A 266,184-nucleotide genomic window follows, 5' to 3' on the forward strand; every position below is an offset into this window, starting at 1 on the left:
GTAATTAAAGATTTCAATATTCCTCTCTCAATAATTGATACATCGAGTATGCAGAAGTTAGCAAAAATACGGACGACACAAACCGTTTTGTCAACCAATTTGACCTAATTGACATTTATGTTACAGCAGCAGAATACCCATCTTCTCAAAAGCATACAGAATGCGAGCTATAATTATGGGCTATAAAACAAGCTTCAGGGGGTGTCTGGGTGGCTCAGTCGGTTAAGCGTCTGACTCTTGACTTCCGCTCCGGTCATGATTTAAGGGTGATGGGATTAAGCCCCCCATGGGGCTCTGTGCTCAGTGAAGAGTCTGCTTGGGATCCTCTTTCTCCCTCTCCTTCTGCCTCTCCCCCTGCTTCTGGACTGGCATGTACTAGCTTTCTCTCTCTCTCCCCCTAAATAAATAAATAAAATCTTAAAAAAAAAAAAAAAAGGCAGGGGAGGGGGGCCTGGGTGGCTCAGTCGGTTAAGCATGCAACTCTTGGTTTTGGCTCAGGTCATGACCTGCAAATGGGGAGATCGAGCCTCGTGCTGTGCCGGGCTCTCTGCTCAGTGGGAAGCCTGCTTCTCCCTCTCCCACTCCCCCTGCTTGTGTTCCCTCTCTTGCTGTGTCTCTGTCAAATAAAAAATAAAAAAAATCAAAAAAAATCAAAAACAGAAAACCCCCACAAGTTTTTAGTTCTTAGTGAAACCCCATTTCTATTTTTTCTTTTGTTGCCTGTACTTTTGGCAAATGCCAGAAATTACTGTCAAATCAAGTTATGAAGCTTTCCTAATTTTCTTCTAAGGGTTTTTATATTTTTAGCTTTCAATGTTTAGGTCTTAGATCAATTTTGAGTTAATTTGTGTATGTGGTATAGGGTAAGGGTCCGATTTCATTCTCTTGCATGTGGATATCAAATTTTGCCAACAATATTTATCGGAAAGACTGCCCTTTTCTCATTGACTGGTCTTGGCACCCTTGTCAAGAATCACTTGGTCATATAGGTGAAGGCTTATTTCTGAACTCTCTATTCTACCTCTTTGGTCTGTATGTCTGTCTTCATGCCATTACCACCCTGCTGGGATTACCGTGACTTTATAGTAGTATAGGTCTCCTTGTTATCCTTAAAATGCACGACACTTTCTTTTTGGCTCTTCGAGTGTTGCTTAGAGACTGGCACTTTCTGTCGGACCCAAATTTAGCCAGGCCCCGGGGACGATTGTGCGATCAGGTGCGAGCAGAGGAGCAACGGACAAGGTCATTCAACATGGTACCTGGTGTCTTTGGAAAAGAGAAGGCACGGTCGCCAGAGTAAAACTGTATGCCTTTATTCAACTTCTGAGTCATTAAGAGAAAATACAATTTGCCCATGTGCAGAAACATTATACATTCAATTCTGAGGAAGGTAGTTTTATACAACCAGGACAAGGAACAGTCTGGAAGTGAGAGGAGTAAAGACGAGAGCGAGAGGGAGCTAAAAGGCAGAGTTCTGTCTGTCAAAGTGCTAAGGCCTGTGTGCACAGATTTTAAAGTGAACAAGACCAGCCTAAGGTCATGTCTTCCATTGTGATTTCTCTTGGTGCTGGTGGAAGTTTTGGGGTGTGATGCAGTGAGTCACAGGATTAAGATGGTTAAAAAAAATAGGTCATAGCACTTAGGACTAGGAGAAAGGCTTTTAATGTCTAGAGTTTCATTAATCATGTACTCGAGATCTTTCACGGGTTCTGTGAATTTTGTGAATTTAATAAGAACTTGTCCTTCACTCAGTAGTTTATTATCAAAGAACAAATTATCAGCTTCTTCCCAGCCCAGAGTCTATCGCCTTACGCAACAAAGGGGAAACAAAATATGAGACTCTGCAGGAGTTTCATTAATTTGAAATTGGTGTTAAGTGATTAATGCAGGTTCAGTTGGGGTCCCTACCCGTGTCTTCAAATTGCTATTGCTGGAAAACCTAAAAGGAGAATCGCTGACTTGGGGCCAAAGTCCAACTCTATCATTTCCAAGCTCTAGCTATCTGAAAACATCAGACGCTGGCTTTTGGAAAGAAAGTAACAAAGTAAAACTTTTTTGTACCACACTTTCCAAAGAAAGGAAACAGGCTGTGTGTAAAATAATAGTTCTAAAGTATCTTCAAATATTTTGATAAAATTTAATGCATTTCTTATTGGATTAAATTTTAAATATTTAAGAAGAGGATCCATGATTGAAATTATTAAGTGTTGACTCAAGTTGGCTTCATAGTGTTTATGAGCAATGTCAGCATTATTTAATGGACACCCGTGCCCAACCCTAAATCCTGATCAGCAGCAAAAGCTGCCGCCGGATAATTCAATAGAAAAACATCACTTAACCCATAAAAGTCTCAAATCAATGTTCTAGTCATGGCAATTTAACATTATGTGAACCTAAAACCTTACAAAATTGTCATAAAAGAGTAAGTTAATAATCGAAAGTTTACTTAAACCTATTTTAAATCCAATCTTGGGTTTACCTTTCTTCTCCCCTAGGCATTTTCTGGGTTTTGTAATCAAGATGGGAATCAGCAGGTTTTTAAATTTCCCTTTAGCCTCTTTTGAGTTAGAAGAACCGGAACACTGAGTGGAAGTTATTCTTCAGGAGAACTAGCTGTCTGGTCATAGCCCATCTCCACGGCCTGGTCATCTCTGGCTCCCCCTTCGGGGCCCAGTCCCTCCTTCCTGTTGCAAGGAAATCTTTCTAGGGATGCCCTTTATCAGGTAAGACTGAAAGCTCCATGGAGGTATAGAGATTCCTTAGTTTAAACAGTCTCTATAGAAGAAACCCAATGTTCTGTTTAAGGTCAACAGGTATTAGGAAAATACAGGATACCCACTGTCCTACTTCCTGGACAAAGCTGAGGCATTTCACGGTGGACTTCGCCAAATACCTCTGACTGAAAGGTGAAAATGGCTATTTTGGCACGCAGAATTTGACTTACAAATCCAACAACCTAAGTTAACAATAAATGGTAAGGAAAATCAAGAATAAGCACTAAGAAAATACAACAATTTATTCTTTAAAAACTTTTTTTCTTTAAACCAGAAATTCTCAAAGGAAGAATTCGGAATTTAGGCCACTAAAAAAGGGGTAGGGTCCTGCTGAAGTTTTTTGTAATTCAAGTTCTGTGACTTAGAGATGGGGTTGGGGAGCCAATTCTACAGTATTAGAATAAAAACTTTGTACAGGGGCACCTGGGTGGCTCAGTGGGTTAAAGCCTCTGCCTTCAGCTCAGGTCATGATCCCAGGGTACTTGGATCGAGCCCCACATCAGGCTCCATGCTCAGCAGGGAGCCTGCTTCCCCCTCTCTCTCTGCCTGCCTCTTTGCCTGCTCGTCATCTCTGTCTGTCAAATAAATAAATTAAAAAAAACAAAAACAAAAACAAAAAAAAAAAACAAAACTTTGTACACAATTTTATCCATTATGGAGAAAAAACAAGGATGCAACATCTCTTTAACAATATAAAATAAAGGGATACACTTCTCACCAGAGTACAAGATAAAAATCAAGGTTAAGTTTCAATTCCCTTTAGTTTCCTTTTGGTTTGAACATCAGTGACAAGCAGGCTGCATTATTTACCTACCAGTTATTAGAAAGGGATAGTTATTAGCATCTTTATTATCTTCCCGGACGCACAGACAAGAATTAATTGAAAGGGATTCTCTTCAACTGAGACGTTACTAAAAAATTTCTTGAAGTTTCTATTAAGAATTCTGTATCTTCCAGGGGCGCCAGGGTAGCTCAATGGGTTAAAGCCTCTGCCTTGGGCTGGAGTCATGATCCCAGGGTCCTCGGATCGAGACCCGCATCGGGCTCTTGGCTCTGCGGGGAGCCTGCTTCCTCCTCTCTCTCTCTCTCTCTCTCTCTCTCTCTCTCTCTCTCTCTCGGCCTGCCTCTCTGCCTACTTGTGACGTCTGTCTGTCAAACTAATAAATAAAAAATCTTAAAAAAAAAATTCTACATCTTCCAGTGATTGTTTTCAGAAAAGGTAAATTTTACTAACATGGCTCTTCACTTCCACATTGTTATTTCACTAGGGGCAATGCCTTTCCTTAACTTGCTTCATGTTTTGTGTTTCAGCCACTGCCTCAAACGCTTCCCTTCCAGAACTCATTTACACTTCAATTTCCATCATGCTTGGGAAAACAGGCAGCACACAGTACCCCTTGAGCCCCAAACATGCTGTATGGCCTCTACCATGTTAGGAATAGCTTTTACAATTGACACGGCTGCTTGTTTACCCCTGCAGAACCCGAACCTTAGTACGGTGCTTACCACATAGTAGGTGCTCCAAGAAATATGTGAGCTAGTGAGTAACATGATTTCTACACAAAACTAGCCAGAACACATTATGCAAAATCCTATTTCTTAAGACCACTTGTGGTCAAGTAGTGTCAAATCACTGAACATAGCTTTCTGGACTGTGATGTAAATAAAGGATGGTTGGGGAGTCCAGCTGAAGTTGTGTTCTAGTGTATCATTCTTTCATTCAACTGCAGATCAACTAACTATACATTTAGGCCCCTAGGTCATTAACCTGAATATGAATTTCACTTATGGTGAGGTAGGAGGCCCATTTAAATAATTACAAATATCTACAAGAAAAGGCAAGCTGGGGGTGGGTGGGGGACGGGTCTTGAAACGGCCATAATGGGCTGGTTCACACACATTTAAATATTTCGCTTTCACTCCTATTACATATGGGAATTACATGGATGCAGATGTTCCCTGAGACGTAAGAATTTTCCTTTAGAAAAAGCATATTTTCAGCAAAGATTTAGAATGCTGTTCCCTTGGACTGGTAAATGATCTTCAATGTCTTTGGGCAACAATGTTTGAAATTTCAATTTTTGAAAAATAACAAGGCGATCTTTTAAACAGTATTCTTGTATCCTTATCAGTTTCCAAACTATGCTCTTTTTATCAGTGAAAATCACAGCTGAGCGATTATGGGAGAACCAGGGAACTAGAACAAAAAGTCCGTTTCATGGGTCACTAAGATACATTCGTGAAGTTCTGACATTTTTTATTTTATCCAGTCTACATTCATTTTTAAAGAATGGGCTAGATACCTTTATTACCAAAGACTATCTTGGTACCATTCCGCCCCTTCAATCATATCCTAAAACCAAGTTTTTGCAACCACAAAATTCTCTTCAACAGCAGGATCCAGGCTATCTGTAGGTATGGGGACTGAGAATTAAGCCGTCCTAGTATCTGGCTCAGTCTTCGTTTGCATAAATTCCCTTTCTGACACTAGTGAGATCAAAATCCAAGTTCTCCTAGCTCTTCCAGCTCTCCGGATCAATCAGGAAGGATACAGGCCTAGTTAGGAAACTCACTTCTTAGAGAAGAACTGGTAAACAGAAAACAAGTTTTCGATTATCTTCATGACATTGTTTCTTCACATACTCCTACACCTGGAAACTGGTGGCCGGGAGTGTTTGCTAATGAATTATTAACCACTGTTGAGAAAGAACAACCTATTTTTACCCCTGAGATATTTTAACCATTCTTTGTTTTAGAAGCAAATAGTGGGCACATTAAAAAAAAAAAAAAAATGCATGCACCATGTTTTTGTGTTTGTTTTTGAAGTTCCCAGTAACATCCCATGGTTAAGAGACGGAACAGTTAAGGGTGAAAACAGAGACAGACAGATCAGGCAAATTTAATATTTTTACTAGAGGTCTGAAAGCAATGTGCTACCCTGATCTGTTCATCACCGAATTTCTCATTTTACTCTTCTATACAATCTGTAGTAATCTCCCAATGGTAATATAAGGCAACAGCTGAGGGCCCTTCCCACACCGCTCTCAGATGGATGTCAGACCTCAAGATTCACCAAAAACTCCAAGGTTTTTATTTTCACTTTATCTTTTACTTAATAATAAAATGAAAAATAAGAATATATGAATACATACAATCTATATACATATATTTATTGCAAATACTTAAAATTCTTATGTAAAATGATTTTTTCTATATCTGTGAAAAAATATGACTTTTTAAATGGTGTTGACACCAACTTCTCTGTACATACCCTCAATTCCAATGTTAACAATTCCTTTAAAAAGGCAAAAGACACAAAAGTTTAGCATTTACCAAACCAGTCTGTACAAACCTTATAAAGCCAGAAGGAAAAAAAATAGCTCGTGGTAAATAAGTCGATTTTCTTTTGAAATAAAAAATAAACTCCAAAACTATTCCCCTTATTGCATTTTTTTTTTTTTTTTGGAAATAATCTGAGTGTCTTTAGAGTAACTTCCTTTGCAATAATTTGTGCCTTAACAGTGAGGTCCTACATAAACATACCACACATGAGAAATCCCAAGTCGTCCAGTCACTTTTTACATAGATATTAAAATATATATTACTTAAAATATATTACTGGAAAGCTATTTTTAAAATTGATCTTTAATAGTTGTATCAAATGTAAAGCATTAAAAAAAATAAAGTAACCAAGAATCTATGAAGCTCTTACTTCAACTTTAGGAAATGTTTTACCTATTGTTCCCTTTCAATAGGTACGTAGGTATTGAAACATGGTAGGAAAGATCCCTGCCCATCATCATGTTTCTCAGTCTCTTTGGACTATTCTCTAAATTGAGCTGAAAACTACCGTTGGCCAAGTTTTTTGTACTTAGCACGTTGCTGCAATGCAACGGGGACTTCTCCCTCCTTGCTATGAAAAGCAACCTCTAGGTCACAGAGAAACCCTGGCATTGCTCACTGATAAGTGTTCTAGAAATAAATAGTGGTGTAATGACCAGAGAAGACCCCCTCATTGTAACAAATCATTTCACCCAAGAGTTTTTTAAGGGCTCTAAGGTGGAGAAAGGCAATAATAAACGATTAGGATGGTAACTGTCAAGTCATCAATATGTATGAATTTACACCCTCCCCGGGAAGGCAATGAGGTCTTCCTTTGGCTGTTTGAATGAGATAATTCCTAAAACCCCGACAGCTGGGTGCCTTCCCAGCCCATGCAAATATACTTCCCCTTCTCCAAGAAAAATGTCCCATTTACCGGATCTTATTCTTAGAAACGTTACATGGGATATCACAGATAGTTTCAGTATCTTGAGCACAGGGGTTAAGGAATAGTAGGGCGAACCACCCCAGGTTGTTTAACAGGATGGAGAATTTTTATCAAAAATTTTTTTCAGATTCAGGGAGCCTTCTCTACTAGTAGACAACTCAAAACAGTCATTAAGACTGAGATGACATATTTATTGTTAATGCTATCTCCCCAGGGTGACCTACAATGGAAGGTATCCGAAGGCTCAGGCTCGAGAAGCATACCCTGGAGGCATAAGCATCAGGCATAATGCCTGACTAGTCACTGGAAATAGTGCAACTAAATGCCATTAAAAAAAAAAAAAAAAAAAAAAAAACCTTAGCATTTATTAGCAACCTTTCAGATTGAGCTGAAAGGTAAAGCAACTCCGAAAACCTAAGACAAAAAAACTGCTTTAAAGATACCGGTGTACCATGCTCTCAATAATATGAAGATTTTTCTTGTTCCTACTGCTTCATTTCCAAAAGGGCCAGACTGTTAACGTGTTTGGATTGCTGCTGTTGTTTTTCTGCTCAGCTCTAAAAATGAATGACTTTCTACCTGAAACCATTGTGATACAAACAGGTTGTATTCAATTTACTCCCAACCAGAGAGAACCTAGTCTCTCATTCGGTCAAGATTGAGGCAGTGTTAACTAGTTGACAAATCCTATTTTAGGGACATTCAGAAATGCAAGTATTTTATTAGCTAAGTATTAGTTGCTAAGAGAATCTGGGGAATAATAATGCTTAGGACCGATCTGCAAGAGCCTGGTCAAGAAGAAGAGGCACGATACGGTTTGCTCTCCCAATGGACTTGAAAATCCCTGATCCCTCTCCTCCTCTCCTGGTTCATCTGTCCAACCTCAGATTAGGGGAACTGCGGAGGAGAGGCTTCCTATGACAGGAAAGGTGCAAAGAAAGTTCACTTTGTTCAATCCGAATCGGTAATTCACGTTTAGCGGCGTCGGTTCTGAAATACTCAGGCACTTCCAGCACAAAGACCAGCCCTCAGGCCTGGCACTGACGTGGGGAGTGAAGAAGCTGAGCGTGGAGAGTTTTAACCAGCAATAATAGGTCCTTTTTGCCCCTGCCCTTGGATCTACCCAAAGTACTGAAAGTTTGGGGAATAGAACCATGTTTCTCTCTTACTGGATTGTGGCTAGAGAATTTACATCCTTATTCCAGGATCCTTGTAGCCTTTGTATTTTTTAGCTATGTGTGGCTGGAAGAAAAAGGGAAGTTAGGAGGACATCCTATTGTCTTGGCTGAAACTAGAACAAATAATCTTGTATTTGCCTTGAGCCACAAAAAAATAACAGAAGCAAAAACTGAAAACAGTGAAGTAGTAGGTTTCTTATGGGGTTCAAAAGTATTAAAAGTATTAAAAGCATACAGGGGAAGAATGGGGAATGGAACGGGGAAGAGCAAAGAGTATTACTGTCTACTTTCTCCTAATCTGGAATGTGATTTAGTAAATTGACACTGTTCTGCATTTGGTAAGTATCACATCCTGAACACTAAGCACACCTGTAAGTGTACTAGGCTGCAGTAATATTCTTACTTTACACACCTGAAATCGGGAAACTTGAAATCAATATGCAAATGATGCACATTGACAATGTCCAATTCTTTAATACCGAATTGTGGTAAACTGTAGATTCATTTTAATGTTCTTTAACCAGGACCTAAATGTATGTTCTCAAAAACTCTTCAGTCACTGGTGACAAGATTTAAAAAACAACAAAGGAAAACCAAAAAGAACCAACAAAAACAAGCAACAAAACTTTGGAGTTAATTTCTCTTCCTTTCTAGATATTCCCTTAACCATTTACTGAAGCCCTTTACATTAGAGATTCCTAGTGCACAGACAGCAGTAATCTAAAACAGAGGATATGTTTTTTTAAACAGGAGTCTAACTTTTACTCTGTGTGTGTGTGTGTACGTGCACACGTTGTGTTCAAAGTAGTATCTAGTAAGATTACTCCATACTCCTCAGATGCCTGGGAGGTCAGAACAGGCAAATGTGGCAACAAGGAGCTTTCCCTCCTGCACAACAGTGGACTACAGACCGTGAGGGAACAGGGTTGGGCAAGAAGAGGAAAAGAGAGGCTACCTTGCTTCTAGTGTTAAAATCGTTTTCTGAAATTCTTTATGTTCAGTTTCTGCACTTTTTGAGTCCCTGCCCAACAAGACACACAGTTCAAATCACCCCGTCACTCACGCTCTTTGTTCCTGCTCTACCCCCCCCCCCGCCCCGCCCGTAAGCGCCCATGACTGACGGAGTACCCGGATGTTACTGCTGGAACTGCGGCCCCCAGAGGCCCCGCTAACAGCAGGGGGCGGGGCCTACCCATCGTGGGCCACATTCCCGTTCTCAGGGCAAGGCAGGGAGCCTTCAGGGCAGGGGGAGCACGAATTGCAAGCAGAGAGCTTGGCAACAGTACTGGTTTGTGGAAGCCAAGAACCAGGTCAAGAGCTTTCAGAGTCTGAATTACTACCTGTAAAATTAAAACGGTATCAAAAATTTGAACTTAAGAGGGTTCTGTTTAAGGTAAAGGGACTGAGTAAACCCTGAATCCAAATCCCGCCAAGGCTGAATAATCTTATGTAAAGCCTGCAGTCAGACCGTCATGACATAATCAGCTTGAATGGCCATTTCTCCAGACCATTCCTTCCTTTCTTCCTTTCCCTGGCCTCTTAGGAAAGGGAGAGAAGACAGACCACTTCCTTTCACCATGCATGGCATTAAACTTTTCTCAGAGTCACGTGAAGTGGAACATAAATCTGAATTCAAATACATCATTACCTAAACAATGTTAAAACAAAATGTGACATATTTACATGATTTTGTAAGTGCAAACTTGTCACAAATTCACGAAGTCTTGCTTGACCTAGACTTACTATACAAGGTGCTCTTCCTCTACGATGTAAGATCTGTACTCTGTATTCCTGATTAAGTAACATTTGTCTCTTCAGACAACTGAAACCTACTTATTTATTTCTGTGATTCCGAAAGGACGCAAAAAACCCACATCTCATCAATCCTTCCCTCCCTGCCTCCTTCACAGGTATCCTCTTTCTAGTCTTGTTACCGAACGACAAGGCAGGAGACACAAAGTTTCGAGGGGCCAATGCAATCGTCGTGGCAGAACGCTCCACACCCCTTGCACATGATCATGGCTTTCAATCGGCAGTAACATTTCGAAGGTGTGTCCTCTATGCTGTTCTCTTCTGAAAAGGCCTGAACGGGAATGGTCTGGCCATGGCTGCTGGGATTCATCGCTTGACTAGCAGGGATGGTAGTGACAGTCACCGAAAAGGACATGACATCGCCTACGTTGCTGGCCACCTGGCTACAGTCAGGCATCCCCGGGACAGCAGAGTTGTGGTCCATGTCGGACGAGGTGGAGACATTGATCATGCCTCTGTAGCTTGGCCCGATCTGGGTGGGGCTTCCATACAGCTTCGGGGTCTGCAGTGGTGGGAGGAGGAGAGGCTGATGGGTGGGACTGTCTGCGGTCAGAGGAAGGGCAGTCGAACTGAACAGCTCAGGGCTGCTCCGCATCGTCTTGCCTCTCACCGCATGAGCCATCTGTTTCTGGGCTGCCTGAATAAAATCTCTGGCTAGGGTCTTTTCATCAAATGTTTGGCCTCTCGCGAACAGGTAACTCTCCTTGCTTAACGTGGTCTGCTCGTGCACAGGCGTCTCCGCCTTCACATTCTTTTTTGCTAAACAATCACTGGCGGACAGGGCTTCTCTACTGTGGGTTCCCGAACTTGCTTCAGACTTGCCAGGACCCTGGGCAGCCTGGGGCTCCTCCTTCACCATGATGGCTTCTTGCTCGTCACCGGAACTTTCCTCGTCGGTGTCTTCTTTGCCGCTGCTGCTATCTCCGGCTGCATTTTTACAGTCTGTGTATCCCATTTTCAAGGCCTCTGTGGGGCTGCTTAGACACAAACGGTCTTCGGGGTTTACAGAATGGGTCCTCCTAAAGCTGTCTGAACCCCGGCCATAGGTGGAAATGTTAAGTAAGTAGTGACCTGCCATTGCAGGCTTCGATGTCCTTCTGCCAGCAAAACCCAGCATGAACCTCTGGCTTGTGGAGATGTCTTCTAACGGGAAACCTGAGTGACTGAAGCTGAACTGGGAGGGCTGCACAAACGGGAGAACGTTCTGCCTCCGCACCCTCTGGATGAGAGTCTGAAGGATCTGATCGTGGGTGGCTTTGCTGAGTCCTTCCTGGTACTGGTGAGCATCGATGCTGGAGTCCCTCAGGTCCTTACCTGGAAAGAGCTGAAGGGGTCTTGGAACCTGGTGGAGCTGCGTACTTGGCAAGGCTTTACCCAGCTGCTGCAGAGCCGGGAGGCACTGCCTCTCACTACCCTCCTCTCTGCTGCTGTTTTCAGCCGCGCCGCTGCCTGTGAACACTGCTGCCCCCGGCTCCTCTTTCGTGGCCAGTGGAACAGTTTTCATTTCAACTTTGGTGAGAGGTTTAGGCAGAATTTGCTCCATGGGAACATCCTTGCCCTGAAGCAGCTGAGTGACCAAAGGGTTATTCGCAGGGATACTAGAGCTTGGCCTTGACAGGGGTCCATTCAAATTTGAAGACGTTCCTGGAGTTTTAAGGCTAGAAGCTACTGGCAAAGTGCTCGAGGATGGAGTCGATCCCGTCGGTGCTACACTTACACTGACCTGGGCTACAGGAAGCTTTTCTAAAGTGGCTGCGGCCAACAAAGATGTTAAAGGAGAGGGAGGCACAGCTGCTGAAGCGCCAGCAGATGTCTCTGCCGAGGCCGAAGGGTCTGGCACATTCCTACCGGAACCTGCGCTGGGCTCGACGGTGCCATCGGCTGCAAAACGAACAGGTGAGGCACCTGAGCGGAGAGCAGGCTCTGTGGGAACAGAGGGCGCGTTCTCCTGCCGGCAGGTCCCGGGAGCTTGCAGGTGGGTGAGAGAGGCCACCGCGGCTGCTGCCCCCGGGGGATTCAGCTGTTCGTTCGCCAGCTGCCCTACAGCTGCTGGGGGGGCGTCAGTGCGGGCTGGAGAGGGGACGCTTGCGCGCGCTCCCCCGCTGGCAGCTGCTGGAGGCCCTGAGGGGGCTTGCTGTAGTTGTGCTCCAGAGACACGAGGAGGCTGTGCCTGGTCTGGGCTCTTGGTCTCAGACTGGGGCTGAGTCTCTGGAGCACAGGGTAAAAGCTCTCTCGTACCTCCCCTGCTTCCAGTTCCTGCCAATTCCAGTGTGGGGCCCTTTCCAGGTTCGCGGCCTCTGTCTGAGTCTGGAGTCCCTCCTCCAGCAGTCTTCCTGTCACCTCCCTCTCCTGGACCTTGTCCGCCCCCGGGGCCAGGTCCCGGAATGGTCCCTCCAACGGCGGCGGCGGCAGCGGCGGCTGCGGCGGCGGCGGCGGCAGCGGCCCTCTGTGCTTTGACCAGCTGGGCTTTTGCTTTGATGTCTGCGAGAGTTCTGGCTCCTGTTCTGCTAGGACTAGTGATGGAGACTGGAAAACGAGCCCTGGGAGAGACCTGCGATGTAGGAAAAGGCATGGGGGAGATTCTGGAGACCGGGATCTGAAAGGAGGAGAAAGAAAAAAACCCAGAGGTTAGTTTTCCTCGACAAGAAAAACACAACTTCCAGAACACTTAAATTGTTCCAGTAACCACTGCACGCCAGTGACACAAATGGGAGGTCCATGGCTGAGAGACCTAAGCGTGGAGACAGCAACGCAACTGTGCCTCTAGGGTCCTTCCACCTCCTCTCCTGGGGCCAAAGCCTCTCCTCCCCCGACACCCTCCCCACCCCGACACCCTATGCCTCTTTTCTCAACACAACTCCCTCCTCCTGGCATTACTGCTCACGACAGCGCATTACTTAAGGTTCAGACCTCGCAGGGTATTTGCACTTTCACATGCGTGCGTGAGAGACGCAGCGTACCACTGAACCGCTGTCTTTGTCCTCTTAGCTCTCCGTCTGAGCCACGAGGAAATTCTTGCTCTCTTCTGCTCTAGGCACATACGCACACGCACACTTGGGCAGACAGGCTGGGTCAGCTCAAAGACAGAGGTGTCTAGACAGCACTGGAAGGGAGACCATGTGGGATCCACAGATGCACCCCACTCCATCCATCGAAGGGACGTACACGAAGGGAGTACAGACAGAATGTAGATAATGTTCGCCACAGTCATTTTCACCCGCGGCTGTCTTTATGCTTACTTGGGGAGCTGTTTAAAAATAAATGCGCTCTGGGTCTCTCCCAAAACTGACAAATGAGAACTCTACAGAAAATAGGCGTTTCTGAAACACTTCCTGGGAAACTCTGCTACATCACCAAGTTTGAAACCACTGATTTTCACAGCATAAAAGACTGCAGCTGAAAGGAATCTGACTCCTGTCTGAAACAATACTCTGGAAGCTATCAGACTTAAATGAGAATGCATCAAAGCCTGGACTCTTCTAGTAAGTTGCCGGAATTTAAAGGATCAAATAACTGTGACAGATGTTATAGGGCATTTAATTAAAAAAAAAAAAAAAAATTAAGCCAAAGGGCTCTAAGAAAATGCATGTCATCCTTCTGGAAGTCCTTAAATTAAGAATAATAAAGTCACTAAAAATTTTTCATTATTTGCAATATCCATTTTTCAAAAGGTCAGTAGTCCTGAGAAACGGATTCTCTGTCATGCAGAAGTCGGAGCTATGAGGTCATGTCACAGCCCACACATCTCACATCAGGACATGTACCTAATCTCTTAACACTGAATCTCTTTCACATCTAACTGCACAGTATTTCAGAAGCTAGCAACAGAGGGAAAGAAGCAACTGTTGCCCCTTGGTAATGTCACCTAGAAGAGACCACTAGGAAGGGGAAGAAGTAGGTAAACCAGAAAATTAAATCCAAGAAAGTAAAAGCACAGTTGTTCAGGGGAACTGTAGATAGGGACAAACAACCTTACATCAGGATAATCTTGAGAATAACAAGATAACTAGCAGAATAAACACTCTCTAGTGTAATGACTGAAAATCATTCCTAACATGTTGATTAAATTCATTAAAAGTGGTTCAAAGAGAAAGTTTTAATACATAAAAATAGTAAGTTTCAGTTATTTGTGTAAACAGCTCTATAACCTGTTTATGTTGTCTGGGCATTGGTAACAAATTAACAAGAAGGCCTACCCTGGTAAAGCAAGGTCGATTTTCTTCATGTATCCTGAAAAGATGGGGCGCCTGGCTGGCTCAGTTGGTTAAGCCCCTGCCTTCAGCCCGGGTCATGCTCTCAGGGTTATGGGATGGATCCCCATGTTGGGTTCCCTGCTCCCTGGAGAACCGGCTTCTCCCTCTCCCCCACCACCCCCCAGCCAGACTCCCAATCCCACTTGTTAGCTCTCCCTCACTCTTTCTCTCAAATAAATAAACAAAATCTTAATAGAACAGATGCATACCAAATAGGAAACACCGTTTTCCATCTCTCTCTGTACGTATTATGTCACAGACATCCATGTTATAACATGTAAATGCATACATACACATGTATATAAAACATATACACACGTATAACATTTGTAAAACGATTTTATTTTTCTACTTAAGTTTTGGTTAAAAGATTTTGCTCTGCTATAAATTACATTAAGTTTTGTCTAAGAAAGTAGGATTTGATGGGGCGCCTGGGTGGCTCAGATGGCTAAGCATCTGCCTTCGCCTCAGGTCATGATCCCAGGGTCCTGGGATTGAGCCCTGCATCAAGATCCCTGCTCCGCAGGAAGCCTGCTTCTCCCTCTCCCACTCCCCCTGCTTTTCCCTCTCCCACTCCCCCTGCTTGTGTTCTCTCTTTTGCTGTGTCTCTCTTTGTCTAATAAATAAAATCTTAAAAAAAAAAAAAAAAACAAACCAAAGAAAGTGGAATTTGAGATACTAAGGTAAGAGTTATTAAAGCAACTTCTGGTAGAAAGTATTCTGCGGGGGGGGGGGGGGGTAAGGAAGAAGAAGAAAGCAAAAGAAAAGGAAAAAATTGAGTAACAATAACACGTCATGGTGGACTTGAATTTTCAGTATGGGGCCTCTCTGGATTAGAGAAGCAGACCAAGCAGGATGTAAGTCAGCCTCTATAAAGATGAGGAAATAGAAATGATACATTTCACAGTATCATCTGTATTAAGTAAAACCTAAAATGTAACTCAGCTCTCAGGTCTGCACAGAAGTTCTGACTGACATTCATTACAGAAAGGTTTCTAATATTTTTGTAACAGTAAGAGTGGGGGATAAAAGAATTGTAAAGTGATTTTCATAAAAAATCACAATCTCGGGGCACCTGGGTGGCTCAGGGGGTTAAAGCCGCTGCCTTCGGCTCAGGTCGTGATCCTGGGGTCCTGGGATCAAGCCCCGCATCGGGCTCTCTACTCGGCAGGGAACCTGCTTCCCCTCCTCTCTCTGCCTGCCTCTCTGCCTAATTGTAATCTCTGTCTGTCAAATAAATAGATAAAATCTTTAAAAAAAATCACAATCTCTGGCAAAGCATGCAAAGTATGTTAATAGTGGAAAAGTGGCAAACATTTTTTTTTTAAAAGGGAGATTCCTAAGTGCATAAATCTTAAAATTAAAAAGTAATGAGAACGTCATACAGTTAGTAATTAAGAAGCAACACGAGGAAAAAAAAAAAAAGAAGCAACCCGAGAGAAAAATACGTAGTAAATTAAATGGGTCAAGTACTAGCAACTAAATGTCTCTAAGGGATATTATCTGATGAAACTAGCTTTGGCTCGTCTCAGTTAAATAAAAAAGAGGGAAAAGGTATTTCTATGTGGCTTCTTTTTCTATTTGTATTTCTAACGTGAATGAATACTACCCAATGCCTGGGCTGACAGCAGACACCACAGGATTAATAAACACCACTAGTAAAAATATATTAACATACACTATTTACTAAATGAAAAAATGAGCTGCGAACTGATATTAAGCACAAGCCCAAGTATTAGTAAACCTTTACCTTAGAAGTAGAAATGTGTTTGGGCTTTAAAGGGCTCCCTACTGCTTAGATGCACTCTTGTGTACTCAGATAAGGATACCGCTTTATGAATGTGAAATATTTGCTAAGTATCCACAGAATGCGAGCACGAAAGTCGGGGACAAAGCCTTAGCAGCAGAGCTTAGCAAGGCTAGTCTACCTTACCGATGTCCCTCAAGTAACCAGCAGTGACTCACAGCAGAAGGGGGAACTAAAGGTAGTTCTAGAGCCACAGAACATCCAATCAGTTATGGCAGTAAGAAAAGGACCAAGGTACACTTAAAATGTCATGGCTCTTGTCACAAAGATCTCTTGATCACACCAAGGGCTTCCTTCTGTTTATTATTATATTTCTTGTTTTGTCACATGAGACAGAATAATGCCCACAGCTATCTCAAGAGCGGCCAGCCAGGAGGCTGCACGGAGGTGGTCTACATTAGTTAGATATCCAGGCACCTTCCTTACTACCAAAACACTAACCCAGATCTGTATGAATGCAGTTCTAAATGCCTGTTTAGTCATAATTTTGTTCATGTAAGAAGGCAGTTACGTGCTTATCAAATACATACAACTGCTTCTGTGTTAAAAATACCACGAATTGGGGCGCCTGGGTGGCTCAGTGGATTAAGCCGCTGCCTTCGGCTCAGGTCATGATCTCAGGGTCCTGGGATCGAGTCCCGCATCGGGCTCTCTGCTCCGCAGGGAGCCTGCTTCCTCCTCTCTCTCTGCCTGCCTCTCTGCCTACTTGTGACCTCTCTCTCTGTCAAATAAATAAATAAAATCTTTAAAAAAAAAAAAAAAATACCACGAATGACTTGGTATTTAATAAGACCAGAAACCCAGTGTTCGGACATTTTCTCTTTTTTAATCCTTCCCACTCTCTTACCTTGAGAGGTGGTACTTTTCGCACCTGGATCCTGTCCCCTCTACTGAGAAAGGGCTGTGGCGAGACTTGAAATGGCTGCTGGTGCTGGCGATTCTCTGTGACACGTGGCCTTTTCTCCCAGCTCACGGGGCCCTCTTCTTGGATGAGACAAGATTTCCTCTTGAGGCTTTCTGGGCTGTGATCAACCGGGGCCGATGGAGGGTCTTTTGCAGCAATCTCCTGTGGACCGGTTTCTGCCATGGGCTTCATGACTGGTTTTTCCACCCCAGGACTCTTGGGTTTGTTTGGGGACGTAATTAAAGCTTCTTGGCCTTCATCTTTGTTATAACTAGAAACTGTGGTGAGATGATTCTCTTTCTCAGACTCCTGTTCAGCAGAGGCAACTGGCTTCTGCTCCAAGAAATCGTCATCCTTTGGGCACTTGATGGGAAGAACGCTGCTAAGCTCTTGCGTATTGCTTGCTGAGGGAAGCAGGGGCTCTGTGGATTTGGGGTTTGGCTGCACCGTATCTTGGCTTTCATGCTCTTCTTTTCTTACTGGGGATGGCATCTGCACCACTTCTTCTTTTGACCCTAACTGGGGAATTCCTGGGATGACACTGACAGGCGAGGCCTCTGAAGGAAGCATGGATTTTGGTTGCTCAGCTGCGGTTTTCTTTACTTTGAGATCGCTGGGCGAGGCTGTCAATTTCTTTGAATCCTCAAGGCTCAAACCAGAACTAAAAGGTGGAAGAAAAAAATATCCTAGTTGAGAAATGGCCCATGTTACTAAACGTATTAGGAGATAATAGTATATGGCAATGCCTGGAAGAAACCCTAACATAGAGTAGCTTTTCCTCATGTATCATCACCATTATTATGATTGTGATTAGTGAAGTTCCGGAACTCAAGTGTCTGGAGGCAATTCCTGGCTCTGATACACCCATGTGACATTAAGTCAGTCACTAGTCTTTTGTATCTCAGTTTCCTCATCATATACTGAGGTTCATTATTTATATTATTGGTGTGCTTAAATTAATGCATATAAAGTACTTAGAACAGCACCTAGCACATATTAAAGCTCGATACTGTTAATTATCATTATTATTTATGCTTATAAAAGGGGCTACCACGTCTAGAGGCAAGCATCACAGACTACCCACAAAGAACGTGAAGAAGGCCAAGACCCACGCACCCCGATCAACTCTGCTCTGTAGCACCGGCAGAGAGGATGGCCCAAGAAGTCTCCGGGCCCCTGAGGAGACAGGAGGAGGTGGCTGTCCATGTTCTCCAGAGGCTGAAAATTAGAACTCTGGAATTTCTGGAAAGCCCATTTATACTTCACTTAGTATAGTTCCATGATGCTGAGACCAATGCCTCTGAGCTATCCCAGGAGTGACGGTAAACTGGGACTTCCACAGTGTGGCCTCATTAGAACTAGGCTACCCAGCAGGAGTCACCAGAGACCCCTCATAGTCTTTTAGCACATTGTTTAAACAGGCAAAGGCAGGAGACCCTCTTTGGAGACTTCAAATGATCAGTACTGCACCTCTGAGATAGAGTGGCTAAAAACAAAACTAGACAATAAAAATAGTCCTCCTGTAAATGCTGGCCAAAAAAAAGTAACAGATGAAAACCGAAAAGACCCAAAAACTGCTACAATGCTCTATCTGCCTACGGAGGGAATGTACAATATGTACGGAGTGACAGCTCCCTGTGAGTCTAATGGAAATACCATCATTTCTGTAGAAGGGCTCAAAGCTCATATAAAGAGTGTAGAAATATCAATATATGAGACTCCTTTTTAAGACCAACATGGGGCTCAAACACACAATCCCAACATTAAGAGTTGCACACTCAGGGGTGTCCAAGTGGCTCAGTCGTTAAGCGTCTGCCTTTGGGTAAGGTCATGATCCCAGAATCCTGGGGTTGGGCTCCCTGCTCAGCAGGAGGCCTGCTTTCTCCCTCTCCCACTCCCCTTGTTTGTGTTGCCCCTCTTACTATGCCTCTGTCAAATAAATACAATCTTAAAAAAAAAGGAGTTGTACACTCTACCAACTTAGACAGCAGGCGAGCCCATATGTGAGACACTTAACCACAAAAGGAATCACTTCCTACGTGACCATAAAGGGGATCGATGAACTACTGGGAGATAAGAAAAAGAGTCAGTAGTTGTCAAACTGTGGTTACGGAGTGTCCTTGAGGTCCGCCATTAGGTATGCAGAAGACAAGGGAGACAAACCAGTAACTCGGGATGCTCAATTCTACGTCAAACAGCTCCACTGCCTTCTACTTAATGTCCCCACTAACGTCTCATTCAGATTTTTTAATATTTTATTTATTTGACAGAGAGAGAAATCACAACTAGGCAGAGAGGCAGGCAGAGAGAGAGGAGGAAGCAGACTCCCTGCGGAGCAGAGAGCCGGATGCGGGGCTCGATCTCAGGACCCTGAGATCATGACCTGAGCCGAAGGCAGAGGCTTAACCCACTGAGCCACCCAGGCGCCCCATATTTAGATTTTTTTTTTTTTATTTTAAAGATTTTATTTATTTATTTGACAGAGAGAGATCACAAGTAGGTAGAGACGCAGGCAGAGAGAGAGGAGGAAGCAGGCTCCCCGCGGAGCAGAGAGCCCGATGCGGGGCTCGATCCCAGGACCTTGAGATCATGACCTGAGCCGAAGGCAGCGGCTTAATCCACTGAGCCACCCAGGCGCCCCTAGATTTTTTTTTTAAAAAAGATTTTATTTATTTATTTGTCAGACAAAGATCACAAGTAGGCAGAGAGGCAGGCAGAGAGAGGGGGACACAGGCTCCCCGCCGAGCAGAGAGCCCGATGTGGGGCTCGATCCCAGGACCTGAAGATCATGACCCGAGCCAAAGGCAGTGGCTTAACCGACTGAGTTGCCCAGGCGTCCCTATTTAGATTTTTTATTAGGAAAATAAATCCCCCTGAGATTTTATTAGAAAAATTATCCCCTTGAGAACAGGGTTTGTATCTTCATGCAGCTATGAAGACCTGCCAGAGTGCCTTCTAGAGAGAAGAGGCTGTTTAATGATGGCCTGGGTGTAATGGTTCATATTACGGGATTCCTAGAACTCCTTGGTGATTCTGGATGAACTACCATCTTGTGGGATAATTAACTGTTAGAAAAAAGCTTCAGTATTCTTCTAACTTATAAAACTACTGGAAGAACAATTCAGACTATTCAAACAAAGGGACTCCAATTCAAGATAATAATTTTTTTTATTTTTTTAAGATTTTATTTATTTATTAGTCAGAGAGAGAGAGAGAGCACAGGCAGACAGAGTGGCAGGCAGAGGCAGAGGGCGAAGCAGGCTCCCTGCCGAGCAAGGAGCCCAATGTGGGACTTGATCCCAGGACGCTAGGATCATGACCTGAGCCGAAGGCAGCCGCTTAACCAACTGAGCCACCCAGGCATCCCAACGATAATAATTTTTTTTTAAATGAAACCATCCCACCCACAATGGTAACGTGTCAAGAGTCAAGTAACCCAATTTTGTATACCCGTGATTCATAAAAAGAAAATATACCTTGGTTAAGAAGAACTGGTGAGGGCGCCTGCATTGCTCACTGTGTTGCTCGCGTTAAGCATCTGCCTTTGGCTTGGGTCACGATCCCAGGGGATCCTTGGTCCTGGGATCAAGCCCTGTGGCAGGCTCCCTGCTCAGTGTGGACTGTGCTTCTCCCTCTCCCTCTGCCTCCTCCTCCCTGCTCATGCTCTGTCTCTGTCTCTCACTCTCTTTGTAAGATAAATACATAAAATCTTTTACAAAAAAGAAAAAAACCCAGTAAAATAATAGAAGGAAATTGAGGGCTAGAATTTCTGCAAAGGTAGTTAAGATGAAACACTGTGTGAAACATATGTAGGAATTCACATCTGGTTGATAGAACCTGTCTTGGTATTACCTCTGACCATAGTAGCTTTCAAAGAATTGTTCTTTCCATGGCTCTACTTTTTTCTCCTTCTCAATCTCTTGGCGAATTCTCACCTGCATCTCAGGTGTAAACTCACCTGTAATGTAAAAAAGGGAAAAAAAAGGATATTCAACAGAAATATGCTGTTTTTAACTTTTAAATATTTATAAACAGGTGCAGGAGTCAGAATATTGTCATGTGGAAGTAAGAGAAATTTCCCCCAATTCCTCACTGGAAAGGAGCCCCTAGAGGCCACTGGGGGACATACAGTGCTCACACACCACCGTGTGCAGTTTCCAGTACTCAGCTGAGGCCACCTGTGCCTTTCCTCTGGGTTGTCTCATAGCACCTCCCTCCTGCTCCAAACATCATACTCCCTACAGATTTATCACTAACCTTGAATTTGTCATTTTTTTTTCTACTGGAAAAAGAGTCACATGGTTTCAGTAAATAATGCCATTGGGCATTCTGTTATTTTCAAGTTCTGCTTCCCTTAAGCAAGTTGTATTTTGTGCCTTTTGTCTCTTACTGCATCATGAACAGCTGTGACCTGGGACCCAGCTTCCAGGCAGCCGAGGTTCCACTAAAACGGCAGGGAGTTATCTGGGAGTGGTCAGTTTTCTAACTGCTCCAGAAACTGTACCGCTCTACTGCCCTGGCATAAGGCACTAAACATGCCAATGACCCCGCCGCTCTGAATACGACGTTTACTTGCATATACCACGACCTACCTCCATCCCTCCCACTCCGACAGCAGAGGACACCTGAATCTGTTGGGTAGGCCATCTTCAAACTGCGGCTCAGAAAGCCTGCTCTTTTTTATACTCTAATACCCAGGACATCAAGGAAAAATAGAAACGGTAGTGTTCAAGTTTAGGTTTCTTCAGGGTAAAAGGATAGAGAGGAAAAGTGTTGAAGGACACAGTCCTGGGCACGGGAGTAGAAAAGAGGACTTTGCCTGTCAGAATCCAACCCAGAACTCCTTTTTCAGGGAGCCTACTGTATACGAGAGAATGAGGAATAAAACATACTGACATGGGTACAAAGTTCAAAGTTTTTGCTGCTCGTGAAATACGATCACATGACTAGGAATAGCAGTGACTGCTCATAAGCAAAAAAAGAAAGAAAAGAAACACTGGTAAAAATCAAAATACCACTGATGACAGGACCTATTTTAAAAAACTGGGTGGTGGGGGAGCCAGGGGGGTGAGCGCCTGGGTGACTCACTCAGTTGCTTAAGTCCTGATTTTGGCTCAGGTCGTGATCTCAGCGGCCAGAGATCAAGTCTTGCTTCCAGCTCTGCACTGAGCCTAGAGCCTGCTTAAGATTCTTTCTGCCCCTCTGCCTCCCTCCCTCTTGCTACAGTTTGGTCTCTCTTTCTCTCAAAAACAAAACAAATGAAACAAACAAACAAACAAACAAAAAAATGGGGAGTTAGGCAGGGCCAAAATCCTTCATCAAGTTATTCTTAAAGAAAGGTAATGGTAATGCATATGTTTTGAAGTGTTTATGTGACTGCAGTTCAGAAAAAAAAAAAGTGGTCTTTGCTCAAGGAAATCTTTAAGAGATAGGACCAGAGTAATCAGTGAGAAAGCATCTCTACACAGAATTGCTTCCCCCCACCCTGCCCAAAAACAACAGGAAGGCAAATGCCAACATTGCAGTCAACAATACAGATATTAATTAGTTGGTCAAGTAACTCTAAATGCTACTGATCTGACAAAATGTCAGCAAGGAGTAGCATTCCTAATGCTCTCCTTACAAGTGTATTCATTTTAAAGCTTCTCACAGTTGTTTTAGGCTATGTCTTGGTACACCTTCATGTGACCTTCCAAATGTTAGTTTGTATTCCACGTGTACTGAAAAACAAACACAAGAGAACACTGTAACTCTAATTCTGTACTCTGCTTATAATTTTCAATTCCTAGGCATTCACCTAGAATTACTGAATCAAAATCTTTAGGAAGAGGGGCTAAAAAATCTATTTTTTTAGTTTCCCTAAATTCAAAGGTGATTTTGAATTCTTGAAGAAACACTGCTCGACTCCACCTGGGGCCAGACATGGTTACACAGGATCCAGACGAAAGTCAGTATAGGGTTTCACACAGGACAGCGCGTTCTGTGCTACGGAAACACCCTGTCCTTAGCCTACTAAAATTGCTCAAAAACTCACTGAGGCACAGAGGTGCCAACATGCCCTCACAGTAGCTCCAAGTACATACACAATCTAGGAGGCACATAAGTTTGAACATTTACCTTCTGAGAGTCTTTCCTTCCAGCCTTGGGCTGCTGAAGTGAAGAACTCATTGTTAAGGGCTGAGCCATTTAACTTCATCAGACCATCTGGACCAACCTGGGTCAAAGAACAAGCCAAGAGAAGCTTACAAAGAAAGCCAAATGTGGAATTGTACTTTCTTCCATTTTAGAGAAGAATGCATATATTTAATTTTATAGAAACCTGACTGTATCATCCTGGATACTTCTATTTTATAATGTATCACTTTTTCTAATAAATTTCTTTCCTGTTTACCTCTCCTCCCTTCTTTCAATTCCATTCCCCATTAAGTATACTCAAAGAATTATCCGCAAACACATAAATCTACATGTAAGAAGGTTTCTCCCTGGGAGGTTTATTATTTCTCTTAAAAAACTGTGACCAAGCTTTGAATCTTCTTTTTCTCACGTAATACACTGGGGAAGTCTCTCCAATCGACTGGCAGAGGGTTCGCTCCTTCCTAACAGCTGCACAGTTTCATCGTAGGCATGCAGCTCAACTCATCCCCCAGTTTCGTAATCATAGACACACACCTTGTTTCCAGCACTTTCCCATAGCCAACCGAGCCGCAGTAAGCATCTGGCAAAGATGAATACACTAGAGCTTTTACTTCTGTGGAACAAATTCTAAAAGCAACGAAATATCTGTGTCTGTGACTAGGTATTGTTAGATTACTTTCCAAAAAGGCTACAACAATTCATATTTCTACCTGAAATAGATGAGTGTACTCTGTCTGGTGAACAATATATGTTAATGAGACTATTTAATTTCTGCTAGTCTAATGGGTCTGAAATGGTAAAAATTTCCTTTATCATGACTACTGGAGTTTCGATCACCTTTTTGCATATTTATCAAATATTTAGATTTGCCATCTTGTGAAATGCTTATCATTATGCATGTTTTTCCAAAAGGCTACTTATTTTTATTATCAATTTGTGAGGATCCCTTACATACTATTCATAGTAAAACAGTCACATCCACAAAAAATATTTCCTCTCATTTATCTGCCTAGGGACTTGATTTGTACTATCTTGTCAAAAGGTTTTAAGATTCTTTCTATTAGAGATTTTAGATTTCCTATCACGGTTTAGAACCATAAATCTTATTTAAGGACATAAAACACAAGATCTGAAAAAGATTTAGACAGAAAAGTTGAATAAAATTGCCATTCTCCCCACAGTTAATATCTACATTCCAATCAGAACCCTTATGCCGAGTTGTCGTTAACAAAATGATTTTCAAGTTCATAAGGAAAAAACAAGAAAAACCGCTTTTCCAATTATTAAACATACCACATACAAAGCCACTGCAGTCGAAAGTATTATTACTAACACTCGAAGGAACGAAGAAACAAGTGGAAGATGAGAGAGTATGCATAAACACACACTGCTTATAACTGAATAGAATACATAATGAAGATGGGATTTCAAACTGTGAGAAAAAGGTGGCTGTATCAAATACGTAGTGGCGAAACAAGAGGCTATTAATAAGTAGAAAATACAGTTGAACCCCAATTTCAGAGCAATACAAAAAAAAAATCCTAGGTAGATTAAACATTAAAATGTAACCCTTAAGACAAAAGCAACTTTTTTCGGAGAAAATTTAAGTAACTATTGGGACATTCTAGTGATTGACTCTTCCCCACCAGCCTCACTTTCTATACCTATCAGGGCCCACATTATCTCCCCCCACACCCCCACCCCCATCCAGCTCTAGAGCGGAAACTGGTGAACTTTTCCTGTCAAAGGAGCGACTGCAAGTATTCGAGGCTCTGAAAAGCCATAGGCCCTCTGCTGCCACTACTTAACATCTGCCGCTGCTGCACGAACACAGCTCTATGCCACATGTAAACTAACGCAAGTGACCATATGTCAATAAAACGTTATTTACAAAAACGGGCAGCGGGCCGAAACCGGCCCAAGTTTGCTGACTGCTGACTTGTACTCTAGACAGTGAGCAGAGGGGTGATGGTATCCCCTGTAAGAACAGGTCATCTGACCTCTGCGTGAATGGTCCAGGAACGAGCAAGTTACTCCATCATAAGTCAGTCCATTTTAACAGCTACAACTGTTCAAAAAATGTTACTTTAACTTCACATCTGCTTTCTGGAGAAACAAGTTTACCTGTTTCCTATGACAGATCTTTAAATATAACTAGAGAGGTGCTTTAATCCATTCCCCTCCTGTATTCTTTTCTCTGGGCTATATTATGTCTTTTTACTTCATGACTGGGCACTCAGACAATGAAATATGGTTTTCGATGTTCCGTCCTAGTAATAACCAGGATTCTATGAGCACCCTATATTGCATCGGACAGTGAAGTTGACTGGAGCTCCATACTTCTAGACATAAGGACGTTATTTCTCAAATTACCATGTGTTCTCACCATACTCAAAAAAGGCCAAGTAATGTCCTATTAAGAACTTCCCACAGGACTGCACTCCATGGGAAATTGAATAAAAAAATTATAAAGCCCCTTTTCATTCTAGAATTTTATGTGGCAATCCTCCCTCTGAGAGAGGATAAGGGCCATTAGTCAAAAGACCACTCTAAGGAACCTGCACTAGAGTTCATAAGCCTTTAGTTAGGTCCGAGCATATTCCCAACCTAATAACCTGAGCCTTTAAAAAAAGATGAGAGCAAACCCCAATGAGAAGTTCTTTAAAAACTCTGCAGAAACATCAGCCTCCTAATTTGTTCGAACCAAACGGTGGGCATCCCCAAAGCTGTAATTTCCCCCAAGAAGTTTTAAGGAGGGAGAAGCAGTAGCTGGGAAGGATCAGCTCTACTTACTTCTTTACCCCATTGCTGGTAGTGTAGCTGACTTACCTGGTGTCCCTGGAAATGGACTCTAACCTGCTTTCCAATGTGCTGACTCACATCATTATGCCACTGAAACTAACATCAGTACAGTTTAATAGAAAGATGATATTCTGAGTTAGAAATATTTTATTTTAGACATAGTCAATTAGCTAAGATGAGGTGTATACCTTACTCTTCCTTAATCTCTTACCACAAACCAGGGTATATATTTACTTTTCTTACTGTAAACTAGGGAAAATGCCTCTCTTTCATCTTGTTTTTATCATGATTAGGAAATGAGGGGAGAGCCCATCAGGTGACTTCAAATAGAGTATGTGTTTGGAAATAATGAATAAAAAACCTTTAGAATTGAATAAACCTTAGAAAAATGATCATAATGATTCTGTCTTCCTTTTGTAGAGGAGGAAACAGATGATCCGAAGGGGGAGAGACTTGCTAGTCCCTCTTTCCTTGATAAAAGCCTAAATCTCAGATCTTTTTTTTTTTCTTTTTTTTTTTTTATTTATTTGACAGAGAGAGAGATCACAAGTAGGCAGAGAGGTAGGCAGAGAGAGAGGAGGAAGCAGGCTCCTGCAGAGCAGAGAGCCCGACGCGGGGCTCGATCCCAGGACCCCGAGATCATGACCTGAGCCGAAGGCAGCGGCTTAATCCACTGAGCCACCCAGGCGCCCCATAAATCTCAGATCTTGACCTTATTACTAACCACTCTTAATCTCTTTGGACCCTACCCAGACTTTCCCAAACCTTTGGTATTTCTTCTAGCTATCTTTTTAAAAAGAGTATAAACTATATTGGGTTTTGAAAGTTCTCAATTATGAAAGCAATAAATGTTTTTGTTTTTAAAAAATCTAACAAAAGAAAGAAAATAATTAACATTCTTGCCCTCTTAAAAAAAATCCATTCAAAAATCCTTGTTAAACGTCTTAGGCAAGACAACTCTTCCTCTTCGACTGTATTCACTGAATACCTTACTTCCTAATATGATAGCTACATAAAGTTTATTCCATGATCTTGACATTCTGATAAGAGTTTTTTTCCTAAGACTTATAGGGCAAAAGTATTACGAATACTCACATAAAAATATTCTTATTTCTTGTTTTGGCACCTTTGATACCACTTCTTTATAAGTATATATAAAAAGCTATTTTAAAAGTTTTAAGAAGTGTTAAAGGGGATGAGTGAAGAAAGCTTCGGAAGGGTTTTTGAGAACTGCTTATGTGTGAAAACAACACACCTGTCGATCCACCTCTGGAAGCAGTAGAAGAAGTCGCTGCTGGCAGTCTCCAGGAAGGACGGAAAACGTGTGCTTGTTGATCAGCGCTCGCAGGTTTGTATTCACCAGAATGGAGTCTGGGGTCTCAACATCAATTTCAGCACATTTAGTCCTTTTCATTTGCCCTACAAAATAGGGAGAAAGAATCATTTGGGCCTCCTTTACATTCTTGTTTCTATTTTAGTATAGCTTACTCTGCGGTGCAAAAAAATCACAGTTGTAACTACTTTAAATATCACACTGAAGAAGGAACACTGAAAAGAGTTACAGAAATTTCTTCTAAGATGAACAAAAGCAAGGCATAACACATACACAAAATTATCAAAAAAAAATTCAGGGGCGCCTGGGTAGCTCAGTGGGTTAGGGCCTCTGCCTTCGACTCAGGTCATGATCTCGGGGTCCTGGGATCCAGCCTCACATCAGGCTCTCTGCTCAGCGCGGAGCCTGCTTCCTCCTCTCTCTCTCTGCCTGCCTCTCTGCCTACTTGTGATCTCTATCTGTCAAATAAGTAAATAAAAATCGTTAAAAAAAGAAATCCAGAAAAATTCAAATCTATATATAATATATCATACTGAGATCCTTTTTCCTTTGCCATCGGAATTTTTTCATCAATTTTAATTCTGATTACCTAAAATCGTTGTAACTGAAGAGCTTAGTGGTTTTAAGAAACTTGGTCACTATCAAAAGGTTATAGTCATGACAAAAAATATTATAAACAAAAGACTAACTTGCCAAAAACATTTGCAAATCCTGACAAAACTTTACCATTCTTCATATTAAAAGTGCAACTAGGGGCACCTGGGTGGCTCAGTGGGTTAAGTCATGATCTCAAAGTCCTGGGACAGAGCCCCACGTGCACTCCCTGCTCAGTGGGGAGTCTGCTTCTCCCTCTCCATCTGTGCTTCCCCCACCCCACCATGGCTTGTGCACTCTCTCTTTCTGCCTCTCTCTCAAATAAATAAATTCTTTTAAAATACATAAATAATGTGCATCCACATGGGGTGCCTGGCTGACTCAGTTGGTAGAACATGCGACTCTTCATCTCTGGGTTGTTGAGTTCAAGACCCACATTGAGCATAGAGCTTACATTAAATTAATAAAGACTGATAGATATTTTTTAGAAAGTTTAAGGGCATCTATAAATCAACATGAAAAAGAAATATTACCATGAGAAAAATGAGCACAGGTACTTACAGGTAATTCATAGTTGACTAACCATAAACAAATCTTATGGTATTAGTATTTTATTTTTAAAGATTTTATTTATTTATTTAACAGACAGAGATCACAAGTACACAGAAAGGCAGGCGGGGGGTGGGGGGGAGCAGGCTCCCCACTGTGCAGAGAGCCCAACGTGGGGCTCGATCCCAGGACCCTAAGATCATGACCTGAGTCGAAGGCAGAGGCTTTAACCCACTGAGCCACCCAAGCCCCCAATATTTTTTTAAATGCCCATTAAACCAATGAACATTTCTTCTATCAAAATGGCAGATACTGCAATATAGTGATGAAACTACACATGGAAAAAGCAAAGACAACTGTCAAATACTGCTGATGGGTCCTAAATTAATATAATCTTACTGGAAGAAAATTTATAATAGATGGCAAAATTTAATGTGCAAGGAATCTAATTCTAGAAATTTTACATTTAGAAATACATGCACAAAGCTACACAATCCTGAATGTGGAAAACCTCCGCTTCTGGTTGAAGGTGAAGCAAAAGTAATCTCTCCTAAGAGGAAAGGATTTCCCTTAAGTTAGGCCCATAGGATCCTACAAATTAAAATCCAGCACTATCTCACACAGAGACTGCCCTGACAAACCACCAGACATGCTTCTATGACAGAGTCAACAGAAACCAAAAATAAAAGGTTTAGACCTAAAAGTCCTGCTACCACTGAAACTGTCAGACATAACATACCGAACAGAGCTGCATGAAATGATTAAAGAAATGAAGCACGTGACTGTAAAGATGGAGAGAAAATAATCAGGAATGAAAACAATCAGGTCTCAGTAAATTCCACATAATAATCAGTAACGGCAGCAGCAAACACTTCTAGAAGCTTCACTAGTGCCGGGCACTATTCTAAACGCTGATGTGTGTTCATTCACTTATTTTTCACATAACCCTAGGAAGTGAGACACTATTACTGTACATTTCACAGATCAAGAAAATGAGGCTCAGGGCGCCTGGGTGGCTCAGTGGGTTAAGCCGCTGCCTTCGGCTCAGGTCATGATCTCAGGGTCATGGGATCGAGTCCCACATTGGGCTCTCTGCTCAGCAGGGAGCCTGCTTCCCTCTCTCTCTCTGCCTGCCTCTCTGCCAACTTGTGATCTCTCTCTGCCAAATAAATAAATAAAAATCTTTAAAAAAGAAAAAAAAGAAAGTGAGGCTCAGACCTGGTAACTTGCCCAAGATTGTGCTGTTAAGTTAGAGTGCAGAAATTCGAACCCAGCACTGGGCTTCAGACTCTGTTTTCATCACTGTATAGAGGCAGAGCCATCATAAAGGGCATGAACTCTGACTACTAAGTACTTAAGTTAAAAGTTCTTAAGAGAAACATAAAATACATACATATTTTCTAAAGACCTTATTTTTTTCTTAAAGATTTTATTTATTTATTTGACAGAGATCACAAGTAGGCAGAGAGGCAGGCAGACAGAGAGGAGAAAACAAGCTCCCCACAGAGCAGAGAGCCTGACACGGGGCTCAATCCCAGGACCCTGGGATCATACCTGAGCCGAAGGCAGAGGCTTTAACCCACTGAGCCACCCAGGTGCCCCAAAGACCTTATTTTTAAGTAATCTCTACACCCACTGTGAGGCTTAAACCCACAGGCTGAGACTAAGAATCACATGCTCCATACACCAAACCAGCCAGTGCCCCCAAATCCCAATATGTATCTTTAAATTTCTTATCTAAATTCAATTTAATTAATATACCTGATTATCAGTTTCAGAGGTAGAATTTAGTGATTCATCAATTGCATACAACACCCAGTGCTCATAACATCAAGTGCCCTCTTTAATAGGCAGAGAGGCAGGCAGAGAGAGAGAAGGGGAAACAGGTTCCCGCTGAGCAGAGAGCCCGATGCCGGGCTCAATCCCAGTATCCTGGGATCATGACGTGAACTGAAGGCAGAGGCTCTAACCCAGTGAGCCACCCAGGCGCCCTATCTCTTTCGTTTTAAAAAGCTACACTACATTCCAACATATGTAGCATGATTCATTTAATTACACATGCACCCACAGGTGGTTACCATTTTTTGGTTTGCATAAACAATTCTACAAAGGCTCCGGGGAATGAGAACAGCACCCTAGTTCTACTCTTCCATATGACTGATGAAATGATAGTGTCAGCATTCCTTCGAGAGTTTTTGCCATTTGTGCATTCATTTTGTACCTTCACATCGGAGTTAAACTTTAATTTAAAAAAAAATGAATTTCTTTTTTAAGATTTTATTTATTTGACACAGAGAGAGAGAGAGAGAGAGCACAGAGCAGAGAGGTGAGCAGGAGAAGCAGACTCCCTGCCGAGCAGGGAGCCCGATGTGGGACTTGATCCAGGGACTCCAAGATCATGACCTGAGCCAAAGGCAGTCGCCAAAGGAGCCACCCAGGCGCCTCAAGAATTTTTTAAAGAAAGCAATATAGTGAGTGTGGGGCTTGAACTCATGACCCACAGATCAAGAGTTGCATGTTCCACTGATGAGCCAGCCAGGTGGCCCCTTAAAATTTTAACTGAACTCCTTAAGTGAGAAGTAGTAGTTGTAAATTATTCTGATCAATTATTGATCAAATAATGCCCAAGGATATTTTTATATGCCTCACACAAACCGGCTCATTTCTAAAATTTAAAGTTTAAGTCCTCTAATTCTGATAAAGTTGACCTTGTTTTTACTTATTTATCTATTTATTTATTTTTAATTTTCCCCACTTTAGGTTGCTGTATTCTATCATATTATACTTGAAATCTAAGCTATGTTTTTTTTCCCCCTGACTGAATCTCGGATGTAAAAATACATGATATACACTATTTTATTGAAGTTAAAACAAATTATACCAATGTACACTAAAAAAGGTTTCATGTGAATTATCTAATTTATTTTTATTATTTGTTTTACACAAAATGTACAGCTTCTTCCATACACTTAAAAAATACTCATCATGAGGGCACCTAGGTGGTCCAGTTACCTGTCCAAGTCATGATTTTCACTTAGGTCATGATCTCAGGATTCAGGGGATCAAGCCCTGAGTTGGGCTCTGAGCTCAGTGGGGAGTCTGCTTGAGATTCTCTTCCTCTTCCTCTGCCCTGCCTTCTTATGCAGGTGTTCGCTCACTTGCTTACTCCGTCCACCTTCCCTCCCTCTTCCCCCACGACCCTCTGAAATAAATAAATAAATACTTTTAAAAAAATATAGGAGCGCCTGAGTGGCTCAGGGGGTTGGGCCTTTGCCTTCCACTCAGACCATGATCTCAGGGTCCTGGGATAGAGTCCCGCATAGGGCTCCCTGCCTCTCTGCCTACTTGTGATATCTGTCAGCCAAATAAATAAATAAAATATTAAAATAAATAAATAAGTAAAATAAAAAATAAGAAAGAATTCTTGAAATCTGGGAGCGCCTGGCTGGCTCAGTAAGTGGAGCATGCGACTCTAATTCTCAAGGTTGTGAGTTCAAGACCAAATTGGGTACAGAGATTGGTTAAAAATAATAAAATCTTAAAAAAAAAAAGAAAAGAAGAGGAGAAATAATTTTTTTATTTGACAGAGAAAGACAGCGAGAGAGGGGACACAAGCAGGGGGAGCGGGAGAGGGAGGAGACTTCCCACAGAGCGGGGAGCCCAACACAGGGCTCGATCCCAGGACTCTGGGAATCATGACCCGAGCCAAAGGCACATGCCTGACGACTGGGCCACCCAGGCATCCCAAAGAATTCTTGAAATCCAAACTTGCCTTTCTGGGACTGATTTAAATTTTAAGTATAGTGCTTTTGGAAAATTACGCTACATTAGGGGATGTAGAGGCATTTCCGGTCCTGCAGAAGCTGTGGCTCAGGTGCCCTGCACCTGCAGAGAGCAGAACCTACTGAATTTGTTCCTGCTCCCTAGAACACGCTTAAGTGACAGGTAAGGCAGGAAGGGAAATAATTTAAAGATTACCAGGCACAATGTAAGAACCTAGTCTACAACTTGCGGGAGGTGCCAGCTTCTTTGCCTTACTGTCCTCCTTCCAGCAGCCAGACAACTTCCTTGTGAAGGCTGGTTCGCTTCTGGGTGGATTATAAAATGGTGCATTTTTGCTAGAGGCAGTATCTGCCATAAACTAAGCATACCCTTTGGTCATCAATTCCACTACCAAAGATTAAAGATATTCATAAATTACATACTTATAGAAGGTATCTAATATGTCAAACCCAGAGTTGGATCTCATGGCCCTGAGATCATGACCTGAACTGAAATCAAGAGTCAGATGCTTAACTTGACTGAGCCACCAGGCGGCTTTTTTTTTTTTTTTAAAGATTTTATTTATTTATTTGACAGAGAGAGATCACAAGTAGGCAGAGAGACAAGCAGAGAGAGAGGAGGAAGCTGGCTCCCTGCTGAACAGAGAGCCTGATGCAGGGCTCGATTCCAGGACCCCGAGACCATGATCTGAGCCGAAGGCGGAGGCTTTAACCCACTGAGCCACCCAGGCACCCTCTTATTTTTTAATAAATAATTTCATAAAAACAAAAAAAAGCACAGTCTGAAAATATTATTAATTCTGTTGGCACACTTAATAGCTTGGAAGGGGCTGGAACCTATAAATGGGTCTGGTATAAACTAATCCTATGAATTTTGTCAGCATTGCTACACATCTTTTAGCATCTATTCTGCTAGTGAGATGTTTACCATCCCAATTCTTACATCTCTGTATATGAAGTATTTCCTTTCTCTTTGATTGCTTTTTTGGAATCTTCTCATTATCCTGGGCGTTTTAAAATTTGAAAGAATTTGCCTTGGAACAGGTTTCCTTTTATTCATGTTTCTTTCTTTTTTTTTTTTTTAAGATTTTATTTATTTATTTGACAGAGAGAAAGAGATCACAGGTAGGCAGAGAGAGAGAGGGGAAACAGGCTCCCCGCTGAGCAGAGAGCCCGATGCGGGGCTTGATCCCAGGACCCTGAGATCATGACCTGAGCATAAGACAGAGGCTTAACCCACTGAGCCACCCAGGTGCCCTTTATTCATATTTCTTGACACCAATTATGAACTTTCATCTTTGGAATCTATGGCTTTCAATTCTCTGGAATTTTATTATTTCTCTTATTATCTTAACCCCCCTTTCAATTTCTGTTCTTTCTAATGGTCCTACTATTTTTTTAAAAAATTTTTAAAGATTTTATTTGTCAGAGAGAGAGAGCATGAGCGGGGGGAGAAGCAGGCTCCCTATGGGCTTGATCCCAGGACCCTGGGATCATGACCTGAGCTGAAGACAGACGCTTAACTGACTTAGCCACCCAGGTGCTCCATCTATTATTACTTTTTATTTCGGTTACCTTCTTATTAATACCCTGGAACTCTTTGCTTATTTTTCGGTTTTTAAAACCACAGTCTGTTCTTTCATGGATGCGATATCATCTTTTATATCTTTCTATGGGTATTACTGTTTTTGAAGTTACTTGTTTTAAATTATCCTGAATTGCCTGTTTCTTCTGAATCTAGATTTCAGAATCTGTGTCTCACGATGGAGGTCTTCTTCAAAGGTAATCATAAATAATTACAATGGAAAGGCATTAAAAAGACTGACTCAAAATTTTGGGTGGATAGGTGGGTCTTACAGAATTGTGTCCTTTCCAGAAGTGTGACCAAGATGACTTCTATTTAGTTGGGAATCTATAAATTTGCCTGCAGATGTTTTTCCGTAGGCTATTCAATTTTTTTTTAAAAAGATCGTATTTATTTATTTGGCAGAGAGAGAGAGCACAAGTAGGGGGAGAAGCAGGCTCCTTGCTGAATGGGGAGTCCAATGTGGGGCTCAATTCTAGGACCCTGGGATCATGACCTGAGCCACCCAGGTGCCCTAAGGCTATTCAATTTCTTTAGGCACCAATCCACCCGTCTGCTGCTGGAACGTAGTTGGGGCTGGAAGGAAGCTGTAGTGACAGAAATATGCCTTGCTACTAGCATTCTGGAAGCCAAACAGAAAGATCACTACTGGTATTTTATTTTTCTTGATTTCCCTGATTTCAGTACACTGTCTCATTATCTGCCATTAGCCATAAGTGGTATCTCTGAGCTTGAAGTCTGTATGGTTGAATTTCACCTCAAAAATAAACCACTTATCTCCTGCCAGGGTGAGGCATCAAACTGATTCTTATTAACCTTCAATTCAAACCTGGGCTTCACCCTTCCCCACTACGATACACGATGTCTCCTATTCTTGACTCTTTCTGGTGTTCTGCAGCCTTGGCTAGCTTGCTTGTTATTGACATCAACTGCTCGGCATCCAGTTCTCATCAGAGTTTCTTGACACTGTTTGCTGCTGATCTGTTTTCTCCTTGTTTTCTTCACTCTCATGAATCTAATCTTTTATATTTCCATATTCCCATCTTAGTGGGATTTCAAAGGGAGCAGGAAAAAAGGGACAGTTTACCATGTTTCATTACGAGTCCTTCTCCTTTTCTGTGCACGGAAGGCAGGCATAAGTAATGCCGGACAAAACAACCTACTGCCAGAAAAAGAACCAAACCACAAAAGAGCTGATGAATTTCAAACACAGAGTTGACAAATTAAGATGCAGAGTTTGTATATTAACTTACTTGTGTGGAGCCTGTCAGACCTCTGGAATGACTTCTTCCCCAAGCCTAGCAAGGGATTTTCCACTTGAACGGAACACGAATAGCTGGAGTTGGAGTTTTGAGGGCTGCCTGACTGCCCATCAGACGGCTTTCCTTCCCATATTGCTAAGAGAAAAGATACATCAAAGACTGGTGACACTGAGGTTACAGATAGAAACCAACTGAACAAATCATTCAACACGAACTGAAAGGAGCTATGTGTGATGCAATGTGACCCTGCAAATTCAGAGTTAAAAAGTAAAATAAAATCACTTCCCTCTCCCAAAACATTATTTGCTTCCGGTGGTAAACTTCCCTCCTAACAAAAATGCAAAGTTCTGCAAGATGCCGCTTAAATTTGGCAGGCCCATATAACCAGCTAGGATCAAAATGAATGGATAATAAAATACAAAGTCTGTATCTAATCTGGGGGTTAGATGAAAAACAAAACAAAACAAACAACAACAAAAATCCAAAGGCCTGTGTTTATATCTAATGGAAACGCAAATGTACCCTATGTTCTTAGGAAAGCTTTTTATCCTTTTTTTTTTTTGAGCTTTATTTATTTATTTTTAGCGATTACTTGTCTCTTTTTTTTTGTTTTAAAGATTTTATTTATTTATTTGACAGAAAGAGAGATCACAAGTAGGCAGGGAGGCAGGCAGAGAGAGAGGAGGAAGCAGGCTCTCCGCAGAGCAGAGAGCCCGATTTGGGGCTCGATCCCAGGACCCTGGGATCATGACCTGAGCCGAAGGCAGAGGCTTTAACCCACTGAGCTACTCAGGAGCCCTGAAAGCTTTTTATCTTTAAAGGAGAGAGCTGGTGAAGAGTTTAGTCTGAGTTTGGTCTTGGCAACATCACTTTGTAAGGTCACTGATTAGAGGCATCCAGTATTACTGGGTTAGGCATCTTGGAAGTCAGTCATTTATTTCATTCTAATGTGCCTATTTTGCCAATTTATTTTTTCATAACTGCATGATGATTCTGCATAAAATTTTCCCATTTATCCTGAAAGGATTTATATTGATAATCTGACAGTAATAGACTACGTAAAGAAACCCAGTAACTTGAAAATAAATGATAAGGTATACAAACTAGAAAAATAGCCTAGAAACACTGGAAAAAGACAGACACCCATGTCTGCCTACCAGGTTTGGTGGGTGCAGAGTCACTGGATGCTTTGACAGTCTTCAGAGAGAGAGGCTGGTTGGAGGAGATGGACATGCTCGCCCTGCATTGCTGTTGCTGCTGCTTCTTTTGCTGTTGCTGTTTCAGAGCCTGTAAGAGAAAACTAATTAGAAGCAATAAAACACAATCATTTTTTAGTAATAACAGAAACGGAACGACTGCTGTTTACGTGGTGAGGAGCATGATGATCATCCAATTTCTCTGAAAGCTATCAAAGTAAACAAGAACCTAAATGAAACCAATTAAATACAAGCCCAAAATGATATTTAAGAGTCGGAATATTTTTTGGCAGTATTACTCTTGTGTATAAATATGAGAATTACTCACATTTTTAGAACTTAAAATCACCAGTAAAGCATGGACTTTCCATACTTGTAGCAGCAAAAAATTAGAGGTTTCCAATCTTCTCTGAAAATAAAATTCTAAGCCCTTTACCAAAAAGAGTACCATTTCCATTAGCTCTATGTAGAAATATAAATATTCAGCTTACATCTATTTCAGAGATGATACACTTGAACAATAGGTGTTAAATAATTACTTGATTCTGATCTCCTGTAAGAGCGGTAAGATCTGGCACAATGACCAAATCCTCAGCAATTTACCGCAACACAGTAAAGAGAAGGGAAGGGAAGTCAGAAAATACTAGTTCCAGGAACAGTATAGTTTCTTCTGGCTATTTCAGCATAGTTTCATTTCTATAATATTTCTAGTTTATATCAAACACTACACTAAACTATTCAGAATGATTAAGAAGACAGCTTCCTAGAGTTTAGTCATGAAAATATACAAAGACAACTTTTTAACACAAGGTTTAAAAAAAGAAAAAAAAGACACAGAAACTAAGAAAGTAAAGCCACATTTAGGAAAAAGATTGGAAATCTATGACCTTGCTAAATTGCCAGTTTAAGCTTTAACCTTCAAGACAATCATGCAAAAGAAACAGTGTGGAGTAACTGCCTACTCAGTTCCCACTGCCTCTTCATACTCATCTCCTGCTATGTTCTACAGGCATGGTGGAACAATGGATCTTGACCTAAGCTGCCAAAGGAAAAAAATTAACTGAGTGAATCAGGGGTCTGGTTCACACTCACCTACAATATTTATAACAACCAAGGCAGGAGCACAATGTATAAAAAATTGTCAGTGCTGTCTGATCACTGATTATAGCTTCTCTCTCACTCTGCAATCAGCACAGGAAACGTTCACAGGCTTCCTGGGTGGCAAACACTGGGTCTTTCCCTGTCACTCACAATATCCAGATTTTCTAGGATAATGCAAAATTTAACAGAACCATTTGATCTCATCTATTCCTATTGCGATTGTGTATATCAGATACATGATGGAAAAAGAGTAACTTACAGCCTCTCTAAGAACTGTACTACTTAGATATTTCCTCCCTCAGTAGTTTACAAACTCTGTTTCTAATTCTATTTTAAAAACAACAACAACAAAAATCTTCATTGTGGTAAAGGATAACTTATATTGAAGTTTTTCTCACCTAACACTATAAAAAACATACAATGGAGGCAAGATCTTTACATGCCAATGACCTAATTTACAAACTTTTCCATACTGATACTCTTTAAAGAAAACACATTTGACTCTTAGGATTACAGGAATAGTATACATGTCATGCATTATCTAACAAGGTTTAGGAAAATACAGGACTTTTTCCTGTGGAAGCATCTTATACTTCCTAAAATATATCAAAGAACTTATAAAAATACAACTGCTGTGAAATTATCCAGGCAGACAGCAATTAATCCTATCAAATTTCTGAAACTCTTTAATAAAAGTGCTTTTGCTTTAAATACGCCTTTTAATACTTAAAGGACCACATAATTTTTAAAACTTCAATTACATAGATAATACATGATTACATCTTTACCATTTAATTCAAACATAAAACTAAACTCTCCTGACCACCAGTCTTATCCCTTAATCTTCAGAGATAACTAAAGTCAATTTATTTTTCCTCATTTAGCTTTTTAAAAATACTGACGTGTGTATGTTTCTATTAAAAATAAAATATTGGGATGCCTGGGTGGCTTAGTGGATTAAGCCACTGCCTTCAGCTCAGGTCAAGATGGCAGGGTCCTGGGATGGAGCCCGGCCATCAGGCTCTCTCCTTAGCAGGGAGCCTGCTCCCCCCCCCCCACCTCCCCGCCCTCTGCCTGCCTCTCTGCCTACTTGTAATTTCTCTTTCTATCAAATAAATAAATAAAATCTTTAAAAAAAAATAAATAAAACTAAAATATTATTTTGTGGGTATGTGTTTATTTTTATCAATGGTATCATGTTCTGCATGATGGAATACAACTTAATTTTAGTGATTCAACATTCTAGTGTGGTGATGCTTCCATTTCTATACATATAAAACAATCACATTACAAACTCTTAATCTTGCACAATTATCCAGCATATAGAAATGGCATAATTTACGAAGAATTCCCTAATATATAATTGGTTGCAAGGTTTTTTTAAATTTTTAAAATTTTTAATAAACATATAATGTATTTTTATCCCTAGGTCTGTGAATCATCAGGCTTACACATTTCACAGCACTCACCATAGCACACACCCTCCCCCATGTCCATAACTCCACCCCCCTCTCCCGAACCCCCTCTCCCAAGCAACCCTCAGCCTGTTTTGTGAGATTGAGTCTTTTATGGTTTGTCTCACTCCCGATCCCATCTTCTTTCATTTTTTCTTTTCCTACCCCCAAACCCCCACGTTGCATTTCCACTTCCTCATATCAGGGAGATCATAAGATAGTTGTGCAAGTTTTTGCTAATATAAACTTGAATGCAATTATTTTTCTGTGTGTAATTGGAATGTATATTTGTATTTTTCTTTTTCTTTTTTTTTCTAAAGATTATTTATTTATTTATTTGACAGACAGAGATCACAAGTAGGTAGAGAGGCAGGCAGGGAGAGAGGAGGAAGCAGGCTACCTGCTGAGCAGAGAGCCCAATGTGGGGCTCGATCCCAGGACCCCGAGATCATGACCTGAGCTGAAGGCAGAGGCTTTAATCCACTGAGCCACCCAGGCGCCCCTATTTGTATTTTTCTAATCTACGTTCCAAAACGTTCAAATGCTTAGTTGTAGGGGATGTGCATTTACAATTTTAGCAGATGATCACAAGATTTCTTTCCAAAGTACAATAACTTATATTGCACCAGCAAACTACCAGTAGCCATTTTTCTATACACTTGCCACTGCCTGATAACTAACCTCTTTAGTTTATACCAATCTGAGGATAAAAGTAATCTGTCGGGGCACCCAGGTGACTCAGTGGGTTAAAGCCTCTGCCATCGGCTCAGGTCATGATCCCAGGGTCCTGGGATGAAGCCCCACATTGGGCACTCTGCTCAGCGGGGAGCCTGCTTCCCCCTATCTCTCTGCCTACTTGTGATCTCTGTCAAATAAATAAATAAAATCTTTAAAAAACTAAAAAATTAAAAAATAAAAGTAATCTGTCAATATTCAGTTAATTATTAGTGATTTGTATTGATCATTTGCATTTCAAAAAAACAAATTCTTTGAAAAGCCCTATAACAGAGACCAATGACAAGTAGCGCTGGAGGGAAGATACATTATAAATGTGCAACAAAAAAGAAAACGTAGGGGCGCCTGGGTGACTCAGTGGGTTAAATCCTCTGCCTTCAGCTCAGGTCATGATCCCGAGGTCCTGCCACACATCCAGCTCTCTGCTCAGCAGGGAGCCTGCTTCCTCCTCTCTCTCTGCCTGCCTCTCTGCCTACTTGTGATCTTTGTCTGTCAAATAAATAAACAAAATCTTAAAAAAAAAAAAAAAGAAAACGTAAAGGAATACTGCTATAACTCTATGCAAGTATTTTAAAAAGTCAGATGAAAGAAACTATTTTTTAAGAGAAATATACAAAATTAAGAAAAAATTTTTCCAAAATTAGTTCAAAAAGCAGGAATCAAATGAGTGACAGATGAAACTGAAATGCTAAGAAAACAATTCTTAATTGTTTTCCAAAATCTAGAAAAATAAGCGAGCTACCCAACTTATTTTATTAACGCTAGAACCACCCTGATTCCAAAATTGTACAAGTATTTATACAAGAAAACAGCAAAATCCAAGCAAAAATCTTAAAAAAGAAAAATTCAGGGGCGCCTGGGTGGCTCAGTGGGTTAAGCCGCTGCCTTCGGCTCAGGTCATGATCTCAGGGTCCTGGGATTGAGCCCCGCATCAGGCTCTCTGCTCAGCGGGAAGCCTGCTTCCTCCTCTCTCTCTCTGCCTGCCTCTCTGCCTACTTGTGATCTCTCTCTGTCAAATAAATAAATACAATCTTTAAAAAAAAAGAAAAGAAAAATTCATAACATATTAAAAAATACATAACGAACATGTAGTTTATTCCTGAAACCTAAGTATATGTTAACATTAGAAAATTCTAGCCATGGAAGTCTGTATATTAGCAAATTTAAAGAGAAAAGCTACCTGATCATCCCAATAAATGAAGAAACAAACCTGAAAAGTTCAACACCTATTCATAATTTTAAAACCACAAACATGCACGCAAACCTCTTAGCAAATTAGGAACAAATAAAGAGCTTTTAAAACGCGATAAAAAGACGAGCTACCACAAACCTAAAACACACAAGTACATAAATTACTAAATCCAAATCGGGAAACTGCATGAAATTTCTCCTTAAAAGGACCCAATGCCCTTTCAAGAAGTGGCTTCTAGGGCGCCTGGGTGGCTCAGTGGTTTAAGCCGCTGCCTTCGGCTCGGGTCATGGTCTCAGGGTCCTGGGATCGAGTCCCGCATCGGGCTCTCTGCTCGGCAGGGAGCCTGCTTCCCTCTCACTCTCTCTGCCTGCCTCTCTGCCTACTTGTATCTCTCTCTGTCAAATAAATAAATAAAATCTTAAAAAAAAAAAAAGTGGCTTCTAGAATCCTCAATTTGTAATAAGACTTGATACACACAGATCAGCATGATTACCTGCTTTAGTGCCTTCTTGCTGTGCTTCTGTGACGGAGAAATGACTTTACCTGCTGGAATGGTAGGTGATGGGCAGCCTGACTGGGGAGAGGATGGCTGTGACAGTCTAGACGATACTAATGGAGAGAAAAATGACAATAAATAATGTGGTTATCACAGTTGCTATCAAGCACCATTCCTTCCCCAATCATATGCTGCTACCTGTATTAAGAACTGTGACCAAACACTTTTGGGAAGGATCTTCTTTTTGGAGTTCTACTGCAAACAGCCTCCCTTTTCAGATTATTTCCTCAGAAAGCTCTAGTGAAGGATGATAGGATGGGGAAGGGATGGGTGTTAGTATTCATTACTTTTCATTCTTTGATTTTTTTTCAATAGACTGACTGAAACAGGAAGCAGAATATAAACCATGAGTCATCAAATTAGATAAAACCTGAGAAGATTCTAGAGCCTGCTGGATAGTATGTAGGTTCTTAACGTAAATCCAAAGACAACATGATACAGTGAAAGAGCCCTGGGCTGACAGAATGGCTCCCTGTCTTCCCTATCTTTAAAATGAAGGCAGTAAGGCCATTCTACCTCAAAAACTCTATTACAACTTTAATTCCTACTATTCCTTCATCTCTTAAACCAACAGTTTCCGGCCCACCAATGGGGGGAGAGGGTGCTTCGGGACTTCTCTCATTGAAGCAATGCACGTTTGCACGGGTGTAATTCCTCTCTCCTTCATCACTACTTGTCTCAGACCTCATCAGAGCTTGCCCAAACCTTAGCCTTATGTGAGTAAGTTTTCCCTTCAGGAGCCTATACCCTACCATACTAAAATAGCGATTCGATTTTTATGTTCTTTAAAGTTCAGCAGTGCGTTACTCATGGTAAGAGGTGACACATAAAATGCTGATTCAGGCCCCTTAAAAACAGAAATAATACAACAGTAAGCCCTACTGCCAGTGATGACTCTGGAAGACGAGATGCTTCCTAACACCTTCTCCGTTCCACAGTAACTGCACTGAAACCGGAGAGGAAAATGGCATCTCATGGCATGACTACAGAGCTTAATGACACCATATAAAGTTTGTTGGTGGTAGCTACCTGACACAACAATGCAGAAGCATGGTTCACTGGACTATACAAGTTTGGGAAAACAGCTTTTCAACAGATTCTTGTAAGTCCTAAGAAAGAAATACATAGCAGATAACATTTAAAGAGGATGCAACGGCAGACGATACGAAGAAGGTGACTTATCACACTCGGCATTCCTGCCTTTGCACTCCCACCCTGACCATCGGGTTTATATATGGGAAAGAACTGACATAAAGTACAACATCAAGAAAAAATTCAGTGTGATATATCGTACAAAATACAAAAATAAAGACGGATAATTCTTGAGATAACTGAGCAGCAAAAAGAAACCACATCCTTGGTCTACTTATGTTGACCAATTTTTAAAAAACAACAGCTTTACTGATATAAGATTTATGTAAGATACAACTCACCTAAAGTGTAAAATTTCAATGGCTTTGGTTAAAAGTTGTGCAACCATCACCAGAATCAATATTCACCACCCACAAAAATCCTGTACTGGTTGGCTATCACCCCTCTTTTCCCTAACTATGCCCCTAGTGCTATGCAATCACTAATCTACTTTATGTCCCTATACATTTGCCTATTTTAGACCTTTCATATAAATGGAATCAGACAATATGAGCTCTTTCGTGACTGGCTTTTTTCACTGAGCATGTTTTGAAGTTTGATCCATATTGAAGCATGGATCAATACTTCCTTTTTATCATCGAATAACAGACCACTGTATGCAAATCCATATTGAAGCATGGATCAAATACTTCCTTTTTATCATCGAATAACAGACCACTGTATGCAAATGGTGCATTTTGTTCATTCATTAGCTGATGGGACAATTTGGGTTGTTTCCCCTTTTGGCCATTCTGAAATATGATATGAAGAACACTAATTAGCATGATTTTGTGTTGGACATAAATTTTCAATTCTTCTGGATTCAGATCTTAAAGTAGAACTGCTGGGTGACTTACATCAACTTAATGTTTAACTTTCTGAGGCACCGTCAAAATGTTCTCCAAAATGGCTATACCATTTTTACAATTCCACAGCAATGTATGAGGGTTCTAATCCTTCTCAACACTTGTTACTGCCTGTCTTTGATTTGACCAATGTTCTTAAAGGGACATAATAAAACTAAAGACTATTAATATTTGACTATGTTCCTTTTAATGGTTTGCAGAAAACTGAAAATATACATCTCCTAACCTGCCTTAAATACTGCCCAAGAATAAACAGAAAACAAACAAAATAATTCTATTAAAGTATCTAAGAAGTCCACTTTGCAGCCTGTAAAGGAGGCAGTAAAGCTATCTGGAAGTACCAGGGCAAACTATTTGGACCTTCCCCCTTAAGGCAAAAGCCCTTTCTAACAAATGAACCATAAACATATCTCAAGCCAGCTGAACTAAGTAATGAAAATTTCAGGACCCACCAGTAAGGAACATCTCCCAGAACTAACTTAATGCCAAGTACAGGTCTCATAACGTCTATGAAACTTAAACTTTGTCCTAACTTTTAAATATTAAAGGCTTAAACACATGGTGAGAAACTTCTGTCTCATAATTACTTCCAGTGGCTACACTGTCTTCAAACATAATTTATTAGTAAGAAAACCAAAAGTAACTATCTCGTATGCCTCTAACAGCATGCTAGGTTCGTCTGAACAGAATTTCACAGAACTACCCTCTAAGACGGTCGGTACAAGTGGGGCGCTTGGGTGGCCCAGTCATCAAGCGTCTGCCTTCAGCTAAGGTCATGACCCCAAGGTCTTGAGATCCAGTCCCATATAGGGCTCCCTGCTCAGGGCTCTCCCTCTCCCATTCATCCTGCTTGTGTTCCCTCTCTCACTGTGTCTCTCTCTGTTAAATAAGGATGATCTTAAAAAAAAAAAAAAGTAAGATGGGTACAAGTCCTTTCTACTCCCATCCAAACTCTTCCAATTCTACCCGCAGAAATAACTAAATGATGGATTTGGCTTAGCATCCTTACTGACATTTTTCTTTTTCTTTTTTTTAATATTTTATTTATTTATTTGACAGACAGAGATCACAAGGAAGTAGAGAGGCAGTCAGAGAGAGAGAGGAGGAAGCAGGCTCCCCGCTGAGCAGAGAGCCCGACGCGGGGCTCGATCCCAGGACCCCGGGACCACGACCCGAGCCGAAGGCAGAGGCTTTAACCCACTGAGCCACCCAGGCGCCCCATCCTTACTGACATTTTTCTACACAAATAAAAATATGAAAAGATTTTTAAAGACATATATTTATTTTTTAAAACGTTTTATTTATAGATTTGAGACAGAAAGAAAAAGCAGCACAAGCAGGGGGACCGGAGGAGAGGGAGAAGCGGACTTTCCACTGAGCAGGGAGCCTGACACAAGGCTCAATCCAAGGACATATATTCATACATAAATTTCAATATACACATTCTATGTATATTGTAATATCATCTAAATTTTACATATCAGGAAATTTAATTAATTTACCGGAAGACTCAGGCAGGGGCACAGCCAAGATTCAAACTCAGTATATTTTCAACATGAGTGGGTACTTGTTGTGGGCTCAATGGTGGCCACCAAAAAATTACGTCCTAATCCCCAGAATCTGTGCATGTTACATTATTTGGAAAAAGAGTCTTGGTAGATGTAATTAAGTTAAGGATCTTGAGATCATCCTGGATTACCTCAGTGTCCTAAATCCAGTGACACAGAGGGCAGACAGAAAAGAAGGTGAAGACAGGCAGAGACTGCAGTGATGCAGCCACAAGGCAGGGAAGTCAGCAACTACCAGAAACTGAAGAATACAAGAAACAGAGCTCCCCCCCAGAGCCTCCATAACACCCTGATTTCAGATTTCTGGCCTCCAGAAAGTGAGAAAATAAATTTCTGTTGTTTTAAGGCCCGTGGCTTGTGGTAATTTGTTACAGCAGTCTCAGTAAACCAATGGGATGTAAAACTGATTTTGAAGTGTCATGATCAACCCACTGATTTTTATGTATTTGAAATGTTTGAATCAAAAACAATCATTACAAATTCGGCACTCAAACTATAACCTTCTGGTTTTATGGGAGACCCTTCAAGTTGTAAACCACCTCTGGGACATGGCCTCAGCAGTATCCAGCTTCCTCACTATCTGCCACAAGAAGTGTGTCAGGCAACCTTGCATGTTTTTTTGCCCAACTTGGATCAGCCCCTTCTACAAAGACCCTGGTGTCTTTTAATTGGAAATGTTGTTAAAAGACCACGTGGTACATGGTAGGGAGTGCTCACTGCTACGCGGTTACCGCTGGTTCTAGGGCTTTTCAATGGCTGGAACAAGAAAGGCCTTTCTTTTAGAAAGAGAAAAATAAATTCATGGATGGATACCAAACTAAATTTAAGATTACAGGATTGGCACCTAACTTTTCTGATTCTATTATTCTATCACTTCTCTTCTTCCTTGATAATCCTGGTTCCTGATAACATTACTGTAATTATTAATTTACTTTCTACTATAGATCTAATTTCAAAGAAACCATACCTATTCCTGAAAATAAGACAACTGAATGAAGTTTAAGATTTATTGGTGTTTGGTCTCCTGTAACTAAGATATATTCCAAGCAACATACTTATGCCATTATGCCACAAATCTAACATATTCTTGAGCTTGTTTTGTTTCATATTTCTAGAAAGTAAAAACTTATTTTAATGATGTAAAGCGATAAAACAACTTACTTCCATGTAAGTCTAGCTCCCTCCCCTGTATATACCTCTTTATTCTCTCCCCATTTAGGAGGTCATTTATATTAATTTATATCCTTCCACTGTTTTTCTAAAATATTTTTTAAAGATTTTATTTATTTAATTATTTAACAGAGAGAGAGAGACACATCACAAGTAGGCGGGGGGAGGGGGGCAGGCTCCCTGCTAAGCAGAGAGCCTGATGCGGAGCTCGATCCCAGGACCCTGAGATCATAACCCGAGCTGAAGGTAGAGGCTTTGACCCACTGAGCCACCCTGGCGCCCCCCCCCCATTGTTTTTTAACTTGTGTTTTTGTTTTGGTGAAAACAGTAGAGATATTTTAATACTTTAACTCATTTAAGCAAAGCATCAAGTATCATAAGCTGTCCAGAATATTGATTTTTTAAAAACTTAATATATTCAATATATCCTTGGGAACATTCTGGAACAAAAAACACATTCCTTTTCATAGGTACACAGAATTCCACTGTGCAGATGTACTATAATTTCTTCAACCAGAATGATGAGTATATTGGTTCTTTCTGGACTTTTGCTCTTATTACTAAGTCTTAACCAGTGGCTCTTAAGGTGTTACACTAGGGAAAACACAATCAGTATTAAAAAATTTGTTGGAGGGGCACCTGGGTGGCTCAGTTGTTAAGCATCTGCCTTTGGCTCAGGTCCTGATCCTGGGGTCGTAGGATCAAGCCCCGCATCGGGCTCCCTGCTCAGCGGGAAGCCTGCTTCTCCCTCTCCCACTTCCCCTGCTTGTGTTCCTTCTCTTTCTGTGTCTCTCTCCGTCAATAAATAAAATCTTAAAAAAAAAAAACACCTATTGGAGGGGCACCTGGGTGGCTCAGTTAAGCATATGCCCATGATCCCAGGGACCTAGGATAGAGCCTCACATTGGACTCCTTGCTCAGCAGGGAGCCTGCTCCTCCCTCTCCCGCTCTCCCTGTACTCACTTCTCCCTCTCAAATAAGTAAAATCTTTAAAAACTAAAAATCTGTTGGAAATGAAATTACTAGATCCCAGCCCAGGTCCACTGAATTAGAAACTCTGAAGGTAGGGCCCAGGAATCTGTGTCAAAATTAGCTCCATGGGGGCACCTGGGTGGTTCAGTCCTTAAGCGTCTGCCTTTGGTTCATCAGGCTACGTGCTCAACAAGAAGCCTCCTCCCTTTCCCATTCCCCCTGCTTGTGTTCCGTCTTTTGTTGTCTCCCTCTGTCAAATATATAAATAAAATCTTTAAAAAAAAAAAAAGCTCCACGTAAATCTGAGGCATGCTCAAGCTTGAGAAGCATTAGTTTAAGCTATGTTATTTTGTATTGTTGATGGTGTGTCTGTGGATTGATTCTGTGAAGTGGGTTTGCTGAGTCAGGGCATAAAATCACATGCTTCTAGAAACAGTTTAAAGTTTCATTATTCTCACGTTTTAAAAGGAATTCACACATGTTTTCCCTAAGTACTTCGTTTCATGTTTTACATTATATCCCCCATTTTTTGGGAATTTATTCTAGAGTATGGTATGAAAATGGACCCATTTAACATATGGTTGAATTTTCCCTGAAAAACCATTTAAGTATGGTGTTCATTTGAAAGTATCATTGAAACAGTATCACTGTTTGTATGAACATTTATTGTTTAGATTTTTCTACTTCTATTGGGTTCAATTTTTATGCATTCTACTTTCCTAACAAAATCATCCCATTTCATCTAAGTTCTTAAAGTACTGTGAAAAAGTTTTTCTTGTTTTGGGTTTACTTCAACCTGAATTTGTGTATGTAGGTCTTTTCCCTTTTTAAAAAAAGGTAAATCAGTGCTTTCTTCACTGCATACCACAAATTTTGATACGTTGTTTTCATTTTCATTCAGTTCAAAATATTTAAAAATTTCTCAAGATTTCTTCTTTGACCCTTGTTTTTATTCAGTGTGTTGTTTAATCTCCTTGCATTTTGCTATCTTTCTTTTTTAAAGGCTTTTAAAGGCTTTTTTTTTTTAAATTTCTCAAGATTTCTTCTTTGACCCTTGTTTTTATTCAGTGTGTTGTTTAATCTCCTTGTATTTTGCTATCTTTCTTTTTTAAAGGCTTTTTTTTTTTTAAGGCTTTATTTATTAAGGAGGAGAGCATGCACACACATAAACCAGGGGTCCGGCAGCAGACACCGCGCTGAGCAGGGAGCCTGACGTGGGGCTCCATCCCAGAACCCCAGGATTGCAACCCAAGCCGAAGGCAGACACAACCAAGATACCCAGGAGCCCTCCCGTTATCTATTTCTATTCTATCTATATATCTATTTCAGTTATGATTTCTAGTTTAACCATGATCTGAGAGCAGTAGATCATTTCCATTCCTTTAAATTTGTTAAAGCATGTTTTATGGCCCAAAAGAATCTATTTTCATGTCAGTGGGAGAGGCAATTTTCTTAAGGATGTACTGATTATATTAAAAATTGGGAAATTGTATTTATCAAAAGATACTTTTTACAGAGTAAAAAAGACAGGCCATAAAGAGGGAGTAGTTACTTACAAGATATATATTCAATAAGGCAATATATGAAGAACTACAATCATTAAGGAAAGATGACCCATGAAAAATGGAAAAGACTGGAAAAGGCACCCATAAAGAGATATTCAAATGATTCATAATGAAGAGGACTCCAATTCTGTTGGCCATTATGAAAATACAACTTAAAACTACATGGAACACTATTACATATTAACCAAAGTCTAAAATTTAAAAGACCGACAGTGAGTGAGCGTGTGAAAGAGCTGAACTCACACACTGGTGGGAGTATAAAATGGTGCAACTGCTCTGAAGAATGGGCAGTACACACTACAGTTAATTGTGCTCCCAAGTACATACCCAGAAGAATCGAGCACAAAAAGAAAGAGATACAAAAGCATTCACAATACAATAGGCAAAAACTAAAAATAACCTGATGTTTACCAGTGGTAGAATAGATAAGTAGAGCTCCTGGGGAAAATAGTTAATAAAACAGAATACTACACAGTTTTAAGAATCTGATGAATATATACAAAAACATGGATGAAAACTTATAAACATTACTGTGCTCCCCTCCCCAAGAGGCATGATTTGATTTAAGGTCAAGAACAGCTTCTGGTTCTGTCCCAGACATGTCTGATCTACACTATCAGAAATTATTACAGTGGTTACTTGGGGCCGCGGTTATTACCAGAAGGGAGCATAGAGAGGACTACTGGAGCACTGAAAATGTTTTGTTCTTAGATCTGAATGCTGGTTCACAGTGCTGTCCCATTTGTAAAAATCCAGCAAGCTTTATAAAGTGCGTTTTTCTGAATATTATTTGACACAGAGAGAGATCACAAGTAAGCAGAGAGGCAGGCAGAGAGAGGGATAAGCAGGCTCCCTGCTGAGCAGAGGGCCCGACAGGGCTCGATCCCAGGATTTTGAGATCATGACCTGAGCCGAAGGCATTGGCTTAACCCACTGAGCCACCCAGGCGCCCCTCTGAATATAATTTAATAAAAAATTTTAAACAGGCAAAACTAAAACTAATCTATACTGACAGAGGCCACAACAGCAGTTACTTCTGAGGAAGGATGAGCAGTGACTGAGAGCTGGCCTAATGCCTCTGCAGTGCTAGTAAACAATCATTATAGTTCATTATTTGCTTAGGAAGGTGGAGTTATTTTCCACTCTCAATTCAAAGAAGGGGGGGCAAGATCATTTTATGTTTTTCTTCCTTTAAAGAAGAAATACAAGATTTTTCCTCCTTCCCTGTTAAAGAAAAACAGCATTCCCAATAGTTTATAAGACTGACAAATTATTTAAAACCACTGCTGTTTAAATGTGGTCCATCTAGACTATTACTATTCACATGTAGTCCAAAGACTGGTCTGTTATACAATAAATACAAAAAGTAAGAACAAACATTTAGGTACTTTCATAGAAATTTGACATCGCTGGGCCATTTTTACTATATTTTACTTGAGTGTCAGTCTATAATAGACAGAGGAGGGAAGAAAAGAATACTTTATGATAAAAAGTCTGGGAATAAACCAGCTAGCCGGGGAGGGGAGGATGCAGGGTAGGAGGTGTGTGGGAAGGGCATGGAGAGTTACAGAGAGTTACAGAGTTACACAGAGTTACAAAATAAGGAAATAAGGTCTCCTAGAGCTACAATTTAAAAACGATAAAGATTTTAAGAATAGGACGTTTGTTTGAAAAATGAACATTAATGCTGCATTTTAACTTCATCAAGTGGCTATTTGTAATTTTTAAAAACAAATTACATTTATTTCTTGACAGTATGTATGCTGCAGGTAAATTTCAGTGTAAATTCAATTTCAGTGCAAGACACATTATATTTCTTTAGCTCTCAAATCAAGGCAAAGCAGTGGGAAATCATGATTTTTGCTTTCCCTCTATTCCAATGTTTCCTGGGTTTCACAGATCACTGGTTAGTGCTAGGATACCAGTGTGTTGGCCCACAAAGTCCCACAAGGACTGAACACTGTTCATGATCCTATCTTACACAGTGGCACTTGGAGAAAAATTATCATCAGTTTGTTTTTACTCCAAATAAGACCGATTAATGTCACCAATTAACCTCATCATATCAAGGAAATCCACAGAACAAATGATTTTTCAAGAGTGAAATGGAAATGAACTCTTTTAACCCAAATACCAGTGATTAGAAATAAACTGAGCTAACATAAATGTAGAGGTTGCTTTTAGGCAACAGGCTTGAGGAATGGAATGTAGAATCAGGCAAAAGGGCTCCCTCTTCCCGGCCCCCTGGCTTAATAGGGTCCCTAGTGGACTCTAATCTGACCAATATCCACAAGCCCTAACTGTCCAATGGGCTACTTATAATCAGGCACAATTACCAAAAAAGGGAAGATGCCATATATCCCCCATATGTCCTAGCTTTCCCCCTTTAAAAACAGCCCTCACCTACCACCTTGTGCAGAGAGTCTCTCTTTTGCTGTCTTGCCTGCTGCTCCCCTGTGGTGTGTATTCAGTAAACTTCTAGCTCCTTCGTTCTGCCTCAGGTGAATTCTTTGACTGCCAGGGCCACCAGCTAACACCTGATTGTTGACCCACATTTGGGGGCCCCCAACCAACTGGGAGAGACACCACAATCAACAATAATCCGTAGAAAAACAAATCAAAGCTAATGTATTTAATGACCTGGAATTTAAACAAAAACTTGAAAGAAAAAAATAATAAAAATAAATTAAAATTAAAATTTAGAAAAGCTAGTGTAGTAACTCAGATCTTAAATGGACAAGAGGATGAAACCAGCAGCAAAAGGTCTATCAACAAAAATTCTGGTCCTTGGGGCACCTGTGTGGCTCAGCTGGTTAAGCTTCTGCCTTAGGCTCAGGTCATGATCCCAGGGTTCTGGGATCGAATTCTGTATCACGCTCCCTGCCTGTTTCCCTGCCTGCTGATCCCTCTGCTCGTGCATTCTTTCTCTCTCTGTCAAATAAACTCTTTAAATTTTTTTTTTGTTCCTCTTGGTACGTGGCTATGAAAATTTGAAATAGTCAGTGGTGTTGCTATTCTCTGACCCATACATACTACATTTCTTAATTCTCCTAAGAAATCACTTTATGCATAGCAATACCCTATAACTAACGGAGACCAGCACTAAGGATGAACAACAGACTGATCCCTACTTCTTTCCCCTTCTTTCTTTCCACGAATCTCCCCCTCCACCCAAACTTATCTCCATATGGCTTCCTTTCTACCTTCTTGTCTTTATGTATGTTTTGTTTCCATGATACATCCTGTCTTCCTTAGAGGTTATACTCCCAATGGAAGGAAGTATATTAGACTATCCTATAACTCACACAATACTTACTAACCCAGGTAAAGTTAACAACTTCCAACTCTAGTGTTGCCATACCGTGATACGTTGCCATACCGTGATACATAAACACTCGTTACTTATTAAAGCCATTTGCTAACTGTCTGCTTCTTTTTCTGTACCTCTAGATATGGATGGGGCCCATACCTTATTTGTATTTCCCAAATACTTGACAAACAGTACATATGTACCAGAGACGGAATGAGTGCGGTGAGCAGTCTAAATAGAGGTATTTCTTGATTTTGTAAGTAATCTAATGAATGGCCTAAATAATACCTCTCAAGATTATATCCTGATCTACTACTGGTGCTCCAATGTGGACTGCTCTATGCTTAAAAGCTCTCTTATAAGGCAACTATCATATGACCTCACTGATATGAGGTATTTGAGAAACAAGACAGAGGATCATAGGGAAAGGGAGAGGAAAATGAAACTAGATGAAACCAGCGAGGGAGCCAAGGCATAAGACACTCTCAATCTCAGGAAACAAACTGAGGGTTGCCGGAGGGGAGGCGGGTGGGAGGGATGGGGTGTCTGGTGATGGACACTGGGGCAGGTATGTGCTATGGTGAGTGCTATGAATTGTGGCAGGCTGATGATTCACAGACCTGTATCCCTGAAGCAAGTAATACATTATATGTTAATTGTTTTTAAAAACCCTTCTTTAGGAACATATTTAGTATCTGATTAGAAACAAAAATGCTTGCTTTCATATAAATACATAGTCATAAAATATTAGCCACTTTTAAAAAATATTAACAAACTCTGATCAAAGGACCCACAGTTGTTATTTGACTTAAAAATCAACTCCCACCCCAGCAAACTAGCAAAGAAGTGAGTTTTTAAGCTTATTTTCTTATTTTCAGAAAATTATTATTATTTAAATTATTTAAAACAAATTTTAGAACTTGAGGCTTGAACTCACAACTCTTAAGATCAAGACCTGAACCAAAATCAAGAGCTGGACGCTTAACCAACTGAGCCACCCAGGCGCCCCTAGAACCTGAGGCACTTAAAGCCAGTTTTACATAGTTTACTGAAGTAACTTCTGTTACTGAAACTTTAAACTTTTAAACTTCAAACTTTTAAACTTTAGAAGACAGTTTAAAATTGTCTTTTAAACCTGGACAATTACTACTATCCACTGAGTATACATTCAGAAGATAATATTTTTCTGATAATATTTCTGATTATATTATCTCAGAAAATTCTGAGAATTTTCTATTTCAATCAATAATATACTGAACAAGGTCAAAGGGATATAGACTATCCATATTAGATGCCTTTGAATTAAAGGTTTTAGTGAATAATCACTACTTTATTTCTTCCTGAAGATATCTAAGGGGCCCCTCTCAAGTATTAGAAATACTATCAGAAATAATGAAGCAGTAACACAAAACTGAAGCTCATTTTTCTATAGTTGAAAGAATAATAGCTGAAAGACTGATTAACAACTAAAGTATCCAAAACTGTTTTAATCTTCCTAAACCATAATCCTTCTCCTAAGGGAGAGTTTTTACTTTCACCATAGTCTGTCTTTTGAGGAATTTCATTTCCAGAAGTTAACAGACTGTTTTGGTTTTAAGTACCTTCTACCCACACCAAGTAGAGTCTACCTCAAACTCGGCAGGCTGCAGCTACTGATTAATATTCATGCAATCCCCTGATCAAAGATGCAGAGGCCATACCTGGGTACCTTTCCTTGTTTCTAGGTATCCTACCTATCCAAGTCCTAATAGAGTCATGTTTAATACATGACGGAGCTCAATCCTCTCATTCAGCCACCAACCACAAGACATAAAAAAAGAAGATCTCTCTTAAAGACCACTCTCCACCTAAGTTAACTTTGCCCAAAGGAGTTTTTCTCCCGAGTAAAGGAGACATTTCTATGCATAATCATCCCCATTCAGTAAACTTACATATAGAAATGATATTACAGGGCAGGCAGGTCTTTGGTATGGGAAATGACTCCAAACACAGTATTTATCAAATTCCTAATTTAAAGTAGCTTTGAACAAGCAATTAAATTAACATTAGATTATGCCCCTGGAAAGAATTAGTAATTCCTTATAAGTAAAAAGGTGTATTTTACATAATTAACTTGTTTCTTGAGACACTTTAAAAGCAGGCCAAAATTTAATAAACTTTCTCTACCAGAAGATAAAAATAATACTTCTCTCATTGCTTCATGCAGCAATATTTATATTTTATTTTGGGGGAAAAGGCAGAGACTCTGCTTAGCTATGATTCTACCAAAAAAGCAACAGAAAAAGCTGATTTTAATCTTTTTTTCCCTGGATTTAGTCCACCTTACCTTGGCTTGGAATTCCATAAAGCTCTTCTCTGAACATTGTTTCCTGTCTGACAATTAGGAACCAAAACTATGAACTTCTAAGTTCTTCCACTTTACATGGAAATCAATAAACTTCTTTTAATATTGGACTGAATTTCAAAGTTCTGTTCTCTGTCCCTATTTGGCCGAAAGGTATACCTATCATCAAGCCAGTTTCTATCGATTTTCAACTAGAAGTATCAGTTTTGCTGTCAGAGCTCTTTATTTTTGTACATAAAAGGAAGTGGGTTTTGATACTATCTCAATGTTCTTCCTGTCTTACAATGCATTTGAAATAAAGTGATGTCAGATTGAGAGTTAAAGCCCTAAGTAAGACAAAGGAATAGGCACAATTACTTTGCTCTACCTTTATTAATAAATGCAACTGATTTAGAACTGCTCTGTTGCACACTGCTGCTAACACCACTAACTACAAGCTTTGCGCGTTAACCTGCACCGGAGGCCACGAATATACACAGATTATATAATATGTACCTAAAAGTTCACACATCCATGACATATGCCGTACGTATGACCCACGAACAAGAGAAGCACATCCTATGAGAAACGGAATCATTCTTCATTGTTGGTCACTCAACAAAGAGTAAACATGAATTCCGTATGACATCATGTGCACCTCTTACCTTCATCTTCCAAACACCATCTATAGCCCATTCTACCCTCGTTTAACAGACTACCTATAATCAGAAAAGAGCTTTACAGAACATCTCATCTTAATGTAAACTGAAGATAAATATTCAATAATATGATCATTTCTAGAAGAATGAATAACAACGCAGTTCAATAACATTTTATCTGGACCACAATTCTGAATTTGCTATCATTTTGCTATTAAATATCTTCTGTTACAATGCCAAATATAGTGCAAGGTTATGCTATTTAAATCTATTAACCTACTGACAATGGGATTCTGTTGTTATTTCTTAGATCTTCCTATATCACAGTATATACACCTTAATTTCTTAGACATCACCTGTAACAAATATGTTACAGCCACTACTCAGAACAGCTACTGCGGCGTTATGTGGCTATTGAAAGTGGAAAGGGTGGGGCGCCTGGGTGGCTCAGTGGGTTAAAGCTTCTGCCTTCGGCTCAGGTTATGATCTCAGGGTCCTGGGATCGAGCCCCTCATCAGGCTCTCTGTTCAGTGGGAAGCCTACTTCCCCCTCTCTCTTTGCCTGCCTGCCTACTTGTGATTTCTGTCTGTCAAATAAATAAATCTTTTTTTTTTTTCTTTAAAGATTTTATTTATTTATTAGACAGACAGAGATCACAAGTAGGCAGAGAGGCGGACAGAGAGAGAGGGGGAAGCAGGCTCTCTGCTGAGCAGAGAGCCCGATGTGGGGCTCGATCCCAGGACCCTGAGATCATGACCTGAGCTGAAGGCAGACGCTTAACCCACTGAGCCACCCAGGTGCCCCAAATAAATAAATAAAATCTTAAAAAAAAAAAAAAAAGTAAAAAGGAATGACCCTTGAGACCATGATTCTGTTCCCAAAATCTCTAATCTGGCCCACTCAGTTATTGATTTTCCTGTCTTTGGACACATCCAGAAATTATGAATCTTACTGTTTCTCCTGCTTGATGATTTGGCTTGGTTCCTAATCTTAGATCACCAACTTCCAAAATTTAAACTAGATGGGGCGCCTGGGTGCTGTAGTTGGTTCAGTGTCTGGCTCTTGGTTTGGCTCAGGTCGTGATCTCAAGATTATGAGATCAAGCCCTGTGAGACTGCCCCCACACCCAGCATGGAGTCTGCCTGGGAATCCCTCTGCCCTTCTGCTTGTACTTTCTCTAAAACAAGTAAAAATAAATCTTAAAAAAAAAAAAAAAAAGTTTAAACTCAGTACATGCAGGAGAGACAGAGCCCTTAACACTTCGGTTCCACCCTCCCAAAGATCCTTAGTGGACTCTGAGGAATGTAAGGCCCTGGACCATACCTCCTTTCGCCACTGATCTAAAACATATCTCTAGCTCAAGAATACTGGTCATACGAGCTAGCTTTATCTTGACTTTATCGTATTTGCTCCTAACATCTGAGATCTGGGTTACTCTCCAAGTGATCGTGATCTTACAGCTAAAATCCTCTTACTACAAAACGTGCCCGAATTGTATGTGTGGTAGCTTTACCAGAGAACACAAATAATGCCACCAATTATCTCAGTTCTCTCCAGGAGTATCACACATATGAATGCAGGGATAGTAATGAATCAGACTTTTTTTCTGATACAGTTCCAAAGGCACGTAAAATTAATGAATCAAGGAGCGCCTGGGTGGCTCAGTGGGTTAAAGCCTCTGCCTTCAGCTCAGGTCAAGATCCCAGGGTGCTGGGATGGAGCCCCGCATCCGGCTCTCTGCTCAGCAGGGAGCCTGCTTCCCTTCCTCTCTCTCTGCCTGCCTCTCTGCCTAACTGTGATCTCTGTCTGTCAAATAAATAAACGTTAAAAAAAAATTAATGAACCAAGTATTCTCACAAATATAACTCCAGGTTCTAGATCCAAAGACTGCTTACCTGTAACACAAACCCAAGGGGATATCCAAGCTAGGGAAATTCTTGGATGTCATTTTGTTCTAGAATATCACTGTATCAGTCCTTGCAAAGGAACCATCATGAGTTGGCTTAAATCTGACCTGCCATGTACCGCTAAGTTTATAAACACTGAGGCAAAAACAATGTGTCCTCTTCAAGAAGACTCTGCTAAGAAGCTACAGATAATTACCAAGAATAAATAATAAAATGTATCCCTAAGTGGAAATTCCATCCCAGGGAAGCTGCAGCAACAGACATTATTCCCTAAAAAATGTTTTCTTGGGGTAAGCTACGAAGCAGACACCAAGCAGGGGAGAGCGAAGAACGGACGAAATTTAGTCCTTGCTAGTAGAAATGAAAAGCATTCTTTCCCTGGTAAGTAGAGGGTTGTTAGAGCAGTAAGTGCTCAAATTTTAGAAGAGAGGATTAAAGAGGCAAATAAGAGCATCCTTCAAAAAGGCTATGGATGACCAAGAGCTGAATATCCATCCAGGTAAAGCCTAGAGAGCCGTGCTGTCCAATTGATAGCCACTAGCCACGCATGACTATTCAAAGGAAAATTTAAAAAGAAGAACAAATTCAGTCCCTCAGTCAAACTGCCATATTTCAAGTGCTCACAGACATAATGAGCCACTGGCTGCGTTGGGTTGGACATCACAGACACAGGATATTTCCATCATCGCAAGAAATTCTACTGGACGGTACCAATCTCAAGGGAAAGGAAAGAGACGGACTGTCCCAGGGTCTGAATACAGAGGAGCTACTAACAAGGGCATGTGTCCTATAGCATTCAAGACTTTATTGAGAGATCAGGTGGATTTACCTTTCCTTTTCCACCTGCTCTTTTTTCCCTCCTTGTTGCTGCCACCATCACTGCTGCTGCTGCTGTTCTCAGAACTCTGGGAATCTGACTGACCATCACTGCTTTCTTCTGAACCTTCTGATAGCTCTTTCACCCCATCGGGCACGTCTTTCTGAAAATGCAGGCATCCAATTAGGATTAATCATTACCATTTCAGCAAATAGGAATTAAATTTCTGATATGCATTGTTGTAACTTAACTGTGCTGATTAATTTTGAGTATTATAGGGTTCAGTAGCAGAACCAGCAATATTTCCTGAATTCCTGTCATCTCCCTTCTGTGGGTCAAATTAGTTCATGTTTCCATCTACATCCAAGGATAAAAATTATACATGACAATCACATGAAAGCACAACACAGAGGCTTAAATTAGAACAAACTGGGTCTATGGAAGTCCAAGTAAATGAGAGGATATTCAGAATAAAAAAACCTACAATAATAATTTCGTGAAAGGTAGATATACTCATCATCCAGGGATATGTGCTTGTTTGTGTATGTATTTGTAGGTGTTTGTTAAGTATTATGAGTTCGGTTGACTCTGGATAGGAAGAAACTGTACATTATTTGAATCTCACTGATTTCTAAATATTGGTTAGTAAGCAGCAAGAGTCAAATACAAAAGGAATAATTCCAATTCTTTTTTTCTATTTTTAAATAAACTCTTCATGTGGGCCTCACACTTACAACCCCGGGATTAAGAGTTAGTTGCAGGCTCTACTGAATGAGCCAGCAGGGCACCCCGAAAGGAATAAATTCTTTTAAAAAACTCACAGGAATCTTTGGTTTCTACACTGAATAGTGACAATGCTAACCCGAAAAGATACCTGTGTCGGCAGAGTATGTAAGAGATACAGTAGGACAGGTGCAAGATCAAGAACTAGAAAATTAAGATTTCTTGGAGTTGAATTCTGGCTTTATTGTCTCCTAATTATGCAGTCTGGTCAAAATCTTAACCTCTTATGCCTCAGTTTCCCTGTCTAAAACATGGAAATAATAATACCTACCTTACGAGATCATTCTGAAATTAAACGAGTTAAATGTGAAATGCTTAGGATAGTGCCTGGCACGTAATAAATACGAGCTTCTATGTATACATGTAGTATATAAAAATATACACAGGTAAACATATTAATGAATTTCTAAGTTAAGAAACTATGGCTAGTTCTTTTTTCCTCTCAATAATTTTTTTATTTTCCCACATTTTATAATCAGATAAAAAATAATTCTGACCATGTGACTCTCCTTCCTACAATTGACTCACAACATTATAGCCAAGATAATAACCTCTGATCTAGAAAGGAACTGCTCCTTCCCAATTGTATTCATATCCTTGTGCCATTTCTAAGACATTTCTTATATACTTTCTTAAAATACATACCCCATATTTTGCTATCCTTTCCTTCAAAACGTGGAAGAGCTGTTATGCCAGTCAGACCTCCTGCCTATAGACTCGTAAGTATTTTAAGTACAAATATAACTTCTTAAGCTTAGATGAGTAACCCGTCCAGGATCAACTGGTCAACCGCGTGTGCCGCAAATCGCACAAACATTTCACCCCTCCTTTTCCCCACTCCGCAGTATCCATTTTATTTCTCTAATGTCCCTTGCCTCTCTTTTACTGATCTCATAGTTCAGGCCAATTATCTCTTGCAAACAATCCATTTTACCCTGAAATCTATCTGATTTGAATTATCTTCCTAACACAGATTTGATCATACTATTCTGAAAAACCTCTGCCATCTCCTCAGCTCTCTATCTCTCACTCTCAAACTGCTAAGTCAGGTTTTCAAAAAGCCTCCAAAATTTGATCTTCACCTAATGTTTACCCCGCCCCCAAACCCTTACCACACTGCCCCACACACAGAGGACTGTAACCACTTCTAGCTACTCTGGTTTCAAATCCATTCTGAATCATTCTCTGTGTGCCTCTGCTTCCGCTAGTTCCTTATCCTGGAAGGTTCCTCCCCCCATTACTTATCCGCCAACATTCAATGCAAATCTTAGAAGTTAAAACAAAAACAAAAGCCTTCTATATCCTCTTATTCAAAATGCATCTTTGTTTCTCTACACTACAATGATGCCTTATAATATAGTACTTTGTATCACAGTACGTCTGTCAGTGTGCAATTACTTCAGTAATTATATGAGCCTCAAGAGATAAAGGACCACAGTTTATTCTTCTTTAGTCTCTACAGTGTTCAGCACAGAACGGGCATTTAATTAATGTTATTAACAATATGGAAGGTCTAGAACAGCTGAACTTAAAAGCAACGCAAAAAGCTCCCTACGAAGAGTAGAGCATTGTATCACAGGAAGTTTAATAACGTGCGTAAGAAGGAGGTACTATAGGCAAATTAGAACTTTCTAATGTTAGTGGGCTATTCATAACCACTGAGCATAGTGATGACTACAGCTCAAAGCTAAAAAGAGGGGACAGAGGCCCATGTACACATGGATAACAGCCAGTGCATGCCAAGTATTAATTCTCCTTCTACTGATAATTTCTTTGGCAAACAATCTCTTTCCTGAATTCATCTGGCAGAGGGCTTCCCCTCCACCTGACAGCAAGAGTGATCAGGAACCTACAAATCGCCAATCAGAAGACTCAGTGCATTTGGCAATAGTGATTACTCAACAGAGACACATGGACCAAGCCAAACCAGAACTAACTCAAGGGGTCCCACTTCAGCTCCTGAGGCTCTTTTCTCTTCAGACTTACAGCCTGCAGAGTGGAGGTTAACAATGAAGTCATGTATGACAGGACAGAAACTGCCAAGAATAAAGCCAAAAGAAAGCAGAGAGATCAATCCCCGATGACATCATTTGAGCTCCTGGATCCGGGCTGAGTGCTCTTAGAATCTATAGTTACATGAACTATTAAACTCTGTTTTAATCCAGCTCATTTGAGTTGGTTTTCCTATTTGTGACTGAAGGGACACTGATAAGTCAAGGTGTCTTCTCAGCGCCAGAATTAGAAATCAGCAAGACTGTTATGGTAAAAAGAACAGGAGCTCAGGAATTCAGTCAGATGGGTCCACATTCCAGTTCTTACACTATCTGGCAAACACAAAGTAAGAAAATCCAATCTTCTGAACTTGGGTGTTCTCTATTACAAAAAAAGAAGAACTGCCGCTCTGATCTGTAATGGAGAATTAAATAACAAAGTAATAGAAAGCATCAAGGCTCTATTTGCTCCAAGGTAACACTCACTACTCAAATGCTAAGAGGTCTTTTAAAAAGTCACTGGAAGAAGTCATTTTCAGTTCATCCTTTCGAGAAAGCATTACCATACAGAATGAAAAATATAGTTAGTTCTCTGGTCTACCTACAGATGCCCACAGATTAGTATAAAAATGCACAGGATACAGAGTTACACATATTACCTCTTCCTGAAAATAAGCTCTTCCAAGAAAAGAGTTCTGTCTCTATGATGCAAGTATCATTTAGATGTAGTCACTTCCTGTTTTTACCTTATAAATGATGCCCTAACAGAAATATTTACCTTCAAAGTATATACTCCCATTCTACCTGGAACCTTATAGAAGATGCCTTCTTCACCTCGGGAGTTTGTATGCAGCATTGCATTCAGGCACGCAAGAGGGGAAGTCCCACTGCAAAAAAAAAAAAGAAAGAAAGAAAGAATAAGAGGAACCAATGATTAGTTTCTGTCTCGGAGTAACCTATGTTACACTGACAAAGATAAAATTAACTGATCAACATCATTTGACAGAAACATATTTTATAAACTATAAAAAGTCTATCCATTATAGAGAGGCTGCCATGGAGAAAACTGATGTAAAATTCATCCCCATGTATCTAAAGGAAAAAAAAATTCTTTTTCTTAATCCTGATTCAGTATTTCACATGTAAGAAAACATGGACCTCACAAAAATCTTACAAATATATCTTGTAAACATTGTATTTCACTTACGATTTTGTCAATTATACCTCAGTAAGGCTGAAATTACAAGAAACAAAACAAATATTCCCCTTCATTTAACACAAACTTTACAGGTCCAGAAGTAAAACACAGGGAGGAGAGAACACATCTACAGATTCAAATAAACAATACTGGTCTCCCTAAAAAAGTAAAAAAATTAAAAAATATATACATACACACACATACATTTTCTTGCACACTGCTGCAACAGACTGAATCTGAGGTGTGAAATGAACAGATTTCTATTGTTTCTTATAAATTTTTTATTGATCTAACTGACATATATTAGTTTCAACTGTACAACATCGTAATGCCATGTATACACACACGTACACACACACATATAATGCAATGGTCTCTTATACTTAGACCTATCATGGTTTCACTTAAAGAGGTATAAAGTAAGTTCTGGAATATGTATCATCTATGTAGCACCATGGTTAAATGTTTACTAATTCCAATACACATTTACCATATTTCTAGAATTTTAGGCCTGGTAATAAATTATCTGTAAAAAATATATTATTTTCCTTTCTGTTATCACATTACATTTTCCTATCTTTTTGTACTTATCTAACATAACAAACAGCAAAATAACAGAAGATGTGTGGCATCCTTAATTAAAAAAAAAAAAAAATCCCTCCTAATACCTGAGGGATAAGGCAGCTTATGTGCACATTTCGAGCTGTTCTCCCTCTCAGTTCTCTGCTGGTACCACTCAGTATCTCAAATAAGCCTACGAGAAGATGCTGCTAGGTATCTTGGGTATACTTAAAGATAGGAGTTCTCTGTGGGGGAGAGCAGGACCATGGGTCCATTGTCCCCTGGTACTTGTGAGAGTGTTGAGGGTCCAAGAACTGTAAAGAAGACAGAGGACAACCAAGAAGATTTTTCAAAGAATTTTTTGTTTAGGAAGTACTGAGAGTCTCCAGGTTAATTCTCACAGTTATTTTTATATAATTTGGAATTTCCATCTTAAAAATACACATAATGTCATTCTAGTCAGAATTCCAAAGTATGTATCAAATAAATATGTAAGAAATTTCTGGGGAAAAAATGATGGGAGCCTTGAGAAGATATTAAAATGTACTCTAAGCTACTATCATTGAAGCAATATGTTTCTAAGACAGGATAAATAGGCAAATGAACACTCGACTATTGCTAGAATAAAACAAAATACAGAAACAGATCAAAATAAATGTAAAAGGTGCAATCTCTGTACCTTTGTACAATTCTGCACCTTTCTGTTAAGAGTCATGATCTGATCACCTATGGTCTGACTCCCTAGCATCTACCCAAACGCTCTTCTGGAGACAATACCTAAAATTTCCCATAAAATATTATCCCTTTTCCACCTTCATACAGGGCGTTGAGACTGAATTAATACCCTGCACATCAAAGGTGTAAATCCAAACTGCTACAGCACATTTCCTGGCTGAAAAAACCAGGCAGCATCTCTGTGTGCACTCCATTCTTCCCCACTCCCACAGTGACGGATTTAGGACCAGACACAGGACTCAGTCTGGGGCAACAATCTAAGGAGCTATTTTTCTTGGGCATTTAAGAAAAGAAACTTTTTCTGCTGAGAAGCCCCAGAAAGAGACTCTTTCTCTTCCCCTGAGCAGTAAGAGGAAGTAATGCCTAAAACTTTCAATATGTGACCATGAGGAAAACAACACCGGACAGGCAAGGAAAGGGTTGGGTAAGGATTATAGGGAAAAATACAACACCCCAAAAGGCACTGAACTGCAAGAAAACAAAGACAAGGAAAACAGCAATAATTTTAGCAATATTGCTTTTGTCACTGCATCAAGCCTTGCCTTGAGTCACTCCTACCTTTGGTATTGCTGAGGTTTTACATCATACACAACCAAAACAGTCGTAAATAAAATAGTTTATGTTAGGCAGTGCTGGAATAGCATGTTATACATCTGTGGAACATAATTCACACAGAATACCTAAAACACATCTCAAATGTATTTTTTTAAAAAAACTAAGTAAAAAAGGAAAAAGTATAAAGTAGAAGGCATTTAAAGGAAAACAGGGAGTGCCTCAGTGGCTCAGTCGGTTAAGTGTCTGCCTTCTGCTCAGGTCATGATCTCAGAGTCCTGGGATGGAGCCCCAGCTGCTCTGTAGGGAGTCTGTTTCTCCCCTCCCTTTGCTTCTGCTCTCTCTCTCCAATAAATAAAATCTTAAAAAAAGGAAAAGGAAAATAGTATATAGCCTGTCAGATGGATAAACCTTACTAAATAAGAGAGAAAAACCTAAGAATCACAAAAGAGAAACCAACTGACTAAATAAAAATAAAAAGCTCTATGTAGGGGGAAAAAACAACAACAAGATCAACCAAACTATACAAAGTGTAAGAACCTGAAATAAATAACTGCAAAACAAATGGCAGACAAAACATTTATTTGAGGGGCACCTCGGTGGCTCAGTCGCTGGGCCTCTGCCTTCGGCTCAGGTCATGATCCCAGGGTCCTGGGACTGAGCCCCATATCAGGCTCCCTGCTCTGTGGGAGGCCTGCTTCTCCCTCTCCCACTTCCCCAGCTTGGGTTCCCTGTCTGCCAAATAAATAAATAAATCTGTTAAATAAATCTTTAAAAAGAAAAAACAATGGACAGTCCTAAGAGAGCTGCTTTTAGGAAAACACAAATTAAGAAAAAGGATAAAAGGATATGAATAAATGATCATAAAACATGCAACATAAATGGTCACTGGAACACATGAAGAGAAGCCCAAACTTACTAGTGATCAAAGGGAAAAAAAAAAATCAAGATACCACTGATCAGACTGGAAGAAATCAAATGAATCCAAGATTAGTTAACAGTACTGTCCTAACATCAATTGCCTGACTCTGTTATTGTACAACAGTTTTATGATGTTACCACTGGAGCAAGCTGGGTAAACATTTGCATGGGACTATCTTTCCAATTTTATGTAAGTCTATAATAACTTTAAAAAAAAAAAAAAAAAAAAACAACCAGGGGCTCCTGGGTGGTGCCGTCAGTTAAACATCCAATTTGAGCTCAGGTCAAGATTTTGGGGTCTTAGGATAAAGCCCCACATCAGGCTCCCCGCTCAGCAGGAAGTCTGCTTGTCCTTCTCCTTCTGCCCCTCCCCGACCCTGCTCGTGTGTGAGTGTGCACCAATGCTCTCTTTATCAAATAAATAATCTTTAAATATAATCAAGTTAAGTAAATAAAAAACAAAAAAAATGAATTGATAAAATCCATTGCTGTACAGTTATGGGCAAATGAACACTCTTAATAGACTGACAGAACTAAAACTGCTACTTTCCCCACCCCATCTCAATTCTGCCTTAGGGAATAACATGGAAATATCCACTGAAATGAGAAATATTACAGCCCAGTGATCCAACAATCCCACTTCTATCTATCTTACAAAAATAAGGCCACAAGGACTTATGGTCATATATGAAAGGATCACATCCAGCATTGTTAAAAATGTCAAAGCACTGAAAATGACTTCAAAGTCCAATAATAAGGGAATGGTTGACCATATGTTAGTAAAGTGAGCAACAGGATATGCATGAATCAATAACAACTACATTAAAAACTGAATTCTAGGAAGCATTATGTTTGGCCCTCACAACAATCCTTTGAGGCAGGCAAAATTGTTATGCCACTTTTATAAATGAAAAAACTAACAGATAAGGGTGTTAAGTAGTAAGACCATATGATTAGTAAATGGTGAAGCCAAGATTCTAGTAAGGAGAGAGAAAATAGAAGCAGAACAGGAGAAAGATTGCTTAAAAAGAAAATTAAGACCAATGAAAAAACAAGTTATCTGTAGTTCAATAATGCACCTGGTGAAAGTTTGCCGCATCTAATGGTATTCAATTCTAGTATTAAGTAGCCACTCTGCTTAGCCCTATAAACTAGGGTCTGTGGGTAGGTCCAAAGAGGAAATCTTTCTTAGCTCAGAAAAGGGAAGACAGAAGAGAGAACAAAACCACAGCACACCATAATCAGTGCTATCAAAAGAGACACAGGTCCACAATCCCTGACCCAAAACACTTAAGGCCAAATGTTTTAGGTATAGAAATCTTTTGAATTTTATAAAAGTAACATGATATGCCATCTATTATGTAACACCATCAAGACGATTAGGGATAGCATACCATAACCAAACATACTGAAACATAAATGTTTACACTAAATAGGACAAACTAATAATATATATAGTTTTATGTCAGTTTAAGGGAAATGCTATTGTCAAACAAGTTTTGGTATCAAATGTACGAAAAAAATTGAAGCATGTGGGGTGCCTGGGTAGCTCAGTGGGTTAAAGCCTCTGTCTTGGGCTCAGGTTATGATCCCAGGGTCCTGGGATCGAGCCCTACATCGGGCTCTCTGCTCAGCAGGGAGCCTGCTTCCCTTCCTCTCTCTGCCTACTTGTGATCTCTGTCAAATAAATAAATAAAATCTTAAAAAAAAAATGAGGCATGTTAGATTTTAGAATTATAGAATAGAGACTGTAGATCTGTATATTTAAAGTACTTTGGGGTACCTGCCTGACTGCCTTTGGCTCAGGTCATGATCTCAGGGTCCTGGGATCGAGTCCCGCATCGGGCTCTCTGCTCTGCAGGGAGCCTGCTTCCTCGTCTCTCTCTGCCTGCCTCTCTGCCTACTTGTAATCTGTCTGTCTGTCAAATAAATAAATAAAATCTTTAAAAAAAAAAAAAAAAAGAAAAGAAAATCTTAGGGCGCCTGGGTGGCTCAGTTGGTTAGCGGCTGCCTTCGGTTCGGGTCATGATCCCAGGGTCCTGGGATCAAGCCCCACATTGGACTCCCTGCTCGACGGGGAGTCTGCTTCTCCCTCTCCCTCTGTCTGCTGCTCTGCCTGCTGTACTCTCTCTCTGTCAAATAAATAAATAAAATCTTAAAAATATATAAAATAAAAGAAAGAAAGAAAGGAAGAAAGAAAGGAAGAAAGAAAGAAAATCTTTGAGTTGCCTGAGTGGCTCAATAGGTTAAGTTTCTGCCTTTGGCTCAGGTCATGATCCCAGGGTCCTGGGACTGAGTTCCACATCAGGCTTCCTGCTCAGAGGGGAGCCTGCATCTTCCTCTCCTGTCTCTCCCTAACCTGCGCTCGCTCTCTGTCTCTCTCTCCGTAAAATAAATAAAATCTTAAAAAAAAAAAAAGAAAAGAAAATCTTTAAAAATTTTTAAAGAATAATAAAGTACTTTAACTCAAAAAGATACAAATAATGCAATCTAGGATCTAGTAACTAGAACTCCCCCAAAACAAAACAAACCAAAGAAAATCAAAACAACCTAACCCAAAGCAAAAAACTCTTTAAAGTAAAACCCAAGAAATTAAAGTAAATGACACGCACATCTGGTGAAAAGATGTGGTAAGGTCACACAAACACCATCATAATACTTTCCTTGCAAATCTGGGTATAATTTTCCTTTAGAGGAAGTAAGGAAGTCTGGAATAACCCACAAGATATACAGAACACTATACTGTTTTTGTTTTTTTTTTTTTAAGATTTATTTTTTTATTTGAGAGAGCGAGAGAGCTTGCAAGCAGGGAAGGGGCAGAGGGAGAGAAAATCTCAAGCAGAACTCGAGGGCTGGATCTTACAACCTGAGATCATGACCTGAGCCTAAAATCAAGAGTCAGATACTCAACCACCTAAACCACGCAGGCACCCCCAGAACACTACACCATTCAAAACAAAGTTTTAGATTTGGTTTCAGGAAAATACAAAAAGTCAGAATCCTGGCAGAGTTTCTTTTTATGAATAATGAAGCAGTGGCAGAGAAGTACGATAAGCTACAGTTCCCATGATGGCAGGAATAGATCTTCAAGGAAAATACCAGAATTATATAATGAAATAAAAATAACTGGATTAACTCCAAGAAATAGGTACCATCTGAACAGGCAGTAACACCCTGGTACTGAGGAGATCAGCGCCAAGGCAACGTCAAGTACAGTACAGTATGAGGGAAGTCCTGACACCCGAAGCAGCTAAAGCTAGAACGTCTCAAAAGATTACATGATTATCATGAGACAACGCAGCTTCTGATTTTTCTTAAATAAAATCTTAATAGGGGAATTTGCTGCAATTTGAGGGGGAAGCAGGCTCCCCTCTGAGCAGAGAGCCCAACGCGGGACTTGATCCCAGGACCCTGAGATCATGAGCTGAGCCAAAGACAAAGGCTTAACCTACTGAGTCACCCAGGCCCCCATCCCCTTAAAGCTTTTTTATCAGTGCCTTGAAATGGGCATAATAAATACAAGAGGACATTAGGGAATTTTATTTTATTTTAATTAATTAATTGATTTTTTTTTAAAGATTTTATTTATTTGACAGACAGAGATCACAAGTAGGCAAGGAGACAGACAGAGAGAGGAGGAAGCAGGCTCCCCGCTGAGCAGGGAGCCCGATGCGGGGCTCGATCCCAGGACCCCGGGATCATGACCTGAGCCGAAGGTAGAGGCTTAACCCACTGAGCCACCCAGGCGCCCCACTCTTAGTCATTCTTTACCTTGCTCTCAGTTTATGCAGTGCCTACAGATAAGAATCAGACAAATCCACACGTTGACAAGGAGCTTCCCAGGTCATCCAGCCCATTTACTACAGATGCTGATAGCTCCTGCTGAAACATCAGCAGGTCATTGTCCAGTCTTTCACACAAGCATATCAGATGGTGGAGGCTACTATGTCCTCAAGCATTTCCAGGAATTCATAAATTCTTCCTTAAACTAAGCCAAGTGTGTGTCTTCCTGTAACTCCATTTTTAGTCTTGATTTTTGCTGGGAATCAGTGGCTATCATGGTGGAAAAATCTGTGACTTTCTGTATTTTGAATTTTCCAAAATGACCTTCTAACAAGTTATCTTTGTGAGTGGAGAGAAAAAAATTTAACACTGTTTCACTATTCCGTAAGACAATTCTTTAAGTACATTAAGACAAATCATAAAATCCCAAGGCGTATTCCTATTAATATTTTTGGTTCTCTCCTCATTGGCATCCCCTCCTACAACCAATCCAAAGAAATGGAAGAAATTTTACAGTCCATCTGCAAAATTCACCACAGTGGAACGCCTGGGTGGCTCAGTCAGTTAAGCATCTAACTTTGGCTTAGGTTATGATCCCAGGGTCCTGGAATCAAGTCCCACAACAGGGTTCCTGCTCAGCAGGGAGACTGCTTCTCCCTTTGCCTGCAGGTCTCCATGCTTATACTCTCTCTCTCTCTCTGACAAATAAAAATCTTTAAAAAATAAAAATAAATTGAAAAAATGAAAAGCTTTCTTAAAAATAATTAATTAGGGGCGCCTGGGTGGCTCAGTGGGTTAAAGCCTCTGCCTTCGGCTCAGGTCATGATCCCGGGGTCCTCTCTGCCTGCCTCTCTGCCTACTTGTGATATCTCTCTCTGTCAAATAAATAAAATCTTTTAAAAAAAAATAAAAAAAGAATGAGTAAGAGTTACAGGATTTTATTTGGCTCAGCAAGTCTGCTTTTGGGTATATACACAAAGGAAGTGAGAGTAGGGACTTGAATAGATCTTTTTAACCAACACTCCTATAGCGATAGCCACAATAGGCAAAAGACAGAAACAACCCAGTTGGCCACTAATGGGCGAATGGATGAACAAAATGTGACATATATATTCAGCCTTAAAAGGAAGGAAATTCTAACATATGCTACACTATGACCTTTGATGACACTCTACTAAGTGGAATAAACCAGACCTGAGAAGGGAAATACTGTGATTCCATTTACATGAATCATATTTATAGAGGCAGAAAGTAGAAGAGTGGTTGCCAGGGGTTGGATGTAGGGGAGAAATCGAAGGGGGTTTAATGGGAATAGAATTTGAGTTTCTCAAGATAAGAGATCTAGAGCTTGGCTGTATAAACAGTGTGAAGGTACTTAAGTGTGAGTCAAGTGTACACTTAGGTTGAGATGGTCCATTTTAGGTTTATGGTTATGTATATAATTACTTCTGATTATGTTCAGTTCTTAAATTTATAGCAAAATTACAAATACAGCTAAGTTTTTTTTTTGTTACTGCACATTTAAAATTAGCACCAATGTGCCTCATCTCTCTGGTAGGAGGGAAATACCAGTTAATCATCAGCTTAATGACGGTGTATAGTGTGTGTGCACGCACTAGGAAATAAAGATGTATCTGGTTCTGCTCAGTGCAAGTTCCATTACTTTTATTATTTATTATTTGTTTACAGAGTGAATGTGTGAGGGCACAGCAGCATGGGGAGGGGCATAGGGAGAGAGGGAGAGAGAGAATCTGAGCATGGAGCCCTGACTCAGTCCAGAACCAGAGATCATGACCTGAGTGCAGATCAAGAGTTAGATGCTTACTGCACTGAGCCACCCAGGCTCTTATTTTTACATTAAAATGTAAGAATGTGTAGTTACGGAAACCTCTGCTTCCTTTTTTATATCACCAACACTTACTACCTTGTGCTTACGTGATAGCTCCTCTGTAAATGTTTCAGTGAATGAGAAACCAGATTAACTTTTCCACATTGTTTTTTTTGAAAAGCAACTTTATTGGTGTGCCTTGGTGGCTCAGTTGATAAAACGACCAACTCTTGATTCAGCTCAGGTTGTAATCTCAGGGTTATGAGATCAAGCCCTGCCATTAGGCTCTGTGCTCATCATGGAATCTGCTTGAGCTTCTCTCTCTCCCTCTCCCTCTGCCTATACTTCCTCTCATGCTTTCTCTCTCTCTGAAATAAATAGTATCTTTAAAAACAGAAGCAGGGGTGCCTGGGTGGCTCAGTGGGTTAAAGCCTCTGCCTTTGGCTCAGGTCATGATCTCAAGGTCCTGGGATCAAGTCCCACATCGGGCTCTCTGCTTGGCGGGGAGCCTGCTTCCCCCTCTCTCTCTGTCTATAGAATATATAATTATATTGTCTATGGAATAAATTAATAAAAATCTTTTAAAAAAAAAAAGCTTTAACGGACTTCACCAGTCTAATTTATTTATTCTTACTGATATTTCTCCTCCCAATAAATTATCCAGCCTAATCTCTAATCTCAATGTCTTGTTCATCTTTTTGTACTCCCTCCTACAGAATAGGCTCGTCAAAACTAGGCCTCAATTAATCAGCTTCCCTATCTCTGACTAAACTATTATACACTCTGTATTTATCCTTCAAAGTTCAATCCCTTGAATTTCAATAGGATTAAGTAACAGACTCAGACTTCCAAGGTTAAAAGAAATGTAGAGGTCACCCAGTTCCCCAAACAGATGCTTGAATGCCCTATTTCAGGTCAATTTCAAATATGCAAAGAAGATAAATATGTAAGAATCTTTCACTCACATGATATATGTTATCTATACAAACACAGAAATGCATGTACAGTAATTATCCACATATAAACTAAAAATTCAGCACCAATAACTTTAAAACTAAGAACTGATTTTGATGGCATGCCTACCCACACAAAACGAAACTGAACTCAACAGCACCATTATGTTGAAAAATAGGGAGTTTAGGGGCGCCTGGGTGGCTCAGTGGATTACGCCTCTGCCTTCAGCTCAGGTCATGATCTCAGGGTCCCGGGACTGAGCTCTACGTTGGGCTCTCAGCTCAGCAGGGAGCCTGCTTCCCCTCCTCTGTCTCTGCCTGCCTCTCTGCCCACTTGTGATCTGCATGTCAAATAAATAAATAAGATCTTAAAAAAAAAAAAGGGAAAAATAGGGAGTTTAGAAATCACTAAATTAATAAATAATCTTGGTTGGTTTTTAATTCACTGGCAATTGTTGTATTCTTAAAAACCCTTTTATTGCAGTGCCTGGGTGGTTCAGTCGTTAAGCGTCTGCCTTCGGCTTAGTCATGATCCAAGGGTCCTGGGACTAGCCCTCCGCAGGAAGCCTGCTTCTCCGTCTCCCACTCCCTCTGCTGTGTTCCCTCTCTGTCAAATAAATAAATAAAATCTTTGAAAAAAAACAAAAACAAGGGCGCCTGGGTGGCTCAGCAGCTCGGGGTGTGATCCCAGATGGGATCGGGCCCCGCGTGGGGGTTCTCTGCTCGGCAGGGAGCCTGCTTTCCCCTCTCTCTCTGCCTGCCTCTCTGCCTACTTGTGATCTCTGTCAAATAAATAGATTAAATCTTAACAACAAAAACAAAAACCCTTACGTTAAAGTCTTTTGCTTGCTCTGTCCTGGTCATGTCACCAACAATTCTTCCAACACAAAATTCATTTGGGTAACAACTAACCTACTTTTAAAAACAAAGTAACTTAATTGTAAGCTTTTAAATTTAAAAAATAGCATCTGAATCATCCATACTTGAATGAATTCGTTTCTTCAAACTACTTTCGTCCCCAAACATACTATGAAACAAATGGAAAAGAGTTACTGGGGAGGGGAAAGGTGGAAAGGTGTGCACGGAAATTTTTAAACAGACATTTTTGGAGAACCCCAGTTGGAACCCCAAAATGAGAGGTGTGGATAAGGAGAGTAGTGAAAGGGCACAAAATAGAGAGTTATCTAGAGAGAGAGGTCACAGAAATAAATACAGATTCTGAAAAATCTGTCTGTATACTCTATCTTCTCATCTTTATCTTCCCATTATTGTCTTTTCCCCCACTACTGTTTTTTCAAAAGCATGCTTTGTCCAGTACCAGTAAGGTGTGAGCAAAACCATTTCATCAAAGGGGGTAAAAAAAAACAGAAAAAATATGGTCCAATGACTGTTTTATTTGATTGATTGATTCTGTTCTATTTTGAAGTAAATAAATGAATAACAAGGTTCAATGGTATTTAGATTAGAAAATCACAAACTCTCGATAGAGGACTTAGGAGAACACCATAACTTTTCAACTAACGAGTAATACAAGAGTTCTTTAAGAGTTCTTTAAGGGGCTTACTCTGTCTCCTCATCCCACTCAGAAGTGAAGCAACAGAAGCAGGACTTGTATTTCAATCAGACAGATGTAGATTCAAGTTTTATCACTAACTCATTACACAATTTCTCATTGCTTCAATGTCTTTATCTAAGAAATATCTCAGAAAGAATTCTGAGGGTTTATTTAAGATTAAATAGATCATACTCATGAAGTATGTGACTTAGGCCAGTAGCCATTTCCACTACTGATTAACTAAAGCATCTCGCTTTTCAATCATATGAGAAATATATAATAAAAAAAAGTAGAGACTTTAAGAGAAACACAATCCTTCTAAGAAAGGTCATGCTGTAACTACTGCATATAAAACAGTATCATCCACTGCCTTTATTTCAGCTGATCGGGATGCTGACATGTCTTAATTGCCTGGGCCAAGAGGTATAGAGGGTTGTATATAAGGACATACTATTTAGAGTAAAAGAAGTATTAGTGAAAAAAAAAAAGAAACGAAAAATAGAAAACTCTGTAAGCTATGGGCACAGTTCTGAAAGAAATAAGCTAGAGAGAGAATAAAATTGAATGGATTTGATTAAGTACTTCAAAAAATAAGAGTTTGTTAGGGCGCCTGGGAGGCTCTGCCGGTTGAGTGACTGACTCGATCTTGGCTCAGGTTGTGATCTCAACATGAGGCCGAGCTCCCTACTGTACTCCGTGCTCAGCATGGAGTCGGCTTGCACCTCTCCCTCTGCTCTTCCTCCAAGCAGCACTCACTCACGCACTCACTCTCTCAAAATAAATAAATACATAAAATCTTAAAAAAGAAAAACAACCTAAGGACTTTAAAAAAGAAAGAATTTGTTGTAATTTTGTACCTTTGTGCTATCTGGCATTTTTTCATTTAGCAATACAGTTCATATCTAAAGAGCCAAAGCTACTCGTTACAATTACTACCTGCTTTTGAACACAAACTCTTGGTCTTGACATAGCCACCTAGGTCAAGATTCAGAATCTGACTTTCTTTCTTTAAATAACCTCTATCCTCAACGTGACAGCGTGATGCACAACTCACCACCCCAAGATCCAGACGTGCACACTATACCAAGAGAGCCAGTCCGGCACCCCAGGATTCAGAATTTTAAAGGAGCCAGTTGATTCATTAATTTTACCAATTCCTAACATTTTCTAATTCACAGAAGTAACACAGAGTTATGGTAAAGCTTATATAACTGAATAGTTTTTACTACAAATGAGCTTCCCTCAAGCCTCAAAAATAAAGACTGGAGTGCCTCCATGGCTCAGTCGGTTAAGTGTCCGACTCTTGGTTTCAGCTTACATCATGAACTCAGGCTCATCAGACAGAGCCCCACGTCAGGCTCTGTGCTGGGCGTGGGGCCTGCCTATGATTCTCTCTTCCTCTTCCTCTGTCTCCCCATCTAAAAAAATTAAAATAAAGAAAATAAAGACTACAAATGGAAAGGCAAAGTATTACCCACAAGTGTCATCAAACCACAAGGAGCAGCCCAGCCCAGGAAGTCTCTTTATCCTTATGGAACTGGGACTACTACCTCTCTCGCCAGAGATGCTGAGCTGCCCAGTGGCATAAGCAAGAGAGGCCCATCATAAGCAGCTGGTCTGGAAAGCCTCTCTGCCCCCACAGGCTGGAGACTCCCTTTTCCCCACATTTAGTGTCATCAGGAAGCCTGGTCTGTCGAAATTCCTTCTAGCCCCTCAGAAAAAAGCAACAGAGATTACTGGGAGCCTCTGTCACCAGATAAAAGAAGACCAAAATAGCATAGCAAAGGCTCTGAAAATTGTTACTGAACCACAGTCCACCAAAGGAGTCTAGTTCTCACATGGTAAACCCAAACAATATGAATGTCTGCTTAAATAAAAGCTTTGAATTTAATAGGACCCCAAAATCTCCTAATGTAACGAAAATATCCAGGATCCAAATGTAATAATCATTCATCATACCAAGAACCAGGAAAATTGCAACCTAAATGTGAAAAGACAATCAACTGATACCAACACTAAAACTGATGTTGAAATTATGAGAAGGATTCTTTGATAAGCCCTTACAAATTTTCTTGAAACAAATGAAAATATAACAAATATCAGCAAAGAAATTGAAGTTGTAAAAAGAAGTGATGTTATAAATCTGGAAAGCACAATAATGTAAAAATGTGCTAGAAAGGTTCAACAGAAGAGAGATGAGAGAAGATATAATCAATGACCTTAAGGAAAAATCAACAATATTTACCCAATTTGAACAACAGAGAGAAAACCGTGCTGAAAAAAATTAACAGAACCTGAGGGAGTTGTGGGATAATAATAAAAGATTTAAAGTTCATACCATCAGAATCCCAGAAGGAAAAGCAAGACTTAGTATTCAAAGGACTGACTACTGGCTAAAAACTTACTTGGTAAAAAAGAAAAGTATTCAAGAAACTCAGTAAAGCGAAATAAAATAAACTCAAAGAAGTCCACACACAAAGACACACAATGAAAATTTCTGAACATTAAATTAAAAAAAGTCATGAAAGCAAAGAAAAACAACACATTACCTATAGGGAAACACTAACTCAATCAACAGCCGATTTCTCATATGACACCATGGAGACCAGAAGGAAGTGGTATAAAGCCTTACAAATGTTGTCCAAAATGAATGGTCAATTCTATAATATTTCCTTGTGAATTCTATATCTGAATAACTATCCTTTGGAAACAAAGGAGAAATAAAGACAGAAACAGTAAAACTAAAGAACTGAGCTGCTGGGGCACCTGGGTGGCTCAGTGGGTTAAGCCTCTGCCTTTGACTCAGATCATGATCCCAGGGTTCTGGGATCAAGCCCTACATCGGGCTCTCTGTTCAGCGGGAAGCCTGCTTCCTCCCTCTGTCTCTCTGCCTGCCTCTCTGCCTACTTGTGATCTCTGTCAAATAAATAAAATCTTAAAGAAAAAAAAAAAAAAGTGAGCAGCTAGCAGACACACTTTTAAGGAATGGCTAAAGGAAGTTCTTTTAACAGAAAGAAAAAGATAAACGGGATACTAGAGGGCACCTGGCTGGCTCAATCAGTTAACCATCTAACTCTGGCTCAAGTCATGACTCTAGGGTCCTGGGACTGAGTCCCACATTGTGCTCCCTGCTCAGTGGAGGGTCTGCTTCTCCCTCTCCCTCTGTCCCTCCCCCTGCTCTTATGGGTCCCCCCCCCACCCCCGCAAATAAATAATTTAAAATATTTTTAAAAGATTTTTTAAAAAGGGATGCTGGAGGGGCACCTGGGTGGCTCAGTGGGTTGAGCCTCTGCCTTCGGCTCAGATCACGATCCCAGGGTCCTAGGATCGAGCCCCACATCAGACTCTCCAGTCAGCGGGAAGCCTGCTTCTCCCTCTCTCTCTGCCTGCCTCTCTGCATACTTGAGATCTCTCTCTGTCAAATAAATAAATAAAATCTTAAAAAAAAAAAAAAAAGGGATACTGGAGCACCAGAAAAGAAGGAAGAATAACACATTATATGTTTATTTAAAAGTTTAAAAATAAAAACTTAAAAAAAATAAGAAGGAAGAATAGAAATAAGGGTACATGCAAGAGACTACCCTTCTCATGATTTTTAACTAATATTTGATGGCTGAAACAAAAAACTATAACATTAAGTGCTAAGACCCTAAATGGAATGGGTTCCACACTTCAAAGTGGTAAAATGTCCATTCCATCAGACGGATAAATCACATAAGTACACTGTAATACCCAGAGCAAACACTGAGGGAATTATGCAGATACAAAGAAATACACTGTAAATAAACCAATATGGAATCCTAAAAATATAACCCATAAGAAGGCAAGAAAAGAAAAATAGAACAAGGGGGGTGCCTGGGTGGCTTAGTTGGTTAAGCATCTGCCTTTGGCACAGATTATGATCTCGATCCTAGGATAGAGCCCCACATTGGGCTCCCTACTCAGCAGGGAGTCTGCTTCTCTCCCTCTCCAGCTCTCTTGCTCTCAAATAAATAAAATCTTTTAAAAAAACAAAAGAGTATAAGAAACAGAGGAAACAAACACAAAACAAATAATAAAATGGCAGATATAAACTCTATCAATAATTACCTTAAACATATATGATGTAAATATGCAAATTAAAAGGCAAAGATTAGCAGAGTTGGCCTTAACAACCCCCCAACCCAACTACATGCTATTTACAAAGAATCCATTCCAAAGTCAGAGAAACTGGATCTCACATATAATGCTGGTGAGAATATAAAATGGTACAATCACTCTGAAAAACAGTGTGAAAATCTCTTTAAAACTAATATGCACTTACCAGACCATCAAACAACTACACTTCTGGCCATTTATGCCAGAGAAAGGAAATTTATGTTTACACAAAAACATGTACACAAATTTTCATAAAAGCTTTATTTGTAATAGTCAAAAACAGGACAAAGAAAAACTGGAAACAGTTCACATGTCCTACTGTGGGTGAATGATTAAATAACTCCGCTACAGCATGTCACTGAATACCACTCAGCAATAAAATGGAGTGAAATATTGACACATACAACAACCTGGATGTAATCTACAGGGAATGACACTGAATAAAAGCCAAATAATTACATACTTTATAAGACTCCATTAATACAAATTCTTAAAATGGCAAAGTGACAGAAATACGGAACACATTAGTGGTTTTCTGGGGTTAAGGGGAGTGGATGGAACTGGCACTAGGGAGGTGTGGCTGTGAAACGAGCAACACAAGGGACTCTCTTGTTGATGAACCTGTTCTGTATTCTGGAGGGTAGTAGATCCATGAATCTATACATGTGATAAAAATGCAGAGTCTAAATATACATCCATACGTGTGTGCACACACACACACAAGCACAAAGTAGACTGCAGCAAAAGCAATATTCTGATCATGCTACTGTACTAGAGTACAGCATATGTTACCACTGAGACAATCTGTATAAAGGGTTACTTATTACACATGCTTGTAGTTTGCACTTTTCTCTTGTAATTTTCTACCATAAGCAACACACTGGACATCTGTTTTTTCTCTTCTTCTGGAAACAATGTGTGCTTTGCTTTGGGGGAACTATGACCTACCCGGCTGGAAAGTCAAAGTATCTCACCATGCCTAGACAGTGAGCCAGCCAGGTTCACCCTTTCTCAAATTTTAACCTTGAAAAGAACAGACAAAGACTAACTCATGCCAGCTAGGATTGATGAGTCAATCTGTTAGTTCTAGCTACCTGATCTCTGAAGATGCCTTAGTTCTCTCAATTTCAGAGCCTCTTTCTTTCCTCTGAGATTATGAGCTACCCCACATTCTTCCCCACCCCCCCCGCCGCCAAAAAAAAACCCCTCCCATTTTGTTTTAATCATTCACATTTGGTTCCTGTTACTTGTACCTAAAGCATCTAATCAAAATTAAGTCCCCTCAAAACATACACACACAAGTACGCCTGGGTGGTTCAGTCGTTAAGCTCAGGTCATGATCCCAGGATCCTGGGATCAAGCCCCCACCAGGCTCTCTGCTTGGTGGGAAGCCTGCTTCTCCCTCTCCCACTCCCCCTGCTTGTGTTCCCTCTCTCTCTGTGTCTCTCTCTGTCAAATAAATAAATAAAACCTTTAAAAAAAAATACATGAAACTTTTCTTATCTAGTTTTAAATATTTTAATTTATAATTTTAACTGTGCAACCTGCATTAAGCTTTCCTCTATAAACTGATACTCAAAAATGAATAAATTCTTGTAAATGAACTTAATGGAATGCAAATTTAGCTGGAGTTAAAAAGATGTACTTAAAAAAAAAAAAAGAATGTACTAAGCTCTAACTAAATGTCATGCCATGCCTGTTGTGGTTCCTGTTCTCATGTCTCACAGGCAAGGCAGATAATTACAATATGTAACTACAATATAACAGAGGAATTGTTAAAACAGAGGTGTGTCTAAAATGCTATGTCAAGCGCGCCTGGGTGGCTCAGTCAGTTGAACAGCTGCTTTCAGCTCAGGTCATGATCCCAGAGTCCTGGGATCAAGTCTGGCTCCCTGCTTGGTGAGGAGTCTGCTTCTCCCTCTCCCTCTGCCTGCTGCTCTGCCTACTTGTGCTCTCTCTCTCTGTCAAATAAATAAATAAAATCTTTTTTAAAAAATTAAAAAAGTAGGGCGCCTGGGTGGCTCAGTGGGTTAAGCCGCTGCCTTCGGCTCGGGTCATGATCTCGGGGTCCTGGGATCGAGTCCCGCATGGGGCTCTCTGCTCAGCAGGGAGCCTGCTTCCCCCTCTCTCTCTCTCTGCCTGCCTCTCTATCTACTTGTGATCTCTCTCTGTCAAAGAAATAAATAAAAATCTTTAAAAAAAAAATAAAAAAATAAAAAAAATTAAAAATTAAAAAAGTAAAAAACAAAAAATAAAATGCTATGTCAACACAGAAAAAAGCCAATTCAGTAAAGGATCCAAACTATGAATTTTAACCTGTTCTAGCCTGGTTTTAAATAAGTGTCATTCCCACAGAGGATTTGACCAACACTGTCCTAAATCAGAGCATAAACACATATATTTTCAATCCTACAGCCATAAAGCAACTGTTAGCCCACATTATTTTCAATCTGAAATAGTTTCTGCAGAACACTAAGTATCCCAATGATAGTATAAGTCAAATGATAATTTTAAAACTAAATGTTGATTGGTTTCTAAAATTATGACCAAATAAAGATTATTACAAACAGCAAGTACAAAAAAGCACATACAATAAAATATTTACATAGTCATTTCACTCAGTTTCTAGACTAATTGTTTACTTATAAAGTAAAAACCATGCATCCAAAGGTGAGTTCAATTAAACTTGTAGAAGAGACTTTATCATTGTACATACATCCTTAGAATAAAGTAATACTTCTTACCTTCTGGAGTTGGAATGCACCCCAAGAAAATGAAAGAAAGAGAAAAAAACTTTTAATTTTAACAATAAAGTCAAAAAATAAACTCTCCCTTCCCCTCCCAGCAACATCCACAATTCTCCAAATTAGCACCCTCCCCCCACTTTGCTAAATAAAACATTTATTTCTTCTTTAGAATTCACAAGATAGCCCAAAATACAACTTTGTCTAAAAATGCACAGTTAAACTCAGCTAAATAGTCTAAACCATTTCAGAAAGCAGGTGCAGTACCTCAATTATATGGCATACTAAAACTATTAAAGCAGTCTGGAGTTAAATGTGGATGAATGAATATTCTTTAATATTCTTCCCATGCATTTCAATTCCAAGGAGCCATCATAAAGCCATCAGCTATGGACCCCTAAGGTTTACTAGCTTCCCTTTGATCCATAATAAACTCACTACCATGAAGCTTAATACAATGGATTAGAATACTCTTTTCTGTCAATATGCAAGCATTTGGGGGTTATTTTTTCATCATTACTCCTTTTTGACATCCCTACAAAGTCTGTGTGTTTGAAAGCAGACCGTAACAGATAGATAAAGAAAACACAGGCTGAACTCAAAGTCAGCTAATTTTTAGTTAATATGGCATCAATTTAATCAATAACGTTCTTCATTCTGAAACTAAGCTCTTTTCTAGTGAAACACCTTAAGACAAATCAGCTTGGCAAACAGTCCAATGACCTACTCTGCAGGGATAATGATTTTTGCTGAAAAGCTACAGGCAATGTTGACTGTACTTCCCTTGCTACCTATTTTACATAACGACAGACAGAAAAAAAAACAGGTGCTAGGATTAGTTTTTGGTATGAGATGAGCTGAAACATACTCTGATACCATATGAGAGGGATTATTTTGCTCATAAGTAAATGTATTAATACTAATCAAACTCAACCAGGACTCCTCTGAAGAGGTAAAATTTCAATCTGGCAAATTGTTTACTGAGCATGATCCTGGTTCCCAGGATTCTTTACAATTCCAACTCTAAAGGAGCTTGCGTGGGATGATATAACACTGAGACATTAAAAAAACAAAACAAAACAAAAAACACAGAAAAGTAACTCTTGTTAGGGAAGAAACTGGAGCTCTACAAAACAACAATATAAAGATCTATTTAGGGGCACAAGGGTGGCTCAGTGGGTTAAAGCCTCTGCCTTCGGCTCAGGTCATGATCCCGGGGTCCTGGAACTGAGCCCCGAATCTGGCTCTCTGCTCAGCAGGGAGCCTGTTTCCCCCTCTCTCTCTGCCTGTCTCTACCTACAGATGATCTCTGTCAAATAAATAATATCTTTTAAAAAAAAGGTCTATTTAAATGTCCCATTATTAAAAGTTCTTAAACTTGTACTGGCCCTTAGGTGGCTCAGTCGGTTAGGCATCCAACTCCAAATCTCAGCTCAAGTCTTGATCTCAGGGTCATGAGTTCAAGTCCCACACTGGGCCACACACACCCCTCACCCCAAAAATGTACCAGCCCTTTCAGAATCCAAGTTATTTTTTTTTAATTTTTTTTTAATATTTTATTTATTTGACAGACAGAAATCACAAGCAGGCAGACAGGCAGGCAGAGAGAGAGGAGGAAGCAGGCTCCCTGCGGAGCAGAGAGCCCGATGCGGGGCTTGATCCCAGGACCCTGAGATCATGACCTGAGCCGACGGCAGAGGCTTTAACCCACTGAGCCACCCAGGCGCCCCAGAATCCAAGTTATTATAATGGCTGAGGTTTTTGTTTCAAATTCTTCCAGAAAGCCATTTACAGTTAGACAGCAACTATCCTAAAGTTATTATACGTCAGCACATAATATAAGTTTGATTTGAAAAAGAGAGCAAAGGGACTAATCAGAAGAGTAGGGAAAACTAGGGATGTAGAGGCAGTATGATATACTAGTAAGAACAAAACCAGAAGCAGTAAACCTGGGTTTCTAGTTTCATAGAACTTGTTTGACCCTGACCAACCTTCACGGGCCTTAATTCTTTAGTAATAAAATGAAATGTAATGGCAATATCCCAATTATCTCTGCCAGCTGTAATATTTTGTGACTAAAGTGACGTAACTGGCTGAGAAAAGGGGTTCGGGAGGGACAAAAGGGTGAGGAATGCAAGAAATTACTCTTTTAATTGGGGCTATGATGTTGTAAACAACTAGAGAAACTTCATTGCAAGAAACCCACAACCATGTCATCTGCTTGTCCCCAAATTTTCTAATACTACTATATAACTAGCATTTAGTCTTCCTTTGCAGGTCTTTTTCCATAAAGAACCAATGCTTTTAAATACTTCTCGACTTCTTTTATAGATGACAAATAAGTAATGATCAACCTAACTTAAAAGCTAGGTAGTTGGCTACACTCTTACTAGCTACATAACTTATTCTCCCACATCAATTTTATGGAAGATTCAAGCTTCAAATTCATGTCTCACCAAAATTATTATATATCAAGAATCCTTGTGACCACTCATAATTGGCCTAATTCAGAAAACACCTAATCTGTGGATGATAAATTCCTTAAACCAAGAAATCTTCCTAATTTGTCTTTCCTCTTCTACTTATGAATGTAAAGAAAAAACAGAAAGAGGGACACCTGGGTGGCTCAGTTGGTTAAGCAGCTGCCTTCGGCTCAGGTCATGATCCTGGTGTCCTGGGATCGAGTCCCATATCGGGCTCCTTGCGTGGCGGGGAGCCTGCTTCTCCCTCTGCCTCTGCCTGCCTCTCTGCCTACTTGTGATCTTTCTCTCTGTCTCTCTCTCTCTGACAAATAAATAAATAAAATCTTAAAAAAAAAAAAAAAGAAAAATAAAAAACAGAAAGAGAACAGCATCTCAGAAAATTATTATTTTGTTATTTTTCTCTCCTTTCCTAAAAACTCTTTCTCTATTAGCATATATAAGAAGAGTCAAGGTAATAGAGCTAATAGGATGAACAAGGCAGGTTAAGAAAACTTGGGGGTGGGGGACAGGCACCAAAAGCAATGGCTACTTTAGAAGGAAGGCCTGAGTCCCACATTTAATGTTATAAAAGTACCCTGTAAGGGGCGCCTGGGTGGCTCAGTGGGTTAAGCCTCTGCCTTCGGCTCAGGTCATGATCTCAGGATTCTGGGATCGAGTCCCGCATCGGGCTCTCTGCTCAGCGGTGAGCCTGCTTCCCCTTCTCTCTCCGCCTGTCTCTCTGACTACTTGTGATCTCTCTCTGTCAAATAAATAAATGAAATCTTTAAAAAAAAAAAAAGTGCCCTGTAAACATCAATGGTTGCCAAGCCGATGAAGGGGGAAAACCTGTTGGACAGAAGACTAAGGAAAAAAGTACTAATGAGGGATAACAGCAAGGATTAGCAGGAATGGTCTCACAGCATATGTAAGCATTTGACTTACAGACTAGTCTTTGTATTTTTTCTTTGTATATTTTACCCACAGTATGCACACTTAACATCAGTGTTAGCTGCTCTCTTTCTGATAAGCCACAATATCCAGTTTGCACACAGTCTCTTAACTTCTCAGCTGTTAGATATATACTGCAATGCTGAAGTAATAAAATGCCTAAGGCTGACTTCAACACAGTTTGGGTTGGGAAGACCATTTATAGTTTAGCTGGAGGATACATAACTTTGTTTCAATTTGCGATTTTCTAAAAGTAAACATTTATATTTAAATAACTGACTTCAGTACCTACCTTACTAACACAGACTCGTAACATAAGTGAAGTATATTATCATTAAAAAAAAAAAAAAAAGGATAGGGGCGCCTGGGTGGCTCAGTGGATTAAGCCGCTGCCTTCGGCTCAGGTCATGATCTCAGGGTCCTGGGATCGAGCCCCGCATCGGGCTCTCTGCTCCGCGGGGAGCCTGCTTCCTCCTCTCTCTCTGTCTGCCTACTTGTAATCTCTCTCTCTGTCAAATAAATAAATAAAATCTTAAAAAAAAAAAAAAAAAGGATATATTCTTGGATTCTTGGATTCTCTAACACACCAGGAGAACTCCTTACTCACTGATGTCCAAAACAGATATTAGGTATTTATCTCTGACAACAGATACCTACTCTACATCTCCAGATCATTCTACCTTTTCACTGCTATCTTGAGACTTATAACATAACCAGGTCCTGCACCTGAAGACCTCTGCACCCCTCTTGACATTCAGAGCTTTTCTTTTGAACCCACAAGTACATGCTCAGTGAATCCTTTATCAGTTCCTCACGTGACCAGTTTAATTCCTCCGTTCTTTTCTATAGTAAAGGGTAGCTATGTAATACTGAAACCCAGAAATCATTTCTTATCTCCTCCTTCCTTTTCCTTCCCACAACCAATCCAACACCAAGTCTTAAAATATGTATCTCAAATCAGTCTATTGTCTCCAGCACTAGTCAGGTAATCCAAACCACAGCATCTCATCTACTCTAGTAAAACAGCCCCTTTTATTAACCTCCTTAACCCTTAACTCCTTCAGTCCAATTTCATGATTTAAAATTGAGTGGGTGAGACCTGGTGAGGACAGAGTAGACCCACAACAGCCTCTCTCCCTCTGGCTGGGTACAACTAAAACCTGTGGACAAAAATACAAAAAGCAATTTCTCATACAAAAACGTGTACATAGATGTTCACTGTAGCATTATTCCTAATAGCCCAAAAGTGAAAATAACCCCAACGTCCACCAACTGATGAACAGATAAACAAAATGCGGCATGTGCATACGATGGAATACTATTTAGCAATAAAGGAAGGAACAGAGTACTGATAAATATTACAACATGAATGAACCTTCAAATCATCACACTATATAAGAAAGCCAGTCACAAAAAGCCAAGTATTCTATGATTCCATTATATGAAATACCCAAAATTGCAACTCTGTGGAGACAGAAAGCCCATTATTGGTTGCCTAGGGCTGGGATACTGCGGCTAAGGCAAGGAAGAGGAATGACAGCTAATATTGCGGGGTTTCTTTGGGGATAATGGAAATGACCTGGGTGAATACAGTAAATAAAAAAACTGTGGGGCACCTGGGTGGCTCAGCTGATGAAGCATCTGCCTTTGGCTCAGGTCATAATCCCAGAGTCCTGCGATCAAGGCCCACCATCAGGCTCTGTGCTCAGCACAGAGTCTGCTTCTCCCTCAAACCCTCCCCCTGCTTATGCTCTCTCTCTCTCTCTCTCTCATAAATAAAATCTTTTTTTAAAAAAAGGAAACACTGAACTGTATGCTTTAAAATGTTTCTGGGGAATGTTCATTATATGCTAATTTTTTAAAAAGAATTTTTTATTTATTTGACAGACAGAGATCTCAAGTAGGCAGAGGGGCAGGCAGAGAGAGAGGAGGAAGCAGGCTCCCTGCTGAGCAGAGAGCCGGATGCGGGGCTCGATCCCAGGACCCTGGGATCACGACCTGAGCCCAAGGCAGAGGCTTTAACCCACGGAGCCACCCAGGTGCTCCTATGCTAATTTTTAAAAAGCAACTGCCAGGGTGCCTGGATGACTCAGTGGGTTAAGCCTCTGCCTTGGGCTCAGGTCATGGTCTGAGGGTCCTGGGATCGAGCCCCACATCGGCTCTCTGCTCAGCGGGGAGCCTACTTCCCCTTCTCTGCCTGCCTATCTGCCTACTTGTGATCTCTCTCTGTCAAATAAATAAAATCTTAAAAAACAAACAAACAAAAAAAGGAACCACCTTAAACATTAAAAATTAAGAAAACTGGCACATTTGGGAAATCAAAACTTGATTCATATGGGAGCATGTAAAAAGAATTTACCTTTACCCAATGAGAGGTCTGGCCGTTGCTCCTGGAAATAATCACAAGGCCCTATGAGAGACTTGAGCCACCCAGACAGCAACACTGTAATTTTGGGTAGGGTCTTTTATTTTTTTAAGATTTTATTTATTGGGGCACCTGGGTGGCTCAGGTCATGATCTCAGGGTCCTGGGATCGAGCCCCGCATCGGGCTCTCTGCTCGGCGGGGAGCCTGCTTCTTCCTCTCTCTCTGCCTGCCTCTCTGCCTACTTGTGATCTCTGTCTGTCAAATAAATAAATAAATTCTTTAAAAAAAAAAAAAAGATTTTATTTATTTACTTGACAGAGAGAGACAGTGAGAGAGGGAACACAAGCAGGGGTAGTAGGAAGCTACCCGCTGAACAGGGAGGCCGATACAGGACTCGATCCCAGGAACCTGGGATCACGACCCAAGCGAAAGGCAGGCGCTCAGCAACTGAGCCACCCAAGCACCCCATGGGTAGGGGCTTTTAGCCACATCGACAATAAGATTAAGAGTGAGAGCCTGGGCCACACAGTATCAGATTATCTCTAGAGGGGCTAGACACTAGCAACTCAAGATCAGCCACGCAGGTCATAAATCATGCCTAGAGGATGAACCACCAATAAAAACTCTAGACACCAAGGCTGGAGTGATACCTGGCAGTGTTCCAGGCATATTATCACACACTGATATTGATATTTAACACTACCCTAAGTCATAGGGCAAGGATGACTGGAAGGTCTATATTTGGTAATTTACCTTAACTCTGCCCTATACATTTCTTCCCTTGGCTAATCTTCATCTGTATCCCTTCCCTGTATCCTTCCCATAATCATAAGTTTTCAGTGAGTTATACAAGTACTTCAACAAATTATGGAGCCGTGAGAGTAGTCTTGGGGTTCCTTGAACTATGCAGTTGGGACTAATGAGTGAAGTCAATCATGTGAACTGTTCCCTCTAACGTTGCAGTTGGCTAAATTCTCACATCGTGAGTTTTCTGGGGGTTTTCTCACCATTTTATTAAAGAGCAGACCCTGGCTGAGGAGATATACCACTGAAGGCAACAGATAAAATTATGAGAAAAGCTCTATCTTTCTGGCTAAGACAGGGAAAAAGAACACCGAAGGCTGGGGGTAGGGGAGATGGTATTCCTGAGAAAACAGAACAGGAGAAGGAATACCCTGATTCTCGCAGGAGGCATGGGCTCATCCTGGAGCTCTGTATACTTGGGACATTCCCAACCAACACAGGAAAAGCTTTGAGAACTGACCCACAGCTCACATCTCAGACTAATAACCCCGAGTGGCACAAGCATGAAACAAATCTCAAAACACTAGCGCAAAGGCTTTGAAATCGACCTGATTACTGAACCAACACCTACAGAAGAGCAAACATGTAGTCTGACAGCAATGGGATTGAGTAGAAAGAAGGATGAAAGGCACAAAACAAGGAATCACCATTCTCCAGAGGTTTATAATAGTAAAGCAGAGCCTAAAACAATATAATATTCAAAATGTCCAGAATACAACCTTAAATTTCTCAATAAACAATGATCCAGGAAAATGTAAGCAATTCTCAAGGGAAAAGCAATGGACAGCTGCCAACCCTGAGATTATCCAGATGTTAGACTTCTCAGACAAAAATGCATTCAATATTACTATAGTCCATGAGGGAAAAAGAGAAATGAACTAATATATAAGTGAAATAAAATGTATTATACTGCAAAACTCCAATTATTCAAAAGAAGGCTCAGATGGTTAAGTGTCTACCTTCAGCTCAGGTCCTGAATCATGCCCCATGTTAGGTTCCCAGCTCAGCAGGGAGTATACCTCTTTCTCTCCCTCTGCCTCTCCCCCTGCTTGTGCTCTCTCTCTCACGTGAATAACCAAAATCTTTTTTTTTTTTAAGATTTTATTTATTTATTTGAGGGAGAGACAGTGAGAGAGAGCATGAGTGAGGAGAAGGTCAGAGGGAGAAGCAGACTCCTTGTGGAGCTGGGAGCCTGATGCGGGACTCAATCCTGGAACTCCGGGATCATGACCTGAGCCAAAGGCAGTCGTCCAACCAACTGAGCCACCCAGGCATCCCTTTTTTTTTTTTTTAAAGATTTTATTTATTTGACACAGAGAGAGAGAGACACAGTGAGAGAAGAAACACAAGCAGGGGGAATGGGAGAGGGAGAAGCAGTATTCCTGCCAAGCAGGGAGCCCGATGTGGGGCTCAACCCCAGGACCCTGGGATCATGACCTGAGCCAAAGGCAGCCGCTTATTGACTGTGCCACCCAGGTACCCCAAATAAACAACAATAAACAAATAAATCTTTAAAAAAATCCCGAAAATCCACCAGATAAACAGGATAAATAAGAAAAAACATATGAGTTGGTTTTAAAACACTGTCAAGATTTTACATAAAAAAGTGAAGATAAAAGATTGATCGATGTCCTAAGGTGAGTAATCCTAGATCTGTTTCTACAGAAAACAGCCGTGTATCCACTCCGTTAGAGAGCTGATGGAAACAAATCAAGTAAACCAAAGTGGTGTGTGGGGCCAGACAATGATCTCAGTTATTCCACTGAAAAACTACTGAAGGCTGCTGATCTAGTTATCAATTTACTGATTTTTACCTCCAAATTCAACCTTCTTTATCCTTCTCTGTGGTAGTGGAGCTGGACCCTATAAACACTTCTCCTTTGCCAGCTGGCTCGGTGTTAAGTTCTGTCAGCAGAGCGCTGGAAGAACGCTGCAGACTGAAAAGGGGCTTTTCTTCTGGTTTTCCTGTACTCTTGCCTGCCCGCTCTTCCGCAGGCAGCACCCAGCAACATGAGGGACACTCAGTGGCACCAACCTTCAGCAAGGTTCAGCTGACTGTGGGTAGCTTCCCAGAAAATTCTGCTGGTGCCTCAGCTGGCTCTGCAGTGAATGTGGGACAACTGCCCAGCAGGAGGCTTTCCAGCAAATTCTATTAATACCCAGTAGGCAGTTTCCTATTTGCCAGGCCAGGCTACAGCACCAGTGATCTTTGTGTCCAGTGACCAGAGCCCCACCTACTTCATTAAGATAAGAATCACAATCTAGGGACATAGAGGGAGACCTCCAAAGTTACTCTTTCTTAGGGCACACTGCCTCAGCACTTTAGGTACTGGCTGCTCCCCTTAAATAGTTAACTTCTGGTTAACCAATTAATAACTTAACCAGTTAACTGAATAACTTCCCTGTTCACATTACCATGTAGCTTTTGTCTGGTGACCAGACCCGACTTATAAAACTGTATAACTCAAAGACTGCAAAAAACATCTCTGAAAAACCCTTTTAAGTTCTTGAAGAGACTAGTACCATCAGTCTTTCTCAGCCAAGAGCCAATCACTTCATGTCTAATACTTTTTTTGTTGGTTGGTTGGTTGTGGCAAAATACACGTAATGTACAAGTTACCATCTGAACCACTTGTAAGTGTAGATTTCAGTGGCACTGAGTACACTCATAATGTTGCACAACCATTACCACTGTCCATTTCCAGAACTTTCAGACCATCCCAAAAAGAACTCTGTACTAATTTAATCAATAACTCTCCGAACTTCCCTATTCTCAGCCCTGGTAACCTCTATTCTACTCTGTGTCTCTATCAGTTTGCCTGTTCTAAGTATCTCATATAAATGGAACTATATAATATTTGTCCTTTTTTTTCCCCTGTTACCACATCAGTATTTGTCCTGTTGTGTCTGTCTTATTTCACTTAGCATGTTTTTCAGGTTCACCCACATAGCATGTATCAGAATTTCAATTCTTCTTTTTTAAAGGTTTTATTTATTTATTTGTCAGATAGAGAGAGAGCACAAGCAGGGGAGCAGCAGGCAGAGGGAGAAGAAGTCCCTCATGTGGGACTCATCCCAGGATTCTGGCATCATTACCTGAGCTGAAGGCAGCCGCCTAACTGACTGAGCCACCACGGCGCCCCAGAATTTCAATTCTTCTTAAGGCTGAACAATATTCCACTGAATGTGTATACTACACTTTATTTATACAGCCATCTTTTGATGGACATTTGGGCCGTTTCCACTTTAATATATTTTAAAATAAAACAATATAATATGGACTACTCAAAATTAAGTGAGCTTCTTCAGAATGGGGAACACATGGAAAACTACAAAGGGAAAAAAGGATTGAAAGCCATGTACTGAGGACTAAAGACTGAAAATTAACTAAAAAGTAGCATATCTTCAATAAAGAAATTCTCTATTTCATTCTGTCTTAAATGACCTGTCTAAAAACTTTAAAATTTTAAGACGATCACTTAACACATCACTGCAGCAAGAGGATAAGCTGGGACTATATCTGAGTATGCTCTTCCAACGTCTGACACTTCATACACACATACATACAAGTAGGTTTTCAACGTCTGGTATACACCAAGCACAAAAGAGGAGGGGAAAGAAAAGGAGATGCCACTGCCCTCACGGAGCTCCCTTAATACAAGCTGTAGAGAAGCTGTGTGATTTAAGATCACAAAAATATGTAATTTCAAGTCTTATGAAGAAATAAAGAGAACACTATAATACACTAAAAAAGGAAATTTGCTCTAGCTCGTAAACTCAGCCAAAGTTCTCTGAAAAACACATATTCAAACTGACACCTGACGAATAAGATGGAACTGGGAGAAAAGCACATTTCCTGCTATGAAGGCATGATATACAAAGGCTAAGGTGGGAAACAGCTTCCCTACCTATTTGAGAATTGACAACATACAATACTTAAAGCGATGAGAATGGAAAATTGCACTTAAGTTAGAAGGTAAAGAGCAGGGATGCCTGGTGGTTCAGTCCTTAAGCTCTGCCTTTGGCTCAGGTCATGATCCCAGGGTCCTAAGATGGAGCTCCACCTTGGGCTCCCTGCTTGGTGAGCCCGCTTCTCCCTCTCCCACTGCCTGCCGCTCCCCCTGCTGTGCACACATGCACTCACGCCTGTCGAATGAATAAATGAATGAAAGAATGAAAGAAAGAAAGAAAGAAAGAAAGAAAGAAAGAAAGAAAGAAAGAAAGAAAAAGATACTGAGCAAAAAAACTGAGAAGGAAGAAGGAAGAATGCCTGTGGTCCTTCAGGAAGGAAGCAGTCTTCAGCTGTGTTAAAAGTTAAGAAGCAAGAGCCAGGTACTAAAAGTCACATGGAGTTAACAAAATGGAAGTCACTGGTGAGTTAGAACTGCTTGTGGTCCCATAACTGCATCACAACAATATAGTTTAAACAAGAACATCTACTTATAAACTGTTACCACTAAGCAAAGCCAGAAGCTATTTTTGATGACTCTTCCATCTGGTTACTTTTTCTAAATTTCTTTTTATCCTTCTTTGTTTATTCACTATTCTTTATTTATTTACTATTCTTGTCTGCTCCCTAGAAATGATCATGACAAGTATAAAATCATAGAGCCTTAGAAATTTGGAGCTTGATGACCCTGCAACTGGCATTCAGAGCTACGGGACTGATGGGAGTCTGGTCTCTATACACCAGATACCCTGGTCAATTTCCCCAGTGTTTCAAAAATCTAATTTTTAAGGGGAAAAAAAAAACACTCTTGCTCATTCCTATTCTATAAGTCAACACCGTTGTAAAAGAATATTAGAATATCTCAGTAGAATTGTTTCTCAGACCACAAAAATTACTGTTTTTCTCCTACAGCTTTGCAAAAATTGGTGGTATTAAATAGACATAATGCAGGGATGGGGTAACTGGGTGATGGACTTTAAGGAGGGCACATGAGGTAATGAGCACTAGGTATTACATAAGACTGATGAATCACTAAACTCTACCTCTGAAACTAGTAATACACTATATGCTAATTAACTGGGTTTAAATTTTTTTAAAAAGTAAAAAAATTAGGGGCGCCTGGGTGGCTCAGTGGGTTAAAGCCTCCGCCTTCGGCTCAAGTCATGATCCTAGCGTCCTGGGATCAAGTCCCATATCGGGCTCCTTGCTCGGCAGGGAGCCTGCTTCTCCCTCTGCCTCTGCCTACTTGTGATCTTTCTCTCTCTGTCTCTCTCTCTGACAAATAAATAAATAAAATCTTTAAAAAAAAAAAAAAGCTAATTTCTTAAATGCATTTCAATGTTTTAATTTACAAATGTTCACACAAATTCTGAGACGCATTACATAAAATGAAATAATACTAATTTATATTTCATTGTTTCATAGTAATAAAACAAACCTAATTTATTCCCAGCATACTGACATTTGGCCACAAGTCAAAACAAAAATTTTTTAGCTGTGTTAGCAAAGGGCCGAGAACTCAATTTTGTAATAAAGAAAATGAGAATTAAAATCTAGAACACATAATAGCTACGTATCAAAAAACTTATTACTGCCCATTTACAAATATTTCAGCACAGCTCACTATTACTCTGGCATCTGAGCTGAACAATTCTTCAGTGTGAAGGACTGTATAGCACAATATGAGACATTTAGCCTCCCTGTTTCCTGAACATTACATGCCACAGTGCTCCCCTTCTTTCCAGACACTCTGAAAATCACAAATAAGCCCATAAATTCTGGACACCTTCCCTAAGGGCGTTTACACAATGTCACCCCTACTTGAGAACAACCAGCAGCAGCTTTAAAACACTGCAACTTTTTCCACCTTAGCGACATAGCTCAGGCAGACTCCCAGATTTCCACGTTAATAACACCAACTATGCTGACCGTAATTTTAATGTTTCTTGATGGCAGAGAGTCTTGATTATGAAGTGACTATTATGTGCTATTATTAATACAAGGCTCTTAGAAATTAAGTATGTTTTATCTTTGGTCCTGTATTAACTGACCCTAAGCTGTTTTATTTGCTGTACATAAAATCATTACTTGAAATATATACTGCTTTGTTTTTATGTTTTCCACTTTATTCCTCTGGGCCAAGGTTATTTCTTCTTAGACTGTCCACCTCTAGCATCCTCCCTGTACTAGACAGTACTTTTCATCTGCTAATGACAAGCTTATTAAATCAAAAACCTGAACTCATAGATGAAGGCTTGAAGATGGCTCCAGGCCTTCCTAAGAATTAAAGTGCATGGGTTGGACACAGCTAAGAAGTTGTTTTTTTTTTAACTTACTTGTGGTTTTGTGACTGTGCTATGACCAAAAACTTCGAAGATCTGACAACTAAATAAATCAGAAACTAGCACAGCAGTTATTACTAAATAATCAATCTTCAGGAGTAATGTATACTGCTTACACGATGAAATACTCTAATCAAGTATTATAATTAACACTAATGAAATTTAAATAACTCACCTGATTTCTTTTAGTCCTTCTCTCTGTATAACTTGAAGAATTTCTTTATGACTCATGGGTGTATTGGGATATTTTTCTAAGACCTGAGAAACAAGTATATAATAATAAATTATTTTTTCTTATTTTAAGTTACAATAATTATATATATAATTATATTTCTTATTCTTATTAAAACTAAGTATTAACATCATCCAGCACATATATATCCAGAGACTTTCTATCCCTTATATTTTGGGACAACAAGAAAAACAGAAAATTAATGGAATATAAATAGGTTCTTCTCTCTTTTAGCCACAAACCACATGTGAAGTCCTGAAATAGAAATAGATCAAAAGAATAAGATTAATAACTAAATTATTATTGTGTAATATGAAATTGTTTACTTTCTGCCTCCAACCCCCATCACATGCCTACATGTGGATCTATTGCAAGTACTTAAAGATTATCCATCTTTACATTTCTTTTTTTTTTTTTAAAGATTTTATTTATTTATTTGACAGAGAGAGAGATCACAAGCAGAGAGGCAGACAGAGGGGGGGTGGGGGAAGCAGACTCCCCGCTGAGCAGAGAGCCCGATGCGGGACTCGATCCCAGGACCCCGAGATCATGACCCGAGCTGAAGGCAGAGGCCTTAACCCCCTGAGCCACCCAGGCACCCCCATCTTTACATTTCTGGCAAAGATTAGTATGCCATGAGTGCTCAATAAATTCTTAAACAAAACAAATGAATAATACAGTTGTAGGGGGCGCCTGGGTGGCTCAGTGGTTTAGGCCGCTGCCTTCGGCTTAGGTCATGATCTCAGGGTCCTGGGATCGAGTCCCGCATCAGGCTCTCTGCTCGGCAGGGAGCCTGCTTCCCTCTCACTCTCTCTGCCTGCCTCTCTGCCTACTTGTATCTCTCTCTGTCAAATAAATAAAATCTTTAAAAAAAAAAATACAGTTGTAGGAATATTAAAAGGTACCTAAGTTCTGGCTCTGGTAAAAAAAAAAAAAAAAAAAAAAAAAAGGAATAAGCATAGTCTGTCCTGTCTCTCAGGCTGAATATAATTAAAAACCTGGACAGAAGGCATGAAGCAGCTATCTAAAGACCCTGGAAATGGTAGTCAGCCTGGAGCAGGAAACCACAACAATAAGTTATAACCCCAAACCCCAAAGTGAATTTTCTGGTTTTGTTTCCTCTGGGACCACTCAGCCTAGACTCAAAGGCAGTACAAATTCAGAACTGTCAACAAAGTACAGACAGAATTGGCTCCAAAAGAATTCTTTTTGGTCTAAGTATCCATAAAGGGGGCCCCTAAGGAGATGGGGTTTTCTAGGTTTTTCCCTCTTCCCCTTGACCTATGCCCCCAAACAAGCCAAGGGCAGCAGCCCTGGCAGTGATAATATCAACAGTGACCAAACAGGAACCTAAAACTCCAATAAAACAGAATTCTTTTGTTCCCGTAAGTGTGAAGGGAATCCACATGGCTTTCTTTCTCTGCCATCTTGTTTGGCATCAAACTCAAATGTGGTTGTGGAAGTATACAGTAAAACAGAGAAATGAAGCCCCAACTGTCCAGCCATGGGACAAGGAAGAGGGTCTCTAGGAGCCAGAGAGTATCGGGGAACTTGCAAAGAGAAAGGAGCTCGCGAAACTGATACCGTGAAGATCTAGAAACACTCCCAGAACTATGCATATGTGTATTTGACCCTAATTGTACTATCACATCCCCAAATTAGCCACTAGGGGTGCACACACGGAACAGACCCGAAGCCCTCTGCAAAGGCTTTGAAAACTAGACATAGGAATTTTAGTGCAAAGAAAATGGATTGGAAGTTTGTGATCTGAACCTAACAAAGTCAAATGCCTGCTTTTAAAAAATCGCCCTCCCCCCATCACTCTCCACTGAATTTAAACTTGACCTTTTGAAGCATAGTTATAATAGCTGCTTTAAAGTCTTTGTCTGGGGACGCCTGGGTGGCTCAGTCATTAAGTGTCTGCCTTCAGCTCAGGTCATGATCCCAGAGTCCTAGGATAGAGCCCCATGTTGGCCCCCTGCTCAACGGAGAGCCTACTTTTCCCTCTCCCTCAGCCTGCTGCTCTGCCTAATTATGCTCTTAATCAATCTGTCAAATAAATAAATCTTTTTTTAAATATAAATATATAAAAATTAAAGTTGTTTCCATTTCTTAGCTATTGTGAATAATGCTGCAATGAATACAAGGGTGCAGATATCTCTCCAAAGATACTGATTTCATTTTCTTTGGATATATACCTAGAAGTAAAATTGCTGGTAGTTCTCTTTAAAATTTTTTGTGGAACTTCCATATTGTTTTCCATAATGGCAACTTATGCCGCTTATGTAGCAGAGAGAGTTTTTTTTTTTAAGGTTTTATTTATTTATTTGACAGAGAAAGAGATCACAAGTAGGCAGAGAGGCAAGCGGAGACAGAGGGGGAAGCAGGCTCCCTGCCGAGCAGAGCCCGGTGCAGGGCGTGATCCCAGGACTGGAGACCGTGACCCGAGCAGAAGGCAGAGGCCAAACCCACTGAGTGACCCAGACACCCCCAAAAAGAGCTTTTATATAGAGAAATACACACAAAAGATGCTCACATAAGAACACAAAAGACTGATATACTTACTAAAAAAACAAAACCTGAACCCACAAAAAAACGTATCTTCCTATAAAGACTATCTTCCTATTGTGCTGCCCAGATAACACATATAGAATTTTTAAATTTCTCCCTTAAGGGCGCCTGGGTGGCTCAGTGGTTTAAGCCACTGCCTTCGGCTTAGGTCATGGTCTCAGGGTCCTGGGATCGAGTCCCGCGTCGGGCTCTCTGCTCGGCAGGGAGCCTGCTTCCCTCTCACTCTCTCTGCCTGCCTCTCTGCCTACTTGTGATCTCTCTCTGTCAAATAAATAAAATCTTAAAAAAAAATAGTTTTAAATTTCTCCCTTAATTTGTAAATATTTCTCACTGCCTCATGGTTTACAAACATTGCATAGCCATTCTACTTCATCTGAAACTCACAACAATGCAAGAAAGAGCAGAATAAGTTATGTCAATTTCACAGGAAGAAAAGTAATGCTCAGAGAAGTTACAAGCATAGCCTGAACTTAGAAGGTAAATAACGTATATGAAAATAAGAACATCTTAAAAAAAAAAAAAAGAAGAAGAACATCTTTAACTTATGGAATAACCATGAGCATCAAAGGAAATATTTCACTTTGAGCTGCTTTGCTTAAAACTGGAAAAAAAGCAAATTCTCGGTAATTGTGTTACTGATTCTTTTTTCACTGTAACAAATGCCAAATGTTTCAGATTATTTTTAAGTTTTCAAACAAGTGGAATTGCTGCATAAAGTTATTTTAATATTACCAAATTGCTATCTACCAGATGTATAGAAGTTTCACTATACCATTAACCAGCATTTGCATCATTTCAAAAATCCTTGGTGACTATTTTAAACATACAGATATGTAATTTTAAAATTAGTTAGTTTAAAGTTAGTTAGTTACTAATGAGGTTTAATTTTTCACATCATTAGACATTTATATTTCCTCTGTTGAATGACCCTGACATGAGGTCATAAGCTACTTGATCTAAATAATAAAAATCAGATTAAAAAAATAAAATTATTGGGCCGCCTGGGTAGCTCAGTGGGTTAAGCCTCTGCCTTCGGCTCAGGTCATGATCTCAGGGTCCTGGGATCGAGCCCCGCATCAGGTTCTCTGCTCAGCGGGCAGCCTGCTTCCCCCTCTCTCTGCCTGCCTCTCTTCCTACTTGTGATGTCTCTCTCTCTGTGTCAAATAAATAAAATCTTTAAAATTTTTTCTTAAATAAAAAAAATTAAATTATTTAAAAACGTATAAAATTTAACAACCACAGAGGTGCCTGGCTGGTTCAGTCAGTGGAACATGGGACTCCTGGTCTTCATGTAATGAGTTCTGCCCCGTGTTAGGCATAGAGCCTACTTAAAAAACAGGTAACAAAAAACTTAGCAATTATATCACAGAAGTATCAGAGAGTTGTCTTAACACTAGAAATACACTGCTTTGGGGTGCCTGGGTGGCTCAGTGGGTTAAGCCGCTGCCTTCGGCTCAGGTCATGATCTCAGGGTCCTGGGATCGAGTCCCGCATCGGTCTCTCTGCTCAGCAGCGAGCCTGCTTCCCTCTCTCTCTCTCTCTGCCTGCCTGTCTATCTACTTGTGATCTCTCTCTGTCAAATAAATAAATAAAATTTAAAAAAAAAAGAAAGAAAAGAAATACACTGCTTTTATTCCATTACAGAAAGCAGAATAGTCAATGAGTTTACCAAGTCTACCTAAATGTATTTCTTTCAATAAGTTAAAAAAGTAAAACTATACACCTTATTGGCCCAAAGCAGAAAACTACATTAAAAACACTGGTATGGGTACTGCTCCGTATTTAGTTGCTATTCTAGGCAGACTCAGTTTCAACACAGAAATTCTTTCCCTCTCTCTCTGCCCCTCCTTCACCCCAAGACCTGGGCATGCACTCTCTCTCTAAAATAAATAAATACATTTTTAAAAAATTTCTCTGGCATATCAGATTTTTTTTTTTTAAGATTTACTTATTTGACAGGGATCACAAGTAGGCACAGAGGCAGGCAGAGAGAGAGGGGGAAGCAGGCTCTCTGTCAAATAAACAAATGAGATCTTTTTAAAAAATATATAAATATATAAAAATTAAAATAAAGTTGTTTAAAATAAAGTTGATCTCAGGGTCCTGGGATCAAGCCCCGCATCAGGCTCTCTGCTCAGCTCCTGCTTCCCCCTCTCTCTGCCTGCCTCTCTGCCTACTTGTGATCTCTCTCTCTGTTAAATAAATAAATAAAATCTTTTTTAAAAATGCTACTTAAATCTTCAAAAAGTAACTATAATTCTTTAATATCAATTTAGACAATGTCCCCAATTTTCATAGGAAAAAATATTTTTTTCTTTTTTAAAGATTTATTTGAGAGAGTGAACAAGCGCGTGTGTGTGCCTGCTTCCCCCCTCTCTCTGCCTGCCTCTCTGGCTACTTGTGATCTCTGTCAAATAAATAAATAAAATTAAAAAAAGAAAACAACAACAAAACAAAACATAGATGGTTTGCTCAAAACTGTATCCAAAGATCCCTACACATCACATTTGGTTAACACAGGTCTTAAACTCTCTTTGAATTTTTGATTTCTTTTTTTCTTCCAATTTATTTACAAAGAAACCAGGTAGACTACACCACATGGTTTCCCACATTCTTTTTTTTTTTTTTTTTTTTTTTTAGATTTTATTTATTTATTTGACAGAGAGAGAGAGAGAGAGATCACAAGTAGGCAGAGAGGCAGCAGAGAGAGGGGAAGCAGGCTCCCCGCTAAGCAGAGAGCCCCATGCGGGGCTCGATCCCAGGACCCTGAGATCATGACCTGAGCTGAAGGCAGAGGCTTAACCCACTGAGCCACTCAGGCGCCCCGGTTTCCCACATTCTGTATTTCGCTAATCATATAGGTTTTTTTCCCCTCGTATTTCCTAAAAATTAGAATTAACACCTAAAGGCCTGCTCAGATTCAGATTCTCTTTTAGGAAAAACACTTCATAGGCAGTGTATTTCCTGTCACACCACATCAGAACACACAAAATTACCTGTGGTCTCTTTTTCTGAAATGACTATTATAAAGTTTCATATTACAAACTACAAATAATTTTATACTACATTACAAACAACAGTTTTCCACCAGCATTCCAACCTGTTGTCGGAACCCCTGATGATCACCACCTAGACTTGTTATTTAATTTAGGTGTTCGCAAATGGTGATAAAGTCTACCATGCCTCCTTCATTCATCAGCTAGAATCCTTCTAAAAAAACATTTTTCCTCCATCTACTATTTGGTTACCTGAAGGACGCACGGCTCACACACAAAAGGGTAAGTGCTTGTTTCTTTTAATGATTTTGAGAATAATTAGCTGGCTCTCCTAGTATGCTCCAATGGTGACCAGTAAATTTGGGTTGTTTTTTGGGAAGCATCATTAGAAATATTTTATGAATAACATTTTATGGAATATTATTATGAATTTTAATATATTTTTTGTGAATTACTGTATTTCCTCCCTTGCAAACAGGTTATTCGTGACCACTGTCCACTCAGTATATATTACGTTTGTATAAGTTCTATCTTCACATTCAATATAGTAAAACTTTAAAACAAATAATAAAATTTTACTGTCACATTTCCTACAAATATTTTTTCCAGCTTATTATTCATCTTTTCATTATGTTGCTTTTCCATGGAGGTTTTTATTAACTTCACATATCACAACTGACTGGTCTTTTCTTTTGATTTCTTTTTTTTTTAAATTAACATATAATGTATTATTTCTTTGGATTTCTTTTAGTACTTCTAAATTTATCTTCTCTCCCTTCGATAGCTTAATATTTTACCATCTTTTCATTTCCATCTAACTTTGAATTCACTAAATTTTTAAAGGAGAAAATATGCACAGGGGTGCCTAGGTGGCTCAGTGGATTTAAGCCCCTGCCTTCGGCTCCAGTTGTGGTCCCGGGGTCCTGGGATCGAGCCAGACATTGGGCTCTCTGCTCAGCGGGGAGCCTGCCTCCTCCTCTCTCTCTCTGCCTGCCTCTCCGCCTACTTGTGATCTCTGTCAAATAAATAAATAAGATCTTTAAAAAAAAAAGAAAGAAAGAAAGAAAATATGCACAGAGTGAGAAAAAAATGTACACTTAGTAGAGAAACCCAAGAGTGAGAGATGGAGAAACAAAATGGCCACATATATTTCTGAGCAAAAATACTGTATTCCACCAAATCAGTACTACATACTATTATATATTATATTACTATTCCTATTACATTATTTTACTACAAGTTTAATGTAAACAAGACCACAGTACGTTTACAAAACATTTAGCTTACTTTAACCACAGGAGGGCAGTGTTTACCAAATAAAAGTATCATTCCTTTGGAATTGTTCAGGGAACTACTTATAAAATAGTTTCTATTACTACTTCATGACAATTGGAGTAGCTCCTCAAAAGAATTTTTTGTTTTAATGTAAACCCTATGCCCAGAGTGAGGCTAGAACTCACAACCAAAGATCAAGAATCACCAGCCAGGAGACGGTGCTCAGAATAATTAAAATTAACACCACACTGAATTAAAGCATTATAAATTAGGTTTTTGATGTGTACTTAAGGGGTGCCTGGGTGGCTCAGCCAACTAAACATCTGCCTTTGGCTCAGGCCATGATCCCAGGACCCTGGGATCAAGACCCACATCTCTGCCTGCCTGCCACTCCCCCGAGCTTGTGCACGTTCTCTTTCTCTGTCAAATGAAGCATTAAAATCTTTAAAAATAAATAAAATCCACTTAATTCATCTATTTCTTTACTCATAGGTTCTTCCATCCAGCTAATAAAAAAGATATTAAAATTATACTTTCAGTACCAGGAATAATGTAGAGGGCCCCTAAGACTCAAGTTTAACTCTAGAGTAAATAACAGCACTATTTCAATTATTCCTGCACTTTTGAGTTCCTTCCAGATACGCAGAGATATGCAGACCCTAAATTCTACATCACCTAGATGATTTTATTTTACATTTTAAATGTACAGGTAAAAATATTATAATCTTTATAGATTTGTATCGGTGTTATGTAACTTATCCAAAAGTTTCAATTGGTATAACTAATGTCACAGTAATGAAGAGGGTCACCCAGAGCATATGCAGAATGATGAAAGCCTATGCTACAGAACCAAAACACCAATGCCACAGAGTCAGAGAAAAGCCAGCAAATAACTACAGAGTGCCAGAATAGGAAGAAAATCAGAAGATCATGATCCCTCGGAAAAGACAAGATTTCTAAGGCGGCTGGAATGATCAACAATGTCAAAAACCGACTAGGAGTTGAGATAACAACCTCAAAATCCACTGTATTTTGCAACAAGGAGCTTTACAAGTTCAGATTCCACTTAAGAGGGAAGAAATCAGACTTGAGAGGGTCTAAGCACTCCACAGGAGGGCCAGAGGCGGCAACAGGGAGTTAAAAGAACTCTTCCTACAACAGTGAAGGAAATGTGGAGTCGAGGAAAAATCCTGTAGTCAAATGGACCTGATCAAGTTTTACGGAACCAGGATAAAAGGAAACAAAAGTACCCCTAGCTGCCCAATTCCCCCCATCCCAACACGAGTCGGGAATAGATGACCCAGACAAATCCTTCATTATCCAAACTTGTGCTACTTACAGTTTCACCCCTGGGAACAAGATGAATTCCGAGGATGCAGTACCCCCCGCCTACCAAACTATCAAAAACTCTCTAAGTGAGTTTAGAAGCGAAACAGATAACACCACATGGAATTCTGAAGGAATTCAGACAATATTCTGAAGGAACAACAGAGTCAAATATCTGAAAAGGAAAGAGGGAAAAGGACCTTAGCTGGCTGCTTAGTGTATCTGTTGATCACTACCTCTGTCCTGAGATGCACTCCTCTGCTCAGCGCCGAGACACCAGACTCTCCTTTCCCTCCTGCCTCTCCACCTGCGACTTTTCATTCTCCACAATCCTTTAACATTGATCTTCCTCAGGATCTCTCTTAATTTCTAATCTCCTTGCACCTTTTCATCCTCACATGGTTTCAAAAACCAATATGCTTCTACAGTAGCATTCTGTACACACCCCCATAAATACGGCTTATCACACTGTATTTATTATAAATGCATTTTTAAAAGATTTATTTATTTATTTGACAGAGATCATGAGTAGGCAAAGGCAGGCAGAGAGAGAGGTGGAATCAGGCTCCCCGCTGAGCAGAGAGCCCCATGTGGGGCTCGATCCCAGGACCCTGAGACCATGACCTGAGCCGAAGGCAGAGGCTTTAACCCACTGAGCCACCCAGGCGCTCCTATAAACGCATTTTAAATCGTTGGTCTTGCCCAGTGGTATGTAAGCTTCATAAGGGCTGGGCCTTCCTCTCTTGTACACAGCGTATCCCTAGTGCCTATCATATGGCAGATCTAAAACGTGGTCGCTGACTGACCAAATTAAGAACACAGGTGGCAAAACTGGCTTTAGACAATAGGAAAAATATTTGTGTGGTTCTTTTTTTAAACAAGAAAGAAGGATGAAAGGTGAATGCAAATGCAAATAAGTTTGTAGATTCAGGGCAGAAACTGAAATATAGGAAGTGGCTGAAGGTATTTAAATAAGAAGAGACAGCGACAGATACCAGAGAATATTACGACATAGGCTGGCTTCTTCATAAAATCACAGGTATAGGTTTACCTAAAGGTCCCTCAATTCTGAACAGCTCTATCAAGTCATTCTGATCTAGTCCATTCTATTTAGATTCCTTTCATCCGATTATCCAGGAAGTCTGTATGTTATGCACACTCCTTAGTTTAACCAAGAAGAGTTCACAAAACATAATTCTCCCAAGATCCTTGATTTAATACTTATCTAGCAGATAAGTGCCAGCAGTTAAGTGTCTGAAGTGCTTATCATACATCAGATCATTTAATTTTTATAGTAAACCTATAAGGCAGATATTACGATGGCATTTTTTATTAGATGTGAAAACTCTGGCACAGAGAAAATAAGTAACTTGCTCAAGGTCACAACAGCTAGTAAGTGATGGAGGACAAGATTCTTTCCTCCTAAGCATAATGCTGTACTGCTTCTCTCAATCAGTAACACGTCCACACTACTCCTAAAATTAACCATTACTGTAATATGCACAATTACTAAGTGCCAAAACCCGGGGCTGCAAAGATGAAGAACAAACAAGTCCTATAATTCACAACTAGGGTAGAGACAGACTGGTGACACAGAGAGAAAGATAATTTTTAGACAAGAAATACTAAAAAGATATCAAGAACTATGGAAACTTGGGGCGCCTGGGTGGCTCAGTTGTTAACTGTCTGTCTTCAGCTCAGGTCATGATACGGGAGTCCTGGGATCCAGCCCCGCATCAGGCTCCCTGCTCAGCAGGAAGCCTGTTCCTCTCCCACTCCTCTTGCTTGTGTTCCCTCTCTCACTGTGTCGCTCTGTCAAAAACATAAATGAAATCTTAAAAAAAAAAACAAAACTGGGGCACCTGGGTGGCTCAGTGGGTTAAGCCTCTGCATTCGGCTCAGGTCATGATCTCAGGGTCCTGGGATCAAGCCCCGCATCGGGCTCTCTGCTCAGTGGGGAGCCTGCTTCTCTCTCTCTCTCTCTCTCTCTCTCTCTGCCTGTCTCTCTGCCTACTTGTGATCTCTATCTGGTCTGTCTGTCAAATAAATAAATAAAATCTTAAAAAAAAAAAAAAAAACTGGGGCACCTGGGTGGCTCAGTGGGTTAAGCCGCTGCCTTCGGCTCAGGTCATGATCTCAGGGTCCTGGGATCGAGCCCCACATTGGGTTCTCTACTCAGCGGGGAGCCTGCATCCCCCTCTCTCTCTGCCTGCCTCTCTACTTGTGATCTCTCTCTCTCTCTCTCTGTCAAATAAATAAATAAAACCTTTTAAAAAAAAAAACAACTATGGAACCAAAGATAAAGAATATTTAATTGTTCCTATAAAAATTATGCAATATTTCAAATATACAAGAACTATAAAATAAAACTTTTGTATGGATTAGTAAGCTTTGTCTAACCTGCAAAAGAAAATGACAGAATGTTCTATATCTAGATTAGGGTGGTACTACACAGATGCGCACATTTGTCAAAATGAATTTAGCTATACTTTTAAGATGTGTACATTGTACTAAATAAATATTAAACCTCAGCAAAGCTGGCATATAGCTTAATTAGTTGATTTTTAAATAAATTAGGGTGCCTGGAAGGCCTTCAGTTCAGGTCATGATCCCAGGGTTCTGGGATCAAGTCCCACATCGGGCTCTCTGCTCAGCGGGGAAGCTGCTTCTTCCACTCCCTGCTATTGCCCCTGCTTCTGTTCTCTCTCTCTCTTTTCTCTCAAATAAATAAATAAAATCTTTTTAAAAAAATAAGAAATTAAAGCCAAATGAATGAATAGGGGAAAAACATGCACACTCCCTAAAATTCAAGAGTAAGCACAAATTACAGAAAAAAATAAATTTGAAAATGGGCAAGGATGGAAATTATTTATATTATACTCAACTTATTCTTATCTGAAAATCAGACTGTTTTAATGCCTGAAATGACTGTAAAACAGAGGCAGTGAAGGGATATCCAACAGAAAATGTTAGTGAAGGAGTGGATCAAAGCAAAGGATAAAGTTCTCTGGGGGAAAAAATTTTTTTAGGAAAAAAGCTATTTGTATTAAATTGCATGGCCATCGGGGCACCTGGGTGGCTTACTGGATTAAAGCCTCTGCCTTCGGCTCAGGTCACAATCCCAGGGTCCTGAGATCGAGCGCCGCATCAGGCTCCCTGCTTGGCAGGGAGCCTGCTTCCTCACTTCAATCTCTGTCTGCCTCTCTGCCTACTTGTGATCTCTGCCTGTCAAATAAATAAATAAAATCTTTTTAAAAATAAATAATAAATAAATAAATTGCATGGCCATCAATTGTAGCCATGAAGCAAAAATAAACGTAGGATGCCAAGAGACAGCAAACAATATGTAGCAGGCCCCTGCTTTTAGGCAAGTGGGCATTCTAATGGTAGAAAGAGACAACAAATACGTAAGAAAAAAAATTCTTTTTCACCTACTTGTAAGTACAATACACAAAATGAAACAGGATGATAAGGCTGACAGCGAATGGGAAGAGAAATAATTCCAAGTAGTCAGGCCTCAGCGACTACCCAACATGTAGTCATGAGAAGTTTTAGTTTACTTAGTTATATGGAAAATAAAAGTCAAATTCAATAATACATATTTCATTAGGTGGTTTCACTTAAAAAAACAAAGAAACGGGGGTGCCTGGGTGTCTCAGTCGGTTAAGCATCTGCCTTTGGCTCGGGTCATGATCCCGGGGTCCCAGGATCAAGTCCCACATTGGGCTCCTTGCTCCGCGGGGAGCCCTTCTCTCTATGCCTGCTGCTCTCCCTGTGTGTGCGCTTTCTCTCTCCCTGACCAGTAAATAAAATCTTTAAAAAAAGAAAAGAAATGAAACAGGGCGCCTGGTGACACAGTTGGTTAGGCAACTGCCTTCGGCTCAGGTCATAATCCTGGAATCCCGGGATTGAGTCCCACATCCGGCTCCCTGCCCTGCAGGGAGTCTACTTCTCCCTCTGACCTCTCCCCTCTCGAGCTCTCTGTCTCTCTCTCTCTCTCTCTCAAATAAATAAATAAATAAAATCTTAAAAAAAAAAAAAAGGCTTTTAAAACAAAATGGAGCTGGGGCGGGGGGGGGGTGGGGGGTGGGAGGGTGGGCAATGCCTGGGTGGCTCAGTGGGTTGGGAAATCAGCTCTTGGTTTCAGCCCAGGTCATCATCTAGGGGTCCTAGGGTCCAGCAAGGAGTCTGCTTGAGGATTTGATTTCTCTTTCTCGTCTTCTGCCCTTCCCCCCCCATTCCATGTGCACACATATGTACTCTCTCTAAAATACTACACATGTGTAATCTCTATAAAACAAATAAATAAATCTTTTTTTTAAAATAGGGGTGCCTGGGTGGCTCAGTGGGTTAAGCCTCTGCCTTCGGCTCGGGTCATGATCCCAGGGTCCGGGGATCAAGCCCCACATCCAGCTCTCTGCTCACAGGGAGCCTGCTTCCTCCTCTCTCTCTGCCTGCCTCTCTGCCTACCTGTAAGCTCTGTCAAATAAATAAATAAAATCTTTAAATAAATAAATAATAGAAATTAAAAACTGGAGCTGGTACAGTTTCTTTTTTTTTTTTTTTTAGGGAGAGAGGCAGGCAGAGAGAGAGAGAAAGGAGGAAGCAGGCTCCCTGCCAAGCAGAGAGCCCGACGCGGGGCTCGATCCTAGGACCCTGGGATCATGACCTGAGCAAAAGGCAGAGGCTTTAACCCACTGAGCCACCCAGGCGCCCCTGGAGCTGGTACAGCTTCTAATTAAAGTTAGGGTACACCTCTCTCCCAATCCTCCTTCCGTAATTCCCATTTATGATTACAAGACAGAGATATGAGGGGTGCCAGGGTGGCTCGGATGGTTGAGTGTCTGCTTTGGCTCAGGTCATGACCTCAGGGTCCTGGGATCGAGTCCCACATCGGGCTCCCTGCTTGGCAGAGAGCCTGCTTCTCCCTCTCCCTCTGCTGCTCTCCCTGATTGTGGCTCTCTCACGCTTTCCGTCAAATAAATAAGTAAAATCTTAAAAAAAAAGAAGAAGAAGAAGGACAAAGGTGCCTGGGTGGCTCAGTGGGTTAAGCCTCTGCCTTCAGCTCAGGTCATGGTCTCAGGGTCCTGGGATCAAGCCCTGGATCAGGCTCTCTGCTCAGCAGGGAGCCTGCTTCCCCCTTTCTGTCTGCCTGCTGCTCTGCCTACTTGTCATCTATGTCTGTCAAATAAATAAATAAAATCTTTAAAAAAAAAAAAAGGACAGGTAAGAATATATGAATAGTAAAATGAGTAAGGTTAATTTCAAAAATACACCAAACTTCAAACTCTTCAAAAACGCCTACTTTTTCCTCACAATCACTAGTGAAAATGGTTAGAAAAACTGCTTTTTTTTTTAACTGAAAAATTGCTTGTTATTAAGGAAATCACAATAATTACGAAAACCATATAATATTCAGAACTCATTTTTTTAATTTTTATTTTTATTAAAATATAATGTATTATTTGCCCCAGGAGAGGATTTTATTCATTTATATGGCGAGAGGAAACACAAGCAGGGGGAGTGGGAGAGGGAGAGAAGCAGGCTTCCCACTGAGCAAGGAGACCCATGTGGGGCTGGATCCCAGGACCCTGAGATCATGACCTGAGCAGAAAGCAGACACTTAATGACTGAGCCAGCCAGGCGGCCTAATATTCAGACCTCTATTCTGACTGTAATGCAATAAAACCATAAATTGTGAAAAATAAAGTCCTTAAAATTGTTTTTAATCTCTACCCCAAAAAATCTTAAGACCAAAAAAGAAATCACAACTACAATATCTAGACAAAAGAAAAAAAAAGTAAATGAAAGGTGTAATTTTGGGAAAGAGGGAAACAACTTGTTATTTGTAACAGTGTTTCTCTTATTTTCTTAAACTACTTGTTTTGTTGTTTGTTTGTTTGTTTGTTTTTACCATATTTAACTGATTTCAACAAGTATCTCGGCACCTTCTGTACAGGTGACCCTTGAGCAGCAGGGGTTAGAACTGCAGAGTTCCACTTATACACAGATGGGTTTTTTATAAATACAGTGGGGTCCTGTAGATGTATTTTCTCTAATGATTTCCTTAACATGTTCTTTCCTCTAGCTTACTTTATTGTAGGAACACAGTATGTACTACATATAACATACAAAATACACATTAATCAACTGGGTTATCGGCAAGGCTTATTATGTGTAGGCTCTAAGTAGTTACATTTGGGGGATCCGAAGCTATACTCGGGTTTTCAACTGTGTGGGGGGTCAGCAGCCCTATGCCATGTTGTTCAAGGATCAACTATAGTTCCATCACATAACAAGTCATCTAAAATTTCAAATTTATACTCCACTATCCTCAACATACTATCTTCACAGGATTAAGTTAACCCAATTCCACGGTCTCTCAAAAATCATTCTCAAGTACACCTTTGGTAATGAACATACCCTGGGTTAAAATGCCCTTTTCTCTCTAGTCCCCTATCAAAAACTTAACATTTTTTATAGGTGCATACCCCTTTGAGAGTCTGATGAAAGCAATGAAAACTCTTCTTAAAAAAAAATTAATTTTTATAGTTAGTTCCTTTTTTTAAGATTTTTATTTATTTATTTGACAGACAGAGATCACAAGTAGGCAGAGAGTCAGGCAGAAGTGGGGGGGGGGGAGCTCCCTGCTGAGCAGAGAGCCTGATGGAGGGCTTGATCCCAGGACCCCAAGATCACAAGAGCAGAAGGCAGAGGCTAACCCCCTGAGCCACCAAGGCGTCCCTATGGTTAGTTTCTATGGGTCCACAGACCTCATGAAGCTTAAGGTAGATTTGTGATTTTAAGCACTTATGTATGTACCATTCAACATTCCTCTGGTTTAAAGTCCTTGATTTACCTTCCGAGATCCACCTCCCTCCTGCACTTTCTGTCCATATGCTGGGAACCAACACTAGAAATGGCAGGAAACAAATTAGCACCTTCCAACCTCTTGGCACAGTAATTCACTTAAAAATGAGCAGAATTCTCAAACTAAGGCTACAGGAGCAGAATAATAGGTAAAAGACATTTTCTGCCCAGGAACTACTGGACTTAAATGATGGGAGACTGATGCTAACAGCTTTCAAATACTCCAAAGACAAACAAAAAGAGAGATAAAGAGACACAAATAATAAAGCCTTTCTTTAAGCAATGAATCCAACCATACCTGAAGCTCTTCCAGATTTTCCAGTAACAACAAATTCTCTTTTCTTTCTTCCACTGCTTTGGGATACATTTCCTACCATTTTCAAAACAGTCCTAACATAGAGCCCATTCCTAGATCAAGATTAAGAACTCCTGAAGTAGTTGAGAAATCTATATTCTGAATCCACACACATGGGTTCATAACGGGAAAGCTGATGATTATGGTGAATACACGGACAATAATTAGAGCCTACTGGTCACAAAAAGCTTTCAGCCTAGTTTAGCAAAACAAACAAACAAAAAAGAAACCCCCCAAAAACTTAACGTTATTTTTATTTAAGCTCTGTAAATTACTGAACTGTATGAGGAAATATTATGAGAAACCAGTGAAAGCAATTATCTGAAGCTACCAAGAAAAGGCAACTGTCTTAGGACTGCAGAATTTCACAGATGTCAAACAGAATCTGGACTTCTAAATCTTGCTCCTAAAGTCTCACTTCATCCAGGAAGCCTGCTCGCACCCCCAGGGATACCCTTCCTTCTCAGCCTCAGGTACTTCAAACGGGAAATTTCAGCAGCTAACTACACGTTTTGTTTTGTTTTTTTTTTTTTACCATTCCTACTTATTTTATTTTATTTTTAAAATATTTTTATTTATTTTTTTAAGTAGGCTCCACACCCCAGATGGGGCTCAAACTCATGACCTCAAAATCAAGTCACATGCTCTACCAACTGAACCATCCAGGCTCCCCTCATTCCTACTTATTTTGGTCTCTTATTCTTTTTTAGAAGTTTTGTTTTGTTTTTTTTTGGACAGCAAGGATAAGTAGGGGGAGTGGGAGGCAGAGGGAGAGGCAGAAGCAGGTTCCCCACTGAGCAAGAAGCCCGATGAGGGCTCCATCCCAGAACCCCAGAACCAAGACCTGAGCCAAAGGCAGATGCTCAACCAACTGAACCACCCAGGCATGCCTCAGTCTCTTAATCTTATCTCCACATACTGAAATGTACTTATTCACAGAGTGAAAAAGTCCAGGTTTTAATAAAAAGACAACTAGAAAAAAAAATCTCCTGAAGAGGATAGGTAACCAGGTAATCCCAACCTAGAGTTACTGAATTTCGCCTTTCTTTTAGAAGAAAACTCAGTTTTGTTTTGTTTTCTCACTGTGATTAATACCACGACCCCTCTAGTATCCCTCTAGAGGTACAATTTCTATTTAAAAGCTCCATGAAAAAGTGGATTAAAATAACCTTTTTCTGGGCACCTGGGTGGCTCAGTGGGTTAAGCCTCTGCCTTCAGCTCAGGTTGTGATCTCAGGGTCCTGGGATCAAGCCCCACATCGGGCTCTCTGCTCAGTGGGGGGAGTCTGCTTTCCCCCTCTCTCTCTGCCTGCCTCTCTGCCTACATGTGATCTTTATCTGTCAAATGAATAAACAAAAATCTTTTTAAAAAAATACCCTTTTCTGCCTTTGCAAAGTTTAAAAGAAAAAAAACAAAATCGCAGGCACTGTCTAAAGAGAACTTTACTAAATAATGAGGGAAAGTTGCACAATACAAGGAAGGAGAAATAGCATAATTCATACTTTTATATGAACACACTGCTGAATCTCACCATGATAACCTTCTAATACCAATACTCCCTGCTCTAGTTCCTGCCCTTCCACCTCCTTACCAGCAGACAGGAGGTCCAGCCAACTGCTAGAGTTCATGCAAGAAGTAAGAGCCATCATTCCTCCACAATCAGTAAGTCCAGTGTTAGCTCAAGGTCAGTGACCACGCTACATAGTAATAATTCTCCACCAACCAAAACAAGATTAAGTTAGGAGGAGGCAAAAAAAATAAAATAAAATAAAAATTAAGCTGAAATACCAGTGGTGTTTGCCACTGGTGGTATGTTAGCAGGTGATTTTTTTCCTTTTAACCCTCCCCACATGTTCTATCACATCCAAGTATTATTTGACCCACAAAAGTTTTTTCATTTTTATGCAGTCAAATCTTGTCCCTTATGGATTCTGCTTGTTAAGTATGCTTTCCACAGGATGACACAACACCAGGGCAACAGGAAGAAAAACAGTACCAAAGGTGGACTACGTAAAAATGAAAAACTTGGTACCGTACGTATGCATGTGTATGTACATGTACACACACAAACCCATAAACAGAGTCTAAACAAAAACTAGGAAAAAATTTGGAAAATTGGAAAATATATCACACACATGGGCGGCTGGGTAGGCTCAGTTCTTTAAGCAACTGCCTTCAGCTCAGGTCATGATCCTGGAGTCCTGGGATCGAGTCCGTGTCAGGCTTCCTACTCTGCTGGGAGTCTGCTTCTCCCTCCAACCCTCTCCCCCCTCATGCTCCTTCTCTCAAGTAAAGAAATAAAATCTTAAAAAAAAAAAAAAAAAAAAAAGGAAAGGAAAGAAAAGAAGAGATGCCTGGGTGACTCAGTTGGTTACGTGTCTGCCTTCAACTTGGGCCATGATCCCAGGTTCAGAGGGCAGCCTGCTTCTCCCTCTCCCTCTGTTGCTCTCTCCGCCCTCTCTCAGATAAATAAAATCTTAAAAAAGAAAACGTTGTGTAACTAAGTGAGAAAGACAATTTAAAAAAAAAAAAGGACTGGTAAAGGATATAAAAGCGTGGGTCAGAGAAGACAAATACAAGCGTTCAGTAAACATCACAAAGATGTTCAGCCACAGGAATACAACCATAAAGATGGAAATCAAAATCAAAACCAGGGTTGGTTTTTTTTTTTTTTTTTTCACCTATGGAGCTTGCCAAACTCAAAAAAAAAAAAAAAAAGCCTCTGCCTTCAGCTCAGGTCATGATCCCAAGGTCCTGGGATCGAGCCCCGCATCAGGCTCTCTGCTCAGCGGGGAGCCTGCTTCCCTTCCTCTCTCTGCCTGCTGCTCTGCCTACTTGTGATCTCCATCTGTCAAATACATAAATAAAATCTTTAAAAAAATAATAATAAGTAATCAGTAAAACAGATTGATAATTAACCAAATAAAAGAAGACTATACCACCATCAAAAAGAGCCATGAGAACATCAAAAGAACAGGTAACAAAAGTCAAGAGAAAGGGGTGCCTGGGTGGCTCAGTGGGTTGAAGCCTCTGCCTGCTGCTCGGGTCATGAACTCAGGGTCCTGGGATCGAGTCCCGCATCGGGCTCTCTGCTCAGCGGGGAGCCTGCTTCCTCCTATCTCTCTGCCTACTTGTGATCTCTGTCAAATGAATAAATAAAATCTTTAAAAAAAAAAAAGTCAAGAGACAAACCGAACTACATCATAATTGAAAACTTTGGCATGGGCGCCTGGGTGGCTCAGTGGGTTAAAGCCTCCACTTTCGGCTCTGGTCATGATCCCAGGGTCCTGGGATCTAGGCCCACATCGGTCTCTCTGCTCAGCAGGGAGCCTGCTTCCCTTCCTCTCTCTCTGCCTGCCTCTCTGCCTACTTGTAATCTCTGTCTGTCAAATAAATAAAATCTTTAAAAAATATATTAAAAAAAAAGAAAACTTTGGCATCAAGGGACACAATCACCACAGTGAAAAGCCAACTGACAGAATGGGAGAAAATAATTACAGGTCATGTATGTTGAAAAGTTAATATTCAGAATAGTGTTCCCTTCAGCAGCACATATAACAAAACTGCAACGATACAGGCATGACCCACAAATTTGTAAAGCATTCCATATTTTTTTTCTCAAAGAAGACATACAGAGAGATGGTTAACAGACACATGGAGAGATGTTCAACATCGCTCATCGTCAGGGAAATGCAAATCAAAACTACCATGATATCACCTTATAAATGTCAGAATGGCTAAAATTGTAACAACACAGGGAACAACAGATGTTGACAAGGATGTGAAGAAAGAGAAATCCTCTTCCACCATTGGTGGGAATGCAAACTGACACAGCCACTGTGGAAAACAGTATGGAGGTTCCTCATAAAGTTAAAAAAAGAACTACCCTATGATCCAGCAATTACACTACTAGGTATTTACCTAAAGGATACCAGAATACTGATTTGAGAGGCACCTGGGTGGCTCAGTTGGTTAAACGTGAGGCCCTTGATCTCAGGGTAGTGAATTCTAGCCCTGTGCTGGGCTCCACACTGGGTAAGGCACCTACTTAAAACACACACACACACACACACATACACACACACAGATTAGAAGGGACACATGCACGCCAGTGTTTATAAGCAGCATTATCTATAACAGCCAAATTATAGAAACGGCCTAAGTGTCCATCAACTGATGAATGGATAAGGTGTGTATGTGTATGTGTGTACGTGTGTGTACCTACACGTACGGAAGATTACTCAGCCATCGAAAAAATGAAATCCTGTCATTTGCAACAACACAGATGGAGCCAGAATGCATTATACTAGGCGAAATAAGTCAGAGAAAGACAAACACCGTATGGTTTCACTCACATGTAGAATTATAGAAATGAAACATGAACATGGTGGGTGTGGGGCAAAAGGAAATGATAAAACAGACTCTCAACTACAGAGAACAAACTGAGGGTTGCTGGAAGGGAGGTGGACAGTTGGATGGATTATATGGGTTACAGGTATTAAGGAGGGCACTTGTGATGAGTGTTGGGTGTTACATGTAAGTGATGAATCACTGAATTCTACTCCTGAAACTAATACTACACTATATGTTAACTGGAATTTAAATGAAAACTTGAAACTACAAAAACAAAACAAAACAAAAAAAAAAAACACCCCAGTATCCAGAATATATATATAAAGAACTCCTACAACTCAACAAAGAAACCAAACAATTCAATTCAAAACAGGCGAGGGCGTCTGGGTGGCTCAGTGGGTTTGGCCGCTACCTTCGGCTCAGGTCGTGATCTCAGGGTCCTGGGATTGAGTCCCGCATCAAGCTCTCTGCTCAGCAGCGAGCCTGCTTCCCTCTCTCTCTCTCTGCCTGCCTCTCTACTTGTGATCTCTCTCTGTCAAATAAATAAATAAAATCTTTAAAAACAACAACAACAAAAAACCCAAACAAACAAAAAAACACAAAACAGGTGAAAGGGGCGCCAGGGTGGCTCAGTGGGTTAAGCCTCTGCCTTCAGCTCAGGTCATGATCTCAGGGTCCTGGGATGGAGCCCCACATTGGGCTCTCTGCTCAGCAGGGAGCCTACTTCCCCCTCTCTCTCTGCCTGTCTCTGCATACTTGTGATCTCTGTCTGTCAAATAAATAAATAAAATATTTTTTAAAAATAGACAAAGGACTTGAACAGACACTTCCCCAAAAAAGATATGCAAATGGCCAGCAAGCACTTGAAAAGATGTTCAACATCCTAATCATGAGGGAATTGCAAATCAAAATCACAATGCAATTATCACAACATATCCACTAGAATGGCTGCTTTCAAAACAAAACAACAAAAACAGAAAATAACAAGTGCTGTGAGGATTTAGAAAAACTGAAACCTCTGTACACTGTTGATGGAAAAATAGTATACTGGTTCCTCAAAATATTAAAAATAGAATTATAATATGAATCTAGCAATATCACTTCTGGTTATATATCCTCAAGTATCAAAAGCAGGATCTCGAAGAGATATGTGTATACCCATGTTCACAGCAGCGTAATCGTAGCCAAAACGTAGAAGCGTCCATTACAGATGAATAGACAAAATGTGATATACACATACAATGTAATCCTAGTAGGCCTTAGGAAGGAAATTCTGACACATGCTACAGTGTAATGAACCTTGAGGACATTATACTACATAAAAAAGCAAATCATAGGGGCACCTGGGTGGCTCAGTGGGTTAAAGCCTCTGCCTTCGGGTCAGGTCATGATCCCAGGTCCTGGGATGGAGCCCCGCATCAGGCTCTCTGCTCAGCAGGGAGCCTGCTTCCTCCTCTCTCTCCCTCTCTCTCTCTCTCTCTGCCTGCCTCTCTGCCTACTTGTGATCTCTGTCTGTCAAATAAATAAATAAAATCTCTTAAAAATTTTTTTAAAATTATAGATTTTAAAAAACAAACAAACAAAAAAGCAAATCATAGGGGTCCCTGGGTGGCTCAAGTCTGCTAAGCATCTACCTTTGGCTCAGGTCACGGTCCCAGGATCCTGGGATCAAGCCTCGCATAGGGCTCCCTGCTCAGCAGGGAGTCTTGCTTCTCCCTCTCCCTTTCTCTATCTCAAATAAATAAAATCTTTAAGAAAAAAAAAAAGTGAATCATGAAATGACAAACATTTTATCATTTCACTTATACAAACCATCTAGGGTGGTCAAACTGAAAGAAATGGAAAACAGAATGGTGGCTTCCAGGTACTATGGGGGAGGAGGAATGAGGAATTATTTAATGAGTATAGAATATCAGTTTTAGAAGTTGGGAAAGTTTTAGAAATTCATGACACAACAATGTGTATATATTTAACACTACTGAACAGCACCCTTTTTAAAAAGATTTATTTATTTATTTGTTTGTTTGTTTGTTTGTTTATTTTATTTGGGGGGGGTAAGAAGAGGGAGAGAGAATCTCAAGCAGACTCCCTGTTACGCGTGGAGACTGACCTAACTCCGGGCTCGAACTCATGACCCTGAGAACATAACCCAAACCAAAATCAACAGTCAGATGCTCAACTGACTAAGCCACTTACCACAACTTTTTTAAGCGAGCAATGTGGATACATGGATAGATAGTAAACATTAATCACAGAAAATTGGTGGTGGGTATATAGGTATTCTCTGTAAAACTCTCAACTTAGCTGCATTTTTTGACCTTTTTTTAAAAGATTTTATATACTTGACACAGGAGAGAGAGAGTGCGTGCACAAGCAAAGGGAGCATCAGACAGAGAGCGAGCGAGAAGCAGAGAACCCCTGCTCAAGAGCCAGATGCGGGACACGATACCAGGATCCTGGGATCATGACCTGAGTTGAGCACAGACACTTAACCGACTGAGCCAGCCAGGCGCCCATTAGCTGCATTTTAAATTTTTCATAATAAAATACCATGAGGACAAAGAATAGTAATACAGCACTCTTTGAGCTGATATGTGAAAACAGTCACACACTATTAAGTGAAATATCCAAGTTGCAGAATTATATATAGTAGTTTAACTGGTTAAACTGAGCAGGTGTTCCGCCACCAGGTGTCTCCTGCCATCTGATTTAATCACTGTACCTCTGCAATACATTTTAACATCTACTAATATGTTACACCTTTTTTTTTTTTAAAGATTTTATTTATTTATTTGACAGACAGAGATCACAAGTAGACAGAGAGGCAGGTAGAGAGAGAGGGGGAAGCAGGCTCCCCGCTGAGCAGAGAGCCCGATGCGGGGCTTGATCCCAGGACCCTGGAAACATGACCCAAGCCGAAGACAGAGGCTTTAACCCACTGAGCCACTCAGGCACCCCTATGTTACACCTTTTTTAATCTTACACTTCTCTTTTTAAAAATAGTCTTAGGGAAAAAAATAAATATATTCTTAGGGGATTCCTGGGTGGCTCAGTCAGTTAAGTATCTGCCTTCAGCTCAGGTCATGATCCCAGCGTCCTGGGATGAGCCCCAAATCCTCAACAAACAGCCTTCCTACGGCTCAGGGGTCTACTCGTCAGAAACGGTAACTCGGTCCCCCATACCACTCAGGGAAGTGTTCCCAGTCAGTCTAGGTCAGTTCGGGGATCCATCCCTCTTGGCTGTGACTGGTTTAGGGGTGGGCACATGAAGGGAACTCTGCCAGAAAGCTTCTGCAAATGGTTTCTCACTCTAAATAAGAGGTGTTCTTGGGGTGCCTTGGTGGCTCAGTCATTAAGCGTCTACCTTCAGCTCAGGTCATGATCTCAGCGTCCTGGGATGAGCCCCACATCAGGCTCCCTGCTCAGTGGGAAGCCTGCTTCTCCCTCTCCCACTTACCCTGCCTGTGTTCCCTCTCTCCCTGTGTTCCTGTCAAATAAATAAATAAAATCTTACAAATAAATTTATAAGATTACTTGACAATAACTGAAATTTTTCTCATATTGATTCTTTCCATCCAGATACAAATTGGCTCTCTTCAATTCTTCAAGCCTTTCCTTTATCCTTTGCAAGGATCTTACAGTTCTCTTCACCTAGATCCTGCATACTTCTCATTCAACTTTTTTTTTAACATTTTATTTATTTTTTATTTGACACAGAGATCACAAGTAGGCAGAGAGGCAGACAGAGAGAGAGGAAGGGAAACAGGCTCCCCGCCGAGCAGACAGCCTGACTCAGGGCTCAATCCTAGGACCCTGAGATCATGACCTGAGCCGAAGGCAGAGGCTTAACCCACTGAGCCACCCAGGTACCCCTCATTCAACTTATTTCTAAATACTTTATATTTTTCATTATATTCTGTTAAGTACTGGTATACAGGAACTCTTCTGAAAAACTTGTGGGGGCGCCTGGGTGGCTCAGTCTGCTAAGCGACTGCTTTTGGCTCAGGTAATGATACCAGGGTCCTGGGATGGAGCCCCACACTGAGCTCCCCGCTCACAGGGAGTCTGTTTCTCCCTCTGCTGCTCCCCTTACTCTTCCTTGTGCTCTCACTCTTTCTGAGACAAATAAATGAAAAAGTCTTTAAAAAAAATAGTCATGTAGCACCACCTATATATAAAGGGGCCCAGAAAAAAAAATCTTTGGGCAGCTGGGACAAGTACCCACTCTGCATATTGTTTCTCATCTCTGACCTAATGAATTAATAACTCACTAATAACAAAGGAATTTTGCATTTGTAGAATAAACTCGTTAATCATGGTGTGGTGTTCTACTGTATTGTTATATTTTAAATTTACATATATATATACTTAGTAAGTCTGTTTTCCTTTTCTGTGCTATTTTTAAGCAGGTTTTTTGTATGAGTTAGCTAGTATCACTTTTGCTACACACATGGTAGGTGTTCAATAGTAAAAGTAAACCTACTATCCTGTCAGAAAGGAAGCCAGACAGAAGTTCAACAATCACTGATCAACAGACGTACAGATCCTTGCTGCCACAACACAACAGAAGAATCACTACAGGGGCACCTGGGTAGCTCAGAGGGTTAAGCCTCTGCCTTCGGCTCAGGTCACGATCTCAGGGTCCTGGGATCAAGCCCCGCATCGGGCTCTCTGCTCCGCAGGGAGCCTGCTTCCCCACCCTCTCTCTGCCTGCCTCTCTGCCTGCTTATGATCTCTGCCAAATAAATAAATAAAATCTTTGAAAAAAAAAAAAAAGAATCACTACAGAAACACAGCATAAAAATCAGTGAACAAACCAAGAAGCTGATATATTCTCAATAATGGTTGTGTTAAGATTTAAAACTAAGGGGTCCCTGGGTGGTTCAGTCAGTTAAGCATCTGTCTTTGGCTCAGGTCATGATCCCAGGGTCCTGGGACTGAGTCCCCACCGGGCTCCTGCTCAGTGGGGAACCTGCTTCTCCCTCAGCCTGCAGCTCGCCCCGCTCGTGCGTGCACAGGTGTGTTCTCTCTCTCTCGCTGACAAATTAATAAAATCGTGAAAAAAAAACCAAAAAACTTAAAATTAAAATGCCATCATCTTCCTAAACTCCTTAAAGGACTCATAAATTTTTTGGTGAAGCCCTGGACACCACACGCCACAAGGAGGAAGGCTGATACCCTATGTAAACAATCTTCCACAGGCCAGTGCCAATCCAGAATCATTCCAGATCTTGCGTTATCTAGCATCTAGGCAGGACATTCAACATGAGAGGAGTTAGAGTAAATAGAGACAGGAAGGAAGACCTACCAAGAAACCCAGAGAACAACAACAAAAAGAAACACAGAGAACACGGTGCGGTCCTAGTCATGACACATTACCTCCACGACTTTTACTTCTACTGCTCTCATCACCGTACTCCAGCCACACCTGCCTCTTCACCATCACTAGACCAAGACCCGCACATTGTTGCCTCAGTCTTTATGCTGATTGCTCGCTCAGAATAGAACTCTTTCCCTGAATAACTGCAAAGCTTGATCCTTCCACCTCCACCAAATGTTTGGTCAAAAGTCAACTTCTCAGAGAGGGGCTTCCTTGAATACCCAATTAAAATTGGGAACCACTCCAGTCCCAGCCCAGCATTCTCCAGCCAGGGTGCTTTCCTCTTCCCCGCAGCACTTATCAGTAACATAATACGTATACAATTTATGTCTTTACTATGTTGCCTGTCTTCTATTCCACCCACATAATGTAAAGTTTCATGGTGACATGGATTTTTTTTTCCCCTGATTTGTTCACTCCTACCTCACAGAACGGTATCTGACATATGGTAAGTCCTAAATAAATATTTAAATTAAATGTTCTATATACTGAATCTCCAAAGACTTGACAGTGAGATATAGTGTTCGCAAACTGATCCTAACCTAGGCCAACCTAAGATATTCTCCAAAGAACTGATCCTTTCCATTAGCTTACAAATCTAAAGACCTGACGTTTTAAAATTGACAACATTTAGGGGCACCTGGGTGGCTCAGTAGGTTAAGTGTCTATCTTCAGCTCAGGTCATGATCCCACAGTCCTGGGACTGAGCCCCACATGAGGATCCCTGCTCAGAGGGGAGTCACTTCTCCCTCCCCTTTACCCCTCCCCGTCCCTGTGCTCTTCACTCTCTCTCTCTCAAATAAATACATAAAATCTTACAAAAAAAAAAAAAGGGACAATATTTATAATGATACTGTCATCCTTGGTCTCTGCCTCAATCTCTTGCCCTACATGGAGAAACAAGAAAAGGTTTCAGAACAAAGTGTTCTGGCCACCCCACCCCACAGTATGTCAGTTCGCTGCCTTCCTTCACTTCGCAGCAGCCACTATCATCATCTCCATTTTGTCTACTTCAGGGAAAATTTAAAAAACAAAACAAAACTAGTGTTAAGAGGGGAGCTGGTAAAGGAGGAAAGGGGTAACAATAAAAGAATACAGTTTATGGGTGCCTGGGTAGCTCAGTAGGTTGAGTATCTGCCTTCAGCTCAGGTCATGCTGTCAGGGTCCTGGGATCCAGCCTCACTGTGGGCTCCTTGCTCAGCAGAGGTTGCTTCTCCCTCTCTCTCTACCCCTCCCCCCTGCTCCTATGTGCGAGCGAGCTCTCAAATAAATAAAATATTTTTTAAAAACTAAAAAAAAAGAAAAAGGGTACCTGGGTGGCTCAGTCAGTTGAGCATCTGCCTATGGCTCAGGTCATGTGGTCCCAGGGTCCTGGGATCGAGCCCCACATCGGGCTCCCTGCCCATAGGGAAGCCTGCTTCTCCCCCCGTCCCAGTGTTCCCTCTTCTCGCTGTGTCTCTCTCTGTCAAATACATAAAATCTTAAAAATAAAAAAATAAACCCAACATTGAATTTTATAGAAGAAAACTTCAGACTGATATATGTGTTTAATTATATTTTAAGCTTTTCTAGCCATGTCAGGCAATATCATTTATTTTTTTTTTTTTTTTTTTTTATTTTATTTATTTGACAGAGAGAAATCACAAGAGAGGCAGGCAAAGAGAGAGGAAGGGAAGCAGGCTCTCCGCTGAGCAGAGAGCCCGATGCGGGACTCGATCCCAGGACCCCGAGATCATGACCTGAGCCGAAGGCAGCGGCTCAACCCAGCTATCTTATAACGTCCAAGAAGCCACAGTATCCACTATGTGGCAAAACTGGTGATCCATACATTTCTAGGAGTAATCAATAAAAATTGGCACAATCCTTAAAAAAAAAAAGCAGAAAGTCAAAGAGCAAATTATAACCAACCACATTTCTAATCTCCCCAAAGGAAATATTCCAAAAATAGGGATGCGTCCCAATTCCAGGTAAGACGGGGTAAATATATTCCAGCCTGTCACTCCCACTGGAATGTAGCTATAAAACTTGAGCAGAATGAAAGGAGCAGCTGAGGACTCTGCAAAGAAAATGGCTTCTTCTCGTGCTCACATGGAGCGTTCACCAAAATACAGCACGCCGTCAGTCATAAAATACACCTTAATAAATTTAAAAGAACAGAAATCATGCTACATCTGCCCTTGGGCCACAATTAAACTAGAAATCAATAACAGAAAGACAGCTAAAGATACGCCTGGCTGGCACAGTAAGTAAAGCACCCAACTCTTCATCTTGGGGTTGTAAATTTAAGCCCCATGTGGAGTCTAGACCTCACATAAAAAATATAAATAAATAAATATAAAAATAAAAATAATAAGAAAACCTAAAAACACACACACACACACACACACACACACACACACACACAAACACAGCTATTAAGAAAAAAAGACAGCTAGAGAGTATCTAAAATACATGGAGATTAAACAAATTATATATATTTTTAAAGATTAATATTTATATATTTTTTAAAGATTTTATTTATTTGAGAGAGAGAGAGAGAATGAGAGAGAGCATGAGAGGAGACAGGTCAGCAAGAGAAACAGACTTCCTGAGAAGCAGAGAGCCCAATGTGGGACTCGATCCCAGGACTCCAGGATCACGACCTGAGCCAAAGGCAGTCACTTAACCAACTGAGCCACCCAGGCACCCCCAAACAACATAATTTTAAAAACTACGTAGGTTAAAGAAGAAATCTCAAGAAATTTTAAATTATTATGAACTAAATGAAAATGAAAATACAAGTAATCAAAATTTCAAAATGCAGGAAAAGCAGTACTTAGAAATTTACAGCACTGAATGGACACATTCATACATTAGGAAAAAAGTATCTAAAATTAATAATCTAAGCGTCTACCTCAGGAAACCAGGAAAAGAGCAAAGTAAATTCAAACATAACTAGAGGTGTGCCGGGGGGGCTCAGTCGGTTAAGTGTCTGCCTTTAGCTCCCCTGCCTTAGTCCCAGGGATCTGGGACTGAGTCCCACTTCCGGCTCCTTGCTCTCTGGGGAGCCTGCTTCTCCCTCTGACTGCTTGGCCTGCTCTACCTGCCGCTCCCCCTCCTGCCTCTCTCTCTCTGTCTGAAATAAATAAATGTCTTAGAAAATAAACAAATAAAATCTTAAAAAAAAGAGATAAAAAGTAATAAAAATGAGAGCAATAATCTGTGAACCTTAAAACAGGAAATCATAGAGAAAATCAGTAAAACCAAAAGCTGGTCCTCTGAAAAATCAATAAATCAATAAACCTAAGGCTGAGAAAAAAAGAAGACACAAATTATTAGTATCGTAAGTGAAAAAGAGGACATCATTACAGATCCCATGGACACTGAAAGTATAATAAAAGAATGTACTGAACAACTCAATGCCCACAAATTTGATAACCTAGATGATGAAATGGACCTATTCCCTGAAAGGCATAATCTGTCAAAACACAGCAAGAAGAAAAAGACAATCTGAATAGGCCTGTATCTTTTTTTTTTTAAGATTTTATTTATTCATTTGATAGAGATCACAAGCAGACAGAGGCAGGCAGAGAGACAGAGAGAGGGAAGCAGGCCCCCCGCCAAGCAGAGAGCCTGATGCAGGACTCGATCCCAGGACCCCGAGACCACGACCCGAGCCGAAGGCAGCGGCTCAACCCACTGAGCCACCCAGGCGCCCCAGGCCTGTATCTTTTAAAGAAATAGAATAGGCGCGCCTGGGTGGCTCAGTAGGTTAGGTGTCTGCCTTCAGCTGAGGTCATGATCCCAGGGTCCTGGGACAGAGTCCCACGTTGGGCTCCCTGCTCAGCAGGAGCCTGCTTCTCTCTCTCCTCTATGCTCATGCTCTCTTCTCACTATCTCTGTCTCTCCCTCTCAAATAAATAAGTAAAATCCTAAAGAATGAATGAATGAATGACCTTCCAAAACAGAAAACACCAGGCAATTCGAGAGGGCGAGCAGGAAGGGGAGAGGGAGAGCAAGAATCTTAAGCAGACTCTGCACTCACCACTGACCTGTACACAGGGCTCAATCTCACAACACTGAGATCAAGACCTGAATCGAAACCAAGAGTCAGAACTTAACTAACTGTGCCATCCAGACACCCCACCAAACATTTAATACAGAAATTACACCAATTCTCTACAATCCTTTCCAGAAGACAGAAGCAGGAGTACTTCCTAACTCATTCTGAGGCCAGCAATACTCTAATACCAAAACCAGAACCGAAAAAAACTAAAGATCAATATCTCATTAACACAGATGCAAAAAATCCTTAACAAAATATTAACAAATCAAATCCAACAAAGTGAATAGTAGCAGACAGCCTGGAGAAGACCAGACTTCAAAATACCACCAACTGGCAATGAGTTTAGCAAATACTCCCCTCCACTGTCTCTGAATCTGAATTCAATAAAGCTCAACACCTGGATACAGGCATCAATGTAAATGGTTCCATTAGGATGGAGTTTCCTAATGCTCAGCAACAAAGTAAGAATTTCCCCATTTTCTGTCTTTCTTTCATTTTTAATTTTCCTTCTTCTCTCAGACCTCAAACCCCAAGTAATTTTGTGGCAACAACTGCCAGAGTTAAGTAGGTGCCTAAAACTCTGAAAGGAGGAAACCTTTCCCTTCTTAGCAGAGGTGTTATGGTACCAAGAGAATGAGACAAACCCCACTGCTCTTTTAACCTCTCATCTCCTACTGCTTGGCCCAAAGGGGACACACTTGCAGGAAAAACAGAGTGGAATAAAGAAAATTTCTGGCCAAAGATGAGAAACTGGAATCCCAAGGAATCAAACAAAAGAACTCAAGAAAGTGACCCCTTAGAGTTGTGAACGAACTCCTCAACTAACACCTGAGTTACACATGCGTGGACTGGATACTGAAACAGCATAGATAGACTCAGAGAACAGAACTATAGGATAGAATAGGGTCAGCAAAAGTTTTCTATGAAGGGCCAAACAGTAAATATTTTAGGTTCTGTAAGCCCAACATTCTATGTCACAACTGTGACCATTAAAGTATGAAAGCAGCCACAAAAAACACAAACAAGTGGGCATGGCTGTGTTCCAATAAAATCTTATTTATAAATAGGCAATGAACTGGATCTGGCCCACAGGCCATAGTTTCACAACCCCACCACCCAAATCCCAAATGCTATGATGGTTCACACAAAGGACAAATCCAAACAGCAGTTAAAAGTCTTTGAAGACTTAACTGACATTAAAACAACCCAGAGAAGGCTGGTGAAAACTTGAAGCCTAAACACAATTCAGTCAACTATTCGCTAAAACAAAACTATTAACATTCTTGGGGCGCCTGGGTGGCTCAGTGGGTTAAGGCCTCTGCCTTTCGCTCAAGTCATGATCCCAGGGTCCTGGGATCGAGCCCCGCATCGGGCTCTCTGCTTGGCAGGGAGCCTGCTTCCTCCTCTCTCTCTCTCTCTCTCTCTCTCTGCCTGCCTCTCTGCCTACTTGTGATCTCTGTCAAATGTATAAATAAAATCTTAAAAAAAAGAAAGAGAAGGAGCTGACTATATCCCTTTGAAAAAAAAAAAACTATTAACATTCTCCATAAAATTTAAACAAGACACAGAGTATCAATTACAATTTAAATTTACTTGGTATGGGGCATCTGGGTGGCTCAGTGGGTTAAGCCTCTGCCTTCAGCTCAGATCATAATCTCAGTGTCCTGGGATCAAGCCCCACATCGTGGGTCTCAGCTCATCAGGGAGCCTGCTTCCCCCTCTCTCTCTGCCTGCCTGCCTCTCAATAAATAAATAAAATATTTAAAAAAAAAATAAATAAATGTACTTGGTATAGCAAGACCCAGAAAAATTTCAACTTGTTTGAGAAAGAAAATCAAAAGATAGAAGCAAAAAGATAACGCTGATGAGGGACTTAAAAGCAGTTATTATAAAAATGCTCCCAAGTAAAGGTAAAACACTCTTGAAAAGGAAGATACAAAGTACAACATAAAGAAGAACCAAATGGAAATTTTAAAACTGAAAAACAACCAAAACAAACAAACAAAAAAAAAAAACACCTCACTGAATGACTCAACAGCAGAAGAGGAAGTGAACATGAAAATAGAAAAACAGGGGCGCCTGGGTGGCTCAGTGGATTAAGCCGCTGCCTTTGGCTCAGGTCATGATCTCGGGGTCCTAGGATCAAGCCCCTCATCGGGCTCGCTGCTCCGCGGGGAGCCTGCTTCCTCCTCTCTCTGCCTGCCTCTCTGCATACTTGTGATCTCTCTCTCTGTCAAATAAATAAAATCTTTTCAAATAAATAAATAAAATCTTTAAAAAGAGAGAGAGAGAGACTTCTATGCAATATATACAAAGAACTCTTATGAACCAACAAATGACAAATACCCCAATTAAAAAACTAGCAAAGGAAAAAGAAATTGGCAAAGGATATGCATAGACATTTCTCCAAAGAAGATAGGCAGTGGTCAGTAAACAGATGAAAGGATGCTGTGAAAAGCACATGAGAGGAGTGTGGGTGGCTCAGTGGGTTAAAGCCTCTGGCTTCAGCTCAGGTCATGATCCCAGCGTCCTGGGATTGAGACCCACCTCAGGCTCTCTGCCCCTCTCTCTCTCTACCTCTAGGCCTACTTGTGATCTCTGTCAAATAAATAAATGAAATCCTTAAAACACACACACACACACACACACACACGAATAATATTTATTCATTAGGAAAATACAAATCAAAACCACAATGAGATACCAGTTCACATCCACTAGGATGGCTATGATTATTAAAAAAAAAAAAAAAAGGAAAACTACAAGGGTTGGCAAGGATGTGAAGATACTAGAATCCTCCAATAGTGCTGGTAACAATGTAAACAAATAGATGGCAAACAGTTTGGCAAACAGTTTGGAAACTCCCCAAAAGTTAAACATAGAGCTAACAACCTACAATTCCACTCCTAGATATATAACAAAAAGAATTTAAAAACCAAAAAGAAAAAATTTAAAAAGTGTTTTGGTTATTTTTCAATTCTGCTCCCTCTGCACAATGTCCTCTCTTCTGTCTGCATTCTCTAGCACACTCTGCAGGGCAGGAGTGTTGTCTCCAGCAACCACACGCAGCAGGGAAATGTGGGCTAGAACAGGGTCAGCACTGCTGATACAAAAACTTGTACATGAAATGTTCATAGCAGCATTACACACAATAGCCAAATAGTGACAACACCCCAAATGGCTATCAACTAATGAACAGATAAAAGGGAATATATCCATATGATGAAATATTGTTAAGCCATAAAAAGGATACATGCTACAATACAGATGAACTTGGAAAACGTTATCTTAGGGGCACCTGGGTGGCTCAGTGGGTTAAAGCCTCTGCCTTCAGCTCAGGTCATGATCCCAGAGTCCTGGGATCGAGCCCCGCATCCGGCTCTCTGCTCAGCTGGGAGCCTGCTTCTCCCTCTCTCTCTGCCTGCCTCTCTGCCTACTTGTGATCTCTGTCTGTCAAATAAATAAATAAAATCTTAAAAAAAAAAAAAAAAAACGTTATCGGGGGCGCCTGGGTGGCTCAGTGGTTTAAAACCTCTGCCTTCAGCTCAGGTTATGATCTCAGGGTCCTGGGATTGAGTCCCGCACTGGGCTCTCTGCTCAGCAGTAAGCCTGCTTCCTCCTCTCTCTCTCTCTGCCTGCCTCTCTGCCTACTTGTGATCTCTGTCTGTCAAATAAAAAAATAAAATCTTAAAAAAAAAAGTTATCTTACATGAAAGAAGTTAGACACAAAAGGCCACATATTTATTGTATCATTCCATTCAGAAGAATCCAACAGAGGCAAATACTCAGATATAGAAAATAGATTAGTCATTACCAGAGGCTGAGAGGAGAGAATGGAAAGTGTCTGCTAATAACAAAAGTAACAGGTAAATATCAATGAGGCTGAAAACAGAAAAGCAGAAAAATAAAGAAAAAACAAAAGCTGTTCTTTCATAGATCTATAAAACTGATAAACCTCTAATAAAAGAAACAAAGAAAAGACACAAATTACCAGTATCAGGAATAAAGAGGGGTATCACAACAGGCTCCACAAGCAGTAAAGCAATACTACAAAAGACTACAGACAACAACATTCAACAACAAACAACAAATTCAACAACTTAAATGAATGGGGTAATTGGTCAAACTCCTAAAAGCTACTCAAGAGGACAGAGATAAACCTAATAGTCCTATAACTATGTAAGAAATTGAATTCATAGTTACAAAGCTTCTGTAAAGAAATCTCCACACCCAGAAATTTTCACTGGTGAGGGCTAGCAAGTATTTACAGAAGAAATAACACCAGTTCTACAAACTATCGATTCTCACTATTCACAACAGTTATGCTCCATAAAGTCACTGTAAACACTATTTAGCAAATACTGAACCACTCCTCCTGGAGGAAATACAGAGTTAGGTTCCTGAAAGACTCTGCTCACATTTTTGTCAACAATCAGTACAACTTTGATTTTATGTGCTTCTATTTGAAGATATCTTATTTAATACATGTTAATAATGCATTAACAATGAACTCATGGCCAACAGCACTATAAAATTCATGCCTAAATAAAACTTATCTAACACAGGGAATTTTCTTTTTTTTTTTTTTTTTAATAGCTTTCTTCAACTTAAGAATACTAGATAGTGGGGTGCCTGGGTGGCTCAGTGGGTTAAGCCTCTGCCTTTGGCTCAGGTCATGATCTCAGGGTCCTGGGATCAAGCCCTACATCGGGCTCTCTGCTCGGAGGGGAGCCTGCTTCTCCCTCTCTCTCTACCTGCCTCTCTGCCTACTTGTGATCTTTCTCTCGGTGTCAAATAAATAAATAAAATCTTTTAAAAAAATAAATAAATACCAGACAGTACTTCAGCACTACACTTGGGGGCCATTTTAAACAGTGAGAGCGCCAACAAAAATGCAAAAGCCAAGGCACTAAATAGGCCACAAAAAAGGACACATTTTCACTATGAGGGGTGAGACAAGAAAGCAGAGCAGAGACCTCAAGTGGGAACATCCACATCGGGTGAGTCAAATTTTTTGCCACACCGTCCATGTCCATGGATAACCACAAAAATGTCATGAGTATTGTTTCCGGTGTTAGGAGTAAACTTTAGGGGGTGTCTGGGTGGCTTAGTCTGTTAAGCTTCTGACTTTTGACTACAGCTCCGGTCATGATCTTAGGGTCGTGAAATCAAGCCCTACATCACAGCCTACCTAAGACTCGTTCTCCCTCTCCCTCTGTCTCCCTCCCTACCAGGCTGCTACACTCTCTAAAAATAAAAAATAAGGGGCACCTGGGTGGCTCAGTTAGTTAAATGTTTGCCTTTGGTTCTGATCATGATCCCAGGGTTCTAGGATCAAGCCCTGCATCAGGCTCCCTGCTCAGCTGGGAGCTTGCTTCTCCCTCTCCCTCTGATGCTCCCCGTTTCAGTGCTCTCGCTCTCTCTTTCTCTCAAACAAATAAAATAAAATCTTTTTTAAAATAATAAAAATAGGGGCACCTGGGTGGCTCAGTGGGTTAAAGCCTCTGCCTTCGGCTCAGGTCATGATCCCAGCATCCTGGGATCGAGCCCCGCATCGGGCTCCCTGCTCAGTGAAGAGCCTGCTTCCCTTCCTCTCTCTCTCTCTCTCTGCCTGCCTCTCTGCCTACTTGTGATCTCTGTCTGTCAATAAATAAATAAAATCTTTAAAAAATAAATAAATAAAAATAAAAATAAAAATAAAATAAAATAATAAAAATAGGGCACCTGGGTGGCTCCGTAGGTTAAAGCCTCTGCCTTTGGCTCAGATCATGATCCCAGGGTTCTGGGGTTGACCCCCACATGGGGCTCTCTGCTCGGCAGAGAAATACAAATACTGATCTAGGAATGATGATAAAATAGGACAGGAAGACTTCCCAACTGATTTTTATGAGGTCAGGATTATCCTGATATCAAAACCCAGACGCAGATGATAGAAGAAAATTAGAGATTAATATCCCTCATGAACAGAACCATAAATGTCCTCAAAAAAATATTAGCAAATCCAGCTATGTATAAATTATATATAAAAAGCATAATACACCATGACCACCAGGTGAATTATTTTTTGCCCAAGGATTGCAGAACCCACTCAAAATTTGAAAATCAATGTCATCCACCATAATAACAGTCTAAAACTTTAAAACAAATGATTTTGGCAACTGAGTCAGAAAAAGCATCGGACAAAATTCAACATCCACTCATAACAAAAACTCTTGGTAAACTAAAGATAAAAGGGAGCTTCCTGAACCTGACAATAAGTGTTTACAAAAAACCTATAGCTAGTACACTTAACAATCGAAGATGGAATGCTTTCCCCTGTAATTTGAAAAAAAAAATCTGCAAATCATATCCAACGTAGGATTTGTGCCCAGAATACATACAGAATTCTCAAGTACCATCAGCAGAACAATAAGCAACCCACTTAAACAGTGGGCAAAAGACTTAAACAAACACTTCACCAAAGACGATACAGAGCTGGAAAATAAGCACGTGGAAAGATGTTCGGGAGTGACATGGCGCACCGTAAGCAGTGAGGACACAGCACCCTTGTTTCTTCCTCGTTCATGACTCCCTTTTTACAGTAGCAGCTGCCCTGGCCACAGTTCTGTTTCCGACATGCAGCTCTTTGTCTGTACCCAGGAGATACACACCCTCAGGGTGGCTGGGCAGGAGACAGTCGCCCAGATCAAGGCTCAAGTATCCTTGTGGGAGGGCACTGTTCCCACAAGATCAAGTACTGTTCCTGGCAGGCATGCCTTGAGACCATGAGGCTACCCTGGGTCATTGTGGAGTAGAGGCTCTGACCACCCTGGAAGTGACTGGTTGTACACTTGGAGGTAAAGGCCATGGTTCCCTGGCCCGTGCTGGGAAAGTAAGAGGGCAGACTCCCAAGGTGGCCAAACAAGAAAAAAAGAAGAAAGGCCGAGCCAAGTGGCGGATGCAACACAACCGGCGCTTTGTCAACACTGTGCCCATCTTTGGCAAGAAAAAGGGTCCCAATGCCAACTCTTAAGTCGTCCCTTGTAATCCTGGCTTTCCCAATAAAGATACTTAGTTCAGTTAAAAAAAAAAAAAAGAAAAGAAAGAAAAAAAATGCTCTGGTGCGCCTGGGTGGCTCAGTCATTCAGCGGCTGCCTTGGGCTCAAGTCATGATCCTGGGGTCCTGGGATCAAGGCCCGCCTGCTCAGCGGGACGCCTGCTCCTCCCTCTCCCACTCCCCCTGCTTGTGTTCCCTCTCTCGCTGTGTCTCTCTCTGTTAAATAAAAAATAAAAAAATTTTAAAAAAGGATGCTCAACAACATAAGCCATAGTGAAATCAAAATCACTGTGATTTACCATTACACATTTATCAGGATGGCTGAAACAGGGGTGCCAGGGTGGCTCAGTGGGTTAAGTGTCTGCCTTTGGGTCTCAGCATCCTGGGATCATTTGCGGCATCAAGGCTCCCTGCTGGAGGTGGAGGGGCCTGGGGTTTGTTTCTTCCTCTCTCACTGTCCCTCTTCCGCTCATATTCTCTCTCTCTCTCAAATAAATAAAATCTCTTAAAAAGGGGTGCCTGGGTGGCTCAGTGGGTTAAGCTATTGCCTTCGGCTCAGGTCATCATCTCAGGATCCTGGAATCCAGCCCCACATCAGGCTCTTTGCTCAGCTCTCTCTCTCTCTGCCTGCCTCTCTGCCTACTTGTGATCTTTCTCTGTCAAATAAGTAAATAAAATCTTCAAAAAAAAAAAAAAAAAACTCTTGGGGCGCCTGGGTGGCTCAGTGGGTTAAAGCCTCTGCCTTCGGCTCGGGTCATGATCCCAGGGTTCAGGGATCCAGTCTCACATCAGGCTCTCTGCTCAGCGGGGAGCCTGCTTCCTCCTCTCTCTCTCTGCCTGCCTCTCTGCCTCCTTGTGGTCTCTGTCTGTCAAATAAATAAATAAAATCTTAAAAAAAAACTCTTAAAAAAAAAAAGGCTAAAATTAAAAAATACTGACAGGGGCGCCTGGGTAGCTCAGTGAGTTAAAGCCTCTGCCTCAGCTCAGGTCATGATCCCAGTGGGATCGAGCCCCACATCAGGATCTCTGATCAGCAGGGAGCCTGCTTCCCACTCTCCCTCTGTCTGCCTCTCTGCCTACTTGTGATCTCTGTCAAATAATAACATCTTTAAAAAAAAAAAAAAATGCTGACAGTACCAAGCACTGGCAAGGGTGAAGAGCAACTACATTTCAAACAGACTGCTGGTGGGAATGCAGCCACTCTGAAAGCTTCCCAGTTTCTTACAAAGCTGGACATAAACTTACCAATTATGCAGCAATCCCACTTCTGGGTATTTTCCCTGGAAAAATGAATACTTAACATTCAAAGGAGAATCTGCCCACAAATATTTATTGCAACTCCATTCTTATTTGCCAAAAGCAGAAACAACCAAACCATTCCTCAACAGTGAATGGGCTAAACCATTATACATTAGGACAATGAAATACCACTCAGCAATAAAAAGGAATGAACTATTAATACACAAAACAACACAGATGAATCTCAAAGGCATTAGAGTGAATTAAACAAACCAGTCTCAAATGGTCATATGTTATATGATACCATTTATATAACATTCCCAGGAAAACAAAACTAGTGATGAAGAACATATCACTGGTTGCCAAGGGTCAGGGGCAAATGGAGGGTAATTACATCAGAACAGCAAGAGAAGAGTTTCCTGGCTTGTACCTGACTATAGTGGTGGTAGTTACATATGCTAAATTCACACAACTGTGTAACAGAAAGGTCTATTTTTTTACTGCATGGGAATTTTTAAAATAAACTTCTAAATGAAAATACTGGAGTGAGGTATCAGGGCTATGTGTAAGTAGAAAATAAAAAGATAGTCACTACAGGGGCGCCTGGGTGGCACAGTGGGTTAAGCCGCTGCCTTCGGCTCAGGTCATGATCTCAGGGTTCTGGGATCGAGTCCCACGTCGGGCTCTCTGCTCAGCAGGGAGCCTGCTTCCCTCTCTCTCTCTCTGCCTGCCTCTCTGTCTACTTGTGATCTCCCTCTGTCAAATAAATAAATAAAATCTTAAAAAAAAAAAAAAGATAGTCACTACAGCATTAGTGGCCATTTTAAGTTTCTCATTTTAATACTGTTGAGCATTTACGACATAACCACATAATGGAATATTCTTCAGCCATAAAAAAGGGTTACTATTAGCAACACCACAAAATGACACATACAAGTATTTTTTAACATGAAAAACCAGAATAGAAACTAAGAGACTAATTACAACCACGGAGAAGAAAACGTAACAAAGACTTAAACCTATGTCTAGGGGCGCCTGGATGGCTCAGTGGGTTAAAGCCTCTGTCTTGGGCCTGGGATAGAGCCTAGCACCGGGCTGTCTGCTCAGCAGGGAGCCTGCTTCCCTTCCTCTCTCTCTGCCAGCCTCTCTGCCTGCTTGTGATCTCTGTCCATCAAATAAATAATAAATAAAATCGTTAAAAAAAAAAAAAAGACTAGAGGGAAATATCCCAAAATGTTTACATTGTGTCAAACAGTAGAGTAAGTGAGGGGCACCTGGGCGGCTGGGCAGCTCAGTGGTTTAAAGCCTCTGCCTTCGGCTCAGGTCATGATCCCAGGGTTGTGGGATCGAGCCCCACATCAGGCTTTCGCAAGGAGCCTGCTTCCTCCTCTCTCTCTGCCTGCCTCTCTGCCTAGTTGTGATCTGTCAAGTAAATAAATAAAATCTTAAAAAAAAAAACACAGTGGAGTAAGTGATTTTTTCCAAATTAATATTACTTCTACATTTTAAATAATTCACAAAACTTTTGCAAAATGAAGGAAACCTGTTATATTTACTGTAACTAAATACATTTTTTTAAAAGATTTTATTTATTTATTTGACAGACAGAGATCACAAGCAGGCAGAGAGGCAGACAGAGAGAGAGGAGGAAGCAGGCTCCCTGCCAAGCAGAGAGCCCGATGTGGGGCTCGAACCCAGGATCCTGGGATCATGACCTGAGCTGAAGGCCGAGGCTTTAACCCACTGAGCCACCCAGGCGCCCCAATACATTTATTTTAAATTTCAACATGTATGGACCCAAATGGTATTATGCTAAATAGTCGAATACTGTATGATTTCCCAACCAACAAACAGAAACAAACCCACAGATTTAGACAACAAACTGATGGCTGCCAGCAGGAAAGGGCAGGGGGAGGGGGGCGCAAAGACCAAGTATGTGAAGGGAATAAGAGGCAAAATCTTCCAGTTGTAAAGTAAATAAGACACAGGGATGTAATGTAGAGCATAGAGGATACAGTCAATGATATTGTAAAAACTTTGTGTAACAAATTATATACATTTCAAAATGTATAAATATCGAATCGTGGGGCGCCTGGGTGGCTCAGCTGTTAAGCATCTGCCTTCGGCTCAGGTCATGATCCCAGGGTTCTGGGATCAGGCCCCACATCAGGCTCCCTCCTCAGCAGGAAGCCTGCTTCTCCCTCTCCCCCTGCTTGTGTTCCCTCTCTCGCTGTCTCTCTGTCTCTGTAAAATAAATAAATAAAATCTTTTTTTAAATAAATAAATAAATAAGTAGATAGAAAGCTATGGAATCGCTGTGTGGTACAACCAAAACTAATGCAATACTGTATGTTAACCAATCCTCAATAATAAATAAATCTCAAAAGAATGAAAAATGATACAGTAATCCTAACTCTGAACCAAGGTTCACAAACAATAAAGTGAAGTAAATTTATAAAATATCAAACCTCATCTAGGTCATTAGAAAAAAGACTAACAAAATGTCTAATACAGACTAAGAAAACATCTAAAAATGATACAAAGTAGAGTAAAACCATTTACAAATAAGTGTTTCAAGGCATAGACAATTCAAATCACAAATACGCTCACACCACTTTTAAGATTAGCTTTAAAGCGTAAAACTTAACTGTTCTTCATAGAGAACTTTCAAAACCCCTTGAATCAGGGGTACCTGGGTGGCTCAGTAGGTTAACTGTCTGCCTTCCACTTAGGTCATGATCCCAGGTTACTGGGAAAGAGCTGCGCTCCCCGCCCACTGAGAACCTGCTTCTCCCTCTCCCTCTGCCTGCTGCTCTGTCTACTTGTGCTATCTCTCTGTCAAATAAATAAATAAAACCTTAAAAAAAAAACCAACCCACTTTGAAATAATCTACAAATTCCTGGTGGGAGGTCCACAGAAAGTTAAACAATCATTTCATTAAACCTGCGTCATTTGCTACTTCTCGTTGGCTAGAAAACAAACCTAGGAAATAGATATGAACCAAATCCAGTAATAAATGAAAAAATGGGGGCACAAGGATGGCTCAGTGGGCTGAGCCTCTGCCTTCGGCTCAAGATCCCAGGGTCCTGGGATCAAGCCCTGCATTGGGCTCTCTGCTCAGCAGGGAGCCTGCTTCCTCCTCTCTGCCTGCCTCTCTGCCTACTTGTGATCTCCATCTGTCAAATAAACAAAATCTTTTTTAAAAAATTTAGAAAAGGGGCGCCTAGGTGGTTCAGTGGGTTAAAGCCTCTGCCTTCCACTCGGGTCATGATCTCAGAGTCCTGGAATGGAGCCCCGCATCAGGCTCTCTGCTCAGTGGGGAGCCTGCTTCCCCTTCTCTCTCTGCCTGCCTCTCTGCCTACTTGGGATCTCTCTCTGTCAAATAAATAAATAAAATCTTTAAAAATTTAAAAAAAAAATTTTAATGAAAAAAATGGGAAATAATCGATATTTAATGGTGTTTTCACAAAGAGCATCATGCATCCCAGAGCTATCACAGTATCTAACTCCAGGAAGCAATATTCACTGAAATACAGTATGAATGGCTCCTTCTTAGAGTTGTGCAACACACAGCCCTGATTCTACACCTGTCCAAACCAGAAGACCAGGGGTACAGAGGACAGTGGTATGGGAAGAACTGTCATTCAGGAATCCAGAAATAAGAAAAATCAACATAAGCTAGAATAACTGGGGAAGTTTTGCTTTCTTTTTTTCATCTCAAGAGTAGTTAACATCTTGTGCTCAACAGCATTCTACAACTTCCTGTCTATGTGAGAACTTCAGACCAGCAGAACTTCGGTAAAGGCTTCTGCTGGAGAGCTGTAAATGGGATAGGTGTAGGTAGAATACATATGAGAAAAAAATTTGAATGATATGAAGAAAATGTATACCTCCTCCAACCCTTTTAATCCAAGAGAGCCCTAGTCTAACCCTCTACAGCCTCATCTCACAAATGACCCAAACTGCTCAAATACAGACGTGATGTTATCTCCTGCATAAAAAAACTCTCTGTGGCTCCTACAATAAAAATTGTCAGCCCAACTTCTACAACTCTCCACATTTTGGCCCCAACCTACCTTTTCTGGCATTAACTCTCATTTTACAATACTCACAGGTAAATTAGCCAGGCATCAAACATGCCCTGCATTTTTTTAGTCTTCCTCTTTTCAACTCTTCCCTCCGCTTAAAATGCCCTTAAATCCATCATCCATTAATACGGAGGCCAAATATTCTGAGACCAAGCCTGCATAATCCCCTCCCCACCAAACTTGAGCTTGCAAGTATGTTGCCATTATTTATGAATAATTATGAAACTTAGGTTAAAACAATAAATTATCTCCGTTTTTTAAGCTTATTTTTTTTTTTTTAGTGATCTCTACACCCAGTGTGGGGCTCAAATCCACGGCCCTCAGATCAACACTTTCAAACTCTTTTGACTGCACCAGCCAGCTATCTCTGTTTCTGTGTTGTCAGGATTCTGAGCATGGATTAACTGAGTCTTGCACTTAGGGTCTCACTAGGCTGAAATCAAAGTATCAGCTGGGACTGTGAACTCATCTGAGGCATTGGATTCTTGTCCAAACCTCCTAACAAGCTTCCTTGTTGGCAGGTTTCAAGTCTCTTTCTGTTTCCTTGCTAACTCTAGGCCAGGAGTCACACAGCTCCAGGAGGCTGCCTGTCATTCCTTGCCACATGGCCCTCCTCATAGGCAGTTCACAACGTCTAAGTCAAGAGCAGGATTTTGTGCAGAATCTCTTGAAGCAGGAGATGGATCTTTCAGTGAGTTCCCAAAGTTGTTCAGGGCTAGTTTAACTCTCCGTGATTCCACATTCACCTTAGGAAACAACTGGCAATTGGGGTCCCTGAGGTTAAATGGCTTTCCATTTAAATAGTCTCACACCTGTGCTTATTTTCTAAGAAATAATATTTAGTTTTCCCATTCAAAAACCGTAAAACAAAACATAATTAAAAATATGTATTTTGGGGGGCACCTGGGTGGCTCAGTGGGTTAAAGCCTCTGCCTTCGGCTCAGGTCATGATCCCGGGGTCCTGGGATCGAGCCCCGCATCGGGCTCTCTGCTCGGCAGGGAGCCTGCTTCCCTTCCTCTCTCTCTGCCTGCCTCTCTGCCTACTTGTGATTTGTCTGTTAAATAAATAAATAAAAATCTTAAAAAAAAAAATGTATTTTGGGGGCGCCTGGGTGGCTCAGTGGGTTAAGCCTCTGCCTTCAGCTCAGATCATGATCCCAGGGTCCTGGGATCGAGCCCCGCATCAGGCTCTCTGCTCTGCTGAGAGCCTGCTTCCTCCTCTCTGTCTGCCTGCCTCTGCCTACTTGTGATCTCTGTCTGTCAAATAAATAAATAAAATCTTTAAATATATATATATATATATATATATGTATATATGTATATGTATGTATGTATTTTGGGGGTGCCTGGGTGGCTCGGTGGGTTAAGCCTCTGCCTCTGGCTCAGGTCATGATCTCAGAGTCCTGGGATCCAGCCCCACATCAGGTTCTCTGCTCAGCTGGGAAACTGCTTCCCCCTCTCTACTTGTCTCTCTGCCTACTTGTGACCTCTCTCTCTCTCTGTGTCAAATAAATAAATAAAATCTTTTAAAACAATGTATTTGTTGGGGCGCCTGGGTGGCTCAGTGGGTTGGGCCTCTGCCTTTGGCTCCCGTCATGATCTCAGAGTTCTGGGATCGAGTCCCGCATTGGGCTCTCTGCTCAGCAGAGAGGCTGCTTTACCCCATCTCTCTGCTTGCCTCTCTACTACTTGTGATTTCTCTGTGTGTCAAATAAATAAATAAAATAAAAAAATGAATTTGTTAACTTTCCAGTAACATCAACAGGCAATACTAAGAATTATATAAGAACTTTTCATACATTCTAACCTGATCACCTAACGCCCCAAATGGTAAGTTCTATTATTATCTCTATTTTAACATCGGGAAAATTGAGAAAGTTTATTGTAAATCCCTAAAATTCCAAATGTGGTCCTTAGACTGAAGTACCACCATCTCCTGGGAACTTATCAGAAATGCAGAATCTCTGGGCGTGCCTGGGTGGCTCGGTAGGTTGGGCATCCAACTCTTGGTTCCAGCTCAGGTCATAATCTCAGGGTTGTAAGACTGTACCTTGTGTTGGGCTCTGCCCTGAGTGCACAGTCTGCTTGTCCTGCTCGCTCTGCTCCTCCTCCCACAAGCTTGCTCTCTCAAATAACTGAATGCATAAAATCTTAAAAAAAAAAAAAGAAAAGAAAAGAAAAAAGAAGTGCAGACTCTCTGGCTACAACGCAGACCTACTTAATAAAAATCTACATTATATGGGGCACTTGGCTGTCTCGGTCTCTGGAGCATGTGACCCTATCTTAGGGTTTGAGTTCGAGCCCCACACTGGGTGTAGATTACTTTAAAATAAAAATCTTTTAAAAATGATACAGGAGTGTCTGGGTGGCTCAGTCATTAAGCATCTACCTTCAGCTCAGGTCATGATCCCAGGGTCCTGGGAGGGAGCCCCACATTGGGTTTCCTGCTCAGTGGGAACCCTGCATCTCCCTCTCCCTTTGCCTGCTGCTCCCCCTTACGCTGTCAGATTAAAAAATAAAATCTTTTGGGGCGCCTGGGTGGCTCAGTGGTTTAAGCCGCTGCCTTCGGCTCAGGTCATGATCTCGGGGTCCTGGGATCGAGTCCCGCATCGGGCTCTCTGCTCAGCAGGGAGCCTGCTTCCCACTCTCTCTCTCTCTCTGCCTGTCTCTCTGCCTACTGTGATCTCTCTCTGTGAAATAAATAAATAAAATCTTTAAAAAAAATAAAATAAAATAAAATAAAATAAAATCTTTTAAAATAGTAATAAAGGGCGCCTGGGTGGCTCAGTGGGTTGAGCCGCTGCCTTTGGCTCAGATCATGATCTCAGGATCCTGGGATCGAGTCCCACATTGGGCTCTCTGCTCAGCAGGGGCCTGCTTCCCTCTCTCTCTCTCTCTCTGCCTGCCTCTCTGTCGACTTGTGATCTCTCTGTCAAATAAATAAATAAATAATAAAATCTTTTTTAAAAAATAAATAAAATAGTAATAAAAAGGGGCACCTAGGTGGCTCAGTCATTAAGCGTCTGCCTTCTGCTCAGGTCATGATCCCAGGATACTGGGATCCAGCCCTGCGTTGGGATCCCTGCTCAGTGGGAGGCCTGCTTCTCCCTCTCCCACTCCCACTGCTAGTGTTCCCTCTCTCATTGTGTCTGTCAAATAAATAAATAAAACTCTTTTAAAAAATAGTAATAAGGGGCGCCTGGGTGGCTCAGTGGATTAAGCCACTGCTTTCGGCTCAGGTCACGATCTCAGGGTCCTGGGATCGAGCCCCGCATCGGGCTCTCTGCTCCGCAGGGAGCCTGCTTCCTCCTCTCTCTCTGCCTGCCTCTCTGCCTACCTCTCTGCCTACTTGTGATCTCTGTCAAATAAATAAATAAATAAAAATCTTTAAAAAAAAAAAAAAAAAGTAATAAAAGGGACACCTGGGTGGCTCAGTGGGTTAAGCCTCTGCCTTCAGCTCAGGTCATGATCCCAGGGTCCTGGGATGGAGCCCCGCATCCTGGTCCTTGCTCCATGGGGAGCCTGCTTCTCTCTCTGCCTCTGCCTGCCACTTTGCCTGCTTGTGCGCGCGCGCGCTCTCTCTCTCTGACAAATAAATAAAATCTAAAAAATAAAATAAAAATAGTAATAAAAATAAAAATAAATAACCTGTCCAGGCGCACCTGTGTGACTCAGTCTGACTCTTGATTTTGGCTCAGGTCATGATCCCAGGTTCATGAGATTAAGCCCTGCATCGGGCTCCACGCTCAGCACAGAATCTGTTCAACTCTCTCTCCCTTTGTCCCTCACCGCCAAAATAAAATAAATAAATTTTTTAAAAATAGTCCTATTTTGGGACACCTCAGTGGCTCAGTTGTTGAGCATCCGCCTTTGGCTGGGATCATGATCCCAGAGTCCTGGGATCGAGCCCCGAGTCTGGCTTTCTGGTCACCAGGAAGCCTGCTTCTCCCTCTCCCACTCCCCGTACTTGTGTTCCTGCTCTTGCTGTCTCTCTGTCAAATAAATAAAATCTTTAAAAAAATAAAATAAAATAAAAAATATAGTCCTATTTTACCTGTCATGTTTTTATTGAGTGCTTAATGATACATCTGAAAACTGTTTTCCTATAACCTTTACCTTATAATCCATCTCTTTTTTATATTATACACACAATACAGAAGAGAAAACCTTTCATAACACATTAATGTATTTCACAGGTAAAATCCATTTAAATACAAAAATTTGTCTGGGGGCACCTGGATGGCTCAGTTGGTTAAGCATTAGACTACTGACTGGGCTCAGGTCATGATCTCAGGGTCCTGGGATCAAGCCCTGCATCAGGCTCCACACTTGGTCTGTTTGAGATTTTCTCCCTCTCCCTCTGCCCCTCCTCCCCTTCTGTCTCTAAAATAAATAAAAAAATCTTCTTAAAAAATTTGTCTGAACCACTCAAATCATACAGGAAATTAATCCCTATAAATCAACAGAACACGTTACAATTTTTACGTTACTATTCAGAAATGTCACTAACACCTTTAAGCACTTTACTTGAAACTGAACATAGCTAAACCAGCTACTAAATAATTCAGACACCCCTGGGTTAAAGATTGAAGATGATTTGGGCCATCCCAACCTGTGAACTCCAGTGACAGTCCATTCAAAGGAAGTATCAAGTTTTAAATGTCAGCAGCCAAAGAACTTTCAAATGAAAATTTGACAACATTCAACATTATTTCCACATTATTTTTACCAAAAGATGGATCAAATTACTCAAAAGAAACTCTAAGATTTTATGAGTGTTCCCTGATGCCTAGTACTAAATACATGTGCATTTACCATTAGCCAATTTTAGCCTTCTTTTTATTTTAAGATTTTATTTATTTGACAGAGACACAGTGAAAGAGGGAACACAAGCAGGGGGAGTGGGAGAGCAAGAAGCAGAAACCCCTGCTGAGCAGGGAGCCTGATGTGGGGCTCGATCCCAGGACCCTGGGACAATTACCTGAACCAAAGGCAGATGCTTAACAACTGAGCCACCCAAGCGCCCCCAATTTTAGCTTTCTTAAGCAAGGTCAGAAGTAAGAATTATCATAGAAATTTCCCAATGTCAAGGGGTGCCTGGGAGCTCAGCAGGTTAAGAGCCCGACTCTTGATTTTGGCTCAAGTGGTAATCTCACGGTAGTCTTAGGGTCATGGAATCAAGCCCCATGTTGGGCTCCATGCCCAGTGGAAAGTCCTTTTAAGATTCTCCCTCTCAGTACGCCTGGGTGGCTCAGTTGGTTAAGCAGCTGCCTTCGGCTCATGTCATGATCCCAGCGTCCTGGGATGGAGTCCCACATCGGGCTCCTTGCTCTGCGGGGAGCCTGCTTCTCCCTCTGCCACTCTGTCTGCCTGTGCTCGCTCTTTCTCTCTCTCTCTCTCTCTGACAAATAAATAAAATCTTAAAAAAAAAAAAAAAAGATTCTCCCTCTCCACCTGGGTGGCTCAGTGAGTTAAAACCTCTGCCTTCGGCTCAGGTCATGATCCCAGGGTCCTGAGATGGAGCCCCGCATCAGGCTCTCTGCTCAGTGGGGAGCCTGCTTCCTCCTCTCTCTCTCTGCCTGCCTCTCTGCCTACTTGTGATCTCTGTCAAATAAATAAATAAAATCTTTAAAAAAAAAAAAAGATTCTCCCTCTCCCTCTTTCTGCTCCACCAACCCATGTGCATGCATGCTTGCTTTCTATAATTCTTTTTAAAAAGCAAGGAAAAAAAAAAAAACAGTAAAGAAAATTCCCCATGTCCAACCATAATTCAAAAGGGTCTTTGGATACCATGGCGTATCTTGGAATAAGTTATTTCCCAGAACAATAGAACCTTGACCAGTTTTTCTAGTGAACAATACTATTAAAGTTGACTAACTTTATTCAAATGGTGCTCTCCTGAAAGTTTGAGCAGGATCTTCTTTTTTTATCTCCAACTTAAAAAGGTGAAGAGAGGAAAAAAAAAAGACTTAGCACTCAAGCAAAAAAGTGAATTAAACTCTGCAGAGAGAAACATGTAAACCTTTAGGCCCCTCTTGCCTTTAGGGGCATCTGTGTGGCTTAAGTTTATACAGCTACTTTTCTTACTCTACCTTATAAAGCGATTGATTCTTCTTCCCAGGGTCATGAGTTCAAGCCCCACATTGGACATGGAGCCTACTTAAAAAAAAAAAAACAAAGACTGTCTTCCACCAGCACAGTCTTAGTAAATAAAATATAAACTAAATTCCCCTTACTTGTTCAGATTAAAACACATTTTATTTAAGGAAAATATGCCTTTGAAACTAAACATTTTTTAAAATTTACAGGGGCGCCTGGGTGGCTTAGTCATTAAGCATCTGCCTTTGGCTCAGGTCATGATCCCAGAGTCCTGGGATAGAGTTGCATGTCAGACTCTGATTATCAGGAGCCTACTTCTTCTCCCTCTCCCTATGCCTGCCCCTCTGCCTCCTTGTGTGAGGATGCTCTCTCTCGCTCTAATACATAAAATCTTAAAAAATTAAAAATGCAGAGGGCGCCTGAGTGGCTCAATCATTAAGCATCTGCCTTCAGCTCAGGTCATGATCCTAGGGTCCTAGAATCGAGCCCTGCGTCCCTGCGTCCCTACATCGGACTCCCTGTTCAGTGGAAAGCCTGTTTCTTCTTCTCCCACTCCCCCTACTGTTGCCTCTCCCGCTCTGTCAAATAAATAAATCTTAAAAAAAAAAAAAAAAAATTCAGGGGCGCCTGGGTGGCTCAGTGGGCTAAAGCCTCTGCCTTTCGCTCAGGTCATGATCCCAGGGTCCTGGGATCAAGCCCCGCATCGGGCTCTCTGCTTGGCAGGGGGCCGGCTTCCTCCTCCTCCTCTCTCTCTCTCTCTCTCTCTACGCCTGCCTCTCTCCCTACTTGTGATCTCTATCTGTCAAATAAATAAATAAAATTAAAAAAAAAAATTCAGAATTCAGTTCCTTACACAAGCCACATTTCAAGCTCTCCATGGCCACATATGACTGGCGGCTACTGTGTCGCACAATACAGAATACAGAACAGTTGTACTAAGTTCTACTGAATAAAAGAAATGTATATCAAAGTGGCAAAGAGTAAAGACTGAGAAAGTCCTTGAAAAAGAGAAAAGTAGGGAAAAAACAGTAACCTTCAAAATTTTAGAGGGGAATATAAATTGGAACAAACTTAAAGTTTACAAACTCTTTAACTATGCCATTCACACAAATGCACGCGCACATGCACACATGCAATGTACATGCATACATACGTATCTGCCCCCATGTAGATACTGAAGCATTAAAGGAATAAAAACCTATAAATGGCCTATATGTCAAAAAAATCAAGGACTGGGGTGCCTGGGTGGCTCAGTGGGATACGCCTCTGCCTTCGGCTCAGGTCATGATCTCAGGGTCCTGGGATCGAGCCCCACATCGGGCTCTCTGCTCTGCGGGGAGCCTGCTTCCCCCGCCCCCCGCCTGCCTCTCTGCCTGCTTGTGATCTCTCTCTCTGTCAAATAAATTAATAAATAAATATTTAAAAAAAAATCAAGGACTGATTTTTTTTTAAAGATTTTATTTATTTATTTGACAGACAGAGATCACAAGTAGGCAGAGAGGCAGTCAGAGAGAGAGGAGGCAGCAGGCCCCCGCTGAGCAGAGAGCCCGATGTGGGGCTCGATCCCAGGACCCTGAGATCATGACCTGAGCCGAAGGCAGAGGCGTATCCCACTGAGCCACCCAGGCGCCCCTGATTTTTTTTTTTAAGATTTTATTTATTTATTTGATAGAGACACAGCAAGAGAGGGAACACAAGCAGGGGGACTAGGAAAGGGAAAGCAGGCTTCCCGCTGACCAGGGACCCCAATGTGGAGCTTGCGGGGCTCGATTCCAAGATGCTGGGATCATGACCTGAGCTGAAGGCAGAGACTTAAAGACTGAGCCACCCAGATGCCCAAGGACTGATTTTTTAATGATGGTACATCTAAAAACAATGGAATATTAAGAAAACATTAAAGAGAATGAGGCAGATACGTAAGTCATAATATTAAAACCATCCATGATGTCAGTCAAGCTGCTGCCTTAAGTTCAGGTCATGGGATCAAGCCCCATTGGGGGCTATTTGCTCAGCAGGGCACTTGCTTCTCCCTCTCCCTGCCACTCCCCCTGCTTGTGCTCTCTCTGTGTCAAATAAAGAAATAAAATTTTTTAAAAACAGCATCCATGGGGCGCCTGGGTGGCTCAGTGGATTAAGCCACTGCCTTCGGCTCAGGTCATGATCTCAGGGTCCTGGGATCGAGCCCCGCATCGGGCTCTCTGCTCCGCGGGGAGCCTGCTTCCCTTCCTCTCTCTCTGCCTGCCTCTCTGCCTACTTGTGATCTCTCTGTCAAATGAATAAATAAAATCTTTAAAAAAAAAAAAAAGCATCCATTGGGGCGCCTGGGTGGCTCAGTGGTTTAGGCCACTGCCTTCGGCTCAGGTCATGATCTCAGGGTCCTGGGATCGAGTCCCGCATCGGGCTCTCTGCTCGGCAGGGAGCCTGCTTCCCTCTCACTCTCTCTGCTTGCCTCTCTGCCTACTTGTGATCTCTCTCTGTCAAATAAATAAATAAAATCTTTAAAAATAAATAAATAAAATTAAATTAAAAATAAATAAATAAATAAATAAAAAGCATCCATTGATATTCATAACCAAAAACAAGTTTCAAAACTGTACATAAAATATAAATAGGAATACATAATTATGTATATCACCACATTCAGGGTTAGAAGTCCAGAAAGCTACATTTGAACTCTCAACCATACTTAATTACAGTATGGTTACTCTATTCTCAATATTTCGGTATGCAGACTTTCATTTAATCCTATTTTAATTACAGTGACTCAGCAAAGATTAACTCTTTACACTCTTCTGTTTGATGAATGAGCCTATACAACTTCAATAGAAACTCATAGCAATTAATACTGTTGTTTTTAAGTCACATTTAAAGAGTTCTGGGGGGGCGCCTGGGTGGCTCAGTGGGTTAAAGCCTCTGCCTTCAGCTCAGGTCATGATCTCAGGGTCCTGGGATCGAGCCCCACATCGGGCTCTCTGCTCAGCAGGGAGCCTGTTTCCCCTCCTCTCTCTCTGCCTGCCTCTCTGCCTACTTGTGATCTCTGTCTGTCAAATAAACAAATAAAATCTTTTTAAAAATAAATAAATAAATAGATAAATAAATAAATAAAATAAAGAGTGCTGGGGTGCCTGGGTGGCTCAGTCATTGTCTGCCTTTGGCTCAGGTCATGACCTCGGGGTCCTGGAATCGAGTCCCACATGGGGCTCCCTGCTGGGGGGGGCGTGCTTCTCCCTTTCTCACTGTGTTCCCTCTCTCGCTGTCTCTGTCAAGTAAATAAATTCTTTAAAAAAATAAAATAGGGACGCCTCAGTGGCTCAGTGGGTTAAGCATCTGCTTTCCGCTCAGGTCATGATCTCAGGGTCCTGGGATCAATCCCCACATTGGGCTCTCTGCTCAGCAGGGAGCCTGCTTCCCCCTATCTCTCTGCCTGCTTCTCTGCCTACTTGTGACCTCTCTTTCTGTCAAATAATAAAATCTTTTTTTTTAAATACAATGAAATAAAGAGTTCTAAAATTTAGGATTTTAAGTTTAGTATATCCAATAACCTTTAATTTTTTTAAGATTTTACTTATTTCTTTTTTTTTTAATATTTATTTATTTGATAGAGAGATCAGGAGTAGACAGAGAGGCAGGCAGAGAGGGGGAAGCAGGCTCCCTGCTAAGCAGAGAGCCCAATGTGGGGCTCCATCCCAGGACCCTGAGATCATGACCTGAGCTGAAGGCAGAGGCTTTAACCCACTGAGCCACCCAGGCGCCCCAAGATTTTACTTATTTCTTCACTAGAGTGAAAAGAGAGAGCAAGCACACAAGCAGCGGAAAGAGGGAGAGGGAAAAGTAAATTCCCCACTAAGCAAGGAACCTCACACAGGGCTTGATCCCAGGACCCTGGGATCATAACCTGAGCTGAAGGCAGATGCTTAGATGACTCAACCACCTAGGCGCCCCCAAACAGCTTTTGTAGTGAAAACACAATGCCTTACACCAACAGCAAAACTGCACAGCCTTTTAAGAGAAAAAAATCTGTAGAGGAGGAAATAGCAAGGAATTCTGCAAATGTGATGCTATTCTCTCAGCTCCTGACAGAATTCTGGGAGATGCAGTGAAATCTTTCTTTTTTTAAGATTTTATTTATTTGACAGAGAGAGACAGTGAGAGAGGGAACACAAGCAGGCAGAGTGGGAGAGGGAGAAGCAGGCTTCCCACTGAGCAGGGAGCCCTATGTAGGGCTGGATCCAACCCAAGCCGAAGGCAGACACTTAAGGACTGAGCCACCTAGGCTCCCTTGTATTTATAATTTTTAAGAAAAAATTACAATAAAGATCACAGGTCCTGAAAATTTCTAGGACTTTTATTTTTCTTTTTTTAATTTTATTTATTAATTTGACAGATAGAGATCACAAGTAGGGAGAGAGGCAGGCAGAGAGGAGGAAGCAGGCTCCCTGCCAAGCAGAGAGCCCGATGCGGGGCTCGATCCCAGGACCCTGGGATCATGACCTGAGCGAAAGGCAGAGGCTTTAACCCACTGAGCTACTCAGGCTCCCCAAAGACTTTTATTTTTTCTAAAGCATATTTGGTTTAGATGTTTTCCTAAACACCTTTCTATTCATTATATATTTTTATCATTATATTTGGTTTTTTGGGGTTTTTTTTTTTATATTTTATTTATTTGACGGAGAGAAATCACAACTAGGCAGAGAGGCAGGCAGAGAGAGAGGAGGAAGCAGGCTCCCTGCGGAGCAGAGAGCCCAATGTGGGGCTCGATCCCAGGACCCTTGGATCATGACCTGAGCTGAAGGCAGAGGCTTTAACCCACTGAGCCACCCAGGCGCCCCTATATTTGGTTTTTTTAAGAGAAACAGCACGTGCCTGCTTGAGCGCAGAACTGAGGCTGAGGGAAAGAGAGAGAAAGAATCAAACAGGCTCCATGACTTAGTGGGAGCCTCTCACAGGGCTTGATCTCACTAAACCCTGAGATCATAACCTGAGTGAAATCAAGAGTCAGATGCTTTAACCTACTGAGCCACCCAGGCGCCCCCATTGTATTTCCAGTTATTTTTCATTTTCTCTACTTCCTACACAAAGTAATTAAGCTCTGATTATTCCTCTAACAGAATTTTTTTTAATTTAAAAAAAATTTTTTTATTTAATTGAAAGAGAGAGCGCACAAGCAGGGGGAGTGGGAGAGAGAGAAACAGGCTCCGCACTGATCAGATGTGGGACTGGATCCCAGGATGCTGGGCAGCTGTTTGAGCCACCCAGGTACCCCCAACAGAAATTTTCTATCTTCCATCTTATTCCCCATAGTTAAATAACTCTAGGTAAATGACAAAAATAAAAATCTATGTACCCTCAAAATAATATTAACCACTAAGGGAACTCTATAGATAGCATCCCCCCCCCGGCCCGCCTAAAAAAAGCCACCTTTCCTTAAATCGAAAAACCACATGCTAAAGATCTGTAAGACTGCTGTGCTCCTCACCTCTAATACCCATACTTCACTTCTCATACACTGATCACCTTATTCCCAAGATATCCAAAGGTACTTCTAAGTGTATAATTCTATGGTCTGTCTCTCTGTCCCCTCCACTTAACAATCACAACAAACCTGTCCTTTTAGGACAATGCTTCCCTAGTTGTGGTGCATAACAAGGGAAAAGTCAAAAGAGAAAACAGGATCATTGAGATTGTACTATTTCAAAAGCTCTGCTTTATAAAAACAGCTAAATTCCTCAGGGATGTCATTAAATATTTAGACAATACAAGGGTTTTGGTTTTTGTTTTGCTGTGTTTTGTTTAAAGAATGAGCATAACTGTGTGTGCGCACAGTTCAGTGTAATGGTCCTCAAGATCTCTGGCTTACTATAAATTTTTCTATTCAAATTGCACCAAACTCTATACTATAGATCCAAATCATTTCATCACCATCACTGCCACTCTTCAAATTTAAAACATGCGTGGGGCGCCTGGGTGGCTCAGTGGGTTAGCCTCCGCCTTCGGCTCTGCTCATGATCCAGGGTCCTAGGATGAGACTCACATCAGGCTCTCTGCTCAGCAGGGAGCCTGCTTCCTCCTCTCTTTCTGCCTGCTTCTCTGCCTACTTGTGATTTCTGTCAAATAAATAAATAAAATCTTTAAAAAAAAGATTAAAACGTGTGGCTGTTAACTAAATGTCTGAATAATGCTTTTTATAACTAGTGTATTTATATAGGGCAAATATAAGATCAGTCGGGAGATGGTCCAATGTGGTGAATGACATTCAAGTTCTGTGGAATCTCAACTCTATTTTCCCTCTCTCTGGTGTCCCTAGTTACTGGAACCAGTTTATACACGCTACATTTAATCAGCCTCTTGGCATAATTTTACTATCTAATAGTAATTATAAACCTTATTATCTTGTTTTTTTTCAGACTGTTCATAATAACCTTACATCAATCCGTAGCTCTCACACATCCACATACTATCTCCCATCATACATGTATATATTCATATATAATTAATGGTATTTATCTGTTGCTACATTACTGGTCAGAAATATAACCCCATTTTAATAGTGCTCCCAAAACAAGACAGCTCTACAATGCATGTACCAAAAACACAATGAAATAAGATATTGTTTGTTTTCATAAATAACTTTATTCTTTCCTTGCTGAAACTGTTCCTAGAACATTTGACCTTAATGCTTATGAAATAAGTTTCTTAAGATATACTTCTCCTAGTCCTCTTAATCTTATAAACATATGCAACATTTCTTAATTTAGGTCAAAGTTACTTCCATTTGCCAAATCACTGATTTTCTGATCTCATTATTTTGAAATATTAAAGATTTACTTTTATCTATTCCCTCTACATTTACTTCTAAATAGTACTTCCCACAAACGACAATCTTTTGAATACAGGGGTTTAGTTTAATGCCTCACTTTACAGATGATAAACCAAAACGAGTAGGGTGATTTGTTACATTTTGGCTACTAGGGAAAGAAAAGTTTTAGTGTCAGCATTCTCTTTCTAAAATTCATTTTTACTAAGTTTGAGGCCTTACATTCGCCAGAACCAAATAATAATACCAAGCCCCTAATATACTGATCCCTTCAAGAACTCACTCAGTACTCTACTTAATAAACGAGCCTTTCCATCTTCTAGATACTATTTTTCCGCATAGCCAGCTAGGCATGAAATGTTTATTATGAATGAACAAATATGTTAATTATAGTAAAATCTAATCAGCAAATGCAAATTTTTCCTACTTGTCACCATCTCCTAATGATTAGACTATTTTATCCAAAGAGATCATAATTCAAAAGTACTCTTAAAATTCTAGAGACTTAATTAACATAATTAGGGTTGTGGTCGGCTTACCTATAATTAAAATTTGCCATCTTTTTAATAAAAAGTCTTGAGGTACTCATCAAGTAGAAGCTTAACAGCCTTCTGTGAAGGAGCAATTTCCTCACCGACAAATAAAATTATTTTTAGAGTTTATCTTTTAGAAGGAATCTATCAGCACAGTCACAATTAAGAAGAGAGACTGTTAAGTGAAAACGCTCAATAAATAAAACGTGCTTTTATTAATTCACTAACTTTTCACATTTCCAACTAAAACAAATACAAGCTTAAGACTCATCAATCCCCTATCACATAAAATTTACAAAACAAATGCACAGGGTTTACAAAAATGCACAAGATTGAATAAACAGCAGGATCCAAATGTGGGTAAATAAATTAAAAAGACTGGACAGTAATATAACAAAACATTAACGGATATAGCTGAGGGGTGAAATAAGTGATTTCTTATTTTCTTCTTTATACGTTCCTATAATTTTCCAAATTTTCCCACAGTTTACATTTATTACTTTCATAATCAGAAAAAAAACCTCATTAAAAAAAAAGCTGTACATTAGATAAAAAAGGTTCATTTAGGAAGGTTCTCCATATTATACAAGTAAAACTGACATGATTCACCATTAAAGATAATATCTCCACACCTTCTCTGTTTTCAACACTAACATGCTGCTGTTTTATGTCCTATTACTTTTCTACTGCATCGCCTAATGTTTCACTTCTACATACATTCACGCTTTTCGTTTTTTTCATACAACACAATAAGTCTCACTGATGACTTAAATCCTACCTCTAAACCCCGTTATGAAAAATTAGGGGAAAAAATAGATGCTTTTACCTACTAATTACAACTTCGTGAACGCACCATCACTTTAACTACGGAAAAGTCAAGGCCGGGTAAACTACACGTCCCACCATGCATTGCTGCCCTGTTCAGAGTAGGTCTCTACGGAAACTGAAAAAAAAAAAAAAAAAAAAAAAAAAATTCTACAAGTCCCACCTGTTACTTCGTTTCTAAACACCTCCTGCACTTTCAGCTTCAACAGCAAACAAAAACAAGAGCCTCGAGACCTCACGTTGGATCTGGGAGCCCAGACGAGCAGGGGACCCGGGGTCAGGCGGCATGTCTGCTATAGCTGGTAAATTCTACCAAGATCCAGCGCTCCTCTCTTCTTTCCGGGGCTGGGTGCACGCACAAGCCTTCTCCTATCTGCATCCAATGGGGGCTCTTCAGCCGCACAAGGAGAAGAACCGGTTACTGTGCAAGCACAACAGACTTCCCCATGCCGGGGCGGGAGCTACCACAGAGTGGAGGTGAGAGCGACGTGACCCCGAAAGGCAGCTTCAAAACACCAAGGGGGACTCGCAGACGCAGGGAGAAGCCACAGCCCCGCGGCGACCCTATTCCGCTGGGCGCCTCCATTCCCACAGGGATCACAACCCCGACACTAACCGCCACCCTCTCCGCGCGGTTTTGTGCCCCCTTCAGCCGGGTCGCTGGGCCAATGACCTCCCTTCCCCTGCGACCGGCAGGCGGCGAGGAAACAAAATTCTCCCGGGCTTCCCCTTCGCTCCCTCCCCCTTACCGTCTTGGCGGCCTCCGCCCAGGTCCTGCCCTTCTTCCTACGGCCCTTTTCCCTCATGTCGGGTCTTGAACTGACTGGGAGGCTCCCGTGTCCGGGCTCCGGCCGCCCTCCCTGCCTGCTCTGCCCTGCGATGCTTTTCCCGCGGTGCCGGGAAAGGTGGGAGAAAGGGGAAGTCAGGCCGGAGGAGCACCCAAGCAGAGGAAGCGGCGGGGTGGTGCGCGGGGGGGGCGGGGGGGGTCTATGGGGCGGCCGGTCCTCCTGCTGCCGTTGCCACTGCTACCGCCGCTGCCATATTGGGTCCTTACTGTACAGGCAGCCGCTACGGTCACGTGACCGCTCCCGCGCGGCCGTCACTACTGTACGCAGCCGGCCGCGCGAACGTGCGCGCGCGCGCCCCCACCTCCCGCGCTGGCCTGCAGAGCGAACGAGCCGGCGGTCCGCTGCGTCTCCTCCCTCCCCCGCCCTTCCGCTCGCCGCCTATCCTTTGGAGCATGCGCGGGAGGGAGGTCCGATGCTGATGTGCGTCGGCCCTCCTGCGCTCACGCCTACAGTGAAAATCTGCCTGCGGAAGCGGAACTTGATCCATCCCGGAAGGCTTAGTGAGCATATTCTGACCGCGTGCTGAACGCCGCGGTGGGGTTAGAACATTGGAAGAGCCGGACTTTTACCTCAAAGGACCATCTTCCTGGCTGTCACTTTAAATAAGCCTCCTACTTGTGGTTTTTTTTTTGTCCATGTTCATTTTTACAAAGGTTATCTTTTTGACGATTTGCAATAGTTCTCGTCTGCTTACTACCCCCTTTCGATAGATGAGAGATGAGTTTGAGTGACATACCAAGCTCATGTGTCCAGGATGCGGAGAAATCAAGAATCAGTTCAACAAGCTCCAAGCCCTTTTTCCAGCTCCAACAACGTCTCTCAAACTTAGATAATTCCCCACCCCACCCCCCTCCGCTTTCTTTAAAGGCCACAAGTAACATCCGGGCTTTTTCAAGTGAAGAGTCTCATCAAGGACCCGAATGGTGTCTTTTTTGTCTGGGTGACCTCAGTCACTGGCACAATGCCTGTAAATATCAGGAAACGAATAAATATTTGCTTAACGATTCATCTAGATCTGCGGTCGGAAATCATTATTTGTAGTATCCATAGCATCCTCCTGAAAAATCCAGAATGTGGCATCTTCCATCGTGTTATCCATGTTTTTATACTTCGAAAAGTAAAACGAACTTGTGTACTAACACCTCCTGTTCTCCAAAATACATCTGCTTCCAGAAATTGTTTCCGGTCTAGTTTAGTAAAAGGCGAACGATGTATGCGATCTGAAGAGAAACCAGAGTAAATCTAGCCCTCTATTATATTTTAAAATAGGACTGAGAGGCTGCCTCTTGGAAGGAAAGAATGGTGAGAGCAATAGTTAACTTGTTTGATGTCAGTTTGATGTCAGAAGTTCATGGACGGGGCGCCTGGGTGGCTCAGTGGATTAAGCCGCTGCCTTCGGCTCAGGTCATGATCTCAGGGTCCTGGGATCGAGCCCCGCATCGGGCTCTCTGCTCCGCAGGGAGCCTGCTTCCTCCTCTCTCTCTGCCTGCCTCTCTGCCTACTTGTGATCTCTGTCTGTCAAATAAATAAATAAAATCTTTAAAAAAAAAAAGTTCATGGACCCCCTAAAATTATGAACAATATTTTGTGTATAATTGTGCATTTTTGAAAAGAGGATTCGGGGGCTCCTGGCTAGCTCTGTTGGTAGAGTGTATGACTCTTCATCTTGGCTCTGACTTCTAGCCCTACATTGGTCATGGAATCTACTTTTTTTTTTTTTTTTAAGATTTTATTTATTTATCTGAACCTGTGAGAGCAGAAATACAAGCAGGGAGATTGGGAGAGGGAGAAGCAGACTTCCTGCTGAGCAGGGAGCAGGATGAGGGACTCCAATCCATACCCTGGGATCATGACCCCATCCCAAGGGAGATGCCCAAGGACTGAGCCACTCAGGTGCCCCTGGAGCCTACTTTAAATAAATTAATTAGGGGCGCCTGGGTGGCTTAGTTGGTTAAGCGACTGCCTTCAGCTCAGGTTATGATCCTGGAGTACCAGATCAAGTCCCTCCCTGCTTAGCAAAGAGTCTGCTAGACCCTTTCTTTCTGCTGTCTCTCTCTCTCTCAAATAAATAAATAAAATATTAAAAAAAAAAAATCTCGGGACACCTGGGTGGTTCAGTCATTAAGCATCTGCCTTCGGCTCAGGGCATGAGCCCCTTGTCCTGGGATCCAGCCCCACATTAGGCTCCCTGCTCAGCAAAGAGCCTGCTTCTCCCTCTCCCTCAGCACACTGCTCTGCCTACTCATACTGTCTCTCTGTGAAACAAATATATTAAAAAAAAAAAATTGGAGGACGCCTGCGTGGCTCAGTGGGTTAAGCCTCTGCCTTGGGCTCTGGTAATGGTCTCAGGACCCTGGAATCAAACCTGGCATTGGCATCCAGCTCTCTGCTCAGCAGGGAGCCTGCTTCCTCCTCAATGCCTGTCTCTCTGCCTAGTTGGTTTTTTTTTGTTTTGTTTTGTTTTTAATATTTTATTTATTTGACAGAGAGAAATCACAACTAGGCAGAGAGGCAGGCAGAGGGAGCCTAATGCGGGGCTCAATCCCAGAGTCCTAGGATCATGACCTGAGCCTAAGGCAGAGGCTTTAACCCACTGAGCCACCCAGGCGCCCTAACCAAAACAGTCTTAATGGGAGTTTGAGAGGCCATCTAGGTATGTGCTTATACTTCTCCTTCCGGCACTGATTAAACAGCTCCATAACAGTAATTGACATGGGTATATTTTCACAAATCCTTTTAGGAACTCAGCATTATCCATAGCACTCAAGATCCCTATCATCTCCCTTTAAACCGTAGGTCTAGGGGCACCTGGCTGGCTCAGTCAGTAGAGCAATAGAACATGCAGCGCCTGGGGTTGTGAGTTTGAGCCCTACCTCAGATGTAGCAATTACTTAAAAATAAAGTCTTTGGGGACACCTGGGTGGCTCAGTCAATTAAGTGTCTGCCTTTTGCTCGGGTCATGATCCCAGGGTCCTGGCATTGAATCCCACATTGGGCTTCTTAATCAGCAGGGAGCCTGCTTCACCCTCTGCCTGCTGTTCCCCCGGCTTGTCCTCTCTCTCTCTTTCTCCAACAAATAAATGAAGTCTTTATAAATAAATAGACAGATAAATAAAAACTTTATAAATAAATAAAACAAGTAAGTAAGTCTTTGGGGTTGGGATGCATGGGTGGCCCTGTTGAGTTGAGCATCTGACTTCAGCTTGGATCATGAACCCAAAATCCCAGGATCAAGCCCCGCACTGGGCTCCCTACTCAGTGGAAGTCTGCTTCTCCCTCTGCCACTCACCCCACTTGCACTCTCTCTCTCTCTAATAAATAAATAAAATCTTAAAAAAAAAAATCTTGGGGCACCTGGGTGGCTCAGTGGGTTAAAGCCTCTGCCTTCGGCTCGGGTCAGGATCCCAGGGTCCTGGGATCGAGCCCCACATCGGGCTCTCTGCTCGGCAGGGAGCCTGCTTCTTCCTCTCTCTCTGCCTGCGTCTCTGCCTACTTGTGATCTTTGTCTGTCAAATAAATAAATAAAATCTTCAAAAAAAAAAATCTTGGGCATCTGGGTGGCTCAGTTGGTTAGGTACTGCCTTTGGCTCAGGTCATGATCCTGGAGGCCTGGGATTGAGTCCCACGACGGGCTCCCAGCTCAGTGGGGAGTCGGCTTCGTCCTCTGACCCTCTCCCCTCTCATGCTCTCTCTCACTCTCTTTCAGATACATAAATAAAATCTTAAAAAAAAAAAAAATCTTTGGGACACCTGGGAGGCTCAGTTGGTTGAGCGCTGGACCCTTGCTCTCAGCTCAGGTCTTGATCTCAGGGTTGTGAGTTCAAGCCCTACATTGGGTTCCACACTGGACATGGAGCCTGCCTAAAAAAAAATAATAATTCTTGGGGTGCCTGGGTGGCTCAAATGGTTAGGCACCTCCCTTCAGCTTAGGTCATGATCCCTGGGTCCTGAGATCGAGCCCCACATCCGACTCCCTGCTGATCAGGGAGCCTGCTTGTCCCTATCCCACTCCTCGTGGTTGTGTTGCCTCTCTTGCGGGGTCTCTTTCCATCAAATAAATAAATAAAACCTTTAAAAATATAAAAAATAAAAATCTTGGGCATCTGGGTAGCTCAGTTGGTTAAACGTCTGATTCTTGGTTTCGGCTCAGTTCATACTCTCAGAATCAGGAGATGATCCTCACATCAGGCCCTAAGCTCAGCAGGGAATCTGTTTGAGATTCTCTCCCTCTCTCTCTGCCCCTCCCCACACTTGCACTCACTCTTGCTCTCTCTCAAAATAAATTAATATATTTTTGCTTTTTTTAAAAAATTCTATAGATATTTATTTATATTAGAGCAAGCATGAGAGAGAGAGAGAGAGAGCACATGAACTGGGGAGGGGGCAGATGGAGCTTGAGAAGCAGACTCCCTGCTGAACAGGAAGCCTGACAAGGGGGGTTCTCAGTCCAGAACCCCAGGATCATGACCTGAGCCAAAGGCAGACACTTAATCAACTGAGCCACCCAGGTGCCCCTCAAAGTAAATAAATCTTTAAAATATATATTTATAATAGGGGCGCCTGGGTGGCTCAGTGGGTTAAGCCACTGCCTTTGGCTCAGGTCATGATCTCAAGGTCCTGGGATCGAGTCCCGCTTCGGGCCTGCTCAGCAGGGAGCCTGCTTCCTTCTCTCTCTGCCTGCCTCTCTATCTACTTGTGATCTCTTTCTGTCAAATAAATAAATAAAATCTTTAAAAAAATAAAATATATATTTATTATAGATAGATAAATAGAAATACTTTGCCTCCTTACATGTTTATTTTTTTTAAAGATTTTATTTATTTATTTGACAGAGAGAGATCACAAGTAGGCAGAGAGGCAAGCAGAGAGAGAGAGGAGGAAGCAGGCTCCCCGCCAAGCAGAGAGCCCGATGCGGGACTCGATCCCAGGACCTTGGGATCATGACCTGAGCCGAAGGCAGAGGCTTAAACCACTGAGCCACCCAGGCGCCCCTCCTTACATGTTTAAATAGATAATATGTATATACAGAAATAGTAGACAGTAGATACAGGTAATAGATTCATAGATACATAAATACAGTAGATAGATACATCTCCTTGTTGATCAGGCCAGCGTCCACATGGGCAGTATCTGCTGAGAGCACCTGTGATGGAAATAGCTTCCATCATGATGGTCATGGGCCACATGCCAGGCCCATCAGGGGTAGAGATGATCTTTTCAACATCTTTTATAAGTAGGCATTGGCAGAAATATTGCTAGAGCAATTTTGTAAAGAATCAACTCTTTTTCATGAAGCTGTTACTGGAAATCTTATCATCAATAAGACTGTTAAGAAAGATGACACTAGTTTTTGTACGTCTGTAGGAAATCATTATTGGCCAAGAAATTCGAATTTTTGGCTTTCCACGGGATGGAATGGGGGAGGAGTCACTCTGGTTTCACTTCCTTGCTTACAAAAACAAGAAGTCAAGACTAGCAATTCTCAAGGCCAGTTCTTCAGGTGTTCACAATTACAGCCATGGATCCCCACTATCCCATCCTCTCTACACGCAGGGCCTGGATTTCTGATTGCCCTTTCGAAGTAGACAATGATGTTATTATATATTGAGCAGAATCCTGGACATTGAGCCCCTAGTTCGCACAGCTCCATCGTAGACCCAAGTCTGTCTGACACCAGTACCATTTCCTGCCCAGTTTTCCCAGTACCATTTATTAAAGAAACTACCCTTTCCCCAGCATATGTTTTTGGCTCCTTTTCATAAATTAGTCGACCATACATGTGTGGGTGTCCTTCCGGGCTCTCTGTTAGGTTCTGTTGACCTATGTGTCTTACATATCAATACCACACTGTTTTGACTACTCTAGCTTTGTAATAGAGCTTGAAATCAAGAAGTGTGATGCCTCCAGCTTTGTTCTTCTTTCTCAAAATTGCTTTATTTAGGGCCTTTTTTGGTTTCATACAAATTTTAGAATTGTTTTCCATATTTCTGTGAAAAATACCATTGGCATTCTGATAGAGATTGTATTCAGTCTAGATAGCTTTGGGTAGTATGGACATTTATTTTTTTTTTTTTTTTAAGATTTTATTTAGGGGTGCCTGGGTGGCTCAGTGGGTTAAGTCTCTGCCTTAGGCTTGGGTCATGATCTCAGGGCCCTGAGATCAAGCTCCGTATCAGACTCTCTGATCAGCAGGGAGCCTGCTTCCCCCTTTCTCTCTGCCTGCCTCTCTGCCTACTTGTGATCTCTCTCTGTCAAATAAATAAATAAAAATTTAAAAAAACTTAATAAAAAATTTTAAAAAAATAAAGATTTTAAAAATGAAGATTTTATTTATTTATTTGACAGAGAGACAGCGAGAGAGGGAACACAAGCAGGGGGAGTGGGAGAGGGAGAACCAGGCTTCCTGCTGAGCAGGGAGCCTGATGTGGGGCTCCATCACAACTGAGCCACCCAGGCTCCCCTAGTACAGACATTTTAACAAATAACAATCTTTCCAACACATGAACACAGAATACCTTCTCATTTATCTGTGTCTTTTTCAGTCCTTTTTTTTTTTTTTTTAAGATTTTATTGATTTGACATAGAGAGAGAGAGATCACAAGTAGGCAGAGAGGCAGAGAGAGAGAAGGGGAAGCAGACTGTCCACTGAGCAGAGAGCCCAATGCAGGGCTCTATCGCAAGACCCTGAGACCATGACCTGAGCCAAAGGCAGAGGCTTAACCCCCTGAGCCACCCAGGCGCCCCGTCTTAAGTCTTTTTCATCAAAGTCTTGCAGTTTTCAGTGTTCAGATCTTTCACCTCATTGGTTAGATTTATTTCCAAGTATCTTATTCTTTTTGATGCTATTATGAGTGGTATTGTTTTCTTAATTTCCCTTTCAGATAGGTCATTGTTGTTATGTAGAAACATAACTGATTTTTCTATATTGGTTTTGTTCTTTTTTTTTTTTTTTAAGATTTTATTTATTTAGGGCGCCTGGGTGGCTCAGTGGTTTAAGCTGCTGCCTTCGGCTCAGGTCATGATCTCGGGATCCTGGGATCGAGTCCCGCATCGGGCTCTCTGCTTGGCAGGGAGCCTGCTTCCTTCTCACTCTCTCTGCCTACTTGTGATTTCTCTCTGTCAAATAAATAAATAAAATCTTAAAAAAAAAAAAAAGATTTTATTTATTTATTTGACAGACAGAGATCACAAGTAGGCAGAGAGAGAGGAGGAAGCAGGCTCCCTGCTGAGCAGAGAGCCCGATGCGGGGCTCGATTTCAGGACTCTGGGATCATGACCTGAGCCGAAGGCATAGGCTTAACCCACTGAGCCACCCAGGGGCCCCTGGTTTTGTTCTGTTTTTTAAACATTTGTTTGTTTATTTATTTGAGAGAGAGAGCACAAGCAGAGGAAGAGGGAGAAGCAAGCTCCACAATGACAGGGAGCCTGACCCTGGGCTTGATCCTAGGAACCTGGGACATGACCTAAGCCCAGGGCAGAATTCTTAACCAACTGAGCCACCCGGTGCCCCATATATATTGGTTTTGTATGCTGCAAACATACTAACTCATTTATTCTAACAGTTTTTTGGTGGGATCTTTAGGGCTTTCCACATATAATATGTCATCTGCAAATAGAGACAATTTTACTTCTTCTCTTCAAATTTTACTTACCTGATATTTCTTTTTCTTCCTAAAATTTCTCTGGCTAGGACTTCCACTACTATGTTGAATGAAAGTGGCAAGAGTGGACATCCTCGGGGCGCCTGGGTGGCTCAGTGGGTTAAAGCCTCTGCCTTCGGTTTAGGTCATGATCCCAGGGTCCTGGGATGGAGTCCAGCATCGGGCTCTCTGCTCAGCAGAGAGCCTGCTTCCTCTATTCTCTCTGCCTGCCTCTCTGCCTACTTTTGATCTCTGTCTGTCAAACAAATAAATAAAATCCAAAAAAAATTTTTTTTTAAAAAGTGGACATCCTTGGGGCACCTGGCTGGCTCAGTCAATACGGCATATGGTTCTTGATCCAAAGTCATGAGTTTGAGCCCCACATTGGGTGTAAAGATTACTTGGCGTGCGGAGAGAGTAAATTAAATTAAAGAGAGAGAGAGAGAGAGAAAGCGTGCATCTTTGTCTTATTCCTGACCTTAGAAGAAAATGTTTCAGCTTTTCACAATTGACTATGATGTTTGCTGTGGGCTTGTCAGATATGGTCTTTATTATGTTAAGTTATAGTCTCTGTACACCTAGTTTGTTGACAGTTTTTATCATGAAAAAATGTTGAATTTTGTCAAATGGTTTTTTGCATCTATTGAGATGATCATATGATTTTTATCTTTCATTTTGTTAATGTGGTATATCACATTGATTTGCAACTATTGAACATCCCTGGAATAAATCTCAATTAATCGGGGCACCTGGGTGGCTCAGTGGGTTAAAGCCTCTGCCTTCCACTCAGGTCATGGTCCCGGGGTCCTGGGATCGAGCCTCGCATCGGGCTCTCTGCTCTGCAGGGAGCTTGCTTCCTCCTCTCTCTCTGCCCGCCTCTCTCTCTGCCTGCCTCTCTGCCTAGTTGTGATTTCTAAAAAAAAAAAAAAAAAAAAAAAAAAAATCTCAATTAATCAAGGTGTATGACCCTTTTAACATACTGTGGAATTTGGTTTGTTCATTTTTTGAGTCCTCTCTCTCTCTCTCTCTTTTCATGAATCTGGTTAGAAGTTCATCAGTTTTATTGATTTCTCAAACAGCCAGTTCTTGGTTTCATTGTTCTATGATTTGCTCATTTTTTTGTTAAGGATTTTTCCATCCATGTTCATCAGAGACATTGGTTTGTAATTTTCTCTTCTTGTAGTTTCCTTATCTGGTTTGGTATCAGAGTAATACTAGCCTCATAAAGTGAGTTTGGAAGTGTTTCTTCTCTATTTGAGATCTTGAGAAGAATTGGTGTTAATTTTTCCCAATGTTTGGTAGAATTCAGCAGTTAACCCACCTAATCCTGGACTTTTCTTTGTTGGGAGGTTGTTCGTTTTTTATGATTTTTATTTATTTACTCGACAGAGAGAGAGCACAACTGTGGGGGTGGGGGGAGCATCAGGCAGAGGGAGAGAGGGAAGCAGGCTCCCCACTGAGCAGAGAGCCCAACGCAAGGCTTGATCCTGGGATCCTGAGATCATGACCTGAGCTGAAGGCAGAGGTTTAACCTACTGAGCCACCCAGGTACCCCCATAAGTCTTGATATATTATATTTCCATTTTAATTTGTCTCAAAGACTGCTTTTTCTTTCTCTTCTGATTTATTTGACCCACTGATTCTTCAGGATCCTGTTGTTTGATTTCTGCATACTTGTGAAGCTTCCAGTTTTCTTCTTATAACTGACTTCTAGTTCCATACTATTGTGGTCGGAAAAGATGCTTGATAAGATTTCAATCTTCTTAAATTTATTAAGACTCATTTTTGGGGGCGCCTGGGTGGCTCAGTGGGTTAAAGCCTCTGCTTTCAGCTCAGGTCATGATCTCAGGGTCCTCGGATGGAGCCCTGCATGGGGCTCTCTGCTCAGCGGGGAGCCTGCTTCCCCCTCTCTCTCTAACTGCCTCTCTATCTACTTGTGATCTCTGTCTGTCTAATAAATAAATAAAATCTTTAAAAATAAATAAATAAATAAAGACTCATTTTGTAACTAACATATGATCTATCCTGGAAAATGTTCCATGTGCCCTTGAGAAGAGTGTATTCTGCTGCTGTTGGAGGAAATGTTCTGTGAATATCTGTTAAGTCCATCTGGTCTAGCGTGTCATTTAAGTCCAACGTTTCTTAATTGATTTTTTGTCTGGATGATCTATCCTCTGTTGCAAGTGGGATATTGAAGTTCCCTCCTATTGTATTGCTCTCCATTTCCCCCTTCAGTGTTAATGATTGCTCTATATATTTATTCTTTTTTTTTTTAAGATTTTATTCATTTATTTGAAAGACAGAAATTACAAGTAGGCAGAGAGAGAGAGGAGGAAGCAGGCTCCCTGCTGAGCAGAGAGCTCGATGCGGGGCTCGATCTCAGGACCCTGGGATCATGACCTGAGCCGAAGACAGAGGCTTTAACCCACTGAGCCACCCAGGCGCCCCCGCTCTATATATTTAGGTGCTTCCATGGTGAATGGTAAATATTTACAAATGTTATAGCCTCTTGATGAATTGATCCTTTTACAATCATAGAGGGATTCTCCTTGTCTCTTGTTACAGGCTTTGGCTTAAAGTCTTTTTTTTTTTTTTTTAAGATTTTATTTATTTATTCATGAGAGAGAGAGATAGGCAGAGGTAGAGGGAGAAGCAGGCTCCTGCTGAGTGTGGAGCCTGATGTGGGACTTGATCCCAGGACTATGGGATCACAACCTGAGCTGAAGGCAGCCGCTCAACCAAGTCACCCAGGCGCTGCCTAAAGTCTATTTTGGGTGATTTAAGTATAGCTTACCTCTGGTTCTTTTGGTTTCCATTTGCATACAATATCTTTTCCCATCCCTTCACTTTCAGTCTATCTGTGCCCTTAAAGCTGAAGTCTGTCTCTTCTAGATAGCGTTATAATGGGGTTTTGCTTTTTTTTTTTTAAGATTTTATTTATTTATTTGATAGACAGAAATCACATGTAGGCAGAGAGGCAGGCAGAGAGAGAGAGGGAAGCAAGCTCCCCGCCGAGCAGAGAGCCTGAATCGGGGCTGGATCCGAGGACCCTGGGATCATGACCTGTGCCAAAGGCAGAGGCTTTAACCCACTGAGCCACCCAGGCACCCCTGGGGTTTTGCTTTTTTATCCATTCAGCTACTCTGTATCTTTTGAATGGAGAAGGAAAAACCCACTTTTTTTTTTAATACGAAGATTTTTAATTCAGTTTTAAAAAATCCTTAAAACAATCTGCCCTTCAAAACATGAAGCTGATTTGGGATTTTTCTATTATTGTAACAAATTAGGCAAAACTGTATCTCAGAATTATTGAGGAAAAAGATAATGCAGTAGTTTTCCTATTAAAGTCAACATTTGCTTGTAGAAGAGTTAACAGGCAAATCAACCCAGAAATCCCCGTGAACAAATGCTAATGCGGATGAAATATAAATTTGTTACATACACGTACAAGCAACCACGACCGCGGTGATTACGGACCACAAGCCAAGAGTGTAAGATTAGGGCAGCTACTGAATTTGGAGCAAGAAAGTGCCATCGGCAGCTCTGAGTATGCCCCCACTCACAGGACAGCTCACCCCCGGCAGCACTCCCCACCCAGTTTTGGGAGACGAGTGTCTTCTATCTGGCCAGTCCTGTCCTCTCCTGTGACACCTTCTCACGAGGCAGGCACCGCGCGGGCGGACACCTGCTTACAGTTCCAGAGCCGGTCGGATGGAGCAGCCCGGGCCCACCCACTGTCGGAAGAGGACCCTCATTCAGGCTGACCTTGAATTAGGGGAAGGGAACGTGGCTTGTCCACCGTCCCAGAGTTGCTGCCACGTAACAATCACTTTTATAATAAAGCTCCTTCGATAAACACACTGACCGGATAGTCTTGCCGAGGAAAGCTCACCCAGCCCCACACCCAGGGCGTAAGAGGAGGAGGACAGGCCCTCTGCTGGGATTCAGGACCGGGGCGGAGGCGGTCTGGCCCGAGCGCCGCTACGCCGACTGAGCCAGGAACTCACTCCAGGTCCTGGCCCCCGGCCTCCAAGTGGTGGGCGGGCCGCTTGTACGCCGTCCACACGGGTTCGCCCACAAACAGCCGCATGGCCTTCACGTAGTTCTGCTCGTCCAGCGAGACGCGGTGGTAGATGCCGGCGGGGAGCGTGATCATGTCCCCCTTCTCCATGAAGATGCGGATGCACCGGTCCTGTCTGTCCCGCAGGTCGAAGTAGCCGCTGCCGTCCAGGATGTAGCGGATCTCGTCATCCAGGTGCAGGTGCTCCTGGTAGAACACCCTGACCTTTTCTTCATAATCTGGTAGAGTTTATCCTTGCATATGGTTATTATGTCCATCCAGCAGTAGTTTCTCTCTTTTCGGATCTTTTCTTTCTTTCTTTTTTTTTTTTTTTAAAGATTTTATTTATTTATTTGACAGAGAGAGAAAGATCACAAGTAGGCAGAGAGGTAGGCAGAGGCAGAGGGAGAAGCAGGCTCTCTGCCAAGTAAGGAGCCCGATATGGGACTCGATCCCAGGATGCTAGGATCATGACCTGAGCCGAAGGCAGCCGCTTAACCAACTGAGCCACCCAGGCGTCCCTTTTCGGATCTTTTCTAATTCTAGGTCATTCTCATATTTGTCAGCATCCAACTTCCAATAAAGCACCCCGAGCCGGCGCAACTGCTCCAGGCCGACCGGGCGGCTGGGCTCGGCGCGGTGGGGCCGCCTCGGGTCATCGGCGGACTCGTCCATGTACCAGGCCTGCACCATGGCGAGCCGGGGCGCCTCGAGCACCCCCTGCGAGCCCGTCCGGCCCCGTCCCTGACCCTAGCCCGCGGCGGCGGCAGGCGGCGGACCAAGAGTGGGCCAACCCATTTTTAAAGTTATTTCCGTCCCTATGTTAAGAGATACCCAGGTACTCGATGTATTTTGTTTTACGTTTCAGTTTGGTATATTAAGTAAATAATGCATTATTTGTATCATTATAGCAGAATGCATTACAATGAACTTAAAGAGATACCCCAGTTTGGTAGAATTTATCCAACTCTGTCCAACAACCATGCAAAGAGAATGTTTTTTTTTAAGAGACTTCTTCCTGTAGCTTCACAGATAGCTGGACCAACATCACTTCCGAAGGGAAATAGATTGAGCAATTGTTGTTAAAATGCAATATAAGATAAACAGCGTTGTATGAATGTGCCAGAAAACAGGGCTGCTGTTAGCACTGCTCTCATCATGTCTGCCCTCACCACAGACTTCAGCTTTAACCAGTGGGCCATCTCAAATATGCTTGCCTTGACTTGGGTCATCGCCAGGAGGCAGGCTGTATGTAAGAGGATCCTGTTCAGGGGCGCCTGGGTGGCTCAGTGCGTTAAAGCCTCTGCCTTCAGCTCAGGTCATGATCCCAGAGTCCTGGGATCGAGCCCCACGTCTGGCTCTCTGCTCCTCGGAGAGCCTGCTTCCTCCTCTCTCTGTCTGCCTCCCTGCCTACCTGTGATCTGTCTCTCTCTCTCTCTGTCAAATAAATAAATAAAATCTTTAAAAAAAAAAAAAAAAGAGGATCCTGTTCAAAGTCCTCACTTCAAAAGCCCTACAGCAGTCCATAACAGTCACTGCTCAGAGGCAGAGGTACTAGGCTGTAGGCTCGGGCTGCCTGGGCTGGAACGCCCCCACCCAAGTACCTTCTACCTGTCCGAAGCTGAGCAAGCCACTTAACCTCCATAAGACTCCCTTCTCTTGATGAGGACTATTGAGTTTGAATGACATCATACATTTCTAGAAGCACCTAGAACAGTGTCTGGTACATTGGCAGCTATCCATAACTGTTAGCTGTTGTATCTTATATGTCATATACAACCAGAAAAAAAGGGCAAAAGTAGACCTTCTCAACTCTTCTTCCCTCCTGCAAAACTTGTAAATAACAAGCTTAGTTCTATTTCTCTACTAAGCAGCAAGATTTAGCTTACTTGCTCACAAGGCCAGCAAGAGCCTAGGGGAAAGGAATATATACCTGACAATCCATTTAGGAGGATACAAAGATTGAGAAACTTCTCAAGAAACATTTTTTAGGGGCACCTGGGTGGCTCCTTTGGTTGAGTTTCCAACTCTTGATTTCAGTTCAGGTCATGATCTCTGGGTCTGAGATTGAACCCCAAGTCAGGCTCCCTGCTCAGCACAGAGTCTGCTTGTCCCTCTCTGTCCCTCTCTGCCCCTCCACGTGCACTCTCAATCTATCTAAAATAATAAGTAAAATCTTCTTTAAAAAAAATTTTTAAGGGGCGCCTGGGTGGCTCAGTGGGTTAAGCCTCTGTCTTTGGCTCACGTCATGACCTCAGGGTCCTGGGATCGAGCCCTGCATTGGGCTCTCTGAGCAGCAGGGAGCCCGCTTCCCCCTCTCTCTGCCTGCCTTTCTGCCTACTTGTGATCTCTCTCTGTCAAATAAAACCTTTAAAAAATAATAAATAAATGTACATATAAGATCCTAAAGTGACATAGAGGAGTAGGTGATAAACTCTACAGATTTTTTTTTTCAAGATTTTATTCCTTTATTTCTCAGAGAGAGAGGGAGAGAGCGTGAGAGCGCACAAACCGGGAGAGCAGGAGGGAGAGAGAAAAGCAGGCTTGCCGCTCAGCAGGGAGCCGATATGGGACTTGATCCCATGACTAGGATCAAGACCTGAGCTGAAGACAGATACTTAACCTTCTGAGCCACCCAGGCGCCCCTTATTTACACATTTAAATTACACACAGATTCTGGAGAAGGAGTCTATAGGCTTCCACAAACCATCAAAGGAATCCATAAGTAAAAACAAAGGAACACAAAAAATGTTAAGAATCCCTGCTCCAGAGTCAGACTGAGTGAGTGAAATCCTGGCTCCATTGCGTAAAAGTAGGTGACCAGGCAAATTTTCAAAATATTTTTGGGCCTCACTTTTTTCATGTGGAAAATGGGTATAATACTGATATTATCTATTTCATAAGGTGTTGTAAAAATAGGTACAGAAAGACATCTGAAAATAATGCAGGTATATGATAAACATTCAATAAATGTCATAACCTGTCCAGATCTTGGTCTGAAGAAAATCCAATGAATGATCCCTTAAATCCAGCATTCCCTTAAGACTGTAACCTAGTTACGAAGATTCCCCTGAATGCTAGTTAAAATAAGAACCAAAAGAGTCCTCATTTTCTTTTCCTAACTTTTTTTTTAAGTGAGCTCTTCGTCCCATGTGGGGCTCGAACTCACTACCCGAGATCTAGAATTGCATGCTTTCCTGACTGAGCCAGCCAGATGCCCCCAAAAGGGTCCTCATTTTCTCTCCTTCACCTTTTATTAGTCATTTTGAGGATCAATGAAGTGTCAACACAAGGTTCCCATTTTCTTTTTTTTTTTTTTTAAATGTGTGTATTTTTTTTTTATTTGACAGAGAGAGAGATCACAAGGAGGCAGAGTAGCAGGCAGAGAGAGAGGGGGAAGCAGGCTCCCCACTGAGCAGAGAGCCTGATGTGGGGCTCGATCCCAGGACCCTGGAATCATGACCTGAGCCGAAAGCGGAGGCTTAACCCACTGAGCCACCCAGGCACCCCAAGGTTCCCATTTTCTGCAAAGAACTAAAAAGGCAGCTTCCTGGGAATTTAGGCTGACACGTAAATCAGATTTAAAGTTGAAAGGTCCCCACGGGAACTATCTTAGTCCAGGTTCTCGAAAGCGCAAATCTCAACGCTACTGACAGGCACGGATCAGCTCACTTCAAGGGTATGAGAGCCCAACTTCAACTGTGCCGGACTGCAGGTGGTCAAAGGCTCAGAGATGCAGGAAGCAGGAAGGAAGGCAGAGGAATTGGAGGCGAGCCAGGAACAAGCTAGGAATAGCCAGGCTGTGCTTCTCCTTAGTTACCGTGGGCTTTGTCCAGCCAGATGTCCTCAGCATCTCCTTGGTTTTCTGCCTGAGGAATTCGACTATTCATTCTGAAGTTATCTTACATGCTGTCCACACACTCACAAATGCTCCTAGGAGGCCAAATACATCTTCAAATCTTCATTCTAACAAGAGACTGTTTACATAGATGGGGATACAGCCTGGACCCAAGTAGGTTTAGGTTCGAGTCCCAACTTTGTCATTTATCCAAGTGAACATAAGCACTTTATTTAGAATCTCTAATCTTCACCTTCCTCGTCTGTCAAAAGTTCAGATAGTTTACTCATAAAGATTCACTTTTGAGGGGCACCTGGGTGGCTCAGTGGGTTAAGCCTCTGTCTTCTAGTCAGGTCAGGATCTCAGGGTCTCTGCTCAGCGGGGAGCCTGCTTCCCCCTCTCTCTCTGCCTGCCTCCTCTCTGCCTACTTGTGATTTCTCTCTCTGTCAAATAAATACAATCTTGAGAAAAAAATTCATTTTTGAATTCCCATTATGTGACCGGCTCCCATTTGGATGTTGAGAGAACAGAAGAAAACCATGGAAGGAAGACCAGGGAGAAATAAATAGATAAGACTTTAGTACTGGATTTCGATAAAAGCTTGGAAGACAATCCACCCCAAGCGGATATGCAAGACAGTGACTGATTTGGAGCATCTTTGGATTACAAAGAAAGGCTTGCTGAGAATTTGACATTTGATCTGAGACAGAAGAGGAAAAAGACAAGAAGAAACTAGCCCTGTGAAGATTAGGGTGTGGAGCATTCCAATTAGAGGGAAAGAGAATTTCAAAAGCCCCGAGGCCTAAGAAGATTTTGGTGTGTCCTTGGAATATAAAGAAGACCTAGAGGGGAGTGAGGTGGAGAGAGAGGTCTGGGAAGAGGTGGGTGAGGTAGGCAGGGGCTGAGGAAGTAAGTGGAGGAGGATGTGAGAGCTTTGAGAAGAGCCATGAATGTGTGAAATACTTGTTCGGGAGAATGGGGAGAGAACATACTGGAGAAGTGTGGTAGGGTTGCTTGGCAGCATTGAGACTCCCTTTGCGGTGTGTGGTCATGAATTTCAACTAGAGCTAGTTGGCATAGTGGATGTTGCTCCGAGGATAAGATCAAGTGAATGGAAGTTTCTGACACGTGATAGATGTTCCGAAAAGTTCACTAGCTATTCTGAGGGAGAAAATATTAAGATGAAGAAAACTAAACCAACTCATGGATGTTTTGCCACCATTTGCAATGCAGAGGGAGTGGCAAATGACATGCAATAGATTCTGATCCTTGGGTTCAGACTGAATTTTCCTTCTAAAGTGAGTTTTTTCGCATTTGGATATCTCAGACGTGCGTGGTTTTGCAAACCCACTGCAAAATGCTGTGATTTTTGCTCTTGCGGTCTTAATAAACTGGAAGTAGATTTCTTTCATCAGTCTCTTGTAGAACCACTTCCTTATATTCCAAGTACGGGAACACAGCTCATGTCAGTATATGCACAAAATTTGCTTTGCTTCATCTTTTTTTGCATGTTCAGACAAAAAGATTTCTTCTCCTAACTTTCCAAGATGTTTTGAAATGTTAATTCACAACATTTGATAACCTGGGAACAACTCAGCAACCTAGGATAGCTCATCTATTGCAACCTTAAATAGAATCTCCCCGGCAATGGCAGACATGGAGAAAATCACACCTGAGCTTTTCTGTAATTTCACCTCACGGATGAGATCTTTTTTGACACATCCCTTTTTAAAGGTTCTTAAGGTTTGGATGTCCTGATAAGGGAAAAGCTGATATGGGTGAATTAGATTTGAAGGACAGGCCATGGAGTTGGTGGGACCTCAAGGACGGAGGCTGAAAGGGAGGTGCTGAGCGGTGAGAAGGATGGGAGGTTGGCAGGAGGTTAGTGAGGAGTCCAGTCCGGGAGAGTAAGTGGACTTGCCCGCTAGGAAGCAGAGTGATGGAGAGGAATCTGAGGGCAGGCAAAATGTGGGATTCTAGGGGCACTTGGGTGGCTCAGTGGGTTAAGTCCTCTGCCTTCGGCTCGGGTCATGATCCTAGGGTCCTGGGATCAAGCCCCGCATCGGGCTCTCTGCTCAGCAGGGAGCCTGCTTCCTCCTCTCTCTCTGCCTGCCTCTCTGCCTCCTGTGATCTCTGTCTGTCAAATAAATAAATAAAATCTTAAAAAAAAAAAAAAATGTGGGATTCTAGGCATGCAGGCTGAGAACAGGCTGGAGAACTCCGGCTCCTAGAGAAGTTGGAAAGAATGAAGGAGGCCCCTCCAACCTCAGTTTTGGACAACCCCCACCTTTGTGTGCTGCAAACTCTTCCCCTAGGTGGTGGTGCCTCCCACAGGTATTATCCTGTCTGAGGTCTGCAGTTCCTCAAAGAAACCTCCTCCCCTCCACCTTCCCCCCCAACTCCCCATACAAGTTGGAGAAAAAGAGCATCTGAGGTTGTAGGAAATGCAGCTGGTCCCGTCACATCCGCCCAACACTCAGTGTTCCTGTGTATGCTGACAGCTCCTTCCTGCAAACATCTGGGATTCCCTGCCTCAGAGTTTTCCCGAAATCACTGGTGCATGCTTGGCTCATGAGTAGGGCAGAGAAGGAAAGCTAGGGATTTAATGTCCCCGGAGCCACCATCAAACAATGATTGACTGGAGTTCAAATACAAATACATTACTGTTACGTATTGCCGTGTAATAAACCACTCCAAAACGGGTGGCTTCAGACAATGATTTGGTATTTCTCATGGTTCTGTGAGTGGACTGAGTGGTTCCTCTTCCAGTTTTGCGTGGGCTCGCTCACACAGAGGCATTCAACTGTGGTCAGCTGGACGGAAAGGTGGCCTTACTTACATGTCTCACGATTTGCTTTGGCTGTTGGCTTGGAACACTTTGGTATTCCTCCACATGGCCTTGCTGCTTTACTGGGCTCAACCAGATTCCTCAAACATAGAGTTCTCAGCATTTAGGAGGGCAGAGGCAGAAGCTGCCAGGCACCTGGAGATCTAGGCTGTGTCGCGGGCACAGTATCACTTCTGCCATTTTTTTCTTAAAGATTTTATTTATTTATTTATTTGACAGGCAGAGATCACAAGTAGGCAGAGAGGCAGGCAGAGAGAGAGGAGGAAGCAGGCTCCCCGCTGAGCAGAGAACCTGATGCAGGGCTTGATCCCAGGACCCTGAGATCATGACCTGAGCCTAAGGAAGAGGTTTTAACCCTCTGAGCCACACAGGCGCCCCACTTCTGCCGTTTTTATTGGTCAAAGCAAGTCAGCAGATCATCCCAGATTCAAGGGCAATGGCTCATAGACAAGGGTGCACCTAGGAACCAGAAAGAGGAAAGATGGGCAGACAATAGGGGCACTGCTTAATTTACATAACAAAAGATTAAGAATGAATGTGAAAGAGATGCATTCCACCCAGGGTGAGGGCCCCGCCCCTCACAAGTCACCCTCTTGTATAATCCCCTCCTCTCAAGAACCCATATCTTGTTTCTAGCCCAGAGAGTATAGTAAAGGTGATGGGATGGTCACTTCCTTAACTGGGTTATGTTATGAAAGACACCATCTTAGCCAACTGCCCTGCAAAATCTTCCTGCTGGCCTTGAATAAGGAAGCTGCTAGAAGGTGAAGTGCCTGCAAGAGCTACAGCCATGATCAAGAGCCCTTGCTTTGGGCCATGGTCAAGAGCGCTCGCTTTGTCCTACAACCGCAAGAAACTGAATTGCGTCGGCAAGGACTTCACCTTGAAAGAGTGTTCTGAACTCCAGGAAGGAACTCTCTCCAGAAAGGAGATAGTCTGCCTGACACTTCCATTCCAGCCTGTGAGACCTCAAATGGAGGACCCAGCGAAGCCATGTGTAGACTAATGACCCATGGAAACTGTGAATAAAATGGGGTGCATTCTAAACTGCTACGTTTGTGGTCATTTGTTAGGCAGCAACATAAAATGGATACGAGGAAGTAGAAAGCTGAAGTCAGCCACTGTGAGGGAAAATCATAATCCGTCACGCAATTTCCAAATCTAGAGCCCATCAGCTGAAGGGGATCCCAAGTCCCCTTGAGGAAGGACCCCACAGGGCTGCAACCGTTATATACAGTAGTGATGCCATTATTCTTTCCACAAGGGGACTGTGGCCATTTACTAGGGTAACTGAGCAATGGGGAAAAGGGAATATCCTGACCCTTCAAGAGCTGTGAGTTGACACTGAGAGCAAGTAAGGCAAAACCCCAGCATGGTTCCCTCCTGGGGATCTACTGCCTTAGTGCCCTTGGTCCTCAGGCAAGGGCTTCAGAACCAAAGACTCAGATACATTTCCCAAGGATGGAGACAAGCGACCAAGACCAGCAAAGATCCGGCTGAGCAGGAGGGAGACCCGGAATAAGTGGAAAAGGAGGGAGATAAGAGATACCAGGACAGCTGCAGGATCCGTGCAAGCGCATGGGCTGAGGCAGTTCTATGAACTCATCTCAATTTATTTTTATTTTATATATGGTTGCTGGCTACCACCTTGAAGAGTCAATGACAGAATGGAGTCAATTACAGAATGGAGTTAATGTGGGATAGGAGTAGAGCAGAGGGGGACAAGGTGTACTTGTGCCCTGCGTATTCCCTTGGCCTACACCTCTCCTCACTCTGATGGCTTTTTCCTGCTGTACTTGCAACCCTTTGCCTGCCAGATTTCTCTGTGCATATTTAACACACACTTGGAGCGGACCGCCGTGGCCAGAGCGTTAATGGACTCTGAAGCGACTCTCAACCAGTATCTGAAAGGAGTTGGTATACACCCCTGGCTTCTCTGCTTTTCTGGGGGACTGCTCTGAGACATGTTCTGCACAGTTGCCTGGATCTGCCCCAAGACTGAGCTCTGATTGCTCGTGAACGCCTCTGCCTGGCTTCCTCTCTTCTGTTTCCTTTTGCACTCCCTGACCAGGGCTTCCTGAGATCAACTCCTAGTAGATTACTTGCACGGATGGTCCTGTCTCAGAGCCTATTTTTGAGGACCCCAACCTCAGATGGCAAGGAAATCAATTTGAGAAACGCGGTACATTTCAGAATCTCGGGGTGGGGAGGCCAAGGTGGGAAATTAACATAGCAAGAACAAGAAGGCCTCCTCTGCAACCGAGCCCAATAAGATGGATGTAGCTCACAAACACCATGTTGAGTGAAAGGAGCCAGACACAGAAGAACACATACTGTATTATTCCATTTCTATAAAGTGCGACAACAGGCAGGATGAATTGGTGGTCGTGTTTATTTCCCTGTACTCTGGGATCATAACCTGAGCCAAAGACTGCTGCTTAACAGAGCCCCCTAGGCGTCCCCAAATGTGCTCTTAAGAGGCATCATATCTTCCGATTTGATTCTTGGCATCTTGCTGATATGTCAGAAGTCCAACTAACCCTAAGACAACCGTTCGAGGGGCACCTGGGTGGCTCAGTGGGTTAAAGCCTCTGCCTTTGGCTCGGGTCATGATCCCAGCATCCTGGGATCAAGTCCTGCATCAGGCTCTCTGCTCAGCAGGGAAACTGCTTCCCCTCTCTCTCTCTCTGCATGCCTTTCTGTCAACTTGTGATCTCTGTCTGTCAAATAAATAAATAAAATCTTAAAAAGAAAAAAAAAAAAAGACAACTTCAGTGAGGAAGTCCAAGCTGGCCACAGGGAGAAGCCAGAGGAAGCAAGGAACCCCAGTAGGCTACCCCAGCCCAGCCACTAGCTGAGTGCACACAAGACTAGGACGCCTCTGAAAACTCAGAGATTTATGAGAATTAACAGTATTCTGGTAGTTTGTTATACAGGGGCATTGACTGAAACATGTAGGGAGGAATTTTATTCTGGGAGTTAAAAAGTTTGAATTCGGGGCACCTGGCTGGCTCAGTCAGGGAAGTGTGTAACTCTTGATCTTGGGGTTCAGAGTTTGAGGCCCGTGTTGGATGTAGAGATTACTTAAACATATAACACTTTAGGGGCGCCTGGGTGGCTCAGTGGGTTAAAGCCTCTACCTTTGGTTCAGGTCATGATCCCAGGGTCCTTAGATGGAGCCCTGTATTGGGCTCTCTGCTCAGCAGGGAGCCTGCTTCCCTCTCTCTCTCTGCCTGCCTCTCTGCCTACTTGTGAGCTCTGTCTGTCAAATAAATAAATAAAACCTTAAAAAAAATTGTAAACTTCACAATACTACATGAATTTAAGACACTATTAGCATAAAATTATTAATAATAATAGTCTGATAAGTGCACAATGTATGTCCCCTCTTATGAATTTTAGTATCAAAAGAAATTTTAGGGGGCGCCTGGGTGGCTCAGTGGGTTAAAGCCTCTGCCTTCGGCTCAGGTCATGATCCCAGAGTCCTGGGATCGAGCCCCGCATCGGGCTCTCTGTTCAGCGGGGAGCCTGCTTCCTCCCTTCTCTCTCCCTGCCTGCCTCTCTGCATACTTGTGATCTGTCTGTCAAATAAATAAATAAAATCCTTAAAAAAAAAAAAAAAGAAATTTTAGTACCAAAGAAAATTTTAGTATCAAAGTTATTTTTAGATAGTTTAGAGACCTGAAGTCTCTAACTGGCCAAGAGAGGGTCGTCTGGTCTACCTATAAAGTAGTTCAGCCCTACTTGGGTATTCCAATTTTCCAATGAAACTTCTTTCAGAGAGAAGTGGTTCTTATATTTTATATATTTTATATCTTCCCAAAATCTTTTTTAACTTTCCCTAAATGGTATATCCTAGGCCCATATTATTTTGAAGCAAACTCCAGATACTACATCATTTCATCCAGAAATGTTTCACTGTATCTCCAAAAATAAGTATTCATTTATAACATAACCACAGATCATTAACATACTTTAAAAATTAATAATTCTGAGGCTCCTGGGTGGCTCAGTCATAAAGCGTCTGCCTTGGGCTCAGGTCATGATCCCGGGGTCCTGGGATGGAGCCCTGCATTGGGCTGCCTGCTCAGCGGGAAGGCTGCTTCTCCCTCTCCCACTCCCCCTGCTTGTGTTCCCTCTCTCACTGTGTCTCTCTCTGTCAAATAAATAAATAAAATCTTTAAAAAATAAAAATTAATAATTCCGTGGGGCCCCTAGGTGGCTCAATTGGTTGAGCGTCTGCCTTCAGCTCAGGTCATGGTTACAGGGTCCTGGGATCAAGCCCTGTGTTAGGTTCCCTGTTTGATGGGGGGACTGCTTCTCCTTCTGCCTCTCCCCTGGTTCATGCTCTCTCCCTCCTTCTCTCTCTCTGTCAAATAAATAAATAAAAGTCTTTAAAAAGTTAATAATTCCATAATCTCATTTACTAGCCAATCAGTATTCAAATTTCCCTAAAGGTGGGTGTATATATATTTTGTAACAAATTCAGTCATTTCTGTTCCCTGTTTGAACCCTGTCTGCCCCCATTCATCTCCACTTTTACACTTGTCTCCTTTGTTTGGATCATGCTTCCTTTCTCAGCTCCCGAGCAGACACCGCCTTCCAAATCTGGTCAAATATCACCTCCTTCGGAAATCTTTCCCCGGCAAAACTAAGCAGTTGGTCACTCCTACAGCATGGACACCCTGCTCCCTCTGTGTACACACCTGTCTCTCCCTCAGACTGTGAGTTTCTTGAAGACATGAACTTTATTCTCTGGGTCTTTGTAACCCTTCTATCTAGCATGGTGCCTGACCCATAGTATTTGCTTCAAGCCAGCGTATTATTTCTAAGGACAGGCTCCCAAAGCCTTTCCATTGTTCTTGGTGTTGATCTAACCTTTTCTAAAGTTCAATGTTTTCTGCACAGATAGTGTTTTTACTCCCTGATCTGGACTGGGGGTTGACCTGGTGTTTGCAGTCTGAAAGCTTTTAGAGAGCACTGGAGACAAGATTAATTGGTTTAAGTTCCCCTGCCCCCCTTTTTTAAGATTCCAAGATTGATATAAAGCAGAAAGACTGGGGGAAGAGAAAGCCACTTTGTCTATCAGCAGCCTGCTCTGGGACGAATGCACTAAGAGCTCTACAGAACTGGAAAGAAAAGGGTATTATCCTTCCCCTCTAATTGAACAGCATCTACAAATCTACAGACCTGGCTCTCTGAGAAGGACGTTGGAACACACTCGCAGTTTCTAAACTGTAATGAATAACATTTTGCATCATACTTTTCAAGCGTTTCTTTAGCTCAGAACCCCTTCTTTGGGTTTTTCAAGTCTACAAGATCAATATACTGTGCAGATAGAAGCACGGATATAAAGGTAGTCAGCAGATCTTTGGGGCGCCCCTCTATTGGGGTCCCCTATTGTCTCTCCCATGTGGTGCCTGAGGCAGAACGCAAGGCATCCATCATTCATCCAATCTGTTACCATTCAAGAGTTTATTTTATCGAGTGCCTGCTGTGAGTTCTGTGCTGATGGCACTGTGCAGAACAAGATGGGCTTCTCTTTTCTTGGGGTCTACACGCTAGGCAGGGCACAGGGGAGAGAAGCGGTCATCGCTGTAAGCCAGTGGCTCTCAAACTTTATTTTTCATCGGAATCACCCAGAGGGTTTGTTAAAGTACAGATTTCTGGCCCCGACCTGAGGAAGGTCTGATGCTCTGATGCAGTAGGTCTGGAGTAGGGCCCGAGAACATGCAATTCTAGGAAATTCCCAGTGGATCCTAAAACTGCTAGTCCAGGGGCCACACTTTGAGAATTGACGTCAATAATCACACACTAAAATACCTTCAGATAATGGTAAGTGCTATGCTTTTAGAAAATAAGAAAAGAGGAATGGAGTAGAGCATTACCTGGGTGGGGAGCCACTTTAGATGGAGTGACCAGGGCACGCCTCTGTGAGGTGATACTCGATTGAGATGAGGATGATGGAAAGGAGCCAGTCGTCTAAAAATCTGGAGTGTGGGCAATTCCAAGAAAAAGACAAAGCAAGTGCAAAGACCCTAAGCAAGGAACAAGCACAGTATATTTGCAGATCAAAATAGGACTTTAAAAGTGCCAGCAGACAGGATTTTTTGAAATGCAACAGAAAGCCATTGGAGACTTTTTTTTTTTTTTTAAGATTTTATTTATTTGACAGACAGAGATCACAAGTAGGGAGAGAGGAAGGGAAACAGGCTCCCTGCTGAGCAGAGAGCCTGAAGCAGGGCTTGATCCGAGGACCCTGGGATCCTGACCTGAGCTGAAGGCAGAGGCTTAACCCACTGAGCCACTCAGGCGCCACAAAGCCATTGGAGACTTTGAAGCAGAGTGCTAGTATGAACTCCTTTTGCATTTTCTTTCTTTTTTTTTTTTAAGATTTTATTTATTTATTTGACACAGAGAGAGTGATCACAAGTAGGCAGAGGCAGGCAGAGAGGGGGAAGCAGTCTCCCTCCTGAGCAGAGAGCCCCATGCAGGGCTTGATCCCAAGACTCTGAAACCATGACCTGAGCTGAAGGCAGAGGCTCAACTCTCTGAGCTACCCAGGCGCCCATCTTTTTGCATTTTAAATATAACTTGTTTGCTATGAAATATCTCTTTGGCTACTATGTGGATTAAGTACCATGGGGAAAGGGCAGGAGGGGAGGGGACAGCAAGGCCCAGCAGACAGATCAGTTAGGAGGCTCATGATGGGGACAGGGAAGTTACTGGTGAACACTTGGGTTTTGCACTGCTTGGTGCCTGGTAGGGATCAGCAGATTGTCACGGAATAAATGAGAGAAAGAATGAAGCTACCTTCCTTTCTGAAATGACGATGATAATCTTTAATCCTTCACTGAGGAAGAATTCCGCACATCATCATTCCCCAAACTGGGTTCCGTTGCCTACTTGGTCACAGGGATTTTGTGGAGGTGGGTGTGAGTGTAGGTGCGCCCGTTAGCTGAATCTTTTTGGCTCTCGAAGCCCCTTGGCTCTCTGGCTCTCTTTTTAAATATTTCACTGCACCCTCCCCCACTTTTTGCCGGATAGAATACACGCTTCCAACAGCTCCCTGAGAATCATTTTCCCTTTGTAAAGCAAATTGAGTGGGGGCGGCTGGGAGCTTTGCGATTCCCCTGGGAGGTGTAAGGCGTTGGTTGGTCTCCGGGGACTCTGGTTGCTGGGAGAGGCTGGGAGTGACGAGCAAATCTTCCCTGCTGCACTGAGGGCAAAATCAATTTATTCCTCTAAGTCATTTTCACTGAGCTGTTTTATTACCGTTTCCACTGCATCTCATCCCGCTAGAACAAAATGCAATCAAAACATAGATTTAATTTGACAAGGGGAAAGGGCCATGAACAACTGTAAATTGTCAGTACTGTGGCGGACGACAGCCCTGATCTCTGCAAGAACAAAGATGAGTCAAGCAGCTTCCGCAGATTAAAGAGAGCTGTCAAACCGCTCCACGGAGGAAGCTTAGGTGTGGGGGAAAGCATCTGAAACACAAGTCACTCCTTGGAATGCTAGCAAAACTTTCAGAATTCCCTGTTACAACAATTCCATCGTTTTAGCATTAAGCCATTGTTTTAGTATTAGGTTTCAAAAGTTAAATAATAACAATAAAAGGAGAAAGCCTATTTTTTGTTGCAGCGGTGACATTGAAATTCTTACACCAGTCAAAAGGACTCAAGGATCAGCTTTAACTTCCTTTAGCTCCCAGGACCCTGGAGGGCCGGGGTGGGGGGGGTGGGGGGGGTGGGGGGGGTGGCGGGGGAGACACCTTCCTGTTGAGCTCTGGGTGGGGAGGGGTGGGGGTGGGAGACACCTTCCTGTTGAGCTCTCTCTCCTCTCCCACGAAGCCCCTGTTCGCTGGGCGTTGTCCTTTCCAGGTCCTGGGCTTTCTAGATGAGGTCCCTGGAGAGCTCTCTTGCACCTTTCTTTTTTTCTCTTTCCTACAAATCCATTTCTCTCTCTAATGTCTCTTAACCAGGCAAATACAAAACCAGCCAAGGAACAGAACTTTAGTAGGCTTTTAAAAAAATGTATTTAACCATTAGTTCTATGTTCTCAGTTCCTGATTACAAATTTCCGTAAGTAAAATGTATTAGCATTCTTTCTCAAAAATACGAAAAAAAATCTGTTTTCTGTTAATTTTTTTTTAAAGATTTTATTTATTTATCTGACAGAGACACAGTGAGAGAGGGGACACAAGCAGGGAGAGTGGGAGAGGGAGAAGCAGGCTTCCGGCCAAGTGGAGAGCCCGATGCGGGGCTCGATCTCAGAATCCTGGGATCATGACCTGAACCGAAAGCAGACGCTTAACCACTGAGCCACCCAGGCGCCCCGTTCTTTTTCTTTTTTTAAATTTATTTTTGTTTTGTTTTGAAATCGCAATTTTATCCCCTGTGGGCCACTGATGAGAAAGAGAGAGACAAATGGAGAGAGAGAGAAAGAGAGGAGGGGAAGGAGGGAGGAAGGAAGGAAGCAAGTAAGGTAGGAATGGAAGAAGCTCTATGCTCTTAGATTCCTTTCTGTGGGGCCGCCTAATTGTGTCATCAGACTTTATGCCTATTTTTAAAGAAAGATATTATTTAATCGTCTACGTTCCAGGGTCGGCACTAGCTCAGGAAAGGGAGGTCACACAGACCCGCATCAAGAATGAACATTTGTATGAATATGTAGAGCTAGAAAATGTTCATCCTCCCCTTTGGAGAGAGACCAAGCAGATGGCTGGGTGAGGAAGCATGTGTTTAAAGGGCATCATGGAGAGAAGAGTGCTAGCCAAATAGAACACACATTCCACATGGTACCAGATGTGTAGCCCAGGTCCCTATACCTGTGTGGGGGCACAGGAGTACCTGCACATGCGCACCTCTCTCCCCAACCACAGTGGGGACCCCCCCCCCCCCGGAGAAGCTCCGCCTCCCATAAATACAGCCTGTGAACTAGGCACAGCCCCAGAATCGGGGTGGGCAGCTCTTAGCTACCCATTCTCAATAGTCTCCAAATACATATATTAAAACATTAAAATTATTTATCTAAGTGTTGTTTAATTCCTGTGTATATGTGTGCATGTACGTGTATGTTTCTTTATTCATTTCTAGATTTCCGACTTGGCAGATATTGAGCTCATAATTAAAAACTAGTTTCTGGGGGCGCCTGGGTGGCTCAGCGGGTTAAAGCCTCTGCCTTCGGCTCAGGTCATGATCTCAGGATCCTGGGGTCGAGCCCCACATCGGGCTCTCTGCTCGGTGGGGAGCCTGCTTCCCCCTCTCTCTCTGCCTGCCTCTCTGCCTGCTTGTGATCTCTGTCTGTCAAATAAATAAATAAAATCTTTAAAAAAAAATAAAAATAAAAATAAAAACTAGTTTCTGGTGCACCTGGCTGGCTCAGTTAGAAGAGTGTGCAACTCTTGGTCTCAGGGGCATGAGTTTGAGGCCCAGATTGGGTGTAGAGATTACTAAAAATAAATAATAAATAAATAAATAAATAGACTTAAAAAAAAAATACAGTTTCACATTAAGAAATTTTTCCACGGGGGTCGCCTGAGTGGCTCAGTCGGTTAAGCTCTGCCTTGAGCTCTGGTCATGATCCCAGGGTCCTGGGATCTAGTCAGGCATGGAGCTCCTTGCTCAGTGGGGAGCCTACTTCTCCCTCTGCCTGCTGCTCCCCATGCTTGTGCTCTCTGTCCCCCTCTCCCTGTCTCTGACAAATAAATAAAATCTTAAAAAAAAAAAGGAAGGAAGGGAGGGAGGGGAAAATTTTTCTATGGGGATACTCGCCTATTTATGTTTTCTTTATCAGAAGGAGAGCAGCCTTTGGGATGGAGTTTGCGAGGTGAAGTGCTATGGAGGAGACAGCAGAAAAACCAGAGCTAAGTTGCTAAGGGGGAATTTGAGGTTGGCTTCTAACTTGAATTGCTTTGCCTTAAAAGCTCTGCCCAATGGCTGCAGGGACTAAGGTAAATTTACTCCAAAGCTACTGAAGCTTAGTCCCTAGGATATCCCTGCTTACAGAGCCCAGTGAGGAGCCTTAATGATGTATTTATATGGTCATATGTTCCTTACAAAATTCTATATTTCAGGGGCACCTGAGTGGGCTTCAGGCTCAGGTTATGATCTTGGGGTCCTGGGATGTAGCCCATGCTCAGCAGGGAGTCTGCTTCTCCCTCTCCCTCTGCCCCTCCCCTGCTTGTATTCTCTCTTGCTCACTCTCTCTCTCAATAAATAAAATCTTTTTTTTTAAAGATTTTATTTATTTATTTGACAGATAGAGATCACAAGTAGGCAGCAAGGCAGGCAGAGAGAGGAGGAAGCAGGCTCCCCGCTGAGAAGACAGCCTGATGATGCAGGGCTCCATCCCAGGACCCTGGTGATCCTGGGATCATGACCTGAGTCAAATGCAGAGGCTTTAACCCACTGAGCCACCCAGGCGCCCCTCAATAAATAAAATCTTAAAAAAAAAAAAGATATTTTAACTGGAGTTACTTAAAACCACTGTCTCTTTCTACTCCCACTTCCTTCATACCCTCATGGCATGGCTGCAGGCATTTTTGAATTCTAAAGAGAAGTTGAGTTGGAGACAAATTCGGTTTGGTTTAGTGGGATATATTTATGTGGTTCACAGTCACTTGCATGTATAGATATATTATTGCTAGCCGACCTAGTGCGGGAACGGATGCCAGGAATATGGCCCTCATCCACTCGGCCAGCTCACCTGGTGGCAAAATGCAAAGGTGCAAGGCCAGACATAATTAATGGATAATGAAGAGTCGTGCAGTACCTGGCACCAGAGATAGTGAAGGAGAGACGAGCCTGACATTTACAGAGCCAAAAGCTAGTCTGCAGAAATCTCTTCCAGCTACCAGATGTGCAAAACAGTGGAACTGGACTGTTCGGTTCTCTGCAATGCCTGATCAACTTGGAAATACCCTCCTGTTAGGAATGTACATGACAGGGGCGCCTGGGTGGCTCAGTGGGTTAGAGCCTCTGCCTTCGGCTCAGGTCATGATCCCAGGGTCCTGGGATTGAGTCCCGAATGGGGCTCTCTGCTCAGCGGGGAGCCTGTTTCCCTTCCTCTCTCTCTGCCTGCCTTTCTGCCTACTTGTGATCTCTGTCTGTCAAATAAATAAATAAAATCTTAAAAAAAAAAAAAAAGAATGTACATGACACAGTGTATATGACCATATATGACCAACATGACCATATATGCCTGGATGGCTCAGTCAGCTAAGCATATGCCTTCCTGCTCAGGTCATGGTCCCTGGGAGGTCCGGGGGTGGGGGGGGGGGCGGTCCCTGCTCAGCAGGGAGCCTGCTTCTTCCTCTCCCTCTGCCTGCTGTTCTACCTGCTGTGCTCTCTCTCTAGTAAATAAATAAAATCTTAAAAAATATAATAACCGTAAGCAAAAATTTCATTTTTTTTAAAGATTTTTTATTTATTTATTTGACAGAGAGAGAGATCACAAGTAGACAGAGAGGCAGGCAGAGAGAGAGAGAGGGAAGCAGGCTTGCTGCTGAGCAGAGAGCCCCATGCGGGACTCGATTCCAGGACCCTGAGATCATGACCTGAGCCAAAGGCAGCGGCTTAACCCACTGAGCCACCCAGGCGCCCCAAAAATTTCATTTTTTTTGATGGAAATTGTGCATAAGAGAATTTATCAGGATTCTTGTGTTTACAGGCACAATCTTGTGGCCATAATAAAAGAGTTGGTACATCTGTGTATATGTTTTCTGCATCCCTGCAGATACTGACGTGTGAAAATAATACCAAAAATTTAGGGGCGCCTGGGTGGCTCAGGGTTAAACCTCTGCCTTCAGCTCAGGTCATGATCTCAGGGTCCTGGGATTGAGCCCCCCCATTGGGCTCTCTGCTCAGCAGGGAGCCTGCTTCTCCCTTTCTCTCTCTGCCTGCCTCTCTGCCTACTTGTGATCTATGTCAAATAAATAAATAAAAATCTTTTTAAAAAATTCATATGAGGGGCACCTGGGTGGCTCAGTGGGTTGAACCTCTGCCTTCGGCTCGGGTCATGATCCCAGGGTCCCGGGATCGAGCCCCACATCGGGCTCTCTGCTCCTCGGGGAGCCTGCTTCCTCCTCTCTCTCTGCCTGCCTCTCTGCCTAGTTGTGATTTCTCTCTGTCAAATAAATAAAATATTAAAAAGAAAATTCATATGAAACCATCACAATTAGAACATTGTCAACAAACTGGTTAATAAGCATTATATTTCAAACAGTGTTTAAGATTAATTATTGGACACACACAACTTGGAATGCCCTTAAATCTTATATCTCAGAGATGAAAAAAAAATTGATAGAGGTTTTCCCACGTTTATTTATTTATTTATTTATTTTTAAAAGGTTTTATAATTTATTTGAGAGAGAGAAAGTGAGAGAGAGCATGAGAGGGGAAAAAGTCAGAGGGAGAAGCAGACTTCCCATGGAGCTGGAAGCCCCATGCCGGCCTTGATCTCAGGACTCTGGGATCATGACCTGAGTTGAAGGCAGTCTCTAAAGCAAGTGAGCCACCCAGGTGCCCCTGTTTTTATTTTTATTTTTTAAAATATTTTATTTATTTGACAGAGAGAAATCACAACTGGGCAGAGAGGCAGACAGAGAGAGAGGAGGAAGCAGGCTCCCCGAGGAGCAGAGAGCCCGATGTGGGGCTCGATCCCGGGACCCTGGGATCATGACCTGAGCCGAAGGCAGAGGCTTTAACCCACTGAGCCACCCAGGCACCCCATAAATAATACCAGTTTTGTATTATTTTTCTGAATTTTGCAATGTGCTATTTGTTAGCTCTTAAACTGTGTAATATGTTGTGATTTATTTTCTCATTCTAAACAAGTATTCACTCTGATATCCAATTTTGTTTCATAATATTTGTTATTTTTCTTAATAAGGGCTCTCCTCCTTCTCCCCAAAATTGTGTAAGGTCCAAATCCTGCAGACCTTGTCTCTACTGTTCCTGGCATAGACACATCTGGACTTTGCAGAGCCTATTATGAAAAGCCCAAAGAACACAGGGCAGGGGCTCCTGCCCGGTTCAGTTGGTGGAGCCTGCAACTCTTTTTTTTTTTTTTTCTTTAAAGATTTTATTTATTTTTTGGACAGACAGAGATCACAAATAGGCAGAGAGGAAGGCAGAGGGAAAGGAAGGGAAGCAGGCTCCTGCCAAGCAGAGAGCATGACGTGGGGCTCAATCCCAGGACCCCAGGATCATGACCTGAGCTGAAGACAGAGGCTTTAACTCACTGAGCCACCCAGGCGCTCCAAGGCAGAGGCCTGAACGCACTGAGCCACCCAGGAGCCCCGAGCCCACAACTCTTGATCTCACGGTTGTGAGTTCAAGCCCCACCTTGGGTGTAGAGATTACTTAAAAATAAAATCCGAAAAGAAAAAAAAGAAGAATATAGGGCATACACCGCAAACAGGTAAAGGTCTAATACATGCAATAGTACCATAATAAAACTCCGATAATTAGCCACTTAGAAGAAAGTGGAAGAAGATTTCCACTTTGAAAGGAGATGGGGCAAATTTCTAACCGATAGGAGTATGCAAATTCCAGGTTCCCATAAAGGAACAGGGCGTGTCCTCTACTCTTTTTCCTTTTCTGGTGACAGGAATGCAGATGTGGTGGTAAGCCCGCTGGCCAGGGGACCAGGGCAACAGTCTGAAGACGTTCACCAACAATATACAAGGAGTATTGGTCTCTACTTCCACAGAACAGCTCTATCAGTCCCCAAAGGAGCCTTGGTCCACTTAGACCCATAATACTACGTGAGCGAGTAATAAAGTTTGTACCTTGTTTAAGCCCCAATTGTTGTAGATTGCCAATAGGCAGCTGATCTTACATCTTTTTTTTTTAATTTTTTAAGGTTTTTAAATTTATTTATTTGACACAGAGAAAGAGATCATAAGTAGGCAGAGAGGCAGGCAGAGAGAGAGGGGGAAGCAGGCTCCCTGCTGAGTACAGAGCCCGATATGGGGCTTGATCCCAGGACCCTGAGATCATGACCTGGTCTGAAGGCAGAGGCTTCACTCACTGAGCCACCCAGGCACCCCCTGATCTTACATCTTAAGTGATACAACAACCATAATAATAGCATAGGGGTTTTAATTCTTTATAAAATTCTGATGCCTCTTATCAGTATCTGCTGGTGAGCAGGTGGGGCAGGGAAAGGCCATCACTTTGACCCTTTCTATGACTTGCCTAGGAGCATGCGGGGGTAGGGTCCCCAATACCACTACCTCACTAATGGGGACAAGTGCCAGGAGGAAGCTGATATGTGCATATTAGGTATCAGCGCTGGTGATGAGTGCGGGGCTCTTCACTCTTTTTTTTTTTTTTTTAGAGGGAAAGAGAGAGAGTGAGCAAGGAAGGGGGGTGGGTGGGGGGAGAAGCAGACTTCCAGCTCAGCAGGGAGCCTGCCCTGGGGCTGGATCCCAGGAAGCTGGGATCCAGATGTGAGCCAAAGGGAGGCGCTTAATAACCAACTAAGCCACGGAGGTGCCCTGAATTTTTGCTCTTGACTCTTGCACCTGACTATTCTATTTGTAAACTCCTAGAGTAGGGACAGTTTACATTCTTGCTTTTCTTGTCTTCTTGTACTTTTCGAAATTTGCTGTGGCACATGGAAAGGAATATAGAATCGGGGAGGGTGGGGCGCCTGGGTGGCTCAGTGGATTAAGCCGCTGCCTTCGGCTCAGGTCATGATCTCAGGGTCCTGGGATCGAGCCCCGCAGGGAGCCTGCTTCCTCCTCTCTCTTTGCCTACTTGTGATCTCTCTCTCTGTCAAATAAATAAAAAAATAAAATCTTAAAAAAAAAAAAAAAGAATCGGGGAGGGTTCCTGCGTCAAATATAATGCATCTCTCCTCTTGTCCCTCTATAATTTCCTCCTTTCCTCAGGGATTCAGTTTAAGAAGCCATCAGGTGCGGCTGCAGAGCAGGGCCTGGCAAAGGTCAGTACCCACCGGAGGGCAACTGAGCATGACAGCAGTGCTAGGAGGGTCAAGAAATTGGCCACATACAAGGGAATCCGGCAAATAAGTAAATCCACTGGGGTTAATGGGAACCAGGTGTCTCATCTGTCAGGGAAAGGAGTTATAAATCTGAAAAACGGGAACATCAAAACCAACCCTGAGATGCTGGGTCAAAGTGGAGGAATGGGGGCACCTGGGTGGCTCTGTCAGTAATCGTCTGCCTTTGGCTAGGGTCCTGATGCCAGGGTCCTGGGATCGAGTTCTGCGTTATGCTCCTTGCTCAAAGGAGAGCCTGGTTCTCCCTGATGCTCTGCCTGCTTGCACTCTCTCCTGTCAAATAAATAAATAGAGTCTTTAAAAAAATTTATTTATTTATTTATTTGACAGACAGAGATCACAAGTAGGCAGAGAGGCAGGCAGAGAGAGGAGGAAGCAGACTCCCCGCTGAGCAGAGAACCTCCTCCCCCATTTGGGTCTTGATCCCAGGACCCTGGGTCATAACCTGAGCTGAAGGCAGAGGCTTAACCCACTGAGCCACCCAGGCTCCCCAATAAAATCTTTTTTAAAAAGACTTTATTTATTTGACAAAGAGAGAGTAAGAGAGAGCACGCATGGGGGAAGAGGCAGAGGGACAAGCTGACTTCCTACCAAGCAGGGAGCCCAATGTGGGGCTCAATCCCAGGACCCTGGGATCATGACCTGAGCCAAAGGCAGCTGCTTAACCAACCGAGCCACTCAGGCACCCCAATAAAATCTTCAAAAAAAAAAAAAAAGAAGAAGAGGAAGTGAGATATTTACATAGTTCTCAGTCCCTCCTGACAAAATACTATTCATTAGTAAAGGATAAGGAAGAACTACTTTACAAAAGAGAAGGCTGGTAGACACTGCCTAAATAAATGATCCAAGTTAAAGTCACTGGTAATAGGATAACGCAATGTCATTACCTGCCACCTAATGGCGTACAGTGAGAAGGCCACAGCGTCCAAGTCTGTGACTTAGATTCACCTGAATCTAATTAGGAGGAAACATCAAACGTTAATTGAGGGACAGTCCACAAATCAACTGGACTGAAAGACTGTAAAATGTTAAGGGTGCAAAAGTCAAGAAGACTAAAGTGGCGGGGTGCCTGCCTGGCTCAATCGGTGGAGTCCGTGACTCCTGATCTCAGAGTTGTGAGTTCAAGCCCCCTGTTGGGTGTAGAGGTTATTTAAAAATAATTTTTTTAAAAAAGATTTTATTTATTTGTCAGAGAGAGAGAGTGAGCGAGGACGGGCAGACAGAGAGGCTTGCAGAGACAGAGAGAGAAGCAGGCTCCTTGCCGAGCAAAGAGCCCGATACGGGACTCGATCCCAGAACGCTGGGATCATAACCTGAGCTGAAGGCAGCCACTTAATCAACTGAGCCACCCACGCGACCCTAAAAATAAAATCTTAAAGGAGCACATGGGTGGCTCTATCGGTTGAGCATTGGACTCTTGATCTCCACTCAAGTCTTGGTCTCGATGCCATGAGTTCGAGCCCTGAGTTGGGCTTTATGCTAGGCATGGAGCCTACCTAAACTAAAAAAAAAACAACAACTTTAATATAAACAAACAAAAAGGAGTCTATGGGTGTTCTTAGTACAATTCTTGCAACTGTTCTGTGAGTTTCAAATTATTAAAAAAAAATCCACACACAACAGAAAATATAAACAGTGAGTTAGATGAGTAAATCTTTATGCCTTCCAAGTCCATCTCACCTGCTGACCGTTTGTGTGACTTTGGAAATCACTTTCCATTTCTGGGTCTACTTTTGCTTATTGGCAAGTGGGAGCTTTGGATGTGAGCAAATAGTCATGTTGGTTTGTCTAGCCCAAGGGGGATAGCACCTTACCTCTCCCTCTGCCCTGTTGTGAAGAAAAAAGGAGGCATGACTGAGTACAGGGGCTCCAGGGGTTCTGAGGAGTCTTTGAGGGACTTAAGCCTTCCTCCTCTACCATCTTTGAGTGTGTTCCTGGTGTCTACACAGCCCACCCCCGCCTTTCCGGGGGCAGGGTTGAAAGGCAGGCGCTCTGGGAGCGCGACTTGGAATTGCAAATGGTTGAAAGGAGCTTCTCGCCTTTCTGTGCGAATTCACTGCAATCACCTGGAGGTGCTCATTTCAAATGCAAATTCCTGGCAAATCCCCTTAATACTGGCTTAAACCTGTAGGGATTTGTCTGCCACCATTATTATTCTTTTTTTTTTTTTAAGATTTTATTTTTAAGTAATCTCTACACCCAGGGTGGGGCTTGGATTTAGAACCCCCCGAATCAAGTGTCACATGGTCCACTCCAGCGACTGAGCCAGCCAGGTGCCCCGTCTGCCACCGTCATCAGACCAGAAGTGCACAGACCCAGGCTGGTGTCCCAGCACAAACTTCAACAGGAACTTGGTTCTCCCTGTCTTCCACTCTGCCAACCTTGACATGTTGTGCTTGCTGCCTCAGGGCTGGAATATGGCTGCTGCTCCTTGAACAAGCCCGACTTACTCCCATCCATGAAATTGACATTTGCTTTTCCTCTCCTGGAGTCATTCCACGTGTGTAACTCCAGAAATCTGCTCAAATGTCACCTGCTTAGTAAAGGCTTTAAAATTGCAAATCCTCCCGCCCCACCCTAACTATCTGGGAACTCCCTTTCTCCCTTAGATCTCTCTCTCTCTCCTTTTTTTTTTGGTAAAGGTTTTATTTGTTTGCTAGAGAAAGGCAGGGAGAGAGGGAACACAAGCAGGGGGAGTTGGCAGAGGGAGAAGCAGGCCTCCCACTGAGCAGACAGCCCAACATGGGGTTTCATCCCAGAACCCTGAGATCATGACTTGAGCCCAAGGCAGATGCCCGACAACTGAGCCTCCCATGTGCCCCTCTCTCCTCACCACATCTCCCTTCTGGGCTTTATTTTTCCCAACAACACTATCACCATCTGACATGCAATGTGTTTTTCTTGTTCAATGTCTTTTTCTCCCCACCCTAGAGTGTAAGTACGGGGCAGGGGTGGGGAGGGCATGGGCTTCTGTTTATTCTATTCACTGCTGTATTCCCAGCACTTAGAACAACGCCTAGAATGAATGTGTGGGTAACAGGGGCTCTGTAAATGGTTGTTCAATGAGAGAATGCACTTCCGGGGGTACATGTGATTTTTAGGAAGGAAGAAGAAGGGGAAGAAGAAAAACATTTCCACAGATTCGTAACCATTTTCCATTTGTCTGCTTAGCCAAAACCACGTTACATGGCCGCTTGTTGCTGCAGGAGAGTCTAGGAATATGAATATTTTTAGTTGGATACACTGCTCTCCCTTTTTTAAAAAAAAATATTTTATTTAACACAGAGAGAAAGAGCATAAGCAGAGGGAGCAACAGACAGAGGGGGAGGGAGAAGTAGGCTCCCCGCTGAGCAAGGAGCCCTGATGGCTGCAGGACTGATCCCAGGACTCCGGGATCATGACCCAAGCCTAAGGCAGCTGCTTAACCAACTGAACCACCCAGGCGCCCTGTGCTGATCTCCTTGAACAATTTTTGTGAGTAAGGAAGAATGGATATTGGAAAGACAACCTATAGGGTCTACCCCATGGATCTGTATTTGACCTAATGGAGGAGAAAGAATCTCTGAGGGTGTTAATTTTTGATGCAGGTGAGTCTTGGACCCTGTCCTAAGAAAAATAGCCAGAGGGGCACCTGGTTGGCTCAGTGGGTTAAAGCCTCTGCCTTCCGCTCAGGTCATGATCCCAGGGTCCTGGGATCGAGCCCCACATCGGGCTCTCTGTTCAGTGGGGAGCCTGCTTCCTCCTCTCTCTCTGCCTGCCTCTCTGCCTAGTTGTGATTTCTCTCTGTCAAATAAATAAAATATTAAAAAAAAAGATTAAAAAAAAAAAAGAAAAAGAAAAATAGCCAGAACAATAGGATGGCTATAGAGCAAACTTTCTTTCTTTCTTTTTTTTCTTCAAGATTTTATCTATTTTTGGGGCGCCTGGGTGGCTCAGTGGGTTAAGCCTCTGCCTTCGGCTCAGGTCATGATCTCAGGGTCCTGGGATCGAGCCCCGCATCGGGCTCTCTGCTCAGCAGGGAGCCTGCTTCCCCCTCTGTCTCTGCTTGCCTCTCTATCTACTTGTGATCTCTCTATATATATCAAATAAATAAAATCTCTTTAAAAAAAAAAAAGATTTTATCTATTTTTTTGAGAGAGAGACAGTAAGAGTGAGCATAAGAGGGGAGCAGGTCAGAGGGAGAAGCAGACTCCCCGCTGAGCTGGGAGCCCGATGTGGGACTCGATCCTGGGACTCTGGGATCATGAACGGAGCCAAAGGCAGCTACTTAACCAACAGAGCCACCCAGATGCTCCAGAGCAAACTTTTTCTTTGTTTCTTTTTTTTTTTAAATATTTTATTTATTTATTTGACAGAGAGAGAGAGATCATAAGTAGGCAGAGAGGCAGGCAGAGAGAGAGGGGGAAGCAGGCTCCCCGCGGAGCAGAGAGCCCGATGCGGGGCTCGATCTCAGGACCCTGAGATCATGACCTGAGCCGAAGGCAGCGGCTTAATCCACTGAGCCACCCAGGCGCCCCATTTTTTTTTTTTAAGATTTTATTTGTTTATTTGACAGACAGAGATCACAAGTAGTCAGAGAGGCAGGCAAAGAAAGGCGGGGCAGGCTCCCCGCTGAGCAGAGAGCCTGACAAGGGGCTTGATCCTAGGATCCTGGGATCATGACCTGAGCCTGAGCCGAAGGCAGAGGCTTAACCCACTGAGCCACCCAGGTGCCTCCCCAGAGCAAATTTTCTTAAGCTATCGTGGGAGACAGATGCACAGGTCATGGACAGCTCACAGTCACAGACGGCTGTGCAGAGCACACTCCATCCCCAGGACTACCCCCACCATCTTGCCTGAGACAATCTTTATTTCCACTCCCCCTCCATACGCATGGTTACAGCCACAGAACTTTCGGAGGCCTTGGTCAGATATCATGTTTCCACCCACCTGACCCTAACCACTGAACTGGAATCACATTCCCATGAATCTGGCACTGGGCCTGAGATTCTAAGTCTCTGTGGGTGACTGGATTGTGTCAACAGAGAGCTGCTGCTGGCAGATGTATTTTCTACGTCACGAACTGGAGTAGCCGAGGAAAGAGCTCGAACCCCACGAGGAAGAAGTTGGGTGAACTAGAGAGGGTCTTTGTGGCGTCTGAGTCCCCGGGACTTGATTATTCCTGAGCACTGGTTCTGTCCTGGCCCTTGGGGTCCATGGCACAATTTTCTGTGTCCTTACTTCATTCAGGCCATCTTAAATGAATCTTTAGTATGCCCAAGCGTTTCCACTAACACACACGCCAGCCTCTGGAGATCAGGGGCTCGGTCTTGGAGGAAGAGGTGAAACATGGCGGCTTCTTTATCAACAAACAGTTACCCAAAGATCCGGGTGCCAAGGGAGAGTTCCTACCCTCTGGCTTTTTTGTGAAGCTCTAGAAAACCACCCGTGTCAGCCATACAGGCGACTCCCCCACTGCTAACAGGAGAAACTAGTGTTTTTTTTTCTTCTTCTTTTTTCTATTTTTTTCCCCTTCGTCTTTTTCTTTTCTTCTCTTTTTCAAAGATTTTATTTATTTATTTGACAGAGAGAAATCACAAGTAGGCAGAGAGGCAGGCAGAGAGAGAGGGGGAAGCAGGCTCCCTGCTGAGCAGAGATCCCAATGCGGGGCTCGATCCCAGGACCCCGGGACCATGACCCGAGCCGAAGGCAGAGGCCCAACCCTCTGAGCCACGCAGGTGCCCCGAAACAAGTGGTTTTATTTTATTTTATTTTTTTAATTTATTATTTATTTGACAGAAAGAGACACAGTGAGAGAGGGAACAGAAGCAGGGGCAGTGGGAGAGGGAGAAGCAGGCTCCCGCCGAGCAGGGAGCCCGATGTGGGGCTCGATCGCAGCACCCTGGGATCATGACCTGAGCCAAAGGCAGACGCTTAATGACTGAGCCACCCAGGTGCCCCACAAGTGGTTTTAAAAGAGGACCTCTACATTCAGGTTCTGAAGATTTGGTTTTATTTCTGACCACTCCCCTTCTATCCCTGTCCTTTGCTACTTATAAAACACACAGGTTGCCTATCATTTTCCCGAGGAACAGTTGGGCTCGAGGGGTGGCACAGAAGGAAAAAAAAAACCAAAAAACACATGGGATTTTGAGTGTGGAAATCCAGCCTCGTTGCTACCCACATGTCTTTAGCCAAGTTAGTTCATTTTCCTAAATCCCATCTGTGAACCAGCGACAATACCTTCCATGGGGGAGGCTGAATGAGTGTGCACCAGGGCGAAGGACCTAACCCAGCACCCGGCAGATCTCCAACAGCAGAGCCACTCCTGCCCTGGCCCTCCAGGCTGGCGCAGGGCGGGTGGGCAAGGAGCCCTTCCAGGGGAAGGGTCAGGTTCCCAACCGACTGGCCGACCACAGCGCTCCCCGAGGGCCCCCTCCTCCCTGGGAGGTAGGGGCTTTGTGTTTGTTTGTTAGCAGCAATGACTTTTCATTTCCCAGGAAACCAACAGCCAGAACCCAGATGGAGGGAGGGAAAGAAGCCCCGGGAAGAGAGCCGAACGGGATATTAGCTTATTTTTTATTTTTTATTTTTATTTTTTTTTCGGGATATTAGCTTTTTTTTTTTTTTATTTTATTTATTTTTTTTTTTTTTTGGGATATTAGCTTTTAAACCATTTTAATTCCGTGCCCACCATGTGCCAGGCACATCTGTGTGCTTTACACACATTACTACCCGCTGTCATCTCTCCTGACTGATCAGTGGAGGAGCAGAACTGTCACATGGCGATCGACAGCTAATCTGGACATCCAGGCTGTTCAGACACCTGCTAACAGCTCAGAATGAACGGGATCGGGACTGTTCGCCCGGAACACGAACAACCATTGCCATGGCTCTCACACAGACTTAGGCTAGAGCTGGGACCTTCCTCCAGGTCACACGAGTCCCCTTGAAGCCGCCCATTCTTCCCCAAGGTCCTGAAAGCTGCAGCTGAGATCTGAAAAGTCCCCAAGCCCTCTTGGAAAAATGAGGAAGAGAGAAAAGGAGAAAGTGCATAAGCAAGTATAAGGAAGTACAAAGGGAAGAGGAGGCAGGCAACCAATTCTGTGACGATACTCATTCCTTTATTATCGAGTGTGTTAATTTGGACAGGGCTGGGCGGCAGGCTGCCGGCAGCACCAAGCTGCAGGTGCGTTTCAGCTCAACAGAGAGGCCTCATCTGAAGCCAAGGAGACAGAGGGTAATGTTTTTTATATATATTTATATATTACATACGTCCCCGTATAGTCATATGTATAGAGTGACAAGAATGGGCCACTGCATTAACTGTTGTCCTAAATAAAGACCATAGCAACAGACACGGAAATATGGTCCTCATCAAGGCCTTCACTTTGTCAATCAAATGTTCGATACATCAAAAGGGAAAGGAGAGAGACAGACTGAGATCCAACCACCCCGGTGGTCCTGTTCCCAGCATATCTTACACCGAGTGTCCCCCAAGTGTAGAGCGGAGGTAAACACACACACGAACACGCACACACATACACACGTACACAAAGCCGCAGGCAGGAGCTCCTCCTTCGACACGACACACCTCGGGCCCAGCCCTCGGACCGGGGGTGGTGAAACCGGGTATTTTGTGCTCTGAGACTGTGAGGCTCAAGTGACCAGATGATGCAGAGTCGATGTGTCCAAGTGATGAATGGGAGTGACACGTGCTGTTTCATCCACCAATAAGAAAGGTCAGCAGGACAGGCTGCTCAGTGTAGGCACGAAGTCCCTTGGTGCCCACGCCACCTGGGGGATTTCTACACATAATTCCAGACACAGCCAAACCTCTGATCCGAATCCTGAGTCTCAAATAATCTCTTGGGCTCTGATGAAGAATGGTGTTCCCCTGAAGGACGGGAGCAAATGGCAATTGAGTTGTCCAATCATCTAGTCCAGTAACTATGGCAGAAATGACAGTATCAGTGAATGAAACCAACCCATAGCTTGGTCCCTAGAGCAGAACTTGAACCGTGCAAGAAGGGTTCACTTCCTGATGGAAAGAGAAGAGCCAGGTAATCAGCCCCCAGCCCTGCCCCACCTCCCACTCACCCAATTCAAGCAGCTCCATCAGTTTCATGCTTCTCTCCCCAGGACTCAATCCTTTTATTTCTGGGAACCAGAGATTCCCACCATGAGGGCATTTTGCGATCTTAAATCACTTGTTTCTTTCACGATTACCTCTTTATTCCTCTACCAAAATAGACACTTACAAAGTAAATCAATGAAAATTAATCTTTCTCTTTCTCTCTCTCTCTTTTTCTTTTTTTTGGTCAAAATTTACTTACTACTGGAGATAACTGGAAATATCTGTCACAAAAGTCGGTGGGGAGCATTTCCCTAGGGACTAATTTGCACAACGCTGAAGAAAGGATCCGTTTTCAACAGAACAGTGCACAACAAATGAGATGCAGAAACACGCGTTAACAGGCAAAGCTGGCAGAGCGGGCCTGGGTCTCTGTCTCCTGTGCTACATCAAGGGGGAAGCAACAGATTCCGGTATCCTTGTGTAGCCAGAGGGAGAACGACATTGATTCCTGCCACCCTGAACTGGGCTCCGGGCAGCTGCAGAGGAAAATGACCACAGCAGGAAGGAGCAGCATCTCAAAAACAGGGAGTTGGCTGGATCACTTGTGGACCCAAGTTATTTCTCCGAGGGGACAGAAACAAAGGGACCCAGAGACGGGACTTCCTTTGATGACTGTCCGTGTTGTCTCCATTACGGTTTCGTTTTCTGCAGGTCCTGAGGGGGGGGCCTCCAACGGTCGGTTCACAATTCCTACCCAGAGGTTGGGACGGTGGCCAGGAAGCAGAGTTGGGTAAGCCATGAGTTCTTGCCAAAGCCGAAGAGCATGGGCTGTGTCGGTGAGGTCATGTAAGTCCTTGAAAAGGAGCCCAAGAGGCTGAAAGAGGTTATCTGAGGTCCGGAGAGGGAAGTGCAGGCCTCTGTTCGCTGGGAGCACAGGCCCAACACTGTCGGGACATCTCTGGTCCTTTGTGGACATCCAGCATTTTTCTAGTCCCAGAAAGTGCTTAGGAACTGCTCACCGTCAGCTGGAGGAGATGGATGATGGAGTGGGACAGGTAGAAAAAGTGCTCTCTTCTCAGGCACTGGCTACCTTCCCTTCTGGGAGCAGCTGACAGAGAGGAGCTTGAGGTCTGACACGGGGGTGCGGGGTTCGAAAGTCAGAAGGAAAGGAGGCTATGTAGTGACCACGGCAGGCTCAGGCGAGGGCATCTCCCCCAAAACCGAACTCCACAAATAAATAACATTAATTAAATAAAGGAGGCTGAGAAGAGCGGGCCGACGCACGGTCTGCCAGGGTCTCGCCCCCTCACACATACGCACACACACATGCACACACACACACGCACACTGAGTGTCAGGTGAGACGATCCAGGTTTGGCTCCCCGTCCCAGGAGGCTCTCGGACGGGCAGCCTGATGGAAGGTTGTCACTCATGGTCTAGCACTGTTGTGGGGTGCAGAGCAGCGGAGGCCAGTGAGGCATGTGGGGTAGAGGCTGGAGGCCGCTGAGGCGTCTGGCACCTGCAGAGGGGAGGGATGAGGTGGGAGAATGGGGAGGTTGAGACACAGCAGGAAACCGAAAAGTGAGGACTGGCCTTTGCCTCATCCTGGTGCTATGGGAACTCCTCCCTGAAGACCCCAGGTATCCCCTCCCCCATCCTTTTTTTTTTTTTAAAGATTTTATTTTATTTATTTGACAGACAGAGATCACAAGTAGACAGAGAGGCAGGCAGAGAGAGAGAGGGGGAAGCAGGTTCTCCACTGAGCAGAGAGCCCGATGCGGGGCTCGATCCCAGGACCCTGAGATCATGACCTGAGCTGAAGGCAGAGGCTTAACCCACTGAGCCACCCAGGTGCCCCCCTCCCCCATCCTTAATGCCTGGCAGGTACAACCAAATCCCTCTTCAGCCTCAACCAGCCTATGTGGTCTCCACGCCTCCTAAGTCCCCCGCGCACTCTGAGCACAGGGGTACTGACCACGACCTGGACTTTCGAACTTTAGATGTGGAAGGTCTTTCCAGAAAGCTGTCCAAGCGCATGAGCCTCTCCATGTGTAGCGCGCGGGGATCTTGTTCTTGGTCATGAGAGAATTCCATCTCGAAGACAGCGGGAGGGGACACATCCAACTCCAGGAACATGATGTTTTCAGCCTGTGGTGGGAACATCAGAGCAGACATGAGCGGCAGCCCTGAAGGTTCCATCTCTTCGGCACTCCGTTGACATTGGGGACAGCAGAGGTGGTGAGGGAGGCAGAGCAAGCAGAGATTATGAGCACCAACTCCCTCGGGCTCCCCCCCCCCATTTCCCAGCTTCTTACCCTGTACCTGGGGTGGGACCCCATTGCCATAGCAACCCGAGCATACTGGCTGATAGGCCTCTTGTAGCCCACTGCGGATGTTGGACGCTTCTTCATTTGGCTGTTGTTGCTGTGGGGAAGAGGCTATATTAGAGCGGGTTTCTTCTGAAATGGGGGAAATGATGGGGTGCCTGGGTGGCTCAGTGGGTTAAAGCCTCTGCCTTCGGCTCAGGTCATGATCTCGGGGTCCTGGGATCGAGCCCCGCATCGGGCTCTCTGCTCCGCAGGGAGCCTGCTTCCTCCTCTCTCTCTGTCTGCCTCTCTGTCTGCTTGTAATCTCTCTCTCTGTCAAATAAATAAATAAAATCTTAAAAAAAATAAAGCAGGCAGGAGGTTCTGCAGATGGTTCACAGGAGTGTTCTTCTCTGTTTTTTTTTTAGATTTTATTTATTTATTTGACAGAAAGAAACAGCGAGAGAGCGAACACGAGCAGGGGGAGTGGGAGAGGGAGAAGCTGAGTGGGGAGTGCCACGCGGGGCTTGATCCCAGAACCCTGGGATCATGACCTGAGCCAAAGGCTGATGCTTAAGGACTGAGCCACCCAGACGCCCTCTTCTCTTTGTTCTAATACAGCTGGACAACTGAAAACTATCATAACCCAAGAAACCATATATTTCTTTACTCTTGTATTTTTTCTGTCCCCGCCCTGCCCCTCACAGTAAAATGGTTTGACTAAGGGCTGAAATGAAGAAAGAAAATCCAATCTTCTTTTAGCTTTCAGATTCATATGCTGATTTCACATACTATGCAAAACCATTGATGATGAGTGGCTCTTTTTCGGTTTTCTTCTTAAGAGTTAGTCCAAAAAGGGGCGCCTGGGTGGCTCAGAGGGTTAAGCCGCTGCCTTCGGCTCAGGTCATGATCTCAGGGTCCTGGGATCGAGTCCCGCATCGGGCTCTCTGCTCAGCAGCAAGCCTGCTTCCCTCTCTCTCTCTCTCTGCCTGCCTCTCTGTCTACTTGTGATCTCTCTCTGTCAAATAAATAAATAAAAATAAATAAATAAATAAAGAGGCAGGCAGAGAGAGGAGGAAGCAGACTCCCCGCCGAGCAGAGAGCCGGATTCGGGGCTCAATCCCAGGACCCTGGGATCATGACCCAAGCCGAAGGCAGAGGCTTAACCTACTGAGCCACCCAGGCTCCCCTGGGAAAGGTTTTTAAACTTCTCTGAACCCAAATTGCTTCACCTGTGAAGCTGACTTAACCAACTGAGCCACCCAGGCTCTCCTAGATGACTTTCTTAGAAGGAAATCTCAGGATCTGATGAAGGATTATAAACATTTTGTCTATCTTAGAACATACTGTCAAGTTACCTTTCTAGCAGATTATACCACTTAGGGGGGCATGGGTGACTCAGCTGGCTAGGTGGCCGCATTCGACTCCAGGCATGATCTGAGTCCTGGGATCCAGTCCCGCTCTGCGCTCCTCAGGGAGTCTACTTGGGATTTTTCTCTCTCTCCCTCTTCTTCTTCCCTTCCCCCACTCGTGTTTTCTCTCTCTAAAATAAATGTAAAAATCTTGGGACGCCTGGGTGGCTCAGTGGGTTATAGCCTCTGCTTACAGCTCAGGTCATGATCCCAGGGTGCTGGGATCGAGCCCCACATTGGGCTCTCCGCTCGGCGGGGGGCCTGCTTCCTCCTCTCTCTCTGCCTGCCTCTCTGCCTACCTCAAATGCATAAATAAAGTCTTTTTAAAAATAAAATAAAATAAAATAAAATAAATGTAAAAATCTTAAAAAAAAAAAACGGTCAGTAGACATGCCAGGGAATGCTGCCTGGTGGACTGCTGGCCTGCAGGGACACAGAGACTAGATTGCAGAGACCAGGCTCGCTGTGGCAGAGGATTGGGAATGACCTGGAAAGAGAACTCTCCCTATGATGTTGGATGCCAGTTTTCAGCACAGAAGAGAAAAAGGGGGGGGGATCAGACATCTGATAACGACATCGGGGTTGGCCCCTAAGAGCTGAGAGATCACTTTTTATTATAGGGGAAAAAATATTGTGATAGCAGCAAGGGTGTGTCATAGGACAAGTCATAGGATCTACGCAGCATTAACTCCTGTGGGTCCCTGATGGGAGGGGGCTTTTAGGCAGAGCCAGGCCCCTGCTCTGGGCAGTCAGCCACCACCCTCTTACTAGAGAGGGATCAATCATGGAAAGTAGGCCTGGGGCAGAAAAGGGAGTAGATGGGAAATTTGATGTCCCAATTACAGACTCCCCTCCCCCAGCCCCTTCTTCCCCCATGCCACCCAGAATAGCCCTGGCATCTTTACTGGGTCAGGCTGCCAATTCACACTGATCCACCACTCTGCTCTCCCAGCCCTGTCCCCCGGTCCTATTCCCAGAGCCCGCAGACGCTCCCAGCCCCAGCCTGGCCTGGTGTCCTCCTGAGACACAGTGCAGCATCCTAAAAAGAGTATCTGGGCAGATCCAGTTCCAAATGTCTTCCTAATCCAAAGGCATTTTGCTTGTCCCGAGCCTCAGTCTCTTTTTCTGCCCTGTCTACACCTTGGGAGATTGTGGCGAAGTTCAAATGGGATGTGTAGATACACCATAGAAATGATAAGAGGTGTTGTTACTAATTGTCCCCCTCTCTCCTGGAGTTGTCAGGGCTTCGGCTGTGTGCATGCACAGCCTCCCCACCCTCCTCTGCCTGGACCCTGGGACCCCTCCTCCCCTCCACCCCCTCCCCCCTGCCCCAGGGGCCACACAGCTGCAGAGTGAGCTGGGGCTTCTACAGTTCCATCCTTCCCTATTTTTACCCATAAAGTAGGGCCAGAAGGGACCCTAGGTGCGGTCCAGCACTCTCTTACATGCTTGATAAAATGAACCACAAGAATGGCATTGCTCGGTACTCTCTGCTGCAGAAGGCAGGCACCGTTCCCTCAGCCCCTGCACTGCTCGTTCCACTCCTCAAGGACAGGATGTCCTATCTGTGAAGTACCCGGCCTGTTTCTTCTCCTCTTCTGTCTTCTGTCTGCCTTTTGGCTTTTTTTTTTTTTTTTTGCATTGCTCCTTTGTATCCCTGCCTGAAATTAGCAAGTTGAATGGAGAATAAATCATCTTCCCAGCTGCTGGGGGGTTGAGCCTTTGCTGTGTGCTCTGCTAAGTGCTTGTCCCGCTTCATCTCAGCAGTTCTGTGTGACAGGGTGGGGGGTAGGGGGAGGGGACACAGCTGAGTCTCAGAGGTATTAGGTGACGATGACTTAGCAAGGTAACACAGCTTTAAGGGACAGAGCCAAAGTTTGAACTCGGATAGGTCTTACTCCAAAACCTGTGTTACTTTGTTTTAATGGAAATACTTTGTGGATTTCTTTTCTATCTTGGTTTGCTTGTTTGGATAATAAAAGGAATACGCCACATTCATCAAACTGCTGAAAGGAAGAAGGCTGCCGTCCTGTGAGTTGGCTAGGATAGAGAGCAATGGAAGTGTTCAAAGGCATAACCGATTTGAAAAGCAATTTGGCAATATCTAGCAAAGTTGAAAATGTACATACCCTACCATGGAACCATTGCATTCCTACGTATATACCCCAGGGAAACTGTTGAATATGTACTCAAAGATATCTATACAGAAATGTTCACAACAGCACTGTGTTTAATAAAAAAAAAAATCAACCTACATGTCCATCAACAAGAGAATATTATATATATACATAACTATATATGATGTTAATTGTAACCTTAAAAGAGCTAATATAAGCAAACCTCTAATAATCTAATCTAGAGGTACATGGATAAATCTAAAAGAAAAAAGTTTGTTGAGCACAAAGAAAACGCAGTAAGTATACCACACGGTTCAAATTTTAGCAATAGGCATACAAATACCCATGTATATTGTTTATGAATATCCACATATATAAGTAACTATAAAAACATGCACTGCGTTGATTAGCACCGCAAATTCAAGAGAGTAATTAACTCTGGGGAGGGAGAGAGAGGAGTTTTAAAAACCACTTATATTGGGGCGCCTGAGTGGCTCAGTGGGTTAAGCCGCTGCCTTCGGCTCAGGTCATGATCTCCCGTCCTGGGATCGAGTCCCGCGTCAGGCTCTCTGCTCAGCGGGGAGCCTGCTTCCCTCTCTCTCTCTCTCTCTCTGCCTGCCTCTCTGCCAACTTGTGATCTCTCTCTGCCAAATAAAAAAATAAAATCTTTAAAAAAAATAAAAAATAAAAAAATAAAAACCACTTATATTAAAAAATAAATAAATAAATAAAACTGATTACACTTTATCTCTTAAAAAAATTTGGTGTAAGTATGACAAAATGTGAAACATGATTTGACAAAGCTGAATGTTAAGCGTACATAAATTATTTTTTATACTTTTATGAATGTCTGAGATAATTAGACATAAAATGATATATTTTCATTATAAAAAGTTTAGATTTTGCAGAATAGCATAAAGCCCCTTATTTTAAATTTTCAATAAAGATTATTTATTTATTTATTTATTTATTTTTATATTTATTTATTTATTTTTTAAAGATTTTATTTATTTATTTGACAGACAGAGATTACAAGTAGGCAGAGAGGCACGCAGAGAGAGAGGAGGAAGCAGGCTCTCCACGGAGCAGAGAGCCCGACGCGGTGCTCGATCCCAGGGCCCTGGGATCATGACGTGAGCTGAAGGCAGTGGCTCTAACCCACTGAGCCACCCAGGCGCCCCTATATATTTATTTAATACAGAGAGACACACAGTAAGAGAGAAAACACAAGCAGGGGGAGTAGCAGAGGGAGAGGGAGAAGCAGGTTCCCTACTGAGCAGGGAGCCAGATGTAGGGCTCCATCCCAGGACCCTAGGATCACGACCTGGGCCGAAGGCAGATGCTTAACGACTGAGCCACCCAGGCGTCTCAAGTGTCTGACTCCTGATTTTGGCTCAGGTCAGGATCTCAGGGTTGTGAGATCGAGCCCCTCATAGGACTCTGCACTGGGCCTGAAGCCTGCTTAAGATTCCTTTTTTTTTTTTTTTTAAAGATTTTATTTATTTGTCAGAGAGAGCACAAGCAGGGGGAGCGGCAGGCAGAGGGAGAAGCAGGCTCCTGGGTAAGCAAGGAGCCCCATGCAGGACTCGATTTCAGGACCCCAAGATCATGACCTGAGCCAAAGGCAGACGCTTAACTGACTGAGCCACCCAGGCGTTCCACTTAAGAGTCTTTCTCACCTGCTCACTCTGCCCCTGGCATGTTGTCCCTCTGTCTCTAAAACCAAACCAAACCAAAAACACCCCCCCAACAAAAAGTTAACCCCTGCATGCAGTTTGGGGGGCAACTCTGTGCAAGTCTAAGTCAATATGTAGGGACTGATTCTTCCCAAAGAGTTCTGTAAAGAAAACACCACACAGATAAGGCCCAGTGGGAAGCTTTTGAGAAATGATCAGTTTTCAGGCTTTCTGATGGCAAGGAAAACACCTTTTCTCTTTCTGCACTAATTTCCTCGAGCAAGATGAGACGGATGGTGGGGGAAAGAGGAGAGAGAGAAGAAGTGGGGAAAGGGCCTCACAAGCAACTAAGCTCTCCTGTTCTGCTCAGAACTGTTTGGGGTGGGGAGGAGGGGGTTGAGGCACACAAAGAGCAGGTCAGGAGCACAGCTTCACCTTTAAAGCCAAAGAGACAGGAGACAATGGGCTAGGAAAGCCAGCAGGCACCCGGGGTATATGGGATTCTTTGCACTGTTCTTGCAATGCTCAGTTCTCAAAATAAAAAGTTAAAAAACATGCCTTCTCAGAGTCTCTCATCTCATTTCTATCTAATGTAAAGAAATTCCTCCACCTGCAAACTTTTTTCTTTTCAAACCTTTTATTTTGGGGGCTCCTGGGTGGCTTGGTTGGTTAAGCACCTGACTCCAGCTCAGGTCATGATCTCAGGGTCCTGGGATTGAGCCCTGCTGGCAGCAGGGAATCTGCTTCCTCTCCCTCTTCCTCTGCCCCTTACCCTGCCCCCGATAATTTATTTGTTTATTTGAACTGATAGCACGAGAGGGGAGGTCAGTGGGAAAAGCAGACTCCCCGCGGAGCTGGAAACCTGATGGAGGACTCGATCCCGGTACTCCGGGATCATGACCTGAGCCAAAGGCAGTGGCTTAACCAACAGAGTCACCCAGCCGCCCAATAAATAAAATCTTTTTTTTTTTTTTAAGATTTTATTTATTTATTTGACAGAGAGAGAGATCACAAGTAGGCAGAGAGGCAGGCAGAGAGAGAGGAAGGGAAGCAGGCTCCCCGCTGAGCGGAGAGCCGGATGTGGGGCTCGATCCCAGGACCCCGAGATCATGACCCGAGCCGAAGGCAGTGGCTTAACCCACTGAGCCACCCAGGTGCTCCAATAAATAAAATCTTTAAAAGAAAATTACTTTTAAGTAATCTCTACACCGAACATGGGGCTTGAACCCACAACCCCAAGATCAAGAGTTGCATGCTCTACCGATTGAGCCAGCCAGGCACGCCTGTAAAACTTCAGTTGAGAAACTCAGAATTCTAAGTACAAAATCAATAACCCTACAGATCAGAAGCCTCACCAGCATCTCTCTCCAGCAGAGGGCACTAGAGTAGTGCCTTTCAAGCTGGGCTTCCTTGCAGAATCACCTGGAAGCTTTGCGTCAACTCCAAAGTGACACCATTGAAAAGTCCTCTATTCATGAACTTGCCATTTACAAAGCTGCAATGTGTCAGCTTGGGTAGGGCCAGCCTTTGAGACAGTAGACCGATTAAATAGGCATCTGATGTTTTGGGGAGAAGCCAGAGATCTTTATAGCTAGCTTCCCACCTAGTGCTGGGGAGAATCCTGCGCTATCTTGTCATTAATATTCCTAAGATCGAGAGAGCAAAGAACCCCCAGGAAAGTGCTTTGGTATCCAGCTTCCTAAACAGCTCTGTAGAGATTTTCAACTAAAGGACTGTGGTCGGGCTGAGTGAGGCAGTCAGTCCCTCTGTTGGGTTTGAGGAGCATCTTATTCTTCAAGCCACCAGCAGGGGGAGCTACACACCCAGCCGGTGGATGCAAACTGTCCCTTCCAGCTTGGCTGTAGGGAAACAGGTGGAAATGCTGAATCACCAGGCTGAGCTGCTTGACCAAGCCTGGGTCCCACCTCTATCATTTCCTGATCTGATCACTTCCTTGCATTCCTGACCGGGCTGTGAGCTCTGACCGTGTCTGATTTACCTTCTGTCTGGAGAGTCCTATACACAGTGCCCAACACAGGAAGGCAAGTATTAACTATTGTTGCTGTTTTGGGCACCCGATGAATGAATCTTGTCCAGACTGACCGGATGTTGTCATTCACTGGGACTGCCAAAAGGCTGAGACGCTCTTCCCTTCCTTGGGTCCCTCGTGGGGCACCTGAGGCATTTTGTTTTGGGCAGAACACCCTTCCTTCGTGAAGACCCCTATGTTGGAGAAATCCACCCTCCACCTGCATCTTTCCTATCCGCCTCCAAATCCACAGAAAATCGCTGTCACCGCAGGCCCCTGGCCACCCCCAACCTGGGGTGCGCCGCCCAGACCAGGCGGTGAGGGACTCACACTCCGGCGGGCACAAGTGGCTGGAACTTCCACTGTTCCTCCTCACAGTCCAGGAAGAGCCGGTTCATGATCTTGTTCTTCTCCTCAGGGGGGATGAAGTTCTCGATGATCAGGTACCTGGGAGCAGGAATGAGGTAGAGATGGGGAACTGGGGAGGGAGAGACCACAGGGGGCACGCGAAGATTGGAGCAAGAAGTCAAGAGGCAGAGGGAACAGAGGAGACGGAAAAACCGGACAGCTGGAGAAGAGAGGATCCCTACAGCAATCACAAAACTTGAAACCCCTGCTTCTGGGGCAAAGACTGTGGACTCAGGGCCCGAGGGGTCACTCCTGGCCAGCACCCAGCATGCACTTCGGGGGACTCATCGCTGCAGCCGCACAGAGGAAGGAGAAGGAAACAGGCGGTATAAGCAACTCGTCCTCCCCCCTCAGACACATTTTATTCCTAAGGGATGTGGACTCCTGGGGGAGTAGACGGCTGGAACGAGGCCTTGAGGAAGGAATAAGCCCCTCAGAGAGAGGCCAGGCAGTGAGGGACAGCGGAAGACCAGAAATGGGAGGAGGAGGGGCCCTACTTGAGCTTGAGCTCCCGGGTCTGCTCATTCTGTGCCTCCTCCAGGTCCTGCCGAACGCGGATGTACTCGTCGTGCTGGTCCTGGATCTCTGCCTTCACCGCCTGCAGCTTGGCGTAGAGCTGCATGGGGACAGGCGCCGCTCAGAGGCTGCGCCATGTGGTAGCAAGGCCCCCTGTCCCCCTGCCCAGACCCCAATGCTGCAGGCTCAGGCTCCACCAGCAGAGTCCAGGGCGAGGTCCCTGAATGTCCCTCCTGCCCCACCACAGACGAGGGCGGGTTTTTCAAAGGGCCACCCTGTCGCTCCTCCCCTAGGACCTGTTACCTGCTCTCTCTCCGAGGCTGTCACCTTGTGGAAAAACTGAAAGGGACCCGAGAGACCTTTTAGTCCCAACATCCTCTTTTGACAGAGGAGATGACTCAGGGACACAGTTGCTCAAGGTCACACCACTAGTTACAAGAAGAGTCCGGATCAGGACCCAAGTACAGAACTGCCGTGCAGGGCTCCAGGAGGGAAGGTGACCCGTCCCACTCCTGCCTCTCCAGGATCATGATCCGGCTTTCCTGGACTGCTGTCCCGCTCCTAACCCACCAAGAGGAAGATACGTCCCTGGAAACTGCCACTGCGGCGGGGCCTCCTCCTGGCCTGGTCTGGGCCACTCACATCGGCAACCCAGTGGGTTTTCCAGGTTCTTTCCAGAATCTGGGCTGGAATTTGCCACTTCCTGTCCCTGTCCATGCCCTTCCCTGGCCCTGGACTTTGCAGGGTTCCGGAGATCAGTTTCATTCCTTCCTGGGTCCGCAGGGGCCTGCGGCTCCCCTCCCGAGCTCCCCCAGGCTTGCGTCTCCTCAGGCCTCCTTGACACTCCTGTCCTGGGCCTGGCTACTCAACCGTGACTCGCTGGTGACACTGTGCAGGGGAAGTTACCCACCGCCATCAGGATGGCAGTGGGAGACTGGAGGTGAAGGCCTTCCCAGCCCACCAGGCCTGGCCTGGCCCAGGACAAGAGGCTCTAGTCTGCCCCAGCCCCAGACCCCTGCCTTCCCCCCACTCCTTAGGCTGGCAGCCCCGGCGAAGTCACTCTGGGCTTCAGCAGTTCCCTAAAGCAGAGACCCCCCCCTCAGGTGGGGTCGGTGACTGCCTTGGGCCAAGGCTGCCAGGCCCCCCGTCTCCCACAGCCTCTCACCTTCTTGAGCTTCTTGGTTTTGACCTCCACCTCCTGCTGCAGAGACGTGTAGGTGCCCCGGAGCTCCATGGTCTCCTCGTCGCGGAGCAGCATCTCTTGCTGCATTTCCCGTTCACGGCGTTTCTAGGCCGAGGCAGGGCACAGGGGCTCAGTGGGCCAGCATGTCCCAGGGAGGGCCGAGGGAGCTCAGGGGACAAGCTCACTCTGCCTATCACGGGATCTGGCTCCACTGTGGCCACAGACACCGGGAAGGAGAAGAGAGCGTCCCATGGCCTGTGGCCCCCGCTCCTACCCATCACCAGCGGAGCCTCTCTGAACCTTCTTTTTTTTTTTTTAATTTAATTTTATTTATTTATTTGACAGAGATCACAAGTAGGCAGAGAAGCAAGCAGAGAGAGAGGAGGAAGCAGGCTCCCCGCTGAGCAGAGATCCCGATGTGGGGCTCGATCCCAGGACCCTGGGATCGTGACTCGAGCCAAAGGCAGAGGCTTTAACCCACTGAGCCACCCAGGTGTCCCATCTCTCTGAACATTCTTCTTAGCTCATGTAGCTATGTCTGTGCCAGACACTGCCCCCTGGGGATGGAGACCCCAGCCCGAACAGCTGGCCCATTCCAGGAGTATCAAGCCAAGATAGATTCCCATCATATTGGCTTCCCAGCTGCCTTGTCCTCTCCCCATATGGCATCACAGATGACTGGTAGGACCAACAAACTGTGGTTCTTGAAGATTCAGGACATTGTCATATGGTTGGCAAAGAACTCACACCTTTCTGGAAGTCCTGGAGAACCACGAGCCATGGAGAACCACCACTTCCTCTCACCCCTCAGCTGGCGGTGCCCTTCACAGAGGCAGGCTCCTGGGCTGGGGGACCCATGGGACCCAGGGCAGCGTGTCTGAGGTTCTTAGCACTGTATCCCAGGGACACTGAGTCCCTGATGGCTCACTGCCCTGTGTCCTCCAGACAAGACCTCACGGCCATGAGCTTCCACGAGATCTGAAGCCCCCAGCCCTACCTGCTCCGCAATCTCCTGCCTCTTTAGTTCCAGCATCTTCTGCTGCTCGTTGGTATGATCCATGATGTTCCTGCCCCCGATGAGCAGCTTGCTCTCCATGGCCTGCGGACACAGAGGGGTTAAAGAGATGGACTTTTCAAAGATGGCCACAGCATCTCCGACTTGAGAGATTTGCTTTCCTGCTCTGTGGTCCTTCCAGGAGTGGACCAAGGATGTGTCCCTGATGGGGCCTCGTGGCCCCTCCCCGAGAACAAAGTTGCCCCTCCAGCCTCCTGGGCTCCCGCCCAAGGCTCCCATCATCAATAAGACCATTAGGTGAGGCAAAGAGAGGGCATCCCTCAGGGAATATAGACACCTGATCTGTTTGCTTTGGATACAGCTGGAAGGTTGGTTCACCATGTCTGGAAGGAGCGTGCAGGAGGCTTTTGAATCCTGGCATTTAGCTCCTAGCCGGTGTTCAAGAGTGGGGAGCAATGACCGGGCAGCCCGAATCTTTACCCAACAGGCTCCTGACTCAACACCAGGTGTAATCTTCAGCTGACATGGAAAGCAGAAGATTTTGCAGCACCAAGGGGCAGTGTGAGGCCCCAGAAGCCGCATGAGCTTTGGGAACGGCCAGAGAGACGGGGGTTCGGCCCACTAAATGCGAGGCCTAGACCAAGGGTCCCCTTCAGCTCTCACATCTGTAATATCAGAACAGCCTCTGTTCCAGGATGGCTGACAAATATTGCTGAGTCCTATTTTTGAGGGGCTGAATTCAGCCCTTAACAAACATGATCTCCATCCTCAGCCTAAGAGAAAGCTCCTGTTACTCTCCCCACTTAACTGAAGAGATGGAGAGTAACTCGCCCAAGGTCGTGCCACTAGTGAACGAAGAGGTAAGATTTGAACCCACCACCCCCGGCCCCACTCCGTGAGCCCAGGTGCTCGGGACAGACCTGCCGTACGGATAATAGATGCATATAAACTGGGTAAACCAGACGACATGAAACACATTCTCACTCCTGCTCATCAGAGGGTGCTGCCTCCGGGCACTCCAGCTGTCCTCTGATCTCATCGCAGCCTTCCCGGAAGGTTGAAATCACCTTGAGCCACCGGACGATATTGGCTGCGTCCCTACTGGAATTTTTCCCAGTGGGACCAGCTGACCTGCTTCCGGGCTCGCAAGCAGAGGCTGCTGTCACGGTGTGGGGGCAGGGGACCCCTCTGCCACCTGTGGAAGCCCCATCACGGGGGACGGAACAGGACAGGGGTGGAGGGCTGCTTTTGGGGGGTCAGGGGTGGGGCTCTGTGAGGATGCCATTGGACCCTACATGACAGCGGGCCCATCGGAGTGGCCCCACGCAGCCTCCGAGGCCAAGGGCAGAGCTCCTGCAGAGCGCAGGGGCCCTGGAGAGCTGTCTGTCCTCACTGCCACCCCACCCCCTGCCACCAGCTGTGCTTATACCTCCCGGGGGCCTTGCTCTGGGATACTGTCTCACCATCTGGCTCACCCTGACAGCACAGGCCTGAACCCATCCCAGACGCTTCCTTCTCACTCAAGCCCAGAACCTGCACGATCTTTGGAGGCCTTCACTTTTGTGCCCTGTGCAACTTACCGCCCTCTCCCCAGAGTGCGTCTCTTGCCGCCCCTGTGTTGGGCCATTCATCAAATCCCATCAAGTCTGCCTTCTTGTTAGGGCTCCCACCATTCCCCGCTTTCCATCTGCGAATACACCTGCTGACTTCACCGCGACCCTCCTGACTCGCCTGGGTCGTTGCCCTCAACTTCCCTGTCCACCCATCTCCCCGTGACCCCCAGGGGCATTCACCAGAAACGCAAGTCAGAGGGTGCCTCTCCTCTGCTGCCAAGTACCTCAACAGGCAAAGAACATTCATTCTTTGCAAGATGAAACCCAGAGTCTGCTGCGGCGCCCTGCCCCGGGGGCTGGCCCGGCCTTCCAGCCTCCTCTTACCACTCACTCCCCAAGCATACTCCAGCTCCCAGAAGAATTCCAGCTCCTGGAACATGCTGGGCCATTTCACAACACTGGGCTTCTCTTGCGACTCCACATCTGCCTGGAAAACCACTGCTTATCCTGCAAGACTCAGCGGGAGTGACTTGGGGTGTGTGCTACGATTCCCTCACAACGGCCCCTTTCCTCTTTTGGTCCCCCTCAATAACCGACGCATTCCCCGCATGGACCATTATTGTTTACATCCTGTCTCCCTTGTGAGCTCCTTCAGGGCAGGGATCATGTCTTAGCACAGACATGATTTCGGGGTCCCAGGGCTTAGCACAGAACTTGGCACATAGTAAGTGCTCAATAAATGTTTGAGGACCTGAAAGGAATTCCTGGGCTTGTGGGGTGGCGGTGGGTGGGGAGGGGGAGTTCCAAGTCTTTCCCTCCGGAATGGAACTGACCCTTTATCCCAGCTTCTCCTCCTTCAACAGACCAGCCCACACTCACTGTTGGAGGGCAAAAGGGCAGAGCAGCAGGGTCTGCGCTTCTGGGAAACCTGGCTGAAAGGAGGGGATGGGTGTGAGGAGGGAGGAAGGAGAGACAAGGCAGGAAACCCCCTTCTGCTGGGGCCATGGATAACGGATTCGTCTAACTACCCAGGACACAAGATCTCAGGGACCTGGTGTCTGGCCTGGCTTCCTATTCTGGGACACTCCAGCCCTGAGTCCCTGCGCCGTCCTTGGAAACTGACGTCATTCCCGTGTTCTTCACTCTCTGCGATCTCATAAAGGCACGACTTCTCAAACGACTTCTCAAACTCGGTTGCTGTATTAGAGTCACTGGGGAGCTTTTAAAATTCCCACTGCTGGGCCACATCGCGTTATTATCTTGGGCCCCTCCCCTCATGAGTGGCTTTAGAACTCCCATGCCAGGTGCTCGGGGAGGAGTTTAGAAGCCAAGCGCTGGTGCCCTGGTTTTCCTGACCGATTGATGGGCTGGGGACGAGGGCAGAGAGAGAACAGGGCAAGGAACCAGGAAGAAGAAAACCATGGTTTTCTCTGCCTGTTGGGTGTTTCACATTTACTTCTAATAACCCTTTAAGAAGTGGGTCTCAGACTTGGGTGCATTTTAGAATCACCCGGGGAGTTTTTCCAGGCCCAGAGCCCAGACTACATCCCACTGTCAATCAAACTGCCAAGGGGCTGGGGAGTCCGCCATGAGGTCCAGGCATCAGTGTTTCGTTTTGTTTTGTTTTTTTAATATTTTGTTTATTTGACAGAGAGAAATCACAACCAGGCAGAGAGGCAGGCAGAGAGGAGGAAGCAGGCTCCCTGGGGAGCAGAGATGCGATGCGGGGCTCGATTCCAGGACCCCGAGATCACGACCCGAGTTGAAGGCAGAGGCTTTAACCCACTGAGCCACCCAGGCGCCCCCAGGCATCAGTGGTTTTTAAAGCTTCACGTTAAAGAATCACTGCCATTGGCTCAGGTCTCTGGGTCCTGGGATCTAGCCCCGGGGTGGGTTTCCCAGCTCAGCGGGCGGGGGGGGGGGGGGGTGGGGGGGGGGTGTGTGGGTGGGGGAGTGTGGTGGTCACCTGCTTCTGCCTCTCTCCCTGCTTGTACTCTCTCTGTCTCTCTCTTTCTCAAATGAATACATACAATCTTAAAAACAACAACAACAAAAAGAATCACTGGTTTTGAGGTCCCCCAGAATCAGTATTACCTGGGGACTTGTTAGAAATGCAGGATCTCAGGATCACGGGGGTGGCTCAGTCAGTTACGTGTCTGCCTTTGGCTCAGGTCATCTCAGGGATGGAGCCCTGCATCCAGCTCCCTACTCAGCAGGGAGTCTGCTTCTCCCTCTCCCTCTGCCCTCCCTCCACCCCCATTTGCGCTCTCTCACTCTCTCAAATAAATAAATAAATAAATAATTAAAAAAAAAAGAGAGAAAGAGAGACTCACAGGATCTTGGGCCCTACCAGACCTAGTGAATCAGAATCTGCTTTGTAATGAGATCCCCAGGTGGCCTGTGGGACATGCTTTAAGGGGCATAGTAGTAGCAGCAACAGCTTCCTCATACAGGCTCAGACTGGGTAAGTCATCCATCCAAGGTCACATCGCAGCCATTCAACTTAAATGGAAAACCCAGGTCCAGGTCGGCCTGGCTCCAAAGCCCGAGCTCTTTTCACTCCAGACATTCTTTCTGTTTAGTTTTTAGGAAGCAGAACCTGCTCAAAGAAAAGCAACACGTTTCCAGCAGGAGGAAATCACATCTGACTCATGTGCACGGTTATTCCGGTACTTGGGGAAGCCAGTAGCCAGCCCTTTAGAGGTTAAAACGCTCCCCGCCCCCCCCTCCCATGGTTCTACATCAGAGGGGTGGGGGGCTGTGAGGAGACAGAGAAAGGGAAGTACTTTCTCAGAACACAGGTGGGGGGATGGGGGGTGGATTAGGGAAAGGAAACAGAAACAAACAGGCATGTCTCTGGATGGAAAAACATACGGATATGAACAGACAGGACGGATCGCCAGTAGAAATCATGCAAGAAAGAGAGCACCGGCCAGACCCCCAGCTCCACAGACACCCCCAGATCTTTCTAAATGCTAATGTTCAAGAGCATTTCTAGGCCGAATGAGCTGACAAAAAAACATCCTAGTTACAGTTTTATGCTCTGGGAAGAAGTACTCCTAGCTCTACTAATTAAATGATAGCTGGGAGCAGTCAGTTCTAAGCTAAAAAATAAAAAATAAAAAAATAAGAAAAGAAAAGAGTAAAAGAACAGCACGGGGTGGGGGGAATAATTCTCTATTGTTCCCAGAAGACATTGGCTTAATATTGCCACCAGAGCTAAAAAAGCCACCAGCATCTGGCCAGCCACCACCGTAGAGGTTTTTTGGAAACAAAACAAAAATCATTCCACCCAAATATAAAATGGTGGTGATGCGGCTGAATCTGGGCTACCGTGTGTAGTTCCCTCGCTGCGTCTCTGGGGACCGGCAGGAGCGACAGAGATCCAGAGGACAGCTAAAACCATCCAAGGGCTATTAAAAAATAGGACTCTTCAGTGTGCAAAGACGAAGAAAGGTTAAGAGGATGGACCTGGAAACTGCACAATCAAAACAAGTGTGGGGGCACCTGGCTGACTCAGTCTGCAGAGCGTGAGACTCTCGATCTCAGGATTGTGAGTTTGAGCCCCAGGTTGGGCACAGAGCTCAGGTAACTAAAAAAATAAAATCGGGGTGCCTGGGTGGCTCAGTGGATTAAGCCGCTGCCTTCGGCTCAGGTCATGATCTCAGGGTCCTGGGATCGAGCCCCGCATCAGGCTCTCTGCTCTGCAGGGAGCCTGCTTCCTCCTCTCTCTCTGCCTGCCTCTCTGCCTACTTGTGATCTCTCTCTCTGTCAAATAAATAAATAAAATCTTTAAAAAATAAAAATAAAAAAAATAAAATAGGTGTGAAAAGGAACGATCTGGACTTTTCCAACCAATCCTGGTACATAGAGGAAGAGCTTATACTTTGGACTTTAAAGGACAAATAAAGGGAAGTTCTACTATTTATAGAAGGTAATACATTTATGGAATTTGTTATCTCAGGAGGACTATATTAAATATCTAAGTTTATTAAGGGATTCTAGGGCCACATTTTTTGTAAGTGAGCTCTATGCACAACGTGGGGCTTGAACTCAGGACCCTGAGATCAAGAGTTGCATTTTTTTTTTTTTTAAGATTCCATTTGTTTGACAGAGATCATAAGTAGACAGAGAGGGAAGCAGAGAGAGACGGGGAAGCAGGCTCCCCTCCGAGCAGAGAGACCAATGCGGGGCTCAATCCCAGGACCCTGGATCTGAGCCAAAGGCAGATGCTTTGCCAGACGCTTAAGCGACTGAGCCACTCAGGTGCAACTGGGGACATATTTTTAACGTTTTATTGTCTTTCCTCTTAGAAAAAAAATACAAACTAATATCAAACTAAGTACAGAAACAAAATTAGAAAAACTTTCACATATTCGTCATCTAATCAGCTTTTAAAATTTTCCCTCTTTTTCTAGATTTTTCCAAATGCACACATCATTTTTTCACACCAATAGATATGGTATAAATATAAGTTCATGTCCTGCTATTTCCATTTTACCAAATCTCTCCAGAATTTCCTGTTACTTCCATAAGGTTTGTGACTATAAATATAATGGCTGCATAATATTTACAGTAGATAATTTAAATATATCTGAATAACCCCTATAAGAAAATATTTTGGTTGTGTACAATGTTTACAATAAACACCCTTGTTTTAAAAAAAAACACCTTTGTACATACAATTTTTTGGGTTTCTTTCATCTAAAAAACCTTTTTTTTTTTTTTAAGATTTTATTTATTTGAGAGAGCATGAGCGAGAGAGCATAAGCAGAGGGAGCAGCAGGGGAAGAGGGAGAAGCAGTCTCCTCGCTGAGCAGAGAGCTGCCGTGGGGCTCCATCCCAGGACCCTAGGATCACCACCTGGGCCAAAAGCAGACACTTAATGAAGGGGTATAAACATTTTGTCTATCTTAGAACATATTGCAAAGTTGCCTTTCTTTCTTTCTTCTTCTTTTTTAAAAAGATTTTATTTATTTATTAGAGGGGCACCTGGGTGGCTCAGTGGGTTAAGCCGCTGCCTTCAGCTCAGGTCATGATCTCAGGGTCCTGGGATCGAGCCCCACATCGGGCTCTCTGCTCAGCGGGGAGCCTGCTTCCCTCTCTCTCTCTCTGCCTGCCTCTCTGCCTACTTGTGATCTCTCTCTGTCAAATAAATAAATAAAATCTTTAAAAAAAAAGATTTTATTTATTTATTAGAGAGAGAATGAGAGAGAGAGAGGTCAGCGGAGAAGAGGCTCCCTACTCAGCATGGAGCCTGATGTGGGATTCCATCCTGGGACTCCAGGATCATGACCTGAGCTGAAGGCAGTTGCTTAACCAACTGAGCCACCCAGGCGCCCCCGAAGTTACCTTTCTAACAGATTATATCACTAAGGGTCATCTGGGTGGCTCAGTTCGCTGGGCGGCTGCGTTCGGCTGGGGTCATGATCTCAGGATCCTGGGACAGAGCCCCACATTGGGCTCCCTGCACAGTGGGAAGTCTGCTTCTCCCTCTCCCTCTGCTGCTCCCCCTTCTTGTGCTCTCTCAAATAAATAAAATCTTAAAAAATTATACCACTTAAATGACCGCCAGCAATAAATAATGGAACAATTTTTATTACACTGTCAAAGGCATAATTATCATTATTTTTAAAATTTGCTATGGGGCGCCTGGGTGGCTAGTGGGTTAAAGCCTCTGCCTTCAGCTCGGGTCATGATCCCAGGGTCCTGGGATCGAGCCCCATATCGGGCTCTCTGCTCAGCAGGGAGCCTGCTTCCTCCACTCTCTCTCTCTGCCTTTCTGCCTACTTGTGATCTCTATCTGTCAAATAAATAAAATCTTTAAAAAAATAAAATTTGCTATGATAATAGATATAAAATTGAGTCTCCACTGATTTTATATTCTCTATACCTTTGAGGTGGACTTGTGGAGATCTGATCTCTCCTTTCACGACATACCCCTTTATGCATTTTTTTAAATTATTTTTTTTTCTTGGTGATTTTTTTTTTTTTTTTTTTCAGATTTGACACTCAACTGACTGAACCACCCAGGCACCCCTCTTGGTGATTTTGAAGTAAGGAGCCAGACCTCTGATTCAAACAACTCTTTGTTCAGCCTCCACCTTCTCCAGCTACCCATACCTAAGTCTCATGCTCTTCTCATTCAAAATTCAGGATTCAAGAAACCCATGTGGACATGGGCAGGCGGGATCTGAGCTGCCAATCAGGCCTGGAATCTGATGTATCAGCCAAGACTCCCAGGGCCCCCCAGGCTCTAAGCCCCTCCCCCCACCCCACAACATGATTCCCAAGACAAGTTTCTCTCTGTTGGTTCTTGCTCCTCGGCCTTCAGGTTAGACCCCCTCCTTGGACCCGGAACCCTGCTTCAGGATGTCTCCTTTGAGCTGGGTCCTGACCTCCATGAAGAGAATTCTGGATGACATCTGACTGTCCATCATCACCCAATTCCATTCGTCCACTGCCCCTATGCTTCCCTGCTAGCCCCGCTGAGACCCAGCGCAAACGTGGTCTGAATGACAACTGAATTTGCCTTTCTGGTGACTCGCCAAGGCTTGCCCACTTGCCTAGCCCACACGATCAGCCAAGCCTGTCTGACAGAGCCTGTCTTGTGCTAGAAGAGGGGGCTGGTCCTGGCACAAAATCTGTGGGTGGGCCCCAATCCAGGTGCAAGGTCTCAGCCGCCGCCTTTTTCCCAGTTGCAGCCCATGCTGGCTGTTTCCCCCCCACGCTCTGAAACGCATCATGCACGACGTCAGTTCTTTGCTTAGAAACAGGGTTTGGGGTTTTTTTGGGGGGGTTTTGCTTGGTTTTTGCATTTTTTTTTTTTTAAATATTTTATTCATTTATTTGACTGAGAGAGATCATGAGTAAGCAGAGAGGCAGGCAGAGAGAGAGGGGGAAGCAGGCTCCCTGCTGAGCAGAGAGCCCGATGCGGGGCTTGATCTCAGGACCCCGAGATCATGACCCGAGCCGAAGGCAGAGGCTTAACCCACTGAGCCACCCAGGCGCCCTTGGTTTTTGGTTTTGATTTTAATTTTCCCCCATTTTTCTGAGGATACCAGTGGCCATCTCCTCCGTTTCATCAGATCTTTGTTCTCACTAGCATCTGTGGAGGGCAGGGAGGGACAGGGTTGTCTCAGATCCCTAGGTCCCCCTTCAGGCTTGGGGATACTAAGCAGAGGGGCTGGGAATACAGGGGTCCTAGTCTCCCCAGGAAAAGTTCCCAGGAGTTCTTAGCCTCTGGAATTAATGCTGCCTTTGTGATCCATCACGGCAAAAGATAGGTGGGTGGGGCCTGCAGATAGGACTGGGTTTGGTCTTACTGGTTCTCAATCAGTCCAGTGTAACTAAAAGGCGAGCCGCGGTCGTGGAGGTGGAAGAGGTAGGGCAGGGAGCTCGGGACCATGGTCTGACTCTTGAGAAACCGCAACAAATCGCGGCATAACTAAGGCAGTCTCAGTAAACCCTGGATCCCAATCCTCTTTGCTTGACAGATTAGGAAAGTGAGGCCCAGAGATGGAGTTGTCTAAGCCTGGAGTCTCACAATTAAGGAATTTTTACGTGTATCTGCTCCTACATCAACTATGCTCTTTCCGAATAATTTCCCACTTCGATCAGGGTCTTGATTCCCGATTTTGGAGGCAGGTCAGCTGCCGTGACAGCGAACGGCCAAGCCCATCACAGGGACCATGTGAGTCTACAGACTCAGCGGGGGATATTCAGAGGCTCTCCCCTTCCTATTCAAGGAGCAACCCCGCTGCAAGACCAGAAGGAGGAGGGAGGAGGCCCCAGTACTCATTTTTTTTTTAACTTTTTTTTTTTTTTAAGATTTTATTCATTTGTTTGACAGAGAGAGATCACAAGTAGGCAGAGAGGCAGGCAGAGAGAGAGGGGGAAGCAGGCTCCCTGCTGAGCAGAGAGCCTGATGCTGGCTCCATCCCAGGACCTTGAGATCATGACCTGAGACAAAGGCAGAGGCTTAACCCAATGAGCCCCCAGGTGCCCCCCCCCAGTACTCATTAAGGCTGATCTGAAAAGCCAGAGAGGAGACAGCCAGGCCCAGCCAGCCACTCGTCTGAGAAGATACTATCAGGTATGATTTCACAGAGAGGCCAGACAGGCTCCGCTCGGCCACTGCCAGCTCATCTCTCACGTGTTGCAGGAGACAGGAGTCTCAGAGGCAACCTGTCACGTGTCTGTGGCTGGGCTAGGTCCCTTTTAAACTAATCATCCTATTTGATCACCATAAGAACCATGCGAGATAACGAGTATGATCCCCGCTGGACATGAAAGAAAACCGGGATTCAGACAGGTGAACGGACTCCCTCCAGCTTACGGAGACAGCAAGTGGCAGAGGTGAGATTTGAACACCAGCCTCTTGATTCCACTGGTGTCCCTTTCCCTGGGCCACAGCTTTCTCCCACACTCAGGCAGCAAGGTGCCTTGGAGAGAAGCAGCATTTGGTCTCGGTAACTTTGCCAGATCAGGAACCATCAGGAAAGCTCAGGGCACCATTTCTTTCTCTGCAAGCTAAGCCAGGCAGATCTCTGCTGAAGATGCTTCTGCCAGAGGTGTCTTGGGGGGGGCCTCTGCGATGAGTGGGTGAGGGTGTTAATTACGTGCTTGGGGGAGGTTGTCAGGATCCCTAGCCTCCCAGAGAGAGACCAAGTGCTGGGATGCTCATAGGAAAGGCTGCCTCCTGGGTTCCATGGAGGGATGACAGCCAGAGCACTGGGCAGGTCAGACAGTCTGAATGCTAGTACACACTCTGCCACCCTATTTTATTTTATTTTTTTTTAGGTTTTATTTATTTCACAGAGAGTGAGAGAGATCACAAGTAGGCAGAGAGGCGGGCAGAGAGAGAGAGGGGAAGCAGGCTCCGTGCTGAGCAGAGAGCCTGATGCGGGGCCGATCCCAGGACCCTGAGATCATGACCTGAGCCGAAGGCAGAGGCTTAACCCACTGAGCCTTGCAGGAGCTCCTGCCACCCTATTTGCTATGAAATCTAGGGCATCCGATTTCTTATCTGGAAAATGGAAGAGAGCACCCACTAACCTTGCAGGCTTTGGTATGTGGTGAGTTGGTTGACCAACGTGAAAGTACTCGGTAAGTGATAAAGTACAATCCCATGTCAGTGGTTACTTGTCAATCAGTATCTGTTTGACAGGTACTCACGACTCATCACAAAGAGAAAAAACCCCAATTAGTGGACCATCTTTGCTTCCCTCTGTTATTACAGCCACTCCGATTGCCACAGACTGATTTCTCCTTTTGGGGCTCCCTGGTTATAGATTTCGAGAAGCCAGCAGTAAGGGAAAAAGAAACAAAGGAGACAATGGTAAAGGGAAGAACAGTGCTAAGTTAGTGATTCTCTGTCCTGAGGAACCGAAATCAGGAGACCCAGACCGTTTCCTGCCTTCAGTCTCCTTGGATGGCTTAATACACAACAGAAATGATGCTTGTCTCAAATGCTGAAAATTCTCTCATCAAGAAGGAGACAGTTTGGGCTCAGGAAACATATCAGCTGGGGAGTGAGGTGAGCTGGACTCCACCCATAGCCTTGTCCTGGACGGGGGTATGGATGCCCAGTAGTGCTTCGATGCCCCTCAGAGAAAAGCAGGAAAAAAAAAAAAAAAAAAAAAAAAAAGCAGCCCATCTACTTCAGTGAGAAAACCACAAGCATCTCAGACCTGATCTCTACCTTCCTCCTTCCCTCCATTCCTCTCTGGCCAACAATAGAATGCTACAGTGTCAGGACTGGAGGAGACCTAAGGAGGCTTCAAGTGCAGACTCAGCATCTGATAGCCGAGGCACGGGGCCCAAGGGGCTTACGTGGGTCATCCAGGGTCACGCAGCTCCCAGGCAATGCTTGGTCATTCCTTTCCAGTTCCCACTACCTGTCATTCAAACTGACCTCTAACCCTGGACTCCTGACCTACTGCTTCCCAGGTGAATCAGCAAATAGTACTGAAAGCAAGAAAGCATCTACGGATGATTTCTTATAGTCCCTGGGAGGGGAAGGGACTTGTCCAAGGTCACAGGATTGCCCATAACTGGGTATCACTGAGAATTATTATCATACTGGATCTCCCTCAATTACTCATTTTTTATTATTTTTAATTTTAATTTATTATTATTATTAAAGATTTTATTTATTTACTGGATAGAGAGACAGTGAGAGAGGGAACACAAGCAGGGGGAGTGGGAAGGAGGAAAGCTGGTTTTCTGCTGAGGAGGGAGCCTGATGTGGGGCTCGATCCCAGGATCCCGGGATCCTGACCTAAGCCAAAGGCAGACGCTTAACGACTAAGCCACCCAGGTGCCCCTTTAATTTATTATTTTTAAAGATTCTATTGAATTATTTGAGAGAGAGAACAGAGAGGGAGAGTGAGAGGGAGAAGCAGATTCCCCACTGAGTGGAGATCCCAATGAGCTGGGCTCTGTCCTAGGACCCTGAGACCATGACCCGAGCCAAAGGCAGATGCTTAACCAACTGAGACACCCAGGCGCCCCAATTATTCATTTGTTTAAAAAAAGGTTTTACTTATTTATCCTAGAGAGAGAGAGAGAGAGAGAGGAAGGGAGGTGAGAGGAGCAGAGGGAGAGGGACAAGCAGACTCCATGCTGAGCGCAGAGCCCGATGCAGGGCTCAACCCCATGACCCTGAGATCACAACCTGAGCGGAAATCAAGAGTCCGACGCTCAACCAACTAAACCATCCCAGCGCCCCCGTTATTCATTATTTTTAAGCCAATCTTCCAAAGAGGAGTTAACACATTTCTTTTATACTTTTTTCCCACTTAAATTTTTAGGTTAGTTTTTATTTAACAAAATATATGTTTGTAGTAAAAGTAAAAAAAAGTATAAAGTAAATAAATAATAAATAATAAATAAAAGCCCCCCCCTTCCCCACTAAAATTCCTAGAAATAACTACTGTTAGTGAATTCACGTGATTCCTTCCAGAAATCTAAATAATTTGAAGACTTCATTAACTATATCTGCTGATTTATGTTCTTGGTTATGGGTACTTAAAAAAGATTTGTTGATTATATGAATGGACGGAGCCAGGTAAGTCGGAGGCTGGGGATTTGCATCATTAGGAAGGACGGAGATGGGTTGAGCTAAGCATCTCAACAGAGGAGAGCTCCCACTGGAGCCTATTAGCTAGGGATCTGGCAGGAATCTTTCATTTCCGAAGCTGGTAGTGCAGTGTGGGGGGTACAGATCATGGGTTCTGGAGTCAGGCAGACAGAGGCTCCTATTCTGGCCATAGTACTTCCTAGGCATGGGACCTTGGGTTGTTCCTTCCTTAAGGAGTCTCAGCATCCTCATTTGTCACATGGAGATTAAAATAGTACTACTTTGGGGCACCTGGGTGGCTCAGTGGGTTAAGCCTCTGCCTTCAGCTCAGGTCATGATCTCAGAGTCCTGGGATCGAGCCCCACATCGGGCTCTCTGCTCAGCGGGGAGCCTGCTTCCTCCTCTCTCTCTGCCTGCCTCTCTGCTTACTCGTGATCTCTCTCTGTCAAATAAATAAATAAATAAATCTTAAAAAAAATAGTACTACTTCATGGTGTTATTGTGAGGATTAAAGAAAACGAATGCACATGAAAACAGCGGCATACTTGGTGTTAGACATGCACTGAAGAAACGGTAGCTGTCAGGGTACCTGGGTGGCTCAGTTGGTTAAGTGTCTGCCTTTGGCTCAGGTCATGATCACAGGGTCCTGGGGTGGAGCGTCACACTGGGCTCCCTGCTTGGTGGAAAGTCTGCTTCTCCTGCTCCCTCTTCCACTCCCCTTACTTGTGCTCTCTTACTCTCGTACTTTCTCTCTCTCAAATAAATAAATATATAAATATCTTTAAAATAAGAAAATAAAGGGGTGCCTGGGTGGCTCAGTGGGTTAAGCCTCTGCCTTCGGCTCTGGTCATGATCCCAGGGTCCTGGGATCGAGCCCCACATTGGGGCTCAGTGGGGATCCTGGCCCCCCCCGCCCTCAGTCTGCCTCTCTGCCTACTTGTGATCTCTGTCAAATAAATCAATAAAATCTTAAAAAAAAAAAAAGAAATGGTAGCTGTCGTCGTCATTACTATTGTTGCCATTATTATCTTGCAGACTCAACTCAAGAAAGGAGAAAGCCCACAGGTCCATTACCTAGTGCTATAGAAACAGAACAGCCCAGGTCCTGGTCCTCCTCTGCTAGGGACGGCTGGCAGGAGAGGGAGACAACTAAGAAGGAACACTTTAGTCTGACTGGGAGTTAATGCCCAGGAATTTCTCAGGATATTACAAATTCCAGATCCACCAGACTACAAGAGCAAGTGGACCCTGACCCTGAGCACAGGTGGGGCGCCTTGCTCGGAGGGCGGGGCTGAAGGGCTGCATCTGTGGGAGGAGGGGACCGTCTTCTTATCTTCTCAGGCCACCTGGCTCCGCAGCTCTCAGGCCCAGAAGGCTCCAGAAGTGTGCAAGACTGGCCAGGTAAAACTGGCTAGCAGGACGTGGCCAAAGAAGGGTGCCCTTCTCCAGCTGCATTCCAGGCCCTTCCCCTAATCCTCAGAGCACAAAGAGAACATTATCACACCCACTTCACGCAGTCGTGATCTCTGGGGGTTGGCGGTGACTGAGGGCCATGCGTAATGTACTCCTCCAGCCAAAGCACATCGGGAGAAACCCCACACTGGACCCAAAGGCCTGCGGAGCCTCCAAGTAACTCAAAGCCCCAGACCTCTGATGGAAATGTATTAGTCAGTCTTCAATGCCTCCTACCAGTCAAATCTTTATAATTACAAAATGCCTCCAGCTCGTGACAGTTCTGTGAACTGTTAACGCTGCCAGGGATGAGTAGTTAACTGTCCCCTATAGCACTTTCTCTTACTTTCTCTTCTATTGGGGCTTCTCCCCAGGATCCCTGATGTTCAGCCTTTTACCCACACTCTCCCTCCTGCCCTCCGCCTTTATGACTCCACTTCTCTTCCCCTCTTCCCTGTCCCCTTCTATTTCTTCCCTGTTTTTCTCTCCATTCTTTTCTCTCTCTTTTTATATTTTAAAGATTTTATTTATTTATTGGACAGATAGAGATTACAAGTAGGCAGAGAGGCAGGCAGAGAGAGAGAGGGGGAGGCAGGCTCCCCGCTGAGCAGAGAGCCCCATGTAGGGCTCGATCCCAGGACCCTGAGATCATGACCTGAGCCAAAGGCAGAGGCTTAACCCACTGAGCCACCAGGTGCCCCCCCAAAAAGAGTATTTTTAACAATCAAGGACTTTTAGAAGGAGGAGACCTTAAAGGCCATCAAGATTAATGGTTTTGCTGATACATGAATCCCTTTAGAGCAACTCTGACACTCCATTTCTCCTTGAGCACTTCCACGGTTTGGAGCCTGCTACCTCTAGGAGCGGTCCATTTCTAGATGTCAAGAAGTTCTTTATATTAAGCTTAGTCTGCTCCCCTAATTACCACCAGGACAATCCAGGTTATAAAAACAGTGCAATAGCAGAAAGGCAGTGAGGTACATATTAGCTTCAAAAGATAGAGGTAGACCAGCTGGCTGTGAGGTCTCTCACTGGAGTAGCTTGCCTGGGTGGGTAAGATGGAGGAGACATATGGCAGCCGGTCTCTGCTAGGTCTTGAATGCTAGTCTAAAATGTGGTGTGTTTGACTTATCAAGGCAAAGCCAAGTGTGACTGTCTATTAGGCAGTAATAAACAGCTGTGCTTACATGCTAGGAAGTGTGCAAAGCACTTCAACATTATCTCATTTAATCCTCTCAATAACATTAACGTCGGTACTATTATTATTTCATTTTATAGATGATTGACTGAGATCTTTCATGAAACCCAGGCCTGTCTGTGTCTGATGCACATGATCTGAATACAGCACAAAATAAGGTCCGCAGAGACCAGGATGGGAGGCCCTGATCTGGGAACTCATTTACTAGACAGACAGAATGTCAAGAACGGAGGGCCTGGGTCCCATTTGAGCTCTCTTCTACAGACAGGCCCCCCATCTCCCTTGCTAGTCTCCTGTTTGCTTTAAACTCCACAGATCCATTTCCAGCTGCCCCCTGGATTTTGTCGCCTCAAATTCCACGGCACAAGCTTCTGCCAGTTTTCACCTAGCAACCAGTTCCCAAAACTGATATTCCACATCTTGAAGCATAAAAGGAGATCACGGACTCTGAAAAACAACCTGAGGGTTTTGAAGGGGTGGGGGTGGGAGGTTGGGGGAACCAGGTGGTGGGTAATAGGGAGGGCACGTATTGCATGGAGCACTGGGTGTTGTGCAAAAACAATGAATACTGTTACGCTGAAAAAATAAATTAATTAATTAAAAAAAAAAAAGGGAGATCACATTTTGTGTTTAACCAACCTGGGCTCAACTAGATTTGCCACATAAAACTATGAGGCCTTGGGCAAGTTACTTAACCTCTATGGGCCTCAGTTTTCTTAGATCTAAAATGGGAAGAGTAACAACACTGTTCTTGGAAGGTGCTTGCGTAGATTAAATTCGATCATGTGTACATAACAAGTAGTACAGTGCTTGACACATAGCAGGTGTTACGGAAACAGCATCATTATTGCAATGACTACTGTTTCTGGGGCTTGAAACTCCCTCCTGCATACCTTCTTATGGTTAATCCCCATGCTGAGAGGTGGGGGGGGGGGGAGAAGAGGGAGCCACAGAGTGGACAGTAAACATTCAATGTACTTTGTATTCTCTGTGAGGACCTCGCCCCTTTGGCTGTGGGCGCCACTTCTACAGGGTCTCTCTTCTACGGCTGCAGACAGAGCCGGGTTCTAGCTCTTCTCCCTCCAGACCTGCTCATGTGGGGATAAACAGGCAGTGCCTCTTCTACTCCTCCTTTTAGTTGAAACCGGCATTTTGTGCCATCTCCAGCCCTAATGTCCCTTAGCCACCCTTTTTTCCTTCTAAGAATCGAGGATCAGTTATAGAAAGCACCTGGTCCAATCCCTCAAAAAAACTGAGTTCAAAAGTCAAGGATCTTGCACAATGAAATGTGAGTAAAGTGGGCCTTCTCTCAACCCATCCACACGCTTTCACGGGTCCTCACTGCAGTCCACACATTGTGCACGATCATCTGAGCCCCAGCCTCAGTTGTGGGTCTGTGACTGCATCCCCTTCCTCACAGGCCTAGCATGCTATCAAGCCCCCGGGGGATGCTCCGTAAGGAAGGGCTGCTAATGATTAGTGAGAAACTGGGCCCTGATCACAATCACGAGCCCGCACACATTTGCACACCCTCACATCCCCTGGGGCCCACAGTGAATATGGAAAGAGAGATGAAAGGAGACTCCAAGGAGACAGGCATGGTGTTTGTACACAGTGAGGGGAGAACAAAGGAAATGGGGAGCCTGGAGGTGGCAGGCAGGGGAAGCAGGCGAGCCAGACTGTAAGATGAGTCAGAGTGAATGAGGGCAGTAGGTCGTACCAGCTCTGGCTTCGTTGCCCCCAGAGGGTGGTGGGAGCTGGAAGAAGGGAATGGGGGGAGGCGATTAGGGGAGCTGCTGCCATAACTCAGAAGTGGGACCTGGAGAGAGTGTGCAGCAGATGGGGAGCAAAAGCTCAGTTAATTTCCAGGAGGGACCCGAGCTCCCTCTCTTCGGAGTCCTCCTGGCTCTTTCTTGCCTGGCTCTGCTTCCAGAGCTGTGGGATCAGCCGGTGGGATCAGCCGGTGGGGGTGCGGGGGGTGGAGAAAAGAGTCAAGCTAACAGCAAAGCTGTCAGTCCCCCAGATCACTGGACCCGGGCCTGATCGACAGAGGCCACCCTGTTGCTGCTAATGCCCCTCCTTTTATTTGGTCCTTTCAACTTATTTCCAATGCCCTCCCACTAATCTCATTTCATCTTGGGCACAGACCTGTGAAATAGGCAGGCCTGGGATTATCTCTGATGTGCTCCTCCCCTCTAATCTGTGATCCCTCAAGAGCCCTCAGATTGTTTCCTCCATCCTAGAAAGATCCAATGCAGAATCAGGCTGTGCCTTGAGGATAGGAAGAGGTTGGGGTTCTCTGTCCAGGCTCTACTCAAGCTGTCTTGGTGGTGTTTGTCCTGGGCTGGGTGTGACAAGAAGTCACAGGATACGGACTCATTCCCCTCCTGGAATTTCCCAGCCGGCCCGCCCCCTTCACTCATGTCTGAAAGCCTGGCACATAACGACAAAATCACCCAGTTTCCAGGGAGCTATGTCAGACTTTTCTTCATCAGGAGAATAGAAACCTGAGGCCTAGAGAGGCAAAGGCCTTGGCCCTGAGTCACACAGTGAGCGGACATGGAGGGATGGTGATGACTTGGGAAGAGCAGGGGTCCGGGAGCATGAGCAGACCTGAGTCCCAGTCTTGGCTCCACTGTTTCTCAGCCCAGGGGCACAGAGACAGGCACTCAAGCTCTCCAGTCTTGGTTTTCTTAACTGTCAAATGGGAACACCCATCTCTTGGGGTTGCTTGAGATGAAGTTGTCAAAGTGTTACATAAAAATGAATTATTCTGGGGCACCTGGGTGGCTCAGTGGGTTAAAGCCTCTGCCTTCAGCTCAGGTCATGATCCCAGGACTCTGGGATCGAGCCCCGCATCCGGCTCTCTGCTCAGCAGGGAGCCTGCTTCCTCTTCTCTCTCTGCCTGCCTCTCTGCCTACTTGTGATCTCTGTCAAATAAATAAATAAAATCTTTAAAAAAAAATGAATTGGGCGCCTGGGTGTCTCAGTGGGTTAAGCCGCTGCCTTCGGCTCAGGTCATGATCTCAGGGTCCTGGGATCGAGTCCCGCATCGGGCTCTCTGCTCAGCAGGGAGCCTGCTTCCCTCTCTCTCTCTCTCTGCCTGCCTCTCTGCCAACTTGTGATCTCTCTCTGCCAAATAAATAAATAAAATCTTAAAAAAAAAATAAAAAAAAATAAAAAAAAATGAATTATTCTGATTATCAGGTAGCACAGGTAATATTAGGACTCCGGCGTAAGGGAAAAAGGCTGGATCAAGCATAAAGAGTCTGGGATCTCATTAACTCATCTATATGGCCCTGGGCAAGGCCAAGCCTCAGTTTCCCAATGCCTCTGCCTCTAAGAAGGAGGGTTCTGTGGACCATACCTCTCGTGCAAGAATTCTGGTGCTGGCTGCCCTGACTTCTTGACCGTCCTATTATCTCTGCCCCACATTGCCTTAGATCCAAGAACCTTACTGAGGGAGCCGGTCAGTTGCCAACAATGGGAGATCCCATTGTTCCCAATGGGAAGGATCTTCTAGATCCTTCACACCAAGCCCTCTCCCATTTCCTCAGGGCTAAAGTGTGCTTCTGTACTGTCTTAGCCTCCACTGCCTCCCAGCTTTAAGGGCAATGAGGGTGGAGAAGGGAAGTAAGGGGGAAGGGGCTTCCCTTGGTAATGAAACTAATGACAGGTTGCCCATGTAAGATTTTCCAGTGGAAAGCACCAGATTGCCTGGATTCCTTTCCTCCTAGGGAAGGCTGAGTCTAGCTATTCGGCTATCATCTTGCTTCTCCCCAGATGGCCCCAAAGGTGCCAGGCCTCTGAGCATTCTTTGAGGAAGCATCTCAGCAGAACCCTTGCTGAGCTCACGGAGGTGAATTAAATATTAAAGACACAAGGCCAGAGCCCCTGTGCAGCAGCACATTCCCATAACCCAGACAATGGCACACAGTTCATCTGCCAGGCTTCCCAGCAGCTGCCACTCTCCCTCCCCAGGCGGAGTTCCCTGCTCCCCAGCCCACACTCTTGAGAGGGCATAAAAAATAGCAATGTTTTATTCTCTCCAGCAAGTGATCAGCTCCTGGTTCCCTGTGTCCTCCCTCCAACCTTTAGCACTGAGAAGTCCAGGGACCTGGAAATGCCTGGAACATTGAGTTGTGGCATCTGCGGCAATGAAAGTGAACAGGTCTGTGGCTGGTCTGGCAGAGACCTCTGTAGCTTAGCCCCACCTTGAGCCTGGAGGCCCCCATCAGGAAGGTCCGGATAGCTCTCAGGGCAATGGGAAATTAGATCTTGCTGGGATGAAGCCTGGGTGGGGGTGGGGGGGTGGCAGTTTGCTTCTCAGCTTCAAAGAGCTTCAGAGATCACCCAGGCCACCTCAGTTTTACAAAAAGGCAAACTGAGGATTTAGGAAAGGAGAAAGCAACTTACAGAAGGTCACTCGATGAGCAATAGAATAGCTAGGCCCAGACTCCAGTTCTCCAGGATAGAGCACAGTGCTCTCGCCTACCCTCTCCTGTGATCTCTGGATCTCCTTCCTAATTCTAGCAAGCACTGGGCCCTGCATGGGTCCCACGGACTGCTTTCAGGGGGCAGGATCCATTCCTAGCCCCTCTGGCTATCCCAGTACCAAAAGAGCACAGCGCTCATGCGCTCCAGCTCAGCTTTGCCACCTGGTAGGATGGTAGGTCATGTCACCTCTGAGCCTTAGTTCCTCACCCATAAAATGGGGGCTTAAGAACCAGTAGCCTGGATGGCTAAGGATCAGATGAGATCATGTCTGTGGGGCATTTGGTAGATTGGGAAGTGCCATCCAAATGTCAGATATTATTAAAATGGTGTGAGGTGTGAAGGTGCTGCAGAGGGAGGAAGTCCCAGGGGAGGCGGCTATGCAAGGGAACCCACCCCCAAATGAGGCTGAGGACCTGCCTGGTCACCCCAAGGACCTGATTCTGACGGCCACGGGCAGAGACTGACAGGCAGTTGGTCAGACCAGCCCAAGCTTGCTGGCTTGAAAGACCACCTGCCTGCTTTGCTTTGCATGTGTGTGTGTGTGTGGTTTGTCTGTCCTCCTAAGTGCTCCTGGGAGGCTCTGTCTGGCAGCCCAGAATTGCGGGGATTTATTTCCCTGGCTGCTCCAGGGGAGCACTGGGTAGGAAGGCAAGCGTGTTGTGCTGAGGGAGGACACCTTGCTTCAGGTAGGATCAAAGACCTGCAAAGAGAAGCCTGCCAGCCCAGATCCCGCTGCTGTCTGGGGCCCTTACCTTGTACTTGGCCGCGAGCAGCTCCGTGGCCTGCTGTTCCCGCCTTAGGTCTTCCAGCATCTTCTCCTTTTCCTCCAGCAGCTTCTGCTTCTCCTCGCTCACCAGGCTGCGGTCATCCTGGATGGCCGCCTTCTCCTCCTCCAGGCGCTCCTTCTGCTCCTGCAGGTAATTCTCCATGTTCTTGTCCAAGGCTGACTCCAGGATGGGCTGGGGCGGGCGGTGGTTGTTGTTGTTGTCATCCTCTTCTTCGGCCACCCAGGCCTCTATCACTGGCCCCTCGGGGTACCCAGCTGGGGCCGACACGGCATTCTTCCTGCGGCTGCTCTTCCTCCGGAGCCGCTTTCCCAACATCCCCTTCTTCTCCAGCTGGGCCTTCAGGCGGGCGATCTCCTCCTGGAATTCCCGCAGCAGCGTGTCCTTGGGGTCCTCGTTCACCCGGGGCTTGTTCTTGATGTTCTTGGCCCTGTTGGCAAAGCGCAGGGTGGAGAGGCTCTCGTCATAGCTGTGAGAAGCCGGCCCCAGAGTGGCCACCATGATGGTCTTGGCGTTCCCCCCCAGAGAGTCTTGGAGCAGCCGGGTCAGCTTGGAGTCCCGGTAGGGGATGTGGGTGCTCCTGTTGCCCGCCAGAGCAGCGATCACGTTGCCCAGGGCAGACAGCGAGAGGTTGATTTTGGAGGCTTCCTTAGGCCTCTCTCCGCCACCACCGCCACCGCCGCCACCCCCACCTCCACCGCTGCCACTACCCGTGGACTGTGTGGCCGTCCCTCCAGCGGCATTGGGGCCTGCCTTGTTCTGCCTCTCGCTGCCAGCCAGGTCCACCAGGTTGAGCTTGCCCACACGGATGTGGTCCTGGCCATCTGAGCCCCGCTCGCTGCACTCCACAGTGATGACGAAGATGGCGTGGGAGCGGGAGCTGACCTCATTCATGTGCGTGCTGCCCACCGCCCGGGTCTGGTTCCCCAGGTTCATCACGTGCTCGATCTCCTTGACGTTCTTGGTGACGAAGGAGGAGAGGTCCTTGATGTAGACACCGGTCTCCGGGTTCTCCTTCAGTTCTAGCCTCTTGCCAGGCTCTTTGGAGAGCAGGTCCCGGATCTCCTCCTGGTAGATCTCCAGGTAGGAGGCCCGAACCAGGTACTGCTGGTTCTGGGAGCGAGAGATGTGGGTGAAGATATGCTCAAAGGCATTGGGGATGACCCCCCGCAGCTCGGGCTCCACCCAGGTCCCCTGCATGGTGTAGGTCTTGCCGGTGCCTGTCTGGCCATAGGCAAACACGGTGCCATTGAAACCCTGAAGTACCGAGTCTACCAGGGGCCTCACGGTTTCATCATATAAGTCTGCCTGCTTGGAGCTGGCATCATACACGGCATCAAAGGTGAAGGACTTGGGCAGCTCCCCTGGGGCAGCGCGGGGGTTCCGCAGGGTCACCTGGCCCAGTTTCACGTCCATGGTCAGGATCTGCTCGTGACCAGCAGCCTCCTCCTTCCGGCTGAGGGGGCGGCACCGGGCCACCACCTTCAGGGCCTCGCTGGCCTTGGTTTTACTGGCCATCTTGATGCTCTGTCCTTCCTGCTCCCCAGGGCCCCTCCGCAGCCTGGGCGGTCCTGCTGGCCTCCCTAGGTCGGGATCAGCGGGGCCAGCCCAGCCCCCAGGCGCCGCTCTTCAATCCGCAGGCAGCCTCCTAGGGTGGGGATGCTGGGAGGTGGCCCCGCCGCTGCAGCAGTCCGGGCCTCCACCGCTCTCCGGTCCTCGCTGCACCCGCCGGGCAGGGGAGAATTAGGCAGAATCCCCCAGCAGCCGCGGGAGCCGCGCCGGCCGAATGGCAGTGCCCGGAGCCCGCCCCATGCTGGGGCAGAGGGAGCGCTGCCGTAAACAGCTACGGCAACAATGAGATAAAGGAAGAGGAAAATGGGATGGGGGGTGGGCGGCGAAGCTGTCTTCTCCTCCTCCTCCTCCTCCTCCTCTTCTAGGGATCCATGGCGGGGGCTGCCGGTCCTGGGCGGCCGGGGGTCCCGGCCCTTCCGAGGGCAGAGTCTCACCTGGAGTCCTCCCCTCGCGCTGGGGGATCATTCATTGCAGCCCGCGCGGCTGCTGCTGCCCCTGCCTCCACCTTCCCCGCCTCTGCCACCGGAGAATGAGAGAGAAAAACAGAAGGGGATGGGGCGGAGCAGCGGCGGCGAGAGTGATGTTGCCGCCGCGCTGCGGCCCCAGCTAAGCCGCCCGGCTGGGGTGGGGCAAGGGGCGGGGCCGCGGGGCGGGAGGCGCGAGCCCGGCGCGGCCGGCGCGCGGGGGACAAGGGTGCATCGCCCGTTCGCACCCCTGCAGACCCCTCCGGAATGACAGGCTCGGGTGCCGACCCGGGTCCCGCGCCCACCAGGCGGGTGCGGCGCAGCCACCGCCCGCCGTCACCCCACCGGGCCCGAGCATGCTGGGAATTGTAGTCCTGCCTTTGTTAACCGGGTTCTGGCAGGTTGCTGATGCGTTCTCCGGTCCGGGAGGCCCCTCCCTCTCTGGCACTCAACCTAAGAGGGACTGCTGAGGTCGCAGCCTACCTGGGACTGGGGTATCCACCACCCACACTTGTTCCCTCCAAAGGCACCATCCTCAATCCCTCCACTGCTCCTGCCTTTCAGCCCGCAGACGTGGACACGTCCCCCCTTCCCTTCGGAGGGTCGCTAGGCACCTTGACTCCTGAATGTTTCTCGATTCTTCCCTTCCCTTCCCCTAAGCCTCGTTTACTTCTGGCCTTCCTCTTGTCTCCTGTAACCACCTTCCAGCTGATTCTCTCCTCACGTCTTCTCTGCACATGTACCCGGGTCCCTTGCCTTCCTCCTCTTCCTCTTCTAGCCTTCCATCAAGCCCCACCATCTTCTGACCCCGGCCTAATTTCCCAGCCTCCCCTCCAGGTACTCTCCCACAGAGAACCTGCGTTCCAGAAGTCCATTCCTTCAAGCAGTTCCCCGGGGGCCTGCTGAGCCCCAGGCCCCATTCTAGGAGTTGGACCTCCTTGTCCACAAGGACCTCTCGTTCTAAGAACCTTGTTTTGTTTTCTTAAGTGACTGTGCTGTGTTGCATCCTTGTGCCTTTGCCCAGAGGGCGCTGTCACCCTTCTACACCTGGCAGCCTGCCACTGGCGCAGTTCAAGCACTTCCTCCTCTGGACATCTTCCCTGATCAATTTCTTTTCCATAGCAGAAAGAGACAGAATTTGCCTAAAACCAAGCTTGGGTTCAACTTGCACTTCTGATCGCCATCCAAAATGGTGTGACTTTGGGCAATCTCTTATCTTGCTCTAGCCTCAATTTCCTCATCTGTTTAAAACAACTAGAGGGAGCCTGGCTGGCTCAGTCAGTTAAGCCTCCAACTCTTGATTTTGGCCCAGGTCATGATCTCAGGGTCCTGGGATGGAGCCCCCCTCATCTTTGGGCTCAGCGGGGAGTCTGCTTGTCCCTCTCCCTCTGCTCCTCCCCTCCCTATGTAAGTAAGTGAGTAAGTAAGTAAATAAATAAATAAAATCTTAAAAAAAACAACAACAAACAGTTGGATAGGGGGAGGGGAATAATACTCTATGGAGTGGCCGTGAGACTCAGATGAAACAATGAACAAACTCTTCTGCAGATGAGAAGACTTTTTTTTGTTAAGATCTTATTTATTTATTTGACAGACAGAGATCACAAGCAGTCAGAGAGGCAGGCAAGAGAGAGGAGGAAACAGGCTCCCCGCTGAGCAGAGAGTCCGACGCGGGGTTCGATTCCAGGACCCTGGGACCACGACCCAAGCCGAAGGCAGAGGCCTTAACCCACTGAGCCACCCAGGCACCCCGAGACGACTTTTTTAAAAAAGATTTCATTTTTATTTATTTATTTATTTATTTTTAAAGATTTTATTTATTTATTTGACAGACAGAGATCACAGGTAGGCAGAGAGGCAGCCAGAGAGAGGAGGGGAAGCAGGCTCCCTGCTGAGCAGAGAGCCCGATGCGATGCGGGGCTCGATCCCAGGGCCCTGGGACCATGACCTGGGCCGAAGGCAGAGGCTTTAACCCACTGAGCCACCCAGGTGCCCCTAAAAAGATTTTATTTTTGAGTAATTCCCACACCCAGCATGGGATTCAAACTCACTATCGGAGATCAAGAGCCACATGCTCCACCTATTGAGCCAGGCAGGTGCCCCTGAGAAGACTTTTTAAAAAGATTTTATTTTATTTATTTGCCAGAGAGACAGAGAGAGAGAGCATGAGAATACAGTTAGGGGAAGGGGCAGGCAGAGGGAGAAGGAGAAGCAGGCTCCCCGTTGGGCAGGGAGCCTGATGTGCAGCTGGGCGTGGAACCCATCCTTGGAGCCTGGGAACAGGACCTGAGCTGAAGGCAGACGTTTAACCGACTGAGCCACTCAGATGCCCCTGAGAAGACTTATTTTTTTTATTTTATTTAAAAAATTATTTTATTTATTTATTTGACAGACAGAGATCACAAGTAGGCAGAGAGGCAGGCAGAGAGAGAGGAGGAAACAGGCTGCTTGCGGAGCAGAGAGCCCAATGTGGGGCTAGATCCCAGGACCCCGGGATCATGACCTGAGCCAAAGGCAGAGACTTTAACCCAGGTGCCCCCCGAGAAGACTTATTTATAAGCAAGCCCTTAATACATGCTTGTGGACTGGTTTGGTTTGCCTGACAGCTTTCACTTTCTTGAGTATCCTCGATGGACCAGATCCGTGTTTGCTGTTCCTCTTTGGGGGTCTTCGTATTTTTCCTCTAGGATACAAATCAGGTATAATTCCTCAAGTCCAAGGACCGAGCCAGTGTCCTACCCATGTCCTACTCTGCAGAGGGCAGTTGCATCTGTGGGCTGAGCCTGAGTTGTCCTTCCTCTCTGAGATCCAGATCGAGGAGGTAGTATTATCTGAAACCTCAAGGCCCCTCCCCACAGAGACACCGGAAGAATCTTTGCACAAAACATCTCTGATCATGTATTCTCTGGAGGACCTTTTTGTTTACTTCTTCACCTTCAAAGTTCATCTTCAAATGTCCTTCAGGACCTGAAGGACAGCAGCTCGACTGGAAGCTTGAGGCTGCTGGTGGCTTGCTTACTTGGGAACTTTCCTGACTTTCCTCAACCCTCTCTTTGATCAGGCTGTACAGTTTGTGAGTAACTTGGCTTTTGGACCAATTACTGGGTGGGGTTTTGGCTTTGTAGACTAACCTTTCTTGGCTTCGGCAGTCTGACTTCTGGATGGACCGACCATTTGGCTCTTGAACTATTTTCTTGTTGCATTTGGCTTTGGTTTTTGGACTACCCTTTCTCTGCTTTGCCTAACACCTGATGCCATGGGGCTGCTGGACGAAAGGGATTCTGGTCTCATTCTCCCCACCTGATACCACCACCTGGCAAGGCACTTGTCCAGATCTTCCTGCGTGGAAGGGAGGCTGGAAGCCCATTGCTCACAAGATGTGTGATCCTCAGTAAAGTAAAACTTCCCTGAACAGCTTATTTTCTCAGAATTAAGAACTCTGCCATTACTTGCAGGGTTTACATGAGTATTAAGGGAGATAATGCAGAAACTCCCAGGATGTAGAAGGCATTCAAGAAATCGTAGTTTTGGGGCACCTGAGTGGCTCAGTGGGTTAAAGCCTGTGCCTTCGGCTCAGGTCATGATCTCAGGGTCCTGGGATCGAGCCCCGCATTGGGTTCTCTGCACAGCAGGGAGCCTGCTTCCTCCTCTCTCTCTCTGCCTACTTGTGATCTCTGTCTGTCAAATAAATAAATAAAATCTTTTAAAAAAAAGACTTTAAAAGAAAAAAAAAGAAATCGTAGGGTTTTTTTTTTAAGATTTTATTTATTTATTTGACAGAGAGAGATCACAGGTAGATAGAGAGGCAGGCAGAGAGAGAGAGAGGGAAGCAGGCTCCCCGCCGAGCAGAGAGCCCGATGCGGGACTCGATCCCAGGACCTGAGATCATGACCTGAGCTGAAGGCAGCGGCTTAATCCACTGAGCCACCCAGGCATCCCAAGAAATCGTAGTTTTCCTGCCTTTTGTCCTTCATGTTCAAAGTTGTTCACATCCTGCATTTCCCTTTTCAGCTTCTTTATCATCCATTCTTTCTTCCCTCTCCCTGTTCCACACTCAAGTCTCCAACCACTTGGGTTTTCTGGAAGTCCTCCCAACACATCATAATTTTCGGGGTCATCATATGACTTTGTCCATGCTGCATCTCTGTCTGCAGTATGTTCTCCTAACTTTGTTCCTGTCTACACAGGCTCACCTCCTACTCGTTCTGCAACTCGATATAGTTTCTACTACCACTGCTCAATAAAGATTCCTCTTGCCAAGGGTATCAGTAACCCCACGGTGCCATTTCTAGTGGACCTTTTCAATAGAAGCCTTTGACACAACCCACTTCTTCCTTCTTTAGCAAACTCTCCCTCACTTCCTATGGTTTTCATGACCCTATACTTTTTTGGGTTTCCTCCTCCAGCTCTCATGAGTTCTGATTGCTGAGTTTCAGTCTCCCTAATCAATTGACCTCACTCAACTTCAACATTAAATTGGGTGTTCATCAAAGTCCTAAGCCCCTTTCTTCTTTCAATGTCATCATATAATGATCACTATAGCTCATGGCTTCAATTGATATTTAAATGATTCCTAAATTAGTATTCCAGCCCAGACTTCTCTGAGCTCCAAATCTATATATCCAATTCTCTAATGGATATAGCCACTTGGATGGCTCCCATGTGCTTGAAATTCTACTCATTTTCACTGAACTCATCATCCTCCCTTCCAAACTTTGTCCTCCAAGAATGGTCCCTAGCTCTGTAAACAACTCTTCCCCCACCCTCCACATATCCCTCCAAATACCAAATCTTATCAATTCAACTTTCTTAATATTTGTCAAATCTATCAACTTCTTCTTCACTTCCACAGCCAATATCATGACCCAAGCCACCATCTTGTCTGGCCTGGCGTCCCTACAATGGCCTCTAGTCTGGTCTCACTGGATGTGCTCTTGCCTCCACTTATCCATTCTTTGCAAAGTAATCTTTTTATTTATTTATTTTTTTAAATTTATTTGACAGACAGAGATTACAAGTAGGCAGAGAGGCAGGCAGAGAGAGAAGGAAGCAGGCTCCCTGCCGAGAAGAGAGCCTGATTCGGGGCTCGATCCCAGGACCCTGAGATCATGACTGGAGCCGAAGGCAGAGGCTTAACCCACTGAGCCACCCAGGCGCCCTCAAAGTAATCTTTTACTTGATTTTATTTTATTATAAAGATTTTATTTATTTATTTGACAGACAGAGATCACAAGTAGGCAGAGAGGCAGGCAGAGAGAAAGGGGGAAGCAGGCTCCCCGCTGAGCAGAGAGCCCGATGCAGGGCTCAATCCCAGGACCCTGAGATCATGACCTGAGCAGAAAGCAGAGGCTTTAACCCACTGAGCCACCCAGGCACCCCCCAAAGTAATCTTTTAGAAACACATGTCTGATCATGTCACTCCATGCTTAAAACATTTTAATGCTCATCACTCTTCTTAAGTTAAAGTCTAAATCATGAATGTAGCCCCCAAAGATCTATACAGTCTGGTACCCATCATATCTCCAGTCACATCTCATGCCACTCTTTCCTTGCTCCCTGGGCTCTAGTTACAATGGCCTTCCTCGGTTCTGTTCCAACTTCTTACCACAGGGCCTTTACACAGGGCCTGTTTCTGCTACAAAGAACATTTATTCTCACCATCTTTAACCTAGATACCTTCTCTTCATCCTTCAGCTCTCAGTTGAATGTCAATTCCTAAGGGTATATCTCTTGACTTTCCCACCTAGTTTATATCCCTTTGTAATATGTTCTTTTTGTTCCCTGTACTTTCTTTCATGGAACTTAGCATAATTGTAAGTAAATTAATTATTTGCCCACTTTTGTTGTTCTGTGAAGATAAAACATGACTGTTTCATTCATTTTCTTTTTCTTTTTTTTCCCATAAGGAAACTCTATGCCCATTGTGGGGCTCAGACTCACGACTCTGAGATCAAGAGTTTCATGCTCCCATCAACTGAGCCAGTCAGGCACCCCTGTTTTGTTCATTCTTGCATCCACAATGACTAGTCCACTTCCTGGCGCCCAGCATGTGCTCAGGAATATATTTTTTATAAGTAAATGAAAGCCCTGTATGAATATCACCTCTTCTGGGAAGACTTCCTTGATTCCCCTAATTCTATCTATTCTAATTAATCTTTCCTTTCCTCATAGTTGTATAGCTCCTTGTTTAACTAGTCTTATACTACTCATACAGTCTATCTCATACTATGGTTACCTGAGTCTGTCTCTCTCCCCATAACACGAACCCCCTGAAGACAGGAGCTATCCTCTTTGTCTCTGAGTCTCCTTTCCCCATACCTAGCATGATACTACTATATTCATTTTAGGTAATCAGAATCGATTGTTAAGCAAATGAATGAATGAATGTTTCAAGATCTTCAGGGCAAGGAAATGGGGAGGGAAGACAAAGAAGCAATGGGAAAAAAATCCTTATATCTATAGAATGATTTACAGTTAATAAAGCATTATCACATGTATTTCTCACTTAATCCCCATGTCAAGCCAAGGAGAGGGGCAAATATTAGTATCCCATTAAAAGGAGGACTCCAAGCTTCAGGCTAAGGGACTAGGGGAGGACACCCAGCCGTCAAGTGGCACAGTCTTCAGATTCCAAACCTTCAACCCTGGTCATCTGTCTCCTGTGCAACAAGGCGAGCTTCCTGTGGACATGGCAGGATGGTTGCTTCTCAGTCCTGGTTTGAGTAACGGTTTCGTAGAAGTCGAGACCTATGGTTGGCTCCGTGGGAGGAAGAAACTCCCTCCCCTGTATCTTCTGTGACAATGACAGTTCTTTCCCAGGAGATTCCCATAAAATCATCTTCTTCCATTGTGGTCCCAGGAACGAGTCAGGGTGAGATTGTGCCAAGAAGGCAGTGTTAGCTCTTTAGTAATCCTGGGGCCTGCAAATTTTTCAGACCCAAGTCATTGAGATTTGGGGTTACCCTGCAAAACCAAGTCCTGCCAGCAGAGGGAGACATGACTATGCGACAGAATCACTGGAGGAGCTCTAAGTCTCTGGACTAGCCCTCACTGTGAGATTTATCTAACTAGAGACCCCAGCTGTGTCTAGATTACTAGCAGCTCTCCTTTTCCTAACAGTTTATTTTCTCCTTTACCTGCTGTATTTTCTGGTAAATGGGAGTGGAGTCAACTTCCCATCCCCTCCACTCAAAATATAGAAAAATCTGAAAATTTAGGGGCACCTGGGTGGCTCAGTGGGTTAAGCCTCTGCCTTCGGCTCAGGTCATGATCTCAGGGTCCTGGGATCGAGCCCCGCATCAGGCTTTCTGCTCAGCAGGAAGCCTGCTTCCCCCTCTCTCTCTGCCTGTCTCTCTGCCTACTTGTGATCTCTCTTTCTCTCTGTATCAAATAAATAAAATCTTAAAAAAAAAAAAAAAAGAGGGGCGCCTGGGTGGCTCAGTGGGTTAAGCCTCTGCCTTCTGCTCAGGTCATGATCTCAGGGTCTTGGGATCGAGCCCCGCATTAGCCTCTCTGCGCAGAAGGGAGCCTGCTTCCTCCTCTCTCTCTCTCTGCCTGCCTCTCTGCCTACTTGTGATCTCTGTCAAATAAATAAATAAAATCTTTAAAAAGAAAAATCTGAAAATTAAAAAAATCTGAATATTAAAAAAACACTGTCCTTAGTAGCTACCCTTTATTGGGTACCTAATAGGTGGATTACAGAGGTTTTCTCTCCCTGTTGAGCAGAGAGTCTGATGTGGGGCTTGATCCCAGGACCCTGAGATCGTGACCTGAGCGGAAGGCAGAGGCTTAGCCCACTGAGCCACCCAGGGGCCCCCAGAGGTTTTCTCTTAACTTTCACATTAATCCAGTGATACCTGGAAGTCCTGAGACTTGAGCTGATTTTCTCTGAGTCCAAAGTGGGTACTCTCTCTATCACTCTGTACTGGGCCCAAGGCTCTGCTTTCCATCTGACCCCTACCTGGACCAGATCCCCCTCCCTCTTTCAACACGTGTACCAACTCCTGCGTCCCCAGTGAACACTTTTCTGCCTTCTCAAGGCCTGGGGCAGAGTGGCGCAGTGGGGGGAAGAGGAGTGTCTCTTTCTTTCCTTATCTCCTGTGGCCATTTGTACTATGTGTAATGAACATTGGCTTTTTAAATGGTGTTAACCACTCATTGATGAAATATCAATGTTCATTGATGAAAATATCAATCCCCAACTGGATTTTTTCTACTTCTCCATACTTGAGCTTCTCATGAAAATACTTAAAGAACATGTTTTTTTTTAAGATTTTATTTATTTATTTTTTAAGGTTTTATTTATTTAGTTGACAGACAGAGATCACAAATAGGCAGAGAGGCGGGGCGGGGGGGGGGAAGCAGGCTCCCCACTGAGCAGAGAGCCCGATGCAGGGCTGGATGCCAGGACCCTGGGTCATGACCTGAGCCAAAGGCAGAGGCTTTCATCCACTGAGCCATCTAGGTGCCCCATTAAGATTTTATTTTATTTTATTTATTTATTTTTTTAAAGATTTTATTTATTTGACAGAGAGAAATCACAGAGAGGCAGGCAGAGAGAGAGGAAGGGAAGCAGGCTCTCCGCTGAGCAGAGAGCCCGATGCGGAACTCGATCCCAGGACCCTGAGATCATGACCCGAGCCGAAGGCAGCGGCTTAACCCACTGAGCCACCCAGGTGCCCCAAGATTTTATTTTTTATTGTTGTTATTTTGTTTTATTTGAAGATTTTATTTATTTATTTAGAGAGGACATGTGCACAAATAGGGGGAGGGGCTGAGGGGGAGAGAGAGAGAGATTCTCAGGTAGATTCTGTGTGGAGTGTGGAGCCGTCTTTGGGGCTCCATCTCACAATGCTGAGATCGTGACCTGAGCCCAAATCAAGAGTCAGTCGCTTAGCTGACTGAGCCACCCAGGCGCCCCTAAAGATTTAATTTTTAAGTGATCTCTATACCCAACGTGGGATCTGAACTTGCAACCCCAAGATCAAAAGTTGCACGCTCCTCCAGCTGAGCCATCCAGGTGTTGCAAGAGCAGGTTTGGAAGAGTTTTGAATATATGCTGTAGATAGAATGGTGTATCCTAATTAAAAAATATATATACACATTATCAGGCTGCCTGGGTGATGCAGTCAGTTAAGTGTCCAACTCTTGGTTTCAAGTCAGGTTGTGATCTTAGGGTCGTGAGATCAAGCCCCACGTCAGGGTCCACACGCAGCAAGGGGTCTGCTTGAGATGTTCTCTCCCTCTTCCTCTGCCCCTCCCCCCTCATTCTCTGTGTGTCTCTCTCTCTCTTGTTCACTGAAATATAAATATAAGTATAAATATGAGTGTATACACACACACATATATATATATATACATATATATGTATATATATATATATATATATATATATATATATATATATATAAAATCAACTCTTTTTCTGCTTACTCTCCATGCAGTCCATCAACAGATCCTACCTGGGTTCAACCCATAAAATCTACCAGTCCTGATTCCCACCACTGCCACCGTGATCCATGCCACCTTCTCTCTTACCTGGACACTGCAGTAGCATTTTAACAGGCATCCCCCTTCCTTCTCCTTCTCTATAGAACAGCCAGAGTTCCTTCTACTCTATAAATCAAATCATACTACTTCCTGCTCTCAACCTTCCAGCGGCCTCTCATCACTCTCAGAATAAAAGCCAGAGTCCGTGCCTGGGCACGGGGGCTGTCTGTGATGGGTCCCAGGTTCCTTCTCCCCTTTCATGCCTGCAGACTCTGCCCTAGCTGCGCTCTGATTTAGGAACACTGGCCTCCTTGTTCTTCAGTTCCACGAGCACATTCCAGTCATGTGGCCTGTGCACTTGCTCCTTCTGCCCGGGGGCGTTTCCTCCCGTGGCCTCTCGTGGCCTCTCTCCTCCACTCCATTCACTTGCGTTTTCAAATCCATTAGAATGCGAGCACCATGACAGAATTCAATTCTCTAGTCCAGTGCCTAGAAGTATGCCGGCTTCATAATAAGCCCTCAGGAAACATTTGTTGAATAAATAAATGATGGGCGCCTGGGTGGCTCAGTCAGTTGGGCGTGTGACTCTTGGCTTGGGCTCAGATCGTGATCTCAGGGTCGTGGGATGGAGCCCCTGCATCCAGCTCCGCACTCAGCCGAGAGTGAGAATCTTCTCCCACTCGCTCGCGTGAGGATTCTCTCCCACTCACTCACGTGCACTCTCTCTTTCTCTCTCTCTCAAATAAATAAATAAATCTTTAAATAAAGTATGCAAATGTAGTTATTAATGGCCTTTACAATCATCATTTTGAATGGCTGGTGATCTTCATGTAAATTGGGTTTTACCGTGAAATACTAGGTTGAACCATCTGAAATGACCATTTTGTGGGTAAAAATGGTTGACACTGGCTATTTTACATAGTTCAGTGAAAAAAAACACACTCAGAATGTTGCATTGCCTGAGTATACTGCTTAAAGAATTATTATAAAACAATATCCTCTCCCCACCTAAAAAATACAAAACACCCTTCAAAAAAAATCCAACATCCCTGTGCCAGCCACCCAGGCTAAACACAGGACATTGCCAGCATCCTAGGAGCTCCCTGCAGGATGTTCTGGCATCCTATTTCTCTCCTTCCTCTCTAAGGTAACCACTCCTGATTTCATGTTATTCACTTGCTCGCTTTTCTTCGCTCTTTTATCATCTAAAGAGTATGATTTTGTTCTGCTTATTTTTATTTTTTATTTTTAATTTTATTATCATTATTTATTTATTTATTTTTAAAATTTTTTTAAAGATTCTATTTATTTATTTGAGAGAGATAGAGCATGAGAAGGGAGAGGGCCAGAGGGAGAAGCAGACCCCCCACTGAGCAGGTAGCCGGATGCTGGACTCCATCCCGGGACTCTAGGGTAATGACCTGAGCCGAAGGCAGTAGCTTAATCAACTGAGCCACCCAGGCACTCTCTGCCTGTTTTTTAAAGTAAACTCTACACGCAGTGTGGAACTTGAACTCACAACCTGAGATATAGAATCATGTCCTCTACCAACTGAGCTAGCCAGGTGCCTCCGTTTTGCCCATTTTTGAGGTTTATATAATTCATACAGTATGTATTCTTTTGTATCTAGTTTTTTCTTTTTTTTAAGATTTTATTTATTTATTAGAGAGAGAGAGAGATCACAAGTAGGCAGAGAGAGAGGGAAGAAGACTCCCTGCTGAGCAGAGAGCCTGATGTGGGGCTCGATCCCAGGACCCTGAGATCATGACCTGGGCCGAAGGCAGAGGCTTAACCCACTGAGCCACCCAGGTGCCCATGTATCTAGTTTTTTTCTTGTTTCTTTTATTTGATAGATTCATCCATGTTGTGTCTGTTGTGTACAGTGTTATCACTGTATGATATTTCAATGTGTGACTATACCACCTATTGCCTACTCTTTTTCTTTTCTTTAAAGATTTATTTATTTAGTTTAGAGCAAGAGAACAAGAGAGCATGAGAGGAAGGAGGGATAAGGGGAGGAGGAGAGAGAATCCTCAAGCAGACTCCCCACCGAGCGTGGAGCCCAATGCGCGGGGACGGTTGGAGGATCCTGAGATCATGGCCTGAGCCGAAGTCAAGAGCCAGACGCCTAACCAACTGAGCCACCCAGCACGCCCAAATTATCATCTACTCTTGGTGGACATTTGCGTTGTTTCCAATGTGGGGTTATTACAGGTTATGCTGCTGTGAGCATTCTGGTTTATGTCTCCTGTGTGCTTTGAACCCATTTTTGTGGCATGTATCCCTAGGCGTGGGATTGCTGGGTCATAGAGAAAGCAACTTTCGACTTCAGTTGGTGATGTCAAACTGTTTGCCAAAGTGGGTGTAACAGGCTGCACTGACAGTAGTATATGAGCGTTCCAGGTGCTTCACATCAGAACCAACACTTAATACCGGCATTCTTCATTTTAGATAGTTGGTATCTCATTGTGGCTTTAATCTGGATTTCCCTGATGGCAAACAAAGTTAAACATCTTTCCATATGCCTGCTGACGTTTTATATCTTCTCTTGTGAATTGCCCTCTTCATATCTCTTGCTTCTTTTTTGAAATTATGGATGGGTTTTATTATTTATTTATTTAAAACTTTTTTATTATTTGACAGAGAGAGAGAGAGACAGTGAGACAAGGAATACAAGCAGGGAGAGTGGGAGAGGGAGAAGCAGGCTTCCGTGGAGCAGGGAGCCTGATGCAGGACTTGATCCTAGGACCCTGGGATCATGACCTGAGCCAAAGGCAGACGAGTAGCAACTGAGCCACCCAGGCACCCCTCTTGCTCATTTTTTAAAGTTTTTATTTTTAAGTAATCTCTGTGCCCAACATGGGGCTCAAACTCACAACCCCAAGATCCAGAGTCTCATGTTCTTCTGACTGAGCCAGCCAGGCACTCCTCATGCTCATTTTTTCTGCTGAGTCACGTGTCTTGTTCTTTTTTTTTTTTAAAGATTTATTTATTTATTTATTTGACAGAGAGATCACAAGTAGGCAGAGGCAGACAGAGAGAGAGGGGGAAGCAGGCTCCCCGCTGAGCAGAGAGCCCCTTGCGGGGCTCGATTCCAGGACCCTGAGATCATGACCTGAACCAAAGGCAGAGGCTTAACCCACTGAGCCACCCAGGCACCCCACCTGTCTTGTTCTTACTGTTTTATAGGAATTCCTTTATATTTTGGCTTTGAACTTTCTGTAGTTTATATATGTTGCAACCATCTTCTCTGTGGCGGTTTTCTTCTTTTCATGATGCCCTTTTCTATCCAGGATTCCGTAAATTGAATGCAGACATATTTCTCAATCTTTTTTTTTTGATTAGTGCTTTTCATGTTTTGCTTTAAAACTCTTCGTCTGGGGCGCCAGAGTGGCTCAGTGGGTTAAAGCCTCTGTCTTCAGCTCAGGTCATGATCTCAGGGTCCTGGGATCTAGCCCTGCATCGGGCTCTCTGCTCAGCGGGGAGCCTGCTTCCCTCTCTCTCTCTACTTGTCTCTCTGCCTACTTGTGATCTCTGTCAAATTAAAAAAAAAAAATCTTTAAAACTCTTCCTCCACCCAAGGTCACAAAGTTATTTTCCTATATTATTTTCTAAAGCTGTTGTTATTTTTTTTTTAATTTATTTATTTGACAGAGAGAGATATCACAAGTAGGCGGAGAGGCAGGCAGAGAGAGAGGAGGAAGCAGGCTCCCCGCTGAGCAGAGAGCCCGATGCGGGGCTAGATCCCAGGACCCCGAGACCATGACCTGAGCCAAAGGCAGAGGCCTTAACCCACTGAGCCACCCAGGCGCCCCTGTTGTTATATTTTTTTTACACCAAAAAATTTAACAATTTTATACAGAACCTGCCAAGTTTGAGTGTTTAATATTAAGCAGCATAACTGACCAAGGTCCAAGATGTGAAGTTACCATGTTCAAGAAACTGGGGGGGAATCACTGTATAAACTCACTAGACAGTGTATGATAGAAGAATGCGCACTTTATCATAGAAAACCTTTTTACCCATAGTAGTTGCTTCAAAAAGCCTTTCAGTCTTCTCTTGGATTGTAAAAATGGTGTTCAGGATTTCAGTGTAAGTTAGCAACCTTCAACTCTTGGGTGTGCCAGGTATCTTGTCTTCATCTGCCGTTTCTTCCACCCCAGCTCGTGTCACGAGGTTCTCACTGTTCTCCTCCAGGTCGTCAGTGGGACCACTCATGCCATCAATTCTTCCCATGATCTGGTTGGACATAGTCCGACGTTTATCTTGCATCTGTTGCGGGAGTGTCTGCACGACCAAAGTGAAATCCGGCAGGTGCTGGGGTCAGTCTCGACCGTCTGCCCCATTCTCAGCTTGCCAGTGAAGTCTCAACCATCACCTAGACTCTAAAAGCACCATTGTTGGGGCGCCTGGGTGGCTCAGTTGGTTAAATGTCTGCCTTCGGCTCAGGTTATGATCCCAGGGTCCTGGAATTGAGCCCTGCATCAGGCTCTCTGCTCAGTTATTGTTTTAGATGGCAGCCACTTTATAATTTATTTCAGACCATTCTCTCTATTGTTGCACATTTAAGGTGACCTTTTGTTTTTCTCTTTTCAAACACTATTTTTTTTAAGATTTTATTTATTTGACAGACGGAGATCACAAGTAGGCAGAGAGACAGACAGAGAGAGAGGAAGGGAAGCAGGCTCCCTGCTGAGCAGAGAGCCTGATGCGGGGCTCCATCCCAGGACTCTGAGATCATGACCTGAGCCGAAGGCAGAGGCTTAACCCACTGAGCCACCCAGGCGCCCCCTCAAACACTATTTTAAATGTGGGAACAACCTCATCCAAGCCCTCTGGGACTCAGGAAAAGGAAGCCAGGGTGAGGTGGGGTGGGAGGTATTGCCCCCTCACATTCTAGCTTTGCTCTGCTTCTGAATTCCATATGGTTCTCCCCATGCCTGTTAGCCAAGCTTGCCCTCATCACCTAAGTTGGGAGGGACCTATAGGAGAAAGTCAGGAGACCTGAGCTGAGGCGAAACTCTGGCCACTCCGGCATTTGACCTTGACAGGAAAAGCACCCGACTCTCTCTGCCTCATCTGAACCGTGCTGATCAAGGCCCAGACTCCTGCATCTACAGACTGCCCAGTCTGGTGCCCTTTGCCCGGGTCTACCCCCGCCAATCGGCAGTAAGACCAAGGACTTGGCTTCTGCATCCTGGAATGTTGCAGGGGCGGTTTCCTGGTGTGATTCACAAAGTACAGGAATGTTTCAGTCTGACACAGAGACTGCCATGGGGGAGGGGGACTCGGGTGTCCTCAGCCAGGAAGCTTCCTCAGTGTCTCCCCATGTCCCCAGGGATCTCTGCCTTTCTGAGCTCCTCATTGTGTCTCTCATCCTGGAGGGTCATCCTGTCACCCTCCCCCGCACCCCAGGGCACTACACCATACTCTCTGCTGCTTCTCATGCGATGCTATTTCTCCCACTGTGAGTCAGGGAGCTTGTGTGTGATTCTCTCAGCGGCTGGACACGGAATACACTCTCTAGCTCTGAGAGGGAGACATCAAATGGTGTTGGGAGGAAGGATTGCACAGTGGTCCAAATGTCACCTCTGGCCTGAGTGGTGGCTGACTGCTGTCCCAGAGGAGCTGGAACAAAAGCCCACAGGCCAGGGCCCATAGATTTTCAAAACCCAAGCCAGTGTCTCTGGTAAAAGTTCTGGGGTTCTCCACAATAGTTCCACCCAAAGCCCATGCTAACTGCCAAGGGGAAGTTCATCCCCTAAGAAGATCCTGTCTGTACCCTCTGAAGGTTTAGAATTGAAAGAGAACAACAGCTGTTATGAGCGGGGAACCGCGTGGCCCCAGGAGCTGGGAGCAGGCTCTGAGTTGGAATCAGGAAACCTGAGCTCTGGCCTGGCTCGGCCACCGTGTGCCCCGTGACACTGGGCCTCCTGGTGACTTCACCCTCTAAGCCTGTGCCTGGATAGGCCCAGCAAGGGGCAGCCCTGCCCAGCTCCTGCACTGTGACAGAGTCAGAACAAGGGACACATGTATATAGAAGTACTCGGAAAAGCTTAAAGTGTTGTCATGACATGAGGGTGATTAGAAAAGCGCTGATATAGGAAAGGGGTAGGCCGCTGACACTTCTCGAGGTACTTGGTAGTAGGAACAATCCTTTATTTGTTCAGTACTTGAGAATTCACAAAGGGTTTCTAGGCTTTTTATCTCACCTGAGCCCCACAATACCCAGTGAAGCAGGGCAGGGATCATTCGCCCTGACCACTGAGCAGGTGAAGGAAAGGAGTCTTAGAGACCACAATTTTCCCATGGTCCTAGAGTCACAGAGCCAGGCTAAAACCCCCTTTCTGTAGCGCTATGCTCCTTAGGATGGGCCCATTATGGCGCTCCCTGTTTCAGTTGCTGCAACCCCATGGGGCAATTTCCCACAAGACATGTGAACACATCCAAGCAGGCCCCAGAACCCCCATATGACTGGAAGTAGTGGGGAGGTGAGGGAGAGAGTAAAGAAGGCTGTAGTTATCTCATGAGCAATGGGAAGTTACCAAAAGTGGGGGAAATACTGTGATCAGAGCTGTGCTTTTTTAAAGAAATGCTTTTCTTCTTTACCTCTTCCTTCCTTATCTGCTCCTTCTTTTCTCTTCTTCTCCTTTCTTTTCTCCTTCTCCTTTCTTCTTTCTCTTTCTCCTCTTTATTCTTCATTTACTTTTTTTACATTTTTACATTTAATTTTTTTTTTTTTTAAGATTTCCTTTATTTATTTGACAGACAAAGATCACAAGTAGGCAGAGAGACAGGCAGAGGGAGAGGGGGAAGCAGGCTCCCTGCTGAGCAGAGAGACTAATGCGGGCTCCATACCAAGACCCTGAGACCGGAAGGCAGAGGCTTAACCCACTGAGCCACCCAGGTGCCCCTACTTTGTATAATTTTCCAGTAAGAGAAAGAACGGAAAATTCTAGGATCTTCCATCACCAAAACCCTTGCGTGTTCAACCAGCTGGAGCCCTAACTCGCTGGCACCTTGCATTTATAGGACGTCAGGGTCCCGCCCAGAGACTCCCTTCTCCAGGCGGGGAGCTTAATGCTCCAGGAGAACGCTGGGATTTAGTAAAGGAATACGACTTAGCAGGCACGTACAAGCTGGAACCAGGTCCCTGGGTCCCTCCCTGGCCTGGAAAGAGGCTTGCCCCCAGAACTGTCTGAAGTGGCCCAGAACCTGAGATCCTGGCAGGATACACTTCTCCACGGGGTGCCTGCCCTTCAGAGTTATGTACTTCCAAGGCCACTAGCAAATGGCCAGGTGGCTGATGTGTACATCTGGGGTGCCCCCTGCGGGATGCCTGACCCTTCTTCCTCCCCAGCTGCCTCTTATAAGTTACAGGCTGACCTTCCTCTCCATCTGTGTCCCACAGATATCACACGCCCGGCAGCTGGGGTCCCCGGTCCCACGCTTTGGGGAGGCTCTGCCCCGGAAATCTAGCACGGACGTCTGCGCATGTGCGCACGTGCCCAGGTGCGCATGTGCGTGGGCGACGAGCGAATGGCGTCTTGGGAGGGAGAGGTTCCTGCTGTCTCTACAGAGACCCTCGGCCTCGTTCATCTCTCTCAACGTCATATCCCCACCACCAGACAAGTAGTTGGCACCGAACGAATGTTCTCTGCAGGAATGAATGAATGAAGGATGAATGAACTGGAGGGTATGTAGAGCCTGGCTAGCGCCAACCAGAAAGTTGGGGACCTTGCTAGCACTTTAAGGCGTCCCAGCAGAGCAAGCTGCGAGGCACTAGGACAGCTTTTAAGGAGCCTGGAGTGAAGGAAGGGAGACTTCAGGGCAGTGGGAGGGCGTGGGGGTCGTGTGGGGATGGGAAAGCAAGAATCCTGGGGAGAATGTCTCTGGCCACAGGCCCTCTCGCGCCCTCATCCGCGGCAGCGCTGCTGGGCTTGGGTCTTCGCCTGCCTCTCCTTCCCAGACTAAAACCAGCCTCTCTTTTCTCCTGCTTTCTTCGAACACACACCTTAGAGCTTGCCCACATCAGGACCTTTTTGTCACCAAGTTGGTCACTTCTAGACACTTCTAATAGCCTTTCCTGCTGGCGCTCCACCTCGGCTGCTTTAAGAGTAACATTGCCTCCCTGTGGGGTTCCCAGGGCGCCCCAGCTTCTTCTGCCCGGTGTGCCTTCCCTGCTAGAAAACAGAAGGTGGTCTGTAGAGGCAGAGAAGAGCAGGGGGAAGATCCTACTGACGCAGAGATACAGAGGGAAGAGCCTCTCTGACTTTCCAGTTCCCCAATTGAGCTGGCCCGAGGAGGCTTCCGTTCCTTCCAACCAAATGATACCATGACAGCTTGGGCATTCCCACCTGGGTGGATTCCAAATGAAACCAACCTACCCCCCTATCCCCCTTACCATCCCCAGCCAGGTCTTTCACTCTCAGCTGCCCTGTCTCCGCCATCATTGCCAATATTTGGAGTTCGATTTTCTCATGCTCTCTTTCACTCAGTAAGTACCTCTTACTTTTCCATCCCCCTCCATCTCTATTCCTTCCCACCTTTTACTCCATACCTTCCTTATCCCAAGCCTCCGCCTCAGAACCGAGCTCCCTTCCTACGGCTCTGATGCCAGGGTCTCTCTGTTCCACCCCATTCTATAGACCAGTCCTGCCACATTGTTTATTTTCTTTTTCATTTAAAAAAATTATTGGGGGGGGGCGCCTGGGTGGCTCAGTGGGTTAAGCCTCTGCCTTCGACTTAGGTCATGATCTCAGGGTCCTGGGATTGAGCCCCGCGTTGGGCTCTCGGCTCACTCCCCCCTCCCTCTCTGCCTGCCTCTCTGCCTACTTGTGATCTCTGTCAAACAAATAAATAAAAAATTATTTGGGGGGAGGTGTGCCTGGGTGGCTCAGTCTGTTCAGTGTCTGACGTCAGCTCAGGTTGTGATTTTGGGGTCCTGCGATCCGGCCCTGCCTTGGGCTCCTTGCTCAGTGTAGAGTCTGCTTCCCCCTCTCCCTCTGCCCCTTCCCCAACTCATGTGCATGTGTATGCTGTCTCTCAAATAAATGAGTAAATAAATCTTTAAAAAAATTATTCAGTATACCGTGTATTCAGAAAATCTTACAAAACATATATGCCTAATTTAGAATGAATGTATATGGGCTATAGCCATCCCCCATGTTAGGAAACAGAACTCTGTCTGTGCCATTATTTTCTTTAAATACCTCTTTTAAGTTCCAGAATATTATTGGGTTTCCTACTCTTTTTTTTTTAAAGATTTTATTTATTTATTTGACAGACGGAGATCATAAGTAGGCAGAGAGGCAGGCAGAGAGAGAGAGAGAGAGAAGTAGGCTCCCCGCTGAGCAGAGTGCCTGATGTGGGACTTGATCCCAGGACCCTGAGACCGTGACCAGAGCCGAAGGCAGCAGCCCAACCCACTGAGCCACCCAGGTGCCCCAGGCTTCCTACTCTTTGTCCAACTTCCCTAGCATGTCTTTTGGCCTGGCCCCACCAGGCTTAATAATTGTCTGCCATACTATTTGACTCTAAGCATTACACTTTGTCTGATAGCACAGGATCAGAAACAAAAAAACCTATATTCTAGTTCCCTGTCGTTAACTGACTGAATTTAAATATACTTCTAAGCTTTCTGAATCAGGATGCTTTCACTCTCTCTTTTTAAAAAATTTTATTGTTTATTTATTTGAGAGAGAGCACTCTCGAGTGTGGGAGGAGCAGAGGAAGAGAATTCCAAGCAGACTCTGCCCATTGCAGAGCCCCAGTGTGGGGCTTGGTCTCACAACGCTGACATCATAACCTGAGCGGAAACCAAGAGTTGGATGCTTAACCAACTGAGCCACCCAGGTACCCTTGAATCAGGACTCTTTCAATAGCAAGTAACAAAAACTAAATTCAGACTGGCTTACATCAGGGAAATGTGATGGCTCACTTCTCTGTGTTGACTTTTTTTTCTTCTTCAGGTGTTCCAGCAAAGGTTCTGGATGTTTCTCATTGGCGGGCTTGGATCGTGTTCCCCTCCCTGAAGTACTGTGGTAAGTGGTAGGCCAGTTCTGGTTGGAGTCTGAGGGTGAAGAAAGCGCTTTCCCAAGGAAAAATGGGGTCCCTGTTGCAGAAGATGGGAGACAGCAAACAAGAGTAACAGGTACTCTACAGTTCTCACTTTCCTTTTGAGTGGGAATCTCTGTTCTGCCAAATGTTCAAAGCTACTGGGAAAATAAAAAATACATCAGGGCTAGGAAGATTCTCTGAAAACGTTAAAATTCAAGAGAAATGGGAGTGATTTTGAAGGTGATGATATCTTTGCCTGTTCCCCACACTGTTCCCCTGTCAGAATGCCCTTTGCTTGGCTATCCAAAGCCTGCCCTCCTGCCCTCAGCCCAGTGACAAGCGGAGCTTTCTCAGCACCTAGAACCTCTTGGGAGCCTGTGGACCCCTCAACCCACATAGTTCAATATTTAACTAGGTATGGTCTTTGTTGTCTTGTTTATTTATTTTTTGGGGGGAATATTACAGTTTATTTGACAGTTCACACAAGGATCATCCACATTTACGGATGAGCAGGAACAATTTTGGGTCCCAGGATAGCTCTTCCTCTCCGCCTGGGATGTTTAACTCTTTTACTGTTGCCCAACTGGTGTCTGCCCAGGGAGTTATGATCCTTTTAATTTTGGCTTAAAAGAGAAACAAAAAAATCCTATCAGTTGCACTGTTCCTTAGGGGTTTCCCAGGCCTTATTCTCCTCTCTCCAGTTACTTAGGAGCCTCCGTGAGGGGAGAAACTGTGTATTTGTTCTCTACTTCTCCTCCTAAGACCATGCCACAGTGAGCACATTTTAAGTGTGCTGTGTATCTCTCTTAGATGATTTAAAAGTTGATCTTGGGGTGCCTAGGTGGATTAATTGGTTAAGCATTTGCCTTTGGCTCAGGGCACGATCCCATGATCAACATCCCCCCAAGTCAGGATCCCTGTGCAGTGGGGAGCCAGCTTCTCCCTACCCCTCCTGCTCCCACTCTCTTCTCCTGTACTCTCTCTGTCTTCCAAATAAATGAGTAAAATCTTTAAAAAAAAAAATCTGATCTTGTGGACACTTGTCTGGCTCATTCAGTGGAACATGGAACTCTTGATCTCCGGGTTGTGAGTTCAAGTCCCATGCTGGGTGTAGAGATTACCTAAAAATTAAAAAAAAAAAAAAAAATCCTTAGAACATTAAATAAAAATTTTTTTTTTAAAAAGTTGATCTTGTGGGGGCACCTGGGTGGCTTAGTGGGTTAAAGCCTCTGCCTTCGGCTTGGGTCATGATCGCAGGGTCCTGGAATCGAGCTCCGCATCGGGCTCTCTGCTCAGCGGGGAGCCTGCTTCCCCCTCTCTCTTTGCCTGCCTCCCTGCCTACTTGTGATCTCTGTATGTCAAATAAGTAAATAAAATCTTTTTTTAAAAAAAGTTGATCTTGTGAAGCAGCAGAAAAATAGGCCCACAAATCCTAGGTTGGAAAGGTTTCTACTATATCATAGTTAACTTAGTCTCAGAGCCTGCAAATCTTCCACTGACCTCTGGTCTCATGATATTTATGCTAGTCTCAGAATCCTGGTGTCACTCTGGGCACTTTTCCTGGGTTTCATGTCCTGACTTTTGTCTCCTCCTTGGGGATGTGCCATTTTCCCACTTTTTTCTCCAGAGCTACTCCCTTTGTAACCAGAGCCAAGAAAGTCTTCTTCTTACATTCCTTGGAACTCTTCCAACAGTCTGGGTTTCTATTTTATGGAATACACTTTGTTCAGGTAACTGGAAGGAAGGCAGAGCTTGACCACGAACCTCACCTTCCAGAAGAGACGCTGCCTTCTCTGGTCCACAGTGGATAGTCCCTTCCTTCTAGCCTGACGGGGGTCTATTTCAATCATCTAATTCCCTGAACAAGTGTACAAGACACACATACGTACAAAGTGTAATGAGGACTTAGGGACAAAGAATGTCAACCCAAAGAATCTCTCTTGGAGGGATACCCTTCATTCTGGCAGGCCATGGGGAAGATACGTGGGGATCCTGGGGTTTTCCTTTCACTTTTTTGGGCTCCCAGAAACCACCCCTGGTGACTCAGTAACATGAACCTAAGGGTCAAGTAGGTGGGGCACAACTTCCCATCCAGGTTTACCCAGTTTTACTAGGCAGAGGAGTGTGCTGAGGCTGCAAGAGAGGAAACCCAAAATAGAGGAAGGAGAGGGCGTTGGTTCCTCGGCTTGTTGAGACCAGAGTTGTGTAGCAAGACAAACTGGAGTGTGCTCAGCATTTCTCCTTCCTGACTTGGGTTTCACCTTAGCCCCAGTTCAGTGGTGGCCCTGGTAGTTCAGGGCACAGATGAATTCAAGAGGAAGAAGCCTGCACAATCCTTCATCTAGTGGGGGTGGGGGTGGATGTGGGGCGACTTTTAAAGGAAGCCCCTGGCAAAATCCAAGTCAGTTACGTTGCCCCACCTCTGGATATATCTTCTCCTGCTTCTCTACCCTACCCGTTCTGCCCTCCAGCCGTGACAAATTTCTTATCATTCCTGACCATGACAGGCATGGCTGCTGTGTAGAGATTCACGGGTTGTGCACTGCATAATTCTTGGAGGTGCCATTTCTATAGACAAAGGAAAGAATCATGTATAATTTTACCAGGCAGTCTTGAACCAGGTCCTTTTATGACTTCTTTACCATATATTACTTCCACTGCCAAGAATGCCCCTGTTGGCTTTTCCTCTCACTATATATTCACGTGGCAAATCATCTAACACTTAGTTTTCAGATTCTGCTCAAATAATGTTGATGAACACAAATGTAACAACTGAATGCTTTGGGAAAGGCTCCCAGGAGTCTCAAACTGGCACACCATTCACTCACCCCACCTGGTAGTTTTGTTATGCCCATGGGGTGTTCTGAAAGGCAATGCAATGTAAAATCCATCGGAATGATTAAAATGAAAAAAAATAATGACAAGTGTTGGTGAGGATATGGAGCAACTCGAACACTCATACAATGCTAGTAGAAGTGTAAATTTGAGAAGACTATTTGGTGGTGTCTACTAACGTGGAAGAGATGCCTAGCCTATGACTCAGCAGTTCTGGTAGAAATGTGTGCATACGTACACACACACACAAATGTGCAAACATGATCACAGCAGCACTATTCATAATAGGTCCAAGCTAGAAATAGCTCAAATGCCCACTAATGGGAGAATAGAGGACTAATGTGATGCATTCATAAAATAGAATATTACACAGCAACTAAAATGAATTAATTATTGCTTCACATAACAACATGGATGAATCTGGCAAACACAATGTTGAGCAAAGGAAGCCAGACATTAAAGAATATACATGCTGCAAAATTCCATTTATATAAAACAAGTACTGTGGTGCTAGAAATGAGAATAATGTTTGCTCTGGGAGGACAGGTAATAACTGGAAAAGAACATGGAGTTTCAGTGGTGTTAGCCACATTCTAGTCATGAACACAGGATTGTCCCATAGTTGTGTTTATTTTGTGAGTTTGTTGAGCTGTACATTTAGGATTTGGACACTTCTATGAAGATTACTTTTTTTTTTTTTTAAGATTTTATGTATTTATTTGCCAGAGAGAGAAGGAGAGAGAGCACAAGCAGGGAGAGCAGCAGGCAGAGGGAGAAGCAGGCTCCCCACTCAGCGGGTGGGGACTCGATCCCAGAACCCCGGGATCATGACCTGAGCAGAAGGTAGATGCCTAACTGACTGAGTTACCCAGGCGCCCCTAAAAAAAGATGACTTAAAAGAATAAAAGTAATGTCTATTTTTGGCAGTGATGAAGTCTCAGAATCTAGATTTATCCTCTGCCTTAATCAATTATAAGATTGAGCAAAATATATGAAATGATGGTTTGAAGACATTGGATAACAGGTACCTCAGGACAGTGATCCCTGAGAGAAGAGAAACAGATGGGATGAGTCCTACAAGTGTCTCAGCTTACCACCTAGAGAGAACTTCCGGGCTACTGCAGAGGCAGAGAAAGGCAGAGAGAGGAAACTCTTGGAGACCTGCAGAGGAGTCTCCTTGAATTGTAGCCTGGGTACCGGTCAGTATATGCGTGTGTAGAAATGGCCACCACGGGGAAGGAAGCTGGGTAGAGGACTCGGAGATGGAACAGCCAGCGGAGCTTATGCAAGGCTGGGAAGAGTTGGTGTTCCCGCCAGCAGGAGCAGGAAGACCTCCCAGCACGGCGGGCATAGAGCCCTCAGAAAAAAATTACCCCCATAGTCATGCCAGGTTAGTCCCATTCTAGGAGTTGTTCTGGATCCACCTAACAAAGCTGAAAAGCAAGCCTTGAAAGGGTCAGTTTGGTAAACTTCTGACTCTTAACATCAGCTCAGGTCTTGATCTCAAGGTCATGAGTTCAAGCCCCATGTTTAAAAATAAAATATGGTAAGGGCACCTGGGTGGCTCAGTGGGTTAAGCCACTGCCTTCGGCTCAGGTCATAATCTCAGGGTCCTTGGATTGAGCCCTGCATCGGGCTCTCTGCTCAGCAGGGAGCCTGCTTCTCCCTCTCTCTCTCTGCCTGCCTCTCTGCCTACTAGTGATCTCTGTCTGTCAAATAAATAAAAATCTTTAAAAAAATATGATAAAATAAAATACGCAGAACATCAGTGAGTGGAGGCAGCATTCAGCAGCCTTACATGCATGTAGCTGGAGTCTCAGAAAGAGGCAATGAAGTCAGGGGAGGACAGAAAACATGTGGGAAGAAATAATGGCTGAAAGTTGCTTAAATTTGGTAGAAACTATAAACCCGCAAATCAGAGAAACTCAACAAACCCCACACATAGAAAATGTGAAGAAAAACTGCATCAAGACACATCATAGTCAAATTGCTAAAACACAATGATAAAGAGAAAATGTTAAAAGCAGCCAGAGGGAGGGGCGCCTGGGTGGTTCAGTGGGTTAAACCTCTGCCTTCAGCTCAGGTCATGATCTCAGGGTCCTGGGCTCGAGCCCCGCATCAGGCTCTCTGCTCAGCAGGGAGCCTGCTTCCACCTCTCTCTGCCTGCCTGTGATCTCTCTCTCTCTCTGTGTCAAATAAATGAATAAAATCTATTAAAAAAAGGCAGCCAGAGGGAGAAACCCATCATGTGCAGAGGAACAAAGATAACGATGGTAGCAGACCTCTTGCTGGCCACATGCAGGCCAGAAGATAACAGAGAGACGTCTCTAAGGCACTGAAAGAAAAAAACCGCTCACCAAGAACAGAAATATCTTTCAATAAGAAAAGTGAAATAAACTTTTTCAGAAATACAAAAGCTGAGACTCTGCTTCTGAGTGTCATAAAAATTTTTACCATGTGAGGGGCTCCTGGGTGTCTCAGTGGGTTGAGGCCTCTGCCTTCGGCTTGGGTCATGGTCTCAGGGTCCTAGGATTGAGCCCCGCATTGGGCTCTCTGCTCGGCAGGGAGCCTGCTTCCCCTGTCTCTCTCTCTCTGACTACTTGTGATCTCTCTCTCTTCCAATAAATAAATCTTAAAAAAAAATATTTTTACCATGTGAAAAAAACAGAAAACAGTGACCACTGCAGAAAACAGTGACCACTCCCGGGCTTACTAAAAAGCCTGGGGTTCCTAAAAAGGAACCTAGTGAAGATGCTGGAGAGAATGGAATCTGATCCACTCTCTGCCTGCCTCTCTGACCCACCTCGCTGACTCATGCCTGGGGCACACACAGTGCAGCTCAGCCAAAGGCAGACAGAACTGAGGCTGGGGCTGGAGCCCACAGGTGGCGACGAGGGAACCCAAGTAGATGGGCAGAGTCAGACTGAGAAGTCCTCGTTCTCTTAACCCAGGGTGGAGTGCATCCCTGTTGCACACAAAGGGCGCTCGGCTTCACAGGGAAAACCACACAGTCCTTCTGATGTGGGAAACCAGGAAAAAAAAGGAGCCAGGGAAACAGTGAAGACCGAGAAGAGTGGAACCTTGGAAAGGAAAGAAGTAGGGGCACCTGGCTGGTTCAATGGGAGGAATATGACTCTTGATCTCTTTGAGCCCCACCTTGGGTGTAGAGATCACTCACACAAACAAATAAACTTAAAAAAGAAAAGAAGGCACCAGAGAAGGAGCTCTCCAAACTGTCTACCCATATTGTGAGGTTCCCAATAGGGTGGCGGCCAGAAGCATCAGGAAGCGTGAGTGGTGAAAGAATTCACACGTGGGAGAACAAAGGAGATAGGGGTCTATTGAATATACCAGAAGGGAGTGATGGGCAGGACAGCACAGGAGAGACTGTCACTAGGTGGTGGTGAGGGGCTACAGTTATAGGGCTCTAGGGCAGAGTGAGGGAGTACAGAGACACAAGGAATTTTCCTTTTTTTGGTAATCTTAGGGACAGCACCTGGTTGTGATGGGTCAGTTAGGGCCTATGGCTGTCTTAGGGTGGGTCGCTTAATGAACCTATTTGCCTTCAACTGGATGGTCTCTGTGGGATCTTTTGCCTTGATCAAGTTTCCAAAGCTTGAGCCTGTTGCCTAAAAGCAGCCTCTACACATATTTCTGACTGAGGCATGAATCACACATGTATGGAACAGACAGAGAATGAAGAGGCTGTGAAAGAAGTGGGATTTGCCATTCCAGCCTAGCCAAGAAAGTTTATTGCTAAAACAAAGGAAATAATACTCATTGGTGAAAAATAGCTGTATTAGGGTTTTCCAGGGAAACAGAGCCAAATTTGTGTGTCTGTGTGTGGACACAGGGAGATAGGGAGAAAGAAATTGATTTTAAGGAAGTAACTCTGCTGGCAAAATTCCTTTTTGCTCAGGGGAGGTCAGTCTGTTTTATTAAGACCTTCAACTGATTACACAAGGCCCACCCACATTATAGAGGATAACCTACTTTACTCAAAGTTCACTGATTTGAATGTTAATCTTTTTTTTAAAAGATTTTATTTATTTATTTGACAGAGAGTGGGCACAAGGAGGGGGAGTTGTGGGCAGAGGGAAAGGGAGGACCAGGCTCCCCACTAAACAGGGAGCATGGGGCGCCTGGGTGGCCCAGTGGGTTAAAGCCTCTGCCTTCGGCTCAGGTCATGATCTCAGGGTCCTGGGATCAAGCCTCGCATCGGGGTCTCTGCTCAGCAGGGAACCTGCTTCCTCCTCTCTCTCTACCTGCCTCTCTGCCTACTTGTGATCTCTCTCTGTCAAATAAATAAATAAAATCTTAAAAAACAAAACAAAACAGGGAGCCCAATGCAGGGCTTAATCCCAGGACCCCAGGATCATGACCTGAGCTGAAAGCAGAGGCCCAAATGACCCAGCTACCCAGGCCCCCCCTCAGTGTCAGTCTTATAAAAAACAAAAAACAATAACAACCTCCACAGAAACATCCAGAACAACAACAACAAAAAAAGAAACATCCAGAACAATGTTTGAGCAAGTATCTAAGCACAGTGACCCAGCCAGGCTGACACATAAAAGTGACCATCACAATAACTGTCTCCAGCATCTCCACAAATTCACATTCTTAACACTGATAAGAATATGAATCCAAAATTACTTCTGAATAAAAGACCAAGAAAATAAAACATATTCTCAAGAGAAAAATAAAAATTGAAGCAAAATTGATAGAATTAAGGGGAGAAACATACAAGCCCATAACCATAGTGGAAGTTTAAACTCTCCCTTTTGGCAATTGATAAAATGACTAAAGACACAGAAAGCTCAAATAGTTCTGTATTTGGTAAAACTGTCTTTATTTGTAGATGACCTTGTTGTGTATGGAAAAAAAAAATACCGTTACGAATCTACCAGAAAGAACTTACTACAATAAACAAAACTTGCCAGCTAGACAGGGCACATAGTCAATATGTAAAAATTAATGGCATTTCTATATACCAGCAACAAATAACTAGAAAATAAAAATTTAAAAATCAACTCTATTCATAATAGCATTAAAAAAAGCTGACTTAGGAATAAGTTTTGCAAAAGAGCTGTACACTGAAAACAACAAAACATTGCAAAGGGAAATTAATGAAGAACCAGAGCAACAGCATATAATGTTACAATTTGGAAGATTGGATATTGTTGGGCACCTGGCTGGCTCAGTCAGTGGAGCATGTGACTCTGATCTCAGGGTCATGAGTTCGAGCCCCACATCGGGTGTAGAGATGGTAAATAAATAAACTTAAAGAAAAAAGTGGTTTACCATTAAGAAAAAAAAAAGAAGAAGAAGACAACTTGGTATTGTTAAGATGGCAGTCCTCCCTGGCTTGTTCTTTAATTTAATGTAGTCCCAACAAAAATCTGAACAGTCTTTTTTTGAGGAATTGATAAGCTGTTTTAAATTTATATGGAAAGGCAAAGGACTTAGAATAGCTAAAATATTTTAAAGAAGACGAGCAAAGCTGGAGGACTGATACTATCTGATTAAGACTTACTGTATGAAATAAGAGGAAGGGCACCTGGTTGGCTCAGTGGGTTAAAGCCTCGGCCTTTGGCTCAGGTCATGATCTCAGGGTCCTGGGATCGAGCCCCACATTGGGCTCTCTGCTTGGCGGGGAGCCTGCTTCCTTCTCTCTCTCTGTCTGCTTCTGCAAACTTGTGATCTCTGTCAAATAAATAAATAAAATATTTAAAAAAATAAAATAAGAGGAAAACAGAGGGAGTGAAACCATAAGAGACTCTTACCTATAGGGAACAAACTGAGGGTTGCTGGAGGTGAGGAGGGTGGAGGGGTGGGGTAACTGTGTGATGGGCATTAAGGAGGCACTTGATATAATGAGCACTGAGTGTTATATGCAACTGATGTATCACTGAATTCTACCCCTGAAACTAGTCATACAGTATATGTTAACTAAATTGAATTTAAATAAAAAATTTTAAAAAAAGACTTATTGTAAAGCTTCAGTAATTGAGAGAGTGTGATATCTCCCTAAAGATAAACCTAGAAACCAGGGGGTCATCAAATTTTTTTCTTTAAAAGGCCAGATAGTAAATATTTTAGGTTTGCAGGACATATGGTCTTGTAACAACAACCCAACTACCATTATAGCATGAAAGCAGCCATGCACAACGTAGAAATGAATAGTGTGGCTCTGTTAAAATAAAACTTTATTTAGGGGTGCCGGGTGGCTCAGTGGGTTAAGCCTCTGCCTGCAGCTCAGGTCGTGATCTCAGGGTTTTGGAATCGAGCCCCGCCTCGGGCTCTCTGCCCAGCAGGGAGCCTGCTTTCTTCTCTCTCTCTGTCTGCCTTTCTGGCTACTTGTGATCTCTCTCTCTCTGTGTCAAATAAATAAATAAATAAATAAATAAAACCTTATTAAAAAAATAGGGGTCGGCAGGTTATAGATCAAAGGGACAGCACAGAGTCTGGAAATCAACACTAATTCATCAAATCAAGTGATTTTTTTTTTTTTACAAGAGTGTCAGCATAGTTCAATTACATTGAAAGAATACTCTTTCGAACATATGATGCTGTAATGACAGGATATCTGTGTGGAAAGAAAAAACGAACTTGACACATACCTCATACCAGGTGTAAGATGGAACTGAAAATGGATCATAGACCTAAAACTGTTAACCTTCTAAAAGAACGTATAGGGAGAACATTTTGTGACATTTGATTAGGCAAAGAATGTGATAACAAAACCACAAATTATAAAATAAAAATTTGAAAAAAAAATTGATGACAAGTTACAAGAGACCATGGCCAAGCATGGCCTTTTCCCAGGACTGTCTCTTTTCCTTTTTCATAATTTTTAAAATTTTTAATGTATTTTTATTATTTATTTATTTATTTTGAAAAAGGGAGGAGAGATAGAAAGAATCTTAAGCAGGCTTCCCACCCAGCATGGAGCCTAATGTGGGGCTTGATCTCACAACCCCAAGATCGTGACCTGAGTCAAAATCAAGATTCAGACGCTTAACAGACTGAGCCTTCCAGGCGCCCTTAATTTTATTTTTTATTTTTAATTTTTAAGTAATCTCTATGCCCGATGTAGGGCTGGAACTTACAACTCTGAGATCAAGAGTCATAGGCTCTATTGAGTGAACCAGCCAGGTGCCCCAGGACCCTCTTTTTCAATTTTGCAGATATTGGGTCTCAGAGAAGGAAATACATTCTTTTTTGTATTTTTTTAAGAATTTATTAATTTATTTGTTAGAGAGAGCGCGCGAGCACGAACCCAAGCAGGGGGAGCGACAGGCAGACAGAGAAGTAGGCTCCCCGGTGAACAAGGAGCTTGATGTGGGGCTCAATCCCAGGACCCTGGGATTGTGACCTGAGCCAAAGGCAGACACTTAATGATTGAGCCACCCAGGCATCCCAAAGGAATTACATTCTTATGCTTCAATATTTAAAGGCTCATCTTGGGGCACCTGGGTGGCTCAGTGGGTTAAAGCCTCTGCCTTCGGCTCAGGCCATGATCCCAGGGTCCTGGGATCGAGCCCCGCATCGGGCTCTCTGCTCAGCAGGGAGCCTGCTTCTTCCTCTCTCTGCCTGCCTCTCTGCCTGCTTGTGATCTCTCTCTCTGTCAAATAAATAAATAAAATCTTTAAAAAAAATAATAAAGGCTCGTCTTTCCATTACATCTTGTTCCTTTTTTTTTTTTTTTTTTTAAACTGAACAATATATGTTGAGCAACTGCTCTCTGCCCTGTGCTGGCTAGGTGCCAACAATATTTAAGTGAACAAAGCAAATACATATATTTCTTGCCTTTATGTATTACATCTGGTTCTTAGAGGCAACCTAAAGACAATTGCCTTTACCATATACTTTCTCCTCCCTGCCTTCAAAGTTTTGCACTTCCAAACTCAGCTCAAATACAGGCCGACTGTGTGGCTCAGTTAGTTGAGCGTCTGACTCTTGATTTTGGCTCAGGTTGTGATCTCAGGATCCTGAGATTGAGCCTGGCATCAGGCTCCACGCTCAGTAGAGAATTTGCTCGGTAGGGAGTCTGCTCAAGATTCTCTGTCTCTCCCTCTGTCCCTCCTCCTCATGCACGCACTCTCTCTCTCTCAAAATAAATAAATACATCTTTACAAATGAAAGAAAACAGGGGTGCCTGGGTGGCTCAGTGGGTTAAAGCCTCTGCCTTCGGCTTGGGTCATGATCCCAGGGATCTGGAATCAAAGCCCACATCGGGCTCGCTGCTCAGTGGGGAGCCTGCTTCTCCCTCTCCTGCTCCCCCTGCTTATAAGCTCTCTCTGTCAAATAAATAAAATCTTAAAAAAAATTAAAAACAAAACAAAACAGAAAACAAGGCTCAAATAGTGAAGAGACTCTTAGGTCCATGCCACCAGAGTATTATCAATGGTGGCTTTATGGGTGACTTTAAATGCTCTTTGTTTTCTGTATTTTCTGAAGTTTCAATATCTGTTTTTTATAAAGAAAACAAAAGTTCCTTAGGAAAAAACCCTCCAGAATCTCAATGTAAAGCTCCTTTCCTCAGGGAAACTTTCCCTGGCCACACCACTCTCCAGTGTGACTCTGTGATCCCTCTTCTGTCCACGCAGTCACCCTGCATTTCCGTTCCTCCCAACCCAGAGGAGGAGTAGGGGAACCATTACAGTGTATCTCTTTACTTGCACTGTGAACTAGAAGGTGGGGACCATACCTTACTCATTTCTGAATCTCCAGCCCCAAGCACAATGCTTGGTGTTCGTCAAGAGCTCAGGAAGTGTCTGTCGAATGAACAAATAGATGAGGTTATCAAGTCACGGGTAGGAAACAAGATGGAGGCCCAGGGCCTAGAGCTATGGTGGTGAGGAACGCAGTGGGTCTTAAGTGTTGTTGTTACTGAAACAGTTTCTCAGGGTCCAGACCAGACCAGAGGGGAAATTTCATGCTGAGTCCTCTGAGATTGGGCTAAAACTTCTTGAGTCATCCTGGGGAAGATGAGAGGGGGAGGGTTGCAGAACCTGGGATACAGCCCAGCCTGTTGGAAGGAATTCAATAATCATAGGTGTGGAAGTATCACAATTTGAAATTATCTATTGATTTGTTTGTTTTGTTACTTGTCACCGCTCAGTAGCGGGTGCACTCCATGTGGAGAGGTCCTTATCTTGATCACAAGAGCACAGACCAATGCCCGTCACGTAGATGGCACTCAATAAATATTTGTTGAATTAACGTTGAATGAATAACTCTGTCTCCACCAGGCCCATGAGAGAGAGCCCCGAAGCAGCATTATTCATTCATCCTGTAAAACATAATTGACAATAGGCCCGAAGAAACTCCAGTCAGCACATTCTTTGCTCTGTGGGAAGGCATGCTGCGGAAGCCAAAAGTAGATCTGAGAGTTGCTTGGTAAATACAGAGTTGGACTAAGGGGACTTGGAAGATCTTAAGAGACTGTGTCGCTGAGCTGGGGCACCCTGATGAGTCATGCTTTCCTACATGAGGACAGATGTTCCTTGCCAAACAGGATCCTGCCTTGCCCAATGCTGCCTTCTCTTTCCTGTCACTGTGGGAGAAACACTGACCGTCTGTCCCCATTCCTCTTTCTCAGTGCGCTCTATCAGCCCTAATGCTCTGGAGTTTTTAGGCTTTCCCTCACATTACTGTGCCCAGGATTACAGTGTCCCTTACTGGTTACATTTCCCACTGTGGCTTCAAAAGAAGATTTCAGCTGTCATTCCCATATCCTGCTAAAGATGAAGTCGTAAAGTCACTCATTGTCGCTCTACCCTAATTTCTCTATCTTTAGAAAATGAAGTAATGACACCTTTTCCATGTGTCCCACAGGCCATTAAACAAAAGAAACTGAAGATGATGCAAATGAGTGGTTCAGAGGTTGTGCTTCAACCCTTATAATGAAGTTCCATACCCAGTTTGCCGCTGATGAGCTACAAGGACATTAAGTCATTTTGTCTGATACTTAGGCCAGCGTCTTGTTCTTAATAAGCAGGAAGTCTTGATATGGCCCTATGATTGTAGAATGACCTGAGACAACTCCCCACTTTCCCAAGGAGCATGCTTGAGGAGAGATGGTTGCTTTTGGGGGAACTAGTGTGCTTTTACTTTGTTGAATGTCATATATAAACCTGAGACCGGAGTGTCTGCCTGGCTCCTTTGCAAGAATATGTGACTCTTAACCTCAGGGTTGTGAGTTTGAGCCCTATGTTCGGTGTAGAGATTACTGTAAACAAACAAACAACCCTAAAGAAAAACTTGATACCATAGGTAAATAGTTTAGGGGAAAAAGGGAATTTCAGAAGTCATATTGTAGGAGGGATAGAGAGAAAAGACCTCGCAATGGAGAAAACTTTTTCTTCTAAGATTTTATTTATTTATCTGACAGAGAGAGGGAGAGAGAGAGAGAGAGAGATCACGAGCAGGGGGAGTGGCAGACAGAGGGAGAAGGAGAAACAGGCACCCTGCTGAACAGGGAACCTGACATTGACATCACAGGGCTCAATCATAGGACCCCGGGATCATGAACCAAGCTGAAGGCAGACGCTTAACCAACTGAGCCACCCAGGTGCCCCTGGAGAAAATTCTGAAGGAAGAACAAGTCTAGCTGGTCAAATGAGGGAGTCTAATTAATTAATTAATTAATTTAGTTTTGCTTTGTGGTATACGATGTAATCCTCTTTTCCATCTTCCCATGAAGCCTTCAGTAAAGTCTCATTAGTCCTAAATACTTTGGAATTGGAGTGTATTGGAGGGATGCAGACAGAGTGCTCAGTCTGGCTGTGATGTGGATGATGTGTAGAGGGAGTGAGGGCGAAAGCCAATCATCTTCCAGTTATAAAATCAATTTAAAACTGAAGAGGTGAATTATGTAGTCCAATGGGGTCTTCCAGTCCTAGTATTTTATAATTCGATATATGGAATAGACTGTTGCCGGGAAATTCCTTTTTCTCTTTGAATCTCTCTTACAATCTTTTCAGGTTTTAGTAACTGACTTTTTAAACTTCTTTTTAAAAATTAAAAACAATCACAGTCGAGTTGACATATAATGTATAGTTTCAGGTGTGCAGCATAGTGACTTGACAGTTATATACATTATGATGTATTCACCATAAGTGTGCTTAGCACCTGTCACCGCAGGTATTACAATATTACTGACTATATTCCCTATCGTATGCTTTTTATCCCCATGACTTATTTATAACTGGAAGTATGTATCCCTCTCTCTCTCTTTTCTTTCTCTCCCCCACCTTTTTTTAATATAACCTTTACATCCAATGGGGGGCTTGAACTCATGACCCCAAGATCAAGAATTGCATGCTCTCTGACCGAGTGAGCTAGGTACCCCAGGAAGTATGTATCTCTTAATCCCCTTCACCTATTTTGCCTCTCTCCCCACCCAGCCTCTGGGAAATTCTGATGAAGTAGGTTAGGATGGGGCTTGGCAATTCCCATTAACAAATATTTCCCCAGATGATAGTGATGTACACCAAACTTTGGGCATCATTGTACACATACTTATCGTATTCTGTGGCCAAATGTTTAATTGCCCAGGGAGAATCACCCTTCTCCCTGTCCCTACCATGCAACATTGCTGGCAGAAGCAACTAAGGTATATCTCGAGAATGTTAATTCACATTAATATTTTTTGAGTAAAACATGCTCACAAAAGTAATGTTGTATTGGTGCGGGAAAATACAGCAAATGGTTCTGGGACAACAGGATGTCCACATGCAAAAAAAAAAAAAAAAAGAAAGAAAAAGAAAAGAATTTGGACCCCTACTCACTCCATATTTAAAAAAAAAAAAAAGAACTCAAAAGTGAATCGTAGACCTAAATATAGGAGCTAAACTATAAAATTCTTTTTTTTAAAGATTTTATTTATTTATTTGACAGAGAGAATACAAGCAGTCAGAGCAGCAGGCAGAGGGAGAGGGATAAGCAGCTCATTAGGCAAGGAGCCTAATGAGGGGCTCAATCCCAGAACCCCAGGATCATGACCCGAGCTGAAGGCAGCCGCTCCACCAACTAAGCCACCCGGGCGCCCCTAAAATGATAAAATTCTTAAAAGGCAATATATGAGTAAATCTTTCTATCTTTTTCAAAGATTATATTTATTTATTTGAGAGAAGGAGAATGAGAGAGAGAGAGAGAGAGCGCGCACCAACAGAGGGAGAAGGAGAAGCAGGATCCCTGTCAAGCAGGGAGCCAGACATGGACATGGGGCTTGATCCCGGGACTCAATCCCAGGACCCAGGGACCGTAACCCAAGCTGAAGGCAGATGCTTAACCCACTAAGCGACCCAGGGGTAGCTGTTTTACCCTCACAAGTATGTATTAGGCAATGGTTTTTAAGACATCAGGGTGTCTGGAAGTCTAAGTCGGTAGAGTGTGTGACTCTGATCTTGGGGTTGTTAAGTTTAAGCCCCACATGGGGTATAGAGATTACTTTAAAAGAAGAAGAAGAAGGGGGAGGGGGAAGGGAGAGAGAGGTGAAGGGGGAAGACATAACAAAATTAGGAGTGAGAGAAAAAACAAAAGATAAATTAGACTGTCAAAATTTAAAGCTTTTGGGCTTTAGGAGACACCATCAGGAAAATGAGAAGAAAAGCCACAGGAGGGGAGAAAATACTTGCAGATCATATAACTGATAGGAGACTTGTATCCAGAACATATAAGTAAACTCTGCAAATTAAAAAGACAACCTGGGCACCTGGGTGGCTCAGTGGGTTAAGCCTCGGCCTTTGGCTCAGATCATGATCTCAGGGTCCTGGGATCGAGCCCCGCATCAGGCTCTCTGCTTGGCAGGGAGCCTGCTTTCCCCCCTCTCTCTCTCTGCCTGCTGCTCTGCCTACTTGTGATCTCTATCTCTCTGTAAAATAAATAAATAAATAAATTAAAAAATTAAAAAAAATAAAGACAACCCCAGGGTGGGGTACCTGGGTAGTTCAGTCACTTAAGTGTCTGCCTTCAGCTCAGGTCACAATTCCAGGGTCCTGGGATTGAGCCTCCTATCGGACTCCTTGCTCAGTGGGGAGACTGCTTCTCTCTCTTGCTCTCTTCCTCTGCTCCCCTGCATGTGCTCTCTGTCAAATAAATAAAATTCTTAAAAAAAAAAAAAAAAAAAAGACAACCTGAGGGTTACTGGAGGGTCCCGAGGTTTCAGCATGTGACTCTTAATCTCAAAGTCCTGAGTTCAAGCCCCATGTTAGGTGTATAGCTACATAAAATGAAGTGAAATGAAATGAAATGAAACAGACAACCCAATTCTACACTGGGCAAACGATTTGAATATGTATTTTTCCAGAGAAGCTATAGGAATGGCCAATAAGCACGTGAAAAGATGCTCAACATTTTTAGTCATTAGGGAAATGCAAATCAAAACTACAATGAGATACCATTTTACCCCCTACTGGGATAGCTAAAATTAAAAAAAAAAAGAAGACAATAGTATGTATTGTTGAGGATGTAGAGTAACTAGAAGCCTTAGACATTGCTAGTAGGAATTTAATATGGTTCATTCAGCTACTTTGAAAAAATACTTTGGCAATTCCTCAAAAAGTTAAACATGAAGTTACTATATGGTTCAGCAATTGCATTCCTGACTGTGTACCCAAGAGAACTAAAACATACATCCACACAAAAACTTGTACATAAATGTTCATAGCAGCATAATTCATAATAACCCCAAAGTAGAAACAACACAAATGTATCATCAATGGTGAATGTATAAGCAAAACATGATGTATCCATAGCATGAAATATTATTTATCCATAAAAGGAATAAAGCACTGGTTCATGCTACGACATGCATGAAGCTTGAAAGCATTATGCTAAGCGAAAGAGGTCAGTCACAAAAGGTCACATACTGTATGATTTCATTTATATTAAATGTCTAGAATAGGCACGTTTGTAGAGACAGAAAATAGGTTAGTGATCAGTAGGGGTTGAAGGAAGGTTGGGAGGTGGGTGTTGGGGACTCATTGCTAGTGGATACAGTTTCTTTTGGGAGTGATGAAAATATTCTAAAATATAATTTTAAAAGTTGCACAAATCTGTGACTATACTAAAAATCATTGGATTGTATACTTTAATAGGTGGGTTTTATGGTATGTGAATTATTTCTCAGTAAAGTTGTTATAAAAATAATGTTGCATACACAACATGATCATACAAAAATTCTACATAAAACACAACCTTTTAGGGGCACCTGAGTGGCTCAGTCAGTTGAGCATCTGACTCTTGATCTCAGCTCAGGTCTTTTTTTTTTTTTTTAAGATTGTATTTATTTATTTGACAGAGAGAGAGGGATCACAAGAAGCAGAGAGGCAGGCAGAGAGAGAAAGGGGGAAGCAGGCTTCCTGCAGAGCAGAGGGTCTCATGCAGGGCTCCATCCCAGGACCTTGGGTTCATGACCTGAGCCAAAGGCAGAGACTTAACCCACTGAGCCACCCAGGCACCCCTCAGCTCAGGTCTTGATCTCAGGGTTATGAGTTCAAGCCCTGTGTGGGGCTCCATGCCAGGTGTGGAGCCTATTAAAAAAAAATTAAAAACTTTAAAACACAACATTTTAGATGATATATTCTATTGCTTAACCAATGACACTCATACTGTATTAGTCAGGACTTCTTTTGCAAGCAACAGAAATCCAGCTTAAACCAGTTTATAAAAAGAATACAGTGTACTGGCTCACATAACTAAAAATTACAGGGGTTGATTGGCTTTAGGCAAAGCTAAGTCTAGAGGCTCAAATGATGTCATCCAAGAACCCCTTTCTTTCCATCTCTGTGTTGGTTTCATTCTCAGGCAGACTCTCCCCAAGTGGTGTCAAATGGCCACCAATTTCTACAGAATTACAACCTTCCCAGTTAGTAAGTTTTGTCTTTCCAACTAAAATTCAGAATTAGATTTTTGACTGTCACAACCTGGGTCACGTGTGTGGCCATGGAGTGTGATTGGCCCAGCTTTCTGGTAGGGGACAAACTATAGTGAGTTATTGCTGATGCTATCCATTTTTAAATTGGGTTATTTAAATTAAATGACCTTTGGGTATTTGGAGAAAAAAAAAAGATGATTCCTTGGAACCAACATTAATTGACATGGACAAGTGGATCAAAACTCTTTTTTTTTTTTTTCCAAAACTCTTTTTTTTTTTTTTTTTTTCAAAACTCTTAATTTAAGAAAATAATGCTGGAATTTTGCATTTTGGTGATCAGAAACAGCTGGCCTGTGGGAATCCATGGGGAGGTAGGTGTAAATGTCCTGAAGGAAGACAGGAGAGCAGTGCTTGGTCTTGGACCTGAAACCTTTGCTGTTGGTCCAACTTGAGCAGGAAAGGCAAGGGGAAGGCAATCTCAGGGCTGGGTGAAGGAAACCAGTAAGTGCTTTATACACACTACTTTGTTTGACCTTCACGACGAAACTGCAAGGTAGGTATTTTATTCCTATTTTACTGCTGACAAAAACTGAGGCTCAGAGACGTGAGCCATTATCCTAGGGTCACACATGCCTAAGTGGCAGGGCCAGGATTCAGAGCAGGCTGGCCTGGAAGCCTGAGGTACGGAGCTGACATCAGGGAGAAAGCTAACTCTGGTGACTTAGTGGGGTCAGTGTCCGCATTGTCCAGTCGCCCGGTGCCAGGCGTGATGAGCAACACCACCAGTGGGGTGTGTCATATGAGCACTTACTATGGCTTTATATCTAGACCAAGAAAAGGGAGTGATGAGAGGACCCACTGAAGTTTCTGCCCAGAAACACAGACCAAAACTATGGTCTCCATATTTCCCCAGACCCAATCTCTTCTGGGCTTGAGCCTAGGGGTGGAATCCTCCTCTATAGGAGAGATCCAGTGTCTTTATTTATTTATTTATTTTTCCTGCCTTTCTCCTGAAGCTAATCCTAGAATCACTCTGAGAAGGAAGACTTCCTTTGCAGATGGTAGGAGATGCTGGCTCCTGGTTCATTTTTTCCGTCCAAGGACAAATTCCAGGGCCCTGTCCATGTCTCCAACATCTGGGAGGTGGTCTTTTGGCTCCCTTCGGAGTTCAAGTTTCAGGCATGAGTTTGCTACTCTGGATGACAAGAGAGGTGCAAAGGTGGGAACCCCAGAAGAGAGGAAGGGAGCAAGAAGCCACCCAGTGAGGAGGATCCTGGGACAGGGCAGGGCTGGCTGGCTCAACCGGTTCAGCCTAGCCAGGAAAGGGCAAGTCAGATCTGGCTCAACAGTGGCGGGCTGGGCTGGGGGAGTGGCGCTGACTCAGGGCCTGGCAAGTCAGATGACAGTCCAAGGACAGCTGTTGCCTGGGTGTTTTTAGAAAACTTTGGCTGCCAAAGACTCATGGGCTGCTTCTGCATCTCCTCAGAAACAGGCAGAGGAAATGAGGACATCTTTATAATAAACTCTAGGCATGGGGAATTAATGTCTGGCCGTACTCTGTTGATTCTTGCCAAAATTTGCCTGGAAGACAGGGCAGATATTAGCCAAGAGGCCTCCGAATGCCCTTTGAATCCTCTGAAAATCACTAAGCTTTTCATCTTAGATCTTTTTACGTACTTGTCAAGAATCCAGTGCAGAGGTTAAGAGAGCAGGTGTTGAAGTCTGGAGGGTCTGGAATCAAAACCCAACTTTTTCACTTATTATTTTATAACTTTGATCAAGTTTCTTAACTTAAAACAACACATATTAAAATTTCCAATATAGAGAAATTAGACATAATACTATGATGAATTCCTATATATCTGTTATCCAGCTTCAACAATTACCAACCCGTGGCCAACTTTGTTTCATCACTCCTTGCTTCATCTCCCCTCCCTCCAGTTATTTTGAAGGAGATCCCAGGCATCATCTATTACATCCCTCTTCTTCAAACTTTTTTTTTTCTAAGTAAGCTCTACACCCCACGTGGGTCTCGAACTTAAGACCCCAAGATCAAGAGTTGAACACTTCACCCAATGAGTCAGCCAGGTGTCCCAACTTCTTCAAATTCTTGTTTTCTTATCTGAAAATGGGCATTATAATAGTCCCTGTCTTAACGTATTAATGTGAGAACATGCCTATAAAGGGCCAGCATAGTGCAGGAACTGAGTAAATGACAACTTGTATTTTTAAACCAAATAATAAAAACAGGAAAACTCTTGCTACCCTCCCATCTCTCTGCTCGTGTCCCTCTTTCCTCCTAGAGGCCCCTCCTTGTAGCATCCAAGGACTCTCTCCCCGTGGGCACTAGGTCCAGTGCTGACATTGCAACAGGGTTAGGATGACCGCTCAGCTGTCCAGGCCTCAGGATGGGCTGGGAGCGCTGGAGGCCTGAGTCCTGGGGAGGGGGTTTAGAGGGAGTCCATGGAGTCCCGGGAAAGATACAGCTACAGCAGCGGTATGAGGGAGACTGGCAGAAGGGGGCCAAGTGTGAGCAGAGCTACGGCAGGTCCACGCAGCAAGGTCAGCAGAAAATGAGAATGGTAAAGTGAACATGGTGGGAACATCAGGCGTAATGGGAGTCACTGTAGGAGTTCTACCAGAAATAAGTGTGATAGGGATCTCGGTTGCAACACAAACTGATTTTGGCAAAAAGAAGTAGAAAATACTTTATTGAAAGGTTATTGGGACGCTCTCAGAATTACTGAGGCTGGGGGTGCCTGGGTGGCTCAGTGGGTTAAAGCCTCTGCCTTTCGCTCGGGTCATGATCCCAGGGTCCTGGGATCGAGCCCCGCATTGGGCTCTCTGCTTGGCGGAGAGCCTGCTTCCTCCTCTCTCTCTCTCTCTGCCTGCCTCTCTCCCTACTTGTGATCTCTCTAAAAAAAAAAAAGATTTAAAAAAAAAAAAAAGAATTACTGAGGCTGGAGAAGCCGATGAGGAATTTCGGCACAAGCAGGTCGCACGTGCAGAGGGTGCATGAGGCCCTCACCACCCCATGCTCACCACAGACATGCAGCCTGCCGGGCCAGGGGGGTAGCACTGGGCCTGGGATGCCATCCAGCTCTGGGGCTTAC

The 266,184-nt window shown here is 43.7% G+C and overlaps 2 protein-coding genes and 1 pseudogene across 8 annotated transcripts; all 3 read right to left on the minus strand.

The window, feature by feature from the left end:
* Positions 1-10,041: 10,041 nt before the first annotated feature.
* Positions 10,042-150,054, minus strand: ASXL2 (ASXL transcriptional regulator 2). Of its 6 annotated transcripts, XM_045979124.1 has the most exons (14): positions 148,962-150,053; positions 148,214-148,603; positions 92,350-92,432; positions 87,711-87,713; positions 61,115-61,223; positions 57,575-57,725; positions 41,212-41,327; positions 36,198-36,327; positions 35,032-35,175; positions 27,191-27,354; positions 23,116-23,212; positions 20,851-20,956; positions 16,942-17,659; positions 10,042-12,630 (listed from the first exon to the last, which is right to left on the minus strand). In XM_045979124.1, exons 3-14 carry the CDS (start codon positions 92,403-92,405, stop codon positions 10,153-10,155), a joined length of 4,272 nt encoding a protein of 1,423 aa, XP_045835080.1. In that variant the 5' UTR covers positions 92,406-92,432; positions 148,214-148,603; positions 148,962-150,053; the 3' UTR covers positions 10,042-10,152. The 6 variants fall into 6 exon arrangements, with proteins under 6 accessions (XP_045835080.1, XP_045835076.1, XP_045835079.1 ...); XM_045979120.1 differs by lacking the exon at positions 148,214-148,603; XM_045979123.1 differs by having other exon boundaries at positions 148,218-150,053.
* A 10,492-nt stretch (positions 150,055-160,546) lies between these two features.
* On the minus strand, positions 160,547-161,453 carry LOC123925631 (annotated as a pseudogene).
* A 28,110-nt stretch (positions 161,454-189,563) lies between these two features.
* Positions 189,564-226,114, minus strand: KIF3C (kinesin family member 3C). 2 transcript variants are annotated; one of them, XM_045979850.1, is made up of 8 exons: positions 223,736-226,114; positions 203,183-203,284; positions 202,168-202,290; positions 200,984-201,102; positions 200,409-200,525; positions 192,854-192,962; positions 192,520-192,686; positions 189,564-192,057 (listed from the first exon to the last, which is right to left on the minus strand). In XM_045979850.1, exons 1-8 carry the CDS (start codon positions 225,284-225,286, stop codon positions 191,964-191,966), a joined length of 2,382 nt encoding a protein of 793 aa, XP_045835806.1. In that variant the 5' UTR covers positions 225,287-226,114; the 3' UTR covers positions 189,564-191,963. The 2 variants fall into 2 exon arrangements, with proteins under 2 accessions (XP_045835806.1, XP_045835805.1); XM_045979849.1 differs by having other exon boundaries at positions 192,514-192,686; positions 223,736-226,113.
* Between the last annotated feature and the right edge of the window lie 40,070 nt (positions 226,115-266,184).

The sequence above is a fragment of the Meles meles genome, chromosome 15 (assembly GCF_922984935.1).
Source record: "Meles meles chromosome 15, mMelMel3.1 paternal haplotype, whole genome shotgun sequence".
NCBI classification, from domain to species: domain Eukaryota; kingdom Metazoa; phylum Chordata; class Mammalia; order Carnivora; family Mustelidae; genus Meles; species Meles meles.

Excerpts from the sequence above, each read along its gene's own strand:
- KIF3C (XM_045979849.1), bottom strand. The coding sequence starts at position 225,286 with ATGGCCAGTAAAACCAAGGCCAGCGAGGCCCTGAAGGTGGTGGCCCGG. Across the intron at positions 201,103-202,167 it reads AAACCAAGAAGCTCAAGAAG|CTCTACGCCAAGCTGCAGGC; the intron begins GTGAGAGGCTGT and ends GTCCCCATGCAG. Across the intron at positions 192,687-192,853 it reads GGTCCCACCCCAGGTACAGG|GCTGAAAACATCATGTTCCT; the intron begins GTAAGAAGCTGG and ends TTCCCACCACAG.
- ASXL2 (XM_045979120.1), bottom strand. The coding sequence starts at position 149,018 with ATGAGGGAAAAGGGCCGTAGGAAGAAGGGCAGGACCTGGGCGGAGGCC. Across the intron at positions 27,355-35,031 it reads GTCTGACAGGCTCCACACAA|GGCAAATGAAAAGGACTAAA; the intron begins GTAAGTTAATAT and ends CCTATTTTGTAG. Across the intron at positions 17,660-20,850 it reads GAAAGCTACTATGGTCAGAG|TTCTGGTTTGAGCCTTGAGG; the intron begins GTAATACCAAGA and ends TCCACCTTTTAG.